The sequence below is a fragment of the Parasteatoda tepidariorum genome, chromosome 5 (assembly GCF_982258835.1).
Source record: "Parasteatoda tepidariorum strain Cologne lab strain chromosome 5, Ptep-v5.0, whole genome shotgun sequence".
Taxonomy (NCBI): domain Eukaryota; kingdom Metazoa; phylum Arthropoda; class Arachnida; order Araneae; family Theridiidae; genus Parasteatoda; species Parasteatoda tepidariorum.
The window spans coordinates 35,365,963-35,651,425 of record NC_141759.1 but is presented as its reverse complement, the minus strand read 5'-3'; the positions used below and the strand labels follow the sequence as shown (position 1 = coordinate 35,651,425).

At 29.3% G+C, this 285,463-nt stretch overlaps 9 protein-coding genes across 19 annotated transcripts; 3 read left to right on the top strand and 6 right to left on the bottom strand.

The window, feature by feature from the left end:
• Positions 1-254: 254 nt before the first annotated feature.
• On the bottom strand, positions 255-25,868 carry LOC107445044 (uncharacterized). The gene is made up of 7 exons (XM_043049933.3): positions 25,542-25,868; positions 16,931-17,075; positions 12,841-13,267; positions 8,808-9,007; positions 7,381-7,621; positions 4,755-4,889; positions 255-622 (listed from the first exon to the last, which is right to left on the bottom strand). The coding sequence occupies exons 1-7, from the start codon at positions 25,548-25,550 to the stop codon at positions 349-351; spliced, it is 1,431 nt and encodes a 476-aa protein (XP_042905867.2). The 5' UTR covers positions 25,551-25,868; the 3' UTR covers positions 255-348.
• Positions 25,869-30,665: 4,797 nt separating this feature from the next.
• LOC107445057 (uncharacterized) lies at positions 30,666-45,853 on the bottom strand. Its single transcript, XM_021148090.4, has 3 exons — positions 45,703-45,853; positions 41,778-41,862; positions 30,666-34,346 (listed from the first exon to the last, which is right to left on the bottom strand). The coding sequence occupies exons 2-3, from the start codon at positions 41,858-41,860 to the stop codon at positions 33,098-33,100; spliced, it is 1,332 nt and encodes a 443-aa protein (XP_021003749.2). The 5' UTR covers positions 41,861-41,862; positions 45,703-45,853; the 3' UTR covers positions 30,666-33,097.
• Positions 45,854-45,979: 126 nt separating this feature from the next.
• Positions 45,980-62,656, top strand: LOC107445056 (equilibrative nucleoside transporter 3). Of its 2 annotated transcripts, XR_015433678.1 has the most exons (14): positions 45,981-46,453; positions 48,007-48,088; positions 49,450-49,604; positions 51,702-51,787; positions 51,895-51,945; positions 54,095-54,180; positions 55,841-55,987; positions 56,747-56,780; positions 56,862-56,935; positions 58,039-58,147; positions 59,051-59,136; positions 60,115-60,314; positions 61,558-62,196; positions 62,459-62,656. XR_015433678.1 is itself a non-coding variant. In XM_016059370.5 (13 exons), the coding sequence occupies exons 1-13, from the start codon at positions 46,278-46,280 to the stop codon at positions 61,667-61,669; spliced, it is 1,398 nt and encodes a 465-aa protein (XP_015914856.3). In that variant the 5' UTR covers positions 45,980-46,277; the 3' UTR covers positions 61,670-62,656. The 2 variants fall into 2 exon arrangements, 1 of the variants encoding a protein (XP_015914856.3); XM_016059370.5 differs by having other exon boundaries at positions 45,980-46,453; positions 61,558-62,656.
• Positions 62,657-70,944: 8,288 nt separating this feature from the next.
• On the bottom strand, positions 70,945-86,885 carry LOC107445052 (uncharacterized). 2 transcript variants are annotated; one of them, XM_016059367.5, is made up of 3 exons: positions 86,646-86,885; positions 73,169-73,648; positions 70,945-72,145 (listed from the first exon to the last, which is right to left on the bottom strand). In XM_016059367.5, exons 2-3 carry the CDS (start codon positions 73,628-73,630, stop codon positions 71,384-71,386), a joined length of 1,224 nt encoding a protein of 407 aa, XP_015914853.1. In that variant the 5' UTR covers positions 73,631-73,648; positions 86,646-86,885; the 3' UTR covers positions 70,945-71,383. The 2 variants fall into 2 exon arrangements, with proteins under 2 accessions (XP_015914853.1, XP_087019783.1); XM_087163657.1 differs by lacking the exon at positions 86,646-86,885 and adding an exon at positions 79,309-79,558.
• Positions 86,886-87,068: 183 nt separating this feature from the next.
• LOC107445051 (WD repeat-containing protein 43) lies at positions 87,069-110,576 on the top strand. 2 transcript variants are annotated; one of them, XM_043049934.3, is made up of 15 exons: positions 87,069-87,351; positions 89,291-89,398; positions 92,169-92,290; positions 93,220-93,337; positions 94,705-94,820; positions 96,873-96,972; positions 97,096-97,160; positions 97,619-97,793; positions 97,984-98,067; positions 99,510-99,734; positions 100,430-100,546; positions 100,716-100,834; positions 106,332-106,398; positions 109,538-109,654; positions 110,438-110,576. In XM_043049934.3, the coding sequence occupies exons 1-15, from the start codon at positions 87,169-87,171 to the stop codon at positions 110,504-110,506; spliced, it is 1,785 nt and encodes a 594-aa protein (XP_042905868.2). In that variant the 5' UTR covers positions 87,069-87,168; the 3' UTR covers positions 110,507-110,576. The 2 variants fall into 2 exon arrangements, with proteins under 2 accessions (XP_042905868.2, XP_042905870.2); XM_043049936.3 differs by lacking the exon at positions 109,538-109,654.
• A 2,717-nt stretch (positions 110,577-113,293) lies between these two features.
• LOC107437645 (beta-galactosidase) lies at positions 113,294-141,524 on the bottom strand. Of its 3 annotated transcripts, none has more exons than XM_087163650.1 (15): positions 141,238-141,524; positions 138,749-138,918; positions 136,715-136,865; positions 136,564-136,627; positions 133,681-133,775; positions 133,251-133,434; positions 132,413-132,593; positions 131,568-131,608; positions 129,992-130,110; positions 120,913-120,987; positions 120,695-120,778; positions 119,545-119,652; positions 118,501-118,635; positions 115,972-116,193; positions 113,294-113,648 (listed from the first exon to the last, which is right to left on the bottom strand). In XM_087163650.1, exons 1-15 carry the CDS (start codon positions 141,298-141,300, stop codon positions 113,385-113,387), a joined length of 1,956 nt encoding a protein of 651 aa, XP_087019776.1. In that variant the 5' UTR covers positions 141,301-141,524; the 3' UTR covers positions 113,294-113,384. The 3 variants fall into 3 exon arrangements, with proteins under 3 accessions (XP_087019776.1, XP_087019777.1, XP_087019778.1); XM_087163651.1 differs by having other exon boundaries at positions 141,356-141,492; XM_087163652.1 differs by lacking the exons at positions 138,749-138,918; positions 141,238-141,524 and adding an exon at positions 136,948-137,060.
• Positions 141,525-146,777: 5,253 nt separating this feature from the next.
• Positions 146,778-172,445, bottom strand: LOC107445031 (beta-galactosidase). Its single transcript, XM_043049941.3, has 15 exons — positions 172,090-172,445; positions 168,418-168,587; positions 165,479-165,629; positions 165,329-165,392; positions 163,850-163,944; positions 163,293-163,476; positions 160,941-161,121; positions 158,433-158,473; positions 157,382-157,500; positions 155,260-155,334; positions 155,041-155,124; positions 152,377-152,484; positions 151,162-151,296; positions 149,440-149,661; positions 146,778-147,140 (listed from the first exon to the last, which is right to left on the bottom strand). The coding sequence occupies exons 1-15, from the start codon at positions 172,150-172,152 to the stop codon at positions 146,877-146,879; spliced, it is 1,956 nt and encodes a 651-aa protein (XP_042905875.2). The 5' UTR covers positions 172,153-172,445; the 3' UTR covers positions 146,778-146,876.
• Positions 172,446-172,564: 119 nt separating this feature from the next.
• Positions 172,565-191,972, top strand: Elp4 (Elongator complex protein 4). Of its 3 annotated transcripts, XM_087163660.1 has the most exons (10): positions 172,565-172,706; positions 175,042-175,077; positions 175,385-175,509; positions 177,037-177,153; positions 180,122-180,508; positions 182,429-182,537; positions 184,284-184,387; positions 186,273-186,380; positions 189,285-189,314; positions 191,643-191,972. In XM_087163660.1, the coding sequence occupies exons 1-8, from the start codon at positions 172,565-172,567 to the stop codon at positions 186,363-186,365; spliced, it is 1,113 nt and encodes a 370-aa protein (XP_087019786.1). In that variant the 3' UTR covers positions 186,366-186,380; positions 189,285-189,314; positions 191,643-191,972. The 3 variants fall into 3 exon arrangements, with proteins under 3 accessions (XP_087019786.1, XP_087019784.1, XP_087019785.1); XM_087163658.1 differs by lacking the exon at positions 189,285-189,314; XM_087163659.1 differs by lacking the exon at positions 191,643-191,972 and having other exon boundaries at positions 189,285-189,520.
• On the bottom strand, positions 188,415-273,672 carry LOC107445032 (equilibrative nucleoside transporter 1). 4 transcript variants are annotated; one of them, XM_087163655.1, is made up of 14 exons: positions 273,592-273,672; positions 230,880-231,018; positions 221,492-221,573; positions 220,683-220,837; positions 214,361-214,455; positions 212,487-212,537; positions 210,571-210,656; positions 207,300-207,446; positions 205,519-205,552; positions 204,940-205,007; positions 201,694-201,805; positions 195,996-196,081; positions 192,777-192,976; positions 188,415-189,881 (listed from the first exon to the last, which is right to left on the bottom strand). In XM_087163655.1, exons 2-14 carry the CDS (start codon positions 230,996-230,998, stop codon positions 189,770-189,772), a joined length of 1,347 nt encoding a protein of 448 aa, XP_087019781.1. In that variant the 5' UTR covers positions 230,999-231,018; positions 273,592-273,672; the 3' UTR covers positions 188,415-189,769. The 4 variants fall into 4 exon arrangements, with proteins under 4 accessions (XP_087019781.1, XP_087019780.1, XP_087019779.1 ...); XM_087163654.1 differs by lacking the exon at positions 273,592-273,672 and adding an exon at positions 261,120-261,380; XM_087163653.1 differs by lacking the exon at positions 273,592-273,672 and adding an exon at positions 244,335-244,517.
• Between the last annotated feature and the right edge of the window lie 11,791 nt (positions 273,673-285,463).

The window sequence follows — 285,463 nt, the reverse complement described above, 5'->3', positions numbered from 1 at the left end:
TTTGTGACGAATTTTCGTTCACTTACTTCGTCTCTTATTGCCTTAAACCAGTTAGTTAAACCAGTTATTACTAGTCTTAAACCTTTTCCGTCTTACTTTAAAACTCGATCTGGATAAGTAGCAGCTCTAAGAAAATAGCAGACAATATGATAAAAAAACACGAATAAAATAGTATAATATCAATTCGAATTAAAATCTTACATTGAGAAATTTTTAAGGAATAAATGCTTCTATAATAATCAACAGTCAGCATATGAGTGACATTTTCCATTTAATTTTTTGACTTGTTCAGAAATTATTATAAATTCAATTCACACAGATTTCAATAAAAAAAACAATAAAATATAACTATATATCCGCTGATGGATCCCATTCTAAATCCAATGTTTCAGATTTAGGTGTTACTTTGGCGTAAGAAAATTGTTTCTTGGCGCGAATGTAGAGCCCAACAGGAGTTCTGGAGCAAACTGATACTGATACTGCTACGAGAATGATACCGATTGCTGAAATGCATGAAATGATCAGAACAAAGTTTGCCAATTCCCAATTGAATTCGCATTTTAAGTCTGCAGCAGGAATTGTTCCAAGAGGGCGTCCTCGGAGATGAGGAGGGTTATCGCACCTGGAAATAAATTTTTAGTTAATTTGTGAAAGAAACGAAATACACTGATCCACTGTCTCAAAATGTTATTGAAGAATTTCTCTTTCGTTATGGTAAAAATTTTCGTATTTATCTCTCACTTCAACTTTAAAAACTCACATTTAACACTAGGTTTACGGGACGCGTTAGTTTCAAGCATTTCGAATTTTATAAGGAAAATTACAAAACCCGTTGGCATTTTTATTTTGTTATGACTTTTATCCATTGATCGAGGTAAATATATATTAAAGTCTATTTTCTTCAAAAGCGTTGAAATATTGAAATTCTCTTTGTGGTATACCTATCTCTACGGATATGCGTCACTTTGACGCGATCGTAATTTCGACAAAATTTTGAGTAAACGTGCAACACTACTTCGATCCAATATCCGATATCGTTACCATAAATGAAACAAGCGATAAACAACTGTTGCCGATAAGCAATAATAGAAAGAACAAACGCAGAATGTCAATTGATGTCAGAGTGTCTCGATTTTGAAGGTTTCTGTTGCTTAGTTCGAGTATTGAAAAATAAAATACTAGAATATTTCATAAATATATATCTCATATTTTCATTTTTTTTCTTATAGTATATTATTACATTGCTTTCTAAGTGCAGAGATGCAAGCTGCTCCGGACACGCCAGAATAATTTCAAAAGCGGTAAATAACTACTACATATATTGTAAATACAAAGTGGTGAATTACGAATTATTTAGAAATAGTGGTGGATAAAAATCTATTAAATTGAATTTATTAAACCGAGAATCACAATTGATAAACTACCACTTTAAAATATATATTTGCTGTCCGGAGCAAGTTGGCATCTCTGTAATTGCTGTTATATGTATTCGTTCATGTGTCAAATTGACGCAGAGATAGGTATATACGAAACGTCCGTAAACCTAGTTTTAAATTCAGAGTTACTATGCATCATAAAACCAAGAGTCTGTTCCAGAATTTAAAGTTTTCATATTCTCTGTTGTAAAAAGTGAAATATTTTTTTAAAGAAAAAATTTCTAAATTGTTGATGAATCTCTCCAAGAAATATCAATTCTAAAATATTTCTTATTACACGCATCAAGTTTTCCTTAGTTGTTTTTTTAAGATTCCACTTCGAAGAAGCAATTTGAAATTACAATTTTGCTCAGTAGTTTTCTCAACTAATATGAATAAAATTTGTTTGCCATTTATTGATGTTTAGTGATAGGATATTTCCAGCATGCATACAAATTTACGAAAAAAATTTTGACAAATATATTTATTGATGTCAAGCATAATAAACTAGACAAAACTATTAAATCTCATGTAAAATTTTCATCAAATTTGTGTTTACTGTTTTATAAATTATTTTTTTCTGTTGCCTGATTCCATGAGATAAAAAAACTCTGAAAAGGTCTGTGTATTGAAACGCCTTAATTCTTGCATAAAATTAAATTTCTTTTGTTTTGTCTGACATAACCACAAGGTTTGTTTAAAAAAAAAATTTGTCACTTTCTTTGCCATCACTGGTGTTCTGCTAACTAGAATATTTTTTAAACGTAAGTTTTCGTGATTATTTGCTAATAATCAAATCATTTTTGAGGATTTGTCTTTTAACCCTTTAACTACTAACGGGACTCATTTGTCCCAACAAATGTTTAAAAATTACTAATGGGGTGAAAAGCACTTAGAAACTCATTGTAATATGTCCCAGTCGTAGAGTCGAACCAAGTATACGTGTTTCATGTGTCAAATATCCCCTAGATGGTGCTCAAGAGTTTCTTGCATGAAATAGCATAGTGATCTTGCGCTGGGACAGATATATCCCACTAGTATTCTTCATTGGGAAAGATATATCCCACTCGTATTCTTTATTGGAATTGTTATGTCCATTCATATTTTATTCATATTTTCTCAAATGAACATGGAAAAAAGAGCAAATATGAGTTGTCCAATGTGTAACGTCGGGTTATGCAAAGATTGCTTCACCCTGTATCATATCATGTAAAAAAAAGTCCATATAATTTTTCCGGAATGATAGATGTTCTTGTAGCAAGTCGATCATTACAGGTGGGACACATGTATCCCACCATTAAGTACGGCCGGGACATATATGTCCCAGCCTCTAAATTGATAACCGCTTGTCAGAAAAATGCCAAATACTAAATTTGCCTATTTGTGACCTAGTTTGTCCTTTTGAATAATAAACGGGACAAAAAAAAATATTTTTTTAAAATTCGTAGTCAAAGAGTTAGAGCTGTACGCGTACAAATATGTATACTTTTCGCAGATGACGCTAGGATTACAATTTGTCGTAAGACTCCCGGTTCCTATTTCCAATTGATTTTTTCACCTAAACTTGAAAAAGCTCACCATCCAATATTATTATACTTGTAGTTTTTTTCATCTTCCAAAATAACGCTTTGTTTCAATTCACTGAAACAAGCAACAAATGAATTCTGAGAACTCCGCACGCTAGCTATGATGCTACCCATAAAATAACAAAACGCCGCTATTTTATGCAAATGTAGAAAAATAAGGGATAACACTCAAGACACGACCTGCTACACGATCTGCTATAATTTATAAATTACAGAAGACTCTTATAAATGGTAAAATTAATTTTCTTAAATTTGTTTTATGCTCACGACCTGTTAGAATTTATAAATTACAGAAGACTCTTTTGAATAGTAAAATTAATTTTCTTAAATTTGTTTTATGCTCACGACCTGTTATAATTTATAAATTACAGAAGACTCTTACGAATGGTAAAATTAATTTTCTTAAATTTGTTTTATGCTCACGACCTGTTAGAATTTATAAATTACAGAAGAGTCTTACGAATGGTAAAATTAATTTTCTTAAATTTGTTTTATGCTCACGACCTGTTAGAATTTATAAATTACAGAAGACTCTTATGAATAGTAAAATTAATTTTCTTAAATTTGTTTTATGCTCACGACCTGTTATAATTTATAAATTACAGAAGACTCTTACGAATGGTAAAATTAATTTTCTTAAATTTGTTTTATGCTCACGACCTGTTAGAATTTATAAATTACAGAAGAGTCTTACGAATGGTAAAATTAATTTTCTTAAATTTGTTTTATGCTCACGACCTGTTAGAATTTATAAATTACTGAAGACTCTTATGAATGGTAAAATTAGTTTTCTTAAATTTGTTTTATGCTCACGACATGTTAGAATTTATAAATTACTGAAGACTCTTATTACAGAAGACTCTTATGAATGGCAAAATTAATTTTCTTAAATTTGTTTTATGCTGACGACCTGTTAGAATTTATAAATTACTGATAACTCTTATGAATGGTAAAATTAATTTTCTTAAATTTGTTTAATGCTCACGACCTGTTAGAATTTATAAATTACAGAAGAGTTTTACGAATGGTAAAATTAATTTTCTTAAATTTGTTTTATGCTCACGACCTGTTAGAATTTATAAATTACTGAAGACTCTTATGAATGGTAAAATTAGTTTTCTTAAATTTGTTTTATGCTCACGACATGTTAGAATTTATAAATTACTGAAGACTCTTATTACAGAAGACTCTTATGAATGGCAAAATTAATTTTCTTAAATTTGTTTTATGCTGACGACCTGTTAGAATTTATAAATTACTGATAACTCTTATGAATGGTAATATTAATTTTCTTAAATTTGTTTTATGCTCACGATCTGTTAGAATTTATAAATTACAGATAACTCTTATGAATGGTAAAATTACGCATAAATTTAAGTTCGAATCACAATAATAAAACCTTTTAGAATATTTAGCCTGTTCACACATCGTCTCGTAAGCATAACATAAGCGGAGGGATACACCAGAAGTTTTCTAATGTCTACATTCAATAAATCATATCATAAGGTCAATAAATATCAGGCAAATAGTCGTAACTTCAAATGGCGTCTAATTATTTATATTCAAAATAATTGCTCAAAACATTTTCCTGCTGTTTTTTATTTCAAACAAAAAAGAAATAAAGGAACAAATTTTTTCCCTACAATTTTTGGATTAAAAAAAAGCAATACAAAATAGGTTTTTTATTTCAAATAATTTATGAAAGAAAGAGTTAAAACTAATGTTCGAAAAGTTAAATTTAATATAGACTTACACTATATTCATTTTCGTCTCCTGTGATAACACTGTCATCCATACGATATTGCAATCACACTTCCATGGATTATCAGCCAAGTCAACATAACTGAGAGCAGACCATTGTTCTTTTTCTAATGGAGATTTCAACGTTCTGAAAATTTAAATAATGATAATATTTGAACATTTAGTAATTTTGACAGTAAAACTTTCATTCCCAGTTTGCTTTAGAGAAGAAACTAGGAAGTGGAATAATACTACTCGGGGAAAAAATGAAATAAAGCCTTAATAAAAGCTTTTTTTAAAAAAAAAAAAAAAATAATTCAGAAAAAGAGGTTAACACGTTAAATGTCATGGTAAATAACTACTAACTAAATTTGCAAATATAGACAGGTTTTGCTAATTTTTAAAAGGTTTAGCATACATATTAAGAAAATTGGTGAATTATATATGCCTACGAATTGTTTAAAAATAGTGGTGGATAAAAATCTACTAAATTGAATTTATTAAATCAAAGAATCACAATAATTAAGTAAATTTTGAATAAATTTTCTGCAATTCCATAAAAGAGTGTAAATTTTATAGTTCTATATAATGTTATACGCTGTTAGTCAGCTGTTTTTCGCGGCCTATGTGAAAGGTCAGTGTCAGCAAGCGGTGGAGCCTAAATATAATTTCAGTGTCAGCCACCAGTGGTTGACGCAGCCTAAATGGAAAGTTCAGTGTCAGCCACCGATGGCTGACGCGGTGCTCAACGTGTTAAGAGAATAAAAATAAATGTTATTTAAAAATTCGGGTCATTCTAAAATTTAAGAGAATCACATTTAAATGTTCTTAATGGTTCAATTGTTTCATTTCAATTATCTACTATATATTTGCAACTATAATCACTTCACCGTAAATTTCTACTAAGTTTTTATTAACTCGGCTCGGGTGGAAATTAAAATTTCGACTACTTTCTGACTAGTGCTCAAATCTCAAGTGAAGTTCAGTGCCTGATTGCATGTTTTCACAGAGTGTAAATTTTAAAATGTTTTAATAAAAATTAAACAAAAATCGATAATTTTATTTCTGTATAACCACCACTAAAAATTGTTTTCAAAGAAAGTACATATGCATGAAAATTCCAGCTTCTAAACCACTTAACGACAAAGTAATATATTAAAATAAGAAATATTTTCTAGCGTTAACCTAAATTTTCTATCAATACTTAATTTTTTCTAGGGCCGCTGGAACCCTGTTCCATAGTTTTCTGACAGCTTACACATAAGCGAAGTTTGTCACAACAATTATCGTCACAGAGAATTTATCGTTAATCAAAATTCTTATCACCTTCTGACTAACCAGGGGTGAAAGCGAGACGGAAAAGAGGAAAGGCTGGTAGTAAAACCATTTCAGTTATAGCTAGTTTTGGGGAGGAGTTTACTTATTCCTTTTTTAAATGTTTCAACAATATCTACTTTATCTTGGAAAAGAAGCAGTTTTATATATATGCCAGAATTATAAAAGAAATCTTGATAGTTACAGATATTTCATTTTTTTCGAAAAAAATGCTGGAATGAAATGTTTCACGTACCAGGTATTTCTCTTTTCCGTCTTGCTGTATAAGGGCTTTCACCCATGTGACTAACTAAAGCCCATACAACCATTAATATATAATCAGAATATGTCACTTAAACTAAAGAAGCTACTATATACAGCAATGATCCGCTCAATACTTACCTATGCCTCACCTGCCTGGACAACGATACCTCAACCTCTACTGAAGAAATTAAACCAATGCCAAAACAAGATCCTTAGAAAAATAACCTGTGCAAGATGGTTCATCCGGAATACCAATATACATGCAGACCTCAAAATACCAACTCTATCACAGCATATATACAAGCTAAACGCAGATTTTTTCGATAAAGCCATAGAATGTAAAACAGCAAATTTTAATGAAATCTTTAAATTTGAAAATTATATCAAAGATAAAAACTACAGACCAATAGCTGCACATTTCACCTCCGACGCTTCATATCATAACTATCAAAACAAATAATTTCATCAACCTTTCTGAAAATAACGTTTACTCATGCTGATACAATTCTGAACAACTCCAAAATCAAACAAACACAGTTTAGAGCAAGCTGCTCAATTTATTTTTGATTCCTTTTTAGTTATTCAAGCAAAGAGCTTGAAACATTCATAAAAGCAACTCCATTGCCTGCTTACCTCATTGCTCAACCAAAACTGTTCAAAAATTCCAGATGAATGGGATAGGGGCCGCTTCGCGACCCAGGTGCCCAATAAAATCTAAACACTAGGACTAGGACTAACTAAAGCTGTCAAATCTCCAGTGGAGCTATCTGCCTGCTGACAATAAAAGTTTAAATCGTCTCTTAACAATAAATAGAATTTATCAATTCAAAGCAAAAATAAAGAAATTTTTTTTTAGAAATTACATTATTGAAGTAGATTAAAAAGGATTAAATAATTATTATATTTCTATCAAACCTAAATTAAAAAACGTAAGGCATTCGTTACTACCCATAATTAGCTAAATTCTATCGAAAGCGATGTGCCTTAAATTTTTAATCTGACAAAAATAAAATAATTTTCTCCTTTTTTGTTTATTAAAAGTTCATTCGCTTTTACCTCACCTTAATGCGTTTTGCCTCAAATACAACTGTTCACGAGGTGGTGTTCTGTAGTTAGATACTGTTGAATTCTTGCTGCCAAATGCTTCTTGATCAATGAACATTAATTTAGGATTGAAACTACAATAAAATGCCTTAAGATTTTGAAGTCCTGCCAGGGCGTCCTTCTCAATTCTTTCCAATTTTGGAAGATTATTGAGGTATAATATTGATATTTTAGAAAGTCTCCTAAAATCTCCTTGCACTATAAGAAAAAGACAACATATACTTTAATTCCAGAATAATGATAAATAATACAAAATAATGACAAATAATGCAGAATAATGATTAATAATGCAGAATAATAATTAATAATGTATAATGAAATAATTATTTTTATAACTAAATAAAACAAATTAAGTTAAGCTGAGGCGCTGATGCTAGCTGATTTTTATTTTTATCGCATTGCAACGAAACATTTGCGACGCGCTGGTGTCAGAGTAATACCACTCATTTTTGATAGTAATATAATTGTTACGGTAAAAACGTGAAGTCTGGTATAGCCTTGGTTATACCGGAAAAAATTAAGCTTTTACCAAAATGACTGGGTATAAGCCCGAAGCATGCTTTAATATGATTCCATTTCGGCCTTTTTCTAACCCGTTGAGGTAAAACCTAGGAGTTATATCAAACCACTTTGGTAAGCCCTTTAAGACCTGATGAAATTTAATGAAAAGTACTTTTATTTATAACTAGCATAAAACATTAAAGTTAGAAAGTTATTTTGTTATGAACAATAATCTGCGAAGTTAAAAAAATAATCCATGCGCAGTCGAATAGATTATTAAATAATTTTCATTTTTACTTTTGAAATGAAGCAGTTAGGATATTTTTAATTTTAACATGGTAGCTAGTAGAGAAGAAAATGTTAATTCAGTTTAAACTTGGTTTAAAATGAATTTATTACCAACATACACATATTGGCTTTATATCTTATCTCCACAATCGTGTGGTCTTAATGTCTATATTTTAGTGGTAAAACCTAGAATTTACAGGACTTCGGACTTTAACAGTAGCATAATCACTAAAATAGTAATAATTTTCATTTTATAAACATTCACCCTCTTTAAATTTCGAAAATTTCAGGGATCAAGAAAATTGCCTCAATACAAACAAGAATAAAATCTCCGCAATTTTTATGGTTATTCTCCGATCAAATTTCGAAATTTTGGTCTAAAGTTTTAGAAAATAGCAACTGAGAACTGTGATGATTCAGGTGATAGAGCGTTTGCCTTCGAATGAGGTGAACCGGGTTTGAATCCCAGCGATGATGTTTTTTTACCTGACCTTCAAGTTTGTAGCTGCTGAACAGAATCCCCTTCCTTACACTGTAAACAAATGACAAATTCATGTTCATTAAAGCAAATGCATGAACACCACAAGTGAAATACCGAAAAAGGTGAAGTCATTTCCACTAAGATCCAGACTCTCTAGCATTTCGGCTTCAGACAAAGCTTCTTCGGGAACTGTTTCAAAAGCATTGTTGGACAGCGAAAGCCACTGAAGATGAGGAGTTGGCTTGAATATTTCACTTGGTAATCTAACTAATCCTGTATCTTGGAGATCCAATTTCTGCAAATTGGGTAAGTATCTGTATGGTAGAAAAATAACATTTATCGTTTATTAATTGATATCAATTTAACTGGAACATAACTGTATGTTATACCCAAAGGAGGAAAAGCTGGCAGTAAAGCTACTTTATATCTAGCTGATTATAGAGAGGAATGAAATGTCTCTGATTGCCAAAACTGATTAATAATTACAACATACATACAGTGTGTTTTTTATAAGATAGCAAAACTGATTAATAATTACAACATACATACAGTGTGTTTTTTATAAGATAGCAAAACTGATTAATAACTACAACATACATACAGTGTGTTTTTTATGAGATAGCAGTGGGAATAGGTTGAAATTAAATATAGTAAAAGATTTGAAAGTGCAGTTCTAACTTTATTTTTTGACCCGTTTAAGACTACTGTATTGAAAATGCAACAATTTGTTTAGACGTAAGGAACACTGTATGAAAAAAGCTCTAGGACATTTATGAGCAGATCAATCCGATATTTTATACTGTAAGTTACCGTTTTAGTTTTAAAAATACCGCAATCGTCTAATTTCAGATCAAAATATAAACATTAAAATATTTAATGAAATATGGTGATAAAATAAGGTATTTTTTTCTGAAATGCAATTATAGTCAGGGTTATTTTTAAAAAATGAGATAGAAATTAAAGCTTTTACCATAATTTTTTTTCTGAATACTAACAATCCTACTGGAGTAAGACATTTCAACCTACTGATACCAACCAATTGGAAATGATGAAACTCTCAGCAGAATGGCACGAAGTGCCATTGAACGATTCATCGCTTCTAACGACTTCCTTATTTTGCAGGTCAAAAAATAAAAAATAACTTTTATAAAAAAAATTGGAGATTATCATTAAAGTACTTGCATATCTGACCTAATTGGATCTTTTGACATAAATAGGAATATATTTCTTTTGGCATAGATAGGAATAATGGTCATCCTCACATTTTGTACACCTTGGTTTATCCGTAACATTTATTTCAAAAGTATCCGTATGCTTGCTATTGCACTGGATTATTGCTATTGCCCTTCTAAATTTCTCTTCCCAAATTAGGTAATCGGTATAAAAATGCAAATCCGAAATCGACTGTTGTTCGATCATATCAACGAATAGCAAAAGAAAAAGTTAGAGAAGCCAGGCTTGTAAGTAAAACGAAAAAGAACAGACAGTGCAACCATATCATTTACAGATGGTTTTCTTAAGGAGTAAACATGTTTTTAACTAAAAACTATTCCATTATTTAATTTTTCGAGCAAGAGGCAGTTCTATGTATTTAATATAACTGTTGAAAATTTTTTTATGTCATGGATATTTTATTTTTTCGAAAACAGGCTAGTGTAAAATGTCTTTTTTACAGATTTTTGATATTTTTCGTTTTGACGTATGCAGACTTTCAGTCCTGCTAGTGGCTTAACTAGTGTTTCTTTTAAACTGGATGATATCCATGGTCTATAACCCATCTTTAGCTTAATTAACAAAAATTTCTGGATAAAATTCAGTAGGAATGCTCCAGATTAGAACCTTAAAATGTTTCTCTGAAGTAACAGTTCTTGAACAGGATTTATTTCAGAGGTCTTCACTGCATTGACTGCAGGAGTCAGATTTTCTTCCACATTGGAATTCAGAGCACTCGTGATGATAGATACAGCTGGTGATTTTAGGCTTTTTCTTTCTTTTCATTTTTAGGGGAGTCAGTTATCCAAAACATAATCCGGCACATCTGCGAGCTGGGAGGATACGTTTGAGACTGAAATCATAGGAACCAAAGCCTCCTTTGAAATTGGTGATGTCAGCCAGTTGCGGCAGCAGAAGAAGTTACTGTTAAACTGTTCTGTAAAGTATCAATCAGCACATGACTATCGATAGGCACCGAAGAAGACTTAGACAGTAAATTCCGTTCACTGAGATCACTCGGTGGCGATATGGTCAGAGTGCCTCCTTTCTGAATCACGATGTCAGGAAGCTGTAAACAACCAAAAAAAAGAGAGAAAATTTGAAAACATTTCCCCAATTATCCTCGTAAATGAAGCTATATGAGAAATTTTCAGAGTCTTTATGATCAGGGTACAAAATCTTAGTCTTAAGTACTGAATTAGAAACAGATGGACACCCCGATGAGCAGAACAAAGTCCTAAACGTTGAGTCCATGTTGAATTTAGTTCAGGGACTGACGAAGAACAGACAGAACTGTAGAAGTACGGCTGCGAGAAAAAATTGTCTCGTTTCGTACAATGCGTTTAGAATACATAAATTAGCCTAAGCGTGGAGAAATTTCTATTCAGACGATTTCTTCAAAAAGGGCGGAAGAAATGATCAGCAGACGAAATTTACATGCGTGGAATCAGAAAAGAAAAAGCAGGCGATAATATGTGAAACAGTTGCAATGCAAGTCCCTCCTGCTCCAGCCAGATCAAATTCTTCTTTATCTTTCTCAATGCCCGACCACAAAAAGTGGTCTACATGTGAAAAAGTGGTCGTACTTATACGTCTACACCAATGGGTGTTTCTTTCCGTCACTTTAGCTATAAGAGATTCTGTCCATAGATTTCAGATCAGCTAGATTCTGATAAGCTAGTCGCATAATATAACATTGTTATATAACATTTTTCTGATAAAGATATTTAGTTACCGTTTCACATTCATTTAAAGCTAAAATAATTATATTTGTTCTTATAATAAATTTTAAAAAAATTTGTTCAGTCAGCGCAAAAGATTGATATAATATTTAACGAGCATTGAAAGTTACCAGAAATTAATGGGGTTATCAATTACCACATAATTAACCATTATAAATTATAAATTGACCACAGGAAAATTTTCCAAAAATGAAAACAAAAATTTATTGCCTTTTTCGATAGTTTGATAGTTGGGGATTTATTTTTAATTTAGGAGTACAGGAAGTTACGGACAAGTTATAAGATTTGAAAAAGAAGTTATAAACATTGTGTAATACTTGTATATGCGCAAATTCTTTAAATTTTCTATTTGTAACATGATAAAACAAATATTAAAATATGCATAATTCGATTTAAAAAAAATTATTAAGATAAGTTTATCATAATTGCCTAAAATTCATTAAAAAATTACATTACAGGCTTCTATTGTGCTGTTGCCCCTTAAATAAGAAATTAAAAAACAAGTTAGTACTTATACTCAACAAGAGGAAGTAGCTCAGGTAACCAATCAAAATTATTAGACTTAAATTTTATCCTGATATGGAATCGGGAGTTTAATAGAGGAATTAATTCAGTGTTCGTATAATAAAAAATTTGGGACCTTGTAATTGAAGTCAGATGTAACAATCTGTATATTACTCAAATAATCACAAACAAAAATAATTGTGAAGTAATTGTGGGAGTTGATGAGCGAAAAGAGCTGGGCGTAGCTCCCTAGATAACAAAAACTAAGTTGTTATCTTTTAATTGTTGTTGTTGACGTATGCCATAAGGCAGATGAGGTGAGATTGTTCTTGTTTTCCAGTGGCGCCATCTATGGCCAAGAATTCGACTTCTGCCACATCCATACGCCACACCCGTTTATAGGATGGGCCAATTCATACATCCATTCATTCATCACAGATCGTAATTTTGACCTGAATCAGAGAACGATCAATCTCCAATTCAGTACCCCCAGAGGTATTGATTTGTTATGGGAACATGGAGGACTTTGAGACTCGACAGATTTAACGTGCATCAGTCATCATTTACTGCACGGGGAGTCTTCGGCCAGCAGGGATCGAACCCACGACCACTTGAACATGGGCCCAGTGCCCTACCAACCAGGCTATCCCGGTCCTATCTGCTAATTAAAATATAATTATAACACTTACTGAAGCATATTTTCTGGAAGTTCAAATACAGGATTGTATTGCATCCTCAGTTCTTGCAGAAGAGGTGTTGACTGGAAGGCAAAGGCTTTAATTTTCTGAATGCTGTTATAACCAATTTCTAAAATTCTCAAATTTTTCAATCCCTCCAAAAGACCAGGAGTAATCTCAGACAGATGATTATGAGATAACCTCAAAAGAGCCAATGACATGAAAGGTTGCAGTGTGAAGTTTTCAATCTTCATTATTTCATTCTCTGATAAGTCGAGCTCTTCTATGTGATCCACTTTCGAAAATGTGCTCATGGATAATGTTGCGATGTGATTGTTTTGGAAATTTAAGCTTGTAAGCTTGGAAGAATCGAACTGTAAGGACGTAGGAAGCTGCTTGATATATCTCTGACTGCAGTCCAGTAAAGAAAAACTCTGCCCTGGATAAAATAAACACACCAAATAAGTACAATATGTAGAATTTAATTCTAAAACTGGACTGATCTTTCTTTTTTCAAATTAAAATTAAATAGTATAATTAACTTTCTATTTACTACGTTTTGCTTAAAACAGCTCTTTCCTATTATTTATTTATTTATTCATTTTTTATTTTTTTATATTTTTTTTATTATTACCCTCTTTAAAAAATGAAACACGTTGGATTGACCAGTATTTTTTAATTTGGAGCAGTATTTTTTAATATGGCAGCAGCCGTCAAAGAAATCAAATATGCTCATGTATCCTTGATCACCCCTGAGACCCTTTAGCTTTTTCTTTGAGTTGCGAAAAAATTTGCCTGAGTAAGAAAGATTAAAAGATTTAAACAAATCAAAGGACCTTTTATAAATTTTATTTCGATTTATAGTTTTTCTATTTTACTTCATTTCCTTTGACCTCCATTTCATTTTCATTTCAATTTTTTTTACACATTTTCATTTCATTTTCAGTTAAAAAGGTTTGTTATTTTAAGTAAACAGAAAGAAAAATGAGAAAGATAAGATAAGGAAAGAAAGAACGCATAATAAAAATATAGTAAATGTGGGAAACGTAGAAGTATAATGATGAAATGTAGAACTGTGTAGCCGTATTGCAATACTACCAGCTGCAATACTGCCTTGACAACATTCACGGAGCGAACACTTAAAAGCTAATAGATTCTTGGATTTTCAGTAACAACTGCAACGCTAATTTAAGTCATTATTTTTCTTTGAATTCGACAGGCGTTTCGTAAGCGATACTTATTAGATATTCGATAGAAAAAATATAGATCAGGAAAACCGATCAGGAAAACCAAAAAATCCTAATTCATCCGTTTGTGAAGACAATACTTCGGTAGTTTCATACTATCCTTTAAAATATAACTCCAGGGAAAATGCCCCTTTGTGCTGACTTACACAGGGCAGAAAGCCTATATAAATCGAGATGGAAAAGAGTAATAACTGTAACAAATAAATTTCATTTTTTAGCTTTTTTTCGGAATAATAAAAATCTATAACCAGCAATTGTTATTAAGGGATACAACTTTTGTATTGAATTGCTTCTTCGCTGAGAAAAATTACTTACAATGAATTGTTTATTGCTGAGAATAGACTAACTCCTCCCAAATGCTATCTAATATTGAAATAGTTTTCCTAAAAGTATTTTCTCTTTTCCGTCTCGTTTTCAGGCCTTGACTTACCCATTGCTTTTTGAAATTAAGGAAGGCAGATAAGGCAGGCCAAAAGATGGACCCATCGTAATCAATTCATGCATTCGTTCTTATTCTATTAGTTTAATTCTTTTCCTTCTTTTTTATCAGTCAACTAAGTAATATATATGCAGAAAATTAAATTCTTTTAAACATTATATTCATTCAAAGCTGAAGAAGACCAAACTGATACTTAAAAAAAAATCCTTTTTATCAAATAAATAAATAAATAAAGTTTATCGAAAAAATATAAACATAGGGAAAAAGCGATGATTTTTTATCACATCACGTAATACAAAATGTATATTTTAAAATAAACTAAGAGTAATGTTCTTGAATAATGGCAAAAAATAAAAATATTTTACTGAGCAACATTAATGTAAATTAAATATTTTAATTACAGAAATTGTATGACATCTAAAATCATTTAAAATAAAACAAGCGCATTGTAGCTCAAAATTAGCTTCACCATTCAGTTGGGACTAAGTTAAATTTTAACATTTATAGTTAGTGAATTATAAGATATTTTATGAATGTTAAATTTTAAAACAGTTTTTTAAGTGCTTTTTTAAATTAGAAATAAAGCTCGAAAACAGTAATGAGTCTAAAACTAACATTCGAATTTCGCGTTTTGATATAATATTGTATAAAAAAATGTCTCTCTCTGTATATATATATATATATATATATATATATATATATATATATATATATATATATATATATATATATATATATATATATATATATATATATATATATATATATATATATATATATATATATATATATATATATATATACATAAATCTTAGGTCAGCGGTGAAATCGGCACAAGTAAAGCACGTCAAAAATGGTTAATATATGCACGATATGAAAGTCGCGAGTCTTATATCGTATTAAAAAGATCGGGATTTTAAAAATCGCGTGAAATCCGAAAATGACCTCCGAAAACTCACTTGGACAAACTATAAAATGGTCTCAAATAAAGAACTTCAAAAGTGATAAACACCGAATAAGGCGATTGAAAAACTATATTGATTTAGATTTAGTACGTCGAAAAATTCACACGTTCACGCCGGGAAAAGTAAAAATGCTGGTACGGGAAAAGAGAACATACTGGTAGAAGAACTATTTCAATATTAGATAATATTCGGGTGGAGTTAATCTATTCTCAACAATAACAATTCACTGTAAGGAAATTTATTACAGCGAGGAAGCAATTCAATATAAAAATTGCATCCGTTGAAAACAATTGGTAGTTATGGATTTTTATTATTCCCGGAAAAAAACTGAAAAAGGAAATTTATTGTTACCAGTTTTTACTCCAGTGCGCTGCCAAGATAAGACAATCTAGCGTGACCCACCGGTGGGTCACCCCGGCGTGAACGTGTTAAATGCGCAATTCAATATTTCAGATTTTAAAAGTAATTCTACCATATATTTATCGTACTCCCTCGAAACTAGCATCCTTACCCATCACCTCCTACATCAAAAAGCTTCCACACGGTCTCTTATAAGTGAACCCAGTTGTGCGCATGAACCCAAAACCTTTTATAAAAGTAATTGAGAGAAATTTATCATATATGTTTGAGAATTGAATCTGTAGTGGTTGACAAGTGAATAAGGCAAACCAATAATATTCATAAATAAAACAAATTTTTAGTCATACATTTGTTACCACTTTCTTATTTTAACTAGATTTTGTATTAAAGGACTCTTTCGGAAAGTGGATATCCTTTTAGAGCCCCTAGCGGGGCTGACGCTAAGATAACCAACACATATGAGTATGAGTAAGTGGATATCCTTCAAGTAAACGGCTTGATTTCTTTATGGCTACCACAAATCATTAAAGCATGCTAGATGGCGCCACTAAGGCTTTGTAAAATTTTTGTCGAATCTTCATGATTTTGAATCCCGATTTTCTGTATATATGCTATCATCAATTTTTAATGCTCAATTCCAAATTTCTACTGCAATTAATGTAAATAACACAGATTAAGCTCGTATTTCATGTATATCCATCTAATCATGGCTGTATTCATTTTTCAATGGCAATTAATGTAAATCTCCGATCTAGTTTGTACATACTTCTAATCATGGTTACTTTATTATAATGTTACCACATTGTTACATAATTCAAAATGTTTTATTCACTGTATATAATTTTCATGGTGAATGGGGTAGGGGCCGCTGCGCGGCCTAGGCACCCAGTTTTGTTTAAAGAAAGAAAGAAAGTGGATACCCTTCACACTTTAAAATCGGACTACCTATAAAAAATCGTGTGGAGGCTCACCTCCCCGCGCCGTGGAGGTTGCTGGGGTCTTATTTACGTCACTGACCACACCAGAGAAAACTAAAGCCACAGTATTATATGGGTTGTCATGTATCGAAAATTTAAAAATATCTATAATACCTTTTCCTGGGCATTTGCAGCCGAGATCACATAATGGATGCTTGTCAATAGATGGAACTCCGATGAACTGAATAGCAGTTGGTGGTTGAAATGCTGAAACAACACAGCTAAAAAGTAATGAATAGATGAAGCCAAAAGCGGTCGTCTGAAATGAAAATTAGTATTAGAGGTTAATTGGTTGTTCTGTTAGACATAATCATAGTTCAAAACTTGTTAGGTCGTTGGGATCAATTTTGCAACTTGGTAGAAAAAATAATAATTAAACTAGAGAAAATTGATTCACTTTACCAATACAATAATGCTTAACTTACATACCTGCCAACTTTTACGCATTTGGCTTAAAATTTTATTTTTATATTTAAAGTGGTAGTAAATGTATATTTTCTTTACTTTTATAAACTTAATTTTTAAATGATTTTGATCACCACTATTCTTAAAAAAATTAAGTATAGATATTAATATGCGTTACTACCATGGTCATCAGCTTAAGCCTTTTGAAAAACAACGTATTTTTTTGCTTGAAATTGAAATTTTAATTCCATTTCAATACCACTGGGAAAAATCGTAATGGAAGGAATTAAAAGTTGGCAGGTATGAACTTATTTGCGTTTAGCGCCGTTTTGAAAACACAGCTCTCTTTTTCTAAAACGAAAGCAGTGGTAGTGAAAGTGTTTCATAATTACGTTTATTTCGCAGAAACAAAGTAGTTTTATCTACCACAAAAAAAACCATATTAATTGATATCAATATTTGATACTAACGGAAAAGTTTAAAGCATTTTGAAAGCTAAAGTAATAAGGAAAGAAAAAGTGAAAAGAAAATATCAACTTAAAATAAACAAATGTGTAATAATACCACTTTTTTTATGCAAGTGATTTTTATATTTAGACCAGATATTTATTAGTTACTACCATTTCTTTTTAGTGATTTATTAGTTACTAAAATAACTAATAAATTTTTTTGTATCTGTATGTACCATACCTGCCAACTTTTACTCCCTTCCATTTTCCCCAGTGGTATTAAAACGAAGTTGAAACTTCAATTTTAAGCAAACAAATACGTTGTATTTGAGAAAACTTAAGTTGACAACCATGATAGTAACGCAAATTAATATATGTGCTTAATTTTTGCAGGAATAGTGGTGATCAATATCTTTTAAAAATTAATATTATAAAGGAAAAAAATAGTATATAATTACTACCACTTTAAATATGAAAATAAAATCTTCGGGAAAATCCGGAAGAGTTGGCAGGTATGATGTACGTTTAAGATATTGATTTGTCTTGGTAGATAAAACAATCAGTTTTGAAACTTTAAAAATTAAGATTTATATACTATACAAGAACAGTTTCTCGTATTTATACTTCACACGTTGAGCGCCGCGTCAGCCATCGGTGGCTGACACATTACATTTTGGCTGCGTCTGCCACCGCTTGCTGATACTGACCTTTCACATAGGCCGCGAAAAACAGCTGGCTGACAGCGTATAACATGATATAGAACTATAAAATTTACACTCTTTCATGGAATTGCAGAAAATTTATTCAAAATTTGCTTAATTATTGTGATTCTTGGTTTAATAAATTTAATTTAGTAGATTTTAATTCACCAATATTTTTAAACAATTCGCAGGCATAATTCACCACTTTATCAGATATGACATGCTAAACCTTATATAAATTAGCAAAATCTGTCTATATTTGCAAACTTAGTTTGTAGTTATTTACCGTATAGCCAGACGAGCAAGCCATGTAAAATTAGAGTGGCATTCAACGTGTTAATATTTTTATGCATTGGTCTAATTAGTTTTCACGATGGTACAATTTTCCTTCGAATATTGAGTTCGAAATAAAAATTGCCTATCTACGCTTTTAACACAAAAGGATTGGATTCAGAGATGCCAACTGCTCCAGACTCGCCGAAATAATTTAATAAAACGGTTAAATAACTGCAAAGTAAATTTTGCAAATATTCGACTATTTTTGCTTGCTTTTTAAACGGTATTGCCTACTTAAATAGTCCTAGTCCTAGCGTTTTGATTTTATTGGGCACCTGGGCCGCGAAGCGGCCCCTATCCCATTCATCTGGAATTTTAGAACAGTTTTGGTTGAGCAATGAGGTAAGCAGGCAATGGAGTTGCTTTTATGAATGTTTCAAGCTCTTTGCTTGAATATCTAAAAAGGAATCAAAAATAAATTGAGCAGCTTGCTCTAAACTGTGTTTGTTTGATTTTGGAGTTGTTCAGAATTAAATCAGCATGAGTAAACGTTATTTTCAGCCTACTTAAATATTAAAAAGAGCGAATTATATAGGCCTAAGTATTATTTAGTAATAGTGGGGGATAAAAATCTACTAAATTAAATTTATTAAACCAAGAATCACAATTGATAAACTACCACTTCAAAATTGTATCTATTTGCTGTCCGGAGCAAGTTGGCATCTCTGGGATGTGTTAGATTTAAAGTAAAAGCAAAAATAAGTCTATCAAATTAGCTATGCCCAAACTTAAGCTACCGCTTTTTATTTTCTACTATCCTGATTCTGATTCCGTACTACTACATTTATGTAGTAGAACGGAATATGTATGTATGTATGTACAAAAGGTTGAAAGTGATCATGCAGATTAAAAAACGCGCATGCCAAGAAGTATACACTTGATTTAATACAATCCCCTTGAGGCATAATTTTTATTCAGATTTTAACCTCAAATGTTTAAAATGCAGCTTCTTTCATTTTTTTACGAAAATAAATATATTTCCAAATTTATCTTTTGAAAAATGTAACTATCTGATAAACGTAATATTGACAATAATTGATTAAGAAAATGGTATATTCTACAGTAAATTTACATCACTAATTTATTTTGCGGTCTTTTAAAAATAAACGGTTCAGTAATTTGTTTCCTACGGTTTCTATGAATCCTCTATAACTATTTTATCTTATTCATGAAAATATTAGTTAAAGATAACATCAACTAAGTACTTGTAGTTAAAACTAATAAAATAAAAAGTACTTGTAGTTAAAGCATTTTACTTCTTCGCTTTATGCAGAAGAAATAAACTGTCTTTATCTATCACTATTTATTAATAGCAGTTAAAAAATCGCAGCAAAACATGAATGCTAAGATCTAGAAAAAAAATTTATAATAAAAAATAGTCTATTTTTGCTTAATAAAAGAAAGAACTGAAGCATTCTTACTAACAGCACGCAATCAATTATCAAATAATAAATCTTCATCATTTGGCTAATACATACAAGCATACCCTCAGAGATGCCAACTGCTCCGGACAAGCCAAAATCATTAAAAAAGCGGTAAAGAACTACAAAGTAAATTTTGCAAATATTTGACTATTTTTGCTTGCTTTTTAAATGGTACAACATAACATTACTGCAAAACAGTGGTGAATTATATAAACTTACGAATTATTTAGAAATAGTGGTGGATAAAAATTTACTAAATTGAATTTATTGAACCAAGAATCACAATTTATAAACTACCACTTTAAAATATATATTTGCTGTCCGGAGCAAGTTGGCATCTCTGTACCCTCCAACTGCTACGGAATTTCCGTAGTTTCAGAAATCTGCTTTTCAGACGGTAGCAAAATTAATGTCTTAATATTTAAAAAAAAAATTAATTTTAGCGTAACTTGTCCACTATTACTTATAAAAGTGCAGGCCATATGGCTAGATTCTTAACTGATAAAAGTCTTATGAGAGATCCATTTGCTTTAAAAATTTCTACTTTGGTTCGCTACCACTAGAAAGAATTATTTTCAAAATCCTCATAAGTTGGAGGGTATGCATACAAGTGACGTATCTCGATTCTGATTGGTTGTTGAAACGTAGCATGTGCTTACGTTAACAGCTGTTCTTTCCATTCTAGTTCGAGTAAGCCAAGCCTCTCAAGTATCAATTTTTTTAGGTGATACTAACGCGAAGATTCTTACAGGCATGAAGCCATGCAGAACATAAACAAACTAATTATTCTTCAAAGTTGCCAGGTACACAAAACAAATATATATCACGGTTACAATAAAATACATAAACAAATAATGAATCTAAGTTAAGTAAAAGATGTAGACGAGAGAGAATTACATTTGAACAAATTCGATGTGCTATACGGCACTGTATTTATTTAACTTCACGTTAATTAAGATTCTAACATATGTGGAGAAACTTTGCTCAACTTAAACACTTATTTTGCTTAGAAACGATAAGCTGGAGCTGACGTCATTAGGTCACGTGTGTAGGTATATCTTATATTCTTCTTCTTGAAGTTTTTTTTTCCAATGCCCACCTGGAGAATGATATTTCGTCATACAGACATCTGAAGGACAGATTTGTTGGCCACTCTTTCGGGGGCACCATATTAGGTGGGCCAACGTTGTGCCCACTGTAAGAACAGATAGTACAGAGAATGAAAGAGCATCCATGCCTTGCCCGGGATTCGAATCCAAAACCTTTCTGATGTAAGATCAGTTTCCTGACCCCTACACAGGCTGATCGGCCACCTTGAAGTGCAAGCACCCAATTGATTAAGGAATGATGAATTTTTGTCATTCGGATATGCATGTGTTGAAATAAGGCTTTAACATTTGAGGGAAAAATTTTCATACTCATATATTTCCTTTGCAAAAAAATGGTGCTGCCGGATTGCGAATAAATATTTATTAGTGGTATTATCATTTATTTTTTTAAGAAATTTTACCACCTCTTCATATCAAGAATTCAAAGCGTCATAAGAAATGCAAATTCATTACACTTATCTCGCGGTGACACTTTTAAAGAATGGGCGTAATCATAAGTATAAAGAATGGCCGAAAGGGAGAAGTATGCATAGTGGTCTTAAAAATTATAAAAAATTTATTTCTGTCTTTAGAAATTATCTACACAGTTCTTATTAGGAGTCAGAGCCATGGAAAACTTTTTTCAATAAGATGAAACCTGGTAATTCAATACCATTTTTACAGTTATTTCGGTGAAACAAAGATATTCCTATTCGTCATAATAAAGATAACGATATTTAAATTTTTTTGCACATTTAATTAAATTATCCATTTACTACATTTTAAAAACTAAAATGATTTCGAAATAGAAATTATCAATGTTTTTTAAGCTTTAAAACTAGGCCACTTTTTCATACAGTTATATTTTACATCACATTAACGTGTTACACAAACGTCAAAACGTTATGATTCATTTAAAATTTCAAATGGGAATTTTTTTAATATCATCTAATTGACATGGATGCATAATATCCATGACACGTGTATTTTACCTTACAGGTACCAGAGGCAAATTTTGTTTATTTAAAATTTAAAAAATGTGTGCTAAGCATGGCTAAATTTCATCAAAATATGATAAGTACCACAGCACTTTATAAACAACCTCATGCAACAAAAATAACATGTTTAAAAAAAGCGATGGGCAAAAAAATAATTATGACAATATTTTAAAAACTGTTGTTTTTTTTTTTAATGAATGAACGAATTTTTTTTTTCAGTAATTTAAAGTAAGTGTAAATGAGAAGGATTTTTTACAGAATAGTTTTCTATCAATTCTCATCAACATAAGCAACTACTTGCTTAAATTTAAAATTTAAATTTATACTCGAAAACGCTTACTACTCTCAATACGTCAAAAAAAACAAAAAGCTGATGCAAAAGTTATTAAATCCAAGTTAACATTTAACAACTATTAACTTCAGTTTTACGATTTTCGTGCCTTCTCACCTTCTGGAGGTACTTCACTATTGTATTGGACTGCAAGACGCCTTATGTCTGAGAAGACAATGGCGGGCGTAATTTAAAAAGAAAAAGAAATTTCAATTTTATGCAGTATCAGACTCTCTTAGATTTTATAAATTTCCCAAGAAAGCCAACTAATCTTTATTTTGAACATATGTAGAATTTTTTTTATTAAAATTTTGAAATTTATTTTAAATTTGAACGTACATAAGCTAATTTTGATGCGTATTTTTCAATAATGTTTTTTTCATTAAAAAAAAAAAAGTTGTTTTTGTACCCACTTGAATTATGACATGGGGCTAGTGTAATGACATAAGGTAATACAAAGTACGTCGACACATCCATACTAGCACTCTGCAAACAATTTTTCTCTTAGTAAACGTTTTAGAAGGTTTTAAATAGCATAACTGTTGACTCATTTTTATAGATCATACTTCATGCTTATAAATATGCTGTTCGTTTCTACCCATATTTTCAACGACCTAAATGATAGCGTTTAAGTTAGTTTTTTTAAATTTTTTGTACTATTATAATTTCAAAAGTATTCTTAAAAAGATATCGCAATCATCCTTTATTGTGATTTCAAAACTCTGATGGCATTAAAAAAAAAATTTATAGAACCCATTTTTTATTTTGGGTGATAAGAATTTTGCATGGTAAAATAAGGCATTATTTTTAAAATCTTCAAGCATGATGTTTAAAATTGTGTCAACAGTTCGCCGTGAAAAATCTTGCAAAACATTTGCTGCGAAAAGAAAGATTGTTTACATAGAGTTAATATATAAGTGTTTGCATTTTTTTTTATAACCCTTGTAGCTTTAAAACATCGAATAAGTTAATGAGAGATGTGTCCCCATGACATGGGGACTGGTTCTTCCGTTCCCATGTCATTCTGGTGGCGGCGAATTTTAAGACCTACTATTTTATTTTTTATAAAATAAAGTTGATTTACAATGATTTGACCTCCACGATAGATAACAATTAAACAACATACTTAAAACAAATAAGACCTGATAATTGTACGGATTTGTTTTTTTAAGTGATGACAAAAGCAAATCTTAATTGTTATTTATCACATTAAACATCGCAGGGATCTATAACTTTCGCAGATGTAACTTATGTAAAATATTGTGTCAGAATTTCTACAGTTCGAAGAAAAATTTAATGAAGGTAACGAAGATACAATTAAACTTTGATCACTTAATAAATTTGCAAATAGTCTAAAATGGCAATTAAAAAGCAACTTAACACAGTCACTGCCTGCAGAGCAGGCCGTTTAACTATATCTATCATTAAAGAGTGGTAATCTATAAAGATATAAATCAAAGTTAAATTTTCTTATCATAGCAATCATGATAGTTCTTGAATTTTACAATAAAATTATTTCAATAAACAATAAGTTTATTTCAATAAACATTAAGTCTTTGTTTTGAGAAAACTATGTTTTCTACAAAAATAGTTGGATAACAATATGCATCTTGCTACCACTTGATCTGTTTTTATTTACACAAATTGTAGGGAAGAATTTCGTCTTCCTGTATTGCATGATCGGCACCGAAAGCGGTAAGAATTACGAATTTACAATTCCACTATAAATGCCTTTGTTTTATTATTAGCTACTTAATAATCAAGTGTTTCGTTTGACAACGACTCATGAAAGTTTTTTACTCGATTTTACCAAATCACATAAAACTCATAAAAAAATTCAAAGTGAAATATAATAAACTGAAATATTCCATTTGTCTAAAAAGTTCCTTGTCTACCCTGCACGTTTTCCTCCTACACCCCAGTTATAGAAAAAAGACAGTTCCCCACTTATAACTTTAACTCTACGCGTCTGATAAAAAAATAATCAATTAATTCTGATTACGAGCATACAAAAACAAACATAAGCAACTTACGTGAGCCATAGTGGAACTGACTGATGAAAGAAAGGTGAAAAATAATCAATTTCATCATTTGCTGAGTTTGCTTTCCATGTTTAAAGTCAAAAATTGATAAGCACTCGGCTCTCACTTAGCTAATAATATAATTAATATGCAACCGTTTTATTTCTTAAAAAATATTCATTTCAGTCTTCTTTTTTTAATTCAAAATATCCACAATGTTTGTGCTCTGAATATGTAATCATAGGCATAATTTTAAATACGTGTCATTATAGAAATTTGAGAAATCATCTTGGTATTATAAATGACAAACAACCAATAATTTTTAAAGCTGACTATAGCGGAATAAAAAAGCGGTAGGTTACAAATACTCCATTTTATTATCTAAACGTGCCTCAATAAAATTAATCAGAGCCGCGATTGCTCAGGGGATAGAGCCGGGGATTTGAACCCGGTTCGCCTCATTGGAAGGCGAACCGGGTTCAAATCCCAGTCGATACGAATTCCGCATCCGGCTTGCATCGACCACAGTGCTGACGTGAAATATCCTCAGTGGTAGACGGATCATGGGTTAGAGTCCCTTTGACGTCAGGCTAACCGTGAGAGGTTCTCGTGGTCTTCCTCTCCATGTAACGCAAATGTGGGTTAGCTCCATCAAAACGTCTTCCACGAAGGCAAATACTATTTCTCCCAATACTCGATCCAGGAGTTCCCTTGTCTTCTGGATTGGGTTCAAAATTACAAGGCTACGGAGTTGAACATTAGTAGTCGTAAACCCATAAAATTGGGTCGGCTGTTCAACGACGCGGTTATGAAATAATATAATATAAAATTAATCAATTATTTATTATAAGTTGATTACAATTGATTGGGTCGGCTGTTCAACGACGGTTATAAAATAATATAATATAAAATTAATCAATTATTTATTATAAGTTGATCGCAATTATTCAAAAACAAATATAAGCAACTTACATGAGCCATTATGAATCGGACTGACGAAATAATCCAAAGGAAAGGAAGTAAATAATCTATTTCATCATTTTCTGAGATAAATAATTATTTTCTAATTGATAAATACTATATCACTTAACAAATAGTAAAACTAATGTACTTCAATTATAATATAGTTTCAATTAAAAATTGTCTTTTATGGTATTCTAAACACAAAAGTTGTGCTCGTTTTTTTGAATGCGCAGACAAATATATTTACTGTTCATAGATAAATCTCAAGTATAAAGAATTACGGCGCAAGGTAGGTGAAAAATTCTTTTCGGACACACAAAATAGATAAGGTATCTCAAGTTTATCGACTTAGGAGATGCTTTTTTATTCCATATTCCATACTTTGTTCCAACAGATAACACTCTAAAGTCATTATTTTGTTTCCGTTCTGATCAATTGTTCTTGGAATTGCCGTTTTTAGTTGTGAATCATTCAGTGTACGATTTTTTTTTAAAAAACATAAATAGTATTTTTGAAAGAAATATTACACCCATTACAACAAACACAAAAAGGATCAAAGCTTTGAATTTATAGGTGGATTTTTTGTCATTTTACTTTCTGTTTAAACTGACAGCGGGATACATTTTTTTACAGAAAAAAGGTACTTATAGAAGAAGGCTGTTGAGTTGTTATTGTATATTTTTGAAACGGTGGCTCCACAGTGGGCCAGCATTCAAGGTTTCGTGGTCAAAATTAGTACTTCGATAAAATTTGTTTCAACATTTGTGGGTTTTTATGTGCAGATAAATTGAATTAGTAGATGAAATTTTGAAATACACTAAAAATACCCCAAAAAACAAAATGGCGGCAGAAATATGGCGAGAAAAAATTAAAAAAAATAATATAGTACGTTTAAATAATTAAATATAGCAATGAAAATATAATAATTTTCGCAATTTTATAATAAAAATGAAGCAAATTATATTTCCGAAGTAATATTACAAAATAACGCGAATTAATTACAAAATAAAGCGAAAACACGAAGAAAAAAACATAATTTTTGTTTTTTGGTATATTTAGTCCACCTTTGCAATACGGGCAAAATGGGGCAGGTTTTTTCGAAAGAAGAAAACTAAGTTTCGAAAGTCATTCAAACATTGCAAAATGTCAAATGATAAGATATAAACTATAAGTTTGTTAAGAGTAATCCAACAAAATGAAAAATTTTACTATAATTTCAGACTAATTACTCTGATAAAAATGTAACAGTAAGGTGAAATTCTTATATATATTTCTGAAATAAAAATTTAAAAGTTTCATTTAAAAAAAATTTTTAAACATATTTTTCATTACATTGCACTCTTGTCGGTCCAAAAAGTAAATTATAATGTTTGGAATGATTATGAATACTTATTTTGGGCTATATTTAAACTGCCTATACATATTTTAATTGAAAATTTAATTTTTAACTTTTGGCCAAAGATCATGGTCTTCTGGCCCACAGTGCGCTCCCGAAAATTTTCATAAATTTCCAAAATAAATTTTTTTACTTGAGTTAGAGATCGTACAGTGGTAGTGAGGGAATAATGTAGATAAATTTTAAACATTTCCCAAACAAGCATATAATCATTATTTTGAACACATCATTTTTTTAATTAAAATTCGAACGTTTATCTTCATTTTAACTGAAACGTTATATTATTTGGATGCTTATTTGTAGCTTTGGCATCTATTCGCAGCCCAAGAAAAAAAAGTTCGACTTAAGTTGAACTTTTTCAAACAATTGTTTGATTCCGTAACAAGTTATGCTTGTTTCTGAGTGAGGGAAACAATAAATAATATTTTATATTTTGCTGAGTTTCATCGTATCAACGTATAACTATCATGCACTTATATGTCTGTGTCATTTATTCATCTGTAGTGCAGTGATCGTTAATATCATTCTTATTTAATATATAAAACCAAGAATGAAATAAAAAAAGAAAAAGTTTTACCATGATCGAAGATAATATTTACGTTTGGCTTTACGATAGGTTGGTAAATTTTGGCTGTTACTAGCAAAGAATCATTTTAACCTCGGAACTATTGAAACGCTTCTAGTAAGTTTAAGTTTACAACTTTAAAATGCAAAAACTAATTTAAGTAAAAGGATTTTTTGAGAAATAGAGCCAAAGCAGATTTTTTTATTTTACATTATATTTCTTGAAAAATAAATAGGAAAAAAAAGATAACTTATAAAATAGCAGCTTTTACTCAAATTTGATATAAACTAAGCTTCTAACAGCGTAAAAGAATCACCAAACATTGGAATAATGCTAAAATACAAACCATAAAAATAAGTATAATTTTGTTCAGTTTCATCTATACAGGCAAACTTCTTAAAACAAGATTATTAGTTTTGTCAGACAAAAGAAAACTTTAGCTCTCTAAAAATTTGATGTAATCGTTCAATTACAGGTTGCTGCAAAATTTTGACTGACAGATGTAGAAGGCGTCAAAAGAATAAAAACTTACCAGAAAACATGGGATCACAAAGTAGAGGTCACTCGAGGTTTGTCCCTACCTAAAATTAACGTTTGAATGCAATTAGCTCTGAGGATCTTCACCGACTTGTATTCTTGTGTGCTAAGTCATTTAACTGAAGATCCACAGAGAACAACATACAAACATATCGATTAAGGTAGGGCAACCTAAATTGACCTCCATCTTTCATCTCTTCTAGATTCAGATATTGCGAGCATTTTTGCAATTCTCAACCTCTCACCGTGGTTTGCGACCCCATGCTCTATGGTAAATTTTCATCTGCCTTTTATCATCCCTCTGTAATTGCTGGTCGAATTTTGGAACATCTCATATAATAGACGATAACGTGTCACTTTTATAGTCATTCAATACTGAAACCAGCTTGATACGAAGAAGAAAAAAATGGTCAGCCGAGTAAAAAATACTTAAAATAGTCGCTGTAAATACTTGCAATTTTTGAGGAATGCTTTCATTAGCCGATACAATTAAACTGATGGTTTATAAGAGCAAATTTTTAAATTTCAAAGGCAGTTTAAAGACACGTGATTGATTACCAAAACATGTGACCATTTAATTCACTATATCCTAGCTGACTACGCTTTTTTCGTAAAGGGGGAAGAAAAAAACAATAAATGAGTACTGCAGAGATGCCAACTGCTCCGGACACGCCAAAATAATTTATAAAACGGTAAATAACTAAACTAAATTTTGCAAATACTTGACTAATCTTGCCTGCATTTTAGAGGGTATAGCGTGACATAGCTGAAAAAAGTGGTGAATTATATAAACCTACTAATAATTTAGAAATAGTGGTAGATAAAAATCTAATAAATTGAATTTATTTAACTAAGAATCACAATTGATGAGCTACCACTTAAAAATATTTATTCGCTGTCCGGATCAAGTTGGCATCTCTGGTACTGTACAGCAACAAAATCATGCACAAAATTGAAAGATTAATACTGACATAAATAATGAAGCAGAAAAATTCCAATGTTTTTTATTATTTGTAACCCTTTCCGGTGTCTTTAATTTATTCGAAGCAAAACACGCATTTAGTAGTACTTCTAGTGGGGGTGATTGTGGCACCAAGTGAAAAAGCCTGAAAATGTTATGTGAAGAAAATAAATCAATTCATATACCATATGAATTCATATACCATATGAATCATTACATGTTTCATATTTAACATAATTTTTTGAACTAACATAGTTAAATTACTTCTTACAATAATCGCGATAATGGATTTTAAAAACACGAAAATACAAATTGCGATATTGAATTTTTAAACTGCTTAAACACGAATCACTGTGCAAAATTTTTAGTTGGAGTGAATATGATTCGTAACGCGTAGTCTTTTAATCACGTATAAATACGAAAATCGATATTTGATATTACAAACGCGAGAATACGAATCTCAATATTAGATTTTCAAAACTCGTGAATGCGAATCGCGGCATTGGATTTTAAGATCGCATAAATACGAGTCGCGATATTGCTTTTTTAAAAACGTGTAAATACAAATCGAAATATTAGACTTTTAAATCAAGTCAACAGGAATAGCGATGTTCGATTTTTAAATCAAGTGAGTAAGAATCGTGATATTAGCAGATTCCGGCGTAATTCCAAACATTTAAAATGGCAAAAATTCGCCAAACCAAAAGAAAAAGAATGGCGAAAGAATCACGTATAACGTAATTCTTCATGTAAGTGGCGGAATAATGATCGTAAACGTCTCATAACTAGATTTAGAAAAAACTTCAAAGTTTTGTCGGATTATAAGTTTTTGATTCGCGGTACTCCGTTCTTGAAATATGCGGAATTCTACGATATTCATGCAAAAATCGCATTCACCGCTTCTAGTTTTCAGACCCAGATGAAAGATACGAAGAAACTCGGAATTCCGGTTTACCCCAGGAATACAATCACTTTTGATAGACAGATCATAGAGGTGGGATTTACATGTTTTAGTAGAAGAAGTAATTTTAATCTTAAACCGAGGTGTTCAAACAGCGTTACGCAAAACATTTACCAGTACTTTGCAAAACGACTTCTAGTTTAAAGAAACAAATTTTAAAATTATTTTTTAACGGAAAAAAAAAATTTGAATACTGTGATTTCTTGCACCGTCAGAGAATAAGAGAAAGAAAATAGAGTATCAATTGTTTCTCACTATTCAGGTAAAAAATTGACTGTATAAAAAGATAGTTGACAATATATAGAGATTTTGTATTGGGTCTACTTCACATTAATTGTAGTGCTAACTTTATTTTCCACCCCTTAGCGACACCGAGATCATCTCGACGAGTTGTATAGAAAAATTGTCACGCATGCGCTGTTAAGCACAAGTAACGTTAACGCTAGAGTGATTGGGGAATGTAACGCTATGCAAAATCTCTCTAAAGTTGAACATTAGTAGTCGTAAGCCCATAAAATTGGGTCCACTGTTCAACGATGGTTATAAAATATAAAATAAAATCTCTCTAATAAAGAGATTACCCCCTTTTTCCATTAACCTTAACGTTATTTGATTTTCCGAGCGCATGCTCGAAAATTTACCTACAAAACACGTGTTCCTAAGGGATAGAAAATATGATTAGTGTTACGGTTAACATAAAACAAACTCTAATATTTAACGAATCAATTTATTGTTCATTATACCACCAAATAAATTCATGTCAAAAGGCAAAAATAGACAACATTATGCAAACACAAAAAAAGTAACAATTTAATCAAATGTTTGGATTCTTGTTAAAAGAGAACTCATTATAAGCCACTTCTTCTATAAAGGCATATTTATATACCTTGGTATTAGAAACAATAAAAATTAAGTGATAATTAAAAAGAAAAATAAGAATTTACTCGGACAATTTTTAATTTAATACTTAAAAATTGTTTGTTGACACACAAATGCATATTAAATTCTAACACAGTTTAAACAAAATTTATAGAGAAATTTCGATTGATAAATAAAAATATTCAACCCATCTTAATCCCCCTCTCACTTGCATGCAAAATAAGAAACAATCAAAGAAAGGACTAATTTTTTTTACAAAAAATATAATTTTAGTTTTTAAAAAATAAAATATGAGCTAAACTATACAAAAACAAGTAGTAATTATGACTCTAACAACATTCATTAATGTGCAGGGAAATTTCTAGCAATCATTATTTTACATATTTCAATTCTAAAATAAATTTAAGACAAATTGCACATGGTTTTTTACTGAATCAATTTTACAAAGATAACTATGTTGAATACAAGCTTAGAAAAAATAAAAATAAAATTTTAAAAAAATCAGGAAAAAGCGAACAGAGTTTTAATTCATATTATAATATGAATTAGAATTATATTTTTAATTCTGGAATAAATACAGTTTTTGAAACAGAGAGAAACAAATCAAATTCAGATACTGTAAAACTTTCCTTACAAAAGTCTAAACTGCAATCTACATTTTTTCCACGTTGAATCTTGAGCAGCATTTTTCTTCTCATTATGAACACATTTTTCTAAGTTATATGGATAAACACAAACTACGATGAACAAAATTATCTTTTTCCACAATGAGAAGCAAAATTGTTAAGTTTTTCTTCAATTGTTTGACTATCTATCAGTATTTAAAATAAAATACGCAGGACTTTTAAATTAATTTAAGACCTTTGCATTAAAAATTTATAGCCAACATTTTTGTAGTTTGGACAGATTTTCTTGTTGCAGCAGAGATGGCATTTAATGACAAAGAAGCCTTCTTTCGACAAACATCCATACTTTTAGAAAAGAATAAAAGTTATCGTTGGATGTAATTACTTAACAGAAGGTGGTAAAATTTTGAAACGAAGTGGTTATTACTTTTTACCTCTGAGATAATCGATTATCTCTTTCTGATTTCCTAAAATATGATTGCAACTAAAAACCCCTGTGCATAATATTAATTTTTTGTTCTTTTTTTTTTCAAAATAAAGATTCAAATTACACTGATAAAAAATTGAAGGTAATATAATAAAAATTAATGATCTCCCACACTTGATGTACTAAACGGTGAAAGAGAAACACTTTTATTTTAATAAAACTTAAAAAAGTAGAATTCTTTAGAGTTGCAATTCCGAAAACGTGTTCCACAGTGCACTATGGTTTCGAGAGTTAAGGTTTTTTTCTTAACAGGTAATTAGTTTTGGAAGCAGTTATGTTAATATCTAATTTAACCAATTATTTATTTAATACACACTTAAATTATTTTTGTGATTGATTTGACCTAGTGAAAAAAGACAGCAAAATTTATAATAAAATAAAAATTTTAACACTATATTGAATAAATTAGGAAGAGAAAACACATTTATAAAAAATAAAAAGCCAATATAAATACAAAGAAAAAAGCCATCTCTATCTCAATGTTTATAAGAGGTTTTTTTTTTTCAACAAAAATCTTTATTCCGCTCATTTATTTTAAGCTTAAAGAAATAAAACAAATCAATTGCTCCTTCAGAACTGAGAATTCAATTGTCTGCCATAAAAACTAAAATGAAAGTTGATAAAAAAAATTGTTTCTAATTATCTCAAAATAATTAGTAATTTTTCTTTGGTTAATGTGTTCACAATTGGCAATAAAAGCTATTTATAAAGTAGGGTTTCCGAAAAAGGGTCGGTCCTTTAGGGTTTTGCTGCCCCCCCCAAAAAAAACAAATGGTTTAGTGTATACACTTCCTTCATGAAATATTCCCTCATTCAAAACAATTCATGAATTATCATTTGTCGAAATTAATAGCAATATCTCAGCTGTAGATTTAGTGTATACACCTCCTAGATGAAATATTCCCTCATTAAAAACAATTCATGAATTATCATTTGTCGATTTAGTGTATACACCTCCTTAATGAAATATTCCCTCATTCAAAACAATTCATAAATTATCATTTGTCGAAATTAATAGCAATATCTCAGCTGTAGATTTAGTGTATACACCTCCTAGATGAAATATTCCCTCATTCAAAACAATTCGTGAATTATCATTTGTCAATTTAGTGTATACACCTCCTTAATGAAATATTCTCTCATTCAAAACAATTCATAAATTATCATTTCTCGAAATTAAATTTAGCAATATCTCAGCTGTAGATTTCGCTGCTGCCCGGCTACAAGGATGCTTATTGAGAGATCCTTTCTGAGAATATCTCCTATGGCACAATTCACATTCATATGGCTTTTCTTTAGTGTGAACAACAGTATGACTGATTAGGGCGGATTTACTAGAAAACAGCATATCACAATAATTACACGGAATTGCTTCAGCTTCATTATGAAGTTTTATATGTTTTTGATAAGCTCCTTTGTTTGAATATTGCTTATCACATACCTCACAAGTAAACCTTACATCAGAGTGGACAAATAAATGATTCTTCAAAAGCTCTTTATAGCGAAATCCTTTAGAACAAACATCACACTTGTGAGGTCTTTCACCAGTATGTATATAATAGTGTATTTTCAGATAATACGTAGAAGTAAAACGTTTGCCACATTTATCACATGCATACTTGTGTAATGGTTTATAATATTTTCTTTTTCTTGATTTTCCTCCTTGGAAATCTTTAGGTTCATGAGTTAGTGAGTGTTTACTCAATCCAGATTTAGCTTTAAAAGTTTTACCACATTTTTCACACATATAAGGTCTTTCCTGGCTGTGGGACAAGGAATGCCTTTGCAAATAAGCTTTTAAAGGAAAAGAAGCATTACATATTTCACAAGTAAATTTTTTAGAATTCGGTAGATTGTGCAGAGCTCGATGCCTGGATAAATTATTCCTATTAGACATCACTTTATCACAAATTTCACATTGATAGATTTCAATGCGCTTAGGGGTCAGATGCTGCCTGCGAACATGCCAGTCCAGCAATTTTTCGTACGCAAATCTTTTGCCACATTGATCACACTTGAACCATTTTTCTACATAGTGACTTTTTCTGTGCAAAAGAAGGCTATCTTTATCTGCAAATTTCAAATTACACGGTACACATTCTAACTCTTTAATGCGTTTAGTTTTGTGTGCTTGATTACGGTGCTTTCTCAACATAACTTTTTTTGTAAAACTCAGCTCACACTGGTCACAATCATAAGCATATTTTCCCTGTCTGCAGGAATTTAGAACATCAGCAGAAACATTTGAAGTTGAACCAAATTCTTTCAGACGAATGCAGTCATGATCGGTTAATGCTGATTCTTCGTTGAATATTTTATAGCATTTGCTACACTGGTACATCTCATGTACAACAATAAAATTTCTTTCATCTGTAACCATAGTTTCTTCCAAAGCATCAAACCTGTAACAGATAGAAACCAAATAAGAATTATTAGTAAAACTCAGGATTGTCATGAATATATTAAAAATGTTTTTATATGGTATCAAATATATAAAGTCTTAAAGTTGAGATATTTTTCAACTTGAAAGTAGGCTTTATTCAGGAAATAAGGGTGAAGGAAAAAAAGACTAAATATAGATAAGAACTAAGTGCCACTAATAAATTATAATTTTGAACTAATATAGGATAAAAAAATTTATACTTTTTAAAGGCTATACCTTTTATTCTGATCAATTTTTCAAATATACTCGTAACAGTTTTTATAATCATTTAAATACAAGTGCCCTTAAAATTAATTAAATATGTAGTTTCGTGAGTCGGCTGCCCACTTGTGATGACCATATATGTAGTTAATGTGCTTAATTAATGAAATAAAAACTTGTTATGCTTAAATAATTTGGAGTAATCAATTTTCTTATACATAAAAAAGGGCATTTTTTTGGAAAAATTAATAATCAGGATATTTTTTGACAAAAGCTTTGATATGTAATTATAAACAATAACTGAACATCCACCATCTCTCCTCTGCATGCTCTCCCCCTTTTTTGAGAGGGGTGATTTAAGGGGGGAAATTAAATTTCATCTAAAGAAGCAAGTGCGGCATTATTTTTCTGATGTATTTTATCATGTAGAATCACATCAAGCCAATCTTAAGAGGATCAAATTAATAGTTTAGAAGTTATAAGCATCTTATGTACAAAAAGTACAATTTTGTACTTGTACCTATTTTAACCCACCGACGGTTCTGCACGTAGAAAGTCGTACTTTTTTTTATGCTCGGAAATGGTCGTGAACGTAGAAAACCTCCCTCATTTTTCCACCTATAGATGGTCCTGCACGTAAAAAATGCCTCTGATTTTTGTCCGACGAAACGGCCATGCACGTGAAAAGTCGCTAATGCTTTCCCCCTTACTTGCGGAAATGGGCGTGAAATTCACTCCCTTCTCAGCTACGGTTAATTGATGTCCACTCCATCACCTGAAGGGTACAAATACTCAATACACAATAGAGTTGGCTTTCAAAGAAAATGCGAAAGGATTTTCGAAAATATTTAACTAAAACATTTTTTTTTTCAGTATAAAAAGAAAAGAAATCGGTATGGGAAGAGAATTACATGAGAAAATAGAACTAATTTTCATCTAATGTTAATTCGCAAAGATTAAAATTGATTTAAAAAAAAGTAAGAGATCAAAATTGACTCAGTACAGGTGATTGATTTTAATTTTGAAAATATAGTACAATAAATCTTGGTGAAAGTGATTCACCTAAATGTATGGAAAAAAAGAATCTGATATATTTAAAAATAATGTTTATAAATTATTTACATTTAATATTATCTTCAATTGTTTAAATAGTTTTCCATTTAGTTATATTTCTTTTTAATTTATAGAGTATTTAGCGAGTAACTAATGGTAGCTTTTCCCGTTATTGTTTTTTCTTTTGCTGGTTCAAAAAACATTTTCTAATATATAAAAAAAAAAAATTACAAATTTCGATTTTTTGTTAGTCATTAAAAAATTAATATTTAATATTCAGTTTCCATTTTTATTCTTTCAAAGTATTATCTAGTTTAAGAGGCAGGCATTAATTATTGAATTAATGATTCAATTTTAGTTAAGGGTGTAATTGCAGGTTGGTTAGCATCATCTCACTTAACCTCGAAATACTTTTTTCTCTCCATATGATCCTATGTTAATTTTTTTATATTCTCTCCCTCCCAAATCAGTTGCTACATTTCCAGTAAGTTGAGTTATAAATAACTTTCGATGCAGTTTAATAGAACAACAGTAAAGTTATACTTGTACTGAATTCACGGTTCATTAACTAAAATATCATTTTATGCGATTACCTATGGAAGAGTCCTAACAAAAAGGGGATTTGTTTGACAGCGTGAAAGCAATTTTTTTTAGCACCAACTTTTTTTCAAAAGTAGCTTCAAAAAAGAATTTTGAAACTAATTTGGTGTTGATTTAAGTAGGGAATGATTGGTATGTAAACCTTGTAAACTGATAGCATAGCACTTTGAAATCTCTGAAAAATGTTTAATCAAAATCATAAACTCATCAGTATCAATAAGCAGTGCAAAAGTATTCAAATGTAGAAGAGGGAGTATATTATTATTAAATGTCAATTATCTGACAGCTAGGCTTTTAGACTTTTTTTTGGTTAGAAATTTGTGTATATATTTAAATTATATATATGCATAGGTTTCACATGAAATTTAATATATTAATTAATATTTTAATTAATTTCCTAAAATTTTTGTTATAAAATTTTATTTCCTTTGAAAGATATTCCTATTTTTCTTGGGAATGTACCACCTTAAAAGTATTAAAATATCGAATAATAACATGAATAATACGAAGTCTTATAAACTGCTGAATAATAAATGTTTTATTATTTCTTAAATTGATTTAAATAAACGATTTTGCTCTAATTTGCTCTAATTAAGTTTATACAAACACATTGAAAATTTGCTACTTTAACCCTTTAATGGGCCATTTATTTCTAGTAAAGGTAAGTTAAAGTATTTTTGGAATTGAAATTGACAAAAGAATAGTAATTGATATATGAAAAAGAAACCTCATTCAGCTTAGGTAAGTATATTTACCACGATTTATTAGGAACTCATTGACTTTTATTTTTCGTTATTTATAAAATAAATTTTATAAATGCTACAAACTTTAAAAGGAATTATATATTTTATAACTTTTATACGCTTTTTTAAACTAATAAATGGTAACCAATTTTATTCAAACGCGCTTCAAGAAAGCTGAAGTTGTTAAATGGAAACCTAAATTGAAAGTGGTAAAAAAGTTCGCTATGAACTTTAAACAGAGGTGTTAAGTATACTTATCATGGCCTTTGAAAGGGTTAATAAATATTTGCCTTAGGGAATTTTATATAATAACCAGTATAATAATATTGAGATGTTAAAGTTTCAAAAAGTTTCTACATATCTGATATTAGAAGAAATGTATTGTAAATTGTTTTTTCGTATTTTGCTCTTGAAGATGCCCCCCCCCTCCCCCAGTTATGTTATTTTTGATGTTTAAATTTATTTATTATACCCTTGAAATAAAATAAGCAGTTCTATATCTTTTTGCGCAAACTCTTGAAATAACATTTAAAAAAAAATTTATTTTTTTTAAATAATCGCTTGTAATTTTTAATATTTAATAAAAAAAAATAAATAATATGACATTCTAAGAATTGTAATGTACTCAAATTTGTTATAATTTCATAAATTATTTAAAGCTAACAAAATCTTATTTTTATAATTCGTTTACCCAAAATATGCTCTTAATATTTATAATATACTTATTAATTTTAACACTTATTTATTAATAATAATAATTAATTAAATCAGGTATTCAACAACAGTCTGCTGTGAGCCAGAGGTTCATAGAAGTTAAGGCTCCACACACAATGGAATAATTGTGATGGTATGATCTTCCTTACGCACAGGCCACCTTTACTTCCCTGACAAGCATGATAGTAAATTTATAAAAATATACCATCAACTTCTGACGATTGTAACAAACTCTAACAAAATAACTCAATTAAGGTAAATTGCAGTAAAAGTGGAGTTAAATTACACAAATTATTGTGCTGGAGTAAATATAAAAGTATTATTGAATAGTTATAATGAACGAGATATAGTTCCATCAAATATGTAAAATTAATAATTAAAAGAGTTAAAGTCTAAACAGCTGAAGGAACAAAAACTAGATATTTAGTAATTTTTATTTTGCTACTAAGTGTTCATACGAGCTTTCATCATATCTAGAAATTAAATAGATAATTTCAAAATGAGCATAAGTCACATATTTTACTAAATCAAGTTAGCATTGGCTTTGCCATGTTTTTAGGTATAAAATTAGATTTGTACAAAAAAGAAGTGAATAGCATCACAACTAGACTCTTTATCCATGTGTCATAATTTTTATTTAATGTAGAAAAAACACGAGTCGCGAATTGAAATCATTATTTTAATCTTTTATTAAAAGAAATTTTAATTGAATGAATTTAATAATTAAAATAGATATTTTAATTTCGTTTTACTAATATTTTTATGACTTCTAAATAAACCTTTGCGTTGTTAAAAAAATAAAAAGCAAAATTTTATTACCATATTTACCTTATCTCTAGAATAAATACTTATTATTTCATTCTAAAAAAACAAAAACAAAAAAAAAACAAAAAAAAACTCGTGCCATTTTTTAAATAACTGATTCAATGCAAATGAATTATTAAAAAAGGTTTGTTTGAAATATTTCACACAACTTTAAAGAATATTTCTGTCTTTATACCATTAATGGGAAAGTTGATTACTCCAAATTAATTAAACACATCCACTTCTACATAATAAGTCGAATTTTTTTTAGATACATTTTGATGCATTCTATATAAAATAATCTATGTTATTGACAAAAAATACTGTAATAAAAAGGATAATGACGTAATAAAAAGAAAAATATTGATAAAAACAAATTTTAAAACGCAACGCTAGATTTTACTCATTTTACTTGTTTCTTTTCTTTCTTTTTTTTTTGCCACAAGAGATTCTATACTCACTCACAGCTCAAATGAAATATTTTCAAACAGATTGAAAAAGTATTTCTTTCACGTCCAAAATGACCTGAGCAAAGGGGACAGTACGAACAGTCTATAATTACACCTCAAAAAGTAAACCACCCCACCTGTCAAGTAAATAATAGGAGAAAAATGGCCTTTCAAACACCATTTTCCATTATAGGGGGGTAGGAATTATCTCTTACCGTTTGGCAAGGGTTCTTAGAAAATGCAAGCGGCTATTTTAGGAACAGCAGTTTCTAGATATTGTAACCATTTGGAAGAAGTCAAAATTTAGATATCAAAACCGTCAGTGGGTTAAAGCTGCCACTGAGATAAAACTGTAAGAATTAGTAGCTTTAATTGCTTCAGATAAAAAAAAAAAACCAAAATAGAAATTACCAGAGGTATACCTCCGTACATTTTGTAATAATATGTTAGAGGAGGAAAATAGTTTTCTTTCTCTAACATATTCTTGTACAGTTTAATTGCATAAAATAATCCAAATAATGCATTTTTTTTAGACTTTTACACGCTATAAAATATATGCAATAATAAGTTAATTTTAAATACACAAAATGCAGAAGTCTCAAATTCAATCTATTGAAGATGAATAGATATAACGTTATGTTTATGTTTACAGAAATTCTCAAAATAAATAAATAAATAAAGAGAAAATATTTATGAAGTAAAAATTTGAGTTATGTTACGTGCTGTACACCATAAACATTTTTCTGAAAGTAATAGTTGTAAATATATATAAAAAAAAATACTGAATTCAATCTTTTAAAAAATCACAAACACTAAACTGATATTTTTTATTTAACTTAATTTTTCAATACAAAAATAACAATTAAATATTGAATTAGAATTTTGCCAAGAATTATAAATTGCACTGTGTTAAATGAAAAATAATTGGAGTAGACTAAAAGTAATGAGTATTACATAACTTCATTTTCTAATTTACTTTTCTTAGTATTCATTTCCCCCTCAAGTAACTATTGTACAATAAATTTTGTTCAAATTGTGTATTTTGTCATAAAAATACTTCTTTAAAATGAAAAGTGTAATAATTAGCAAATGTAAAAATTTAATGTTAAAATTTGTGTATCTTACAATTTAAATTTTTTTTTACTATTATTAAATAAAATAATATAAAATAATAAATTATTAAAAAAACTATTTTTGGCATGGAATTATCTTAGCATAAACAAATTTTATATTTTTGTGCAAAAATTTTTAAATTTGCTCAAAAAGTTCTTGAAACATAAATAATTACACAAAAAGTATAAATCAGCATTAAAGTGTTCAAACTTTCAACTGCTCTCCTGACAAAACTATTAGGAACCTATCTCCCAGATTACGATTACCCCTATGTTTTGTAGGTAAAATATGAAAAGACGTCAAAAATAATGCATTTTTATTTCGAGAAATTCCTTTTTTTGACTGACTTCATAAATTTTAAATATTGTCTGCACTATCTTATTAGGTCCAGTGGCTGGGTGGCGCAAAGTTGGTTTGTCGTCGGCCTAATGAGCCCAAGTCTGCGGGTTCGATCCCCGGCCCAGACACCGGATTTTTGGAATGCAGAAAATCCTCAGCGGCCATGTCGTATGATTATGCGGCATGTAAAAGATCCCTGGAGTGCCTTATTGGCTCAGAAACTAGACATCCAAATTAACATGACCAACGGTATCTCACCCATTGTGGTGGTCCTGAAAGAGTGGATACCACCTCTGGAGAATGCACTAGGTCTGCTCATCGGCAAGACCGATAATGCAGCTCATTGGAAATAAAAAAAATCTTATTAGGTCCCTTTATAAAAACCATTAATATTGAGTTCTAGTAAGTGAAAATTAAATCGTTAAATCAAAAGTTATACAGGGTGATTTTTTTGCATGCTGCACATTTAAATAGTATTAATTTTTATACATAAAAAATCAGATTTACAAGTTATTGAAAAATAAGAAAAAACTATTTTTGAAAATGAAGATGAAAGAATGTCTGCTTGAGAAGTAAAAAATAACATAAGTTTCTATGACACAAGCATACCTACAAAAAAAAAAAAAAAAATTGGATTTCAAAAACTTTAATTCTAACAAATAGGACATATAAAGGCACCTGTATAGATTTTGTCTAACTATACAAGTTCATTGAACAACATTGTAAAATTATATACTGTTCGCTTGTTGTAGTTGTTGTAGTTCATTTACATCGCACTAGAGCTGCACAATGGGCTATTGGCGACTGTCTGGGAAACATCCCTGAGGATGATCCGAAGACATGTCATCACAATTTTGATCCTTTGCAGAAGGGATGGTACCCCTGTTTCGGTAGCCCGACGACATCGCACTAGAGCTGCACAATGGGCTATTGGCGACTGTCTGGGAAACATCCCTGAGGATGATCCGAAGACATGTCATCACAATTTTGATCCTTTGCAGAAGGGATGGTACCCCTGTTTCGGTAGCCCGACGACCTGCACGCGAAGTCGAGCACTTTACGGTAGAACAGTTTAACGAGGACCAATACCGCACACCCTCGGTCCCTACGCAGACTAATCCAAGTGGTCACCCACCCGCACACTGAACACAGCCAGTCATGCTTGACTTAGGTGATCTGTTGGGAACTGCGTCTTAACGATCAGTCCACTGCGAGACATACTGTTCGTATTATGACATTCTATCAAATTAGTTAGTTACTCAAATTCATATGTTTAAGTATTAGTTTAATTGCTACATTAGAAATGTAGTATTTGCAAGAACAAAATTTTAAAAACATATATATAATAAAAGATTATTAAAGAAATTTTTTTACTTCATTTTAACACAGACTGATGTGGTTTTAAACCTCTGTCTCTGGAGAGAATTTTGTTCAGGAGACTCAATATCTTCATCCATTGCTTTAAAAAACACAGAACATTTATAAACATACAATTATAATACAAAAATATTAAAAGCTGAGTACTTATTAAAAATAAATACATGAATTAGTGCCTCTACATGATATAAAATTAATTTCAGTTAACTCAAAGAAACAAGTCGGAAAGCTTAACAAATTCAAGGATTTTTATATTTTTATATTAAAAGAACAACTTAGATAAGAAAAAATAATTACAGAAAATAGAAAATTAAAGTATTAAATGTGTAATAATAGTTCGGAAAAGATTCTTTTAAAATTAAGAAATTTTCTTGTTACAATACATAAATATCCTTAAATATTAAAAAATTTTGTCATTGAAATTGATTGAAATTAAAGATACACAACTACTTTTGAAAAGTGTTACGGTTAATATTAACATAATGTCTGCATCCAACGTTGTTTTGTAATTATAAAAATGCTTGAAGTATTAACACTTGACATATAATTTCTTTTAAAGTAATATAAATGAGTTTAAAAAGTATAATTAATCTTTTGCTCTGGAGCAGATAATAAAAAATATTAATGTAAATAAATTTAAACAAATATATAATTATTAGATTACAAAGCAAATTAGATTACATTTATAACAAACAATAAAAAAGGTAATTTAAATTTACATTTATCCTAAGAGTTTACTTTTCTTTATTATTGAGGAAGCAAAATTTGTTACTAATATGATATCAGATAGAGATGATTGTTGCTAGAATTCTGAAATTATAATTTTTTTATCTAAGTGAAAAAATTTTTTTCCTTCTCTTTCAGTTAATTTATATAACTTCATGAGCAATAACATTTCATTTCAAACTCTGAACATTAAGTAAAACTTTCATAATAAAATTGTCACACTACTTTGAGAAAAGCTTTAAACTTGCTCAGTAATTTTCTGTTACAGAGCATGACGGAAAAAAAAATTCTAATTTATTTTTCTATTATATTTTTATTAATATTTTACACAGTCAAGGGGCCACTTTTAACCTGGTGGGTCATAGATTGTACATCCCTTCTAAATAGATAAAAAAAAATTATTCTATTAACATTTCACAACAGGTTTTTTTTAAAATTCAAGTTAAAATAAATATCTTTATTGTTTATATTATATAGCAAGTGACATATTGGCTCGATGTTTAGATTATATTGATATTTATATTATATAGCAAGTGACATATTGGCTCGATGTTTAGATTATATTGATATTTATATTATATAGCAAGAATAAACACCGAAAAATATATATGCATCAGTTTTACAGTTTTCATAAGTCATTATAGTAGTGTAGTACAGTGCTAAAAAAAAGAAAAAAAAAACTAGCCATTTTTACATTCTTGGACTCAATCTTAATGGTTCAAAGGGATGACCTCAAATATGCTAATTAATTAGAGCAGACGGTACTTTAAGTTACTAAATCATACACAAAAACGTACTTTCTCTGAATAAACATAACTTTTTTACATAATTATTTAAAAGTATGTTATTTTACATAGTAAAATACAAAATTTGAACGAAATCAGTTTGAATTTTTCTTCAATTTTAAATATACAACTGTTTTAAAATTTGATTTCTCAGGAGCTATTAAACCGATTTCGCTCAAATTTTATATTTAAAATGTAAAATTGCATACTTTAAAATAGTGTAAAAAAATTTATATCTCAGAATTCAGAATTTTTTAATAAAACTAACTATTATTTAATAAAAGAATAATTATTTACTGAGAATTATATTTTGCATTGAATTATTTTTGGATAAAGAATTTTATAATTGCAGGCAAAAAATTTTCAATTCACTTAAAAAGTTCTTGAGATATGGTGAAAAACACAAAATGTAAAAAAAACTTTAAGGAGTCCAAACTTTGGATTAATCTCCTGACCAAACTATGGTGACCTTATTTTTTCAATTGCGTCTACCCCCTATATCTTGTGGGTCCGAAATCCAAATCCATTGAAAAAAAGATTTGTTTATTCAGAAAAAGTATTTTTTGTGCCTTGATTTCCTAACTTAAAGTATTGTCTGCACTAATTAATTAGCATATTTGAGAGCAGCCCCTCAAACCAATAAGAATGAGTTCCTAGAAAGTGAAGATCCAATCATTAGATCAAAAGTTATTCAGGGTGGTCCTTTCTTTTGGCATACTCAACATTAACTGGGCTCTTCATTTAATTAATTTAGTGGATTTCCTACTCTATTAGTTGATTTTACAAATTGGTTTTTAAATTCTTTGGCATTGAGAAATTTTGATTCATTACAAACATTTAATGCTTATTTATGTAGCTAATGATGCATCTGCAACAATTTTTACTTTCAAAACTTCTAGCAATATTTAAAATTGTTTTATGAGATATCTGATTAATATATCGAGACACTGCAATATTTGTAAATCCTATTCACTTGTAATTTTACTGTCACAAAATACTTAAAAAGTATCACTAAACTGGGGAGTTTAATTCTAATGAAAATCATAAAGCAGGAAGGAGTCAATCTTTTTAATTATAAGCCTTGATTGAGCAAATTCCCAGGTATATTGAGGAAATTTTTATTAAATGGTTGTTTTTTGGTTAAAAAGCCAATAAAAAATTCTGTTATTAAGAAGATTTCTTCCAATTACTTGAAACTTTCTTATTAAAGCAGTAAAAAAAAAAAATAATAATAAGACTGTTTCTAAAAATTAAATCCTTTCAAAACTATTTAAAAATATCACTCTAAATTCATTTGTTCAAAAATTGGGGGATATTTCTACACTGGTATCGGTTAACGCGAACTAAAATTGCTAAGGAGTCCAAGACATTTTAAACTCAAAAATTTTTAAGGTTTGCCCAGGGGGGGACTACAAGGGGACATTTAATGTCGATCCCCTTTTTGTATATTTCATTAGTTTCTTGCAGGCCACTGCTCAAAAGTCGTCGAAGATATCAATATTTAAATCGCTCCAAGAATTATATGCAACTAAACAATAAAGGGACTTAATGGGTCTGAGTGTAGAATAGGGTGCCCTTTGGATTAGACACTATACCTTGAAGCTTTTATTGCAAATAAATTCTCCCATTTTTTCTATTCAATTTTGATTTCTTATAATCAGAATTATCTCATTTTAAAACCATCCCCCTCAGCTATATAAGAACATATAAAATCGTCAAAATAAATGAGGCATCCGATTATAAATTTTTTTCCACACAATGATGTGAAATTTCTCATTGCCTTGCCAAGGAGGTTCAAACAAGAAAAAATAAAGTCAAGGATTATTCAAATCAGTGAAAATATAAAAATATATCAAAGATGTGCATGACGCGATATGTAGTGAAATTAATGCAAAGTCTTGGAAACTTTCGGGCAGTGGCCCGCAAGAAACTATAAAAGCAAGAAATCACAGAAAGGGACCCAACTCAAAGTGCTTATAATACATTTGTTTTTGTTTTTAAATTGCAAAATTAAAATCTATTGTGCGCCTTTGCAACACATCACGATATCCCAAAATTATAAAAAGTAAGCCGTTTATTAAAACATTTTCAAGTTTATTTTTGTACAATCATAAGTTACAACTTTGATAATTTCATTTGATCCAGATTTAACAATTGCAGAAAAGTTTAATTGCAGCAAGAAATTTTTTTCAGAAGAAAGGCAAACAGTAAAATAAGCTAATAAGTACAGAGTAAAAAGAATTTAAAAGAAAATCGTGACAAACGTTGTTAGAAGACACTCCTTGTAAATAAATCTACAATAAATAAATATAACAATCATCCTAATTTCTGTTGATTATATAATACTACACAAAACTGAACCATAGTAAAATTATCATTGGAGAGTATACACAAAAGTTATAAATATTTACCAAAAAAAAACGCAAATTATCCCGACCAACGAGGTAAATTTTGACCTTTTTGTATTTATTTTTATTCTCAATAATTAACGTTTTTAGCAGCCTATATTTGTACTATTTACCCTACTACGCACTTTGCTCGATAATCCTTGGCTGATAAGTTATGTTCTTCTGTCAAATGTTATACGATATTGAGTTAGTGCGCTCAATCCGATTTGACTCGGCTAATGTGGTCATATCGTTTTCTCACATGTGTGTGATTTAAGCAGCTTTTAAGTTTAACCGAAATAGGAAGTATATGTCTTTTGTATTTGATATAAAACAGCAAAAAATCTGTCCAGTTTTAGTTTTGTTATTAAATCCCGTTCTGCCCCTTTCCGGTAATATCTTTAACCTAGCATAAATGCCTTGGTAAAATGTAATTGTTTAGAAGAATTATAATTTCTTGCTTTGTTTCATAAGATTCAATAGAGTATTGTGTGCAAATTTACGGTCCTATACGAGATCTTCGTCTCATGTTTGTTTGGTTAAAGATGCGTCATTGTTTGTGTCTATTGTTTTCATTGAGGATCTGATTACTTGCTAAAATGACAAGCATACAATTTGATTATTCTACTTTATCGACTTCAATCAGTCGAAGTGAGTTAGGTTCTATCATAAATCGACACATCGTGGAGAACGAATATGATATTAACGAGGAAGCTAGTTCTGAAGGATCAAGTACTACAAACGAAATTTATGTCCATCCACCACCACCCGACAGGTAGTATTTGTTCATTGCAATGTTTTATTTCATACTTTAATCCTAGTTTATTTTAATTTAGTTTTTGTAATTCAGGTAATCTTATCCGCAAATATTTCTGTATAAGTACTTGCTCGCGCAAATTACAATAGCCTAAGCACCAAACGAAATTTAAACGTGTGAAATATTCGTTTGGGTGCCCTGCTGATTTTGAAATATGTTTACTCTGAAAACAGGGAAGATGATTTAAAAATGAGACTTTCTAATGATAAAATATCAAAAGTTAAATGAAGGAATTAAACATGCAATAAAAACTCTAAGGTAGGATGCTCAATCCAAGGAGCCTCCAATTCTAGCCTTTTGAACTTAATGATAATAAAAAATAAATGAATGAATATGTTGTGGTTTGCTTGAGGGTGGCTACGTGCGAGTTATAGATACTCCTTGAATTGATCTGGAAATCTTCCATTTTATACCCGTAGACCCCCTTTATACATAACCTATATTAGATTTAAAAAGTTTTTTTAATAGGGAGTGCAGTGTTATAACTGGTATATATATAAGTGTCACGTCAACTACAATCGCCAAGGTGCCAAATAGATTTAAAACTTGCAGATTTTTTAAAAAAAAAACATGTGGATGTTTGCCCGGGTGTGGCTATGAGTTATACCTTTCGAATTAGTTCCTTTCTGTGATGTTTTTTTTTTAAGTTTCTTGCAAGCCACTGCCCCGAGGTTTCAAAGACTTGACGATTATTCTGCCACAGATCATGATACGGAAATCTCCCCGTTATAACAAATTTTTCAATGGGATACACTAAAAATTCTAACATTTTGTGTACATCTTTTTATATCAAAAGTATTCTGCAAAAGCATTATTCAAAATTTTATTTTTAGCTGTATTTGTTTTATTTAAAATTCCGGAAATTATAAAAGAGGTTAAAAAAATTTCTTGTATTTACAGTTATAAATGGCAGGACTTGATGATTTAACCTGTTGATTCTAGGGCGGGGTTTTTGGTACACTGTGTCAACTGTGCTTGCATCAGCAAAAATTACTATTGTACAGTCACACAGAATTTTTACTTCCTACACAGTACTTTTTTTACTTATTATTATTTAACTTTAAAAGAGTAAAAAAAAATGATAAATGAAAATTGTAGCTAAAAAATTACAAAAATTAAAAACTTTAAAATAAATAAAAGTAAACTATCAATGAGAAAATGTATGAATGAATGAGATTTTATCGAAAAACCAGTTATTGTTTTCCTGCACCAGCTATTATTTCCCTACATACACTAATATTGGTATCTGCTCTGCAAAATTCAATGTGTTCTCATAATGTAATTACTGTCTTTAAAGTGAAATGCATTTCATTTCAAATTGTTAAAATCACATTCCAAAGTAAAATTATAAAAACTTAGTTAAAACTTCTTCTGGTGAGTAGTATTTTTATTGGAAAAATCACTGTTTGTAAAACAGGCTTATATCATTTTGAATATTTATATTAATTGAGATTTAATTTAAACATTATTTTCTCTTTAATCTTACTTAATATTTATTTTTTCCTCCACAGATACAAGCTGGTTTATTTGACTTTTGGTCTTCTTGGTATTGGAACTCTTCTCCCATGGAATTTTTTCATAACAGCAAATGATGTAAGGCTCTGTTATGGCTTTTGCATGTTAATAAATTTATTACCATTTTTAATTAACTTTTATTGTGTATTAAGTAGCTGAATATTATTTTACAATATTTACTGACTTTATTAAAACAACAATGAAAAAAAAATTAGGATAATTCTTGCATTATAAATTTTTGATTTGATATATATATATTTAAGTAAAACTATCCGCATGACTGTGATCAGAGACAATCCAGATTATTAATATTAGTTAGAATTTATTAATAAAATTCTCAATTATTTCTTTTGGTCTGCAAAAAAGATTGAAATATTTTATTGAAAAATGACTATAAAAAAGTATTTTTTTAATAATGTAGATGCTTTCTGTTGTGTTTTCTTTCTCTGATATTTTCCTGCAATTAAATCTTTGTTGATTTAAATTGCCTTTAAAATTTGTATGAAGCAAATTCTGTAACTTGTCTCTTTTTTTTCCACAAATAAATCTGAAAAACTAAATGTTCAGTATTATAATTAAATGCCTGCAGAGAAAAGTGTAAAAAACATAAGAAATCATAAGATGTTAAAGATTTTATAGTTAATTTTTTCTATAAAAAATTTATCTGCATGTAAAACTTAATAATATACAGTTAAAAAATTTAAATACTCATTCTGTTTGAGTATCATAATTTTGTGAGTTACCTATCCTTCTCTATGTTACTGATCTTAGACGAAGTCACTCTTCCTTTCCTAAATTAATCAATTTCAACCATAATATTTCAAATTGAATGAAATTTTTTAAAATTTTATTTAGGACATTATGAAATCATTTTATATACTAAAATATTTTGGTACATTAATTTTATTGAATTACTCAAGTATACAGCATTTTCATTATTTGAGTATCTCGCGAAACATTGATTAGGCTCGGCCATCAATACGCTACCTTCAATTGCAATTCTAGTTGTAGGAGAAAATGTGGCGTTAAATACAAATAAAAGGAAACTGATAAAAATGTTCTTGCTACTTACAGTAATTTAAGATTTCTTGAAATTCACTATCACTAATATTTACTTACTTAAAATTATTTAGTTAATCCAACTATGCATGAAAAAAAAGTAGCAAATTGATATTTAATTTTACATATTATTTGTTGAGTAATTTTCATTGTTATGTTCAAAGGCCTTGCATTTCTCAGTACTGGGAAGTTGCTTTTTTAAAATTAATTACTTTAAGTACAATTAGTATTTTTATTTCTTTATTAGTTTTAAGTTAAAAAATAGGTTCTCTTTAATGGAGTCTAATTATGTATTTTTCTCTTAATTGCTACATACATTTTAAATTAATATTTTTTGAATTGTTCTGTGGTTAATTTTTAATCACTCTTTGTTTTTTCAGTTTTGGATGTATAAATTCAGAAGTACTACAAATACCACCTGTGTTCATACTTACAATAAAACTGACCTTCAAGCTGCTTTTACAAGCTATCTGGCTGTTGCTAACAATGTGCCTTATGTTATATTTCTCATATTATGCACTCTTTACAATAATAGGTAGTGTTACTGAACTTTGTTTTTGTTAAATATGCAAATTTAGGATAATATTTTGATTTTTGTAAATTTGATTAATTTTTTATATATTTTGATTAGTAACTCACTGCTATTCTTGATTTTCAATGCTAACTCACTGTTAGTAGTATTTGAACTGTATTTATCATTTTAAAATTCCCTATCAAAAGTATACATATATTACAAACCTTTTAAGCACTAGTACTTACAATATAAAATGTTTATGTGTATAATTAATTATATTATAATACAGTATTTTCATAAATAGTTTTTACTTTTATATATATAAGCTAAATGTTTGAAAAAAAGAAAAGAAATGCTAGTTTATTTAAATAAAGAAAAATATTTTATTTGTACCCTTCCTGATTTAGTTGAGGAATGTTTTTTGCTGCCTGGTAACAGGACTTGATAATAGAAAAGAGTTTTTGTACTGTTTGTTGAAAGTGAATAGATTATATTTTCGATGTAACAAATAAAATTTGTTGTTGCTGTAATCCTTCACAATATAGCCTCAGCTTTTTTATCAAATCAATGCATCCAAACACTCAGACAAAATCACACACCAAAATTTGTTGCAAGAAAATCTCCTCGGAAAATTCAAGGGTGTATTTGAGGGAAGCAGGTTTCAACTTGCACTTGCTACGTGTTGGGGAGACTTTGCTCTCAAATTTGGTAGTTAAGCTTTTTAAATGGCGACTGATGAATCCTGATACTTCCGTTTGAATGTATCTATCCCCCTTGAACTCTAGAGCACCTTTAGGGCATTTTCTACCAAACCAGTGATGAACAGGAAAAGTTAACCAGAGTTACCTGTCGCAGTTTTTCTTCACGAAGAAAATCTCTTGATAGGTATTAAGGTAGTCTGTTGCAACTTCAGTGTTGCCCCTTTTAGCCAGGCTCTCTGCAACTTCATTACAAGGAACACTAACATGTGATGGGATCCATTGCAAGTGAATAGCTCGAGTTTTTGTTAGGTATTTCAATTTGTCAATTATTTCAGTGCCCATACGGTCTGTAACTCTATTCCAGTCCTGTAAGTTTTCTAAGGAACAGTGACTGTCAGTGGGGATCCAGATAACACCAAAACATTTAATTCAAGAATGAACTTCAATCCTTCATGAATGATTATCAGTTCACTTCTGAATACTGAGCAATTACCTGGATTGCATCTTGAAATTAAGATGGAATGACTTTCGATCAAAATTCCTCTTCCAGTGTGATTTCATTCATTGTTACTACCATTAGTATAAATTTTAATTGAACTACTGTTTTTTACTGTTTTTTCTTTTGGAATGCTTTTGATTTCAAGGGCCGACTGTCGTAGGTGTTCAGGAATCTGAGAATTTTTTTGTTAGTTTCAGACCATAGTTCAAAATAAAGGAAAACTTTAGGTAAGCCTTCAAGCTGACACACACATGGCTTCAGAGAAGAAGGTTCCACTGGATGGTTAAGGACCTTCATTTTATCCGCCCGACTAAAAGGGCTGTTCTTCTTTAATTGTTTTTCCATTCACAACAAATAAGTATTCTTGCTAAATGAAATTGGCTGATTTGATTCTGCTAAAAAAATCTGATAACTTTACATTACTTAATCCATTTTCCCATTTATATAGTTCAGCACTTCTGCTCTAAAAGATTGTCATACTTTGTGCATTATTCCAAATTTCAGGGTTCATTGATGAAAGTGGATAAATTAAAATGATAAACCTTTGCAATCTGAAGAGTTAGATTATAAGAAATGGATTCAGTTCATTATTCCTTTAGATAATTAAGGTACTATTGAATCCAAAAGTAGGATAGGATGCTGCATAGACTAAAGCAATGTGAATTAAGTTTAATTAAAATGGACATGCAGTAGTTTTGGTTCTATAAGCAAAAACCTTTCACAGTGTCTGAACACCAAATAGACACAGAGGGAGGTTCTTGCTTATAGAACTAAAACTCTAGAATTTTCATTTCTATTCTTAATTTGTTCTTTATTCACATTATTTTTTGTTTTATTCCTATTGAATGATAATTTTTTTCTTATTTCATGTTAATAGCTTTTCAGTTTATACTCCAGTAATTTGTTTGTGTTTTCTAGGCTATCTAAAATCATCATGCCCTTAATTGTAATGTTCATTTTATTTGCTACTGTCACTGCGTGTGTGGAAGTCAACACTGATAGCTGTGAGTTTTTTTCTTCTTCTATATACATGAGTATACTTTTTTTTAAAAAGCAAATATGCAATTACTTGTTATTTTGATGCATAAAAATATTTCCTTTCTTAATTTAGGGCAGATGGGCTTCTTTTCTTTAACCATTTTAATCATCATTATCTTAGGAGGTAAGTATGCTGTATATTTTGATTAAATTTTAAAGATACTGTTAATGCTTTTGTTAAATGCATGGATTTTGTGATCTGTCTTTTAATTGTTGATTGCAATAAAATAATAACATAATTCACAGCAGTTTTAAATTAATGTGGCGCTTTTAGGCTGTATCTTATAGTTATCGTAATTAAATTAAATAAAGGAAATTTACTTGTCTTAAATTTAAGCAAATAATATTTTATTTATAATTAAACCGTTTTAACATTAGCATTTACAATTAAACCAACTTAACATAATAACATTAGTGCTTACGTTCTTTTAGAATAGATGGAGAGAGAGACTTACCAAGTTTATTCATGGTGGTTTACTTTAGGTATCAGCCTTGAGTAGACTCACTTTGATTACTCTCCTAAGTCTTTCCTTTGGCTGCTTTTATATCCTTATTTTGTGCTTGATAAAAGGTTACAAATTAAGGATAGGTTAAGTCCAAAAGTTATTGTTGTTTTCGAGTTAGTACCATGATGGGGGGGGGACATTGTAACATTTTAACCCAATTGTTTATTTGAATTACTCTATCCGTATTTAAGTTACTGTTTGCCGATGGAGATTTCCGACGGTAGTTTTATTTAATCGAAAACTTTGAGATGTCCTAGAAATCTAATTTTAGTCCTTTCTCATGATTTTAATTTTGAGTGACGATAATTGTCACATTAACTATTAATTCTTCCTTGTCAAAAATTATCATGAAGTGGGTATTATATAATATAAAGTATTATGTTAAGTGAGTAAATATGAGTGGGGACCCTGATATAAGGAAAGAATTGCCTTGATTTGTATGTTTTCGTGAAAAGTGCATTCCATTGTATTCCCAATTTGAAAACTTTTCTTGATTTATAATGCAATAAATTGACTTAAGTTACATTTTGCTTTATCTTTAGGTTTATAAATATCAAAAGTTATAAGTATTGTATAAATGAATTATCTTATCTGTACTCTTTTGCAAGTTAAGAAAAAGCCCTTAGCCCTATAGAAAAATCCTGTTTGCATCTAAGTGTACACGAAATGGATGCCATGCTTCCAGCATGATTAAATATCAATATCGTCAACTCTTGAAACGGTGCTGCAATCTTTTTTTTGCTTGCATTCTTAAATCATGGGAAATGAGAAGAATAAAACTTATTGAAAAATCAATTAACAAGTACAGTAGGGAACCTCCGGATAACTGATTTTTCCGGTTTTCTGAATCGCTACAAAAAGCCGTTTTTTTTATTGTTAAACCCAACTAAAAAAAAAAAAAAAAAAATTGGAAATAATCCTAAAAATAAGAAAAAACGCTGAAGTAATACACTAATGATTATTTCCAAATGATGGTAAGGTAAACATCGTTAAAAAAAGAAAGAAAAATCGTAAAATCTTATGAGGAAAAAAAAATTTTTTTTTAAAAATGGCGAGAAAATTTATCGAATTTCGTTCCGGTTTTTTGGTTTTCCGGTTTTCTGATTTCCGGATAACGGGTTCTGTACTGTAATAAGAATTAACAAAAATTATGTATTCAAAATCGTAACAAATATACGCCTTTCTGTTTGCATTTAAAGAAACTGATGAAAGATTGATAAATAGTGTTTCCTGCAGATGATTTTCTTCTGCAGCGTAACATTGGTAAAAATTCTTTATCTCGCATTTGATTTGTTAAAGGCATGTCATCATTAGATGCACCATTTTTAGTGGTCCAATTAAGTGCAATGCCCTAGCAACATCATATAGTTGTTTCTTTTTCAAGAACGAATGTTCTCCTTATTTATCGAAATAGGATTCCAGTAAGTCTGGATTTCAGTAAGACTACGAAACTATAACTTTTTTTTAAAAATGATTCTATGATATGTATCCTAAAAGATAGCACAAATTAAATTTCTCTCTGATGTGTTTAAATTTTAAAAGCTGTTGTATTGTTTTTTGAAAGCATATTTGAATAATTTGATCACAAAATAAAAGGAAACTATATGCTATCTCGGATGATTACTTAAACCTTATACCACAATGGTCTTTTCTTAACTTGTAGCGCAGTATAATAATGATGAGGATTCCAAGGAAACTGTTCTAATATAGCATTGTTCCCATTTTTGTTTATTTCTTTAATGTTCATATGTATGTTTTTAATTACAGTTGTAAGTGCACTTTTGAATGCTGGAGTGACTGGTGTTGCTTCTCTTCTTCCTGCCAAATATATGCACATTATGGTATTAGGACAGGTAAAAGAATTTATCAATTCTTTATTTATTGACTTATGTGACTGAGAACTTAAACTATTCATTAAACCTTAATTAGCTTACTATTTGAACATTCAAAATTAGTTATTGCATAAAGTCTTGTAATATTACCACATATGTTTATTATAATTAGATTGTAATTTGTTTCCATAATTATTATTCTTGGCAGTTAGCAGGAAATAATTGTTTCATCTGATGTCCTAACTCAGACTTAGTTTGTCTATAGTAATTAGAAAGATGACTTAATAGGAACATTTTATCACTATAAGATGAAAAGCCCTATCTTTAAAAAACAAGTTTTGCAAATATTTCATCTGCATTAAGTAATGGTTAGGGCCAATGTAAATTTCAATATTACTCATCATTTTGTCAAATTCGGTGTTTTATGATGTCGTAAAAGGATGTTGTATATTTTTACTCTATTTTAAAAATGCTGCAAAAAAGCTGGGAATTACAGCCTTGTAATAATCTATCAGGACAAGATATGGGCTACTCAATAATATCTCCTACACTACTCTAGGTTTTTTGGGAATAGCTTAAATATTTTTGTGTTAAACAGATATTTACTTATAAAACATAGAAAAGCACTCTATATGTGTTTCTTTCTTATTTATACATCATTTCTTTTTACTGCCAGCTTATTTTTAATCTATGCAATAATAAAATAGTTAGTTTGTACCACGAGAAATAGTATAAATTATCAATTAGACTTCAATTTTTAAGTATGTAACCATTTGACTAGAATTGATGAAACTCTAAATAAGGCTGTGAAATTTTTTTTCCTTAATTACAACTGAATGAAGGTCTAAAACAGATAGAGTTCAAAATTGAGGGGGGGGATAATAATTTCAAGGTTACTAGACATTTGTATAAAAATAATGAAATATGCTTAACACTATATAGGTTAATATGGATTTCTTACGTTTCGGAGCACAATCTTTATTGACATTCTTACAAATTTAAAAATTTCTTGAAAATGCCGAACTAACTGGTGCGAAATTTGCAAAAAATAAAAAAAATAATGAATATCCCAGTTTTTTATTTTAAAAACTGTTATCTGTGAACAAATTAAAATCTTGGATCAAGCTGTAGCTAGCTAAAATTATTATGTGTGAAAAAGGACAAATTTACTGATATAGAAAACATTTTAACCAAATTTCCATGCAATGAAATATTCTTATTCTTTCATGCAATGAAGAAATATGCCTCAAATATTCTTGTGAGTAGACATTTGTGTAGTCCAGTTGTGAATTAAAGTCATATTTCTTTTTCTTCTCTTTAGAAACAGGTATTTTGATCTGAAATTTTAGTGACTGCCACTTCTATTATTTTCTATATCAATAACATTAAGTGAGAAATTTTTTTTGCTAATAGGTTATTAAAATTATTATTATTATTTTTTTTTTGCAATGAATTTCTATTTATTTGTTAATTTTTAGCTACATTTATACATCAATTTATATATGTTCCCTAAAAGACAAATAATCAGTACTTAATTCTAATTATGTAAATTAGTAAAATTGTTATAATTGTAAATTACATAAGTTTAAGTTTGTTCATGTATAAATTGTTCTGAAATATGAAATAATTTAAGTTATGTAAGTAATGTTTGGTTATTTCCCAAATGAAAAATTTATTTTAGGCTCTTGCTGGTGTTCTTGCTGCTGTATTTCAAATTTTGTCTCTGCTTGGTCACTGTGATTCTGTCAAAAGTGCCCTTATATACTTTTTTGCTGCTGATGCTGTCATAGTTTTCACTTTGATTGCATATGGTGGTATTCAGAAATCAGTAAGTATTTTCAAAGTGAATTGAAATTTAAAATCAATTATGATTTATGCAATTACTTCAACAAATTAAACTTTTGACTATGAAGATTCTTAATAGCAATTCAGCATGAAATTTAAAAAGTTATTAAAAAAAATTTTAGCTCTACAAACTATTTACTTGAAAAAAATTCTAACTGATTTAGTGAGAATAAATATGACTTTGAATTTTAGTCACAAGTAACTTTGTATTTTATTCTACGTTGTGGTAACAAATTAGCTTACTAGTTTTTGTTTTTTTGTTTTTTTCTTTTAACTTTTCTACTATTTTTTTCCCATTCAACCTGTGGTGTTATGAATTGGATTGGTATTAGAATTTTTATATTTGATTTCAAACTTTGGGTAATTAAATAATTTAAAAGTGATTTTAAAAAAATTAGAATATAAGAAGACTTAAGGTTGTTGCAAAATTATGTTTAACTGCACACGGCAAATAATATATTAAATAAAAATAATAAATAAATATATAATACCAATATAAGTCAAAACATGATTTAAGCTTTGTCTTAATTTTTATAAGAAAACAGTATGAAGTAAACTCTTCTGTCTCATAGTTATAAACAAAATATTTATGAATAGGCTGTTTATTATAATACAAAACCTGTACAAAAATTATTAAACTCCTGTTAAAAACTATTATGATAATTTAGGTTAAATATGAAACTGTATTAGTAAAATAAATTGAGCAATTTTAAAATGTAATATAATTTTTATGATATTTTAGACATTCTTCATTCATCACATGTGTACTATAAAAGGTAAATAAAAATTTATTATATTAATTATTTTATATTTATGTAACATTATCCAAAAGTATTATTATTTTTCTTTGATTTCAGACGCAACTGTTTTGAAAGATGTAGCTGAGCCTCAAATAATGACAAATCTATCTATTTTTGTTCTATTGAAAATGGTAAGTATATATTTTTTAATTTCAGTAATAAATTTATATCTTTAAAATTATTTAAAAAATTTTTTTTTAAAACAGTGTAATGTAAAACATTTGTAGTGACCTATTTTTGTGTCTAATTTTGATCTTCATTCCACCGCAGTTTAAATATCAAAATTTTATAAAAAAAAATACCATGAATTCAGTTGTGTATTTATATTTGTACTTTGTGAACTTAAAGAAATTATTTTGTTGTTTCTTTTTGCAGATACTTTGTCAATTTAAATTAGTATATTTAGAGTAGAATTTTATTTACAATTTTGAGATTTATAATGATAAAAATGAGAGTCTAAACGAGGAGGGCGAAAAGGACAATGTCATAGGGGCAGTAACTCCAGAAAATGTAGAGGGCAGACCTGATTAATAAATCAAAGCTTATCTTCATTTTTTATTAGGCATTTTAAAAAAATTGAATTTTTTAATGTGATTGAAATACTAATTTCAACTCTTATAAAATTTACCTTTAGAGAACAGATGTAAGATGTTCTTAATATTGTAGAAATTTTACAAATCTTTTTTATTTTATTTATTTATTTTTTTGAACAAAAAGAAACTTCTTACTTTTACACTTTTTACTTTTGCACTATATTTTTTTACAACTCCTGAGCATCTTCGATCGTTGCTAACGAAAAAAATTTAAATAAAATATTTCTTGACTGTTTTAAATTCATGCTATTATGCATTTATGAAAATGTACATACGTTTCATAATTTTTTTAAAACTTCAATTAAGACTTTCTTATTAAATGTCATACTTTTAGCTGTTTTAACACCAATGGCCTAGATATAAAAATAAATGGTTAACTAGCAAAGAAATATTCTAATGAAAATAGGAATGAATTGTAGTTATCTAATTAAATTTCTTTAGCTTCAAACAGTTTAATAATTATCTTAATCATTTTTTTGGAAATCATATAGTTTTGAAAGTAGCAAAAAAGACAGTAATGTGTATTAGAGCCAAGAATCTTGTATCTGTACCTTAACAATTTTCAGAAATGTGTGAATATAAAAAAGGCAATTTATTTGAGGCAACTCAGTAATTTTAAGTGCTTCTTTCTTTTCCCCTAGATTTGGCCATATGCTGTATCTGTCTTAATTACTTTTTGGGTCACTATTGGAATATTTCCTGGTTTATCTGTACTTGCATTGCCAGAAACTCATGATTCCTTATGGGGTGGTATGTATCATATAGTTATCTGTTTATAACTATACATTGATCTGTGAATAGGAAAATTGCATATTTTTCTGATAACATCGATTGCAAATAATAATCCGCAATAAATTAAAATTTCTTTCGCTATCTGCTAGATTTATATGACTACTTTTTATTGTATGTGACGAAAAATTGTCTTTCATTTTTATGTGTACAATTTTTTTATGAATAAGTAAGATATTAATATTTATTATTAATAGGAGTATTTTATCATTCTTCAAAACTTACCAGTTAATACTCGTCTAAGTAAAGTACTTGAAATAGATTTTGTTATTTAAACTCAGAATAACTTTAAATTAACAAAATAGATCTGAATTTCTCTCTAATCTTATAAGTCTGTGTTTTGTAGCAAAATTCATTTAACTACAATAAGGTATAGTATTATAAGGTGAATTCTGTATATCACCACATGTACTGTTTATCTGTGTATAATATACTATGTTTTAAGCTGTGTTGCTATAACATTAATTTAGTTTTGCCTCAGAAAAGAAATGAATAGTAAGATATTTATTTTTTACAATTTTTTACTTTCTTGCTAATACTTCAAAAAAAAAAAAAAAAAAAAAAAACAATAATTGATTTTTTTAGTGTCTGTTTTTATAAATTCTTAAACAAAATCAGAATAGATTGTCTATTTATTTCGGTTTTAAATTTAAGAAGTAGGATGTGTAGTTTTAATGTGGTTTTTGGTGTTGTATATATAGATCTTTTTTTTTTAAACTTTTACTCACGGATACTAGGCTTTGAAACTTATTATAACAAAAAATAAACTGATTGATCAAATAAATAAATAATTATTTTGTATTTTTTCTGAACATTTCCATCTAAGTGTGATTTTGATTGTTGCATTTATGTTACACATTCTAGGTAAATTGTTTTTGCCCCTCACTTGTTTCTTAATGTTCAATGTCAGTGATTTATGTGGTCGTGCTGTGGGAGGTTGGTTGCCTGTGGTGAGTATCTGTGTGTTTTACAAAATAAAATTATGTTTTAATATTATATTATTAAGTTAATAAATATTTCTCTTGTGTTTATTTTTCTTTTGAATTACTACTCTTCACTATTTTTTGCATTTTAATAGTATTTCTTGCTTTTCTTGGTGACTTTATATTAAAATTAGTCTGAGCAAATTTAGATTAAGCATTTTTAGAAGTTCAACATTTCAAGATTCAGTATTATTAAGTTCATAAATTTAAGATTATCTGTATTCACTATCATTTGCATGATGTAATTAATCCCCCATGATTGTTAAAATTTAAGACAATCGAGCAATTTTATGACTAATGTAAACTTAAAAATTCAATATTTTATCCCAATCATAGTTTTTTTTTAGCTTAAGTAATTAAAGTAAATAATTAAAATAATCCCTTTTTTTTCTTTAAAGAATATTCTTTTTGTGACTCTGCCAAGAAAAATTGACAATTTTATTTTTAAAATGATTAACTGTTAAAAAAAATTGTTTTGAAAAATAAAATAAAAAATAAGCATTTGAAAAAAATGATTTAAGAATTGCTAAATTTGTGTAATTCAGTAGTGAAACGTAAAATAGTTTTGTTAAATAGTATTTTTGCACATTTTACGTATGTAGCAAAAACTTTAAGATTGTAAAACTATTAAAATACTAAAAAACTCCCAATGTTAGTAACCTTACTTAATCTAGTTTCTTCCCTTTATCCCAATTCTTTTACATGTTTTAAAATCATTAGCATTTGAGAGTAAATTCAATTACAGTTTCACTGTAAAATCTTTTTATAAATGGGTACAAATTAAAAAAATATTTAAAATATTGTTTCACATGTGTGTATTAGAGAAAAGATTTTTTTTGTTGAAACGTCTATGAAAAGATAAGCAGATTAGGGCAGTCAAGATATAAAACTAATGTGTGTTTATGATAATATTACCTTAATCTTTCTTAAACATGTCTTTTGCAGCCTCAGTCTAGACGAATGCAACTACTTTCAGCATGCATTTCTAGAATTGCATTTTTTCCACTCATCATGTTGAGTAATCTTCACCCACGTCGTAACTTGCCAATTATATTTCCCAGTGATATTTACTTCGTTGCATTTATGACTTTGCTCGGTTTCACAAATGGATATTCTGTGGCATCTGCTTTGCTAATAGGAGTGAAGTAAGTATTTTTACTTTACTTCTTTCTGAAAAAAATAACACTTTTAATTATACATTAATGATCTACTGTTGTTTTCAAATATAACTGTACCAAATACACTGTGGGAAACATATCCTTTGATCTTTTAACTTTCTAGGCATTTATATCAACCCTTCTTATCTTTAAGCTTTCGGCCTTTCTGTAATAAAGAAAAATTTCTGCCATATTACTTTATGAGGAAATCGTTTATAGTTTAAAATATTTGCAAATTTTTTTTCTGGGGCTGAAATAGAGGATTAATTTAAAAACCTTTTACACAAACTATGTAGATAAAATAAATTTTTCTTCACAATGCTATTTCCAAGAGCACTTATTGCTTTTATGCATATAGTAAAGGTATTGGTTTACGATGTTAATGGAAAACTGTGAGTTGTAAGTTCTATCTTTTTGGCCTGCTAAACAATTGCAGCTAGGTGCTGGTTAAATCTGTTGTGGCTTAGTCTCCTCCTCGGTGTGGTGTGAAAGTTATGAGAAAATGTCACCAAATTCTGTCCAGGATCAAAATCAGATAATATCATGGAGCTCTGAAAAAATTATTTAAGGTGCTTGGTTATGGTTAGGTGGTGTTTCTGGGCTATTTTAAAGATTAATTTTCCTTAATTTATTGTTGGCTTTATTGAAAATCAACACAATTTAAAGATAATTTTTCATTAAATATAGATGTGTAACTAACTCTTTATATGTGCCATGTATGTATACCTGTTTCTATTTCCTCCGAAAATTTTCAAAAAAAAAATTTATATATATTATTTAAGTTTGAACTTTGATTTTCTTTTCTTTTTATATTTTTGTAGGAAATAGCTTTTAATTTTAATTTTCAATAAATTGTGTTTTTTTTTTAAAAAAAAAAAAAATGCAACGACTGAAAATTCATGTTTTGTTTTTTAGTATATGTTATTTTTTAGAAAAGATTAATAATATTTTTTGTAAAAAGAAGAAAAAAAATTTTTTTCTAATTTTTAAAATAAAATAATTTTGTAGCAAGCTCCAAATTCTAATTTTCATTATTTCAGTAAAACATTAATCTCTCAAAATTAAGCTGAATATTCTTCAATAGCTGATGGAGATAATAAAAAATACTTTTGTTAGCCTTTTTTTGTATTTTTGCAAGTTAACAAAAGAATTTCCCTTTTAGTTTTACTGGGATTAGATAATTAGATTTGATTTATTTAAGTTTTATATTAATGTATATATCTTTTTTTAGGTCAGTGAGTCCATCTTTACAAGAGCAGGCTGGAGTTATTCTATCAGCTTTCTTGGGTGGTGGTCTTATGCTTGGGGCATTTACTTCGTATATATGCATACAAATTATCTAATTTATTTTATACTTAAAGCAGATTTTGTAAATATTTTGTTATTGAATTGAGAATAATCTTTTATTACATGAACTTTTGCATTTTAAGAGCTTCATATACTTTTCATTTGATCTGTTCTTTCACATATTTATTACTGTATAATTGAGATTTACATATCTTTTTCTCTCACTTATCTAAAAGTTTAATATTAAATATCTTTTTGTAATATATTTACTTTATTGTAAGAAAGATAATTTAAATTTAATCTGCTTAATGTATTACTAAAAGTTTGCTGGTCTGTATTTTATATATGTATTTTAAATCAAAACTTACATTTTTGGATTATTACATGAACTTTTGCATTTTAAGAGCTTCATATACTTTTCATTTGATCTGTTCTTTCACATATTTATTACTGTATAATTGAGATTTACATATCTTCTTCTCTCACTTATCTAAAAGTTTAATATTAAATATCTTTTTGTAATATATTTACTTTATTGTAAGAAAGATAATTTAAATTTAATCTGCTTAATGTATTACTAAAAGTTTCCTGGTCTGTATTTTATGTATGTATTTTAAATCAAAACTTACATTTTTGGATTATTACATGAACTTTTGCATTTTAAGAGCTTCATATACTTTTCATTTGATCTGTTCTTTCACATATTTATTACTGTATAATTGAGTTTTGCATATCTTCTTCTCCCATTTATCTAAAAGTTTAATATTAAATATCTTTTTGTAATATATTTACTTTATTGTAAGAAAGATAATTTAAATTTAATCTGCTTAATGTATTACTAAAAGTTTACTGGTCTGTATTTTATATATGTATTTTAAATCAAAACTTACATTTTTGGATAAATTCGTGTGTGTCAAACTTTTGTAACTGAGTACAATTTTATACATTCCCACCTTTTATTTGTATTATCTCATTTTAATGTAGTTTGCTTAGCATTTATACATATAGTTTGAATATAAATAAAGTTTCAATTTTATTGTCCATGCAATGTAGAATTTATTATTTATGTTGATACATTACTCTACTCCATTGTAAAACCATTTGTGAAACTTTATTTAATTGTAATTTTAACCGTAAAGAATGTTACATTCCCCTATAGTTACACGCTATATTTTGAATGCAATTCTTACAAGTGAATCCTCTTCTTTTGGTGCAGAAACAGATCGTTTGAGAAACTTTGAAATAGTATTTTCCATGGTGTACTTGAATTAGCCAAATTTTTGATGAAAATCCAAATCAATTGAATTTAGTCATTCACTGCACATATCAATTAACTCCATAGTAGAGGTCGGAATGGTCATCCTTATTCCTTCACATTGTTCTTCATAAATTAAAAGATTTTTCAAATTTATATGAAAGCAAAGATTTATTTAAAAATAAGAATAATTGTTGATGAATTTTTGAGCTAAGTCTGAATTCTAAAAGCAACCACCACTCATCACTGTCATGTCATACACACCACCATTATATTTCTCAGCACTTTAGGTTTTAAAAACCGCCTGTTTAGCACAATATCTTGTTTTAATTTCTGTTTTTCCATATATATGGGAACCAACATTAAACAAAACTTTATTCTGGCATGCTATTGTAAATTCTTACTTCTCCAATGTCGTTAAAGGTTATGTAAGAATTTGGAATAGCACATTAACTTTTAGTTATAAATGACTTTGTAAGTTATTTATGAGCTTTAAAAATATCCAATTTTAGTAGGAAGTAATAAAAATACATCTTTTATTTGACCATTATGGGGCACCCACTATGATCTGTTTGTATTGGCAAAATATGTGTGTACCATATTTTAGGTCATTTCTTGATGTTTAGAGCCCCACCCAATATAATTTACTGCTTTAATCTACAGGATGTAAAAAAGTTTGAAAACGGTCAAATATCTTATGAAATATACATTGTATCAAAAAAGTGAAAGACACATTCTATATTTTTCTAAAAGTTATACATTTATATCAAACTCTAATCTTCCACATTCTTCCCCTGTGGCAGGAAGGGGCAACATTGAAATCTTAAGTATGAAGCCCTAATTTTTATTGCTAATTCGTATTCTCCAGAAAAAAGTAACCCTATTTGAGCTATAGGTTTACACAATTAGCCTCATAAATGATACTGAAACCAAGAAAATTGAAATACGATTTTTAAGGAGAGCAGGGCACATAAAATGGACTTCAGAGCTAGAAATTCATAGGTGAGGTTTCAATAATTGTAACAATATGAAAGGAAAGCACCAGACTTTAAAAAAAAAATTTTTTTTTTTGGCATCAGTCAAATCTTTATTCATTATTATAAATTTAGCTCTTTTTAATTTATTTACTATTTAGACAAATTTGCACTAAATTTTCCTTAAAAACCATAGTTATATAGTCATAGTATCTTTATTAAGAAGGGTTTCATTCTAAATTCAGATTAGGTAAGAAAGATTAAAGAACAAACAAAGGACATAAATTGTGTAATAAATGTACCTTTTCTTAAAAAAAAAAAAATTTGAGTTTCCTATATTTTAAAAGAGTATATATATATTTATACATATAGATTTATTATCTTTTAAAAAGATGGGAAACTCAATTATGAATAAATATAAAGATTTTAAAAATAAGGTTATCTTGGAGACAGTCTAGGGTTTTGGACTATGCTCTTTACGAAAACAATTTGCTCTACAATATGCATGAGCATCACGATTTTACTCAATGCACAAATTATAAGTCTGAAAAAACTTAACAATTTTAAAAGAATATAAATGTTTTCAAATATTTTTTTTCATTCTATGATAAGGAAGTGTAAATTAGCCAGGAATAATAGTTAAACTTTTTACCTCATTCTTTCAGATTTTCGAAATTACTAGTAGTCAGATTTAGTTTTTATTTTCATATCAAATAACTATTTTTCTTAACTATATTAATAAAAATATCTTTCTGCGTATATTTCAAACGCCTAATTATACAAATATTTGTGTATAATTGACATAAAAATCATATCACTTTCATAGAAAATAGATACTTTGTATCAGTAATTAATGCAAAGTCAAGACAAATTATTTTACACTTGACTTAATTCTTTTTACACCAGATAGCACACAAAGCTATAAATTCTGCATTTCATCTCTACTGATAAAAAGTTGCTTATTGCAATCCTCCAACTGGAATATCATAGGATGTTTCTTCCCTTTAATATTATTTGGGTCGTTCTTAGTATGTCCCATCTTCGTTGTTTAATTTATAGTGTGATGGGTATATTATTTGTTTTGTAATAGAATTAGCTATTTGTGATTTTATTTAGCCCGTATATCTTTAAAATTCGTCTAACAAACAGTTTGTCCGGTTCACTAAAAAATGTGAAAAATTCATCATTTTCATTTTGTTCTTATCCAATTCCATGTTCACATTCAGTTGCTCGCTTTCTCACTTAGGAATTCACGTCTCCCATCAAAATTAGAAGATTGTGTTTTAGGGACTTCGAACTTGTTTTTTTTGTAATTGATTATTCAACTCTGTTTTTATTTACACATCAGCATCATTAGTTGGTGCACACAACTGTATATTTGTTACCTTTGTGCAGTTGGAATAGAAGTTAACTCTTTTGATTAGGGTGTTTACCAGTTCACTTTTTGCTTATAATAATGGTGCTATTCCTTTATTTGAGTTTTGTTTCATCACCTAAAAAGGTTTTACAGTAATTGTCATTTTTATTTTTCCTAAGTCAGTCTAGATTGCCTCTGCAATACAATATTTAAATACCTTAGTTACTCATTTCATTTGTGACCTAGTATCTTGTTTTGCCGATCTTGAACATGTTGTACACATTTCATGTTCCAATTTTGAGCCCAGTAAGTGTTTTAAACCACAAGTTGGGTTCTTTGTGGCTAGGCCTCACTTGCATCATAGTAGGTTCCTTTAGAATATTGACTACAATATTAACGAAGTAGTCACCTGTAAGGAGACCACAGATTTGTGCTTTACTTTGCTATCTGTAAATGATGCTTTTTTAAAATAAAAAAATTTAATGGGCATTTAACCCATTGCAGTTCCTTCCTCTTTTACTGAAGCTTAGGACCAGCATAGTGATGGGCAAGCCCATTCTATGGCAGATTATCAATTTTTAACTAAATTTAAATAGGTGGAATGTTTATAGACTATATTATTTAGTTTTCAGAATGATTTAAATACTATTTTAAGAACGAATACTTAAATTTTTAAAATAATTCAAATACATGTTTTCTATCCTTGCCAAAAAGTAAAATAAACTATCCAAGAACATAATTTCGCATTTTTATCCAGATTGATTATTTTGGATACAAATATAGTCAGTTTTTTAATACAGAGGTAAATTAAACGGATAATCTAATACAAAGTTGGACATGATTTGATAAATTTTACACTACAGCAGCTAGCAGCTTAATTTTGAGAGACAAATCCAGTTATGTTTTGGTAACACAAAAAATAATCACTTTATTTAATGCATTTAGAATTGTCATCTTATAACTTAGTTTCAAACCCATTTTCCGAAAAATTTTAGTCACAAATAACACAAAACATAAAAAGTTTGAAGTACTTTACTTAAATTAGTATAGTTTTTACAATATCACAAAGAAAACCATATACAGTACAGAACCCGTTATCCGGAAATCAGAAAACCGGAAGATCAAAAAACCGGAACGAAATTCGAAAAATTTTCCAGCCATTTTTTTTCAAAAAAATGCGTTTTTCCTCATAAGATTTCAGGATTTTTCGTTCTTTTTTTAAAGATGTTTGTTTACCTTGCCATCATTTTGGAAATAATCATTAGAGTATTACTTCATCGTTTTTTTCTTCTTTTTAAGATTATTTCCAAATATTTTCTTTTTTTTTAGTTGGGTTTAACAATAAAAAAACGGCTTTTTGTTGAGATTCAGAAAACCGGAAAAATCAGTTATCCGGAATAGCGATGGTCCCGATCGTTCCGGATAATCGGTTCCCTACTGTATAATAAAATACATAATTAGTAATTACAAAAATAAAAACATGCTTTAAGTAAAAACTACACTTATCAGGAATAACACAAGCTGCACCATTCCAGGGTGGGAAGAACAATCAGAGATACTTTTCATTGAAAAGTGGAAAATATTTGATAAGAACCTTATTAACACAAAATATTTACAATAACCTAGAAACTGGATAAGATATCTCAAATATGTTACATTATCTTACAACTATATACAAAGAGCTTCAAAAGTTACCAAGATGTATTATATAATGAGTAATTATCCACTAGCTGGGTACTAATTGAAAATTCCAGTGCCAAAATGGTCACCAAGTTTTGCAAGTATCAAGAAGAATACAACTAAATTTTGTTGATTAAATTTTTTTGTTCTTTATTAATATTTCTTTACTACATGCTTATTTTCTTTTTTTGCTTACTAGCCGGACAGGAGACTGATCGTAAGACACGGATCTCTGAACAGCGTCGAAGTTCAGCATTACTGTTAGCAGCCAGTGAGAAGATTGGCGTTTGACAAGTCTGCGGAGGGACTGAGGGTGCACGATTGGTAGTGTGACGTGACTATATAAAAAATAAAAGGGTTCTAAAAACCATAGAAAGTTTAATAGCAATATTTGCTAAAAAAAATTACTGAAACATTACTTAGAATTGAGATAGAAAACAGTGCATTAAAAGATGACCACTTAAATGCGGTTTATCCTTGGTAATTCATTAATTCTCCCTGAAGACAACCATGGCTTAATTTATCTTTGATTCCTTTGTTCTCGAAGTTCATTTTGAGCTCTTAAATCTACATAAGAAAAATAACTTTCCTCTTGAATGGGAAATCTGGGCGAGAAAAAATAAGAAGTTGATGGTAAGAGAGAAATAAATGTTTTGTTTAAAAGATTTTGCAGATGTTATGCAATAAAAATTATAGATTAGCAGCTGTCCCTAGAAAACTTCATCTGAAAATAAATTTTTGATTTTCAGAAGCAGGGCTCGTACTAAGGATTTCATATTATTAGCCAGTAAATTAGTTAAATACAAAAGTATTCACCAATTTTTAAAGTCTTTGCCAAATGCAAATCTTAACAATTTTTTATGATCAAATTTTTTCAACATAGAAAACTATTTTACAGTAGTTTGTTTTAGGCTAATATTACTTGGACTCAATTCTTATTGGCTATGCGGTGCATCTACCCAAAATGAGTAATCGAATAATTTAATACTGACTTGTTCAGAAAAATTCGTTTTGACGTAAGTTTAAGGATCGAGTTAAATAAATATTTTTCTTTCCAAGGGAAAAATCATTCGCCAAATTTAAGATTTTATCGTATTTAGCGAGGGGAGGAATGCAGATCGGCACCAAACTACTATAGTACAATGTAAATAAAGTAGTAAGTACTGCTACTAATTTTATTTGCTTGTATTAAAACTCAAATAAATAAAATTACACCACGGTCAAATAAATAAGTTGATGAATAAGCTTAGTCATTTTCTTCTCGTACCAAGCTAATGGATTAGTAACTCATAATGGAAATAAAATATTACGAAAATCTTCATTTTTTTACTAATGGAAAAATAGTTTAAGTAACTGCGGTAATAATGGAATTAAAATACATGGTACAGTAAAAAATTAGTAATTAACATCACAATTTTAACACATTAATATTAAATGGCAGTGTATTGCAGAAGAATGTTACTTTGATGTGGACCCATAACTACAATTTATTATCACTAATAAATGTCAATCACTTTACTTTTCCAGAAATAAACATGCTATTAAAAGAAATTGCAAACTTTAGTAAATAAACTGAAAATTTCGCACTAAAAAGAAAATAAATTTGTTGTTATAGAACCATGACCAGTATTAACAGTAGCATAATATAAACAACTCTCATCTCATTTATTAAAGATAAAATATTAAAGCATGGTACATGTTACACTTACAACTTTATACAGAGAACTCCAAAGTTATAGCTTATAATTCATTTATTATAAAAAAATATTTGGAACATTTTTTAAAATTAGTTTCGGAAAATTGATTTAAAAAACCCCCAACTAAGTGAGTTAATTATAGAATTAAGAAATAAAGTCATTGGAATATAATCTCATTTAAAATATTACTTTACTTGCTGAAGTGTATAAATTTTTTTATGCTTAGTTTTAAAAAAGTAGAATTATATTGTTCATGACATTTAGAAAAATTATTCTTAAAACTTTGAAAAATTATATTCAAATTATTTTATATTATTATTGTTGAAATTTTTATTTTGCTAGGTTTATTAACAATGTACTTTGGTAAGAGTAGCCTGTGAGCAATAATTTTTTTGCTTAGAAGTTCATTTCATTGGTAGAATTTACATTTATTTCAAATGGACTAAAATTCTTTACTACAAATGAGACATTTGGTAAATACAATTGTGCAGATTAATTTCATTTCATAAATTAATGAAAATCCCAAGAAGTTTCCAAATTTTAATTTCATTGTATAATCTTTTTATGTTTTAACAGTATATTATTTTTTAGTAGTTATTTAAAAAAACAAACCTTCATTTATGATATGGAGAAAAAATTGCTTGATAGAAAAATCTATATAAGCAAGTCTGCTTGAGCTTCTTTTGAATAAATATTCAATACACATTAAAAAATTTGGTAAAGACTGAATTATAATAAAAATGTAAATTAACTTATTTCAAAAACTGTAGGTACAGCATAAAAAATCATTAAAAGCTATGAAGAAATATGAGAAAATCTTTTACAATATTAATCCTAAAATTATAGTTAATGCATAATGGTACCAAATAGTGTTTTAATTTTGGGTGGTTTTAAAAAATTTTATTATGAAATCAGATTTTCAAAATCTTTTTTATATATAACTTTGCAAATTACTATGGATTTTAATTTTCTATTTAGATATGTTGCATTTTAGAAAAATAGTGTTTCACACATTATAATTTAATCCTTTTTTTTTAAAAAAAAAAAATAAGACTAATTCTTCAAGAGAAATTTTTTTTTCTTCTTAAATATAAATGAGCAGATTTAATTAGTGCATTATTTGAGACAATTACCTTCAGCACTGTCTGTATTTTTTTAAAATAATGAATAAGTTAAAGAAAAGAACATGATTTATATAATGCTTTGACATGAATTATATAGAATGACCCATCAAAACATAAAAAATAAATTAAAAAAATTTTATATAATAAAAAATTTGTCAAATAAATTATGAAAAAAAGAATAATTTAAAATATTGGATATTCAGTAATATATATAATACAGGTGCGCCACTAATACATATTATCATAGCTGCCAACAAGGAGATTTTGAAAGCATGAACATCTAATAAACAAATACTATTGATGCCATAATGTTAAAAACTAATATAGAACAGGCAATATTAAAATTAGCCCATTATTTTTTGTAGTATTCTGAATGATCAAATGAAATCACATTCACTGTAATTGTTAAAGGAAAACATAGCTGGATTAAATCTCTTGATAACAAAATTACCTGAAGAAGACATTGAATAAAATTTTCTTCAACTGTGAAATTCTCAATTGAATGTAATATCTAATCAAATTGTATTAATTACAAGAATAAATATTAAAAATAATGAGTCCAAATACAATCAGGGATCAATCTATGCTTTCTAGCCTGGATTTTGTTTCTAAAATTTTGTGAAAAATATTTTGGAATTTTGTGGATACGAAAAATATCTCGTACTCCCAAAAGACCAACAAGATAATTTCAGAAAATTATTTTCGTTAAGAAACTAAGGTTTTTTTCACTAAACACAAAAATGTAAATGTTCACAGGTATGAAACTTAATATTTGAGTTGTAAGAATCCAAATAATACTAATCAGATATTAAAGCAATATAATAGGTTTCATGAAAGGATTGTTTGCAAAACTAAGAACTTGGTGGAAGGATGTTGTGTGTGTAAAATGTATGTATAAAGACTTTTTAACTTTCTAGAATCTTCCTTAAATCTTATTTTTTTTCTAGAATAACCCTTAACAATTTTAGAATGCTTCAATATATATAAACATGATTAGTGCTGAAATGGAAATTTTCTTACAAATCTTTAAGAAAATCGAATTAAACACCATTGATCTTGAATTCAAAAACTGTATTGTCAAAATCTCAGCAACAAAAATCCTCTAGCACAGCAACAAACACTGCATACTAATACGAAATTTGCAAATTATTTCTCAACTAAGTTTCCTTTTTAAAACATATCTAAACTTATTTATGCATAAAAAATAAAAAAAATCCAATAAAAATTAAAAAGTTCACAGTAAAGAACTCAAAACATCAAGTTTTTATTTTGCAAATTTTGTTACAGGTTAAATAAAATTTTTACATCTAACTGCAATGAAGTTGCAGAAAAATTTAGACAGTGCTTCAGATTCATATAGTAAATTCTGCTATCAGAGACATTATTTAAAATCTGTATAATTTGAAAAGGAAGTTTTATTTCAACAATTACTTGCAGAACAGAAATATATATTAAATGCTAGAATTCAGAGATTGGCGAAAAAGACACAAAAAATGAAAGTTGACAGCTATGCATTGGAAACTAATAAAAATAATACAATTAATAGCCCAAAGGATAATCTCATCCAGTTAAATATTCATGAATAAGCACAAGAAAAAGAGTCTATATATGCAAAACCGTCAATACCTTCAAAAAGAAAACTAAGCAATCCATAAAAATCTATACATATCTTATCTACAAACGTCAAACAAAATTATCATTTTCAAGATGTCGAATACGAACTCTTTGTTTATAATGATATTCTTTCAAATAAGATTTTATCTTCTTTGGTAGTTTTAACTCGTTTATGCCATCGTAAGTTATGTAATCTGAGATGACAGCCCGGCACAAATGTTGCAAGTCGAAAGGGAAGGTGCGATGAACCGGTATAGTAAGCATTGGCTCAAAGAACATGCAACAGATGGGGTTTTTGTAATGTTCTACAAGACCACAGACAGTATTTGAAGTGAACACATTTGGATCATGAGAGTCGAAACTAAATTTATGATTCAGTTGTTCAATGCGAGCATGTAGAGTTCGCCCGTAACGTCGGAAGCTGACACTAAATAGAAATTCCTCTTGTGCACTATCCCTTAATAGAAATGTCCCTTCAGGTTTCTTGTCCAACTGCTTTTCAGCTTTATACCGATCCATTTTGCCCCAGTAAAAGCTGCAATTGGTGATTTCTCTAAGGTCTGGTACAAGATGATGAACATAATCTATTTGAGTATGAGCAGTAGAAAATAAATTTAGGCTACAAGATCGCCTGTCAAATGCATTCCGACTATCTACATTGTAGCCCACATTTCCATATCTAATGACAAATGGGCTAGGTACAATTGAAAACCTCATATGCTCTTGAAGGGCAAGGGTCAACTGACTAATGCTGATTTCATTCAAAGACAATGGCTGCTGAGAAGTTGCCTGACAAGTTATCAGTAGATTACTATCTGAAGTTTCACCACTCTGAAAAATAATTAAAATAATGTTAAATAGATTCAACAGATTTAGAAATGACACAAAAAAAATTTAAGTTCATTAATTATCATAAATCAGTAAAATATCTAGCATAAGATAGTTTCAGATTAAATTATTTCATTAAATTTAAAACAAATTTTCATCATTCATTTATTTGTGAAGTATATTACATAAAATCTCAAATAGAAGTTGAGGAGGCCAGCCAATCACATACTAAGTTGAGTTTACCTACTTAGCTTTAACGGGGAAAAAAAAACATAAATACTAGAGTTGAAAATTAAGAAAACTTTAAAGAATATGAAGATATGATTGAATATTATTTTAAGATCTAATTTCATTTCTATTACTATAATTCTAAATTTATTAAAATATTGCTTCTTATTTCAGCTGCATTAAAAGTTAATTCAACAGTTTCTTTTAAACCTAAATTTTATTCTGAAATGATATTTCAAGTTTAAAAATCAGGTATAAAACATACTTCAATTATATAAAGAAGCTTCTTTACTTGAGGAAAAAGATATTAACATTCATAAATTTCTTTAAATGTAATTTTTTTTCACTGGTCTGTTTATTTTTACAAAATTATGGAACATGCATAACTAAATAAAGTGGCAATTCTTTCCATCCAAATTTTATCACTATTAACTAAAATTTTACCTACTTAAGGCATCTAAATATAACTACCAATATTTTAATTGTTTATTTAATACGTGAAAACTTTATAGCTTCGAAATAATTAGTCTTATCTTCATAAATTTAGACTAATTACATTCAGCATAATAAAATAAAACTGAATAATATAATACATAATCATTAAATAAAATCAAATAAATAAAAGCAGAGTGCTTTGCTCAAAGGATGGTACAAGTGGTATACCCATAAAGTTTATGATGTTTTTATTTCATTTTTTGTAAAAACTTTTAAACATTTTGGTGCAGAAATGTCCTTGTATGAGGAATGAATAAAGATAAACATTATGAAATAATAATAAATTAAATTAGTTAACAATACCTGTTGCCTATTATCACCAGCATAAATCCCTTCCTCTTGAGCCTGAGGATGCTGTGTTGCGTCATTTCTCGGACAAGATGCAATTGCCAAAATACTTCCTCTCATGTCATCTGATACATCAGTTGGTTTTTCCTTACTATGTTTTTCAGAGGATGATGCTTTAGTTTTTCTATAACCAGTACAGATACAAGTGGCTCCCTCTATGGATGCTTCAGATACAACTGAGCTGCAACTTTGCCATGCATCTTTACTTAAACTAAAAGTTCTTTTTTTAGATTTCTCTTTGTTAAAACCTTTTTGCCATTTACCAAAGGAAAATGTTTTAAGCTGACGCTTCATGCTGCGTTTTGCTTTACAAGAAGCATCTCCATTTTTGTGTTTTTTATCTCTTGAACGATCTCTGTTTCCAGAATTCTCAGTTCCTTCACCACTTTCTTCACTTCCCGATGTATCTTCCATCATTACAACTTAGATAAAAACCTAAGAAAAAAATGTATTATTATTAAAAACAAGACAATGCTATAAAGTGGAATTCCAATTCCACATTTTTCATCAGACTAGCATCAAAAAATGCATAAAACGGAAAAACATAAAATCGGGGTAAAAAAAATATATAAACATATTTTTTCAAAATTTACATTTATGGGATGAACCAATAGTAAAAAAGTGTAATTTCTACTTGTTCTTTGTTTTAGATACAATTACTATAATATCTCTCTCAGTACTAACTATTGTTTGCAGATTTGCTTTACTATTGCAAATAAATATTTTTTTGGAGTTTTTATGCCTTGAAACTTTAGATTAGTTATGGGTATATCCTAGATATATCCAGATATTTTTTATGCACTTTCATCACTATTTTCAAGAATAGGCATTAAATTAGATATTGTAGGAATTGAAAAGTATTGGGATGTGTGTTGCAGTCGATATACACATCAACTTCTTCAGCCAGCAACTTTATTCCGAAGGGCCTATATTTCGGTTGAGAAGCCCTCTCTATCAAACGCATTTGTAATATATTTTAGTCATCACTAGTCAATGCTGCAGAACTCTTTTCTTTAAATAGAGACTTCTAGAAAATTTATTTTTATTTAGAAGAAACTTGCAAGTTACTGAAATCAAGAAGAATACCAAACCAATTGCTTAGTGTAATGTTTTTAAATGAGTCTATTCCAAGATTCAGAAATTGAACTTTGCAGGAAAAGCTTCCACTTGTAAATTTTACACAAGTTAAGAAGCTCTCATACTTCCTTTAAGCACTCTTCCTGTGCTTGACCATCATGATTTTGACTCAAGAGTGAAATCCCCTCTCATAGAGGACAGAACAATATAATAAAATAGAAAGAATGTCAGAACAGAATGAAACTTGGAAAAAGTTTGTGTGCGCTTTGTAGAGAAAAATCTATTTTGATCTGTTAAGATTGTAAGGGAAAATATATTGAGTGGGGTTTTTCTAAAAAAGTGTAACATAAAACCTGGGAAAATGTAAGGTTATCACAATAAGAAATTTTCACGGACCAACAGAAAATGACGTAGTAAGCTAGATAACGGACAATGCAGAAACAGGGTTCCATTGTATTATAAAGTTATAACTGAAATTAAAAAAATTATTAATTCAAATGTATTTTTTTACCTTTATTGCTTGAAAAAAATTTTATATTTTTATATGATGGGTAAACAAGGGACTTCACCATACCTTATTCAATTATCTCACCAGGTGCTCTTGATTATAACTAAATAATGTCAGTTTAATGATAATATAACAAATCCCAGAACAATTTTTTTTTCCTAAAAGAGACAATTTAGCAGTAATTTGAAATTTATTGCTTTATATGTTATTCGTTACTTTAATTGTAAATGTTGACTGAGTACATGTCACATAGAATTTATAATTAAAGCAACTTATGTATCAAAATAATTGAAAAAAAGAACTAAATATATTTATCATAACAAGGTAATACTATGAAATAACTTAATAATATTATAAAAGAATCACGCTTTTAGTTTTAAGTCTTTAATTTTGAATAATAATGTAAACCAAAAATATAGTAATAGAAGAGAATAATAAAGTTAAGCAATGGTAAATATTGGAGGGTAAAACATTATTTATAATTTTATAACTAAATGAGTTAATTGTACAACCAATGAGTAGTCTATTTAGTTTAAAGTGACCACACGTCCCGATTTTGGCGGGACAGTCCCGCTTTTTGGTGGACTGTCCCGCCGATTTCTAAAAATGTCCCGCTTTTCAGAAAATATCTGCATTTCTTATTTTAAATGTACTGTAAAAATATATTACTTATTATTTAAGTATTATGGTGAATATAAAGAAATAAAAAATACATTTAAAAAAAAACATAAAATGCATGTAGAGTAAACTAAATTAGGCAATGTACCGAGTTTATTCGGTGGTCTTCGATCATTGTCGTTACGTCTCGGCTTAATTCAGATAAGTGCGGACTGCCGTTAGACAGTGCGGTTTGTTGTTTTCAATTTGACGTTCGGTTTGACTCATTATCTGATTGACAAAGATAGTGGTAGAGCAACAGTCACCACAACGTAGCGGTCAATAAAGTAAAATTTAATACTCTTTTTTAGCCTTTGTAGTAATTTTTTTAATTTATTTTTAGTATTTACCCACAGAATAAAAGATGAGTAAAAAAAGAGAATGCAAATTTAATGAAGAGCTAAGTAGAGAATATCCATTTATTAAAAAAAACCAAAATAGACTATATGGTACGGTGTGATAAATGCAATGCTGAATTTTTCGTCTCGCATGGTGGAAAAAACGATATTACTAAACATCTAGCGACAAAGAGGCACAAAAGATTTTTGAATAATGCCTCTTCCTCGACTAAAATGGAACAGTTTTTTCGCACTGCTAGCTTTGGCAACACGGAAAAACAGCTAGCATTAGCGGAAGGGCTTTCCACACCATAAACTTTGATCTGAAAATCAAAGTTTCAGATCAATGGATTCTAAGTCGCAAATGATCGAAACATTATAAGACAAAAAATATCCACGTGTAAGGACAAAAACCGAAGCAATTATTTGTAATATTTTTTCACCATATTCGTTTTCTCAATTGCAGAAAGAATTAGAAAAATGCGCATTTATATCCATGAATTCTGATGCTTCCAACCACAAAGATTTAAAATTATTTTCCACAATTGTTAGATTTCTTGATCCCGAAGCAGGAATTAAATATAGAATATTAGATTTTGTTTCATTGCTGAGTGAAACTTCACAAATAATTTTTTATTCAGTAAGTAGTATTTTAAAAAAAGAATAATTTGAACTGAGAAATGTTACACGTAGGGCTGGACGATATAGAAATTTCTTAAATCGATATAATCAACCCTTTTATATCACGATATTAGGTTATATCGATTTAACAATCTAAACGACAAAACTAAGAAATAAATCCACAGTACCCCTTCCTTTATTCAAATGTATTGTTGTTTTTTTCTTAACTCACTTACAGTCAACTCCTAGTTCACAGAAATTTTGACAAAGTTGTTCTGATTATGAATAATTTTTTGCAGATATTCAAAAGCTTATTTAAATACTACAATTTACTAATTTTGCTCTGTAACTTTTCACTAAAGGTATTGGAGAATATTGTTTACCTTTTTCTTTTGCAAATACAAAATAAGAAATAACATAATATATGAATGAATTTTTAAAAGAAGTAATATTTTTAAATGTTTCACTATAAAATAAAACTGCAACATCGAAAGCCTTTCAATTTTATTATTGTAAAAACACAATTAATAAAAATTGTGGCATTGACAAAATCTTCCAGAGCAGTGACTTCATTTCCCTCCAGCATTAGGTGTTTTTTTTTTTTTTTTTGCTGGATAGTCTTTTAATAACTTGCACAATGGCAACTGGTTTTCTAAAACCTTATGCACTATTTTGAGGTGCTCCACCAACGTGTGGGACATGCACTTGGCAGCTTTCTCACTTCTATCTGCAACAGTTCTTGAGCATTTTTAAAGTCTCTCGACATCATCCAACTATGGGCAATAGTGTTTTGCAGCTTCTTCACCCTAACTACTGCTTTTTGCAAAGCTCTATTCACACCTATATTTATGCTGTGTCCGAAGCAGAGCATGTGTTGTATGTTTAATGCAGAAATCGCTTTCAAAATATTTGAGTCATTGTCTGTCGTACAACAGTTGATCTCTTATATGTTTATATCCCAATCTAATAATTGTTCTTTTAATACCTCATTGTCCTCATTTATATTGTCAGATGTATGATTTACATCAAAATGCGGACAACTGAGGCAAGGGGATTTTAAGTTCCAATTTTTGTCTACATAGTGTGCTGTAATAGCAATACTATATAATATATATTCAAAATTTGAATTTCATATTTTTTTTTCTAAGCAATGAATCAAACTATCTTACTTGATTTTATGAAGTGAATTACTATTTATAATTTGTAGTAAGTGGACAATTTTCAAAAGTATCAGGAATATAGTGCTGGAGAACTTTAAATGGTATTCAGACTTTTTATTATTTCCAAAGTAATTTTAATGATAATAATAAAGATTTTATTTAGTATTCAGCATCGCCAACGACGAAAAAAATGAAAAAAATATTTTTGAACAACCAGTATAATCAAAAACTGTAAATATTTTTAACTTCTACAACATGTTATAGCTTTGATAAAAAAGTTTGGATGAATTTCAACAGAAATAGCATGTATTTTCACAAAAATATGAACATTTTTATTTTTTTTTACTTATGTTCATTGCTATCTGTTTGTTTCAACTAAATGATTTTTTCTGAAAAAGGAGGGTGCAATTTTCTCTAGTTACCAAAACAGCAATTATGTGTTTGGGACACAGAATTTAATGAAGTGAACAGATTTAGTGATAGATTCACCCGGCAATGACAAAAAAGAAGTATACCAGTAATAAGATGCAATTTCCTTTTATTCCAAATTTAATTTTTTAGTAAAATACGTTTAAGGTAAGATTTTCCATATCAGCTCCAAAGTAATCGCTAAGCATCGGTGACTTCTGGCAGCAGCACGCAAGAAACTAAATAAAAACTACACCACAAAAAAAAAGGCTAATTTGAAAGTTAAAACTCGTTAACTTCCCTTTTTAATATTTTTTTACAATTGATTCCAAGTAAAACAAAACTGCAATTTCAGTTGACGCAAGAAAACGGGTACTGAACAATACGAAAATAGACCCGTAATGCACGTGCCTTAAAAAGATAAATCTCTAAACTTAATATTATGCACGCGAGAAACTATAAAAAAACAATAATAAATTTAAAAAAAAAAAAAACATCACGATACACGTCTTATTCGAAAGGTGAAATCTTTTAACTGCGCATGCATTATGGGCCTATTTCCAAACGATATGGAAATAGCCCCGTAATGCGCCATAAAAAGATAAATCTCCCAACATTTATAAAAAAACAAGCGAGAAATTAACGAAAAAGAATAATAATAAATAAAAAGATCACAAAAAAAGGCAGTTAAGAAAGATAAAATTAGTAAATTTCCTAAACGTTTTTTTACAATTTATTCCAATTAAAACAAAACACCAATTTTATTTAGCGACTTCAGTTAGCGCGAGCAAACAGAAACCGAACGGTACCGAAAGAATTAATGTAGCATACACGCTGAAAGAAACCCCGGTAAGATATTTAAAGATATTACGGAAAGAAACTCCGTAATGCATGTGCCTTAAAAAAGACAAATCTCTAAATTTTATACGAGTATTACACACGCGAGACACTGCAAAATGATAATAAATAAAAACATCACAGGAAGAGTTTAATTCGAAAGGTGAAACTCGTAAACTCCTTCCGGGCAAGTCACTAAATATTTTTTAACAATTTATTTTAAGTAAATCAAAACACCAATTTTATTTGGCGTTTTCAGTTAGTGAGAGCAAGCAGGTAGCGAACGATACAAAAATTACCCCGTAATTCATGTGCCATAAAAGATAAATCTCTCAATTATATAATAAATATTTTTAATAAGGATTTTATATATAATATTTGAGAAATATTAATTTTTTAACGCTGTATTTGTAAGAAATTTCTTTAAATAGTTTGAAATGATTAGTTTAAAAACAAAATTCTCAATGCAAAAGAGAAAAAATATAACACCTATTTCAGAAATCAGGATATGTAAAATTGAAGATGAGAATTTTCCTTCCTGCACGAGCAAGATATCCTAAAATCGGAATTCTAAAGAGAAGACAATCACATTCACTTGGTGGCAAAAAATCCTCCGCAAATATCGATATAAACTTGAAATCTGAATGAGGAGATTCAACTGCACCGATCCCTGCTATATCGGAGTTTCTTTTTCAACCGCCAAATATCGATATAACCTAGTGAATTAGTTTTGAATGAAGAGATTCAATAGCCCATTCCGATTTAACTATACCAACCCCTGCACCAGATGTGATTTTGGCAAATAGCCAAAGAAGTTGAATGCACGTGTTACCGGGAGAATGAGTTGATAGTTGGCCTTGAATCTTTCCCTTATGCTACGGCAGATTGGACTCTGTTCTGTACATTCTCGCAATGATTAAACCGGTGTTTCACTGCATCGGAGAGAGCAACGGCGATTTAGCGTTTGCTCTCATGAATAAATCGATTTAGTAGAGTCGAAATGCTCACTCCGGAATTTTGTTGAAGATGAAATGGATAAATCGGTATTACGATGTTGGAGTTAAATCGATATATTGTCTTACATCGGTATAAAGCCCAGTCCTATGTTACAGATGAAAAAAATAAATGTTGGTTATCTGCAAATGTAGAAACAGACAAAAAATGGATGGAGTTATTCCTTCATTTTAAACAGAATAATATTCCTTATCAAAATATTTCGAAAATTGTAGAATTCTCGCTCTCCCTTCCAGGAACAAATGTTGCAACAGAACGTGTTTTTTCTAGTATCAATAAAATATGGACAACTGAAAAAACGCAGTTGAACATTAAAATTTTAAAAATCTATTTTAAGTGTAAAATATAATTTGATCAATTCATGTGAAATATTTCACGACATTTTAATAAATGATCCGAATCTATTGCTAAGTATTCACTCAGATCAAAAATATGACCGTGAAAGAAAATCATAATTTTTTTTAAATAAAAAGTTTAATTTGATTAAAAATCATGATGTTCAAATTATTATTTTTTACAAATATTTTTATAGTTACCTATAATTAATAGTAAATACATTTTTGTGCAAGTATATGAATGTATTCAATAAAATATATATAACTAAATGGTAATTCTCATTTCATCCCATTTGTCCAGCTTTGTCTCTATGAAAATGTGGTCACTTTAATTTAGTTTAAAGCTAGAACAGTTGAGCAGGTCAATTTGACCCAAATCAATGTTTACATTATCATCAGACAAAAAGTATTAATCGAAAAACGAAACAAAAAAAAAAAAAAAAAAAACTTTCACGACTTTCAACAATTTTATGAAAACAAAAACATAATTTAATGGGGTATTATTTACACACTTATACTTAGAACAGCAAAGCGGGTCTAATTAATCTGTAGTAAATAAAATTGATGCATAAATTATGAAAAGAAATCCTCTTTCTTGGAAACAACATTGAAGCCACAAAACATTTCTGTCTTATCCTTGAAATCCTCAAATAGTCTGAACGGGTAGTTGGGAATAAATGAAGGTTTTCGATCTAGGTCATAATGTGTATCTGTGCTGGCATGTATTGGAAGTTCTTTTTTCGCTTCTGTTTTTACTGTAAGAATGCCCCCTCGGTGTAAACTTACCGTTCAGGATCTCTGGAATATTTCAAATAATTACCTGAAAATGATTAAGAAGATGACAATGTTTCGGTTTTGAATAGCGGTGATGAATACCTGCCTGCTAATGAAAACATTTTGAGTTCGGCTGAAGAAAATGAAAGTGAAGATGACTCGGGCATTGCCCTAACAATTACAGGACCCTCACATCGTGATAATGATAACTTTTCAGATAAAAAATTCAAAGAAAAAGAACATAGATACAAAGGAATCTAAAAAAGAAATTAATAATGTTCGAATTTGGAAGAGATGGGACAGTGTGGAATGACACGTAATTAGGAACAAAGAACATAGGAAGAAAATGAAAGCATAATATTTTGAATTAAGTTGGGGGTCCAACAACACATGCTAAAACCAATATTATGGATGATAGTTCATCAAGTGCCTGGAGACTCTTAATAGATGAATGGAGATTAAAACATATAAAGAAATGTATTGAACATCAAGCTCATCGTCAGATCCATGAAAGTGAATGAATAGTAGCATTAGAAGAAGTTGATGCTTTTACATCAATTTTATATGCGTGGGATATACATTGTGCAAAAGAAGCAGAACTGGATATCCCATAGGCAATGAACTGGGAACCATAATTTTTTCAAAATACAATGCCAACAGACAGATTTTACAAAATAATGAGGTTCGTGTGCTTCAATGTAAAACCAACGAAATCAGATCGTCTACAAACAGACAAATATGCTCTTGTATTGTTTGGCGGCTGATATTGACTCAAAATATCTGATTAATAGATTTCCATGTCTCGGAAAAAATCAACAATGTCCATCCAACGTTTCTCTTTCAAATTATGTAGTACTAGGCCAGGATAGCCTGGTAAGTAGGGTGCTGGGCACATGCCTATGAGTTTGTCGGTTTGATCCCCGCCGGCCAAAGACTCCCCATGTAGTAAATGGTGACTGATGCACGTTAAATTTGTTGAGTCACCAAGTCCTTCATGTTCCCATAACAAATCAATATCTCTGGGAGTACTACTGATCCAGGAGTTCCTTGTCTTCTGGATTGGTTCAAAATTACAAGGCTACAGAATTGAACATTAGTAGTCGTAAACAAACCCAACTTTGTAGGAATTGTAAAAAGCTCAAGAATAAGAATATTAGACACTATAAAAGTGTCAAATTCCAAATTGTATTCAATTGCTGTAATAAAATGACTCATAAGGACATCAGTCTAACTGTTTACCAGAAGAAAAAAAAATAAAAATATTTTGTTGTTAAGTTATCTTCATCAAACTGTTAGAATTACAAATGATAAAAAAAATACCTGATACCATTGGTTTTTACAACGCAACTAAATTCAGCGTAGATGTGATTGACCAGATAACAAGGAAATATACTGTCGAGGCTTGCTCACATACTGCTTGTCTACGATAGGTACTCTGAAAGACATTCGTCTGGAGGGGTGTCGGTGACTATGGTAACGAGGTATGATTATTTCAAGTAGGAGTGCGGGGTCCCTCTTTAGGACTGGTTTCGGTGGGAGAAAAGGAGACTTCTTTCTTCGGTCTATTGTATTAGCCCTAGAGTGAAGAGAAATGAGCATTCGCGCCTGAAACATCGTTTACAGCGTTCGATTCCTTTTTTAAAAATCTTTTCTCTTTTTAAAAGCTTCTGTTTTAGAAAAAAAATTCAACAAATTTATTTGTGTTGTTACTAATTCTTTTAATTAATTTTTTATTTTTCCTCTTTTAACTTTTTTGAATATTGAGAAATGCCTTTTAAATTTAAAAAAGGTGAAGTTTTGAAATCACAAGCACGTAAAATTGTGCACAATGTGTTTGATTTTTTGCTAATGAAGCTAAGGAAAAAGCTCTTAAATTACCTCTCCAACAACCAGCTCAAAGAGCATGTCTGGCTACTGGAGTGTCAGACTTCACACTTAGAAAAATAAAAAGAGAAGTTTCTTGTTTAGGAGAAGACGGTGTGTTGCGCACTCCCGGAAAAAGCAGGAGAAGGAAATCTGGTGGACTTGCTTATCTGGATGATTTCGACAAATGTGTTATACGGCAAACCATCCAAGAGTTTTATATAAGGGGGGGAAAAAGTGCCATCGCTTCGAAAATTAATTCCTGTTCTTCGCGAACGAATTAATTTCGAATTTGAGAAAGATTCGTTGAGGAAAGTTTAACATTCCTTAAACTTTCGATGGAAGCGGCCAAACATGGTTTTTTGGCTTTTTTTTTAAATATAAATTGTTGTTCGTTATTTTTTTACTTATTATTTCTCCCCTTTTTTTCATATGTCTATAATTTTTCTTTGTTTTATTCTTCATATATATATATATATATATATATATATATATATATATATATATATATATATATATATATATATATATATATATATATATATATATATATATATATATATATATAAAACAACCTGGCATGGCTTTTCTTTTTTTCAAAAAAAAGAAAGAAATTAATATTACTTTATGTATTGAAATAAAAGAGACTTATGAAAGATTTTTAAATTCAAATCAGTAAGTAAAGAAAATAAGTTAACGAGCTTTGGCGGATAATGTTTTAGCTGTCCAATGACAGATAATATATTTAAAATTGCTGATTTGCAATATTTTTTTCTAGGAAAAGTTAGAATGTGAGAACTTTTCTTTCACATTCATCAAACTTTTCTTGACTCCTTGAAACCCCTTCCCAACAAAAGGAGCCTTAATATTTTTGTAACAAGAGAAATTATTGAAAGAGCTGTTGCAACAAAATGTTTAAGCAATCAATTTTTTTGTTGTTGTCCTTGCTTATTCCTGTCATTAATGTTAGTGTAAAAGCCAGCGTAAAGAATGGGTAAAAAGGGGCATAGACTCAGGGCACCAAAAGGAATATATTTCTATTGAAATTAAGATTTTCTCATGGAGCTTACAAAAGAGATGACACATTTCTCATCAGTGGTCAGTAACTTACAGGCACCCTGCAGTTCACAATAAAGAGTATCCTTCTTATTGTACTATTCATAAATGTCAAACTCCTGTTTGGAGTATGAATATTTATTTTTACATACGTTCAGACCTTTTGAATAAAAACCCCTTTGATGTTTTCCCTGGCCTTCAAATGGTTTTAAAAGAGCTACCGTGGTTTTACAAAAGAAGCATTAGTAAAGAACATCTTCAAAATTTCAGGAATTCTTTCATTAATTATTAAATTTAATAGCTTGAATAAATTGTTCATTTTTATGTTTCAGCTCTCTTCTGATTTTCATCAATACTATTTGTCCAAATATAATGACAAATTGAAATTGTTATTTCTATGAATAACGATTGATAAATAGGATATGTATGGAAATTTTATAAAATTGTTTAAAGCAGCTCAATGTTTTATTCATAAATAACTCATCCATAAATTTATCATACATAGTAAATTGGTTATTAAGAAATAAATAAATTTGATAATAAAAACTGTTTTTAATAAATAGTGAAAAAAACTATACAGGTTACAATAAAATATGAATAAGAAAACGTAATTTAAGCAACAACAAAAAAAAAAATATAGATAAAAAGTAAATATTTAAAAATTAATAATAAAAACAAAGATATTTAATATTTCTCCAACACAGATAACGTGAACTATTTTCATTTTCAACTAAAGTTTTATCTCCTTTTAAAATCAGAGTTATTAAGTTTAAGCTCTTCACTTTTTCCAGAAAATTCAAGTTATAAAAGCAATTAACTGCTTTAAAAAATGTGCAAGTTTAGAAATTAAACCATCTAACAATCAATGAACATTCATAATAAATATCATAAAATTAAAAAAACCTTAATGTCAGAATTTGTTCACTTTTTTCCCTTTGTATTTTAAAAATAACAACCGATTGAATAGAGAGAATTATTTTAAGTTAGAAAGAAATATTCATGCGAATCTTAAAAAAGTTCTTGAATCAGATTAAATAAGTCGCCTACTGGTGGCTGAGTCAGCCAAACTGGTATACTCCCCATACAAGCTATCATCGAAGCTACCCTCCCTAAAATGCCCTCTTCTTGTTTCCATAGCACCAGACTGCCGTAGACTTTGTGGCAGTCAGAGTACCTATCATAGACAAACAGTAGGAGGGTAGTGAATTTTTTTTTAAATTTAACACTTTGGATAATGCTGCTGTTAATGCTTGGGTTTTATACAAAGCTATAACTATTAAACTATTAGTAAGCGCCAATTTATATAAGGCTAAATTGTAGAAAAGTTTGCAACAGAAAAAAAAAATAGCACAAGTGTACGAAGCAACGACGAACAACTATAAGTTAGAGCAAACGAGTTTGATGACACAGTTCAAAATGAGAGAATAAAACATAAGACATTAGTTGAAATTGCAAAACACCCATTTGTGGTAAGTGTATAAAATGTATCACTAAATTTTCGAAAGACTGTATACAATAAATTAGTTTAAAAAACCGAAAAAAGTAAATAACAGGTGTTTTTCTATTAATATTTCTCATTTTTTTAATTAATTATCTTATGAATAAAATTATCTTATGAATTAAAAGACATTTCTGTTAATTGATATAAGATTTTATATAAGACACATTACATAAGAACTGTATTCTAGAAATGTTGATTATAATATTAAAAAACATGTTTTAGGTCTCTTAATTAAATAATTGCGTACATTTTTATGAGTACTATTTAGGGTCAAAATGACCTGCCCTGCCATTCAAGGTACATCTCGCAGTTCTAGTTTAATAGGAACATATGGAATTTTTCATACAAATGTGTATTTATGAAACCAAATAAGGATTCATTATTGTTTTAAGATAGAGAAAAGTGATAAAAAAATACAACACTAGGTATTTAATGATAAAATTTAAAACTCTTTCAACGTTTAACAACTCAACTCATTAAATTTACATGAAAAACAAGAATATATTATTTTCAACATAAGAAAAAGAATACATTATGATGCCAATAAGAAAATATGTGAGTAAGTTTGATAACATTACACAAATGTTCCTTGCTGAATTTGGTAATTCGATCCTGTTAGCAAGTTAAAAAAAAATATTACACAAATGGGTCACATCCAATCTTAAGAAATAAGGTTTCCTTATTAAACTTGCAGTAAAAATTAATACACAAAAGTGTCATAGATTACAGTATACATCAAAAAATAAAATTCTAGAACCATAGTAATTGATTCCTATTATTTTCACAGTAACATTTATACATAATTTTGTACACTATTAATTAATCACTTAAGTCCAATTACCTTATAAATCGATGTCACAATGACTAAATTTAGTTAATGAAAATACTATAATCAAATTTTTAAAAAAAATGTAAGATGTACCCTGTCCAACTTTCATTCTAGATTTCTTTGGATGTAGATATGATACTCAAATACAAATCTAAAAATGCTTGACATACAGATCTTGATCAAATACGTTAATTTATTTATTGAAATGATATTGTAATGAAATCGATCAAGCACTTTTAAATATATGTATACGTAATTTCCTTAATACTTAGTCTCTTACTTTAGCAGACGCAATAACCTAGAAAAATACTTAACCACCAAGTAATAATAAGTAAATGTAATAGACTGGACATCCATTTTCTAATATACATAGTATTTTATACATAACCAATTTAATAAAATTAAATGAATTTGCTTTTTATTTAAATGAGCATGAAATTGAGGACTAGGTTACCTTCAACGTGTCCCAGATACAATAAAAAGAAATGTCATTATATTTTACATAATTTAATTCGAATATAAATTGGAAGCGATATCTTTTAAGGTAATCACATACAGATTTTAATATCTCACAGTTTCAGTGAGTAAACTAAATTTAATTAAATATTTCCTGCCCATAAATAGACAATTAGACGCCATTTTTCCGAATCCAAACACCAAACAAGAAACAAGCTTCCTCTTGTTTTTTTGTTCTGTTTCGTTTTTGTTGATGCACTTAATTTTAATTATGAAAAATATTGTTTTTAATAATTCAAAGGAACAGAGATTTTTAATAATTTTTGAACTAAAAGATATTTAAAAACATTGCATTAAAAATTAAAAAAAATAAAATTTTAAATTTAAAAAAAAACTTTCTGATGTAGGACAAAAACATCTAAGCTAAACTCTTCCATATTTTCGTTTTCTCGCGTGTTCAATGTTGTCTTTATTTGTAGCGATTGAATACAAGCCGATTAAATAATTAAATAAATTGTGTGATGTTTCAACGTAAATTATGTGCATTTTCTCCTTGCGGAGAACTTTTTGTTTGTGTAAATGATGCTGAAATCCTGACAATTTGGGAAACGGCTACTAATAATGTTAAACAAGAGTTTGATGTTAAATTGAACTTAAAAACCTCTTGCTCTTCTATAAATTGGGGAACATTTCAAATTACATCTGTAAGTTGTTTTTCGGCGCATTATGAATTTGATTTCATAGATTCTTATGGGTTTATTCAAATCATGTAAATTGCTCTGCAATGCTACATGTAAAATATGTCACCATCTTCTATCTTGCTTTTTAATAAAGTCTTACGAAACATAAATTATAATACTGTCTTTTGACAAAACTTTTCGTTTCTTATTATTTGAATATCTGTTAAAACAAATCTAATTTGATTTTGATATGATATGTGTGATTATTATTGAAAGCCTTATACTAATCTTCCAAGCAGACTGTAAAGTCCACATTTGATTCTGTATACAGGATTGCAAAGTTACAGCTTGTACATGAGTTCTTACATGTCATAGATGGCGACGGGAGATTAGTTGACCTCCGCTCATGATCTCTTACAAAGCCATAACCATTTAGTGATAAGTGCCCCTTGGTAGTGTAGCGTAACTACCTCTAAGATTATTAAATATCGATTCCCTACTATATAAGACGTGTTATCTTGATTCCATCTAGAGCAGTGTTTCTTAACCTTTTTGATGTAATGGACCCCTTTTAAAAGTCACGGACCACCTCCCTGTGAAAAAAAAAAAATTGCAAAAAACATCAATTATTAGAAAACATTTAATTTTAGTATTTTAATGGTAAACAAAATTTTTATAATTAAAATTCTTAATGTTAAGGTTGCTGCTGCTTTTCCTTAATTAATAAATTTAATTGGGGAATTGTTTTCGACAAAGCAACGTGTATATCATGTTCAACATTCAATCGATTTCGATGTTATATTTTTATTGTCACAAGTGTGGAAAATCCCGCTTCGCACAGATATACTGTAGCAAACGGAATTATAGCTGCCATAGTACGCTTTACAAGCAATGGGTAGGCTTCCAAGCGTTTTAAAAATTAGGAGTAGTTAGCGGACCCCCAAAATATAACTCATGGACCCCTTAGGGGTTCATGAACCACAGGTTAAGAAACCCTGATCTAGAGGTACCTTTAGATAGATGAAGGTTGACGTAATTATATCGCCTCAGGAGCATAGCCACAAGTTAAATAGTGGTGTCCTGTAGTTGTTCTTGCAAGTTAGCATGTACCTTTCCAAGAAATTAATTTTACCTTCTGCAATCCTCTAAATTTTTTCCGGTTATTTCTTTATAGGTGAGCCACACTGCTCTATCAATAGAATACAAAGTCGACCACAGGATAGTCCTGATTTTGGAGATATTTTGTTTCAGAATCTATTCCTGCTTAAGATATTTAGAACTTGTAAAACAAAAAATTTAAAATTTGCCTGGGATTGGGGGAGTTATACCCTTTGAGGAGGATATTTCCGAATTGTGATTTGTTGTGCTAACTGCAACCGCAATAGGTTTTAAACTTGGAATTTTTTTTTAAAAAAAAGACATGCACCGGTTTGATTGGGGACGGTAATAAGTTATACCTTTTTTAAGTTGATCTCCATCTGTGATAATTTTTTTAGTTTTTCGCAAGCCAAGATCCATTGATACTTCTGCCACAGATCAGATTATGAAAATTTTCCCCCCTTTGAGTTGTTAACCTTAGATGTTTTTCTTGTAGGCCACTGCTCAAAAATTGTTAGTTTTTGCCATAGGTACCAATATGGAAATTTTCCTTTGATTTTGCCTAACCTGAATTTCAATGATTTTCTGAAGAGTGAATGCTTTTTTCAAATTATTAAATTTTTACTAGCCAAAGTCTTGTAAATGTTACGATTTCTTATAACTTCAAATTTAGAGCCCTGATAAGTTCTATCTATTTAACAATGTTTCACGTATTTGAAATGTAGCACATTGAATAGAGGTTGAAGTAATTGTTAATGATTGTCACAAATTGCATGTATAATTTTCTGTCGGGAATAAAAATTTATTTGCAGATTTTTAATATAAAAATAATTGATGTATTAATTGTTTTTATTCTTTAAAATAGGTTGAAAATGAAGGTGATAATACAGAAAAGCAGTTCATATTGATTGGAACAAAAATAGGACATATTTATGTGTATGATTATAGTGTTGGAAAATTATATAACCATTTTGTAAGTTATAATCTATTATGTATATATTTTATGATAAACATTATGCATTTGTAAGAAATTTGGTTTAATACCCAAGCATTTTTTAAACAAGATTTGAAATATGAAAATTTTTTTTTATGGATCAACAGGCTTAAGTAATGTGAATAAGACTTAGAAAACATGAAAGTTATTAAAATTGTATTCTTGTTTGTGGGAAATATTACTTTCTACATTGAATGGCTTAATAGCGATTGCTCACTGTTGACTTAATAGCCAATGCGATTTGACTGTTGAATTGCTCAACAGTCTAAAGTGAGCATTTGGCTGCTAAGCTGTTGAGCCAGGTGATGTGAATAAAACTCAAAGAAGATGAAAGGTGTTAAAATTGAATACTTTCTATGCAGAATGATCAGTTGATTATTGTCAAATACTTCAAATTTTGGTGTAAGGATAGTTATAATCTATTATAAAAACAAAGTACATAAACATACAGTAGGGAACCGATTATCCGGAACGATCGGAACCATCGCTATTCCAGATAACTGATTTTTCCGGTTTTCTGAAACGCTACAAAAAGCAGTTTTTTTTTTTATTGTTTAATCCAACTAAAAAGAAGAAATTATTTGGAAATAATCTTAAAAAGAAGAAAAAACGATGAAGTAATACTCTAATGATTATTTCCAAAATGATGGTAAGGTTAACATCTTTCAAAAAAGAAAGTAAAATCCTAATATCTTATGAGGAAAAAAAACATTTTTAAAAAAAAATGGCGGGAAAATTTATCGAATTTCGTTCTGGTTTTCCGATTTTCTGATTTCCGGATAACGGGTTCTGTACTGTATATGTAAAATTACAAGTGATCCATCATTTCATCTTGAATTATTTTAACATTAGCTGGCGGTAATCTTTTGAAGAGCTCTGTTAAATATGATATAAAATGCAGATATATATGCATGAAAATGTCATTTTGTTTCAAACGACAAATTTACTTGCTCCAAAATATTTTTTTCCTGCTCCAGAATAGTTATGCTGATATTCCATGCATGCTAACATGATTTTTTTTTTAAGAATAAAATTTCATCCAAGCAACAAAAATGTTTACAAACATAAATTAAAAGGACCTATCGATATTGGTCACCGATTCATAAGGTTTGAAGAAAAAATTACTACTAAGTCATTAGAGTCTACCGGACACTGACTACTGAGGTCCACCACTACATTATTACTATAATATGGTTGATGCAATTTTTCTCCCTTTCTTAGAACTCTATTGTCATGTTAGTTTTGTCTGTATTCTGTATATGCAGGACCTACAAAAAACTTAAAATGAAGAAACAAATGAAGTATGCAAAACAAATTATGAAATCTTTTAAGAGTAGAGGATTGCAAACATTAGGCAGTTACATTGAAAGAGGTTACGAATTATACATGTTATACAAAGATAGTAAATGAAGATCTTTTTATATATTTAGTTAGAATTGTTTTTCAATACATTTACAATCAATTTCGCTTTAAGTAATGCTCAAAAATTTTGCTAGACTAATGCAAAAATAGGTTGCTTCAAGATGCTCCTGGTATGAAGGTAAGGTGGGCCATTCCTTGCAACAGTAGTATAATTCAGGTGTCTAAGCATCTGTCAAAAGTTTTTGTGATACTGTTATACTAGTATTGGCTGTAAATCTTAATTTAATGTCCTGGTTATTTTGTATAATTTGCAACTCTTTGTAACTTCATGTATTCTTGCTTCATGCATTCTTGCTCATGTATTCTTGCTTCATTTTAGCCACTTTTTTTAATATATATTCTTATATTAGGACATTTCCACCATTTAGGAATGTTATGTTTACATACTCTAATTGTATGTAAGAAAAAATCAAGCAGAGCTCTATGGATGGGTGGTCTAATGTAAACAATAACAAGCGTCCTTAAACCGGAAGAAATTTAGAAAATTTCCGGTGTATCCCTCTGCTTATGTTATGACTACGAGGCGATGTGTGAACAAGCCAAATATTCTATGCAGTTTTTTTATTGTAATTTGGGTTCCAATCTAAACTTAATTGTACCACTCATAAGAGCTTTCAGAAATGTATTGATTCTCAGAGGTCGTAAGGCCAAAAAAATTTTTGGAAAGTTAATATCTCATTGTGAATAATTCTTAAGGTTTGCCATGTTTTGTATTTTATCCCTTATTTGGCTACATTTGAATAAAATGTTACCAAAAATATCTTTTTAAGATAGCCTAATTAGAAAATATTCTAATGATTGTAATATTAATATGATAATGCTGAAGTTTAAAGGCTGAAAGAAAGAACTCGGTACATGTGAAATACTGCAAAAGATATGATGCAATAATATGATGGCACGTTTTTTCAATCTGCGGCGTAAAAATATATCGGAAGCAGTAACCCGGAAGTCTAGAAAGAGCAATTTTACCACTAGCGCCGCCACCCTTAGCTTTACACGATCACCCATCCATTAATTTTTGTTAAAATAAATTTTGGTGTCATTTTCACACTCCAATTTTTAGTATTCTTCGTTAGTTCAAAAATTTAAAACTGGCTCTATGAAGCGTAACCCCATATGTTATAATCATAGCAGCTAGTTTTTAATTTTAAAAAAAATATCAAATTTCTGAAAATTGAAGAGAGTATAAATGATACCAAGGCTTATTTTCACAAAAAGTTTTAGAACTCCTTGAATTTTTTAACGGAATTATAATCTTAAGTCTGCAAATATCATAAATGGTGGAATTGATCGTTAAATTTTAATAATTTTGATATTTTTTGCATAGAATGGGGGCCATAGCTGTGATGTCAATGACTTAAGTCTACACTGTGAAACAAGTAGCTTATTTAGTTGTTCGAGTGATAAGTCTGTCGTTATTTGGGACACCATTTCTGGAAAGATAAATCAGTAAGTTGTTTTTTGTTGAATTTAAAATTTTTTTAAATTTGAACACAAGAGATATAAGAATGTTAGTGTTATAAATTCTTTTACTTAGATTATTGTTTTTTCTTTTCTTTCTATTTTACACAATACATTTTCTCCTTTTTAAATTTAATCGTATATGATAAAATGAGATTTCTGTATGTGTCTGAAATGTTATGAGCTTGCAGATAAGAATGTAGATGTGATTCTGTTAATCTTTTGCATATCTCCTGTCATTTCTCGTCTAAACGCTTGGACAGTAGAAAGAAAATATTTCCTCTGTGGCCTATTTTTGTTTTGGGAGATAAAATTTATCTCTTTCATTAAAAATGTTATGACTTATTTAATATTTTTTTCTCTCTCTTTCTTTTAATTATTTTTATCAAGGGTTATCTTCAATGAAAGCTATGAAAGAATGAGTGATTGTAAAGCAAATAATTCCATGAAATTAAGGTGGGAAAATAAACTTATAAATGAAAACTTTAATTGTTTCAAACTAAAATTCATGTGTCATAATTAAAATGGGAAAAAATCAACAAAAAGTTCAAAAGTCAGTGAGAAAGAGTAATGCTTTCTTATACAGTAATTAACTGCAATTTTGTGCTGTCATATTGTTTTTCTTTTTTAAAAATTTTTAAACATTAATATTTTATTGCTGTTTTTCATTAATTACTATTTTTAAAAAATTGGTAAGTTATTAAATTTAAAGCCTTGTAATAGGAAAAGGAAATATCATTTTTAGGTATTGACTGATAGTGTCTTTAAGAATCTTTTTACTCTTTTTGACTGAATAGCTGGTTGAAAAGATCCTTTTGATGAATCAATTTGTATTTTAATTATCTGTACTTATTGCAACAATAATCTTATAATTTGTTTCTTAATTATCATGTGTAAAAATATCAATTTTCGTACAGACAGTGGACTGCAGATGATGAAGAAATCTATTCTGTATCTGTTATAGATAGTAATAATTTGCTTACTGGAAGCACATCTATTATTTGGTGGAATATAAAAGATAAAAGTGTTATAAAGGTATTAGACTTATATTTATTTTTCAATCTTTGAATACTTTTTGTAAATTATTGATGTTTTAGTTTTTTATGACTGAAAAAAAATTTATTTATTTAAATTTTCATAAAACAATGCTTATTATAAATGATTTAAATTCACTTATTACAAGACTAAAGTAAATGTGAAAAAAATTTATTTGTTACTTAAACTAATTTAATGTTTTCTCTGACGCTATGCTCAGTAGTAACAGTAGTTTAAACCAAATGGTTTTTAAACAAAACAAAAACCTTTTTTTTTATATATATATATTTATATAATTTTTTTTAGTTTGAATATGAAGATAAAGAAAGTGGGAAAAAATTAAATAATTTCTCTCATTTTTTACAATTTAGATTTAAACTGCTAATGTAGATATTTTATTCCTTTAAATAAACATAAATCTGCAATTTTGAAAGTTTACATAGAATTAAGTTTCATCAAAAGTACTAGTGTAAAATAAATTAATGCGATTAGGAAATTTAAGATAAAATCTTTGTCAATAAATGCTGAAAACAAAATAGACCATCACTAATTAAAAGTTTCTGAAACTTAATTTTTATTTACTTGGTAGAGATACATAATGCTTGCAACGTTCAATAGTATAAATGGGAATGAGATGCTTTTCTGAATTTATTTTTTTTTTAAACTTAATTTTAGAATTATTTTCTGTTAATAGGGTAAACAACTTTGTATTGCATGCATGCAGTATCAGGGTTCCCACTCCACAGGGAAAACTTGGAAAATCTTATTTTGTTCTGGTTTTCAAAAATACCCATAATTTGTTTTATATGGTGTTCAACACATAAATTTGCTGTGTTATATTAATAAACTGTTAAATAAAATAAGTTCTAAACCGTTAACTTTCCTTGGAAAAGCTTTTACAAAAATTTCCCTAGTTATATTTCTACTGAATAGCATTGAAAAGAAAAACTGGTTTTCTGTCTTGAAATTAGTTCAGTATCTACAATTAAAAGTAGAGTTAATAATTATATGTGCATTTATTGAATTGCATACTTTTTTTTCTAAGTATTATAGAGGTAATTTATCCTTTAATAGTTCTAGGGGAAAAAAAGCGATTTGAAATCACACTTTTTGTTTTAAAAAAAAAATAATAAAAAAATAAATAAAAGACAGGTAATAAAAGTTTAATCTTAAAAGCTATGTATTCATGCCATTGAAACATATAAGATCCTAATTTTTTGTAGAAAAAAATATGTTGGATTTTAGTTATTTCTGTTAAGTTTTAATTTAATTCAACCTAATGTCCTCTTTCAAATGACTTTTAAACAAATTTTTTGAGCTTGTAAATTTAATTTTTATCTTTTTTTATATAAAAAATATCTTTTCAGAAATTTCATTGCCTAGAAGCTCCGATTACTATTTTAAAAGTAGTGAACTCCTTAGACATTTCTTCTGGCTCATACTTTTTGTCTGCATCAATGGGTACACCTAAAATCAGTGCTTGGTAATTTATTTTATTATTAAATAATCATGTCTTTAAAATTGTTATTAACTTGTATCATTAATTCTAATGCTTGCATTAACTTCTTGTGTATTTGTATAAGATTAAAAATAAAAAAAAAAGATTAGCAGATTTGTATAGATAAAAAAAAAGAGAGAAAGTTTTGCCATCCAGTTATTTTCTTGTTTAAAGCTTCTTAAGGGGAAAATAAACATTATTTTAAGGCCAGATTGTATCAGTAGTTAAGAAAAATAACTAACTTTTGTATATTTGGTAGTCAATGATTTAATGTACTATGCAGTGTTCCTTCTAAACCTTTAAAAGGGCAGGGCGCTAGAAACTAAAGAGACACTATTTTCCACTAAAAAAATAAACCTATAGCAAAAAGAAGGGGAATTTTTCAAAAATCTAAAATTAAAAAAAGTTTTTAATTTTATAATTAAATCTTTTATATTTTATTATTTCTATTTTATTTATCAAGGAGAATTAAATTAAAAATAGTTTCTCAGTTAAACTCGCTCATTCTATTAATCAATTTTAAAATATTCCTTGAACAGCTCAAAAAGTGATAACTCAAATTTGAACATCATAATAAATATTATAAAAATATATTTAAAAAAAACATGTGCTGAAAAATTATAAGTACCAAAAAAAAAAAAAAAAGAAAAAAAAAAAAAAAAAACTTATTGGATTGTTCCGAAAATCTCTGCTGATACATATATTATCTAGTACTATCAACGTGAATCAACACACACTTTCCGAAAGATCCAATATCATTAGACTGCTGCTTATCTGAAAGACAACAATTCTTTCAGACATAGGAGGAAATAAAATATTTGTCCTTTCCCTGCCCCCTCTCTCTGAAGATCTTCAAGGTCGTGGAAGAAATATTGAAGTTTCAACAAACGGTCATCTACTCAACTTCAAGGTTGAGTTAAATTTCCGCTTTTTTCCTCAATTGTTCTAGTTCAAAATGGCGGAAGAACCGAGCAAAATGTCCCCCTGTTTTCTGGATAAATGGTTCTTTACTGTATGAGTAAACATAATACATAACAGTTCAAGTTTATTTAATGTCAATCATAACTGGAAAATTTTGCAATTTTTCTATTTTGATGACTATAAAAAATCCCTAAAATTTCCCTATGTGTAAAATATTTCGTACATCATGCAGCAATTATCATGAAATGTATATTTCATTATATATTTTCCTATCCATGTTGGCAGCTGTGCATAACATATCATAGGGACAAATTTGTGTCATTTTCCCTAAGATAAAAACACAAGCACAATGATTTCAGGGTGAGATTTGAAGTTCTGCCAACGTTTAAAAATACCTTTATAAAGTTTCTAGTCATCTGCCCGTTTTCCTGCCTTCCAGAACATTTGTCTATGGCAACGGCTATTATATATACACATACAGTGAAACCTCAAATAAGTGGACATTCTTGAGGCTGAAAAAGTTGTTCGATTATGAGATTGGTACACTAATACTGAAGGCTAATGCTAAAAATTCTTTTTAGAATAATTGCTATTAATATAGAAATGAAATCTATAATAACTATTTACTTTAATATTTATTTAAACTTCGAAAAATTATAATATTTACAGTAAAAAATTAATATAGTAATGTATATACATTTCTTTGTTTTATACTTATATAGTTGATGCGATAGAAGTTTGTTTATGAGTGGCTGCGGCTTACCTTATCTTTATGGTACATTTCAAAATCATTTAGTATTTTTAAAGGAAATTTAGTCTCTTTTGGATTGATAAAAAGGTTTCATTCCTTCAATACAAGTTTGACCATTGCATACAATTTTCATTTTTGGTACTTTTTCAGAAAGCGTCAATTGAGTATCAGTTTTTTTTTATCCCTCTCAACTTCATTATTTAAAACCATCTCGATTTCATCCATAAATGATTCTTTTGACAACAATCAATAATTATGTCAATGTTTACTAAATAATGTTGAATTAATTACACAGTGTTTAATAGTTATATGTAATAAAATAGCAAATCTACTTATAATATTTATTTTAAAACTTTCTGTCATAGGTCATTAAATGAAAAAAATTGCCAAAAAGCTGTAGCTTCTTTTGTTGTAAATAGTGAGCCACAAAGCATAGATGGGAGTCAAACTTTTTCTAAAGATAATGTAAGTATGGTTATTTTTTTTTATTTGTTCCTTTATTTGCAGTTTATGTATGAGGCAAAAAAAAAAATTTATTCATATATTTGTAATAATGATCAATTGTTAATACATCATTTATAATTTCAGCCCCTTTTGCTAACTGCAGTTACAAAAACAGGAAATCTGGTTTTATTTAAACATGTTTTAAATGGGTAAGTGTTTTGCACTCATATATTATAACTTAAGTTAAAAATACAAATGCCAGCATACATTCTGATTTGTTTTATCTACTATCTAGTTAATTTGTTTTATCTAGTTTAATGGAATACTTAATTTGTATGTTAATTTTTTTTCTAATTTTGTTGACTTATTATCAAAAAATGTAAAGCTTTTGCAATTAACACAGTTTTCGCTCTTTTATATGTTAGTTTTCGTAATTCACACAATACAACTGTTAGCTTAATTTGCATTGCATCAAATCTTATGTTAAGTTTAATTTCACATCAGGAAAAGTTAAATTAGTATGTAAATGTTAGAAAGTGTTTTAGATATATGAATTACGACTTATTATTTTAAAGAACTTGCAAATGCTAATTTAAATAAATTTTGTTCTAGAAAAACTAAAAATTGTGTATTATAGGTTACCTAATTTGAAAAAATTCTGTTCTAGAAAAACTAAAAATTTGACTCCGGAAATGACAGTTGAAGTTGTTTCTAAAGCAACTAAAGGCAATAGTGAAATGGCCCCATCACATGTTCCTATTTTTTCTTCCAAAATTTTGCATTGTGCGGAATCTTGCATAATTGCATATGGAGATGATGATTGTCCCATATTTGAATCAGTGGTAAGTTTTCTGAAGAAAATAAAGTTATATAAATTTTTTTGTAATGGAAAATCATACCAACATTCCTCCAAATTTCAATTCACTTTTTTTTTGTTTTTTTGTGTTACTCATAAAGTTTCACACTTATTATTATTTGTTAAATGGAGTAATCTGAGTAATGTTATTTCAATGCATGTTCTTTTCTTTGCAGAATATATATGATTATCCCAAAAAGTTAACATTAGCTAGAGAGAGAAAATTACAAGAAAAAGTGTATGACTTCTTTGTACCCAAAGTAAGCAACTGTCTTTTATTTATTATTTTTTTATCTTTCCAATATTTTTTTTTATCTGTTGTTATTTGAACAGATTTGATATTTGTTAACTGTATTTTATTGGCTGCATTTGTTTTATCACTAGCAGAGATAAACAAAATATTTTTTTTTTTAAAGTAGGTAATCTTGGAATTTGCTAAAATTCATTGTGTTAAAACAGCTCAAATATATCAATTTATACCAAAATTAGATACATCATGGATGTACAGCAAAAAGTGACGAAGTTGATAATTAAGAAAAATGAAGTGTGCTGCTTAAGTCTTATTTAAAGAAACCCTATTACCTTTTTGGCGGGAGAATTTTGTTGTTTGTTTTTTTGTCTATATATATAGTATGGTTATATTGACAATAAACTTAGCCGTCTTTCACATAAAAAAGTAACAGGTGTTTAACTGTTTCGTACCTTTTTTTTACCTTTATCAGCGATTCTACTAGGAATCTTAAATGAAAGTATAAGTCTCTGTTTAATTGATGTGAAAGAAAAGGAAGCATTTTATGATAAGAAAAAATAATAAATAAAATATTAATAATTGAATCAGAAAATATGAAAAAGAATTGAAACCAAAATTTTTGTATCAGTTGCCTTTAAAAACTCAATATGTGGTAATGTTTTTCCAAAAATAATAGTGAGCAAAAGTTTTTCTTCTTATCTACCCTATGTTCATAATGCAGATTAGTCCATTTAAAACACAGTAACACTTCTTTAAAGGGTACACTATTAAAACCAAGCATTGCATCCTTTAAATAGATGTATTTCTTATTCAGAAAATACATAAAACTTTTAAAAAGTAATTTAATAACAGATTCTTTCAGATTGCCTTTAAATTTTTATACAGTTTGCTACATATTGTGTATATACTTCTCCACATTATAGTAATTAACTATAGTAATAAACTTTGGCTGACCAATTATTTAATCTATATAATATTATAAAAACTTTTTCAAAAAAATATAAAGGTCTATTTGTTTCAAGCTCAAAAAAGTAGGTGTCTATCCACAAGACTCAATAAAAGTGAATTTTAACAAAAATCATGGTTGCCACTTGCAAAATATGGAAAATAAACAAAGGTGAAAAGCAAAACCAGAATACTGCAGTGGCTAAGAGTGGAACAGAAATTTTAAAGTATGCATTAAAAAATGAATAAAAACGAAACTAAAAAAGCACAGTAGCCTAAAGACAAATTCGAACACATTTTTATACACAAGAAGTATATTAAGTATGTTTAATATACTGTTTTGTTTGTCTACAATAAAAACATTTATAAAATTTAGTATTGCTTATCATCTTAACCGGCAACTTTTGACATTTTTTATTAAAATAAAATATCTCAATTTTGAATCTGTAGTTAAATATTGAAATAGAAATGAATTATTAAAAATGGGCTCTTGTTTTTCTTTTTTAGGTGAAACTTTGCAAAAAATGGAAAGAAAATTCAATGACAAATGGTCAATCTTTTATTGGTGCATCTTGTAACAGTCCTAAAAGAAGAAAAGTGGTACAAATGAATGCTACAACAGAATCTTCTTCAAATGACTCCGACACAACTGTAAATAAAGTGTACCAGGATAACAGATTATTAAATTCTTCCCCAACAGTGAAAAAGAAAGAAAAACTTTCCAAAAAACTGGTAAGAAGAAAAAAGACTTACCTATTTTATTTATTGTTTTTAGCTTTACAATTTGAGAGTAATTTATATAATATATGGCATTATTAAATCCATTATTTCTGTATCTATTAGGAACACTGTAGTTATTATTTATTTTGTTAGGTTGTCTTAAGAAATGATTTAGGTAGTGTTGAATAGTTAGTTATACATTATAAATTTATTTGGATTTATTTTTAATCCTTTTAAAATGGCTGCAGAAATTTTAAGCATAAATGGGTCTATGGTGCTACTGACTGTTATGCTAATTATTGTTATATACAGGGGTCTGTTTAGAAGATATTTGGGTCCCTTAACGGACCTTTCACAAAATAACTTTTCATGAAAATGAACCTTTCACAAAATGATTTTTCTTTTAATCATACTCTTCACAAATTTGTTTATCTTCATTATTGTTTTGTTAATCGAATAAACCCTTCCCAGGGGGGGGGTTAATAAATTTTCTATCTTATCTCATGAGTGAGAGGAAAATTATTTTATTACTCTTATTGCCTACTATGCTGAAATGACCAAACTTCATACTTACACTAGTTTGTGTGATTTACTAGACAGATTTTAAATCCTTACTAAAATTCAATACTTAAAGAACTTTGACAATATCGCTGACATCTTTTAAAATTGATATCAATAATATTATATTAACACATTTTGTATTATAGGAAAGACCAAAAACTCCTGAATCAGACATCGAAGATATTGTTATCTCAACAGATCCATCTGAAGTTATAGATACCCTCTTAAGAGGTATAGATGAAAAAAATTCATCTATAATAAACGTAAGAAGTTTTCTTTTTAGTTTGTGAATGTATAGAAAATATTTGCATTCTATGTAAAAATTTATTTACTCTCTATTTTTTGTTGTTGTTTTTATAATAAATATTTGCATTAATCGTTTGCTTTGTGTTGCCATTTATTATTTTGAAGTTATTTAATTTCTATCCCTAGTCGGTGCTAAAGTGTGATGATTCTGAATTGATAGAGGCTGCAGTCAAAAATCTACCCCTGCCAAGGTTAAATATAATTCTCTTAGAATTATATAAAAGATTAAAACTTCAAGATAAAAGGTATAAATTTTTTAATTATTTTCTTGAATCCAATTATTATTTTTATTCATCAATTACTTGTTAAATAAAGCTAAACTATTTGTGTCATGGCACAGAATGACATCGGAAAGAAGAAGAAAAACGGGAATCAAACATATGTTTGATAGTGTTTTTACTAATATGAGAAAAAGAATATGCTTGAATATTATCAACAAAAAGCAGAAAGGAGACAAGGAAATTAAAGTTGTTAATTCAGGGTTCCCGCGGCCTTGAAAAAGCCTTGAAAAGTACTTGAATTTCATTTTGATTTTCAAGGGCCCCTAGAAGTACTTGAAAATGATATTAAATCCTTGAAAATTTCGAAATGACCTTGAAAAGTATCGAAAACTCAGGAAAACAGCCCTATTTCCAGTATTTCTATGTTTAACTTTTTGACGCGCGTAAGTGTGAGAGAATGACTTCCCCGTCTTTCTGATGATGACACGTACTGTTTGATTTTATGTACGTTTGGCTGATTTTAGGAATTTTAAATATTGGGAACTGTGCCAGATTCTGACAAAATCTCGATTCTTATTCAGGCGATTTTAATATCAATCATCGATCTTCGTATTAGACTTATTTAAAAATTATGTGTTGCAAGGATGAAAGACTTCCACGAAAAAGCGAAAATCCGCTTTTTTTCCCCAATTTTGAAAATTTTCGACCATGTACCAAAAACTAAAATTTTTGGGAAGTCCTATTGGAGAAACACAAGCCGCCCGAACGATAGTCGGATTACCGCGACTTCTGCTATAGAGTGGAAAGGAGTCTAAGCGTTTCGTTACGAGCGCCGATATTTGATTTTATTGTTTGTTTGGCTGATTTTTGGAATTTTAAATATTAGGAACTGCACCGGAATTTGCTAAAATCGCGATTTTTAATCAAACGATTTTAATATCAGTCATCGATTTTTGTATTTAACTGATTTAAAACTTACGTGTTGCAAATTATTTTACGCGATTTAAAAATCGTACTAGCAATTCCTATTCACTCAATTTCAAAATCCAATATCGCGATTTGTATTTAAGCGTTTTTAAAACCCAATATCGCGATTTGTATTCTCGTGAGTTTAAAATCCAACGTCGCGATTCGTATTCACGCATTTTTAAATCCAACTTTGCGATTCGTTATCACAGTTATCGTTATCGCAGATCGTTATCACGATTCGTTATCGCAGTTGTAATATCAGATATCGTTTTTCGTATTTTTACGCTATTTAAAAATTACTCACTGCGATTCGTATTCACGTGATCTAAAAATTATGCATAGTGATTCTTATTTACGCGATTTAAAAATTCAATATCGCAATTTGTATTTTCGTGTCTTTAAAATACAACAGCGTGATTCGTATTATAACGTATATTTCGTGTCTTTAAAATAAACAGCGTATTCGATTTTATAAATCCGAAATCACGGTTCATATTCACACGATTTTAAAATCCAAAAACGTGATTCATATTCACGCGACTTTAAAATCCAATATGGTGATTCATATTCACGCGATTTTAAAATCCAATATCGCGATTCATATTCACGCGATTTTAAAATCTAATATCGTGATTCATATTCACGCGATTTTAAAATCCAATATCGTGATTCATATTCACGCGATTTTAAAATCCAATATCGCGATTCATATTCACGCGGTTTTAAAATCCAACGGCATGATTCACATTCACGCAATTTTAAAATCCAAAATCGCGATTCATATTCACGCGATTTTAAAATTCAACAGCACGATTCATATTCTCGCGATTTTAAAATGCAAAATCGCGATTTATATTCACGCGATTTTAAAATCCAATTTCGTGATTCATATTCACGCGATTTTGAAATCCAAAATCGCGATTCATATTCAAGCGGTTTTAAAATCCAACAGCATGATTTATATTCACGCAATTTTAAAATCCAAAATCGCGATTCATATTCACGCGATTTTAAAATCCAACAGCACGATTCATATTCTCGCGATTTTAAAATCCAACAGCACGATTCATATTCACGCGATTTTAAAATCCAATTTCGCGATTCATATTCACGCGATTTTGAAATCCAAAATCGCGATTCATATTCATGCAATTTTATAATCCAATATCAAGATTCATATTCACACGATTTTAAAACCCAATATCGTGATTCTTGAAAGAAGTAGAAGTAAGCTTTCTCTTGAATTAGTTACTGTAAAGATGTGATCTATTTTTCATTAGTAAGTAATTTAATAGTCGCGCCTTCCTATAATTGCTTAATTTTTTTTAATATATGAGTGGTCAAAATTTTAAAATTATATTTAAGAAAAATTTAAAGTTAACTGTCTAAATGCTTCTGCCACTTTAAATATTGAATAAAAATCTCCCAGCATAGTTAAAAGTTGCTTTTATAAATCTCAGTATCATATAGAGCACTCCCCCCCCCTCCTCCTAGTGACCTGCGCTGTAAAAATTCAACTTTTTTTATTTTTGTCCACTTTAATGCCTAGTGTTGCAATTCGTTTTCGCGTGATTCAATAATCATACTCGCTATTCCCATTAAAACAATTTAAAAATCTAATATCGCGATTTGTACTTAAGCGTTTTTTTTAGCGCAATTAGTTTTTCCTCGAGTTTAAAATCCAATGTCGCTATTCGTATTCACGCATTTTGCGATATCAAACATCGATTTTCGTATTTATACTCGATTTGAAAACTACTCGTTGCAATTCATATTCACGTGACCATGTCAAGTGCGTATGATCGATGCTATTGAAAAAAAGTTAATTCAAGTATGAGTGATTAATTAAAAAAGTCAGTGACCAAAATTGTTACTAAGAATCTATCAGACGGTATTGAGGTGAAAGTTGGCAACTGTTTCAATTTAAAATGGTTGACTGGTAATAAATTTAAAATGATAATCAAGCCGCAACATCCAATAATTGATTAATTTTCTTAAATAGAAGAGTGGTCGAAATTTCAAAATTATATTTAAGAACAATTTAAATTTCACTGTCTAAATGCTTCTGCCACTTTAAATATTAAATAAAAGTCTCCCATCAGAGTTGTTTTTAAATATCTAATTGATATCACAGTATTATATAGAACATTCCCCCCTACCCCGTCTTCTGCCCGAATCTTTGCTTATTCGGACTTTGTATACCTAGCTTAAAATAAGCCTTAATGCAAAATTCAAACCTGACGTTTTTATGCGTCATGAATTTTATTCTCGACTTGATGCCAATCACCCTTGTTTTTTTTTTTATATATATGTACTTAGATCACTTTCCGAAATCTAGAGATAGCAATGAAAGTCTTATTTTTCAGTACTGCTATTATCGACTAACATTTATCGTCAAAACATTTTAGTTTAGAATGTTAAATTTTAGTCTATCTTTAACTAAAATTTAAGTCCTTGAGAATTTTGTAATAAGTCTTAAAAAGTCCTTGAAAAGTACTTGAATTTTATTTTTATAGTAGAGCATGAACCCTGTAATTAAAATGTATTTTCAAACATTAGGAGGTATAGGATGATAGAAAGATAGTTTACTAAATTACCAGAATTTTTCAAAATATGAAATTATTCCCAGAAGTCAAGGTCAGTTGCTGAACAGCAGGCTTGAATGAATTTAATTGAAAAAATCTAAAACTTATCTTAATTTATGTTGATTAGCTTTATTGAAATGTTGCAGAAAGTATATCCTATTTTCATTTGAATAATAATTGTTGATTATTGCATTTTGTTGCTATTTAAAAGGAAGGGAAAAAAATATTCTTTTCTGGTATCTTGGGTTGTATGTGTGTGTGTTTTTTTTTATTAGGGTATTTTTTTTTTATTTGAGTTAACTTTTGACTCAGATATATGTTTATTTCAGATAATTACATTTAGGATTTGAAGAAAAAAAAAACATTTAAGAGAAACAAAGAAATTCAAAAAAATCAGATCTATTTGGTTTAAATCTGACTTTTTTTAAGCTAAATATTACAAAGTAGCTAAAATATTACAGTGTAGCTTAATATTTTTAATAAAATATTTAATTATTACAAACTGAACACTAAATAAATAAATCTTCCTTATTTTTGTTGAAGCTAAACATACTCAAATTTGAAGGACAAGAAAGAAATTTGTTAGTTAGACATCATCAATGTTAAAAAAAAAAAAGAAGAAAATTCTAAGTTTCTCTTGGCAGAGCCAGCTTTTCTTAATTTCTGATTTACTGTACACTAACTACACGTTTAACTAGTCTTAAAGCTATTAAAATAATACTAACTGATTTTTTACGTACTGCTGATGTAAAATTATAATTTAAAATTTTCACACCACTCTTTTCATTATGTCTTGGGGTAAAACCTAAATTATCAATGTGGCTAGGTACTTTGCCCTCTTTCATTTCTTCTTGCTATTATCTTAATAGGTGGAGGCAAAATCATTAGTTGTGTTTGTGACATTATAATTTGTCTTAATTAAATTAGAGGCTCTTCAGGGGAAATTGTATTCCTGGTGTAACCTGGAATTCCAGGATTTTAATATCATCCTCCCAGGTCTAGAAACGAGAATTTTCCACGAATTCCGTGTACCTCGTTCTCTATTTCTACTCAATCTAAAATTTAAATTAAGAGTTATGATTTAAAGTAAGAATTATGAGCTCTGCAATCTAAAATTTAAATTCTTAAAATCGTGTTAACTAGACCTTTTCATAAAAGTAATTCTTCGGCCATTTTTTTTCTTTTTTTTGGTTTATTGGATTTTTATTTTTTAATGTTGAAAACTACACCAAGATCCATTAATACGGCACTTCATATTCATGCAATTTTCACATTTTGCAAACATCAATTTTCACATTTTCCTGATTTAGAAATTACACATTTGCGAATTACATTCAAGTAATTTAAAAATGGTACATTGCGATTCATATTCACGGGATTTAAAACTCCAATAAGGCTTTCACTTTGCGTCATAGTCACCCCTGGCTCATACAAATAAAAAATTAACATTTATGATTAAACATTTTATGAAGTTATTACTTTTCATCACTCAAGAATGATCCTAATCTGAATAAAAAATTAAGATTTCTATCAACAATTTAACTACGTAGGTATTAAATATTTTTTTAAATAATATGAATTGTAATTTTGCATATTTTTATTCATTCATGCTTAAAATTGTAACAATTGTGATTTCTTGAAATAAAATTAAATAAAAAATCTATCTGTTTTTAATACCTGAAAATTATAATTAGAATTCATAATGATTGCAATCAATGAATATATATGCTCACAACATACACTTCTTGCTAAAATTTTAGATATTCTTCTCCTTTAACAGTTTTGTTTCTTATTCTTGTATCTTTTGATCCTTTGTCTTCGCTCTATGTCAGTGCTTTTATCTTGTTTTTATCCCGAATTGTGCGAATGACTTCTCTTTAAATTAATACCTACCCTATAAACACCATTGTGCTTAAAGCTCACATCGAGACTGTTATCTAGACTAATTGATGTGTTGTTTATTTTAGGTATAATTCCAGTTTGAGACATTGGTTAAAAGAAATACTATCGTATCACTTACCATATTTAATAACTGTAAGTTTCTGAATATTTACATAATATATATTTATAATTTTGAATTCTTTTTTTTAATTCAAAATAAATTTATAATGGATTACATATACTACATTCTTCTACTGATTGATTTTCTTAACCCCTTAACTGCCGAGTAAAATTAACGTGATTCACTCCCCAGTGCCACCGTTTTTCGCTCAAGTGCGCTTTCTTACACAGTGTTTTGGTGGGGGGGGAATGATTCACGCTTTGCAATTTAAAAACAGTTTACTTTTACAAGACAAGAAAAGAAAAAAAAATACAAAATTTAAATTAAATAATAAAAATACAATATAAAAGATGTTAAAACTTAGCTGTTGTATGATAAATCCTGAAGAATGGTTGAACACATGAAGCAACATCACATTCATCGTACTGATAGCGGGATTCACGGCTGGTTTTTTTTCTTCTTTTTTTTTTTCTTGAACAAACAGCACATTTTCGCGATGCATTTTTCTTTGAAGACGATGGAAGGAATAAAAAGCACCAAATACATACGGGAAACGAAAGCGAAAAAAGAATAAACCCGACCTTACTCAAATAAATACACACAAGCTATTAATACGATATCACTTTTCCATACCATCCTTTTCCCATTCCCCCTCTTCCGAAATTAGTAATAATATTCGCAAAGCAAACACTTTCAAGGTCATTTTAATGCATTCTGAAGTAGGGGGTGTAGTTCTATTTATAGCAGCGCAATGCAGAGCATCGCACTTCGGGAAAGCGTATATATACGCCCGCGGCAGTTAAGGGGTTAATGTGTGTAAATGTCCGTGATTAGTTTTTTTCTTATGTTGTTGTACAGCTTTTTTTTCTCCCTCTAATTCTTTCTTTTGATAATTTAATGAACAGGAATGCATTTAAAGCATTCAATGCAAAATAATGTTGGCACTAAAAACAGCTACTAAGTGCATTGCAGTGAATATATATTTTGAGAAAATTTATGTATCAAGATTATGGAAACGAATAGTATTGAATTAAATATGGATAAAAAGATTTAAAAGTTGTATCAGGACTGCCATGTTTTATGAATTTATTTCTTTTCATCAAGAATAAAGTTACCTAAAAAAAATTTTTTAAGAAAAATAATTTTGTGACACTTAAACGTTTAAGTACTGTATGATTCCGGATGGAAGCAAAAAATTTTAGAAAGCTGTAGTGGGAACAGTCACCATACATTTGGACCCTTCAGCTTGGCAAGATACCACATAAAAATGGCAATCAAAAATGGTTTTTGTATGTAAAGTTTCCAAAATGTTTCCAAAAACCATGTAAAAACACATAAAAATGACAATGGAAAAGAAATATTTTTTTTAATATGGTTTTCTTTAACTGTTCTTTCTTGTAAAAACACAAAAGATTTTGTATAGTAGCTTATATATGCAATTTGAACTTTGCTTAAGTTTTCAAGAGAAATAAAAGTATACTCTCAGCTTATATACAGATAGGCTTATATTATCTACTTTAACTGACTCCGAAAGGTAGGCATTTTACTAAGTCAATACTATGAAGTTGCATCTTATGTAGAAGATTTAATTTTCCATCAATCAGGAAGTGAAATTATGGCTTCTCTTCCAAAAGACAGAATATGACAATTTTCAGTTACATGCATTGGTTTTGTTGGACCCTTACTTGTAAATCGAACAGTAAGTTTTACATCATGCTATGTACCTGTGCAGTAACACAAACGTTACACCTGGAATTAGTTTCCAGTGTAACAACTGAAGCCTTTTTACTTGCGTTTTGTCATTTCATATCAAGTGAAGTACTGGGAATAGTTCTGTTTGAAAATGAAGCTGTGATCAACTCGAGAACCTTTTCTTATGTGACTACAGACTTGCCAGAAACTCATACCTGCCAAGTCTCCTGTCTTTTACGACTATGTCCTGTGTACTTGTATATTCTCAAATTTCTTCATGTTTGTTTAAGAAATTTTAAAAAAAAAGAAGAAAAAAATGGTGATAAAATATCCATTGATGGCAAAAATACTTCTCTTATTCCTAATCATACTTTAAGTAATTATAAATAATGGTTTCAAAAAAATCTTTAGATTAAGATTTATATGCATACAAATTTTTTATTTTGATAAATGTAAGTACTTATATTATTTCCAATTTTGAGTGCCTCTTTTTGACTTAAATGATTATGTATGATGTATCAAAACTTCACTCGTATCCTAAAAAATGTCGCTCGTAAAATCTCCGTTATTTTATTTCTCCAATGTTGGGAACTTTTCCTCGACCGCCGTTTCACATGCTGCTTGGAAGACGATTAATAAGTTTTCCATCAGTTAAATTATAGGGTATTGACTGTATGATTGACAAAAAATGTTCATTAAAAAATTTAAAATCAATATATATAAAATCAATTATATAATTATTATAAATCAATTTTGGGAGAAATGGTAAAGGGACTATCTCTTAAATTGTATAGCTGTTAATTATGCCAATCGAGATAAAGGTAATAGTTCTAAGGTAAGTGATATTGTTTTAATTCATGATGACGAACTTCCAAGATACATATGGAAACTTTGAAAAATTGTGGAAATATTCCAAGGACGTGATAAGTATGTGATGTAAGTTCCTCTTAAGTTTTTAAAATTTGTGTCCACTCGCTGGCTCTAAATCTTGAAAGCTGTTAACAAATTAAGTAATCAGAGGGATACTGATTTTGAGGTTTTTTTTTTTTTTTAGTTCATCTCAGGATGCTTCAAAGGAAAGTTTCTGAAACATTAGGAGGGAACTTCTGTCTCCCCTCGCAAAACTGTATTTATTTTTTCTTGAAGCTTAGCAATTATTTATGGAACTGAATGTGAATTTGCAAAGTGAGGTACCTAAAATGAATGTCGTCAGAAGGTACCTTAACTCTTTTTTGTAATTTTTTAAGTCTTCTGCGATGTCAAACTTCTCGAGCAATATCACCAACTTAAAATTTTCTAACTTCCTAAAGCAGCAAAGGATCTAGTGATTGGGGGGGGGGGGGAGTTTCAAAGATATTGCACAAAATGTGATCTGAGGATTAAAAGGAAAGAAAGATTTAATTTTAACTAAATTATTTGATAAGAAATCTTATTTTGTTAACTCTACTGGTATTTAATGCATTATACTTTTATTTTCAGCATGAAGATCATAAATTTGTATTAAATAAAGTAAGTGAACTTATTGATATCAGATATATCACCCACACACTATCAAAAATGAGACTGCTAAGAGGATTACTGCAAGTTCATAAAAGGGTAAGAAAGGTTTTCGTTATATATTTGTATTAAATATTCTAATTTTGAGAAATAAAATTTTTTTATAATATTTATTCTATTGGTTTTCCTAGTGAAATGTATCACTAGTTAAATAAAATTTAGGAATTTATTTATTTAAAAAAAAAAGCTGTACATAAATGCTTTTGATATGCACAAACTATTTAATCAAGTTACATGACTAAAAGATGTTCTGTTTGTTATTATGGCTACTATTCGAATAAATGGGTGTCAATAAATAATTAACTCTCAAAAGATGTAAGTTTTATTCAGCATTTGTGGCTGTCCTGATTGACTGATACAAAGTATATTCTTTGATTGACTGATACAAAATAGTTCTTTTGTTTTTGTCCTGATTTTTTTTTTTTTTTTTGTATTTAAAGTATGTCAATTCTGACATATACAATGCATGTTTTTAAATGATAAATTTTAAAAAGGTAAAGATTTGGACTTTTGATGTCACTTTTATTTTAATTAACAATACTAGTAAAAATCACATAATTCAATTGTTCCAAATTTTTCAAGTTGTTAACATGGACTTTCAGCCATCTTATAAAAAAGAAATTCAAAATTTTTGCTCTTGAATTTTTTTTTCTTAATACATCTCATTACTAAGGATAAACTTATGGTGGTGTTAAAGATAAACTTATTAACGTTTTTGCGTTGTAAATGTTTATTTTGTCTGTCAAATTACAGCGAAAATATAGTTTTCTCTCTCTCCTTTTTTTTTACTGTGGTATTTATTGTGATACTATTTTCTTACAGAACACTTCATCAGAAAGCAGCGAAAGTAGTTCCAGTGAAAATGATATAGAAGAGCTTGTTGATTCTTAAAAATCTTGTTTTCTTTTAATTATTGTTTATAATATATGTTTATAAATAAAATTTTCAATATTTGTTTAAATGTTGATCATTTAGTTGGAAACTTAACTCTTACTTAAAAAACATATTTCCTCAAACACTAATAATGAATATTAGTTATATATATATATTAGCTTATAAAGTTTTAAGCTATATAGTTATATAGCTTAAAAGACTAACTATGCTCTTGTTTCTTTCCATGCTTGCATAATTACGGGGCAATAATTCAATGTTTGGTAATTATAATGCTGGTTGCAGAATTTAAGACAAACATCTGCAGCATTATCTACATAAATCCAAATTTTTCAGTGATCTCAATGCAGTTAGACAATGATTATTATTATTAAAATTTAACTTTATCTAACATATGTGTTTCAAATATAAGTTCCTAAAAGTTCTCATATAAACTTTATATGGCACTAAATGGAATATCATTATTTAAGTTAAATTTTATACGGCATTAAATGGAATAAATCCTTATACTGTTAAGGCTCGAGTCTCAGCAATTTCTCCCATTTCTTTGTTTGCTTTTTAAAAATAAAACGACAATTTGGATGAAAAATAATCTGCAGGTGCTGTAAAAAACCTCACTGCCTTGTTAGAGGGTTTCTGCCACTAGAATTATAATCGACTATTTAATAATCTCAATCCATTAGTTGGGCATCATATTTATTTTAAGAACACTTTACACAATATTTATTTTCTTTTTAAAAATAGAATATTGAGTTCAATTAGTTTTTCACAGATTTATATTTTAGTTAGAAATGACTTTCGTTTTAAGTTGAAAAATTAGTAATAGTTGTAGTTTTAAAAATGTTTAAAACAATTAGTAAATGGAGATTTATAAAAAGTAAGAAACAAAGGCTATAATAGTGATATCTTTCTAATTGTATATCTGCATTTATTTGTAAAAATACAAGGTAGCCCTTCATAGTTGATAGAAGTCACCTGATTATTTGCTTTATGAAATAATAAATAAGAATACTCAAGTGAAAAATTTACATTGTTAGAAAATTCCTTTGAGAGAGAAAAAGCTTTGCATGTCTCAATCACCCAAAACAAATTGTTTCTCACCAGGACGGCAAGGCATGAAAAACAATTTCATTAGAAATTTAAAAAAACGTCACAGGTGCCAATGTAAAATGTACATGTCTCAATTACCCAAAACAAATTGTTTCTAATCAGGGTGGCAAGGCATGAAAGACAATTTTATTAGAAATAAAAATAATAAAAAAACGTCACAGGTGCCAATGTAAAATGTAAATGTCTCAATTACCCAAAACAAATAGTTTCTAATCAGGATGGCAAGGCATGAAAGACAATTTTATTAGAAATAAAAAAAACGTCGCAGGTGCCAATGTAAAATAATTACTCAAAACAAATTGTTTCTAATCAGGATGGCAAGGCATGAAAAACAATTTTATTAGAAATAAGAAAAACGTCACAATGTGAAATGGCAAGAAAAAATTAATAGAAGAGGGATAAAAAATTCTCAGACCAAAGAAGGCTAATCAGAACAGAATATATTTCCATGCGCAATGCAGGACTGAACTGAAATTTACTTGAGTATCAGGATTGATCTTAATGAATCAGGATTTGTGATTCTCTGAACAAAAACTAAGTTTTTCTGAAAAGTAAAATGTTAAACAATAAATAGACAAAACTTCAAAAAGTTTGCTTTATTGGCTGTTTCTGATACTGATGTTCAATTTATATATTTTTTAGACCTAAAGTCAATATAATTGAGTGAATTCTTAATATCCTTCGTCTGTTTTACTCAAATGTAACTATAGTCCAAGTTGTCTATTATATTTCAACATAAAATTTTAGAAGCATATTTTTAAATTTTTTTATACACATAAACAAAAAAAATTCTTAATGGTTGACATTCTTTATGAACTCTTAAGAAAACTATTCTACAGTGTGTTTGGGAGCTGCGAGTCCTAAGGACAAAGGCCTTCCTAATTTTTGGATCACTTTTCATTAAAAGTGAGTCCCTGGTTAAAATATGAATTCTTTATCTCTTGATTAATATGCATATTCATAATTATTCTATAAATTGATAGACAAAACAAATTATTTTTCGCATTCCCTCTACGATAAATGGCGTATATGACCAGTTACAACTAGTAAACCCAATCACTATTTCATATAATTACACTTTAAAACAATTCAGTCTGTGACAGAAAAACTGGCATGTTTCCGAAAGAATATATACTGTTTTCTATATGTTTTTATTGACTTGGTTGCCAAAAAATACTACTTATACAGGTTAGTTATAAATTATGTCAAATTTTTATTTCTAATTCAAGGATGGTCAACCATATTTTGATAGTGAGACTCAAACTAAAAAATACAATATTGAGGTCTAACATTTAACGTGAAGCTTTTTTCATAAAAAAAAGAAAGAGGAAGAGTGCATTATTACAAAGCTACATGAGTTATTTACAAATGTATGTTTCTTGGAAGTTAAATTTCATGATTATTCAGAAAATAAAAAAAATTACTAATAGAAAGGGAGCCAGATTAATGTAATAGTTGGAAGAAAACTCAACTAGCTTATTAACTAGACAGTTTACTAATCATGTCCATAAAAAAGAGAAATTTTTCTTTCACCGTTTTCGGAGTGTTAAAAGGCTTTGTGAGCTATTTGAGGCCCATTGGCTATGGAATATGCATCCCTCTTAGATTTGTTCGAAAAGGTCTTTTTGTTTGTGTTTCTATCTGTTTTATTAAATTATAGAAAGACTTACTAGTAAATAAAAATTAAAACATTTATTTAATAACAATGGAAATTTATAAAAATAGCGAAACAAGTGTCATGGTAATTAAACCCTATATATAGCTTTTTCTACATGGTTTGTCGCAGGAACTTATTTCCATGAATTCTTCTTTCTTTATTTAGCGGAGTAGCTCCATTTATAATATGATTATCAACAAATTGTACTACACAAGTATTTGCTTTTTGACAAGGTGCATGCTCAAGTTCCAATATTGTCAGATTATTCACTGCAGGCTCTGCTTGAAACAATGTGCTCGGGGCATACAGTGTTACTTGAGGCCCAACAATTGGCCAATAGCGTCCAAGATTAAAACCATTTATAAAAGCTACACCCTAAAACAAAGATAAATGAATACTTAAAATTTAATAACTACACACAAGAGATTTGGTCCAACATTTGCATTTCTCTATTTACTTTTGACGTACCAATGATAAAAAATAGTCTAGACTTAGTCCAGAGTCACTTCTATTACCAAAATTTATTGGGGCCAAATATTGAGAGAAACAATTACACATTTAAAACCTCAATTGTTTTGTTAATAATGCATAAATTTAATAAATAAAAAGTTTCATTATTTACGCTATTTTTGTGCTTGTTAATAGTTCCTCACAACTTAATTCTCATAGATATACTTTACCTAAACTCTCAAATCTACCTATTTTTTATCATTTTTATTCTTAAAGCAATCAAATATTTGGATTTCTACCATAGTGAGCAAATCTAATAACAAAGTATTGAAAAAATTGTTTCACAAAATAATGAGGAATACTTGTTTCTCAAATGCAATATACAGAAAAATTTCAAGAACTCAAAGCAGTATTAAAACTTGATAGAGGACAAATATAAAACAAGAAAAAATTAATGAATGGCAATATCATTAAAAACTATTTACTAAAATATTTAAATCCTAAATAAAATTTACTAATGAACCAATAAGCTAATTAAATGGTTTTAAATAAAGTGGGCAAAATACAAGTATTAAGTGAATCACTTGTATGTAGAATCATTATCTTTAGTAGATTGAGCAAAATCAAATTTAATGCACTTTTTTCTTTTAAAATTTTTTTCATGATGTTACTCAACGATATGGAAAATAGCATACAAACAGAAGTACAGTGAATCCTCTGTACCAATCGTTGTTCCACATGACCAATCATTGTTCCATAGTAGAATGGTCATTAATGTGGTTGATAATTCTTAGGGGTAACCTCCATTGATTTCAAAATGTAATTGAAGGTATATGATTTTTCAAAAAAGATTTTAACTTTTCCACTAATATTATTGTCATGATATCCGGATCGATGAATAAAAATGATTGATACAGATATAATTATGAGTAAAAACAAACTTACCAATTATACTACATAGAAATATTTTAAATAAATAAATAAATTTTGTATTTAATTTCATATCATAAAATTTAGTTAGCTTTAAAAAATGAGATGTTTATTTGTTTGAGATGCTTAGTTTTTTCCTAAAATAACTTTCTTCTAATTTAACTTTCAACTCTAAAAATAAATCATTGATTGCATGGTCTTTATTGTTTCTGACTGCAACACGAGGCATCAGAGACCGTCGAAAAGAGCTCTCTAAATAAGAGCTCTATAATATTTTGAATAGATTTTAATCTTCTTATTTCAGGGTGCGTAGCCAAATTTTTCAACAAAAAATATGCACTTTTCAAGCACTTAAAAAATATTTTAAGCACTTTAAAAAAATATCATAATTAGTCAGGGTTGGTAAGTTTTTGACAATTGATGGTTTTATCCGGTTTTATTTGCTTGCGAGGGACGAAGACGATGACTCGTCACCAATGATGAGCAGTAAAATTTAACAGACAATAACAAGAGCAGTAAAATTTTCTATCGCTATTAGAGAAAAAAAAAATTGACAATGTTTAGTCGGTCCCCGTATCGGCAAAAATTCGAGAGATTTTTCGGTTCGATTCCAGAGAGCGAAAAATGAAGTCTGAAATTGAGAATCTCTTACAAATGTAGCAGAGCTGCACATGAGAAACAAAAATCCTTCCCACTTAATCCAGCTCAGTATACGCAAATGCGGATCCGCAAGTATTTCATCTAACATGTAAAACGAATGGTGTTTTCATACACTACGGACCGACGGTACGTCGATATAGATTGGGGTTGAATTGTGAAAACGTTAAAAAGGACGATGTCTTTTTGCATAATTCGTGGTGAAAATCAACATGGTAAAGAAAAAAATATTTTGGTAAAGGAAGAATAAGCTTTTTTTAAAAACACCTATTGGAAAAAGCACCTTTAAGGGCTTTTAAAAAGCGAAAATTGAAAATAAGCACTATTTAAAAACGCGCTACGCACACTGTATTTGTTCTGTTAATATTTTTTGTTATGATATTTTTTCGTGTTTTCTTAGTTGACGTTTTCTATATTTTTAACAAAGATTTGCAAGGTCGCTGAAAGAGATTTTTGATGGTTTCTCTTAAAAGTTTTTTCAACACAAAGCATATGGAAAAAAAAATTCATATCTCACAAAAGTGGTCACAGAAAGTAAGGAAAAAAAGTAAGGAAGGAATTAAGTAAGGAAAAATTCATTTTTTCCTTGCTGTTCTGAAAAAGAGAATTGTATCTGTTTTTGCTGATTACTTACAAATGTATATTAATTGAGCATAATTACCTTATGCCACCCATCCAATTGCAGGAATGTATCGAAGATAGCTCCCCTTTCCAAAGTGAATTGTCCTCCATAAAGCATTGGAGTAGAAGCAGGATCATATTTCGCCTTGCGAACAGATTTTTTCCAGGCAATCGTATCAATAGATTTTGCATCTAATGGAATAGGTATCATTGTCCAGTCCAGAAGTGCAAGCGAACCTAATGTAACCTTTTGGAAAATACCCTGTAAAAAATAATGCTATTGTTTACAAGAGAACAACACCATTGAGAAATCGCAATACAAGTTTTTAATTAAGGTTTACCTTGATTGAAAATATACTAAACGAAATGTATCATTTATGCTGAACTTAAAACCTTACTTATGTCTAAAATTTAAATTTAATTGTGACTCTAAACTATAAATATTAAACTTAACGTTAAAATTTAATGGAGACTTTTAGCTAAAAGAAAAACATATTATTTGATTTAGGGAATCTAAATCGAGGCCTTAGAGTCAGAAGTTCTATAAACAATGAATGAATATTATATCATTTACTTAAATTCAAACATAATATATAAGGATATTAAGAGCTATGATAAAAATTATGCTAAAATCTAAAACGTTATTTTAAATGGAATACAGTTAATTCTAATTGTAAATAATAAAAAAATAGAATTTTATAATTTAAAGTTAACATTCATTTAGTAATACACATTGTTTTTCAATTTTTTTTGCAAGTTTTTGTCAAATTGTTGCATAATTATAAGTTAAAACGTTTTAAATCCTAGATTTAACAACAATAACTTGTTAAAAGTCGTTAATTGTAATTTTGTAACAAATCACGAAATTATAATGCCCCTGTGGTGTTATAATCTAAAAGTCTATGGTAATAGATATTATAATCTAAAATTTTTCATAGAATTAAAAATTAAAGGTTCTTTAAAAATAAAATATTTAAAAATCTTTTTTAATTTGAATAACTTATTGTTAGCAAGCGAATGAATTTAAATTCACATACGAATCTAAATGAGGTCTTAAAATCCATCTTTTCTGTTCTTTTTGTGTGTGTGTGTGTCTGTGTGTGTTTAATTTTAAGTCTATTTCTTAACCTCTTTCACTATTTCTAATTTTTTTAAAAATATTTTTTGATTTACGGTTTTAAAACTTTTTTCCTTACATATAAAATGTAAATACAATAATACTTTAAAATAAATAGAAATGATTATTTACTAAAATCTGGTCATCCTAGATTGATTGATTTACTTTTATAAATTACATAGAAAAGAATACACATTTAATAACTAATGTTAAAATGCAATTTTTCCGGTACAATTAGTTATAGTTTTGCACATTTGTGTAGAATGTATTAAGCAACCTCAAATTGCTAAAATGAAGTACTAAGCATTGGATTTTACTTTTATTTATTTATTTATTTTTAAAAAATTTTGTAGCAGAATTGCTCTACTTTTCCTGTGACTTGTTTGTGTTAAGCTTGTCATCACTCTAGAAACAGCCCTTTAATATATTTGATTTAACGATTCTATAAAAGTGCTGTGATTTTCTTCAGAAATAGTGACTGCTTCAGCTACATGCTAGTTTGGTAAAATAAATAGTAATTAGTTATATTCTAATCTGTTTTAAAAGTATCGTGATACTACACTCTATAACAAAAAAATCGACGCACCAAGAAGGAGTTGTCCGATTGAAACGAAAATTGGTGGATAAGAAGACAATGTACAGAATAGTAAACGATTAAAATTTCAGAACAATTGAATAATTTATTGCAGAGTTACAGTAACAAGTTCAATAAGGAGTTGACCCGCCTCTAGCCTGGATACAAGCTGCCACACCGCATGGCATAGACCGATAAAGCTCCCGGATGCTCTCTTGCGGTATCTCCTGCCAAATTCGATCCAATTGTCGAACGAGGTCATCAACATTCCGTGCCAGATGCAATCGCCTTCCCATCATATCCTAGACATGCTCGATGGGAGAGAGATCTGGTGATCTGGCAGGCCAAGGAAGAGTTTCACAAGCTTGCAGACAGTTCATAGCATGGTCTGGCATTGTCCTGCTGAAAAAACAGCCCATGGAGCTGCAAAAGGAACGGTAGCAAAACAGGTCTTAGGATGTCGTCGACGTACCGCTGTGCAGTAAGTGTACCTCTAATGACGACCAAAGGGGTCCGGCTGTCAAAGGAAATGGCACCCCAGACCATAATGCCTTGTTGAGGACCGATGTGGCGTGCAATAGTGAAGGCAGGATCTCCCCCTGCCTTGTGCGTCTCCAAAGACGTCTTCGATGATCGTCAGGACACAGTTGGAAGCGGGATTCGTCACTAAAGACCATAAGTCCCCAGTCGGCATCATTCCAGCCATATCTGTTCAAAACATTCATGCATACGAAATTTCAAAGCAATCGGATGATTGCTTCTTGGTGCGTCGATTTTTTTTGTTATAAAATGTATTTATAGAAAAACTTATTAAGTATTAATTGAGGGTTGATAAATTTCAAATAATAAATACAGAAACTAAGAAAATAATAATTTACCTTTTGGTCATGGATACCAGAACCAGCACAAACTCTGCCTTGATTTTCAACTAAAATATCAATTGTTTGTCCTTTGAAAGCTCTGACTGGAATACTGAAAACTTTCTGTTCTCGACTCAAAATACCTTGTAAGACCTAACAACACATTTTTAATGTATTATCTTCTATAATATTAAAATAAATCAAACTGTTTTTTATTAAAAAGTAAATAAATATCTCAAAAATATTTTGAAATTGGCATGCAATAAAAATTTTATTCAGATCTTTTCAAATCTTAAAAACTATCTCAAGACAAACTTTAAATAGATATCACTATCCTTTAAGATGTACTTAACAAGCATACATGTCTCCTAATTAAATAATTTAGTACACATACAGTTAAGAGTGGTTTGATAAAATCGCTATATTGTATAAGACACCAGTATGCTTAATGATGTAGCGAAAGATATTGATGGTATTTTGTTTATATATAGGAAGTGTGGTAATAGGTTTATTATCGCCTTTTATTACCTATAGGTTTATCACCGCATAAGTACTAATAATTTTTATTTAGATTATCGAACCAAATACATAAACAAAATATTAAACAACACAAAATCAATAAAATTAATATGGTTCCTTTCTGTTTTTATGGGCATCATAGTATTTTATATTGGGAGGACAGTTATTTTTATTGGGGATATTCCAGTATAGGATCTTGATGGTGCCAACTGCCATCGCCAAGATTCCGCTGTCAACTTCTTGTTCATGTAATAAATTAAAAGAATATATATAGTGTCTTTCACGTAATGGATATAAATTTTATTCTCTCAGTGATATTGTTCTATTCTCTTGCATACCACTACCCAGTTCTCATCAAAATTCGGCACCGACTTCTTAGCACAGGATCCCACACAGATTTTTTTTCAAGTATTGAAATAATGAAAAGTGCCATAAAAATATTAATTAAATAACTTCAACATAAAAAAATCCAACAGCTTCGATGAAATACTTTTGTCTAGCTATTTCTTTAAAGTCAAAGTACTGAATTTTCCAGATACTTACTTTATCTACATAGACATGACCTCTATCAGCAATGTTATTTACCGTAAGAATAGATGGATCAGCTGTATTGAATGTTACAGTCGTTCGATACACCACAAATCCATAGGGCTAAAAATTTTGGAAAACAACCAATATTTAACAACAGAAAAATATAAATATAAAATAATTTTATGATAAATATTATATATTTTAATAATGAATATTATATATAGTCAAACCTCACTAACTTTCGCCTTGATTTCGTTAATTATTCGATAGCTTAAAAAATGCCCTTTCAAATTCCCAATACACTAGAGACTGTGAAAATAATCGCTAAAAGATAATATTAGGGGGACCAGAAAGTAATTCGGTTTTGGCATAATAAATATTCGTAAGTCTTAAAAAACCAATGAATTTTTTTCGATCCATTTTGATTAATTTTCGATCTGGCATTGAAAGATTGTTGCTAACGAGTGTGAATACATTATTCATAAAAAAACAAAATTTTGATAACAAATATCCACTTATTTTGATGCAAATTAATACAAAATAATGAAAAAAGTATGAAAAATGCATTTAAAAAAAATTCTGTGTTAAAGAGTTAAACGGGTTATACTACCCTATAATTAAGCTTCAAAAAAAAAAAGGAAAAATGTATTGATTTCATAATCAGAATATATAAAAATCACATATCTATATAAAAAAGACAATATTATAAAGAAACATTTTATTTGCAGAAATTCAGCTTCAATCACAAAAATTTGACTTTTTTTTTTACAAATTTTGCTATTTAAAACTAAAAAACATGCTATTATGAGCAAAGTCTTAAAATAAAGTAGTAATAGTTATTAAAATAAAGACATTATTGTATTGCAAATAAAAAAAAAGGCTTATTTCATAAAAGTTTTCATGAAATAAAATTTTATATTTTTACAATATAAATAAAAAAATTTCATAAGCAAATATTTTTTTCTCTTTTTTTTTAGTTAACACTTTTTAAAATTTATCACTGAAAAACATTTCTAAATTTTAAAATAAATTGATTTTTCAATTAAGTAAAGATAAGTTTGAGTGTTTACAAGCGTTCTTGGAAGTCAAAATATAGCTACATAAGTTTTTAATTAATATAAAACAACTATATTTAAGTATTAAAAAGTGTATCATCACTTACATGATAAAGCTGTTCAAATGAAAGAGGAGTGGGGGAAAATATCGATTCAGTATTCGTAGAGATGTAATCCCACAATGATATTGACTGCAAAATTAGAAACAAGAGTCTACTCTATCAACTGAGTATTTAAAATGTATGCAAAAAATTTTTATCACTGTACAACATAGATAATTAAAAAATAATTAAAGTGAGAAAAAAATCTCAGAAAGATTACATACTTTAGTCAATTTAATGGGCCCACTTTTCATTTTAGGAGCTGGTTTAGGAAGTGGACCAGGTGGAAGAGGCAAAAACTGTAAACGAAATATGCTGTCAATTAGTTAGAATAAGAACAAATAAAACAGAATATTTATTAGTAGTTAAATCATGTGTTATGATCCATTACATTTAGTGAATGAAAAAAGGGGTATAAGAAATGTAGGTACTATTTTGCTCCTAGTGGTGAGAAGAAAATATTGCCAATTTATTAAGAACAACAGTGGTGCTTAATTGTTGCAATAGGTATTACTGGTATGATACATTCTGTAGTAATATATACAAAATATACTAATATAAGTACTGGGGTTATAAATTTTTAATGCTCCCCATTAATAAAAAATAAAAATAAAAACTTATAATACATAGTACTAAAATCTAAGAAGGCTGAAGTCATAAACTGATGTAAATATGAACGGTTAGTTACAAGAAATATTGTAGGTTCAGAAGATAAATGCTTATTTTCTATTCATACTTTTTTTCGCTTTAGTCCTCTAATAACTACACTGCATTAAAATAAATATATAATATTTTATTTGGTATTATTCAATAAACAGTACGCGAAATTTATTTGTAACTAATAAGATCATATTTATTTACTGTTAAAACTATATAATTAGCTTCATGGAAAACTTTTAACTTCATATTTTGCGCTCATAACATTTTTATAATAGCTATATTTGTTTGTACTAAAAACTTTTAAAGAAATCTATTTTGTCGTAAATAATTGCCCTTAGCATACTACAATATTAAAAAGAAAATTAACTAGCTATCATTAGATACTGCATTTTGAAAAACAATAAAGCTGATATACAAGTACTGATAAAAGGAAACTGTTGCTACTTGATATAACGACTCTTATAAGTCCAAGCTAAAATTAACATAATCAAATGAGGTCACTATATCGTGAAAATAAAAAACTTTGCTCATAATTCATAAATACTAGGCTTGATTTTAGAAAAACATGCTATACATTGAAAAGAATTAGGAAATTGATAGAATAATAGACATTAACACAGTTTTTTTTTTTTTTGCGTCAATAAAGTGCAAGCATTAATATAGTACATTAAAAGTTAAACACACATTTAATTTTTTTCAAATGACATTCTTTAATATTCTGCATTATTTTTAGAAAGTTATTCAGTCAGCACTTTTTTTAGATTTTGAAATTTTCCCTCGCCTTGTTCTCCTGCTTTCAGAATTACATCATGATTTTTAATTATTGTAAACAGAAAACTTTCTAGGATTTTAAATATTTTAAGTAATCTGTGGTTTTTATGTTATTCTTTTATTTACTTCCTACAAAATTTTTAATTTCTATTCAAAGCATATAGCGTTAATCTGTTTACGAGCAACCATTTTTGGTAAAAACCATCATATGTCTAACAGAGAACTGTTAGTCTAAGCAAAAATATTACACAAAGGAACCCCTAAGCTAAGAATAGGTGGTCCCATCTCTTTTTCTTCATTCATAAAAAATCTAAAATGTTTCCCGTTTATTGAGTGGGTAACGCCTGTTCCCGTCATCAATAAACAGTTAGTTTTAATAATTGTTTTAAATCGTCTGCCGATATAATAACTGCAACTCCAGCTGGTTGCTAGGCAACCAAACGACTTTTTCTTATTATTAATGTTTTTGTTTATCGTTCGTCTGTGTATGTCTGTGGAAATAAAAGAATGTAAAAGCTAACATAATGGAGACTGTAGATTCACCAAATGTTACTAACTTTCCGATTCAAAATGTGAATTCTGTGTCACCACAACAAAATGTAAAACTACCGACAATAAAATTAGAACCATTTCGTGGCGACGTTGAACATTGGCAATGTTTTTGGGAACAATTTAAAACGTCTGTAGACGATAATCCAAATCTATCATCAATTAATAAACATGTTTTTCTCAGAGGATATTTAGAAGATGAACCAAAACGATTGGTTGATGGTATAAGTATTATTGCAGATACATATGAAACCACTAAGAAGCTACTTATTGACAAATATGGTGACAAAAATAGAATCATTCAATCTCATTTGGATTTTTTGGAGAATTTAACGCCAATCCGAAATCCATCGCCAACATCACTGAATGAAGTCTATATTGAATGCAACAGAAGGTTACAGGCTCTACGTGCTTTGGGCGAAGACATTGACGCATACGGTAGAGTTTTATCTCCTAAAATTTTACGTGCATTCCCTGACGATATTTGTTGCCGATGGGTTATTCATGCGAAACGCCAAAAAATTTCAGAAGGTGATATCACACAACTAATGCATTTTCTCGCCGAAGAAGTGGAAGGGACCCTTACAACAAGCAAGATTAAAGGTCTTATGTCTTCTGATTACTCTTTAAAATCCACGTTAGAAAACTTCAATGTAAATTCCAAGCCAATTACTAAAAGTAAGAAACCTTCACCATATTCTGTCCCTTTTGCGAAACTGCCGGACATTGGCCTCAACAGTGCAACTCTGTGACAGATATAGACACACGAATACAGAAATTAAAAACTACGAATAGATGTTCTTTGTGCACTGGACGAGGGCACACAAAACAGAGCTGTCCTCGTAAGGAAAAGGCTTGTTGTGTGAAATGCAAGAAAAAGCATCATGTTTCAATTTGTAAGAACAGTGTTGATCACCCAGGTACAACGTCTACTCACAAGATCGATATTACAACACCGAACACTGTGCATTTGCAAACTGCTAGAGGTTTTATAACAGGCCCGACTGGTGCTACAAGATTGACTGGTTGTCTTCTAGATGGAGGTAGCCAGTCTAGTTTCATTCATAATGATCTTGTTGATAGTTTGAAATTAGAAGTTATTTCTACAAAACCCCTGGAAGTGCATGGATTTGAATCTATAGCAAATGTTTCCTATATGAGACGAAAAGTAAAGTTTAAACTATCGAGCATTTGGAATCAGTCTTCAGTCAATATTGAAGCATTTGAAAGTTCCAATGAATACACGTCACATCCATCTGCTCCACCTGCTGTTTCAAGCCAGGCATTCCAGAAAAGAATGAAACTGGCTGACCCGTACGATAATTTACAAAATCTGCCTATACAAGTTTTGATTGGTGCTGATTTCTACTGGCAAGTATTGAATCCTAAAGCTCCGGTTATGCTGTCAGAATCACTTGCATTGGTTCCGTCACATTTCGGGTGGATTCTAAGTGGACCTCGATCATGCACAACTATATCCAATGTAGCTACTGTAAACTACCTCAACTCATTCACTCAACAAGAACCTATCAATGAAAGTGTACGTTGCTTATGGGACTTGGAAACAGTTGGGATTACCATTTCCCAGGATAGAGAAATGTCTGAACATGATTCGACTGTTTTGAAGAACTTTCGTGACTCATTAAAATTAGTTGATAATCGTAGGGTCGTATCATTACCTTGGAAAGCTCTGGTCTCAACGTTACCAACAAACAAAACTACTGCTGAGAACAGATTTCAATAACTTAAAAAAAGACTGACATCAAATGAATCTTTGAAAACACAATACGAAAAATGCATGTTGAATTACATTGATCTAGGACATGTTGAAGTTTGCCCATCTGCAGATGACACTGAAAACACCGTGTACTATCTGCCACATCAGGCAGTGAAAAAGAAGCAGCAAGATTATATAAAGTGGAGAATCGTCTTTGACGCCTCATCACATGCTCCAGACATGCTATCATTAAACGACTCTTGAGAAGTTGGTCCCAATCTTCTACCTGAGACTGTTGGTTGTCTTCTACGATTTCAACTGCATAAATTTGCCCTAACCTGTGATGGTAAACAAGCTTTCCTACAGTTGGTTTTGCATCCAAAGGACAGAGTTGCAACGAGATTCTTCTGGTACAAAAAAAAGAGAGTCTCTTTTAAAACAGCTGCATTTACAGATGAAGTAACAACATACAGATTCACTCGCTTACCATTCGGATTGTCTTGCAGCCCTTTTCTGTCGTGTGCACTACGCGAGAACTAGCCTCTAACCATATAAATGACTTCCCTACTTCTGCAGCACTCTTAGATAAGCACCTATATATGGATGATTTTGTGGTTAGTCTAGAAACTGAATCACAAATAATGGTATTACAAAAGGAAATCAAAGATTTGATGTTACTCATAAAACTACCGATGGAAAAATGGGCTACTAACTCTTTGAAGCTTCAACACTTACTGGAAACTAACAAAGAAAATTTCAAAACCGAAACTACTATTTTAGGCCTTGGATGGAACACGAAAACTGATACTTTGAGCAACACTTTCAAGACTTCAATCTGTGCTTCTCCAGATAAGCCACTTACTAAGAAGTGGTTACTCCGCTGTCTTGCAAGTTTATACGATCCCTTAGAACTGTGTACACCATTCACGATAATTGGAAAGATACTCCTTCAAGATACTTGGATTCTTGGAATCGATTGGGATGAAATTTTGCCGACAAACTTGGCTACTGTGTGGCATACAGTTACAACCCAGTTCGATGCCATTTTCTCAAAAGAAATTCCTCGTTACATAGGAGTTTCATCGCTTGATTCCCTTAATATTCATATTTTCTGTGATGCATCTGAGCGAGCATATGGTGTAGTTTTGTACATAGCTACCTCTCATAATAATCAATCAAGTATCCATTTAGTATGCAACTGCAATAGACTTGCACCTATAAAGAAAGTTAGTCTTCCACGATTAGAGCTTTTAGCAGCTGTGATTGGTACCAAACTGCTGGAATATTTTTACAATGAAACTGGATTGTCACCATCTACAGCCACATTATGGAGCGACTCTGAAGTAACCCTTGGTTGGATTCGGGGTAATCCCAACAGGTGTAAAACCTTTGTGTGCAACAGGGTAACAGAAATCATTTCATACACTGACCCTTCAGAGTGGCGGCATTGCTCGGGACAAGACAATCCAGCGAACAAACTATCAAGAGGCGTTCCTCCATCTACACTGAAAGACCTCAACATCTGGTGGAACGGGCCCACTTGGCAGACTGAACCCACAGAAAGCTAGCCAGATTCGAAAACAGATTACTCTCATAATTTGGAGGTAAAGAAAAATAAAGAAATTCAAACATTTCATGTTACTGCTTTTCAACCCATCATCGACGCAAAAGACTGCAGCTCCTACTTCAGACTGCTACGTGTTACTGTATGAATTCTACGTTTTAATTCGAACTGTAGATCTCAAGTCAAGAAAGTCGGAGAACTAGACACTGCAGAAATATATGATGCTAGAAATTACTGGATACAAATAGTTCAGAAAGAGTCATTTCCGTTAGAATACGAAGCTTTATCAACATCCAAGTCACTACCAAAAAATTAAAAGATTACAAAATTCAACCCATTATTTAAAAATAAATTAATACGTATTGGTGGCAGATTACAGTTTACGAGTTTATCAGAGTCCCAAAAACATCCAATTTTGTTGGACGGATCTCATCATTTCACAAGTCTGATGCAGTGTTGCTAGAACTTAAGATTAAAAAGTAGCGAATGTGAGCTTCAAAAGTAGCGGATTCGAACATTTTGTAGCCCAAGAAAACTATGTTTTATATATATATATATATATATATATATATATATATATATATATATATATATATATATATATATATATATATATATATATATATATATATATATATATTCTACTAAATTAAAAAAATAAGTTAAATTTCAATGCTGTAGTTGTAGTTCATTTATGATTGGCGACGGCTGGGAAACATCCGATGATCCAAAGACATGCCATCACAATTTTGATCCCCTGCAAAGGTCATGGCACCCACCGCTTCAGTAGCCCGACGACCTGCACGCGAAGTCGAGCACTTTACGGTAGAACAGTTTAACGAGGACCCATACCACACGACCTCGGTCCCTAAGCAGACTGATCCACGAGGTCACCCACCCGCACACTGACCGCAGCCAGTGATGTTTTATTTATTTTTTTACAACCGTCGTTGAACAGCCGACCCAATTTTTTGGGTTTACGGCTACTAATGTTCAACTCCGTAGCCTTGTACTTTTGATTCCAATCCAGAAGACAAGGGAACTCCTGGATCAAGTATTGGGAGAAATTTTGCCATCGTGGAGGACTTTTTGATGGAACTAACCTGCATTTGCGTTACATGGAGAGGAAGACCACGAGAACTCTCACGGTTAGCCTCACGGCAAGGGGACTCAAACCCATGATCCGTCTACCACTGAGGATATTTCCCGTCAGCTCTGTGATCGGTGCAAGCAGGATGCGGAATTCGTATCGACCAGCCATCGCCGGGATCGAACCCCGGTTCACCTCAGTGGAAGGCGAACACTCTCTCCCCTGAGCCATCGCGGCTCAACCAGTGATGTTTGACTTCAATGATCTGCTGGGAACCGTGTCTTAACGATCAGTCCACTGAGGGACTTAAATTTCGATGAGCTGCGTTCATAATTTCGCCAAATTCAACATTTCGTTTTAGCTCAGATTACAGGTCACGCGATTTTTCCAGATAATAAGCGATTAATAATGGTTGGAGTTAAAGCTTTTTCCCCCCATCATGCTAGCCGTGCATTTTTCCATATATATCTTTGCGTTTTCACGAGTCTATGATTTGAAGCATAGATATGGAGATATTCTGGACTCCGCGCGGCAAAACAAAACAAGAATCCAAAACTAAAGCTGATGCGTTTTCAGAAATAAAAGAAAATATTTTTAAAAAAGATAAAGAAACTGCAGACTTTACAGAATCTCTCATTTTATAATAGGAAAGAAAAAATTTTTTTTTATAAAAGTATTTCTGTGAGATAAGTAGCACATTCTAGTAGCAGCATGAAATTCTCTAAGTTGCGCATTTTTAAGATTAATAGCTTTTGAAAAATGATGAGTAGCCCAAAAAGTAGCGGATAGCCCAAATTCGATTTTGTGTAGCGGGGAGTTTTAAAAGTACCCCAATCCGCTACTTGTAGCCCAATCTGGCAACACTGGTCTGATGATACGTCAAATACATATCAAAATGCATCACCTAGGTGTCAGAATAATGCTTTCAGAACTACGCTCAAACTTTTGGATTCTACGAGGCCGCCAAGCTATCAAACAAGTGATTTACAAATGCCTACCATGCAAGATGTTATGAGCAATTCGCTGCACTCAAATTGAAGCTCCTCTACCAGCTGATAGAATAAATCCAGTTACACCATTTTTCACCACAGGAATAGATTTTGCTGGCCCCGTACATGTTCGCACTTTGAATCCTTCAGACACAGCTTACTTTGTACTGTTTACCTGTGCAACGACCAGAGCCATACATCTCGAACTTGTGTCAGATCTTTCGACAGACAAGTTTCTGTTAGCATTGCAGCGATTTGTGAGTCGTAGAGGACTACCACATACCATCTATAGTGATAATGCTGTTACATTCCACGCTGCAAATAAGGAGCTAATACTTCTATGGAACACTCTTACATCTACTAAAGTGCAACAGTTTTACGCTCATAATGGCATAATTTGGAAGGTCATCGTACCCAGAGCGGCTTGGTGGGGAGGTTGGTGGGAGCGCCTAATCGGATTAGTGAAAAACTGTCTTCGTAAATCTCTTAGTCGGGCACTATTGGATAAAGAAAATTTATCAACTGTACTAGTAGGGATAGAAGCCGCCCTTAACAGCAGACCCATTGTATGTGAAGAGGGAGATGAAGACAATACGGAAGCCTTGACACCGGCAAATTTCCTAATGGGTAGAAAATTAACATCCATAGCCACAAATCTGAATAACAATCCAAGAATTACGAAACTCTTCAAACAACAACAAGACGTGTTGAATATATTTTGGAAAAGATGGTCCAAAGAATATCTGCTGCAACTTCGCTCTTATCACCAAGTTCGCAATATTCATAAATCCTTCAACATCCGTGCAGGATATCTTGTGATACTACAAGAAGACGTCAGACCCAGACACATGTGGAAGAAAGCACGAATTACCAATCTAATTAAGGGACGTGATGGGGAAATTCGAACATGCGTGTTAAGAGTGAATGGAAAGACTATAACTCGACCTATACAGCTGGTCATCCCTCTTGAGGTTGACCAGGGTGGGGAGGATGTTCCGTCATCAATAAACAGTTAGTTTTAATAATTGTTTTAAATCGTCTGCCGATATAATAACTGCAACTCCAGCTGGTTGTAGGCAACCAAACGACTTTTTCTTATTATTAGCGTTTTTGTTTGTCTGTGTATGTCTGTGGAAATAAAAGAATGTAAAAGCTAACAACGCCTAAAGAAATTGTGATTTGAATAATTAATATAATTAATAATAAATTAATATAATTAATATAATCGATAAATTTGTTACCCATTGATTTACTGTTAATGGAAAAATGTTAGTTTTCAAAGTGAGAAAATGTGTCACACCTGTTTATGGAGTAATTTTCCAAGAATTTTTGTGTATAGGTCGTTATATTGGAAAAGTTGCAGTAATGGGGGTGCTAAATGCGTTGACTGTATAAAATAGTCCAAAATGATAATGTAGTAGTATATAAAAACATTGTTAATAAATATATTAATAAAAATTTGCACTTCCTTTCAACTTAAATAATTGCTTGAAAAACACAAAATTATGTATAAGCAGAGAAACAAAAAAAAAGTTTGCTGTCTTTAACTCCCATTGCTATAACTGAGACAGTGTGGAGGAATTTTTGCATCTTAAATTGTAACAGATTCAAATACTTTAAATTGAGTATAAATTTTCGTTCCAGAAAGAAAAAAAATTCTTTCAGATTTTAAAGAAGTAGAAAAATTTTAAGCAATAGTATATTATTTTTCTTCACTAAAAGGGACAAGCCTTGATTGTATAATATAACTAAAAACCACAATGCTTTGAAATATGTTTAATTAATTGTGGAGTTTGCGCTGATTCAGAGAAAATAAATTAATAGAATGCCATAAAATTTAAAATCAGATTTCACCAGTTGGTCCCTCAGGTTTCAGAAATTTTCACAAAACGTTATTCAAAATAATGACACCCCGTTTTTGCAATAGGGCCTAGCAAAATAGTACTGCAGAGAAAACACTTACTTTGCCAATTACTTTTCTCATGGCAAAGTATTTTGGAGTTGGATCCCCAGCTTCACTTAATGGAGCATTAAAATCATAACTTGTAGTGCATGCTTGAAAAGTTCTGCCCATATTCGAACCTATCCAGAATATTGATTTTTATATAAATTTCAAAATGGAACATTAAAAAGAAAAATCATATTTAACTACTAGAAAGATTAAACAAATTGTACTTTAATACCAATGAATTTGGAAAATAATTATCAATAGATAGAATTGTAATCGTAGATTTTCATTCTCCCAGTCCTCATTCTTTGAAATGAATAACATTCCCAGAAATCAAAAGATTTAGTTCTTTATTTCAAGTTCATAATTGTTCTCAAACTAATTTCAACCCAACATGATGTAAATAAAATGATAAAGTCACAAATTGAAAAATCTTTCAGTGAACTCTTAATCAACAAAATTTCATAAAAAAGTTTATGATATTTCTAGTTGTTACAGAGATGAATATTTAATGCTACTAAATGATTTAACAGCTCTTAAAAATAGATTTAAAAGATAATAATTGAGAAAATCAGAGTAAGAAAGTCTTTAAAGAGACATGCCCACTGCCACTGTTCTTGGTGTTTCAGGCATTGTTTCCATAATAAGTAAGAACATATTAAAAAATATATTTATTTTTCCTTTACAGGGTGCATAGCCAAATCTTACATAAAAAAATAAACACCTTTTAAGTAATTTTTAAGCACTATATACATTAACAAAATGCAAAATAATTTTCCAAGACTTTACATGATCATGATAAAATAATAGTTTCTGACAAAGAACTCTTTTCTTGATAATATTAGCCATTGAAAAAAGATCAAGAGATTTTTGGGTTCAATTTCAGAGGGTGGAAAATGAAACTTGAAATTAAGCTTTCATACGCCACGGACCATCGGTACACTGAAATATATTGTGGTTGAATGAATTGCGAAAATGTTGAATAGAACAATGTGAAAAGCACGCCTTTGCAGAATATGTGGTAAAAATTGATAAGGTAAAGAAAAAAAACTCCTTTTCAAAATGGGAAAATTAAGTTGGGTGGTAATTCACTGGGTGTTTCTTTAAAACACCCAGTGAAAAAACACCTTTAAGGGCTTTTAAAAAACAAAAATCGAAAATAAGCACCTTTAAGCACTTTTTAAAAACACTACGCATCGTGCTTTAGTATACGCAGCAGAAAATCCGATACATAACTGACATTTGAAAAAACCCTTTTCTGAATTTTAAAATTCGCTACTGCAATTTCACTTTTGGATACATTTTGTTTCTTTGGTGAAAAAGTTAATCATTAATTATATTTGAAGAATAATTTCTTTCATTACAAAATACAAATACACTTGTTACCATAATAAACTGTTGCATTAAATATTGCACTACTTTCAACATTTTTAATTTATTTAGATGACGAAATTTATGTTTATACTAGTTATTTGCAAATAAAAATAAAATGCTTATTCTATGTTTCAATTTTTGATCATTAGTCAATTAAAAATCGATAGAGTTAACTCTACACTACTATGTCACAAAAAATTCCAAATTTATTCCTTACCTGCACTAAAACCAAAAGAAGTTCCTCCATGGAACATATATCTATGAGGAAAAAAACTAATATGTAATTAAAGAAAAAAATATAGCATAAAATAGCAATCTGATTACATGCACTAATAAAAAATAAATTTCAGTTGAAGGCGATTATGTTTTAAAAATGTTTATACTGTCTGTTCTAGTTCAGACAATCTTAGAACTTTATATTGCATTTATTATAACAAATATAGACAAAAAAACTTTTTTTTGATAAATTCATTTCTGCCTGATCCTTGTTTTAACAAAATGTCTTCTAGGAGAAAAAGCATGTAACAAAGAAATTTTTTTCTTCAAATCTTATGTTTATATAGATCAGAATCTTGCTCATGCTGGAAATTTTGTATGCTAGTATATTTATTCCACAAACAAAGAACCCTTGGTACAGAAATAAAGTATGAATTTTTAAATAACTATCTTCAGGTTATTGTTTTTGCGTTTAGGAATTACAATGTACTTCATACCTTTTAAAATGCCAAAAGTTATTAATTTTAAACACCCCAAATTTTCTATGTCACAAGATGTTTAGTTTCTGTCTTCAAATTTGTAACGTCAAGGTTTTATTACAATTCAGTTAAGTGAGCATATCACTTAAGGATTAAGAAAAACAACATATTGAGAATTAAATTACTCAGTTAAAGTCTGTATAAACATTATTTTTTATAAAATAATACAAAATAAAGCAGCAAATAAAAGTAAAAAAAGTAGCAAAATTATAATCTGTTTATCAAGATAGTGACATTGTTCAATTCAAAACTTATGTAAAATATATACCAAACTGTTTAAAAATAATAAGCTTAAGAGAAAACTCACACATTAACAGAGGCATTGGCTTTTAACAAGTGAGTTAAAGTCTTGACAATAGCCTTACTGGTGACGTGAGCATGAGGTTTAGCCCAGTGATCTAAATGACCAGCATAAAATTCAGAATTCACAAATGGTCCTTTTGCTTGATTCCAGCGTAGTGATTGAAATAATCTGCTAACATTTGCACCTGTAAAATGAAGAAAGTCAAAGATGCTGCTTATTTTCCTAATAAATAATAAACAGTAATTCATAAGAATTGATGAACTACCATTGCTACAGACTAATATTTTAAACAAATATGAACACCGTAAATATAAAACAATATTTTATATGTGTATGTAAAATGGCAGAGAAAGAGGACAACAGTTTTTGATATTTCTTAATCTATCAAAAAAAGAGCCTGTCTTAAAAAATGAAACTTATTAACAGCTTAAATTGATTAATATAATAAGACATATTCATAATACATATTGACAAATAGATACTTGTATTTTGTATAGATCTGTCAATTTGTATACATACTTAGATTGTTTCCTCATTAATAGACACATTCAAGGCTTTTTTTGTTTGTTTGCTTGTTTATATTCAGTTTAAATACCTTTAACTTCCAGATACTTTAATTTCGGTTTCTTCCAGACTTCGTTACTACTCATGATTGAACTTTAAGCATTTTTATTTTTGCCTAAATTAATGTAAAAGCTAACTTAAAAGTTATAGTGGAACGTAATAAAATCAAAACCATCTAGACCCTTAAACGAACTTCAAAATATGTATCAAAGACTGTTCAGTTTTTTTTTTCTTGAATAATAAATTCATAAAGCCCCTATAAAAATGCTCTAATTACCAGTTCCAAAATCAATCGTAGCTAGTACTTCATCCGTCCTTCCACAACGTAAGCAGGTTTCACAGCCACCACCATCAGTAGTAAATAAAACGGCTTTGTTTTCCAAATATTGGTTAAAAAAATCTCTTAAATGAGATTTGTACTGAGCATCACAGAGACCAGTACTACCATATTCATTTTCAATCTGAAAACAAGTTATTAAAAAATATGAGACTAAGAATTTCAAGATATTAAAACAAAACAAAAAAGTTACTAAAGACAAATTAATAAAAAATTCTCCAAAAAAATTATTTGTTTTAATTAAAAAATAGTAGAAACTATATTTATTAATTTATAAAAGTTAAATAGAACAAGACCAGAATAATATTTTTTCATAACTAAAAATTATATCAAAATAAATATTTTTTAAAAAGTTTTAACAACATTTTACCTGAATTGTTATTATAGGACCTCCATTATTATATAAGAAAGGCTCTATGATAGGAAGTAGAACACTATACCATTTGTCAACATATTTAATGTAGTCTAAAACAATTTGAAAAATAATTAAGGAAAAATAATACCAATGTTAAACATAATTTTTAACAGATTAATAGAAAATAATAAACAAGTAGGGGAAAGTTAGACAAAACGGGATACCATTATTGTTTTTATTTACTACGAAAAATCTGTTAAAGAGAACTACACGTTATTTTTTTTATAGCTACATCACTTATTGAAGCACAGAAAAAGTATATTTTAAACTAATTTTAATGACTGTGAATTAGGAAAAAAAGTCATTTTCCATACTCTTACATATCCCGTTTTAGCATACCTGGATCGGACATAACGGGATAGAGTTTACAATGTTTAATTTTTTGTGTAAAACTAACTAAAAACATAATTAATTAACAGAAAATTGTAAAGCAAAATTTCTACAAATTGTATTTATGGGATTTTTTTGCTTCTAACATTTTTATATAAACTGTTGTTTTATAATTAAGTACACAAAAATTATGATGCTACATAAGTTTTTAAACATTTTTTGAGTTTTCAACCATGAACACTGATTCCATAATTTTCACTGTTGATATGTGTCTGGTGCCCTTAAGAGGGATTTCTTAGCAGTTCTTTCTTCAATTCTCTTGGTTCATTATTGTAGTTTAATCATCCTTTCTTTTTCTTCCATTCATAATTCACTTTTAAATGGAGATGATGTTATTACTACAGTTTTCTTCTTTCTCTTATCAGCCATTTTTTATGGGAGCGCTCCTTTTACTTGAGGTACATGTAGAACTAGAACACACTTCGGAAGGATGGAAAAGGGTAGCTTAGGTCGATAACAAGAGAGCAATAATCTTAAAACTGCACACATCAGTCTGATCACATCAGTCTGGTGTCCAAGTGGTTTGGAGTAATCCTATGTTTACTTAATAGAGAATTTAAAAGTTCGAAAAACTGCTTAACTGCAGTGCGATTAAACCCTTTTTAGTCGGACCATAACCGTGGGTTCTGGATTTCGAAGGCTAAGTTCTTCATGCCTGCCAAGAAATGATTACAACCAACACTTCCCAGCCATTTTTTCCCCTGTGTTAAAATTGTGCTTAATATTGCTTCTCTCAGCTAACTCAAATGCTAGTATTCGTATGTCCGTTAGAGTTATACCAAATAATCTCTCTTCTAGAGCCAATACATGCTCACGCGTTTTTTCTTGTTCAGCTTTGAATACTGTCTCTCATCTGTCCAACTTTTTCACTGCTGCCAATCCAGGGGTCAATGCATTTGTACGAGCCTTTTTTACTTTTCTTTCAGTATAGTAATAATAATATAGTAAAAGTATTAGGCCAACAAATAAATAGGTGGATAAAACGGGATATAAAAAAACTCTATCCCGTTTTATCCATCTCAAAAGTATCCCGTTTTGTCAGACTCAGACACTTTTCAAAACAAACATGGCTTCTGCCTAAACGTGAAAGAAAAAATAGATTGACTAGACATGAGAATACTCGTTAATAAATGCTTCACCAAATGTAATACTCATCTGAATTGTAATCCTATATATACAAGCATTACAATGTGAAAAACAACGCACTTAAATGTAGAAAGTGGCAAAAATATGGAGTAAAAAAGTTCTGAGACCTACAACTTTCTATCAACTAGTGATCTCGAGACGGTACACACTGAAAATGATATAATCACAGTCAAATAACAAGTTTCTGTCGTCGTCCGCTAGATAGCTGCAATAGTCTGGTCCCTAGGCGACGTATCCCGTTTTGTCCGACTATCCCGTTTTATCCAACTTTCCCCTACATTATGTATAAAATTACAAGAGTAATTCTTTGTGATAATATTAAATATCCTCAAAAACAACATTTAAAAAAGATCACAAATGGTAAAATTTTCATGAAAAACTATATGTGTTTTGGTTTCACACTGGTACACCTTTATGACAGTAAGTGTTAGAAAATGAAACATTTAATGATTTCTAAATATTTGAAAAATGTTTTTTCAAATATTGTTTGACAGAATTGCATGCATCATACCATTCAAAGTAAATGTATTTCATGCATAGACCTGAATTTTCAGAAAATTTCTACACCATCAAAAATAAAACCTCGATTGTTAATAATCATACCACTATATCATATTTGTACCTATTTAGTGTGAAGTAACCACTGTCATGTAGATAGTTACTAAGATAGTTGCTAGTAGGTTACAAGTAAAGTAGTAAGGTAGTTACAAGTAGATAGTTACTAAGAAAAAAAACTAATTATATTAAATAAGTAAAATAATTCTACAATTGTTAATACAATTGCAAAAATAATTTTGTTAAAATAATTCTGTATTCTAAAATTGTAATTAAAATAATTATTAACTTAATAAAATGAGCTCAAATAGTAATTTTTAGTTCATTAGACAAATAAATTTGAATGCATGTACTTTTTCAAATAGTGGAATGGGAAGACAAAGCACACTGCTAAATGGTTTGCAAATTTTACAAGAGAAAATAAAAACACAGATTCAATGTTATAATTTTAACTTAATAAAACAATGGATTATCAGTATTCATATTATGAGCTGCAGTATATGTAGCTCATATATGTAGCTGCAGTTGCAGCCTTTCATGAAAGAAATGAAATTTATTCTTTAAGATTTCTTAAGAGAGAGGTTAGATGGTTATTTCAGAAAAACTTTTATGACGAAGCATCATTTAAAACAAAATCTTTAAATAAAGGGTTAAGAAAATTCATGATTTTTTTTAAAAATCAGATTTATTTGATTTAAATCAGATTATTTTAAAAATAGACTTAATAGAAAATATTTAAATGCTTACTAGAATCAGAGGTTCTTAATTTCATTTTGGGATCAATTCTCAAAAGCCAGTAAGGCAAGCCACCCTAAAAATAAAAATGAATGTTTCAGATCTTTATAATATTCACAGAAAATGAAAATGAATAAAATAATTTTTCTTATTTATTACTCACCATATCTCTTTCAGCATCAATAAAAGGTCCTGTACGTAAAATAACAAGCATATCCAATGCCTCTGCAATTTTTAAAAATTTTGATAAGTCATAGTTGCCTTTAAAATTATAAACACCTGGTTCCGGTTCATGATGACTCCATTCTACATACCTAATTAAACCACAATTATAATTAATTTGAACAATAAAAATTTACAAAAAATAATGAATAACTAATTTTAAAAAAAGCTCACTGGTACATCTTCTGAATCTGTTCAAAGTTTTGAAATGATTTACTTAAATTAAAAAAAATTTAAAAAGTTGAGTATTTTATTATGAAATATTATGAATCTTCATAATTTTCTGTTCATACTTTCTTCACAAAACTTTTGTTATTTTTCCTTCCAAATTTATGTTAGCAATATCATTTTTTTAAGAGAGAAAATTTTGATAGCACAATTGTTTTAATTCAGACCTTAGTCTATAATGCTCTCTATCTGATATTGTATGTGAAAAATTGTTTATATTTTGATAGCTGATTTTATTATTTACCATATATAATGTAATTTTTCAGAATAATAACTCATAAAAACCAACAATTACTAACACCTATTTAGAGCATTTACAGTAAAAAAATTTTTTTGAGGAGATATGAAAGGAAATTTGAAGTTGGATCAATAATTAATCCTACTAAGCTGTGAAAGGTTCAGTTAGTATCTCATTTCAAAATGTCAATAAAGTAAATTTATATTTACTTTAAGAGAAAAACTTTTTTTTACTATGGATAAAATTATCATTAATCAATATATCATTATGGATAAAATGTTCATACATGGGCATCATTAAATTTCTATGAATAAAAGGTTCGTTCACTACATTATTTTTTATCATTAATATGTTATTCATTTATCAGAATACAATTTATGAATATATTTTTATCACTTAATAATAAAATGTTACTTTTTATTTACAAAACATCACTTTGCATTTACTCAAAATCAAAGTTGCAAAGTTGGATGAATACAACTGTGCAAAGAAAAAAAACATCGCATTTAAATGATTGTTTAGATTATTTGTCATTAGAACGTCTTTTATTGTTATCTAAAAAAACAGTTGACAAATTACTTGATTAAGAAACCTTATTTGAACAAAATATACAGATCTTATCGGTAGTTTGCTTAGTTTTTGAAAGAAAACAATTGATTGAATAGATTTACTTGTGACTCAAGTGTTGCCAACTTAGAGAAAAACCCTTGATTTTGGCGCAATGTAAGATGAATATAAATTTCTGAAACTTCATTACTCATTTTTTCTAAATAGATCTCTAAGTTTTTTTTACTTATTTTTTCAAATAAAACAATAGTTTTTGAAAATTATTATACTTTCTGTTAGCTTCTTAAATGGTCAGAAATCAGATTTTGAATTGTTAGATATCTAAAGACAGAAATTTAATCCTTTTTGCCATGAAAATAAATTATTTATTCCATTTCCTTAATAATTTCAGATATCTAAAATCTTTGACTGACATTTGATGATAATATTTCATCACTATTATTTTTTCTTCATTCTAAAAATTAAAATGAGAAAGATAACCTCTGTTATGATAACCTCATAACATGCCATGCATAGAATAGTTAACACATTAAATAAATGCCTCCTTTATTAAGTCAACATGATGCATGGCATAATGAATAGAATTTAACAAAGAGCAAGTTTATTCAACCCTTAATTTAAAAGATTAAAATAACAAAGCAAAAAATTGCTAGGTTAAATTCCTCTGCTAGAATTTTTAAATGAGTTTCTGAAATAACTTTTAGCAAAGTATAATAAGTATGCAATAATTTAAATCAAGGGTGTAATAACTTTAGTAAAAATAAATTTTGTTATTTTAAATTATCAGTTGACAGTTAGAATGTGAATACAATAACATCATAAACTGTAAAACAATTTAATGAAGAAATTAATTAAAATAAATTATAAAATTATAATAAATTTAAAATTGTTCTCAGTTACGATGAGATTATTTATAAATGAAACTGGTGTATAATAACCTACGTTTGAATTGCATTCAGTCCAGCCATTTTCATTTTATAAATCCTATCATACCAAAAGTCAGATGGAACACGGAAATAGTGAATGGAACCAGAGACATATCTAAATGGTTTCCCATCTTTCAAAAAACAATTGTTTTCATAATCAACAGAAAAGGTTTGTTGAGCACTGACCTGGAAGAAAAATACACAAACAAAACATAAGGTATTTTAAATAAATTTATTATATAGGAGGTATTGCTAATTCAGGAAGAAAAAAAAATTTAAAAATAATTATTCAATGACTTTTCAAGGTTTTCCAAGAAAATTTGAATAAAATTCCAGATTTCTATAAAATATGAAATTTGCATTTTCATAGAAAATATCCCAAATATATGATTTTGTGAGACACAAAATTTTATTAGACAAAGGTTTAACATAAAAGTTTTAAAAAACTGAAATATGTATTTTAAGAATTAAAAAAAGATATTTTGCACACAAGTTGGAAAATTTAAAATTTCAATAGAACAAAATTTATTAAGAGTCACATCAGTAATATATTGAACCATCTTATAAATAAATTGTCATTAAAAATTTACATAAAAAATTTATACAAAATTTATATACAAAGGTTAATTTTTAAAAACTTGGCATTATTAAACTACAAATATGGCTACATATAAAAAAAAATTGAAATATGAATCTTTTATGTAAAGAGTATTTTTCAATAAAGATAAATTGTAAAGAAGAAAATATCTTTTAATTGAAATTATTAAGGAGTTACAATAATTCTAAAAAAAAGAGAGAAAAAAAATTAACAATCAGCAGAATTTTTACAAGGAATAATAAAAATAGATGTTAGACTTAAGCACTTTGAACAGCATTAGCTGCGTAAATTTACAGTCAATAATGAAATTGGTCGTATTCCAGATTTGTTGCAAGATTTTTCTCATTTTGGTATAAAATTAAATTATTCCGACTTTTTATACCAAATTCTCTGACGATTCCAGGTTTTCTTGGCGCCGTGGAAAGTCTGTAATTATTTGCCTGGTATGCACGGAAATATATTTTAAAAAATATCATAGTTTAATTTTAACAATAAAATATACTATATGCAATAAATTCACATAAGGTTATAGAATATGTATAAAAAGGTTCAATGCACTTAAATAAAAGATATATATTTTTGATTATGTTTGAATTAAAAAAAAGTAAACACACATAAATTGAATAATAGTTGATTATCAAATTAAGAAACAAAATTGTGAGTGAAATATTAATTCTTAAGACATCATAATACTAGCACACAGAATAAAGAGAATATTGCTAGAACAAAACTTAAAATGAATTAGTTTGTCTTATATATTTATTGAATTTTTTTGTATGTTTTTTTTCTCCCAAATATAGACTTTTCCTATAACCATCTTGGATTTCAGGGTAAATTTTTGATTTGCATTTTTTTTAATTCGTTTTATTTTTCTTTTTGTAATTAATAAGTTCTTTACAACAGAGTGTCTTTACAAAACTATGCTTTTTAAAATAAACAGAAAATAAAAGGGCAGTTTTTTAAATAAGATTAGGAGATATTGTGCTATATAATTTTTAGAACATCCATGAAGTTTATTTTTCAAAAATGTAAAGTAATAAATTATGCAATTTTTGGTTTTCAGAAAATAATTTACAACTACACATTTCTCTTCCTTTAGATTTTAAAATTTCGTTTCACTACAGTCTTAATTTATAGAAACCATCTTGAATAATGCTAAAAATTATTAACAAAAATTATAAATAAACAAATATATTTATTAAAATTTAAAAACAGGAAAATTTATAGGTAATACTACACTACCTTCTGCAAATACTGACTTTAAAATCATGATAGCATTATTTTATCAGAAAAAAATTTATGAGAAGACTTAAAATGCCACTGTCAAATTATGATAAATAAAAGAGATTAAAATAATATTTAGAATTTTTTTCAGTCTCCATTCCTTCCGCAGTCGAGTTTAGTTAGAAGGAAAATTGTTTTTTTATCATCCCCACAATACAACCATTTTTTTCTTCCAATTTTCTGGAACTATTAGTGCATATCAGACATGAAAGATAGTTCAGCTAATGCTTGAGGCTATAGAGCCAAGTCAGACTTCTACCTTTTGGTGCTCCAATAATTTCTTTTTGACAACGGAATCTGACTCCTTTTCTTCATCTATGATTATGTCACTGATATTCTAGTATTAGACTTTCTTAGAGTGACTAATTTCCTAGACCTGATTTATCATTAATAAACAACAGCAACAAACACGAAAGAAGATGAAACATGAATATTTCTCAACATAAAACAAGCGAAATAATAAATAAATGCTAAACAATTTCATAAATTCGATGCTCGTATCGCAGAGACGTGCAAAAAAATTTGCCTAAGCCACAAGAAAAGTGTAACATTACAACTACTTAACGTTTTTAATTGATAAATTCCTTATACATAATAGGCATAATACCTGCCAAGATACATACCATGGAAACGTAAAGTGTTACAAGAGTAAAACAGAGTAAGAGTCTATTCATTTTTATTTTCATAGAATAAAGATAGTCAAATTTTAGTCAAAATCTATTCCCTCTCAAAGACACTTACTTGAATACATATAAAGACTTAAAATCTAAGTTATCAAAAATAACATTAGATATAGATAACAAATGTATAAAATTAAAAGATAACTAATTTAATCCACTATCCTGTCAAACCAACGAGGAAGTGTCAAACCAAACCATGGTAACATGCTTGTTTGTTTATTATGACGTTTCCGGTGGTCTATTTCTTTGCCACTAAAGCTTATTTTGGAAATTAGAATGATATTTAGAAGCACAGAAATAGGTAGTTGAAATCTACAATAGGCGATCGCAACGCTCGAATACGCCACCTGGGGATCAGACCAGTTCCATGCGTCTTCCCTCTCCTCCTCTTTTCAGTTGCATAGACATATATTTACTACGATATTTTCCTTTTCTTAATATTTTTTATATTAAATTGTCAAAAATATTTTTTTAAATTTCCATGACGCTTTCTTTTAGAACTACGTTTAATGTAGTTTTCAATTTCATGTAGTTTCCCACCTTCAAAGATTTTAATCTAATCTATTAATATCTAAGATTGCGTGCTCCACACGCAAATGGTGAAAGCATGCGAAGTGTTGCCCTAGGTAGAGAGTTCTGCATGGACTGCGATAAAGCATTTATAATCTAAAATTTTAAATTCAAGATTTATCATCATTTATTTTTTAATTAAACCAACTGATGAGTCATGAGCATTTCTGCACCTCTAACTTTTACAAGTTTTCGGAAGAAAGATTCTGGCATTAATAGCATTCAACTCACAATGCACAACTTCTTACATCTACTGGTCTTTCTACATTCAATTTTTTTATTGGTAATTTATGTAGTAATACCATAACTTATAATTTTACTTTTGTACCAAGATAGTTTACAAAATTGGGTTTCGATTTAAAATAATGTAAATAAGCCAATTAATGATATACACAGTCCAGTCACATTAATGTGACCACCTGTCAAAAGCCAGAATAACCACCTTTTGCAGAATGGACCGCTGTGAGACGTGCAGGAAGAGAGTCAGCTAGGTTTCTGAAGGTGTTCACTGGGATGTTGAGCCACGCCGACTTCAGTGCCATGGCCAGCTGCGCTAAATTACGCTGTTGAGGATATGTGGAGCGAGCAACCCGATAGAGGTGGTCCCACAGATTCTCGATTGGGTTTAAATCCGGAGAGTTTGCTGGCCAGGGAAGTATGGTAAACTCATCCTTGTGCTCTTCGTACCAGCACATACACTGTGAGCTGTATGAAACCTCGCATTATCCCGCTGGTAGATGCCATCATTCTAAGGAAAAATCATTCGCATGAAGGGGTGGACATGGTCCGCAAGGGCAGATGCGCACTAGTGCTGATCCATCGCTCCTTCCACAATGATGAGTGCACCCAGTGAATGCCAGTAAAACATTCCCCAAACCATAATGCTCCCTCCTCCAGCCTGGATCCTTTCGGCAATTGTTGCAGGGTGTTTGCTTTCAGACGTTTCATGCTGTATACGCCAGCGTTTATCCGTCCGATGGAGCATAAAAAGTGATTCATCGAATAAAGCCACCTGTCGCCACTCTGTGGACGTCCAGTTGCGGTACTGGCATGCAAATTCCAGCCTTCGTCGCCGATGAACAGCAGTCAGCATAGATGCATTAACCAGGCTTCTGCTACGGGGGCCCATGCGCAGCAACATTCGCTGAACCGTTGTTGAGGATACACACTTGGTAGCCCCTTGGTTCATCTGGGCGGTCAGTTGCTCAACAGTTGCACGTCTATTCACCCGAAAGCGTCTCCGTAGCTTTACCTCGCCTCTGCCATCTATAGCCCGTGGTGCACCGCATGTGGCACGCCGCTGATTTTGGATAGTGCCATTTTACCATGCACGGTATACTTTCAACACGGTGGTACGAAAACAGTTCACAACATTGGCCGTTTCCGAAATGCTTCCACACTTGGCCCGAAAGCCAATAATCATACCCTTTTGGACGACGGATAAATCGCTACGTTTTTGCATTACGCCAACGCTTGAAATGCTTTCCGACGCCCTAGGACATCCTTTACATGCACTCTACTGTAATATGCTGCCACATGCCTTCTGTGATTGGTTATTTCACGTTGACGTCGAAGATAGGGGGTGGTAGCATTAATCTGACTGGACTGTGTATAATGTATGGTATATAATGAATGCAATTATAAATCGATTGAGTAATAATTATTAAATAATATAATAGTTTAGTAATATATTAAAAAATAGTTTAAATTTGAAATTTTTCGTAAATTGTCCTTAAAAGATCAAATTTAAGTGATCTTTTCAAAACGTACTGAAGCACAATAATTATTTTTTTGAATGTGTGATATTCGTTTTCATTTTCATTTTGCTGATTAAATAGTTTAGAATAGCATTTCACGAAAAGTAGAATAAAACGAGCTATTGTTTAAGGAATAATGTGGGAATATTTTTGTATCGTGGTATGTTGCACCAACTATAACCACCAAGGCACCAAGTAAATTTTAAACTTTCAATTTTTTGTAAAAAAAAAATTCATGTGAAGATTTGTCAGGTGGTTGGTGCAAGTTTTAATTTTTATGTTTGTCCCTTCGATGATGTTATTTTTGTTTCTTTTTTGCTGCTGCCCAGAAGTTGCCAAGACCTGTTGATTTTATATTCTGCCGCAGATCGCTATAAGAAATCTTCGCAATATCATATGTATGTTACTTAGCTGTCAAAACATTTTAACATGAGCAAGTAAGATTATTAAAACAGCAAGTAACATTAGAAAATTAGAAATACAATTCTAGCAGAAAAACGAAGAATATTTTAAGATATGTGGGTTAGCAAGACAGCACTTCATCAGTGGAAACACTGCCTGCCAACACGCAGGAGCCTTTCTTTCGTTGGTGGTATTATACCTAACACTGACTGTGCCCCGATTCCCATTAAAATATAGATAAACAAATAAGAAAAAGCATTTAGAAAAGCAAATGCAATAAAAAATTAATATAATGAAGAATTGTATTTCTGACATTCTAAATTAAAATAAGACATGGTATAGGTTTTAGCTGCTTGTAGCACTTTTCCATTTTAATTTATTATTTTAAATGTTATTTACTTATTTTCCATTTTTCTGAATTTGTTTAAATCTGTTTAATTCTTTGATTAGATTATTAAAACTCTCTAACTCTTCTAAAGTTACAAGAGCTGTTTTTAAGGGTTCTGGGTCTGTCTTCATTTGGATGCCCTTTATGAGTAGTTCTAAAGAAAAAAAATTTACTTTTGAATAATTTTTATTTTAAGATAGTAAAACAATTATACTTTACTATAAAAGCTTTAATTCATTAACTGTGTAGAAAGTTTTAGGTAGCAATACTTTTTATGCATTTTGAGAGACGAAGCCTTCTATCATCATTAAAATCAAATTGCTGCAATACATCATATTCAGTGCTCATCATTGACAAATAACTCTTTCTTTCTTAAATCATGCAATTTTTTAGTTAATTTATTCTTAATTTTAGTCTGGAGAATAAATGCCCGCCACTACATTTAGTTATAATGAGTGAGAATTGTGAAAAAAAATTGAGATGGTTGTTTTTTACGCATATATTCCAAATTGATCTTATTATAGGCCAAATCATGCTTGGAATGTTCTTATTATAGCGCTATTTCTTTTTCATTGCTACTGATTTTAGGTGTACCCATTGATTCAGATAAAAAGTATGAGAGTGAATAAACGTCTAAGGAGTTCACTACCTTTAAAATTGTGATCAGAGCTTCTTGGCAATGAAATTTTTGAAATGATATTTTTTGCGTAAAAAAAAAGGATAAAAATTACAAAATATATTGTCTCAGCTTTTTGTCCTGATGTTTTTCTTTTGTGTATTCAAAGCATCCCAATTTTGACAAATACAACTGCGTGTTTTTAAATAATAGATTTTAAGAAGGGAAAGATTTGGATTTTTGATATGTCATTTTTTTTTTATTTTAATTAATAATACTAGTAAAAATCACATAATTCAATTGTTCAAAATTTTTCAAGTTGCTAACCTGGTTTCAGACTTTCAACCGTCTTTTAAAAGAGTTACTCAAAAATTTTGCTATTGAAATTTTTTTCTTAATATATCTGATTGCTAATCAGAAAGTGATTTTAAAGATAAACATATTAATGATTTTAAGTTGTGAATTTTTCAATCTTGTCTGTCCTATTGAAGGGAAAAACATAGTTTTCTTTCTCTCTTCTCATTTTTTGACTGCGGTATTTATTGTGATACTATTTTCTCACAGCACACTTCATCAGAAGGCAGTGAAAGTAGTTCCAGTGAAAATGATATAGAAAAGTTTGTTGGTTCTTAAAAATCTTGTTTTCTTTTAATTATTGTTTATAATATATGTTTATAAATAAAATTTTCAATATTTGTTTAAATGTTGATCTTTTAGTTAGAAAGAGTTTTTGTGACTTAACTCTTACTTAAAAAATATATTTCCTCAAGCAATAATAATAAATATTATTATTATTCATATAATAATAAATATTAGTTATTAATATATACATACGTATTAGTTTTAAGCTATATAGGTATATTGCTTAAAAGGCTAACTATGTTCTTGGTTCTTTCCATGCTTGCATTACTATGGGGCAATAATTCAATGTTTAATAATTATAATACTGATTGCAGAATTTATAGCATAAGACTACAGCATTATCAGCATGAAGCTTTTTTCATAGAAAGTAAGAGTACATTATTTGAAAGCTATATGAATTACTTATAAAGGTATGCTTATACCCTTGAAGTTAAATTTTATGACTATTCTGAAAATAAAAAGTTACTAACAGGAAGGGAGTTAGATAAATGTGATAGTTGGACGAAAACTCAACTAGTTTCACAGAGATGACAGTGCTCCACAAAAAAAATCCAGATTTTTTGCTAATTGCGATTTGGAAGTTTCAAGAAATCATCGATTACATTTATGTATAAAAATTCTTGTATATTTTATTTAGAAATATTAGAACTAGAATTATACTTGGCATATTTTTCATTTGTAAATATTTTTTCTGGTAGAATAATAAATGTGATTACAGATAAAAATAAACTTATACATAATTTTTCATTTAAATTATGCTGCATATAATTTATTTAGAATTTCATATTTTGAAAATATCGATGACTTAAATTTATAAAAACATAAATTTTTTGAAATGCGTCATTAATGATTTTACTGAAGAAATTTTCAGGATTTTCGAGTTGGGCTAACAATCACTCCTGGCATAGTAACTTGACTGTTAACTAATCATGTCTTTAAAAAAAGAGAAAATTTTCTTATATCGTTTTCGGAATATTAAAAGAGTTTGTGGGCAATTTGATGCCCATAGGTTTTGAGTTATGCATATATTTTATATTTCTTCGTTGTGATGGTCTTTTTGTTTGTGTTTCTATCTGCTTTTTTAAATTATAAAAGACTTACGAGTGAATAAAAATTAAAACATTTATTTAATAACAATAGAAATTACAAGTTTTTATAAAAATAATGAAACAAGTGTTAATGTAATTAAACCCAATATATAGCTTTTTTACATGGTTTGTCGAAGGAACTTCTTTCCATAAAATCTTTTTTCTTGATTTAACGGAGTAGTTCCATTTATAATAGGATTATCAACAAATTGTACTACACAAGTATTTGCATTTTGACAAGGTGCATGCTCCAGTTCTAATATTGTCAGATTATTCACTGCAGGCTCTGCTTGAAACAATGTGCTCGGGGCATACAGTGTTACTTGAGGCCCAACAATTGGCCAATAGCGTCCAAGATTAAAGCCATTTATAAAAGCTACACCCTGAAACAAAGATAAATGAATACTTAATTAATAACTACATACAGTGTTTTAATTTCTCTATTTTCTTTTGTGACCGGTGATAACAAATAGTCTAGACCTAGCCAAAAGTTACTTATATGTATTACCAAAATTTATTGGGGTCAAATATTGAGAGAAACAAATACACAATTGTTTTAATAATGTATAACTAATAAATTAAAACTTTCATTTACGCTATGTTTGCAGCTATTTTTGTGCTTGTTAATAGTTCCTCACAACTTTATTCTCATAGATATACATTACCTGGAAATCTCAATCCACCTATTTTTTTTTTTTTAAATCATTTTTATTCTTAAAGCAATCTATTTGGATTTCTACCATAAATCTAATAACAAATTAAGAATGGAAAAAATTGTTTTACAAAATAATTTATAAATAATTGTTTTACAATATAAATGTTTCATAAATAATTTCAAGTCAACTGCAATGTACGGAAAAATTTCCATAACTCAAAGTGGTATTAAAACTTGGAGGAAAAAAACATTGAGATATTTAAAATTTGACTTTAAAAAATTAAGATTAAAATAGAATTGTCAAACAAAATTACCAAGAATTGATGAAACATTATTTAGTATATGGAATTGATACAGGACAAATATAAAACAAGTAGAAATGAATGAATGGCAACAACATTAAAAAACTATTTAAATGCTAAATAAAATTTACTAATTAATTAATAATCAATAAGCTAATTAAATGGTTTTAAATAAAGTGGGCAAAATACAAGCATTAAGTGAATCACATGTATGTAGAATCATTAACTTAAGTAGATTGTGCAAATTCAATGTAATTTTTTCAATAAAAAGTTTTTTTGATGATGTTACTCGATATGGAAAATTGCATACAAACAGAAGTACAGCGAAACCTGTCGGGAACGATCTATTATTGTTCCACAGTAAAACGGTCATTAATGGGCTTGATCGTTCTAAAGGGGTTACCTCTATTGATTTCAAAATGTTGTTGAAGGTACATAAATTTTCACAAAGGATTTTAACTTTAGACAAGATCATTTTCTTGGTGCAGAAATATCACTAATGTTATCGTCATAAAACCGGATCGACGAATAAAACTCAACATCAATAAAATTGATCCATACAGATATAATTGTGTGTAAAAACAAATTTACTGATAACGAATCATAGAACTATTTTAAATAAACAAACAATTATGTTTTTTGTTTAAGTTGGCATTTAATTTCATATCATAAAATTTAGTTAGCTTTAAAATATGAGAAGATGTTTATTTGTTCAAGATGCTTAGTTTTTTCCTAAATAACTTTTTTCTAATTTAACTTTGAACTCTAAAAACAAATCATTTAAGATTTAATAATACATTTTACATTTTAATCTAATACATTTTAATCTACTTATTTGTTTTGTTAATATTTTTTATTTTGATATTTTTTTGTGTTTCTTTATTTGACCTTTTCCACATTTGGGGCAGAGGTTTGTCCAATCTATAAAAGAGGTTTTGATGGTTTCCGCTAAAGATTTTCTTTTACCTAAAGTCTATGAAAAAAATTCTGTATCTCTCAAAAGTGGTGTACAAAAAGGTGTTCTTTACTGGAGGTTTTCATGCACTGCAAAAATAAGTGAGATGTTTAGATTTACAGAGATATTCTTAAGCTATAAGCATATTGTAAAACAGTAGCAGACCTGTAATTTTTGTTTTCTATGAATTTCAATTAGGTTTAATTTTGTTCTTAAAGAACTTAAACTGGGGGAATCCTGCTAAAGTAATACACATTAGTTAAGAAGGAATAAAAAAAATGGTAAGGAACACTATTAATAATCCCTTTGGGACTGCAGATTCATAACTGCATTTGTACATAATCAGGATGGAAAAAGATAAAAAGCGGAAGCTTAAATCAGAGTCTTGCTAATTTGGCAGACTTCTTTTGCTTCCACATAATAATGTTAGTCTAATCACATATGTAATTAGTGTTAGTTTAAAGTGTAACTATTAAATTTTTATTTTGAATGGCGGGGAATATAAATCAAACTCTCGAAATTCCACCCACAAAAAGTGCTAAAGAATTAGTTTGGTTACCAGTTTTATCTTTTTACCTTGATTGATAATGTTACATGCTAGAATGTAAGTGACAGTCAGTACAAAAAGGTTAATGAAATTCTCAAGCTGTCAAACTTTAAAAATTTAAAAAGAAAATATTCATTTTTTTCCTTGCCTTACTATTCTAAAAAAAGAATTATGACTGTTTTTTTTAATCACTTATAAAGGCATAGTAATTGAGCATAATTACCTTATGCCACCCATCCAATTGAAGGAATGTGTCTAAAATAGCTCCACTTTCCAAAGTGAATTGTCCTCCATAAAGCATTGGAGTAGAAGCAGGATCATATTTCACTTTGCGAACAGATTTTTTCCAGGCAATCTTTTCAATAGATTTTGAATCTAGTGGAATAGGTATCATTGTCCAGTTTAGAAGTGCCTGCGAGCCCAATGTAACATTTTGGAAAATACCCTGCAAAAAATAATGCTATTGTTAACAAAGAAAACAACACAATTGAAAAATTGCAATACAAGTTTCTAATTAAGTTTTACCTTGATTGAAAATATAATAAACAAAGTATATAATTTACGCCGAACTTAAAATCTATGGCTAAAAATGTAATGGAGACTCTTAACTATAGCAAAATAATATTATTTGATTAAGGGAAACTAAATCGAGGGCTTAGAGTCAGAAGTACTATAAACTAAAATATTTTATGAATGAATATTATGGCAATTATTTAAATTAAAACATAGCATATAAGTTAAGTAAGAGTTATAATAAAAATTATATTAAAATCTGAAATGTTATTTTAAATGGAATACAATTAATTCTAATCATACATAAAAAAATACAATTTTATAATATAAATTTAAAATTCTTCTAGTAATACATAGTTAAAGTTTTTGTCAAATTCTTGCATAGTAAGTTAAAAATTCTAAAGCCTAAATTTAACGACAATAACTTGTAAAAAATTGTTAATTGCAATTTTGTATCAAGCTACTAAATTATAATGCCTCTGTGGTATTATAATCCAAATGCCTATAGTAATGGATATTATAATCTAAAGATTTTCATAGAATTTAAAATTAAGGGCTAAAAAAACTCTTTAAAAATAAAATATTTAAAAATCTTTTTTAATTTGAATAACTTATTGTTAGGAAGCAAATGAATTTAAAGTCACCAATGAATTTAAATAAGGTCTTAATCAATCTTTTGTGTTTTATTTTTAATCTTAAACAATCTTTTGTGTAATTGTTTTTAATCTTAAGTCTATTTCTTAACCTCTTGCACTATTTCTGATTCTTGAAAAAAAAATTTTTTTATTATAAGTTTTATAATTTTTTCCTTTCATATATTTTAAATACAAATACAATAATACTTTAAAATAAATACATATCTTCAAAATAAAACAAGTAACCTTTTGTTCTTTGTCCAAATCTACAAATAAAAAGAAATGATTATTTACTAAAATTAGGTCATCCTACATTGATTGATTTACTTTTATAAATTACATAGAAAAGAGCACACATTTATTTATAACTAAAGTTAAAATGCAAATTTTTTTTGATACAATTAGTTTTAATTTTGCACATTTCTGTTGAATATGTTAAGCAACCTCCAAATGCTAAAATATTAAAGTGCTAAGCATTGGATTTAAAAATTTTTCATTAAAAAAAAATACTTAAGCAGAATTGCTCTACTTTTGATTGTTTACGCTAAGCTTATCAATGCTCGAGAAATAGCCTTTAATATATATCATTTAACGATTCTATAAAAGTGTAGTGATTTTCTTCAGAAACAGTGACTGCATCAGCTACATGCTAGTTTGGTAAATAAATAGTAATTAGTTATATTTCATTCTGTTTTAAAAGTATCTTGATACTTTTTATAGAAAAACTTATAAAGTTTTAATGGAGGGTTGATCAATTTCAAATAATAAATACAGAAACTAAGAAAATGATAATTTACCTTCTGGTCATTGATACCAGATCCAAAACAAACTCTGCCTTGATTTTCAACTAGAATATCAATTGTCTGTCCTTTGAAAGCTCTGACTGGAATACTGAAAACTTTCTGTTCTCGACTCAAAATACTTTGTAAAACCTACGAACACATTTTTAATGTATTATCTTCTATAATATTAAAATAAATCAAACTGTTTTTAATAAAAGTAAATAAATATCTCAAAAATATTTCGAAATTGCATGCAATAAAAATTTCATTTAGGTATTTTCAAATCTTAAAAACTATCTCTAGACAAATTTTAAATAGATATAACTTTTCTTTAAGATGTACTTTACAAGCATACATGTCTCTGTCTCCTAATTAAATAATTTAGTACATATATGGTTCAGAGTGCTTTGATAAAATCGCTATATTATTTAAGACACCAGTACAGTTAATGATGTAGCAAAAGATATTATATTATCATAGTTGAACAGACTATCTAATTTAGGGTTTACAGCTAATAATCCTCAACTTCCTAGCTTTGTAATTTTGAAAACAATCCAGAAGACAAGGGAACTCCAGAATCAATTATTGAGAGAAATTTGTCTTTGTGGAAGACTTTTTAATGGAACTAACCTGCATTTGCGTCACATGGGGAGGAAAACCTTGAAAAACACCCACTGTTAGCCTGTCGGCAAAGGGATTATAACCCATGATCCGTCTGCAATCTCCATACATAATAAATCATATCCAACCATACATAAACAAAATATTAAATAACATAAAAGCAATAAAACTAATTTGGCTCTTTTCTGTTTTTATAGGCATCATAATATTTTGTACTGGGAGGGCAGTTATTTTTATTGGGGATATTCCAGTATAGGATCTTGATTGTGCCAACTGCCATCACCAAAATTGCATTGCCAACTTCTTGTTCACATAACAAAATAAAAGAATATATAGAGAGGCTTTCACATAATGGATATAAATTTTACTCTTTCAGTGATACTGTTCTAATCTTTCGCATACCACTACCCAGTTCTCATCAAAATTTGGCACCTACTTCTTAGCACAGGATCCCACACAGATTTTTTTCAAGTATTGAAATAATGAACAGTGCCATAAAAATATTAATTAAATAACATAAAAAAATAAAAAAAATACAACAGCTTCGATGATATACTTTTGTCTAGCTATTTCTTTAAAGTCAAAGTATTGAATTTTCCAGATACTTACTTTATCTACATAGACGTGACCTCTATCAGCAATGTTATTTACCGTAAGAATAGATGGATCAGCTGTATTGAATGTTACAGTCGTACGATATACCACAAATCCAAAGGGCTAAAAATTTAGGAAAACAACCAATATTTAACAAAAAAAAAAAAAAAAAAAAAAACAATTTTATCATAAATATAATAATACAGTCAAACCTCACAAACTCTAACCTTGATTTTGTGAATTTTTCGGTAACTGAAAAAAATGCCCTTTTAAATCCCCAATACACTAAACTGTGAGCACAATCGCTAAAAGAAAACACAAGAGAATAAATTATTCTCTATTTCTTGTAGGTTTTAGCTGGCTGATGCTATAACAGGGTGAGTAGCGTTTTTAAAAAGTGCTTAAAGTTGCTTATTTTCGAGTTACGTTTTTTAAAAGACCTTAAAGTTGCTTTTTTTATTCGGGGTTTGTAAAAAGTACTTTATTTTCTTTCTTTTAAAAAGAGATTTTTTCTTCGCCGTAACGATTGTCGTCATAAATTATAAAAAAAAAATTTATGATTTTCACAATTTTTTCTGCAATATTTATTAGAAACTATATATTTTTTATCATGATTATGTAAAGTTTTTGAAAATGTTTTTGAATTTCATTGATTTTATGATAATAAAATTAAGAACTTTAAATGATCGAGAAAAATATTTTTATTACTGCATAGATCCTAATTATGATTTCTTTTTTTTGGAAAGTGATTAAAAATATTTTTTGAGTGCTTAAAAAGTACTTAAAAGGTGATTATTTTTTGTTGAGAAATCTGGCAACGCATCCTGTATAAACAGAAAATTAATTAAATCCTTAATAACAAGGTAGTAGAAAAGAAATCAAATTACCATAATTTATTATTTATTTTTACATAATGCTGTATCTTTATAAAGTATTTTAATCTTCTTAATGAACTGAATAGTTGGGTAGTGTCTTTTAACACTTTAGTGCAAATGGGACCCTGGTATCCTTTTTATATATTTTTTGTGATGCTCTAATTACAAGCAAAAGTATATAGTAATATTTAATAATTATTAGAAACTCTAATAGTTACTAAAATTTTTTGTTAGATTATTAGGCTAACACTCATACTAAAATATTAAATAAAAAAAAGGAATTTGAAGAAAAAAATTTTGTTTTTTCCATTCATATTCAAAATTGCATCAATAACTGATTTTGTAAATTAAAGAAATTTCAATGAGGAATTACTATTTTTCTTTTATCAAAATAACTGCAAATTTAAAAATTTTTTGATTAGAAGTGAGAAGGAAAATTTCCTTTTTAACTCAGGCAAAAACACTGGTGTTTCATGCTATATTTCCTAACCTTAAATTATTAAAATGATAAATATAACATTTTTCACTTATTTTTACGTAAATTAATAGAAAATAATGAAAAAAAAGTATGAAAAATGTATTTAATAAAAATTCAACGTCAAAGAGTTAAACAAGTTACTTTACCCTATAATTAAGATACGAAAAAAAAGTACACATATACTGATTTCATAATCAGAATGTATAAAAAAAAATCACATATTTAAATAAAAATGATAATTTTATAAAGGAAAATTTTACATGAAGAGGTTTGGCTTCAATCACACAATTTTGACTTTTTCTTTACTATTTAGAACTAACTGAACATGTCATTACGAACAAAGTATTAATAAAGTTGTAATAGCTATTATAATAAAGGCATTTACTATATTGCAAATAAAAAATGTTTATTTCATGAGAGTTTTCATGAAATAAAAATTTTATATTTTTACAAACTAAATAAAAAAAAAAAACAAAAGCAAATATTTTTTTCTTCTTTTTTTTAAAATTAAAGCTTTCAAAATTTATCACTGAAAAACATTTCTAAATTTTAAAATAAATTTATTCTTTAATTAAATTAAAATAGATTTGGGGGTTAATGAGTGTTCTTGGAAGTCAAAATACAGCAACATAAGTTTTTAAATACAGTAGAGTCTCAATTATCCAAGTTTTTGTTTTAACCAAGCTGTTAAACATTACAAAGATCTTTTTGTTCAAGTTTATTTTTTATTTTTAAAACACTATCACCGAAAAAAAATTCTGAATTTTATCTTTCAAACAGTCAGGAAAATAAGCTGACAGACAACACGAGATAATTGATGAAATGATCGCTAATATCGCCAATAATGAAAATGAATCTAGTGAAGATGATGAAGACAGCAGATGATGACACAGAAAAGCTATCGAAAGTGCTATTGAATATATAGAACAACAAGAAAAGGGGACACCAGCCTTCCTCTTATCCCCAAAAAAATGGTGAAACATTTCTGCAGAAAAGCGCCAAAGTAATGTAAAACAAAAAACGATTAAGGAATTTTTTAAGTAAAAACTCTTTAATTCTCGCAAAGTATGCTCTTTAATTGTTTTTATGTAAGCTTTCCAATTATAATATAAATTCTATGTGGTGTACTGATATAAATTCTTTACTTGTTAAATATGTATATCACTTTTATACCTCCTCCTTTTCTTTCCTTTTTTATACTCTTCGTTTTAACCGAGTTTTTCGGTTATCCGAGTTAGTCGTGGTCCACATTAACTCGGATAATTCGGACTCTAATATAATATCAAATAATTATACTTAAGTATTAAAACGTGTATTAACACTTACATGATAAAGCTGCTCAAATGAAAGAGGAGTGGAGGAAAATACTGATTTAGTATTCATAGAGATGTAATCCCACAATGGTATTGACTGCAAAATTAGAAACAAAAGAGTCTATTGTATCAACTGAGTATTTAAAATGTAAGCAAAAAATTTGTTATCACTGTTCAACATCGATAATTGAAAAATAATTACAGTGAAAAAAATATCAGAAAAAATACATACTTTTGTCAATTTAATGGGCCCACTTTTCATTTTAGGAGCTGGTTTAGGAAGTGGACCAGGTGGAAGTGGCAAAAACTGTAAACAAGATATGCTGTCAATTAGTAAGAATAAGAACAAATAAAATAGTTAGAATACTTATTAGTAGTTATTTTGTGTGTTATGATCCATCAAAATTGGTGAATGAAACAAAGGGTGCTAAAAATGTAGGTACTATTTTGTTTCTAAGGGTCAGAAGAAAATATTGCCAAAATACTATTGACCTCAGTGATGTTTAATTGTTGTAATAGGTATTACTGGTACTGTGATAATACATTCTGTAGTAATAGATACCAAATAAAGTAATATAAGTACTGTGTTTATACATTTTGAATGCTACCCTCTTTAAATAAAAAAATAAACTTAGAATACATAGTACTAAAATCTACAAAGGCAGAAGTCATAAATTGCTGTAAATGTGAACCGTTAGTTACAAGAAAGTTTGCAGATTCAGAATACAAATACAGATTATTCACACTTTTTTTTCTTCAGTGCTCTAATAACTAGACTGCATTTGAAGAAATATATAATATTTTAATTGGTATTATTCCATAGATAGTACAAAATTTATTAGTAACTTGTTAATATCTAACAAGATCAGATTTATTTTCTGTTAAAATAATTAACTTCAATTCCTGATAATTATCTTCATGGAAGACTTTCAATTTCATCTTTTGCTTCATAAAATTTTTTAACAGTTATATTTGCTTGCACTAACAACTAGTGAAGAAATCCATTTTGTTGTACAAAAATTGCTCTTAATATACTACAATATTACAAAGAAAATTAACTATCTAATCATTAGATACTACATTTTGATAAACAATTAAGCTGATTTACAAGTACCGATATATGAAAAGCTATTACAGTCGATGACTAAAATGAACATAATAAAATGTGATCACTATATCGTGAAATACAAAATTAGAACAAATATTTACTAATAATTCATATATAGTAGACTTATTTTGAGAAAAACATGCTATACACTGAAAAGAATTATGAAATTGATAGATTAATTGACAGTAACAGTTTTTTTATGTCAATAAAGTGCAAGCATTAAAAGTTGCAAAATGTCAATGCAAGCATTAACATTAAAAGTTAAACACGCATTTAATTTTTTCAAATGACATTCTTTATTCTGCTTAATTTTTAGAAAGTTTTTCAGTCAGTACTTTTTCAAAATTTTGAAATTTTCTTTCACCTTGTTCTCTTGTCTTCAGAATTACATCATGATTTTTAACTATCGTAAATAAAGTGCTTTCTAAGATTTTAATTCTTATTGAGCGGATAACGCCGAAAGAAAAAATTATTTGAATAATTTCCCACAAAAATTTGTTACCCATTGACTTACAATCAATGAAAAAATTTTAGTTTTCAAAGCGCAAAAATGTGTAACACCTGTTTATGGATTAATTTCCTAAGAATTTTTGCGTATATGTCGTTATAATGGAAAAGTTGCAGTAATGGGGGTTCACATTAAAGTGCGTTGACTTTATAAAATAGTACAAAATGATAATGTAGAAGTACATAAAAACTTTGTTAATAAAAAATTGCACTCCTTTTCAACTTGCATAATTGTTTAAAAAACACTAAATTGCATAAAAGAGAAACAAAACAAAAAAAAGTTTTTTTGTCTTTAACACCCATTGCTATAACTAAGACAATGCGGAGGAATATTTGCATCTTAAATTGTAATTGATTAAAATACTTTAAATTAAGTATAAATTTTCTTTTTTAAAATTCTTTTTCTTTTTCAGATATTTCATAAATAGACATTTTTTAAGCTATTGTAAATTGTTTTTCTTCAGGGGATGCTAAAAGGGACTAAGCTTGCTTGTATGATATAACTAAAAAACACAGTACATTGAAAATATGTTTTATTAATTGTGCAGTATGCGCTGATTCAGAGAAAATAAATTAATAGAATACTTCAAAATTTGAAATCAGAAATTACCAATCACTCAGTTTTCAGAAATTTTTACAAAACATTATTCAAAATAATGTTATCCCTTTTTTCAAGTTAAAATAATTTAGACTGGGTCAATAAGGCCTAGCAAAAAAGTACTGAAGAGAAAGCACTTACTTTGCCAATTGCTTCTCTCATGGCAAAGTATTTTGGAGTTGGATCGCCAGCTTCACTTAATGGAGCATCATAATCGTAACTTGTAGGGCATGCTTGGAAAGTGCTGCCAATATTCGAACCTATCCAGAATATTCATTTCTTTATAAGTTTCAAAATGGAATGTTAAAAAGAAAAATATTTAACTACTACAGCGATTAAATAAATTATACTTTAATACTAATGAATCTGCAAAATTATTAATTGATAGAATTGTAATCGTAGATTGTCATTCTCCCAATCATCATTCTTAGAATAACATTTCCAGAAGACAAAAGATTTAGTTCTTTATTTCAATTCCATGTTTATTCTCAAACTAGTTTCAACCCGACATAATATAAATGAAATGGTAAAGTCAGAAATTGAAAAATCTTTCAGTGAACACTATTACTACAAAATTTCATTAAAAAGTTTAAAAAACAACAACTATCTTTTAAGTTTTTTCCCAATTATTGCAAATATGAATATTTAATGCTACTATGTGATGTAACAGCTCTTAAAAATAGATTTAAAAAATAATAATTGAGAAAATCAAAGTGAGAAAGCCTTTAAGGACACATGCACACCACCACTGTTCTTGGAGTTTCTTGCATTGTTTTTTAATAAGTAAAAACATGTTTAAAAAAATAATTTATTTTTCCTTTGGTATATGGAGTAGAAAATATAACATTTGAAAAACTTCTTTTGCAAATTTTGAAATTGTCTACAGCAATTTAACTTTTTTATATATTTTTTTTCTCAGTGATAAAATAAGATTAAATATATTTGAAGAAAAATTTATTTGATTGCAAAATACAAATACTTTTGCCAGTATAATAAAATGTGGTATAAAACATTGCCCTACTTTAATCATTTTTAATTTATTTAGAAGACAAATTTATGTTTATACCAGTTATTTGCAAATAAAAATAAAATACTTCTTTTATATTTCAATGTTTGATCATAAGTCAATTAAACACTGATTGAGTTAAATCTACACTACCATGTCACAAAAAATTTCAAATTTATTCCTTACCTGCAGTAAATCCAAAAGAAGTTCCTCCATGGAACATATAACTATGAAGAAAAAAAGACAAAAATGTAATGAAAGAAAAAATATAGCATAAAACTTATATCCCATTATATGCATTATTAAGAAATTTATTTCAATTGAAGGCGATTATATTGTAAAAATGTTTATACTCTCTGTTATAGTTTAGATAACCTTAGAACTTTATATGGCATTTATTCTAACAAATATAGGTAAAAAAATACTTTTTTAGGTATAAATTAATTTTTGTGTTGATCCTTGTTTTAACAAAATGTTTTCTAGGAGAAAAAGAATGCAAAAAAACAAACAATTTTTTTCCCAATATTATGTTAAGAATCTTATGTATATGGGTGATTCTCACGAAACATGGCAATTCACTGTCCCTTGCTCCAAGATCTAATACTATAATACTAAAATAACTTTTTTTTTTAAAAAAAATTAATAAATAGTATTGCTGTTAGCATTTTAAAAGGACTTTGCACTAGCATTGACTGTTTTGTATACTTAAAAAATTTAATTGAATATCAAAATGTCATTTTCCTGGCATGTCCCAAACAATATTTCCAATAATAACTAGCTTCAAAACTTCCCATACATTTTTCAAAATCAAATTTTTTTTTTATCTTATCCTATGTAAGCATTTCTAGAATATACACACAGGGTATTGTTTACTAAAACTTCATTTAAAATAATTTTTTCTGTCAATAATTTGCTTGTCCCATGACAATCTGTCATTTTCCTGGCTACTTTTATTTAGTGATTTATAACCAAAATAGATTGCGCCAGGGAATCAATATCTTATGTTAATAGATTGATTACATACCCTCTATCTGAACATGTCTTGTTGCATGAATAAAGAACCAATTTTCTGGCTCAAAATCTATTTCAAAAAATTTTTCAAGGTGAGTAGGTTTTTATGCTTTCGTTTTCCCGGCTTCTTGAAATCATTAATAACAAAAACTACATAGATTTATCTGAGTTATTTTAAGAAATACTGTTGTTTTCTGCAGAATATAAACGTCTTCGGCCAAAATATTAAATTAAAGTAAAGTTACATGCTATAAAATGATGAATTTGTCATTATCCTGGCTGTCATTTTCCTGGCTTATGAATGCCAGGACATTGAAGTGTTACTAGAAATTCTTTTTAACTGCTAATACTGTAAGGAGGGAAAGCAAATATTAACCTAATATCAAGTTTATGTTTGATTGTAATATGCTTGGATGTAATCAAAGTTATTTATTTATTTAATGATTGATAATTATACACAATTTTATTCTGTATGTATCAGCAACAAAAATTTTTTTTGTTTCTTTCTACAGTGGATAAAAAGAATTAATTTAAGCAATTCATGGTCCATCTAACATAAAGGCTTAAGTTGAGTTACTTACTATTAACTTAAAATGACTGTTTTTTAAACTTCTAAAATAATATGTCATTTTCTAGCATTCAAGATTTGGTGAATTTCTATTTTATTTTTTTTCTCGAGCAAATGTCAATAAACTACGCTGCTGTCTATAAGATATTAATAAGTGTAGCTAAAGAAGTATACAAAAAATTTTAGATTATTTTGAAGACTTTAAATTTGAAGAAATTTTTTGGTCCGATTTGTCATGTTTCAAGAGAATCACCCATATATAGATCAGAATCCTGCTCATTCTGGCAATTTTGCACGCAAGTAAATTTTATCTTCAAACAAAGAAATCTTGGTGCAAAAATAGGTAGGTACTTTATTTATGTCTGATAGAGCTGCACAACGGGCTATTGGCGACGGTCTGGGAAACATCCCCGAGGATGATCCGAAGACACGCCATCGCAATTTTGATCCTCTGTAGAGGAGATGGCTTCCCTGCTTTGGTAGCCAGAACAGTGTGCGCAAATTTGAGCAGTTTAGGGGAGAATAGTTTAACGAGGACCGATACTACGCACCCTTGGTCCCCACGCAGGCTGATCAAAGTGGTCACCCACCCGCTAACTGATCGCAGCTAATGATGCTTGACTTTGGTGTTTTACTGGAAACTGTGTCTTTACAATCAGCCCACTGCGGGACTTGGTGCAGAAATAATGTATGTGTTTCTAAATAATTTTTGCAGGTTATTGTTTTTGTGTTTAGGAATTACAACGTACTTCATACATTTTAAAATGCATGTACAGTTATTAATTTTCAACACCCTAATTTTTCTACATCACGAGATGTTTAGTTTCTGCCTTCAAATTTGTAATGCCAAGGTTAGATTACACTTCAGTTAAGTGAGCATATCACTTAAGGATTAAAGAAAACAACATATTGAGAATTAAATTACTAAGTTAAAGTCTGTATAAACATTATTTAAAAAAAATAATACAAAATAAAGCGGTAAATAAAAGTAAAAAAAGTAGCAAAATAATAAAACTATAAATTTATTTATCAAGATAGTGACATTATTCAATTCAAAACTTATGTAAAATATATACCAAGCTGTTTAAGAATAATAAGCTTACGAGAAAACTCACACATTCACAGAGACATTGGCATTTAACATGTCAGTTAAAGTCTTGACAATAGCCTCACTGCTGACGTTAGCATGAGGTTGAGCCCAGTGATCTAACCAACCAGGATAAAATTCAGAATTCACTAATGGTCCTCTTGCTTGATGCCAGCGTAGTGATTGATATAAACTCGTAACATTTGCACCTGTAAAATGAAGGATGTCAAAGATGCTGCTTATTTCCCTAATAAATAATAAACACTAATTCAGAAGAATTGATGAACTACCACTGCTACATACTAATACTTTCAATAAATATGAACACACAAAAATATAAAACAATGTTTTATGTGTGTATGTAAAATGGCAGGGAAAGAGGACAACATATTCAGAATTTTTAGAGCCAGCAACATTTCAGCTTTTGATATTTTTTAATATATCAAAAAAAGAGCCTGCTTTAAAAAATGAAACTTATTAACAGTTGATTAATTGATTAACATAAAAAGACATATTTATAATACATAAATGTGCATGATATTTATATTGATTGTATTTTGTATAGATCTGTCAATTTGCTTACATACTTAGATTGTTTCTTCATTATTAGACACATTCAAGGTTTTTTGCTTATATTCAGTGTACATACCTTTCACTTCCTGATACTTTAATATTTTTTGCAAACTTGAAAAAACAGCTTGTGTTATTTTAATTTGTTTTGGTTTCTTTCAGATTTCATTGCTACTTATGATAGAACTTTTAATGCTTTTATTTTTGTTCAAATTAATGCAAAAATAAATTAAAAAGTTATAGTGGAACACTTATCTAGGTTTCTGAGTGCAGTCTTCTTTTCCTTTTAAATCTTAAACAGTGGAAAACAGGAAAAAAATTTCATTTCTTTTATATTGATTTAATGAATCAAGTAAAAGCTCGTTTTTGACATCAAAATAGTAATTTTCATCCATTCAATCAATTATTGAATTATTTGAAATATCTTGAGTTCAAATTAACAAAGATATATAGAGCTTTACAGAATACAAATGCAGTCGGACCTCTATTTAACGAAGCTGCTAAATCATGATAGTAAGTTCATTATGTGGAAAATTCGTTAAATAGAAATTCACCGTTTGAAATACTTAAACAACACAAAACAGGTTTTAAATTCATAAACACTAGACATAATTAAAATAGCAATTGTTACACCTTTATCTTGTAAACTAGTATTTAGTATTTATTTTTTAATTTTAGCCATAAAAGAAATCTGCATGGAAAGCAAGAATAGAGCAAAACATTATGCAATGTTAAACTAGCATGCTACATACACTATATACTAAAAAAAGCTAAATTTATGATAAAATTATAAATTATAATTATGATAAAATTATTTGCTGTATAAAATTATAACTGCATAAAGTAATTTTAATACATTAATTTTACTAAAGTAATAAATTAATAATTTAATAAAGTAAATGTAATATAAAGTAATTTTAAACATACATCTCGACATGCGTTCTTTTGTTTAATTGCTACTGATAAAATCCGTTAATTTTGTCCGAGCTTTTCGTTTGAAACGTAAACAAAAAGGGAAAGAGATTTTACTACTTTCTCTAAAAGTTAAGTGGCTTAGAAAATCAAAAGGTCATTTCCCCCATAAAATGCGTTAACAAGTTTGAAATGTTCTGAAATATATCTTTGGAAATAGGGAAAGTGGATCTCCAAGAAAATTTCGTTAAATAGAAAATTCACTTTGCTATTTGGAAGTTATTTTACAAAGAAATTTCCAAAATGTTCCTGGTTCCTCAAAAAAATTCGCAAAATGGAAGTTCGTTAAATAGAAGTCCAACTGTATGTTTAAATTTAAAAGTTCTCCTTCTAGTTAAGTTCTCTTTTTCTTAATTCAAATTCTGTTTACCTTCCTCAAGAAATTTCTTGATTTCAAATACACTTACTACATTAAAACTTGGTTTCTGATTTAAACAAAACAATCTACTCGTTTTAACTCTTGAATATTGGTGAATATTTTATTTTATTTATTTATTTTTTGGTGAAAATAATTTTTTTCAAAAAAATACAAAAAATTAAGTTTTCATTTTAATTTAGAAAATAACTTTGAATTCCTCAATTTCTTCAAGTGAAATAAAGTACTCTTTATTGTCCAATTTAAATAATGTCGGTGCTTATAATAAACTAAAGTAAAAAATTCTGGACACTGTGCTAATTTTATCAAAGTCATGAAACAAAGTTGTACGTTGATGCTTTCACAATGAAATCAAAACCACCTAGACCCTTAAAACGAATTTCAAAATATGTATCAAAGACTGTACAGATTTTTTTATTAAATAAAAAATTTATAAAGCCTCTATCAAAACGCACTAATTACCTGTTCCAAAATCAATAGTAGCGAGTACTTCATCTGTTCTTCCACAACGTATGCAGTTTTCACAGCCACCACCATCGGTAGTAAATAAAACTGCTTTGTTTTTCAAATATCGGTTAAAAAAATCTCTTAAATGAGATTTGTACTGAGCATCACAGAGACCAGTACTACCATATTCATTTTCAATCTGAAAACAAATTATAAAAAAAAATGAGAATAAGAATTTCTAGATATTAAAACAAACAGAGAGTTAATAAAAACAAATTAATGTGATTAATTAAAAATTATCCAGAAAAATGGTTAACATTTTGTGAAATCAGGCATTTAGAGGGCAGATTTGTTGGCTGCTGTTTCAGGGGTATCATATTAGGTGGGTCAACGTTGCTTCCACAGTAAGGACAGATAGTACAAAGAATGAAAGAACATCCATGTCTAGCCCAGGATTCAAACCCAGAACCTTTCTGACACAAGGCCAGTTTCCTGACTCCTAAATAGTCCAGTCTGCCACAGAAAAAAAAAGGAAGAATAGTAGTTTTTTAAAAATTCTAAAAACATGTTACCTGAACTGTAATTATAGGACCTCCATTATTATATAAGAAAGGCTCTATGACAGGAAGTAGAACACTGTACCATTTGTCAACATATTTAATGTAGTCTAAAACAAGTTGAAAAATAATTAATGAAAAACAATACCTATGTTAAACATAATTTTTAACAGATTAATAGAAAATAATAAACATGTACATAATGTATAAAATTACAAAAGTAACTCTTTACGATAATATTAAATATCCACAAAAACAACATTTAAAGATCACAAATGGTAAAATTTCAATGGAGAACTATATGTGTTTTGGTTTTACACTGGTACACTTTTATTGGTTCTTAATGGCAGAGATGATTAAACAGAGATGATTTAATCCAACATAGATTACATCATACTAAAGAGATAAATGTACAGTTTAAGGTAAAAATTATGGTAAAATGACAGTAAGTGTTAGAAAATGAAAAATTTAATGATTTATAAATATTTGAAAAATGTTTTTTCAAATATTGTTTGACAGAAGGGCATGCATCACATCATTCAAAGTAAATGTATTTCATGCATTTACCTGAATTTTTGGATAGTTTCTACATCATCAAAAATAAAACCTTGATTGTTAATAACCATGCTACAATATCATATTTGAACCCCTTTAGAGTGGTGTAGCCACTATCAGTTTTAATCATCTCCGCTTTACCATTTATCTAACAGATCAAGGTAGAATGTGACCAATTCACACTGAAACGTTTTAACAAAAATTTTACCCTTTGTAATTTTTAAAGTGTTTATAATGAGGTTCATATACAATATATAACTTTTAACATCATTTGATTTATATAATGTTCATTTATACACATTAAAACAAAATGGAAGTTTATTATGCTTCAGATATTTTAATTTTCACAAAGTATATTATATTATATTTAAGAGAAAGATTTTTTTAAAGTAGATCGTTACTAACAAAAAAAATTCTTGAATCAATAAAATAATTCTGCAATTGTTAATATAATTGTAAAACAATTTTTTAAATATAATTCTGTATTCTAAAGATGTAATTGAAATAATTATTAATTTAATAAAATGAGCTGAAATAGTTATTTTTATATCATTAGAAAAATAAATCTGAATTCATGTACTTCTTCAAACAGTGGAATGGAGAGACAAAGTACTCAACAAAATGGTTTGCAAATTTCACAAGAAAAAATAAATACCACAGATTCAATGCCATAATCCTAATTTAATAAAAGAAAGAATAATCATTATTCACATTATCAGTTGCAGTTTATGTAGATGAAGTTGCAGCTTTTCAAGAAAGAGATTAAATTTATTCTTCAATGTCTCTTAAGAAAGAGGTTAAATGGCTACTTCAGAAAAACTTTTATGATGAGGCATCATTTAGAACAAAATATTTAAACAAAGGCATTGCAACTCAGGGTTAAAAAAATTCAGGATTTTTTTTAAAAATTGACTTAATAGAAAATATTTAAATACTTACTAGAATCATAGGTTCTTAATTTCATTTTGGGATCAATTCTCAAAAGCCAGTAAGGCAAGCCACCCTAAAAAATAAAAATAAATGTCTTAGATCTTTACAATATTCACAGTAATTTAAAATGAACAACATAGTTGTGTTTTTATAACTCACCATATCTCTTTCAGCATCAATAAAAGGACCTGTACGTAAAATAACAACCATATCCAATTCTTTTGCAATTTTTAAAAATTTTGGTAAGTCATAGTTGCCTTTAAAATTATAAACACCTGGTTCAGGTTCATGATGATTCCATTCTACATACCTAATTAAACCACAATTCAAATTAGTTTGAACAATAAAAACTTGTAAGAAAATAATGAATAACACTGAAATTTTTCTCTTTTTTTTAAAATAAAAAGTTTACTGGTACATCTTTTGAATCTGTTCAAAGTTTGAAAAGTAAATTATTTAATTAAAAAAAAATCTTTAGTATTTTATTCTGAAACATTCTGTTCATTATGAATCTTCATAATTTTCTCTTCGTACTTCCTTCAAGAAATTTTCATCATTTTTCCTTCCAAATATATGTTAGTAATATAATTTTTTTAAGAGAGTAAATTTTGTCAGCACAATTTTTTTTTCTTTTTTAATTTAGACCTTGGTCTATAATCTTCTCTATCTGATATTTTACATGGAAAATTGCTTATATTTTGATAGCTGCCTTTATTATTTACTATATGTAATGTAATTTTTCAGAAAAATAACTCATAAAACCCAACAATTACTAACACCTATTTGAAGTATTTACAGTAAAAAAATTTTTTTTGAGGAGATATGAAAGGAAATTTGAAGTTGGATCACTAATTGACTCCACTAAACTGAGGTAAGGTTCATTTAGTATCTCATTACAAAATGTCAATTAAGTAAATTTATATTTACTTTAAGAGAAAAACTTTTTTTACTATGAATAAAATTATTATTAAAATATCATTATTTATTATATCACAATGGATAAAATGTTTATGTATGGATATTATTAAATAACTATGAATAAAATGTTTATTCACTACAATATTTTTTATTATTAATACGTCATTCATTTATCATAATACAATTTGTAACTATATTTTTATCATTTAATAGTAAAATACTTTATATTTACAAAACAACTCTTTGCATTTACTTAAAACCACAAAGTTGGATGAAAAAAAAAAACATTTAAATGATTGATTAGATTATTGTTATCAGAATGTTATTGATTGTTATCTAAAAAAACAGTAGTTTTTTACTTGATTGAGAAACTTTATTTGCTTCAAAAATATACAGATCTAATCTGTAGTTTTTTAGTTTTTAAATTAAAACAATAGATTGAATATATTTACTTATAACTCAAGTTTTGTCAACTTTGAGATAAACCCTTGATTTTGGTATAAATTTCTAAAACTTTATTGATAATTTTCCTTAATTTTTTAAACTTAATTTTAAACTAATTTAATTTTTTTATCTTAATTTTAAATTAATTTTAACTTAATTTTAAATTAATTTTAACTTAATTTTTAACTACATTTTTTTAACTTAATTTTTTAAATAAAACAATAGCTTTTGAAAATTATGGTACTTTTTGTTAGCTATTTAAATGGTTAAATATCAGATTTTGAATTGTTAGGCATCTAAGGACACACAATTAATCCTTTTTGCCATAAAAAAAATTATGTATTTAACTCTGTTATTTATTCTTGTTCTTTAATAATCTCAGATATCTAAAGTCTCTGATGAAATTTTTTTTATCACTATTATTGTTTTCTTCATTCTAAAAATAAAAATGAGAAAGATATTCTCATCTGAAATACTCCATGCATAGAATAGCAAGCACACATTAAATAAATGTCACACATTAAATAAATCAAAAACACATTAAATAAGTCTAAATGATACATAACATCCCTGTGGCAGAATTTTTTCAGGCTTTCTATGATATACCTCTTTAATGCTAATATCTTTCTGCAAAATATTTAACAATAAAAAATATACAAACTTCAAAAAAAATTATAACTGTAACTTTGAAAAAAATTAAATTAATGAAATAAATAAATGAAAATTGGATCAAATAAAATTTTTTTTAAAATTGAATATTTGATTTTTTTATTCTAATATAATGGGCGATATTCTCGCATTTTGTAGAAAGATAACACACTAATTATTTCCTTTTTTGCATTTTATAATTCATCATCACATTAAAAAAATAATATCGTAAAATCTGTAGCAGTAACTGCTGATAAAAAAGATAAACAACAAAATCACGGGAATCGGACTCTTCAAAAAGGGGTTACTAAATGCATGTTTTCATTTCGAGATTTAGTTGTTGTGATAAATAATATCGGATTTTAAAAGCTATGTGGAAATCAGTAGTAATAACTGCATGAAAAATTGGAACATAAACTTCCACAGAAAAGAAAACAAAATTTTTTACTTCATTATTCATTATTTTTTATTATTCCCCAATGAGAATAGTAAAGTCACAAGCACTTTTTTCCCCACTCCGAAGTGTGAGGAAGGCATCTTTTGAATATAATTCTGAAAGAAAGATAAAATCTTTTGAAAATTTCTGCAGAAAAGAAAAGCAAAATTTTTCATTTCCCAAAGAAAAAATTCTGCTGCAAGAACTCAGTAACATTCTGCAACAGTGTTGCCACGATTCTGCCACAGGGCATATCATAATGCATAGAATTTAACAAAGAGCGAGTTTATTCAACTCTTAATTTAAACGATAAAAAATAAACAAAAACAACTGCTAGGTTAAATTTCCCTCTCGGAATTTTTAAATGAGTATCTGAAATATCAGTTTAAATGAGTTTCTAAAATAACTTTTAGCAAAGTATAATAAGAATGTAATTATTTAAATCAAGGGTGTAATAAGTTTAGTAGAAATAAATTATGTTATTTTAAATTATCAGTTGAGAGTTAGAATGTGAAAACAATTACATCATAAACTGTAAAACAATTTAATGAAAAAACTAATTAAAAAAAATTATAAAATTATTCATAAATTTAAAATTGTTCGGAGTTACAATGAGGTTATTTATAAATGAAATTGATGTATAATAACCTACGTTTGAATTGCATTCAGTCCAGCCATTTTCATTTTATAAATCCTATCATACCAAAAGTCGGATGGAACACGGAAATAGTGAATGGAACCAGAGACATATCTAAATGGTTTTCCATCTTTCAAAAAACAATTGTTTTCATAATCAACTGAAAAGGTTTGTTGTGCACTGACCTGGAGGAAAAATTTACAAACAAAATATAAGGTATTTTAAATAAATTTAATATATAGGTAGTATTGATAATTCAAGAAATCAATTTCAGAAATAAAACTCCTTGACTTTTCCAGGTTTTCCAAGAAAATTTCCAATTTCTATAAACTATGAAACTTGCATTTTCACAGAAAATATGCTAAATATAACATTTAGAAAGAGACAAAATTTTACTAGTCAAAGGCTTACCATGTAGGTTTAATAATACTCAAGTATGCAAATTATAGATAAAAACAATATTTTGCACATAAGTTGGAAAATTTAAAATTTCTATGAAACACATTTTATTAAGAGTCACATCAGTAATATATTGAACCATCTTATATATAATTTGTGATTAAAAACCAAAATTTACATACAAAGGTTAACTTTTAAAAACCTAGCATTATTAATCTACAAATATGGCTAGATATAATAAAAATTTTTGAAATATGAATCTTTTATGTAGGGTGACCTGGGGTAATTCCTGATCAAAAAATGCAAACACCTATTTTGCGAAAAAACTATTCAAGATAGAATTTTAATATTTTCTGGAAGTTTGAGGCTATATGAGATGAGTCCTATGCTACCTTCTTTTGTTTGAAAATCTAATTAGAATTTAAAGGATTTTAAATTTTTAGTGATCAGGTCTCTTGATCAATTCTGGGGTAAATTCTGATCATTTCTGGGGTAATTACTGATCACCAGTTTTTATAGTAAATGGGCTGTTTAAAAACAACTATACAATGGTAATTAACAAATAGGACATTAAGATCAAACAAATAAACCAAAAAGTTATGTTTAAGCAGCTAATAAAACTGTTTATTTAAAATCAGGAATAAAGATTAACACTTCAGCTCTGGCAGCAGCTCTCACACTGAAATTTTCATTTTCAATCATTAAAAGAAATTCACTATTTTTGCTTTCTAGAAGCTTAGTATCCTTTTTAAGCTTATAATTTCTCACCATATTTATATTAGGTTAATTTATCAACTTAAAAATTATTCTAACAATGTACACACACAAATTTAAGACAGAAGCAAGGTAAGACAAGCCAGAAATGGTGCATATCAGAACACATTTTTCTTGTATACAGTTAAAAACAAATTTTGTGATTATAGTTAAAATATATTTTATAGTTGTTCCACTTAATAAATATGAACTGTTATTTAAGAAAAGACAATTGACTATTTATTAGCTATTTTTTATACTATTTATAAGAAGAAATGAAAATGATCAGGAATTACCCCAGTGATCAATAATTACCCCATCTGTAGGGGGCAACGTTTGATATAGTTTCCTATAATCAATTATAATGTTTACAGTAGATGTGAAATAATTAAGCAAAAGCCTACACTATTTTTATATCAAAGAAAAAGAAAGTAACTCAAAATATTTATTATTAAGAGAAGGAGGGGGATCTTTGCAGAAATGTGCACATTTTGAAACCCATCTTTGAAATGGAAAATACAGAAAGCATTTTAAAAGATACTTATTTTGTTAGATTAAACAAAAAACTATTATTAAGTAAATGTAGTTATACATTAGTAAAGTGTACAAGCATTCTTGTCCATGTCTCAAATTTAAAAAAAATATTATTTTTTTAAATAAAACTCAGGTGATCATTATTTACCCCAGAAACAGAGTGATCATGAATTACCCCGGGTCACAATAAAGAGTATTTTTCAATAAAGATAAATTGTAAAGAAGAAAATATCTTTTAATTGAAATTATTAAGGAGTTACAATAATTCTAAAAAAAAGAGAGAAAAAAAATTAACAATCAGCAGAATTTTTACAAGGAATAATAAAAATAGATGTTAGACTTAAGCACTTTGAACAGCATTAGCTGCGTAAATTTACAGTCAATAATGAAATTGGTCATATTCCAGATTTGTTGCAAGATATTTCTAATTTTGGAATAAAATTAAATTATTCCCTGACTTTTTATATCAAATTCCCTGACGATTCCAGGATTTCTTGGCGTCGTGGAAAGTCTGTAATTATTTGCCTGGTATACACGGAAATATATTTTAGGAAATATCATAGTTTAATTTTAACAATAAAATATACTATATGCAATAAATTCACATAAGGTTATTAGAATATGTATAAAAAGGTTCAATGCACTTAAATAAAAGATATATTTTTTTGATTATGTTTGAATTAAAAAAAAGTAAACACACATAAATTGAATAATAGTTGATTATCAAATTAAGAAACAAAATTGTGAATGAAATATTAATTCTTAAGACATCATAATACTAGTACACAGAATAAAGAAAATATTGCTAGAACAAAACTTAAAATGAATTAGTTTGTCTTATATATTTATTGAATTTTTTTGTATGTTTATTTTCTCCCAAATATAGACTTTTCCTATCACCATCTTGGATTTCAGGGCAAATTTTTGATTTGCATTTTTTTTATATTCGTTTTATTTTTCTTTTTGTAATTAATAAGTTCTTTACAACAGAGTGTCTTTACAAAACTATGCTTTTTAAAATAAACAGAAAATAAAAGGGCAGTTTTTTAAATAAGATTAGGAGATATTGTGCTATATAATTTTTAGAACTTCCATGAAGTTTATTTTTCAAAAATGTAAAGTAATAAATTATGCAATTTTTGATTTTCAGAAAATAATTTAAAACTACACATTTCTCTTCCTTTAGATTTTAAAATTTCGTTTCATTACAGTCTTAATTGATAAAAACCATTTTGAATGATGCTAAAAATTATTAACATAAATTATAAATAAACAAATATATTTATTAAAATTTTAAAACAGGCTAATTTATTGGTAATACTAGACTACCTTCTGCAAAATACTGACTTCAAAATCATATTGGCATAATTTTATCAAAAAAAAAAAAAAAATATTAGAAAAATTAAAATGCCACTGTCAAATTGTGATTAATAAAAGAGATTAAAATCATATTTAGAATTTTTTTCCAGAATCCATTCCTTCGACAGTCAAGTTTAGTCGGAAGAAAAAATTTTTCTTAACATCTTCAGAAGACTACTTTTTTTTTTTTTAAATTTTGTGGATCTATTAGTGCATATCAGATATTTCCCAGCTAATGCTTGAGGTGACGGAACCAAGTCAGACTTCTATCGTTTGGTGCTCCAGTAATTTCTTTTTGAGAACAGAATCTGCCAGCTTTTCAACATTTATGATTATGTTACTGACATTCTAGTAAATACTAGATTTTCTTAGAGTGACAGATTTCCTAGACCTAATTTAGCGTTGCTAAACAACAACAACAAACACGAAAGAAGATGAAACATGAATTTTGTTCAATATGAAACACGCAAAGTTATAAATAAATACTAAAAAATTTGATAAATTCGAAGTATTGTATCGCATAGACCTGTAAAAATATTTGCATAAGCCATAAGAAAAGTTTAACATTATAATTATTTAATGTTTTTCGAAATTGATAAATTCCTTACACACAATAGCTATAAAACCTGCCAAGATACATACCGTGAAAACGTAAAATGTTATAAGAGTAAAACAGAGTAAAAGTCTATTCATTTTTATTTTCATCGAATAAAGATATCCTAGAAAAAAATTTTAGTCAAAATCTACTCCCTCTGAAAGATAACTTATATGAATACATATAAAGAGTTAAAATCTAAGTTATCAAATCAAAAACAACTTTAAATATAGATAACAAATAATAAGTCAGTAAAAAGATAAATATAATCAACTATCCTGTCAAGCAAATCCATGGTTACATGTTTATTTGTTTATTGTAACGTTTCCGGCGGTCTATTTTTATGCTTCTAAAGCTTATTTTGGAAATTACACTGATGTTTAGGAGTACAGAGTTAGGTAGTCGAAATCTACAATATATAAATAAATAAAGCGAAGCATGGGCTGCGATAAAACATTTAAAATCTAAAATTTTCAGTTCAAGATTTATCATAATTTATTTTTTAATTAAACCAACTGAGTCATGAGTATTTCTGCTCCTCGAGCTTTTACAAGTTTTCGAAAGAAAGGTGCTGATATTAGGAGCATTCCAGGCACTAGAGTTTCAACTCACAATGCACAACTTCTTACATCTACAGGTCTTTCTACATTAGATTTCTTTATAGGTAATTTATGTAGCAATTTTACTTTTGTACCAAGATAGTTTTCAATTTAATGGGTGTAATTTTCATAAATGAATTAAAATCTTATTTCCTTAAAAATCACTGATTTCGCTAGACTTGGGAAATTCTGGTTCCTTTTTTACGAAAAGTGGGTTTGATTTAAAATAATGCAAATCAGCCAATTAGACGTATAACGCATAAAAAGTGATTATTTTCTGATTAAGAAATTAATGCAATTATACATTGATACAGTAATAATTAACAAAAAATTTAATCTTAATTAAAATTTTGAAATCTCCGCAATATCATATTATATTAATTAGGTGTTAAAAATTTTTAACATGAGCAAATAACATTATTTATACTCTCTAAATCTTCTGAAGTTACTAAATAGCTATGTAACCAAATCCAGAATAGGGAATTATTATGTTTTTCCTGAAAAAGAGGACATTGTCATAGTAGAAAAAAACAATGTTGTAAAAGTTTTAGAAGAACCACTTCGTAATAACCGTGAACAATACTACTTTAAAATATGAATATTATATTGTTTAACATCATATGTGATAGATTACATTTTTGCTTTAATGTATTTACTAATAAATATATTCTTTAAAAATCATTTTGCATTATGACCCATTTTACCCCATGGGTGACCCATTTTACCCCAAAATGGAGTAAAATGTGTCAACCCTTTTCAAGCCAAGTTTAATTAACTTATAATTAAAAAATAAATGTTAAAATTACATAAAAATGACCTGATGGAATCAGTGTTTTCATCATAGAAAAAAAATGGGTGAGAATTTCTCACCCTTTCTCAAAAACAGGGTGAGATTTCAGAAAGTTAAGTAAGATTTCTAAAAACTGAAAAAATACAAAAAGACTTGAAAAAAATTTTTTCTTTTATTATAATACATTTTTAACGTCTTCTATTTTTTAAAGCATTGAATATTCTTGCTGCATCATCATAGAAGATTTTGCCTTACTAGGTATTTGTCCATCTTACATTAGTGCATAAAAAATTTGAACGTCTTACATGAAAAAAACCTTACCTGCGGTAAACACGTGGTTGCAGAGAAATGTGTTCTGAAAGGGGTTCCGTGGTTCGGAGGGGTTGTGTTCTGTTGTTCGAAAAAGTTCTGAACAATACTGGTAAATAGGGAAGCTACAGATAACGGGACAAATGTTGAAAATAATGAAAGATCCAGGAAGAAAAGTGAAATGGATTTTATTCTAATTGGCGTAATTCGAATCTATTAAAAAATTCTAATTGCTATTAAAAAAAAAAAAAACAGGGAAGTTTTATGATTTTTTTCCAAAATGCGAGAAATTCGCGCATTTTGAAATTGATTTATAGAATGCGCGAATTTCTCGCGGTAATCATTTTTTAATGCGAGAAAAGAAAAAAATATGCGAGATTCTCGCGCTGTAGTGAAAACACTGTGGAATGTAATGTCAAGTTGCTATTAAAAAAAAAAAACAGGGAAGTTTTATGATTTTATTGCTACAAGACTTAGAATGCAAAAATAGCTAAAAAGTGACCCATTTTACCCCACCTGACCCTACTATGTTTAATTAAATTAATTATCAAAATGTACAGAAAAGAAGGGGAAAGGAGGTCTTCATTATGATCTTTACTAGGAAGTGGTTAACTTTCTCACTGTACACCATTATGGGTATTAATCCTCAGTTTATATTAAAAATTTGAAATAAAATTATTGGGTGTTGTAGATCAATAATTGATGTAAAATTGTTACTGTAAGGAAATAGTTTAAAAACATATTACTGATCAAAAATAAAAATCTTATCAAGCAGCAAATTCTTGTGAAACTTTAATTATAATATGTGACTACTTAAAAATCAGGTAACTATTTTGGTACTACTCTGTTTTGGTAGCTGCAAAAACCTATTATCACAGTATCTGCAAAATTTATTAAAGGCATGTTAAAAAAGATTAACTTGTATTTATCTTTAATTTGAATGATTATATGTGCATGAATAACATGATATTAGATATGATAAAAAAAAACTAATGACTCTTTTCTCTTTGTAAATTTCCATATCAAATCAAGATTACTCTATTAGGCAAAATTGAAATCAGCTGCTGCTTATTTTCTGAGAATATTTTTCTTTCCATTTCTCACCTGCCACTGCAATTTTGGCCGAAACTCTGTTACTATTTTGGAATAAGTACTGATATAGAATCCCCAATATTAGTGCATGCCTCTATTTTTGTAAAATTTATATAACTTTTGATAAATTTTTTCTTGTATTGTTAAAATATTTACGAAAATATACTATTAGACAATAATTGTTACATAATTTTTGTTTAACTTTATAGGTGGAGGATTACCAGTTGGTACAATATGTTTAATAGGTCAGTTATATGTTATTTTCTTTTATTAGGACCTAGCTTTGACTAAAAATTATTGATATTAATAAATTATGATATTGTAATTAATTAAATTAGTATTTATGACATTAGCTACTATGATAAAGGTACATTGTTGTTTTCATATCATCACGCTAGATATTATTCATGCTAGCTTTTAAAGTTATGTTATAAAGATAATAGCCATATCTATAAAAAATAGTATGACAAATTATAAAAGTTTTTCTCATGTCCTTGTGTATATTTATCTTATCTTATTTTTATTAAGTATGTGGCTAATTAATTTTTGTAGAGGAGGATAAACATGATATTGCTTCAAAAACTATCATGAAGTACTTCTTATCAGAAGCAGTCATCCAAAATCACAAAGTATTTTTATCTAGTGGTGGCAGAACAACATCAGAAAAGTTACTAAAAGTAATTATATATTTTATGTTATTCATAAGTAAAAAAGTTTTTGTAGTGTTTATTTAAATGAAATAAAGAAATTGTACTATTAGCCAAGAAGTTTATCACTCTATAAAATGTATCCTGCTAGTTTTTCATATTGCTTGTTTACTATCTATCTATTTGTTTGATCCTTTTAGTTTAATAAACAACTATTAAATTCATTTTCATAATGTGTCATAAACAATTTTTTTTTATTTTTCTGATTATTTTTCTTTCTTTCTCTCTTTTTTATATACAGTTATTATTATTTTTTTTAATAAAATTATCTGACTATTGTTTCTATTCAACTTTTACCCATTTCAGTGTTTTGTGTTAGTCTTTTCATTTAAAACAATACTGCAAAAAAAAAAAATGTCTGTTTATTTCTTTTGATTTGATACAATTAAATTAAATTACTGGCATGTATTGAACTACAGCATAACCAAGTTTGTTTGTTTTTAATTATTTGTTATGAAATAATTTAATAATGATCATTTATAACTTAAACTTATATTTCTTTAAATTAATCTAATACTTTTATTATATATTTTTGGAATTATTCCTTTCCTTGGCAGGGTAAGGAAATTGCTATAGTGCTATTTACATCTATACTAATCTAATTGTGGTAATAAATATAAATATTTCTAGTTTTGTGTTAATAATGACATAATATGCTTATATACATACTTCGGCTATAGGTTTTTAATGGTCACCCAAAATGAAGTAATACTAATTTTTTTTAACTAATAATTAAAATTTTTAAATTTAAAAATAAATCAAATATCTATGCAATATTGCTTATGGCTATATCCCGTATAAAAATTATCTGTAGTTAGCTAATTTATAGGTAAAAGTTTATAGGTATTTATTTAAAACAAATAAATGGTAAAATTTAAAATCACTAAAAAATTCACTAATATATCTGCCCAAAACTGGAAGATACAGATAACTCTGGGGCAGAATATCATGTGAATTTCAACTAGACAGCATAAGAAAAATCATACTAAAATGAACAAATGACATTAGAAATTAAAGTTAAATAATTGTCAGTTACTAAATAAACAGAAGTGAACTTTACATGAAAACAGGTGGTTAAGCAACCTTTTCCTGAAAAAATAAAATAAAAATTCAGTGTTTTTAAGGGATGGCAACTTATTTCGATGAAAAGGGCATTGGGGGTGCATTTATAGGGATCAATGGTCACACCGGGCGGGGCACCCTTCTAAAAATGCTTAGGTAGAATACTGTGAAAAGTTTGGGGGAAATTTTGTCTACTTAAACCTGCTGGTGTGCTATATATATATATATATATATATATATATATATATATATATATATATATATATATATATATATATATATATATATATATAAACCTTAAGTTTTTTCCATAATTGAATAAAACTGTGTTTATTTAATACAATTGTTTTTTTTTCCAACAAAAAAAAAAATCAGATATTTGTTGTAATTTTTCTTGACTTATAATCATTTGATTGTAAATGTTTCTCTTTTTAGGAATTACCAGCTGCTAAAACTATTGAAGTGAAACATCAAAGCAATGATAAAAAATTTGCTCCTGATGAAGTGATGAAAATTGCAATTCAATATCAAAACCAACCTCCTGTCCAAGATGTAAATTTTAAACTTATTTTAATTAAAAATTATCTTAAATTACCATCTTGTTTTATTTGATCTGTTAGAAAATCAAAATTTTACATAACAGCAGGTAATTGTAAAAGTTCAGGCCCAATTTGAGATCAAATGAAATTCGTAAATTTTCATAAAATAAATATTCCTCAATGTGTGTATTCTTCCTTATTTTAAGAGGCCTCTCCTTGAAGTAAAACTGAAGCGTTCATGGGTTTTAGCTTTGCAAAAAATGGTGTGAAGAGGTCACTAATATCTTTTCAAAGTATTTTCAGTGGCCGAATGATCTGTGAGTCAAAAATTCCGAACTCTGGGAGGGAACATGAATTTTAAGGTGGAAAGATTAGCACCAGTTTTCTGAACAATGACCTTTGCAAAAGAAATTGTTTTTTGCATAAACTACCCATTTTCTTTCTTTCTATGATTTCGGATTTTGCTTTGAATGAAACTACCATCTCCTTGAATGCGACTTTCAATTGTTGCTAGTATATGTATTTTTATCTCACTTTTTGAAAAACCTCTAGTTCTAAACCTCACCCACATTTACCTCACTTTTTTAAAAAAAGGTCATTTTCTGGCTTGACTGTTTTTTGATTTTGGCACCTTCTTAAAATTTGCATTTTTTAAGTACAGAATGAGGCAAAAACAAATTTTAAAATTAAATGATACACATCAAATGAATATGGATTAGAATATATGAATGTTTCATTATTAAATCTGATTTATTTTATGTTTTAATTTCTAAGTAATTTTTGGCTTCTAACAGTAAATATACGAACAAATTTTTTTAAAAATAATAATTGGTGGCACCTTTAAAGAAAATGATTTTTAAAACTAAAAAAACATTGAATATTAAATTATTTATTTCAAAATTATTTATTCATATTATTATCAATTTATAAGGCTAATCGATTTAGCAATTTAAGCATTCAAGTATTAAATACATTTATCCCCAGAAATATATAAATTATAATTTTAACTCAATAGTAATTTATATAGATTTAGAATTACATTTTGAAAAATATTTTAGATATAATATAATAATTTAACAAAAAATAAATAACATATTTTTTACTGTTAATTTGCTGGGGGAGAAAATAAGATTCTTTCAATATTTTTAGATACAAAGTAATGAAAGTTAAAAGTGTCTTTTGTAGCATAAGTTTTTGAGTTTTTTCTGGTAAGAATGAAAATAAAAGATTTTAGTTCAAATCAAAAACTTAAAAAAAATTGAAAAACGATAAGTAATAATTAAAATTATTTTATTATTAGAAATTGAAACCAAAGCAAATTTCTGTATAAAACCATTAATAATGAATTTCCAAAAATTCTGAATAAAATATCAGTAATTAAAAATTCAAGCAGTATTTATCCATTTTCATTAGTTTTGTAATGCAGAATGTATAAAACATAATTCAATATTTACTAAAGTTATTAATTATTTACTCCATTATTTTCAAAATTGTGTGTAGAATGGTTGCAAAACAGATCAGGAATGAATGATCATAAAACAATTCTAATTACTCTTTTTAAATATTAGCTATAAATTTTATTACAATTACTTGATAAAATATTAAATTCATTTGCTATTTTCAATATGTTTAGGAAAGGATACAATTGGGATGTTTATAAGGATACAATATTTAATTAATTGTAGCATACAAATGAAAGTTTTTTTGTTGTATAAATTTACGATGCTCTACCCCATCCTTGCTTCGCTTACTAACCCTTATGATTGTTTTTCATTAATCTTTGTTTTCTGTCTAGCCAAAAATGTGTTACTAGGGAAGAGGATACAGAAAACTATTTGATTATTTTCATATACATTTTTTTTTTTAAAAATAAGCTTTAAATGTTTTGATATTGTAATGAAAAAGAAAAAAATTAAGGCAAGGCATGTTCATAATTTGAATGAATAAAAAATATTTTTATTGAAAGGTGTAGCTTCCATGTATATTTTTTAACTTTAAATAGGCAAGACTGTGCACAAGTGGGAAATGTAATAAAATGTTGCATAGTATGGTATCATTATGTGATTACAGGAGTATATAATAAATGACATATTCATTTTAAAGCTTTTCATTAAATAGATTCAATGAATAAACTGATTTAATATAATTAATACGCTAAACTGGTAAATGGGGGTTCAATTTCATGTAATTTTAAAAAAATGTATCCATGTGAAATTTGAAAAACGATAGGAAAATTAAAAAAAATAAGTAAATAAATAAAGGAATGAAAAAGTCTCCCAGCAGTAGTACCCAACCTTGCTTTTAAAACCCATCTCATTAGCAATTTGTAAAAACAAAATTAATACTTCCATCTTCTCCTCAACCACAAGAGAAAACCTTAATGATATTAACCCCAAGCTTTGCAAATGAAACTAATTGCATCTACCTCTTGAAAAGAATGATCTCCAGAATTAGAACTTGCTCTTCTATTCGAAAGGAAAGAGGCACAGGCAGAAACAAGGTATATATATATTCTTTGCAAAAGTTTTTGCATCTTTTCAATTTTCTTGTCCAATAACACATTTGCAATTGACGAAAATAATTATAAATTTTTCTTTTGGAAATTTTAAACATTTAGCTCAGTTATGTTTACTCGAAAATGAGGAATTGCCAAATCAATTTTGATGAAAAATAGATTTCTAGATGTAACTAGATTTTTGATATTTCATTGATATATTTGACTCCATTAATAATTTGAAACCTATAGTAAAGAAAAAAAGTGAGCTCGCAGGGCAGTAGAATAAATTATAAAGTTTCAGATACTGAAATAATTTTTTCAAAATATCTGCAAACTAATTATAGGCCGAGAAATCTCCCATAAAAAAGTATTAGCTGCCGTCATGAGGAGGGGAAGGGAGATGTACAGTGTTCTCTTGAAAAAGTAATATTTTTTTAAAATCATAAACATATGTAAACTGTAATTTTGAACAATGTTTTTTTAGGCTTATTTAAAGGTTAGCTATCACAACCAAGGCTTTGATTTATCTAAAAGAATGTCGGAAGACCTGCTGCATCAATGTTCCTTATCAGTTTGGGATCCAACAGAAAATTGTGAATCAGAAAAAATACCATATTTTCTTTCAAATCCATATTCGCAATTGCTAGAGACTATTAAGAGTTATATTGTGACCAGTGGCCTTAAAGTTCCATCAAAGACATGCCAAACTGTGATGAAAATTGGAATTTGTTCTCTTGGTTCTCCTCTGTGGTATAAAGATGATGAAAAATGCCAAGAAACTCAAATATTGCGTTTTTTATATCTACTCAAAGCACTTATAAGAACTTCCTATGCAGTAGCATTAATAACCATTCCTTTTTATCTCACACAAGTAAGTTATAATTTAGTAAAATATTTAATTTAAAGTGGCTTTTAGTTTCTATTGTGAGAATTTAACTCTTATTTCTATAATTGAATGTTAACCTGAAATGTTATAAATTATTTTATTTTGTAATAAGTTATAACTATGGATTAATGTAAACATTATATAGAAAATGATTTGCAATTTATTTTCCAAGAGTTCAGCTAAAATTTATTTTTGTGTTTCAGGGGTCTGTTTAGAAGAAATATCTTTCACATAAAAACGCAAAATATCTTTTCATAAAAACGGGCCCTTCACTAAATAATTTATCTTTTAATCGGACCCTTCACAAATTTGTTTATCTTAATTTTTTGTTTTGTTAATCGAATAAGCCCTTCCTGTAAAAACAAAGAAAGAAGGTTCGAAACGAACTAAGCTTCCCTAAGTTTAAATTCCAAATGTAGTATTGTAAGAAAATATTTCTACTGTTACAAACATCGTGTGCACATTCTTGATATTTTTTGTAAATAAATATAATTGATCAATTTATATTTATTAATAAAATTAATATAATATTATGTAAATAAAAATTAATTTCAGGGAATTTTTTTAATAAAATATTATAAATTTTTGAATTGTTTAAGTTTACTTAATGCATAACACATCAAAAGAGATACATAACTAAGTGGTGTTATTTAAAGTTTGTCAATTGAAAATATTAAAAATGTGAGTGATTTTGTTTCTATTATTCGTCCGTAATTAATATTCTGCTTTGAGCAGTTTAGGCTAAATACCAAATATTTGTATGTTGCATCTCTAATTTAGTAGCAGCAATTGTTGAGCATAATCTTGTGTCTATTTACAATTTAAAAACTTCTTGAAAAGGTTTTTAGCAATTTTTACAATAACAGGACCCTATTTGCACAAATTCGCAAAAGCAGGACGCTGGTTGAAAGAATGAGACTTAACGCTTATTTTATATTCACAAATTATGAGTAGTTTTTTCGCAAATTTACAAAAGGACCTTTCACAAAATCTCTGGTCAGACCCCTGATAGCAGTAAGCTACTGATCTAGTTTACAGTTTTTCTCAAATTAACAGAATATGACAATTTTGTTATAAAAATTCTGCTTATGCAATGGTTTCAATGTTAGAAGCAAAATATAATTACTTAATTTGTGCAAATGAATTTTTTTTAAAAAAATGAGGCGATAAATAAAAAAATTATAATTCCAAAATTCAAACAGCACTTATCACATTTATCTGTTACTTTTTCGTAACTAGTTTTGTTATCTGCATAAAAGTGAGGACTGTTCGGATAAATGTACATTCAAGTTACCCCTTTTTTTGTATTCCTATATGTTTACCATAATTTGATTTGTAATCTAATAAGTGTATTTGTTTTAATTTAGTTAAATTAATTATTTATATTATCTGTGCTATAGCAAAAGATAAATTATTATACATTTGTAAAATAGATATTAAATATTCTCTGTATTTTGATAATTGCAGCAGAATGATAATGTCAGCCCCTGACACTTTATTTTTTAATTTACACTGCCCAAAAATGGTTGTGTATCTCTGATAGAATGCAATTTATATTCTCTATTTCTAAATGACTATTCATCTATTGTAAAAAAGAGAAAAAAAATCTATTTTTTAAAATTTTTAAATAAAACCAAATTAGTGAAACCGCTTGTGATGTTCCTTGATCCACCATTCGTTTCCAAAAAAAAAAAATTACTGATTGATACTTGTTTTTCAATTAATAAATTTGTAGCTTCCCCATAAAAGAAATATGCTTATAAATTCTGGTATCTCTTAAAATTTTTCATTAACAATACAATCATTCAGTGATATGTTAATGTTTTTCAATTTTATACTAGTGTGATTGTAAAAAATGGAAACCAAACATACACTTTAACTATTTTTCATTTAATTATTTTTTAGAATAAATCTCTCCTTAGCAGAATACGACAAACCTGTGATATGGTAATAAGTATTGAATCATTTGAAGGTACAGAGTTAGCAGATCATCCTGCTTTCCAAGAATATGCTGGTAAATATTAATTATTTTCTGTATTATGTTTACACATAAATTTACCCGAAAATAATTTATTAATTAATAATTTTTGTTATGATTTAATTTAATAATTTGGAATTTAAAAAATGTACCCTATGTGTTACTATTAATATTACATGAAAATTAGGGTCCCGCAGTGGACTGATCGTTAAGACACGGTTCCCAGCAGATCACCGAAGTCAAGCATCACTGGCTGCGGTCAGTGTGCGGGTGGGTGACCACTTGGATCAGTCTGCGTAGGGACCGAGGGTGTGTGGTATTGGTCCTCGTTAAACTGTGCTACCATAAAGTGCTCGACTTTGCGCGCAGGTCGTTGGGCTACTGAAGCGGGGGTGCCATCCCCTCCGCAGAGGATCAAAATTGTGATGGCATGTCTTCGGATTATCCTCCGGGATGTTTCCCAGACCGTCGCCAATAGCCCATTGTGCAGCTCTAGTGCGACGTAAATTAACAACAACAACATGAAAATTGAGCTGCCTACTTTTTGCTTCCATTACAATTTAATAATTTTATCTATTTGAAAAAAGTTCAATTTTAAATCATCAGCAAATTTAAAAAAATTTTTTCCTATAACTTAGCAATCACTTTGTTAATGTGCTAGTCAAATTTTTGCGATTTTCCTACTTGTAATTAGACTGTCCTAAACAAAGACTTTTTTCTACCGATTTTAAGAGAATAAAGCTTTATATAAAACTTTTATTTTGCTGTCTTAGAACTAAGTACATTAAAAAAATGAGATAATTTATTTAGCTCTCACTAGCTGTCCAAGAATAATCATTTTTGAATTTTTGAGTTATTTGGTCAGGAAATATAATTTCCACTATTGGAAAAAGGATTCATATTTTTATATATTTATAGGTCATTTTAATGTCTTTACAAAAACTTTTAACAAATTTATATAGCCTATAAAATGAAGTGAAAATTAGCTTTTTTTTAATACTAATGTAATAAAAAGCTATCAAGAAAAAAGGAAGAGATATATAAGTTATTAATAAATATTCCAGTGGAAAAAGTTTAGACTATATTCTAAAACCATACAAGTTGCACAACAATGTAATTTTCAGGAAGCTAGTGTAAACTAAATGGGAAGTCATAAATTGTTTTACTACTTTACTTCCAAATATCTTTATTATTTGTTTCATTTGAGAAAATCGATTTCTTTTTTTTCTAAATCAATTGTTTTAGTAGAGAATTGCAAATAGCCATGTTAGAATTATTTGTGCAAGTTAGGAGTTTAATCCAAAACATTTCTGTACCTATTACTTTTGAAAATCAAGAAATTACGTTTAATTTGCTATTAGATCTACTTTCAACTTAAAAAGATTGATTTCCTATTTTAAAAGCCAAAGTTATGAAAATAAAAAGTGGGGAAATGGCTCTTATGAAACTAAATGCTTGCGACAACGACAGTACTCCCCCTTCAAAAACCTATCAAAATTTGGTCTAATATAAATACGCAAGCATGTTATAAACTTTTTTCTTTCTTTTTACTATCAAATATTTTGTTTAAATTAATCCTTGTGGACAAACATTAAACATAGTTTTAGTTGATAAAATCAGATAAAAGCTAAAGTTGATAAAAGCTATTTGCCTTGTGCTCTTTGCTCTTTTTTTATACCATATTTGTTTTGTTTAAGTTTGTTTTAGTTATATTATAGTTATTTGTTTGTATTTTGTAGAAATTAGAGTATAATTAAGTATGTATTTAAATTTTTTTCTAAGGACTGATTCACATGACAAAACTGCCAGTTCTAAACTCTTGTCAGTATCCAGTGAAAACAACTGACTTAGCATATAAGACAAAAAGAAAAGAATTTATTATAGAGGTGAGTAACTTCATTTATTTAAACAAAATTTTGGATAATGAACAGTTCCACATTAGATTGATCATAAGACATGGTTTGCTGTAGATCACCAAAGTAAAAGTCACTAGCTACAGTCAGTGAGTGGGTGGATAGATGACCGCTGTGCAGTCGACTACTGCACTCTGATCAACCTGTGATGGGACCGACTGTGCAGGGTATCAGGCCTTGTTATATTGTTCCGCCGTAAAGTACTCAACTTTGTGCAGTTTGTCCTCGTCTTCTTCAGAGGGTCAAAATCGTGGTGTTATGCTTTCGGATCATCCTCAAAGCTGTTTCCCAGACCATTCTACAGCTCTAGTACGAAGTAAATAAAGTACTACTATGAGGTAGAGTTTATGAATTTTCGAAATAGTCTCCTATATTCACATAAGTGTTCATTGGAGGGAAAATATTTTTTTAGAGGTTGGTAGCACTAATAATGAAAACACACAACTATCTGAAATTCATTTCTGGTAACGTAAGCATTAGTTGCAAATCATTTATGACAAAGCAAATTTTCATATGTCGGATTTTGAAGTGTCTTTAAAGAGCGTGCTGATATCGAATTCTGACTTTTGCTTAAAAAAACACCTGAGATGCTCGAGATGCTAAAAAAGCATACTGAAACCAATGCCATGAGGAAAACGTCTGTGTGTACGAGTGACATAACCGTTTTCGCGAAGGTCACACAAACATCAAAGAAGATCCTCGGACTTGGCTCACTTCCTCTTCCACCACAGATGAAAATGCTGAGCATGTTCAAGAAATCTTGCCTGCAAACAGACAAATAACCATTGATGCAATTGCCTCTGAACTTGGAATTTCACATGGGTCACATCACATTCTTCAAGATGATTTGAACATGGATTGTGTTTATTTGCCCATGGTTCCAAAAATGTTATCGCCGGAACAAAAAGAAGTGAGAGTGAACATGTGCAAGGATTTGACTGATATGGCAGATGAAGATGACAGCTTCTTAAACAAGAATTATAACAGGTGATGAGACGCGAGGTTTTCTTTACGAACCTCTTAAAAAATGCCAGTCAAGTGAATGGAAAACAAAACCTTCACATATGAAGCCAAAACTTCACAACATTTAAAAAAAACTGACAAAATGATGGACAAAAACTGAGGGTAAATGATGCTCGAGGTGTTTTTTGATTGCAGGGGTGTCATTCACTATGAAGTTATTCCTGAATGCCCAAACTGTCAGTAAAAACTTTACTTTAAGATTCTTAAACCACTACAAAATGCAACTAGACGAAAACTACCTGAAAAATTGGCAACAAACGATTAATTTCTTTTACACAACAATGCTCCACCACATTGCTCTCTGATTGTGAAAAGTAACTAGTCAGACATGGTGTTACCACTCTTATTCTCCCGACATTGCACCAGCAAATTTTTACCTGTTTCCTCGGCTGAAAATGAAATTTTAAGGACACCGTTTTGTGGATTTAGATGAGGTGATCAAAAATGTGACAAAGCAACTGAAGAACCCCTCAAAAAATAAATTCCAGGATTGTTTTGAACAGTCATACGGACGTTGGATAAAGTGTGAACGCTGCCAGAATAAATTACTTTGAAGGTCAATAAAGTAAAACTATTGTTCTATTTTTTTTAAATAATATGCAGTTAACCTATTCCAGGAACTTTTTGACTCCACTTTGTATTATTTCGCTTAATCAAACTAACAATTTCTGGTTTTATTTACACTCAATAATGTAAATGTTTTTTTAAATTATTTATTTAAGTTTTTCTATTTAAAAATAATTTTAATTAAATATTTTGAAATCTCAGATTTCAAGGAACTGTTGAAAAATTTTCTTTTCATGTATACATTTTTGATTGCATGTTTGTTTTATAGCGTTTGCATCTACCTCCAGATTTTGATGATAATTCTAGTGAGACTATTGCAGCTGGATGTGGTGGTCCCTGCAGCAGCAAACTTGACTACTAAGCAAATTGATGGGTGGTTAGTTTATAGTTTTGTTTTTATTCAGTGATACTTAAGTGACTAACAGTGGAAATGTTAATATTTCACTGTTTTATTAAAAAGTTAAATAGTGTTTGTTAAATTTCCACAGCTGTATTCATTGTTGACAAAAATTATGTATTAACAAACATCCACCACATTGTTTAGGCTATCTCTCCAAAAAATGAATATTTTAGAATCACAAATTCATAAAGAAACAAAAAAAAAGTCATTTTAAAACAAAACGAAAGCACAGTTTATAGTCCTATATTTAAGTGTTCGTTTTCTGTAATGTCTTTTTCAGGCACTTATAAGCAATTAATCAAAATAAAGATGTCTCTTTTCCTTTTTCAAAAAATAAAAAAAATTTTTTTTACTCTTGGGAACTGTTACAGTATTTTATTTGTAAAGAAAAAAACTACAATACAATAATTGGTGAGTTTCATTACTTTTAATAATTAGTTTTTTTTCTTTCATTGCTAAATATTTGCAAAAGTGGGATATTCCGAAAATACTTTTCTATTGGTAGCAAATCTAATGTATAAATATTTTTGTAAATAAGAAATAAAAGGATTTTGTTCAACACTTCATATAAATAATTTAAACAGATATATAAATAGTCATTTAGATATTTCAAGATCTTAGTTGTGATAAAAGTTTTATGGAAATAATGTTTTATAAAAGATCTGACTATAAAAAACCTATTTAAACAAGTTTTAAATTATTAAATATTATAAAGATAGTATATTTAAATTAAAAAATTTTTTTTTTAGGTTTTAAAATTTTTTGATTGTAATCTTAAGCTTTAGACTAGGCAGCTGTTTGTTTCAATTAATAATATGAAGAATGACCATTTTGATTTATTTGTGAGCAATAATTCTTAAAATATCTTTTTACTCTGTTATAGTTTAGTTAAAATGGATTCCTATGATTGTCTTTAATGAATTGGAAAATAGTTTTGGGCTGCCAACTACTATGATTTTTTGCAGAATATTTTTTAAAGTTCTTAACAAATAAAAACTAAAGCTTTAAGAATTTTAGAAATTTTATCAACATTTTAAAAGCTTCACCATGAAAGAGCTAGAACAAAGTGGTGTTTTATATAAATCTTTGAATTATTAACTAGTAGTGGGAAAAATAACTTCAGTTTAAAATTACAAACAAATAATAATACATAAACTTAACTACCATTAAAGGAAATTTTCTTAAAAATGTAGAAAGTTGGCTTCCTTGTAAACGTAATCATGGTGCGTAGCTTTTTTAAGAAGTGCTTAATGGTGCTTATTTTCGTTGTTCGTTATTTTAAAGTCCTTAAAGGTGCTTTTTTCATTTGATCATTTGATGAAATACTTGCAAGTCCGCATGTGCGTCTACTGAGCTGGGTTCGGTGAGATTATTGCACTCTCATGTGCAACTCTGTTGCATTTTGAAAGGCTTCATGTTCCACCCTCTGATGTTGAACCAAAAAATCTTGATCATTTTCTCATGGCTAATATAATCAAGAAAAGAGTCTTTGTCAGAAACTAGTTATTTAATTATGATCATGTAAAGTCTTTTAAAATTATTTTGCATTTTGTAAATGTATATAATGCTTAAAATTATTTTTTGAGTGCTTAAAAAGTACTTAAAAGGTGCTTATTTTTTGTTGAAAGATTTGGCTACGCATCCTGGTAATTATTTATTGTAAGTTTGAAGTCTGTCATAACTCTTGAGACTTCTGAGAGTCAAAGCATATTTTTTAATAATCTTACCCAAATTACCTCAAGAGTCTTGAAATTAGCATTTTTAGCAATGTTTATTAATAATGGATACAAATCAGCATCATTTATTTGTAGCATTAATTATGAATCTAATAACATAAATAACCTGATAATAAATCTATTTGCATAGTATCTAAGTACTAAGGTATAAAGTCAGCAACTAACAAGTCAATTAAACTTGAATCGATATTTCTTTTTAATGGATTGTTTTGAAGAATGGACTATTAGTTGTAAAAATTTGAATTATTGCTATAATATCATCATAAAAACTATGTACAACATATTTTTACAATTTTATTTACAACATCTTAAAATACACTTATTGTTTTTAGTTTAAAAACATGAAATATACAACTTTTTTTCTAGATAAGTTAAATGTACATTGTAGTAGCAGTAGTATAAAGTTGGATACATATTAATGACTTAAAATAACATATAAATACAGTTAATGCTTGATATATCTCTTCATGCCATCCGAAAGACTGGGTTATCTTAGTTTTTTTGACAGCAAAAAAATAATTTTAAAATTGTTCTAATTTTATTTTATTGAAAATACAGTAGAGTCCAATATTCGAACATCCATTTTCAAAAACGTCTATTTTATATACACTTTTGGACAATCAAAATAAACCTTTTTTTTATTCCTGATTTGTTGAAAAATCTTATGTATGAGGAAAGAAGTTTTACTTTTTTCATTTTCTCTTGTTAGATGTAGAATAGCTTAACACATTTACTGCTTTTATAAATTGAATTAAATAGTTGTTGAAAGAGCCACAGTAAAAAAAAAAAAGAAGAAGAAGAAGAAAAAAAACTTTGGCGAAACAAACTATTGAATATTGATGAAGATGAACATTAATAATGCTTAAAAGAAAGACCTGCAGATAGTCTATGTTTTGACTTAAATTGGATTATGCAGTTGAAAGTTCAACTTCTGCAACTTCTTCCGATTTTACTTATATTTTATCATTAACATTAATTTTATATTAAATATTCATTGAATAATTGAATTTCATTTAATCAATAGCACAAAGCTATTGTATGAAAATTGATGTTAATTATTGTTTCTTATTTTATTTAATGAATGACACGTTTTGTTCATTGTTTACCCTAAATTTACTATCTGAAAAAAATCTTTTTTTTTTAGAATTACTGAAGTTCTAATGATTTTGGATAGGTGACTTTGCATTACAATTGAAGCATATACTTATTTTACGATCCTTTATGTTTTATTTTTCTATTGTGCTATATTTAAACTGCTATGCAGGAAATTATTTCAAATTCTGTATTCAAATTGAGATTTTTTCTCTTTTTTTAAAAAAAAAATAATTTGTCATTGCCAATTTTATTTTATACTTTAAATATTAAAATCAGTGTTCCAAATTTGCCTATTTCTGTCATTTACTGATTAAAAGCTGTAATGTTTGAAATTCCGACTAACTGAAGTGATTTAAGTTTGTCTTATAATAATTATTCATGCCTTATTAAGTTCTCATTTCATTTTTCTTTTTTCATCCAACTGTTTGTGTGTGCAGATAAATCTCTCTAAATATCTTTTACAATCATCAACAATCTTTTAAGTAAAAAACCACTATTCACAAGTGATATCAATGTCTGAAAGCCTCTTATGAATTATAATAGGAGAACTAGACCGTAAGATGAAACAGAGCCAAGCATAAGTCCGAGTCCAAGGAAAAAGGCCATTTGGGATCCTGCTATTTCCTGGTCTTCTTCTTTCACTTGTCTATTATAAAAAATTGATAACATTCAAATGAAATTTATGCTTAAATTATGTTTCACAAATTGATAAGTTGTAATCTATTTCGAAACAAAATGTTAGAAAGGAAATTACTTGTACGTTTTGAAATTATTATAAATCGTGACATGGGGTGATTGGTAATTAACTAATCTGATACTTTAAATTTTAAAAAAAAAATTCTATTAATAGTAAAATAGGGTTCTTAGATTTGAAAAGGAGGAAAAACTTTCTTAAATAAGAAATTTTTTTAATTTGTGTCTAGAGATTTTAAATAGCGAAAAATATGTTAGAAATTGTAAAATTTTTTCTCTTTTTTTCAATTAATACCTAACTTTAAATGATGCTCCTAATCGTTCCCCCCCCCTTTACATTCTGTAACTACAGTCAAACTTAAAACACCTCTCTCACTGCTTCCTCTGGAAAGCTGCCGAATTTTTTCGGAACCAATTATCTTTCATAGGATTTACATAAAACTCTTTCCTGGCAGCAAATTCTAATAGAAAAAATTTAGTTGTAAAAGCCAAACAATTTCTACTCGTTGTATGCGTATCTGCCATTAAGCGATACGCTTTATCTTTAGAATTTTTAAAATAAAAAGTTGTTGATTACAAACCACCTTGTTTAAGACATAAAAACTATTACTATTTTAGTGGTAAATGTTATTGTCAAAAATAAATGGCAGATTTTATCCCATTACATTGAGAGAGTTATGGTAAACCTCTGAACAGTGATTTCCAAACAAGGGTCACCCATTGATATCATGAATTTTGTTTCAGATTGTATATTAGTCAACTTTTTTCATTTTTTCCTGCTTCACTTGCAATAGTTTCTGTTGATATTCACTAAAATATTTGCCCTCAATAAATCCAGCCTATGCAAATAAATAATTTTTAAGCATTGCTATTGAAGTCAACTATGGATACTGTTCAATTCTGCTTACTACAGATACCCTGTATCTTTAATGGCGGTCTGTGTCAATTACGTAAATCTTGTTTCAGCATTCACAATGGGTGGCAATTTCTGATTCTTCATCAATCATTCTTTAATTTGTGCAATTCGGAGAAAATACTGGCACATGCATGAAAGAAATAACTTACACATGCATTGACCATTATTTATGAATCCATTTAATTTTTACCTTCTTTAAGTTCTAGTAATTGGTAGAGAGATACAATACAGAATTTTTTTAAAGTAATGCTTGAAATACTAGCAATTCCTTAAATTGGAGCCTATTGAAAATTGTAAAAAAGGAGACTATATGAATCTACTATAGAGAAATGCAAATTCATGACATTTAAAAGAAAAAGTGATCATTATTTGATCAGTATTTTAGTGAGTTAAATCTGCTGTTGGAGATTTTTTAAATATTCACTTGATTGATAATTCCGAATATCACCAAACACGAAAGCTCAGCCCCTCTGGGACCTGTTGTTCTAAGGTTTCACTGTATTATCAAATTTTCACTATCTTATCCTGAATCGTTCCTCATTTTTATGTAATATTTTAACATATTTGAGTTAGTAGTTTTCTAGTTAAAAGCTATAATCAGGCTCCAAACCTCTCTGAATATTTTAATGATATTTATCATGCATATCAAATGATTATCACCAATATTATTGTATATTATAATATTACGTTATAAAAATAATTTTTGATGATTGAACCTTTTTTGTACATTGTAAAAATATTTGTTTTAAGACTGTTTTAAATATTTTTTTTTATTCTTACATTTTATTTTGTTTGCAGCTTTCTTTAAATACTGTCAGAGCTAAAAGCCAAATCTTGTATTTTGTTGCCTCTGAAGATAAAGTTACTGAGTAACTTGAACATTTTTGAAGTCGGAGAACTATTGACACAAATTTTCTAATGTGCTGTAATAAATCACCAGTTTAGAAAATCGCTATTTATTTTGCAAAGGTAGCATTACTTTATTGTTAAAAATCTTTGTGTATATATTGCCTTTATGCATTTGTTAAGTCATTTGTAAAATACAGTTTTTTTATTAAATATTCTTATCCAGCTCTATTTACAGTTGAAGACAATTTTACTCAATAAAAAAATAATTATTTTATCAAATTTCTGTATCATCATTTGGTGCCAATTATGAATTTGGTTAACTACTTGGTGGGTGAATTTTAAAACAGCAAATTTAAAAGATTTAGAGGAAGCCAAAGACCAGGAGACATGGGAAAGCTGGCTGGATGTCCTATGCATCAATCCTTATGCAGCTTGAAGAGCCTTAATAAGTAAAGTAAATAATGATTGCTAGCCCTGGTTGTGCCAGATTATTAATAACTGCTCTTTGTAAAGTATTAAACGCCATTTAATTGAAATCATTCATTCTAGACAGTGCTCACAATAAACAGCTAATAAGTATCTTCATTAAGAGCAAATTGTACTTCTGCTCATTTTACAGTTCTGTGTGCATTTATTTTTAGCACAACTTGAAATGCTCTTTTGTGAACTTGTTAAATTATTATATGCAATTTATGGTACACTCTTCCTATCCTCTATGTTGGTGCTGTTATTCCTACTGTATTTCTGACACTATTGTGGATTTTTTTTTCAATATGAGAACCTTTAAGAGTACTTTTTTTTATTTGCGCATTTGTGCCAACTCTTCTTTTAAAGGGCTGTTCTTTATGGAAAAAAAAAAAGCGTTGTGACAAAAATTTTATTTTTTTCTCAGAAATTAAGTGAAATTTGTAGGTAACAGAAAGAAATATCCACCTGATAAATAATGTGAATTTCAATAATATATGTAGCTGTTATTTATATATAAAGCACTTTTTGTGGCTGTGCTATAACGGGTGAAAGTTTTTTGTTATTAGGGTATACATATGCGTGTGTGTTATAATAATAATAAAGAAGCATAATTACTTTGGCCCTTGTGTTAAAATGATGGTACAACAGTAGCCGCCAGTGAGAGCAAAGAATAGAATGATGATGATGAAGTCTACATCACTGTCAAATACAATTGGTAAATGATGCCTTGGATGTGCATTGCACAGCATAAGTAGTGGAACAAACACAACACGCATTACTGTCAGGGCAAGTGTGATGTACTTGTACCTAGAGGGCTAAATGAATAGACAACATTTCAGGTTGCATCATATAATTAAATATAGTTTTATTTTATAACCGTCGTTGAACAGCCGATCCAATTTTATGGGCTTACGACTACTAGTTTTCAACTCCGTAGCCTAGTAATTTTGAACCCAATCCAGAAGATCTCCCAATACTCGATCTGGAAGATCCTGGATTAAGTATTGGGAGAAATTTGCCTTCATGGAAGACTTTTTGAAGGAGCTAACTCACATTTGCGTTACATTGAGAGAACCTCCCACGGTTAGCCTGACAGCAAGGGGACTCTAACCCATGATCCGTCTACCACTGAGGATATTTCACATCAGCTCTGTGGTCGATGCAAGCCGGATTTGAAATTCGTAACGACTGGGATTCGAACACGGTTCGCCTCATTGGCAGGCGAACGCTCTATCCCCTGAGCCATCGCGCCTCATTAAATATAGTTTGTGCATTTTCATATGTGTTTGCAGTGAAACTTCCAGGAAAGACCAGCTCTGTGTAGCGACCTCGATTTATGACCACTTTTGGGAGGCACGGAATTTTTTCCATAGACTTTGGTATGAAGAAAACCTTTAGGAGAGACCATCAAAACCTCCAGTGACCGGGCAAAAGTCCGAAAAGGTCAAATAAGGAAACATGATAAAATATCAAAACAAATAAGTCGATTCAACTATGTTCAAAATATTTGTGACTTGCTCTTATTTAGAGAGCTTTTTTTGTTGTTGATGATCTCTAAAGGAGATAGAAAAATATCATGTTGCAGTCAGGGTGCATTAAAGAGGATGCTATGAATTATTTATTTTTAAAGTTCAAATATTAAAGTAGATAAAGAAAAGTTAACTTTTGGAAATAACTAAGCATCACAAAGAAATAAACCTTTTCTCATTTTTTTTTTAAAGAAGACTAATTTTTATGCTATACAATTTAAATGCAAACTTAAACAACAAAAAAACAATTGTTCATTTATTTAAAGTAGTTCTATCAATCATAATTGGTAAATTTGTTTTTGCACATAATTATATCAGTAAGGGTCATTTTTATTGCCGCTGTGAGGACACGAGGATGGAAGGAAACACCATCACAAAGAACTCAGTATTTTTAATTACACATTCACACATCCATTTAACAATAAAGAGTAACAACATAATATAAAAAGTAATTTAAAGTTTTACCCAAACTGATTGGGACAGAAGGGAACCAAGAACGGTTCCAGTAGCTCATCTTGCGTCATCTCACTTGGTAAGTCAGAATGAAGACTATTGTTTTTGCGGATAAAAGGTAGTGCCATCTGGTGCTACGAATTACCTATCCGTTACACCGCTAAATTTTATTCGTGGATCTGGTTTTCATGACGGCAACACAAGTTCTTTTCCGCACCAAGAAAATGAGGCCACTGAGTAAAATTAAAATTGTGTGCAAAAAATATTGTACCTTCGATAACATTTTGAAGTCAATGGAGGTAACCCCTAAAAATGACCATTTTACTGTAGAACAAAGAGTGGTCGCTCTTAAGAGGTTTCACTGTATATATATGTAACTTCTGAATGGTTGCTCTATAAATTTGAAAGTAGTGTCTAAGATCAGTGGCTAATGTGCTACAACAGTGGTACAATATTTTTTTTCTTTGGCTGTGGAATTCTGAATGGCTTTTTTTGTTGTTGTTGCTGGAATCCAAACTTTTTACATAAAGTTTATGAGCAATTGTGTAAATATATTAAACTATAAAACACTTCTAATTCTTTTGAAAATATTTAGTGTGAAGAAGGCAAATTTTTCATTTTTTTGAAATCAGTTTTTTTTTCAGACCTTTGAATTTCCGAGTCTGGAACAGAACTAAATTAGTTCTAATTTGGTTTTTAGTGTAAGCAGACTCCATAAGCAAAAAAATTAATAATTAAGCTGATTAATGGTTCTTTATTGAAATAAAAATGAAAAGGAACTCAAATAAACATTGAGAATGATTAGCAGGAAAACAACCTGGAAACCATTAGACTAATATTGTTTTAATTTTTTTGTTTCTTCAATTAAGATTACGGAATACAAATTGTTGCGCTTAGCCGCTTTACTTTACCTAGGCAGCACTTTTGTGTCTAAAGCTTTAATCGTTTGAAAGTTATACGGTTGAAAAGCCTTTAGTGGAGTTACATCAAGTATGTATTCTGCCAACCTTTAAGTTCTTGAAGGGCATTTTATGTTGCCAGGAGAGACAAAGTGGCTAAAGACTCCACAATTTTGTAAATAACGGCAGCCCACTTTTACTGGTCAGACAAACTGCTACTCATAATGATTGATGTGAAGTTTAAATCCCTAGCCACCTCTGTGGATCTAAACCCGGTCCTTTAAATTAGCAGTTAGAAATAACACTCACTCTAATTTTTAAAGGAAATTAAAATGTGTTATTTTTTATAATCTAAATTAACACTAAATTTATTTAAAAACTAATGTCCCTTTTATAACTTTCTGAAGAAAAAACCCTTCCTTCTCGCTCCTGTGAAAATAACGGGGTGAGGTTTCGCCCTCTATTTCTCGCTCCCGTCATATTTCCGGGCTGGAGTGCTCAGTAGTAACGGGCCAATAAGAATAAAAATAATTCATTTCTTTTGCCTGGAAAACATTTTATTTCTCATTTTACGCACCAGATGGCAGTACCAGGATATTTGTAATGTAATTGTAGATAGTTAGTTTATTTTAAACTAGATGTCAGCACAAGATGTTTGGATATCAGGAAAAAAAAATAGGCACTTTCATGACCGTTTTTTCTAAAATTAACCGATCGTTAAGGGGTTAAGAACGTCATAAAAAAAATATTTAAATACACTCGTGAAGCATTTATTCCAAATGTTACAAAAATCCATTATATTCAACCTGGAAAACGTTAAGCTTTTTAACGATTGATGATTTTTTTTTAAAAATCTGGATCATTGTTTGGTACGCTGATAAATTAATTTACACTCAGAGAACATATTTTATAATTGATTGAGCTTTTACAATTATAATAATTATTATACTTACTATTGGTATCCTGATCGCTACCATTCGACTGACTAAGTCTCCTGCATTGAATAATAAAAAGCAGGCAACAGGTAAAAACAATCGACCTGAAAAAATTAAATGTTTTTTAAAAAGACTTTTAATGATAGCATTTTTTTTTATTTTCATTATTGTTTAATAATATCGTTAGGGTTTATTGTCACCAAGGGGTTTAGGAAGTGCTTAATTTAGTCTTCTAAATTCTAAAATGGAAAGGAAAGCAAAAGAATCTTAAACACAATCTTTAAATTTAACAAAGTAAATAAATACAAAAAAAAAAAAAATAAAACACGAAGAAAATTACGAAAAACAATAGGTTTCATTTATTGCGCATAAGCTGCAAGTAAACAGAACTCATTAGATAAGTTCAAAATGAAGATAAAATAAAAGAAAATTACAGACATATATATAAAAAAAGGGGGGGGGGAGAGGAAAGAAAAATAATTAAAAAAACGATGAAATTTTTTTAAAAAATCCGGAAAATAAAAGATATAATCTTTTCATCAGCCCACACGATTATATCCGCAAAAATCTCTTTTTTGCCTTAACCCCTCATCTCTTTTTTTCCCCCAGTTGTTAGTTATTTTTTTTTTATTATTATTTTTCTTCCCCCCCTTTTTTTTCATATAATTTTCCTTTGTTTTATCTTCATTCTGAACTTTTTTCATTTGAACTAATTTTTTAATGAACATATTTTGAAGAAGAAAAAGAATATTTGGCACTACTTTTTACATAATTTAAAAAAAGAAAAGAAAAAACTTTGCCAGAAACAAAAGATTCCAGTTTCAAAGGTTCTGTGCCAATTATCCGAGCACAATTCGTCTTGAGCATAACTCGTTGCAGAGACAACTCATCGAAGGCACGATTCGTCGTGACAATTTGTCACATTCACAACTAGTAGCGACAACTTGTCATAAACAATTTCTTACGGCTTCGATGAAATACATCTATATAAGGACATTAAACTCATGCATTGTCTGTATAAAATCTAGCAAGATATTTAATTTGTAGTTTTTCAAATGTTACGGGCACCTAAAGGATGAATGGATAGTAATTTGCTTATTTTTTACAAGGCGGGGTGGAGTGGTATGAGAAATGCTTACGCAAGACCCTAAAATACCCTTATTTTAACTTTACGCTTGTAAAAAAAATATTTATTAAATATTTTGCAATACTTACTATGGGAATAATTTAAATAATTTCTTTGATATATAAGTTATATATTTAAGAAATTATTATGCTGGGCGCTAAGGAGTTGCTGACATATTTAAAACTTTAAAAAATATGGATTGAACTTGATAGTGATTTTTACCGCTCTACATTTACACATTAAAACATTCTTACTGCAAAAAATTTCTGAGCAAATTACAATAAAAAATACTAGCTCTCAAAATGCAGCCTCCGTAATATCCATTTTTGCAGTAAAATTTTATACCGTCATTTTTGCAGTAATATTTACTTAATGATAGTGATTTTATAGCAAATATTGTAGAAAGTACAGTAGATAATATTTTTTTTTTACCGTATAATTTTAAAACAAAAATGGAATTTATGTAAAAAAAATACATTGGCACCCTGATTGCAGGTGTTTTATCTATTTTTTTTTTTAATCTTAATTTGGTCCATATTTTTTTACGATGTATAATTGAAAGTAGGCATTTTAGTAAGAAAAAAATCAAAACATGGTAATAATGAACGTAAAAATTATTTTTCAAAAATAAACTTTTTTTTCAATTGCACTAGTATTAGTGATCGCGATGACTACACATGAAAATGTTTAGGGGTGAATTGAGCGATGTTACATTTCCTGCAATTGGGAAAGATCTATTTCCCTGGTCAAATGTAAGACAATTTTAGTACTATTATCCCTTGACGTTAGATCCAAATATTAATAGAAGTGTCATCATATATTTTACTAACCAATTATTATTAGTATAATGAAATTACATTTCTGAGAAGAATACATTAAACGTAGATCTTTCCAATATATCAAAAGTACTTATCAAGACTACTTTTCAAAAAGCACTAGGTGCATATCGGTCATAAAAACCAACCGATTCCATTGCCACCAGTCAAGACTAAATCTTTCTAACAAAGATCTATTTTACATCATGGGCATGGGCCCAATCGTCATTTATGCCTCACTAGCATGGGCGACTGCAACTATATCTCAAAAGCATAAAATCGATAAATGCATCGAAATACATAACCAATGAAAAAATAAGAGATGAAACTAGATAATCTGAGTCACACATTGAAAAACGGAACAAGTACAATGGCTTACGTTCATCTAACCAAATCTCTTATAGGCTTCACAGCACTTGACGAAGCTAGGAACTTCTCTTCTTGCGTTCCTTTTTGATTAGTGATCGTTAAATTGTTGATCTCGAGCTTCTAGTAGCTTGCAGGGACAATTTCTGTAGCTCACATTGTTGTGCTAGTAGGCTTACTGAAACCTCTTAGAGACGGGCGAGTCATATATGCATTTTCAGGGCGGGTGACAATCACGGTTGAAAAGATAAAACTGGTAGCCAAATTATTTTTATAGCAGTTTATTTATGGGCCGGGGTAATAATAGTTTTCTTTATTTTACTCACCAAGACTTAGTTTAAATTAAAAATTGTACAGCTACGCTTTTAAGAAACATAGATTGGATGTACCTATTAGATTTAAAGTGAAAGCAAAAATAAGGTTTTCAAATTAATCTACCACTTTTTATTTTCTTCCATCCTATTTCTGATTCCATACGAATATATTTATGACTCACCCGTCTCGAAAAGGTTAATTCATTCACTGAACTAACAAACCAAATATAAGATTGTTATTCATATAAGATTGTTATTCATATAAGATATTAATATAAGATTGTTTTCTCGTTTTTGTAAAAAATAGTTGATATTTCTTTTGATTTGAAGTTCACAGTAGGATTTAAAAACGAAATGGTAGCTCAGAAGCTTTTTAGTGTTGGCGACTACTGCTTTAGATGGTGCTCAGAAATATTGCAGTTAGGACAAATTTCTTCGGTATTGTGACTCTTCATGCGTTCCAGCCGATTGCACTGGTAACATCAAAGAACTTGAAGGTACTGTGCGCAAAATAAATAAATAGAAGCAGACCACTCTAATTAATTTTTGATCTAATGATCGGATCTTCACGTTCTAGGACTCAGTTTTAATGGTTCGAGGGGATCGTTTATCCGAAGATTATGTCATTCAAAAAATAACTTTCAGTAACTATTTAATATTTTTTATTATTTTATTCAAAGATGTTCGAAAATATTTTGAATCGTAAGGTATACAACTTTTTACATCATTTTAAAGAAAGTCAATTTACGTGTCAAAATACAAAATTTGAGGGAAATCGGTTGAATAGTTCCTGAGAAATCGAATTTTAAGGGTCTGACTTTTTTAAAATTCAATTTCTCAGGAACTATTCACCCGATTTCATTCAAATTTTGTATTTTGACACGTAAATTGACTTTCTTTAAAAAGATGTAAAAAGTTGTATACCTTACGATTCAAAATATTTCGAACATCTTTGAATAAAATAATAAAAAATATTAAATAGTTACTGAAAATTATTTTTTGCATGGAATTACCTTTGGATAAACGTAATTGTGTGCAAAAAATTTTCAATTCGCTAAAAAAGTTCGAGATGTTGCGAATTACGCAAAAAGTAAAATTTGCATTAAGGGGTCTGTATTTTGAACCTCTCTCCCGACCACACTATTGGGGCCATATTTGCTGGTGGTTTTAGAAATCGAATTCGTCGTAAAAAAATATTGGTTTATTCAACGAAAGTGCGTTTTTGTGTTTGATTTCGTTACATAAAATATCTCTGCACTTATTAACACGTTCAAGCCGGGGTGACCCACCGGTGGGTCACGCTAGATTGTCTAATTTTGGCAGCGCACCGGAGTAAAAACTGGTAACAATAAATTTCATTTTTTAGTTTTTTCCCGGGAATAATAAAAATCCATAACTACCAATTGTTTTTAACGGATGCAATTTTTTATTGAATTGCTTCTTCGCTGTGACATATTTCCTTATTGTGAATTGTTATTGTTGAGAATAGATTAACTCCTCCCGAATATTATCTAATATTGAAATAGTTCTTCTGCCAATATTTTCTCTTTTCCCGGCGTGAACGTGTTAAATAACACATTTGATATTGCTCCCTCGAACCATTAAGATTAAGTACTTGAACGTGAGGATCCAATCATTAGGTCAAAAGTGATTCAGGGTGGTTCCTTTTTCATTTTGCGCTGTGTATATATTTCCATATACAGTCAAACCTCGCTATAGTGGACACGGCTTATAGTGAACTCCCGGATATAGTGAACGAAATGCTCGGTCCCGTACCTTGCTATACACGTATAATGTTATTTTTAGTGGATATAGTGAACCAAAAAAGTGAGGAAGTTGGATATAATGAACTTTTTTCTGTCTTCTACTGATTTCCCTCCCCATTTTCTTTGCAAATAATTTTGAAATTTCTACTTCAGAATAAATACATATACCGATTTTTAAAACCATCTGTAGAAACTACTTTTATGTGCTCGAATGGCAGGTTAGACTGGTTCAAAAAGCGGAATAACAGAAATTCAGGAAAAATTATCTGAGAGTCGGGAAGTGTTTCCATATCTGATGTTGAGAATTGCTCATCAGCTAAAGGTTACAAATTTTTTTTTTGTACGCAAGACGAAGAGTGATGAAAAATAACACATTTTTTGCTACTACATAATATTTTTCAGTCATTTATATGAATATAATGTAATAAAAGGGAGGAGTTATGGAACCATTAGTGAAATTGCCTGCGTAACGGATATAGTGAACTCCCGGTTATAGTGAACCGAAATTTCGGTCCCTTGAAGATTCACTATAGCGGGGTTTGACTGTATATATAAGCTGGATTTACGAAATTTTATGCAATTATTGCATACGAAACAAGAAAGCAGCTCTAGCAATTGTTTGGGTTAGTCAGAGAAGCGATAAGAGCCTCATATTTATACTTCGCTGCCTACCTGAAAATCCTAGCTTCAGTGAATATTTAAAGCGGTAGCCAAATGACTGTTCAAGTTGAACTTAGTTCATTTTTCCCACACTTTTCTGCACAATAGGTTTTATATATATGTTAAGGTTGTTCGTTTGAAAGGGTGGAAAAAGTCATTCTAAATTTAATTCATGAAATCAATAATAACATGTTTAACCTCTTGGGGACGGGTGATTCAGAAAAGCATTCGTACAAAATCAGGATCAGGACGTAATTAAATAAAAAAACGGTAACTTAAATGTAGTCGTTTCTAATTTGACTGACTTACTTTGCTTTTACTTTAATTATTGTTAGTTTAATCATATATATATATAATCAATGTTAATTCAAAGTATAACTAAATAGTTTTATTTTGAACAAAGTAATGGTGAATTAAATAAATCAAATAATTATAACTCCGCCCACAAATAAACTGCTAAAGAATTACTTTGATTACCAGTTTTATCTTTTTACCCTGATTGATACGGGCTTATGCTGGCACGTATTTGTGACAGTCGGCGCGAAAGGGTTAATCATAAAATTTCCTACTGTTCTAAATATTAAAATAAAACTGTTCGATTAATTCGAAACTAGTTGGAAAGTATGTTAATATAATATCTTATAATAGTTTTAAATGTATTTTACATACCTGTCCAGATAGTATTTTCTGTTGAGGTAGACACCACCAACACTACTATAGCTGGCAAGACAGAAAGTGACACCCAAAACACTAAGACAATAGCTAATGCGTACACCCATATCTAAGGGGAAAGGAAAGAATTATTTTGTGAAGACTTAATGGTGAACGTTCTTATTTTGGATCTAGTACAAAGTGTGCGTATCAGAAGAAGATGGACAAAGCTTGAAATGTGCGTTTTAAAGTAAAGGTGGAGCTCAAATTAAGACCCTTTACTGCTAAGCGATGAATATACATTTTAAACATATTTTAAGCTTGCTGTTATCCACAATGTCAACCTTTATCTATAAAAAAGTGCTCTCTCATAGAAATCAATTAAAATTACTAATCTAATTGTAAATTGGAATTTTATAATTGTAATGGTAGAAACGTTACAGTGCTCCTCAGCTACTATTTTATATCTGTGATAGAATGTGATGAACGGTTACCACTAGTTGATTTATTGCAGTTTTGTGAGAAGTTGGGAGATGTGTATTAAGATTATGAACGTGAGAGCTGTATTATGTTCACTGTCGTGGTCGCTCTTGTTTGTGATTTGCAGGAGATTGTTTCATTTTTTGTTTACGGCCGACGTTGTGTGTGATGAACTGAATAGAAACAGCGTAACGAAGGCTATGTCGCAGTCACAAATATCATGTCATTTAAACAATATGGACCATCTATTGAAGTAAGCGTGTTCAATTCTAAGTGGGCATGTCTGTCGAGATATTCGTGCTCTGATGACGTCCGGGTCACCAATGTGGGTGGATGTTATCGACAATGTCAAACGTCATCTATGAAAAGTTACACCCAGTTAGAATTGTGTAAACATATCTTATGTACTCGAGTATTAAAATTGAGTACTTGTAGTGGTTGAATCGCTACTGATTCGTCAATCGTTACTCTTAAAAAAATTGAGTATTAAATTAAAATGAAAATTCTCTTTAAACAAAAAATTCTATGAATGAGCACCATTCAATAATTCTTTAAAAATACAACCGAAGAATGGAGGACGGTTTTTTGTCCACTGGGAAAAAAAAACGATTTTGCGCGTGCAAAAGGGTTTTTTCTCAGTATAGCCCATATTCACTGTTTATTAACTGACGGGGAGAACCAATTTTTTCGCATCATTTTTATGCCAAAACTTAATTATCAATTCCCTATATGTAATAGATGACAAATCAAGCTTCATTTTTTTTGGTGAAAAATTCATAAAAATAGTTTTTTTCTCTTTTTCTAATGTTATAATAATTAAAAAAAAACAGAATTAAATTTTTCGTTCATTTTCTTAAATGAATGTCCAGCCAACAAAAAGTACAAGGTTGCCACGGCAGACTAAAAGTGCAAGGGGTGGTGACTTATAAAATTTAAATCTTTATTAACCTTTTCGGGACGGGCGAGTCATAAATGTATTCGTTCAGAATCAGGATAGTAAAAAATAAAAAGTGTGACTTATTTTTGCTTTCACTTTGAATATAACACATCCAATCCAAGTGTGTTAAAAGCGTAACTATATAGTTTTTAATTTGACATAAGTAGTGGTGAATTAAATAAAGCAAACTAATGTTACCTCGCCCATAAATAAACTGCTGTAAAAATAGTTTGGCTACTAGTTTCATATTTTTTAACCCTGATTATCGACACCCTAAGAATGCATATATGACTCGCAAAGAAAGGTTGAAAGTTTGGATCCTTTAATAGTAATTTTAATTTTTATGCATTTAGTATACCTAGAGAACACCTCGCATCATATAATTTGTTTATACAAAGACAATTCCATACAAAAAATAACAGCGGAACTAATATTTAATAATCACACTAGAAAACGTTTTTTTTTCTTATGTTGCATTAGATTTTTGAACAGACTTCGGGTATTTATGAGTCGCTAATTTAAAATCTGCAACCGCTTTTTCAGTACAAGCTACAGTTTTAAAGCAATTTGATAATATAATCCTGAACAGGACTTTTTAAAAATACACTTTAACTTTTAAAACTAAGGGTCCCCACTTCTCTGCTGCTTAGGGAGTGGTAGGAAGGAGGCGATTTAAATTATGATGCGACATGTTAAGGCTTGCTTTTGCTTAGGCTAGTTTTAGAAATGAGAACTTGAGGCCGCATAGTGGCCTTTATTCCATCCATCTTGAATTTTTAAAAAGATGAGGTAGTTGAGTGTTAAGTGCAAAATTTATACATTCACACTTTATTCTTATTTGGATAAATGTGATTTAAACTGATTTTGACTAGCATTACATTTATATATTTGAAACACATATATAGAAGGTCTGCTGGCTGTCTGAGAGTGTGCTGCCTAAAGTTTTATGAAACACCAGCTTATGATTACAAAGGAAATGACATTTCCCTACCAACAGAAAGAATCTTTTTTGGAAAGAGTGAAAGTTGACACGTTAAGGTTATATATTTTTTGCCTACAGTGTTATTATCATATTAGCAAACAAGTGTTTATGTATGTATATAAACCATACCTCGTTAATAAACTTAACATTTAAAGACAAAAATAAACTAAATAAAAAAATATGTATTGAAAAAAATCCACAGATTTCGGAACAAAATTAAATTTTAATTGAAAATCCCCACACCCTAATCAAGTAAGATCAATTACTTGTTCAAGCGCATTCTCCAATGTTTTTTTATTTTTTTATTATTTTATTTAATATTAATCCTAAAAAAATTGAACTGCTACGTATTCCATTTTTACACCATTTTAAAAATTATAATTTTGTTTGACGGAATAAAAAATTTCAACGTAATCGTTGAATAATTCTTGATAAATTGAATTTTGAAAAAGTCGTATATTTAAAAATATTGTATTCTTGTAAACTTTGTAATTTTTTTTTCGTGTACTGTACAAATTATTTCAGAATATTTTGCGAAAAATACACGTCATATTGAAAATAATAGAAAACGGTTGTATATTGAAAAAACATTACTAAAATTTGACATAAAGATCAACTATATCAGCGGAGCCTGCATTCCATTTTGCATTTCTGTTATAGCACATAGGGATTTTTCCTATGAAAATACATAGATTTAATTTTGAAATTAGGAATTCGGGTTTAAAATAAACCCTGATTCTGAAAAAAATTTACTGACTAATTAAAAATACTATTAAAACTAGTATAATAGTATTTAGCGTTAAAAATGCTATTTAAAAACAAGTTTAATTTAAATTTATTTGTAAATGTTATATAAAAAAAGTACCTGTTTAAATATTTCCAAATTTGAAGTTTTTTTATGGGCTTCATTGGGTAAACTTTTATTCATCATGGCTGAAAGTAAAAATGAAAATCATCAAAATAACAAATTAGTTAATAGTTCATATTTAAAGAGGTAAACAAGCTCACTAAAGTAAGAGAGAATAGGCTAGTGTGAACAGTTTTTATAAATTTTCCGAAAATACTTACTAATCAATCATTATATTGAACACAATTTTTTTCTTTCATTAAAACTTGAACGTTAGTTATTATTTTGAATGAAACAAGCAATTTCGATGTTTACATTTTAAGGAATTTTCAATTCAAAAAAAGTTTTTTTCGTCTACATTAGTTCAATGTTATGGGGTTAGGATAGACATGCCTTAAAACTTATTATTTGAACTAATGATTAAACTTAAAAAGCAAGAAAAATCAAAATAGATAAGTATGAAATTTTTCACTTACAGAGAGGAATTAATTTTAAATTCACTTGAAATATTTTTACGATTTCGATTTAAAAAACTAATATATTTTAAGCATTTCACACCAAGTTTAAAAATAGAAAAATACAAAAATATTTACTTACATGTTTGTTTTGACATGTAAAAATTGTAAAGTTCCTACAAAGCAAAAAGCTTTGCATTAGTACACATTAATTAAAAATATTAATTTAATCATATTATTGAATATCTAATTTTTGTTATATTTTATCAAATTTCGAGTTGCACCTACAATTAGAACAAAAAGTGCTCCTGTGAGTACTAAACTACATTTTATTCGAGCTATATGTCATAAAAAATATCTGTTATCAATAAACTATGAAATAGAAATTTATTAAATCCTTACATTAACAGCAGCTTCCTTACCTTAAGGTAGAATTTATAATTTTTATGAATTAATGTTTAAAAAATACAAGAAAATGAACTTTTAAATAGCTTCAACATATAATTTTTTTTCCTTTCTGATTCGCATTTTTTCTTGTTTCAGACGCAATGCTCTGGTAATAAATTTAATTTTTAAAAGAAACTCGCGTTGAAAATAAATATTATTTTGTGTTTATGCAACTTTTTCAATTTATTATTATTGTTACAAGCTGAATACTCGTTCTTGCGGATTGAAATAAAACTAAATAATCATTAAATCGGTAATTATCAACATTACGAAATCAAACACAATTATCTCTGAAAGAGATATGCGGACACAATTAACTTAAAATGCCAGTTTTTTAAATTTATTTATTGTTATCTCACACTCTTCCTGATGGCTTTACGTTATTAGATTGAGCAAAACATGTTTTAAAAGTTCGTTATTCCAAAATGAAAATCAACAATGTTCAGTATTATTTGGCATAATTCTATGGTCGAGACCAACTCCCCTGATAACAAAAAATTACCATCATCAACTATGCCTATGATGTCTTTATCTAAGTTTGGCCCTGTGGGAGTAATCATTAACTATGTTGATGATGTAGTAGGGGGGGGGGGGATCTATGCTATCCGCTTTTATCCCCCTTGCTGTAAGTTGAAGATTGGATGAGTTGAGTAGTTAGTGATGATGAACAAGCGAAAATGTAAGCTGTTCATGAAGATAACAAGCAAATTCGATGTATTCTCCTGGAGATCAAAATTACAAGTATTTTTCTAAAACACTTTTGGAGAGGTTGAGTATCATTAACTATTATTTTGGTAAAACAGTTTGTAAATAAAAATTTGAAAATTAAAGTGGTAGTTGTTAGATACTTTTTTTTAGCATCATGTTTAAACCTTTACATTGCGTACCACTCACAGCGTTAAAATTTTTGCACTTTATTTAAAAACCTTCTGGAGTTCAGACCTGCCAACTTTTAATCCCTTCCATTATCATTTTTCCCAGTGGTATTAAAATGGAATTAAAACTTCAATTTTAAGCAAACAAATGCGTTGTATTTGAAAAAAATTAAGTTGACAACCATGATAGTAACGCATATTAATATATAAGCTTAATTTTTGTAAGAATAGTGGTGATCAAAATCATTTAAAAATTAAATTTATAAAAGAAAAAATAGTATATATTTACTACCACTTTAAATATGAAAATAAAATCTCCCGCAAAGTGCGGGAGAGTTGGCAGGTATGGGAGTTACATGCTAATAGCGTAAATAGAGAGTTTTGTTTTGTAAACTCTTAGTGGTTACGGCCGTTTTTCAACTGTATAAAAAATCTGGAGTGTATAAAGTCAAATAAAAAAAAAAAAAATCTTACAAATTTCGCTAAATTACTAATTTTAATTCCAAAACGTTTTTCTTCTTCCTTTCCTTGATTTATTATTAAAAATTGATTCATTATTAACAAAGCTACATTTTTTAATCAATGAAACAGTTATACTTACGCTTCTTAATGTGAGATGGAAGAACACGTAAGTGATGATGAGAAATACAGTGGCTGTTGCAAAATAAAAGAAGGCGCTATCTGATGGACTTTTAATGCTAAGTAAAGACAGAATCTGAGCTACTGATGCCAAGATGCCGCCAAGAGCCTACATCACAAAGATTTTATTAGATACATGAAAAACAATTAACCCTTAAATGCCTTACAATGTTCAAAATCCATCGAAACCCAAATGATAATTCGAACAGACAGGAAATAAAATTTCTTAAATAAATTTCTTTTGACCATGATGACATTGACAATTTGATAGTTTTGAGAATATTTAAATTTAAAAAAATTAATAAATAAATCAACACCAAACTTTATAAAAGAAGGCCCAACAAAATTGTAATATAATATAGAATTTCTCCCCTTTTTGAAAAAATTCAAGCCAAACAAAGAAAATACAATTACCAAAGTTTAATTCTTTTGTCTGTTTTTCAAAATAATCGTTTTTAATTCATAACTGTCTACATTGATACAGATAGTCTTGTTAAGAAATCGTAAACTTTTAAGCTCCATCATAACCTTATCAGCAAAATGTGTGAATTTTGCAATTTTCAGGCATTTTTGATCACATTTTCACAACATTTTGCTAATTGGAACTTGCACTTCAAGAAGAAGATCACGGATAACCACATATGTGAAGAATGACGTCTATGCCAGCTGATCGTTTATAAGCAAACTGCTGAGTTAAAGTCGAGCTAAGTCATCACCTCCTACATCAAGAAGCCTCCACACGATCTTTCATAAGAAGTCCGCGCAGACTGTTTAAAAAGTGAACCAGTTGTGCGCATGAACCCAAAACCTTTTATAAGAGTAATTGAGAGAAATTTATCTTATATATTTGAGAATTGAATCTGTAGTGGTTGACAAGTGAATAAGGCAAACCAATAATATTCATAAATAAAATAAATTTTTAGTCATATATTTGCTACCACTTTCTAATTTTAACTATATTCTGTATTTAACGACTCGTTCTGTAAGTGGATATCCTTCACAGTGGTCTGATCGGACTACCTATAAAAAACCGTGTGGAGGCTTTCAGTTATAGGAGGCGTTGGCTAAGTCTCTCCACACAAGTTAGAATGTTAATGTAAAGTTAATTAAATACAGCGTCGTATCGCACATTGAATTTGTTGAAATTTAATTTTTCTCGTCTACGTCTTTAACTTAGATTTATTATTTGTTTATATATTTTATTGTAGCCGTGATATATTTTTGTTTTGTGTACCTGGCAACTTCGATCCTTGATAAGTTTATGTTCTACATGGCTTCGAGCTTGTTTTTGTGTTAAGTAAGAAATATATAGTGAAAGAATTGAAATCTTTGTGAAAAAAATCTCCGTGAAAGAATATAGAATGTATCACTTAAGTGAACTGATACTTGAGGGACTTGGCTTACTTGAAATAGAATGGAAGGAACAGTTGCTAACGTGAACAAATGCCACGTCTCGACTACCAATCGGGATCGAGATAACCATACTACGTCACTTGCAGGTATTCGATTCAGGCAGCAGAAGATATCAATTCGGAGATATAAGATTTTGTTTACCTCTAAATAATTGATAACTTTTCCCCACGAAAAGATTTCGATTGAAAATTTTAGTTAGGCAGTACATTAGCAAGTACGACCTTAAACAAAACATATTAAGTGAAGCAACATACCTTAGCTCTCCATTGTTTAAGGAATAGTGGTTGCTAAACGTTTAAAAGCAATTAGTTTTACATTTCTTGTGTTTTTTTTGGATAAGCATTGCCAGACTGACTGCACAGCCATCACCTCCTACATCAGCTCCTCACGGTGTCTTATAAGTAGTCTGCGCAGATTATTTAAAAAGCGAGCCACTTGTGCGTATGAACCCAAATTCTATTGTAAAACTACTTGAGAGAAATTTATCATGTATATTTGAGAATTGAATCTGTAGCGGTTGATAAGCAAATAAAACAAACCAATCATATACTTAAATTAAACAAATTTTTAGACATATATTTGCTACCACTTTCTAATTTTCAATAGATTTCATATTAAATGGTTCTTTCACTAATTGGTTTACCGAGGCCTCCCAAGAGGAAAACGACCAAGGACACGCCTACTTCTACAGCCCACAGACTTGTTAGCCTCATCAGTGAACTTAAAGACTTGCTGAAGGACCAAGACGTGCTGCATCACCTCACAAGTTTAATCCAGGGGATTTCCCCATCCAGCTGATGTACTACTGAAATCAACTCATGCCTCACCTCATCATGGACTTATTATCTGATCCTAACTTAGAACTGTATATGACCTCTAGTCTAAATGACAAAACATTATAGATGAATCGGTTAGAAGCGCTTAACGCCGAGATTCCAAGCATATCAAGCATAATTGGTTTACCTTCATAGTGGTCCGATCGGACTACCTACAAAAAACCGTGTGGAGGCTTTCAGTTATATGAGGCGTTGGCACAGCACGGGAAAGGGTTAACATATTTTCGACCAACTCGAATAAACAGAACACAAATATTCTAAAAAGGTATATTAAGAGCAGTGTTTTCGCAACTCCTTGTAATTGTGTCATTTGCCCTGTGGATACCCAGCATTTTGAGGGACTTAGAAGCCAGCAAACTTGGATATCACACTTTGCCAATGATCAGTGGTCACCTAATGTGTCTCTCCTAGTTACAAAAGATAAAAGACTTCTAATTAAGATTTAGTGTAGTGTAGGATTTTAAAGTAAAGACTTAAAGGAAGCCCGAAAATATTTTAAATTGTATTGATTTTAAGTTGGATCAGTTTTTTTTTTCAAATCCACTTCTGTTTTAAGATTTTCTGGTAGCTCGTGGACTTATGGAATGGAACTAATTGTGCTGGACCACTAGGGGATTAGAAACAACAAATGTGCCATTAGAAGAAAAATGCCACTTTTAAGAGCTTCTTTCTTTTTTGGAGAACAATTACATTAATTATAATTTCAAATGTTCACACATTTGAAAAAAATAGTGATATATAAAATTATTTTCAGAAAATAATTCTTAGAAATAAAAGTTGTTAATTTATCAAAATAAATGTACCCAATTCTGACTATTTTTCGTATTGAAAAAAAGGTTTAAAAAATTATGATTTATTATAAGGATTATCAGTATAGTATCCTATCCTTTTATATATTATTTAAGTATTAGAACTTATTATTAAGAAATAACGAGTAGTGTATTTTAGGTAAGAAAAATAACAAATAACTATGATATTACTTGCCATGCCATTGACGTTATAGCCCATGTACTTTTTCGGTAAGCTGCCAGCTATACCTGTTCCACCACCCTGAACGAAGCCACACATAGCTGGAATATGAAAAAAAGATATTAACACACGCTGAATGGATCTCACTTTCTATAAAACTCTTGACCTTCTATGCATAGGATCCTCTGTGATATTTAGGGAAAACATTTTTTTTACATGTGCAGGTCTTAAATGTTAATAATCAATATTCTATTATAGTTACGTGTTTGATAATATCTGTTTCTCTAATTTGTATAGTAATAAATAAACAATAAATTTAAGGATCCTGACGGGAGATGAGGGCAGATGTTGGGCCTAGCTCTGGTGACGTTGCAAATGCTAGGGTGGGCTCGTGCGGGGGAAGCGTGGTATGCCGCTGTTGTAACTGTCTGTTTTCCTGGCCGCAGTATTTCTTTCTGATATATGCCGCCTCCGGGGGCATAGGCGCTGATCTGTGTGCCGGCATCCATGTCCATGTTTAGCAATCCCGGAGAAAAATCTGTCAACTGAGGGGACAAATCAAAAGATTTTATTAAATTCTTCCCAGCTGCTTAACCGGTTAACGCCCAGCGTCATATATTTAGGACAGTTCCTTTTTTCAAAGACATTCATTGTGGTGGGAATTTTTTTTCAGTATTTTCATTTATCTGGGTGAATTAAAAGATTCTCAGATACCACAATGATTTAGTTACTTCTGATTAGATCTAGAATTATAAGGAGCAAGTACTTTTTGATCTATCCAAAGACTTTTTGAATGCTCTAACTGTGGAAAAACCAATTAATTACGATAATATATTATACAACTTTTTCCATAAAACCACTTTTTGTATCATTTCAATATATAATTTCGGGACAAAACGGGTTAACAACAGAGTAGTATTTGTTAAAAATTTCCCTTTAACAAGGATTTTTCGATAAAAATTTCTATAAACATGGAGGAGTGTTCCCCTTTTCTTGTTAACCTTTTCGGGACGATTGAGTCATAAATGAATTCGTACGGAATCAGAATAGAAAAAAATAAAAAGCTGTTGCTTAAGTTTGAGCATAGCTTATTAGACAGACTTATTTTTGCTTTCACTTTAACTCTAACAACTCCAATCCTTAATCATATATATAATCAATGTTAGTTCAAAGTGTAACTATACAATTTTTATTTCGAACTTAGTAGTGGTGTTTTAAATAAAGCAATCTATTATTACCCCGCCCACAAATGAACTGCTATAAAAATAAATAGTTTGGCTACCAGTTATATCTTTTTTACCCTGATTATCGAAACCCTGAGAATGCATATGTGACTCGCCCGTCTCGAAGAGGTTAAATATTTTAGATTTGCATTTCCAGTGCGATGGATTGAAATTTATAAATTGAAACAAAAGATAAGATGTTGATAAACTTGATTTTGAAAATAAAAGTTTATGTCTTATTTTTCGATCTATGTTTGTTCTTAATAAAGATTATCAGAGTTGTAACGAGCCGCAGGTCGTATCAGTTTACAGGGAGGTCTGCATTTCAGGAAATTTATACATTCTTAAGGAGGTCAATAATATTGTTTCAACACCCATTTCAAATAAAGTGAAAAATTAAATACGTTATAACATAAGCTTCGTTTTTTAAATTGTTCAGAATTCTATTGTAAGTACTAAAAAATTGCACGTTTGTTCCTATGCATTTTGTTGAACTAGATCTTAATTTATTATGGCATTGCCAGAAAAGATATAAATAAAAAAAAATTGTTTTAGCAAAGCAATTACGTGCTATGAAGTTCATTATTTTCTAAGTAATAGTATTTCAATTTCCAAAAAATTCAATAATAATTTTTATTTTTGGAACTTTAGAGAATTGCGTTCCAATTACTATTATAACTATACAAAAAAAAATGTATAATGACTTACAGTTTATTGCAACCACTATGGCTATTGTAACAGCAAAGAACGTGTCTTGACCTGAAATTAAGTGAACGAATTATTATTTTTTACCCAGAGATTCACAGTTCAATAAAACTTTAATCGTAAGGAAATTATCAATGTGTACAGAGAAAGACTTTTAACTAGTTTACAAGATTTGTATACTATATAAAAAAATTGAAGCAGAAATTAATATTCGCTTAATTAATGTATATTTAAGGTAGTATAATTAAAAAGTTATCATAATTCACTTAATCTTAAAAAAAATTATTCTAAAATTAGCCACTGCTGACAAAAAGCTGTGAAACTTACCAATTCCATCGCCAATGTTGTTTTAATTATGAAAGCCAAATCAAACGAATTCTCACACTTGGACTTAAGGAACATGTCAAAGTAAATTAAGGTAATGAAAGCTTTTCCATTCCTCAATATTGTTAGAATTCTACGCATCAGTTTTTGAGACAAAAGTTGTCCAACACTACTTTTTTTCCAATTATATGGATTCCTTTGAATCATTTCATATTTTAAAAAATATGAATGAAGTAGTTTAAAATTCTTGCTTGTAAATTTCTATTCTTTAATCGTTGTTTATTCTGCCTCTTAGTCTCTAAGAAATCTATCTCTTGCTTCTGTCTCTTGGAATGCTCTCTCTTTTTACGCATCGGCAAAATGGGTGTTGGTTTGGATTGATGGCGTCCTCACACTTTTTAACTACATCAAGAGTAATAGTAAACAGTGCGCAGGCGTCGTCATTGCATGCGTTGCTATGACGACCGCTGCTATGACGACCGCTGCTGTTTGATTATTTTTTTAGAACTCTTTTTTTCACTTTTAATTTTGTTAGTGAGTTTATTTTTACTCGATCCCATAAATTCCACCAATTACCATAAAACCAGTAGAGCCTATTACCTAAACTAATTGGCGTCAGTAATAAAATGGCGATTTTTTACGTTTCTCCTAAGCGAATCAGTATCATTTCTTCTTTAATTTTGCTTTTTATGACATCGGTTATTGATAATTTTAATAAGTACTAATTTTAATAAGTAATAAAGTAACCATAATCAGCATCAATAATAGTTTGGCGTTTTTTCTTCTTCTCTTAACTGAATTAGTATCATTTCTCCATTAATTTTGACGTAAAATATCCTCAGTGATAGACAGATCATGGGTTAGAGTCCCCTTACCGCCAAGCTAACCGTGGGAGCTTTTCCTCTCCATGTAACACAGATGCGGGTTAGTTCCATCACGAAGGCAAATTTCTCCCAATACTTGATCCAGGAGTTCCCTTGTCTTCTGGATTGGGTTCAAAATTGTAAGGTTACGGAGTTGAGCATTGATAGTTGTAAACCCTAAATTAGGTCGGCTTTTCAATGATGGTTTTTAAAAAAAATAATGATAACTTAGCCATACCACCGGGGATAGAGCGATCGCCTTCCACTGAGGGGCCCGAGGTTCGAATCTCAGCAATGGCTCGTCGATATGAATTCCACTCCCGGTTCGCACCGTCCACAGGTCAGTCAAGCTAATCTTGGGATGTTTCTGCGGTTTTCTTCTCATCGTTAGGCAAGTAAGGGTTAGTTCCATAAAAAAAAAAACCTCCTAAAGGACAAATTTCTCCCAATGCTTGATCCAGGAGTTCCCTTGTCTTCTGGATTGGATTCAATAAATAACGAGACTATGGAGTTGAACACTGGTAGTCGCAAACTCAAAATTAAGTTGGTTGTTCAACGACAGTTATAAAAGAAAAAATAGAATAGCTGTAACGAATTCATGTTTGGAACTTTTCATGAATTTGGGGGACAGTAGAAATTATTTAACGACTAAATATTAAATAATAGTTTTCTCACAGAATGCATACTTACTGTTATCGGTATTTATGAAAACAATTACTGTTGTAATGATGAAGAGTAAAATCATAACCACCAAAGGATATTGTATTCTCTTTGAAGGAAGACATCTGCAAATGAAATTTTATTAATCATAACAGATTATTCATTCAGATTATAATAAGACAATGTTATTTAAATGTGAGATTATTTTCTTGATAAAACGACTTTAAAATGTGACTTTTCAATTTTAAGTTTTAGATGTTTATCAACGCCTACTAAATGCCAGAAATTAAAAAGTTCATTATTTTTTTGTTATGAACTCATACTTAGTTTTGAAGCCAATGGAGTATTGTTCGATTACGACTAAGACTCTAAACCTTCTGGAGAGCTAGACTCATACTTATACTATGTTTTGCAATGAATTCTCGTAAAATCTTATATATATATATATATATATATATATATATATATATATATATATATATATATATATATATATATATATATATATATATATATATATATATATATATATATATATATATATACGAAGAAAATTAAGAAAAACAGTAAGTTTTATTTATTGCGCATAAGTTGCAAGGAAATAGAACTCATAAACTAAGTTCAAAATGTAGAGAAAACATGAAACAAACTACAGAACAATGAAAAAAGGGAAAAAGAAAAATTATAAAAATCCGGAAAATAAAAGATATAATCTTTTCATCAGCTCACACGACTATATCCGCAAAAAGGAGTGCTTTCTAATATTGTATCAATGTAGCCAAAGCAAAATATATTAATACAATAGTGTTAGGAGCACTTAAAAAAACTTTTTTTTTAAATTCTAGAAAGACATTATTAACTTCCTTTCCTCATTTTGGAAGATACGAAATTTGCAAGGGCATAAATGACACCATTATTAAAAGCTTCAAGCATCATGCTTCAAAGTGTGCTGACAGCAGATTTGCCATAGGCTACCAGGGGTGAAAGCGAGACGGAAAAGAGGGAAGGCTGGTAGTAAAACCTTTTCGGTTATAGCTAGTTTTTGGGAGGAGTTTACTTATTCTTTTTTAAACTATCCAGCAAAATCCACTTTATCTTGGAAAAGAAGCAATTTCATATATATGCTAAAATTATAAAAGAAATCTTGATAGTTATAGATATTTTATTCTTTTGAAAAAAAAAATGCTGGAATAAAATGTTTTACGTACCAGTTTTTTCTCTTTACCGTCTTGCTATATAAAGGCTTTCAGCCTTGTAGGCTACTTAAAACGCAAAAAGTGCTGATTGAGAAAATTCAAACTTCATATCTGCCAACTCTTCCGGAAGATTTTATTTTTCATATTTAAAGTGGTAGTAAATCATACCTGCCAACTTTCACTCCTTCCGAGAATGGATTTTCAGAGTGGTTGTAAAACAATAACCGAAAATTAATCTGATTCGAAAATATATTTATATTTTGATCCCGTTGAAAATTGCGAGCGTAAAGATTATTACATACCTGCCAACTTTTAATCCCTTCCATTATCATTTTTCCCAGTGGTATTAAAATGGAATTAAAACTTCAATTTTAAGCAAACAAATACGTGGTATATGAGCAAACATAAGTTGACAACCATGATAGTAACGCATATTAATATATGTGCTTAATTTTTGTAAGAATAGTGGTGATCAAAATCATTTAAAAATTAAGTTTATAAAAGAAAAAATAGTATATATTTACTACCACTTTAAATATGAAAACAAAATCTTCCGGAAAATCCGGAAGAGTTGGCAGGTATGGTAAATATATACTATTTTTTCTTTTATAAACTTAATTTTTAAATGATTTTGATCACCACTATTCTTACAAAAATGAAGAACATATATTAATATGCGTTACTATCATATGGTTGTCAACTTAAGTTTTTTCAAATGCAACGTATTTGTTTGCTTAAAATTGAAGTTTTAATTCCATTTTAATACCACTGGGAAAAATGATAATGGAAGGGATTAAAAGTTGGCAGGTATGAAACTTCATTATAGAAAGTTAAAACTAGATAACTATTTATAGCTTATTTTTTACTTTACCATTGAAAGTGAACGTATGGAATGTTTTTGCCTTAAACATAAATAATTTGAAATTTAAAATTTAAGTCATTGTAGTGGTAGTTACGATTGGATAATTTAAGAGATAATAAATAGATAAAAGTGGATTGAGTTTCTACCACTTGTTACTTTTATATTTGATTGTGACATTCCCGTATCAGTTTTGCCATGTCCACAAATGATGCAAGCTGTTTTCAACAAACTGCTACTGACCACTCGAAATTTAAAACTAATTGCTTTTAATATTTAGCAACCACTATTCTTCGAGGTCGCACTTGCTAATATCCTGCCTGACTGAAATTTTTAATCTAAATTTGCTGTTCCGGGAAGAAATAATGTTTAAGCAATCTATTTAGTATTAGGTAATTTGCCTTTTAAAATTTGAATGTTTTTCTCCCATAGTTATAAACATTTTTTTTATTACAATTGTTGTTGGTTTTATTATTATAATAGTACCTTTTTATTACTCTAAAATTCCGGTTTATGACACATACAAAAACAACAACTGTCACCAAAAATTTATAACTTTAAACTGTGTCGCTAAAAATGAAGAAATAACAATTAAATATCAAGTGTCTAGGTACAACGAACCTGAAAACGAATCTAGATACTGTCCACAAAATAGGCGCACTTTTTTCAATTTTATATCCGTTGTTTATTTTTGGGCATGCATATTGCTACATTCATATTTTTTTTATGTCTTTCAATTGAATAGGTAGAAACTTTTCCAGTGAGTGTTAAAAATCTAATTCTGACGCGTCCAAAAGTAATAATGACTTTATGATGCTTTGTTGTTACTCCAGACAAGTTCAATGACGAAGAAAGACGTCTCGTAATTTTCGTTTTTATGAAGGATACTTTTATTGCCAACAAACGCATCGCCGGGATTCCAAAAGTAAAATAGCACTTCCATGTTTGCTTATCTATCATAATAAAAGGAAAAAGTCTGTCTGTGTGTCTCTCTCTTATAACTTCAGAACCATTTGTGCTATAGTTCTGCAATTTAAATAGCGGGTGAAAAGAGAAATTTTAGCTCCCGATCTTAAAAATAATTCAAAAATTTTAATTAGATTCTTTACAGGGATATTTAAAGAATGGAAATTTCTCTGGTTTAGCTTAGCCATTGATATAAATTAAATTATAGATAAATCTGTTTCTTTTCCTAATTTTTAAAAAAAAATAATAATAACAGTGATGGTTGCTAGCTTACAAATTTTGCTCCTTTGTTTTTAGATTAACTTTATGAAGCTAATTTTTTTTAGATAAAATTCAAATAAAGGAAGCATAAAAAAATATATATGTTTCAATTCTTTTTATAAAATATTGAATAGAATATTTATTAGTAACATTTTATTTTCCTTGTAAAAATCTTTTTATCTCTGAAACTCTTCTAAGAAATTTTTTTCTAATATTTTCTTTCCCTGAATTCAATTTGTATTCCAAATTTTTCCGTGCGTAATTTTTTGTAACATTTTTTTAATTATTTCGCTTTTTCGAAAATTTAAAGAAAGGATTTTGATGTCTTATGTAGCCATTGCTCATACCCTTTTTTCAACATTGTAAGAAAAATTACAAGCATTCACCATCGTTAGGTGATTAAGCAATTTTTGAACGGCCTTTGAACAAGTCAAACTGATATGATTCTGGTTTATTGGCTTATGAACACATAAAAAAAGATGTGTCCGTAAAATAAAAATTTAAAATATTAAAACCTATATTTATAATAGCCAATTAACTAAAATTTTATTGTGTTAAACATGTTTCACGTAAAATATTTCGAAGGCCGTGGGAAATATACTTACCACCACTTTTAATTTAGGTTTCCATTTGTTACTAACTTCAGCTTTCTTGAAGTGCGTTTGAATAAAATTGATAACCATTTGTTAGTTTAAAAAAAACGTATAAAATTTATAAAATACATAATTTCTTTTGAAGTTTGTAGCAGTTAGAAAATTTATTTTATAAATAAAAGTCAATAAGTTCATAATAGGACGTTTTAAATATATTTACCACCAAACAAATGGCATTTTTATGAACTAAATGAGTTTTTTTTTCTTATATCAATTACTATTCTTCTAACAATTTTAATTCCAAAAATACTTTAATTTACCTTTACTAGAAATAAATGGCTTATTAAAGGGTTCATCAAAGTGCAGTTTAATGCAAATTCTTTACTAATTCATTTTTAAATTGTTACGACAAGTAAGTTCATTGATTAACGTGAAAATGATAGCATATGTGGACTGCGCACCACACGAATATTTCTAAAATCCGAAAGTAGTAGAGTCCCGATTATTCGAGTTAATGGGGACCGCAACAAACTCGGATAACTGAAAAACTCAGTTAAAGCGAAGAGTAGAAAAACGGAAAGAAAAAGAGAAGGTATAAATGTATTATATTTAAGAAATACAAAATGTATACGAGTATACCACATACAATTCATATTATAATTAGAAAGCTTACTTAAAAACATTTAAAAAGTATACTTTACGAGAATTAAATAGTTTTTACTTAAAAAAAGTCCTTAATCGTTTTTCATTCTACGTAACTTTGGCGCTTTTCTGTAGTAATGTTTCGCCACAGGAAGGCGGGTGTCGCCTCGTTTTGTTGTTCTATATATTCAATAGTACATTCGATAGCTTTTAGTCCATCTGTATGAGAGATTTTCATATGTTGATTTTAATAACCACTGTCTTCATCATCTTCGCTAGATTCATTATCATTATTGACGATATTAACGATAATTTCATCAGACCAAGTTGTTGGATTTTGTTTTTCTGAGTGTTTGGAAGATAAAATTCAGATTCATTTTTCAGCGGTTTTTTTTAAAAATAAACTAGAACAAAGAAAATCTTTGAAATATTTGATAGCTCGGTTAAAGCGGAAACTCAGATAACCGGAGCTCGGATAATCGGGACTCTACTGTACATACATATTTTGTCTATTATTACACATTTGAAACGTTTTCTTAAAAACTAGATAATTTAAAATCTACAGTATTTAAAGATTAAAAAATGAGTTATGCACTAAAGAATGAAATTAATGAAGAAGATGGCTTGATTGTGATCATAACTATTATGAGTTCTCCGTAAACAATAGACTCATTCTCTGTGCCGAATGATACCGAGTACCAGCTTAATTTAGATGAGTTTAACTTTTTTTAATTGTTCTCTGTTTCTTTAATTTATGCATTATACATTATTAAAACGAAAAAATATGTATTTTTTCGTTTTATTTCATAGTTGTTGTTTTTTTTTCTTACCTAAAATTCTCTACTTATTATTTCTTAATAATAAGTTCTAATCCTTAAATAATATACAAAACGATAAAATACTATACTGATAATCTTTGTCATAATTTTTTAAACTTTTGTTTCACTACGAAAAAAAGGTAGAATTGGATATATTTATTTTGATAAATTAACAACATTTATTTTTAGGAATTATTTTCTGAAAATAATTTATGTATCACTATTTTTTTCAAATGTGTGAACATTTGGAATTATATATATATATATAAAGTATAATATGTAACTTACTATCTTAATTCTAATCTTTTGAAACATTTAACTCGAAAAAATGAGATATTTCTATGATTTATACTCCCTCTGGTGTGCCATGCCCCGTTCATCTAAAAGTGCAAAAATTGCTGAATAAAAAATTCAAAATTTTATTAATTGGAATTAAAATTAGCATTTTTTGTGACATATTTTTTTTAGATAGTAAGTGAATGCTACGCATGTTTTTGTTCTAAATGCGAATAATTTGAAATATAAATCATGGTGGTACTTACGACTGAATAATTAAAGAGAAAATAAATAAATAAATGGGTATTGAGTTACTACCATTTTTTACTCTTTCTAATTTAATTTGAAATGGTGATTTAATTAATAATGGTGATTTAATTTGAAATTTTCTAATTTAATTTTAAAGTTCTAATTTAATTTAAAATGGTGAGAGCAAGGCTGCCTGTGAAACTCGAAGAAATTATCCAAAAATGGTTGAAAATTGGTAGACTTGTTTTTATATGAAATTATTTCATTTAATCAACAATGTATGTTGGATTGTAACATATATTTAAAAGTTTTGATTCAGTAATTTATTTATTACTATTAAGTTTCACCTGAGCTATTTTGATTTACGTAAATAATGAAAATAATCATTAAAAGCAAAAATGTCGAAGTTTTTTTAGGGGGGTGAGGGGTTGTTACTTTAGATACTTGGTCACAGTGAGTGCAAAATTTTTACAGTGAAACGAAATAACTTACTTGTTACTGACATAAGCGTTTACAAGTAAAAACACAACATATGGAACTTTGCTAGCTATGGCAAGATAACTGGAGAATAAAGTTTGGAGATTTGTTTTGTCTTCGGCTACGGTATCAAACGGGATGCTTGTGTTCCGAAACTTAAACATCCAGTACTGAAAGAAAAAAGTTATAATTCATTATGAAAGCTCTAATTTACAGGCTGTATTAATAAAACATTGGCAACTGGCATTGTAGCAGCAGGAACCGATTTAATAACTGTATGAGTCAGTATTTTCTTTTTTAGGCATTGCTGGTCACATTGCGTTATTCTAATTGATTATGCAACTCTATATCTCCGTTATTTCCATGCATACACCTACACCGAGTTTTCGGGCTCTTTAGTGCATATTGTACAGCTACCAACTTTTTAAGTTGTCGAGAAAGATTTTATAAAGTGGTTGAATAATAATACTTAAAATGTTCCAAATTCCAAACATTCCAAAAACTAAGCTGCTTCGCCAACACTTAAAATAATTGAAATATTAATATATCTTGTATACATACTTTGTATACATATCTTGTTTACATACATACGCATCTTGAACTCATATGCTTGAATTATCGGTGCGTCACGTTAAGTAAAAATTTTTAAATAAAGCAGTTTAAGTTAAGATTTAATAGTTAAAATGGTAACAGCACTATGAAAAAATTATTTCCTCAGCGACCGTACACACGATCGAGGAAGATATTATCTATCGCGTGTGAGGCAGCATTCAAGGACTGTACAAGTTAACAACTATGATATTGAAGAGAAAAAAGAATCTTACGTCATTGGCTTGGATGAAGAAATTCCACGGCAGTAATGAAGTTATTCCAAATAGGTACATTGTTAGCCTTACAACATTATACCTGAAACAAAAGTGATGGATTAATATATTGGTTGATAATCTTTCACAGTTTTTGATCTATAAAAATGCATTAACTAAGATGCGTCATTTAATTCCAGAAGAAACTGACATTTTCTGTAAAATTCAGAAATTTTCTTTACCAATAAAAATGTATACATCTAACAATAAACAACAAAAAGTCGTATCATCTAACAGTCAAGTTTAACGGAATCTCCAGAAATTTGAAAAGCAACAATTTTATTTAAACTAACAAGAGTTAACCCTATTGGTGTAATATTGTTCATATTTTGGGAATACAAGCCAATTTTTCTTAAAGATACTGAAAGGAAACTTAATTCTTATAATGTATTTTGAAAAGTGAGTGCGTTTAAGTTTAGTTGCTTGCCATAATATTTATTAAATATAAATTTTCTTCTATAGATATGAAATAATCTGTCTTTCGTGCTAAAAATTGAAATTGTGCTCTTTGTTTATGTAGGCAGTTTTCTTATCCCTGAAACAGGGAATAGGATAAATTAAAAACATAAAAATCCCATTTTTTCGCAATCTTCGAACTATTTATCAGCTAAATTTGATATTTAACCCTTTATTCTTCGATGTCGCCTCTGATGCGACATAAAAAGTAACCAATATAAAATTACATACTTTATGTATTTAAATAATTAGTAACCCCATTATTTTATGAATTTAACAAATTATGTAAATATAATGCAAATTATATTTTAAATGAATCATTGCTCGCATTAACACGTTCACTCCGGGAAAATTGAAAATACTGGTACGGGTAAAGGGAAAATACTGGTAGAAGAACTATTTCAATATTAGATAATATTTGGGAGGAGTTAATCTATTCTCAACAATAACAATTCACTGTAAGGGAATTTATCATGGCGAAGAAGCAATTCAATATAAAAATTGCATCCGTTAAAAGCAATTGGTAGTTATGGATTTTTATTATTCCCGGAAACAAACTAAAAAATGAAATTTGTTGTTACCAGTTTTTACTCCGCTGAGCTGCCAAGATGAGACTATCTAGCGTGACCCACCGGTGGGTCACCCCGGCGTGAACGTGTTAAATCACACAGCATTTTAACCGTTTTGTCCCGAATTTATAAATTGAAATGATACAAAAAGTGGTTTTATGAAAAAAGTGGTATAATATATTATCGAAATTAATTGGTTTTTCTACTGTTAAAGCATTCAAAAAGTCTTTGATAGATCACAAAGTACTTGTTCCTTAGAGTTCTATACCTAATCAGAAATAACTAAATCATTGTGGTATCTGAGAATCCTTTAATTCACCCAGATAAATGAAAATACTGAAAAAAGTTTCCCACCACAATGAATGTCTTTGAAAAAAGGAACTGTCCTAAATATATGACGCTGGGCGTTAACCGGTTAAAGTATGCGGTGTATAAAGGATTAAGCCAAATCAAATACAAATGCTTAGCAAATTTTGTGTTATGGGAATTCCTTAACGTCTTATCTTGCTCTTTCTTTTGGACCTGGACAGCAAAGCGGCGCCTATCCCATTCATCGAATTCCGAAACGAAAATCTTTAGTAAACCTCGATATTTAAAGTGGTAGCGTAAACCTGCTAGTTTAAATAGCGTATTAGTGTTGTCCTTATTTAATTTGTGCTATTTCTCCTTCAACCTGACAAAGACTTTTAAGTTGTACTTTGTAATAAGCACATAAGCCGGTGCAAATATACATTTAACAATAAATAAATATGTTATTTCAATATTTTTTGGTCAAAGATCCTGGATTGTTCTTTTTTCCCGACTGACAGTATTTATTCGTTAAATTCTTTAAATATTTTTTTAGAGAAAATGTAATATTTATACCAAGCTCACATGTCTAACCAAAACAATTTATGATGCAGAAATAAATAAAATTTTTATATTACATCACGTATTGATTACCACAGAATTTAATTTTACATTCTAAGATAACTTCTTAATTACTGATATCTGTTGATACCATCTGTTCTTTTCCCAAACATATGGTCAATACATATGGTCAATACAAATGGTCAATACATATTACTTTTCAATACTGCTAAATCAATATTCGTGTCACAAAAGATATATCTGTTCATCACTTATCAGTTTCTGACAATCAAGTTATACATTTTGAACTGTTTTGAATGTCGAATATCGACAGATGGGTGACATTATTCTTTTGTTATCATTTGTTTTGTAGTTACCAAGTAGTATCAAATAAAAATGTTATTTTTTCAATAAGTGCTCTTAATTTTATCTTCAGGTGAATGTTGTTATTTTGTAAAAGGGGAAAAAAATTTGATTGTTTAATTTTCTAAAATGATTTCGACAGTGGAACGTTATTATTCAGAATTATAACGTTTAATTTAAAACAAAATTTTTCGTTAAACGAAAGATGAAGACAATTTGTTTCTAATTTAAAATCAATAAACATATTATTTAAATAATCTAAGCGATTTATGTAACTTCTGGGAAAAAAGATAAGCATTTTTGATTTTAATTTACTTACGTCAGACGTATCCGATTTAAATAAAGATTTTTTTTTCCATTTTTATTGCTCAGTTTTCACAATAATTTCTGTAACATAACACAATTATATCAAACATAACGCTTTTATGAAAATAATTTTTTTTTTAGTAAAAGCTGACACTTCGTTACTAATATTAATTTAGTGAATGCAATTTTGAATTTTGCCACTCTTATTTATGCATTTTCTGGATGAAAGGGGAAGTCACGTGGTTGGTATAAAATAAAAAGAATAAAACTACTTATTAACAATGTTAAAGTTAATAAATGTCATATTGAAATTAGCCTATCATATTTATATAATTTCTAAATGAAAGGAGAAGTTATTTATTTGGTATAAAATTAGAAGAGGACTACTTGTCAACAATGTAAAAGTTAATAAATATAATATTGAAATTAGACAATCATATTTATGTATTTTCTGAATGAAAGGAGATGTCATCTGGTTGGTATAAAATAAGAAGACTATCTGTTTACAATGTAAAAGTTAAAAAAATTCTATATTGAAATTAGCCAATCATATTTATATAATTTCTCATTGAAAGGAGAACTCATTTGTTTGGTATAAATTAAGAAGACTACTTGTTAACAAGGCTAAAGTTAATAAATTTAATATTAAAATTAAGAGAAAAGTAATTTTTCCAGTGATAGTAAACGCAAGCAGATTTTTTTTTTATCAAAACTAATTTTGTTGCATTTTTATGAGAACTAAGAACTGCAGTTGATAAATACGATTTTTTTATGCACCTGTTTAAATTTTTTGTATGTAGTGGCGAAAAAAATGTTTTTAATTCCAATTTATTATCAGGAAAAATGTTTTCTGAAACTACGAAAATTCCGTTGTAGAAGTAAAAGTATGTACGTTGTTGATGTAAAAGTATGGAATGGATTCAAAATCTTTGTGGTTGTTAATTGCAGTTGTGTTAATTGTGCTTAATTTTAATTTTACTTTATTACAAGGAACAATTGTTTAACATCTACTGCCGAACTTCTGTTCTTAGTATAAGTTTTTGTCAAATTTGCAAAGTGGTAGGAGAGTTTTCATTAGCATTTTAATTTTTAATTCAGTAAATTTATAATTGACAATTATTTTGACTACCACTTTATATAAATATTTTAAATAAATGTAAGCAATTTGATAGTCGCGTGGTGATACCGTAAGTCCTATTTCCCAACTCTACTTAATTTTCCGAAAGATATTTTTTTTAAATTTTATTAAATTTGGAAGCAAAATTTATGCATTCATGCTTGATTCTTGTTTTAAAAAAATTGATTTAATCAATTTTTAACTACTATAACGTTTAAATAGTTTAATGATATACAAAGAAGACCGGTACTTACCTTTAGTATTTTAAGTTATATTGAAAAGCGAATCCATAATTATATCACCACCACTGTGAAAAATGCTTTTTTGACGAACTTAAAAGGTGGAAGGTATATTAAGTACTGGCAGAATTAAACGCACGTTAATTGTTATTTCACTACCAATGGACATCATAGCTGCTATCTTTTACGCTATCCAATTCGAGATTTTTTATTTTTTATAACTGTAAATTTGGCAATTATAAGTTGAAATTAAATTCTTCAGAATTTTGTATGAATACTATTATCAGATTTCTAAATATTTAAATAACTTTTACGTAGTGGTTGGTGCTTAAATCATTTTAAATTAATGTTATAAAAAAACGAGGTTGGTTGATAGATGTGTAGTTATTCATGGATTTGGGTTTTTGGCAAGTTCAAAAATATGTTTTCAGGGTGGTCACAGCTGAAAAAAATTTAAAAGTGGTGTCAAATACAGGATGTCAACGGCTCCGCTTTCAAATTTAAATTATCAATCCATAATTTCAATTTTAAGAAATTATTAGCTGTGCTAACTTTTTAAATATAAAAACAAAATGTTACGGGAACCACATAAAAGTTAACAGCAATGCGATTGCATGAAAAAGATAATTTTAAAGCCTCAGATACAAGACGAACTTTAAGTTCAAAATTTTAATCAATAAAATTATGACGCATGATATACTTTAATGATTAAATTCAAAAACGGATCAATGTCATCAAATTCTGCCACTGCAAAAAAAAGCTTGATCATCACATTTACTACTCAAATAACGGAATCTCCCGCAGCTTTCGTGCGACTCTCTTCTTTATCAGACACGTGTCTTCATTCTGTTATCGATTGATTAGATTGCACTCTGGTGTAAGAATTGGATAGCTGTTCAAGAGATTGCTCAAAGCTCTTGTTTCGAGCTCATAAAGAACACTCTGGAATGCGTTTCGTCAAGTGTTGATTACATGAAAAGAAAAAGAGATGTATTGTTCTCGTTATGTGTGTTGTTTTCGAGAATTTGAAAGACGTTTTTGAGTTTTGTTTTCTATAATATCAAGGACTATTTACAGTTTTACTTCGTTTAGATATTTTAAGTGTTATTATGCGCAATAGATTTCATCATTTCACAAATAAACACGATTTTGTATTTGACTTTTTATTAACCAATTCGAAAAAAAAAAAACGAAAAAATTGAGGACTAAAATTTGAATTTATAAGTCTTAGTATAATATTGACGCCGATTTCTTTTTAGTTTAACCCATTAATGAATGACCATAAAAAGTAGTTTCTTCATAACAAAAAGCATCCATACATAAAAAAGTAGCAATACATATTTTTTTAATATCAAGTAGATAGTTCTTTCTGTTACCTACCACACAAGCTTAAGGGGGTTCAGTACCTAAAAACCTTCAAAAAATCAAATTTGAGATTTTGATCAATAATTAAACTAGAAACTATTAGCTTTCTAACGATATTTTGCTTTTGTTTGAAATCCACGTAGAAGTGCACTTAAACTTAATTTAAAAAATGTAAACAAACCGAAAACACCCATGCCACGCCCACTTCTTTATTTCCATGCGATTTTCGAGAATTTTGAATATAAAACTGAGATTTGCATTAGTTTGATTTGTTAAGTCTATTTTTGTTTTGTTCTTTTATTATACTGTTATTAGGTCATTATTTTTACGTTTTTTTTTATTCTTCATTACGTTTTTGTTTACTTACGTAAAAGAAAAGAAAATAAAGTACTGAAATGCAAAAAAAAACATTGCTTATGGACCAGGATTGTTTTGAAGTTGTCATTACCGGCATAGATTAGGAATTTCGTTTACATTATTCGAATTTAACTTGGACCGGATTTTTTTTCCTCCCTAATTTCTAGTTACATCATTTTGATTTTTTGTTTAAATGTTCTTTACATAATATTTCTAATTTTGAAGTAAATTCTTATTTACAGTTCTTTGTTAATTATTTCTGTGTTTAGAATGTTTATCTTGAAATATGCATTTTCTTAGATTTTTTTTGTAATATTGTTATTTTTTTTAACAAAAATACTTTTATCCCATTTAAATTTAAACAAAACATCCTGGTAAAGACTTGAATATTCAATTTTCATGAATAAAATTTATGGGTGATTTATGAATTATACAATTTTATAATTATCGCATTCTGTTTGATCATTTTAAGGGCTTTTTATTCGCTCGAAAAGTGTGGAGAGTATAATATAAAAACCTATTTTTCAGTCAAATAAAAGAAACATTTAAGAGTAATTTGTTTGAAATGTAAACAGTACGAGATTTATAACTTAGAAACAATATGATTTTTGAATTTAAATTTCAAATATCGTTGGTATTCTAATATTTACGCTTTAAATGCAAATAACTCAAAACTATGTTTTTTTTGCTTCGATATACCTTTTCTTGAAAACTATTGATCATAACACTTTGATTTTTGATTTAAAAAGTTCCTTTAGTACTGTAGTTTGTGCTGAAGTGAGCAGTTTTTTTAGAGAAACTTAATATTTTTTTTTAATTCAAAATTTTCGGATGAAAATGTGAAGCTTTTAAAATTTTCTGGCATGCTGTGTAATTAATTTTTTTTAAATTTCTTTTAATTTACTAAATTTAAAAAAGTTCACTTCAGTATAATCTAGAATATCTATTACATACACAAATAAAATTTCAAAGCTCAAACTACGATACTTTTTATAAAAAGGTACATCGAAGTATGCCATTTTAACATTGTCAGCATAGGAGGTACCGAACCCCCTTAAAAAAATTATTAAACTTAGTGCCCAAATACTTATTAATATTATTTATATATTATGTTAAACAGAACTATTTTGTTGAGCAAAATTACCCTAATAACGAGAAACTTTGATATCACTTTTTTTCTTTTTCAATAAAAGGAAACATTCTCTTTAAAGGATGCTAGGCAAAAAGAAGTTAACGAAAGCTGCGCAGTCTAGAGCTAGTCTTTGAAATGTTGTTTTCATGAGTTTTATCCATTTTAAGGGCTTCCAAGTAAAGGGAAAACCTTTCATTTGAAGGGTTCCACGATATAGAATTTTTAAAAAAGTAAATTTGTAAAGTTAACTTGTAAATTTGAAACTCAGTAAATTTTTTGGAAATTTATAAGTTTTAAGATATTTATCGCTAGTAAAAAGAATGTTATCGAAATGAAAGAAAATGGATGCTTAAACACTAAATAGGATTCTGTAATGCAAAAGTGGAAGTTAAATTTATAAAATGTTAATTACTTCGAAAAGTTTAGTCACCAGTTTTTTTAAATTTGTTTTTGTATAAAGTCGTTCAGGATTTAATCACTACAATTAATTCGTTAAAAGTACCGCATTAGACAAAATTATATCCATCATTACAGTGTCTGGGATGCCAAATGCTCCACTTTCTGCAAAAGTTTGAATAAATTGGTAGTGAATTAAATAGTAAAACTTACAGAAGAAGGTCAACCACTCTTTAAAAGTGTCACCAAGAGCAGATTTCTGAAATAAAGTTGCATTTCAAATGATACTTTGAATTTCTGATCTTTAGTTGTGGAAAAATTACTTACAAAATGGAAAATATTAAGCTAAAAAGAACTAAAATTTTGTAACCACTAGAAAATATTTTTTTTACAAAGCGGAGGAAATTGGCATCGCTGTGATTGTTATAACCTGATAATTTAGATGACGAATAATAAGTGTGTAATACTTTGTTCTTTTAACCCTTTCGTTACTGCAGTTCTCTAAGCTGAAGTGACGCCACTGAACGTGATAATATTTCGTATCATATTTTTTGTAGCTAGACTATAATTCTCTCCTAAATATAACATATATAATAGTCATAGTAGTGCTCTGAAATTGCGGCCGCTATCCCATCCGCCATGAATTTGTTTTAAAGTTTGTTTAAAAGCTGTGAGATCAGCTTATCGGTGTGGTTGCTGGATAAGTAGCTTTGCTCGAGGAAATTAAAATATTCGGAAACAATGAGTAGCAGCTTGCTCAAAAACTTTAGTTTGCTGGCTGTAGATAAGGTTCATGCGCTTTGCTCGAGGAAACAACATAGGCAGAGATGCCAACTTGCTCCGAACAGCGAATAAATATTTTCAAGTGGTAGTTGAAATATAACATACAGACGAAACTTGTTATTTATAAAGGGCACACTAAATACACTTTTAGTGGTTTTAATCCAATACAGGTCATTAGGATATTAGCCAGCAGCACGGTAGATTGGTGCAGTTACCAAACGGTATCACGTCAAGCCCGGCTGCAGGGCTTATTACAATAACGCTCGTGCTCACAGTACAACGCGTGGATGGCAGCTAAATACGGCGCTCTTAAACACGAAGTATCACGAATATGCCGACTAAGTACCACGATCGTAACGAAGTGATTAACACGTTGAATGCCACGCTAATTTTACATGGCTTGCCAGTCTGGCCAAACGGTAAATAACTGCGAACTAAATTTGTAAATATTAGACAGACTTTGCTGGTTTTTTAAAAGGTTTAGCTTGACAAATCTGAAAAAGTTTTTGAATTATATAAGCCGAATTGTTTAGAAGTAGTGGCGGATAAAAATCTACTAAATTGAATTTATTAAACAAAGAATCACAATTATTAAACTATCACTTGAAAATATTTATTCGCTGTCCGGTGCAAGTTGGCATCTCTGTGTATATAAATAGAACTATTTTTGTGTGTTCCATATTGCATTAATTTTTTCAAAGAATTTTAGTTACGATAATAATATAAAAAAATTAAAAGCATTAAAAATTTACTCGAATTATGTGTTTCTAATAATCTGCCCTCCCCCGTAACCCTACGAACAAACTCAGTACCGGTCACCGGTGACCCCCATGGCATTCAACGTGTTAAACGTATACAAACGTTTATGTTGCATACCTGCCAACTTTTAATCCCTTCCATTTTTTGATTTTTCCCAGTGGTATTAAAATGGAATAAAAATTTCAATTTTAAGCAAAAAAATACGTTGTAATTGAAGAAGCTTCAGCTGCATATCATGATAATAACGCATATTAATATATATGCTTAATTTTTTTAAGAATAGTGGTGATGAAAATCATTTAAAAATTTAGTTTATAAAAGAAAAAAATAGTATATATTTACTACCACTTTATATATAAAAATAAAATTTTACGCCAAATGCGTAAAAGTTGGCAGGCAGGTACGATGTTGTTCCGGCAAAGATTTTATTTCTCTGCGAAAGTCTGATAAATATTGTGGTAAGAATATCTTGGTAGTTAGCAAACTACCTACATAATTTGAAAAAGGAAACATTTTTTGGTATTTTAACGAATCAGCCTTGTTAATCTACACATATAAGTTAAATAATCTTTAGAATAACTGGCTTTTGCATTTTAGCCGTAACAAATACATAATTTAAAGAGAGAATTAAGGAACAAAAAAAAGCTTTTTAATTTACCTGTCTTTAGGTGGTTGTTCAGTGGTTGGAGTGGAGCCATTGGTTTGATAATTCTTTACTTTTTGTGAAGCTAAAGCATCATCCATTTCGGCAACTTTTTCACCACTCATATCCTGCATTTGTTTGAACGAAACAAGACCTGAAAATATTATCAATTTTAATTTTATGGATAGCTAGGACGTAAATTTTATCTTTGTAAAAAATTATCACTTTTCAAAATTAAAGATAAAGAATTAGTAAGCGATTAGAAGAACGATTAGATTAGAAACACAAGGCAGATCATATGTGATAAATGGAATGTAACGTCACTACAAACCTTTAATATCACAAAAAATTCATATTGAATTAAAAAACTATATTCTGCATTCATTTACACTAACTAACACTTAGTGTTTCTCCGATATCATCTTTCGTAAAACCTTCAAAAATTAAATAAAGAGCATAATTTAGCTAATAACGCATTTTCCCCCTTCAAATAATCGGCATTAAAATGGATAAATTTTTATCTTTTTGTGATATTTTTTTTTATACTTATAAGAAGATAATTATTTAAACATAGTTATGGTTAAATATTGTTAAGCAGTGTTGTCATAGCACAAAGTAAATGAAATAAAACTAAATAACTACATAAATCATAATGAAATAGCTACCTACTACTTTAACTATTAAATACTGCATATTAGCTCTTTAATGTATCTCGTTTATTGAACTTGAAATTTTGCGATATCTAACAGAGCTGCCAACTACTTCATTGAGATGTAGGCAATTAAATATTAAAAGTTATACTAAAACTCAGAATATTTGGCAATATTGCGAATAGTTTAAAAGCCTCAATACGATATAATTAGAATTGTTCTCGTTATTCAGTACCAGCCCTGATGGACTCTCAATGATTCATTAATTGTAGATATCAATGATTCATCAATTGTATATATCAATGATTCATCAAATTTCATCAATTTAGACTTTAGAAATACAATTCAACATGCTAAATTTAAAATATTTTACTTCCGACTGCTTAGGATAACAGGCAGAGTTAACATAATCATAGTTTTTGTATAGCGATATCAGGGGAAATTTTGAATTAAACTTAAATGTTAAATTAAATTTAACTATGTTTAAATTTTTCAGATATTTATGTTTAAATTTTTACAACGAAAAATGTACGTTATTTTTACGCTAAATTTTAACTTTTACATTATGCTTAAATTTTTAATATTATAAATTTTTTATAAACTAAAAAATATTAAATACGACTTTTTTCTTAATGATCCCCTTCAGAAATTATTTAAATCATAAATGAAATTGAATTTGCTTTTACACTCAAAGTAACTAAAAAAATAAAATAAATTATTTCGCTAAATAAGATCGCTGAAGATAAGATCGCAATAAGATCTGAAATTTCAACTTCACGTCCCAACGTGTCTAGCCATTTCTCCTTTAGTTTGATTAGTTAACCTATGAAGCTATTGATTTTTTCCCTCAGTTCAAGAATGGCGGCGTCAATGGCTTGCGTGGTTCCAATAAATATTTCGGAATAAGTTCTTTCAATATTGATCAAATATTAAATAAATTTTAAAAATATTCAAAGTTTAAAAACTCGTGTATAGTATAGGATTATTTAGACGCGAGTAAAAAAAAAATAATCGTGAAATTTGTAAAAAAAGCGAACAAGTTAGCATTTCAGTTTCAAAAATAATTTGTGATATTTTGATGGCTTGAATTAAAATGTGTTTCCCTAGTGATTATTATTACAGTTTATGTCCCATAACTTGTTGGAAAAATGGCATCATATCTACAGCTGATAAGTTTGTGTGTTTATACGAAAAACACTATTCGTTACATTTAAAACAAATGTAATATTTCATAAAGATGTTGAAAATCTTTTGGAAGAAGTGACCACAATCTTTTTCATTTTTTCAGGGATGGTGGGATGAAAACTGTCCGTTTTATTTTTTATTATAATATAAACCACTGAAATAGTAACAGTTTTTACCGCTTAAATTAACGGGTTTTATTTATGACCACTTAAAATTTTTAAAAATGAAAAGTTATAAATCACCTGCTTGTAGCCGACCCTAACAATAACCACATTTCTCATGACTTTTTCTTACTAAAATTTTTTGATTAAAACTTTCTGCTCGCGAAAGGTTACGAGAATTAAATCTTGGTATACAACATTAATAATCTATTTTTGAGGAAAATCATGTATTTTGATCACCAGGTGATCTTGTTATTAACACGTTGAATGCCATGGGGGTCACTGGTGACCGGCACTGAGTCTGTTCGTAGCTCCACGGGGATCACCGGCGAAGCCAAGATTATTAGAAACATATAATTCGAGTAAATTTTTATTTTTTTTGTATTATTATCGTTACTAAAATGGCTTGAATAAATTAATGCAATATAGAACACACAAAAATACTTTTATTTATATACACAGAGATGACAACTTGCTCCGGACAGCGAATAAATATTTTCAAGTGGTAGTTTATTAATTGTGATTCTTGGTTTAATAAATTTAATTTAGTAGATTTTTATCCACCACTATTTCCAAAAAATTCTTAGGTTTAAATAATTCACCACTATTTAATAATGTCTTGCTAAACCTTTAAAAAAACGAGTAAAATCTGTCTAATTTTCCAAATTTAGTTTATAGTTATTTACCGTATGGCCAGACGGGCAAGCCATACAAAATTAGCGTAGCATTCACGTGTTAAAATAAATAATATGTAATTATTAACAACCACAGTAATTTTTTATCTTTCACTTTATTTAATTTTTACAACTAATCACGCGTAACATATTATGGTTTCACAATTAATTATTTTAATCGATTAAACACTTTAGGAAAGGCAGAATGAGAAAGAAATGTTTTCCCCGTCCCTCGTATTCCGAGAGTATACGTACTAATACGAGAATACGGTATTGAAAGATCCCGTCCATGTGATCTAGAGCCGCTAGAGTCAGAATGGTTCGTTTTGCATATGACATGGTGGCTCAGAAATGAGAATCATGCGATCAAGGTCCTGACGGGCTTGGTCACGGTATCAATAAGGCCCATAACAGCTTTCTATTGCATTATCGTCTCTTTTTCTAAGTACCAAAACGTGTAAATAACATCTGTTTATCACCTGTCTGTATCACATAATCATCACTTTTTCTCCTCTATTCAACTACATGATATATTATGGAGATAGAGAGATTCCTTAAATAACTTGTTTTTATTACAAGGTGAATTTTACGGAAACACTTTACATTATTTATTACTTTATTTGTAATATTTTATGAAGGTAATTGACCCGCTTCTTCTCTTCTACTGTAACATTTTTTAATAATTATTATTATTATTTATTTTTTTTACATTGCTTGCTGAATTGCTAGCGGCCAGATTAGTACAATTAATAAATTCAGTTCAGTTCATTTTCTTAAATTTTCAAAAATTAAAAGATAAAGCAAATAATTTTTTAGACAATAGCAAACATCTCTAAAAATTAATATGTTATAATAACAATAACTTATTGTTTGGCTGTCCAAGATAACAATTTTTAAGTGTAACCAAATTCAAACATTAATTTACCATAGCTGCCAACTTTAATTTGAAATATAAATGATGTATGTGGAGTTATAAAGTTTAATAAAAAAAACATAGTTCAAAGTAAAGTAATTCATACACAGTAAAGTAATTCAAACATAGTATAGCTGCCAGCATTTGCGTTTCTTGCGGTAAATTTTTTTTTAAATATTGTTATTCTAATTACATTAATAATAGCGAACAGAATTTCTTTCATAATTTTTCATAACCAAATAGACATCAAGCAATTTCAAAGCTTTTAATCTACAAGATAATCCTACGATCTGGGACAAACTCGGAAGGGCGGTTGAACTTACTAAAAAATGTAATTATTGTTTAGGTATGTAGGATCTGAAAGTGACAATGAAGGTGCTCATTTCATTTTTGCGTTCGCAAAGAGAATTGAAATATCAAGCGTGTGAGCTGACATAAACATGAAAGCTTAAACGTACCTGTTTTCAAATTTATGAATTAAAATTTTTTTCTCGCAGGTAAAATTAAAAGTTTAAGCAAATTGAGATAAAAGTTGAGAAGAAGTGAAATGCTAAAAGCGAATATTCCATATCAACAATCAATGTGTTTTATATTATGTTTTAATTAATACTTATGCAAGCTCTACATCAATAATTTTATTCATTGTTGTTGTTTTTCATTGATAAGTGAATATTAGTCGTGTTGTTTAAGTACAATAAAAAAACTTACTGGGGAAGCAAAAGAAAGCGTTGATGACAGTTATGAAAAACTTAACGCTGAAAGATTGTGTTCTTACATTTTTTATAAAAAAAGCATAATTATTGTTCTGTTTCTGCAAGTTTTTCCATTCCATATAATTTATTTTCAGTTAAATTTTTTTATTTTATTTTATTATTTTAGTTAAATTTTTTTATATTCTTAACTAAACATTTTATTTTTAAAGATGAATTAGTTTTAAGGGTTTAAATAATTGATTTAAATTCTTAAGATTTTACGCTACATCACATTTCAGATGGAACTGACTTAGTTGCGAGTATGCTAACCATATGAGATTACATAGCAATCTCCGGGGGTTGGGGAGCGTCAGAGAGCAGGGGCATCACCTCCGACATCAGAAAGACTCCACACTGTTTCTCATAGGTAGTCTGCGCAGACAATTTAAAAAGTGAACATGTAGTGCGCATGAACCCAAATTTTATTGTAAAACTCATACTCATATGTGGTGGTTATCTTAGCATCAGCCCCGTCAGGGGCTCTAACTAGTTCATCTGAGTGGGAATAAATAATAAATCGCCGAAGCGCGAATGAATGGTGAAAGTTGGGGTTCAGTAACATTTACTGAGTGAAAATTAAAATTATGTAGCGAGATTAAACAACCAAATTTAAGAGAGAGAAGAGGTTTCTGTGGCAGACTGCCTCGCCTCCCCCCGAGGTATTACCCCCGAGCTTCTCAGGTGCACAGTAGCCACATAGAAAAGGGAAAATGCATGATAATAAATGTGCAAAAATATATATTCAAGTATTTACAATTATTTACAAAATTTACGGGACAAAACTCCATCGGATAGGAAAAAGGCGGTGGCCGGGCTATATTTTATATTGTCTTTGATGAGCTCAAAATCAAAGTTTTTAAAGTAGTTGCATGTATCACAGGAGAGTGCATCTCTGAAGAAACTTGCACATAGTTCAACTATATGCTCATCTATTTTGTTGATTTTTAAATCTCTTCTTAGATCTTTCATTCTCATGGATCTATTGTAAATTGTGACTGAGAGAAATTTACCATATATATTTGAGAATTGAATCTGTAGTGGTAGACAAGTAAATAAAACAAACTCGTAAATAAAAAGTAAATAAAACAAACAAATCATATTCATAAATTAAGATTTCAAGACATATATTTGCTACCACTTTCTTATTTTTACTAGATTTTCCATTAAATGGCTCTTTCGTAAACTGGTTTACTTTCATAGTGGTCTGATCGGACTATCTACAAAAAACCGCGTGGAAGCTTTCAATTGTAGGAGGCGTTGGCAGGGGGCTGTGCCATTAGTTGATAAGAATATCTCATATTATGCGATTCCACGATAAATTAACAAACTTGTAGATATCGGAAGGGAATTTTTGTTCAAATTCCTCTAAACAAAAAAATAAATAGATAATTACTCAGGTCTTAAATGTATTTGATTATCAAAATCAACTCGACAAGATTATACACTTTCTATAATCTAAGCAAGCGATTACATTTTTTTGGCAGAATATTAACGTCTATACTCATTATTCTACTGCAAATTTATGGTCTCATCAGAGGTTTCGATGCATTCTTTGCGCCTCTGAGATAACGACAATCTCATTTACTAAGGCTGTATAGATTTACGGCATACTTATTATTTTATGCCTTCAGAAGACGGGTCACCCTCATTACCTAGAGGTTATGATGAAATAGGGTTTTTACCCAAACATCAGATGATATTTATCACTATGTTGGATATAACCTACAAGATGCCGATTTTAATTGGATTGCTCAACAACTAAAATATAATAAGATATTTTCCGCACTTGTCCAGAGATGCCAACTGCTCCAATCACCCAAAATAATTAAAAAAACGGTAAATAACTACAAAGTAAATTTTGCAAATATTAGATTAATTTTGCTTGCTTTTCAAAAGCATACCTGCCAACTTTTAATCCTTTCAAGGGTGATTTTCACCAATGGTAGTTAAATGGAATCTAAATTACAATTTTAGACAAACACATTCGCTATATTTAAATCAAGCTTATACGTAGTTCCACTATAATATTGCATATTAATATATATGCTTAATTTTTTTAAAAATAGTGGTGGATCAAAAAGCATACTAGCCAACTTTTAATCCCTTCCATTTTTATTTTTCCCAGTGGTATTAAAATGGAATTAAAACTTCAATTTTAAGCAAACAAATACGTTGTATTTGAGAAAACTTAAGTTTACAACCATGACAGCAACGCATATTAATATATGTGCTTAATTTTTGTAAGAATAGTGGTGATCAATATCATTTAAAAATTAAGGTTATTAAAGAAAAAATGGTATATAATTACTACCACTTTAAATATGAAAATAAAATCTTCCGGAAAATCCGGAAGAGTTGGCAGGTGTGAAAAAGTTTATAAATTAAGTTGCTAAATGAGAGGAATATATAGAAAGCATGCATTTTACTACCACTTTAAATATAGAAATAAAATTTTAAGCCAAATGCCTAAAAGTTGGCAGGTATGCAAAGGGTATAGCACAGCATAAGTATTATAAAGTGGTGAATTATGTAAGCCAGCGGATTATTTAGAAATAGAGGTGGATAAAAATCTACTAAATTGAATTTATTAAACCAAGAATCACAATTGATAAACTAGCACTTTAAAATATATATATTTGCTGTCCGGACCAAGTTGGCACATCTGCTAGTCAGTGAACAGCAAGTAAACAAATTAGTTTGCCTTCTCCAACATTCGAAATGCTTGCGACTTATTTTTTTGTGGTAGTTAGCTAAAGCAGAAATTGTTATAGCAAATAAATATTTTCTGACGTACTACAAAATATATAAAATTTTAAATAAATTTTAAAGGGGTCCAAATTTCGACCATTTTCTTGCCTAAACTATTGAGGTCGTATTTTGCAGACTTTGGCTACACTTCCCTCCCATATTTCGAGGTCAAGAGCCAAAACCCGTTGAAAAAAAAAAGGTTCGATTTTGTGTCTGGTTTCGTAACTTAAGATGTAATCTATACGGGAAAAAAATGACAATTTACCCCTTGGGGACGGGTAATTCATAATAGCATTCGTACAAAATCAGAATCAGGATGTAAATAAATAAAAAACGGTAGCTAAAGTGTAGTCGTTGCAAATTTGAGAGACTTACTATGCTTTTACTTCAACTATTGTTAGTTTAATCATATATACAATCATTGTTAATTCAAAGTATTACTAAATAATTTTATTTTGAACTAAGTAATGGTGAATTAAATAAATCAAACAATTATAACCCCGCCCACAAATAAACTGCTAAAGAATTACTTTGATTACCAGTTTTATCTTTTTACCCTGATTGATACGGTTTTAAGCTGGCACGTATTTGCGACAGACGGCGCGAAAGGCTTAAGGTTAGTCCTCGAACTATTGTAATTGCTAAATTTTAATATAACTTGAATAAAGCTCAGATCAAGTACAGAAATGAATCTTTTCGGTTCTCTGGTTTAAAACCATTTGCAGTGTCTAAACACCAAATGACATCAGAAAAGTTAAAAAATAAAAACGTGCAAAGTGCTTATTAGCCAATCAGGGTAGAGAACCAAATTTGAAAAAGATAATAAAAAGAAAAGTGATAAGAAACAGGTGGTAATTAAAATAGAATATATTTAGATACATTGGGAAAGGGTGAATACTAGAAAAATCATTTTCTCATCTAAAAATATTCGAAAGAACATTATTGCTCTTCATCTATCGAAATTGATTTCCGGAAATTTTACTCCACCATATGAAAAATTTAATAATTTAGTTAATGATGTTTCTAATATCCCAAAAACTGCTATTCATCTACCTAATTGGATTGCTGGGAATCACTCCTCATTTTGAAAAATTGTAATAATTTAAGTAAGGATCTTTCTAGTATCCCACCCTTTCCAAATATGTGGAAATCTATTCTAGTTTAACATTTTGCCTCCTTCGGTTCACGCATAGTCCTCTTACACATCTTTCTTGTCACCCTTTTTTTGATTATCTTGCTCAAACTTGTTCCTCCTTTCTGATTGAATAAAACACTTCTCACGTGTTAATCTCTTTACTTTTCTAATGTAATTTGTTGTTTAGAAACTAAGGAAGGTTCTTGTCTAGAAAACCGATTCTATAGTGTGTCCACTTTTGTGCTTGATTTGCGATTTATTCGCGTTGCTTTACACTAGAATCACGCAACGTATCCCATATGCTTTCATAAATTAAAATTGTTATTTAGTATAAACTATCTGGCCATTAGATCGAAAATTATCTAGGTTTTAAGGTTTTTTTTCCTACTTTGCGCACTTTAAATTATTCGCACCGTTAACGTGATTGCTATAACTTGTCGTAGTTGCATATTAGTCATGAATAAAAAATAGAATTTTAAGAATAAAATTGAGAAATAATTTTTTAAATAAACCGAAATAGATTTGCTATCAGCAGTTTATAGCCATTGATAATTTTTTTTGAACTATAGAAAAGCACTCTTTCAGCCCATTTCTATTTTCAATATGCAAACAAACTTGTATGTAAACAATGAGTCTTATCAAACTTATGATTCATTTCAAACAAGATATATCAGTAATAGTCATTCCAAATCTTTGGAAAATATTTTCTTAAGTTGTTTGTCAAAAGACGTAGTTTTTTTTCCTTCCGGCTATCTTTTTTTTCTGATTATAAATTCAAAAAAGTCTTGCTATCAAATTTAAAGTTTTAATACAGTTGGGTTAATCATAATACACATTTGTAATTGAAAAGCCCAAATGCGCCATTAAATAAATAGAGGATTTTTTAAATGGCTTTATTTATACACATTGAATGCTTTCTAATATGTTCAACGTTAGATTTTAGTTCACTTTACTTGTCAATAGGAGTTGGGTACCTGAGCCAAAGATGGCCTTTACCTATTCCATAACAGTCAGTGAGGTTGATAAATTATATAAAAAAAGATAAAAAATGACAAAGGATATCGATGTTACTTTCGCCTAGTCTTTAAGGTCTGATGTAAATAATGGATCAATTTAAAATAAATAAATGTGAAGTCTTGATTATGTCAAACCACTGAGAAAGTGCATCGCAATAGGTCTGATGATGTGTCTGATGGGTCTAAATCAGAGGTTACCAACTGGAGGAGCGCGGCCCGCATCCGGTCCGCGAAGCCTTTTTTGCGGCCCTTGAGCTAAAATATATTGTCATTTTATTGCGGACAATTTTCGTGTAAAAAATCTATATGGGTTTTAAGTACTTTTAAGTTTTATATCTTAACAATTTGATATCTGTTGCACAGTAATTGTTTAATACATAGGTGCCCAATTAAAGTTATTGTAGCCAGAATTTTCTAATATGCAATTAAATATTTTTAAAAATTTACTTCTTATTTTAATTTGTAATTCAATACTTTTGCTTTGTACAACTTGATGAAAATCTGACAGTGATATTTAATGTTCCTTCAAACATAAAAGAGTCCTATATAAGATTTTGATGAAGTTGCGGCCCGCCATTTAAATGGTGTTTTTAATTGCGGCCCCCGGCCTCATGTGAGTTGGAACCCCCTGGTTTAAATAAATCTAGCTCTACTGTCAGAAATATATATGCGGGGTATAGCAGGCAATAAACCTTGTATCCTCCTTGTATATTTTGATTACATAAGATTTTCCTAAGAATTGGAGATTCCTATCATCTAATATCGTTCTAGACCTATGACACGGACAAAATCTTTAAACTCTGATTTTGCCATTTCAAGACTGCAAAACGTTGTCAACGAAATTGAGGACTGTTCCACAAGCTGGTGTGTAGCCATAAAAGCTGATAAAAGCTATTAATATTAATTAAACACTCAAATCACTAAAGGCATTCAAATCTTAAACCAAAAATTGTTCCTGTGGTTCACAAAACTAACTACCTTGACCGGACATCAAAAAATAAATTTACATGCAATGACGGTATGAAATCTCAAGAACCTGGGGAGCACACAAATCTCTGAAACTATTCATAGGAAAACTAATGTACTCGGTGTTAATATTTATATGAGCTAATATCGATATGTGTTAAACCAACGCCTCCTGTAACTGAAAGCCTCCACACGGTTTTTTACAGGTAGTCCGATTAGACCACTGTGAAGGATATCCACTTGATTCTTGATATTAGTTGGAGCTCAGTATTTGGCCCGAAGGGCCACCAACTGATTCATCGCTTCTAGTAGGTCGTAAACTATAAGTCATGTATCCTATAAGAAATGGGATAAAAAGAAAATCACAGCGGTGAGCTATGACATCAGGATAGATAAAATCCTGGGCCAAACCAGTCACTTAATACAAAATCTAATTAAAATAAGAAAGTGGTAGCAAATATATGACTAAAAATTTGTTTTATTTATGAATATTATTGGTTTGTCTTATTCACTTGTCAACCACTGCAGATTCAATTCTCAAATTTATATGATGAATTTCTCTCAGTTACTTTTATAAAAAAGGTTTTGGGTTCATGCGCACAACTGGTTCACTTTTTAAGCAGTCTGCGCAGACTACTTATAAAAGACCGTGTGGAGGCTTTTTGATGTAGGAGGTGATGGTTAAACACGCTTTCGTTTCAATCATATTTTCACCATTGACTTAACTATAAAAAGTGAACTTGTAAAAGTTAAGTGAAAAGAGCGCACTTTTTAAGAGTGAAAAATAACACTGGCATTTATACAAGTACTTGATCCTACCTGATTCGGGTGTGGCATTCCGAATCTGAGACTAGTTATGTTTTGAAAGTTACAGATTTTGTTTCAATATGTTGACAGTTTAATTTATTTATTTTTCGTTGATAATGAACGTATAGGTTTACACACATTGGTCGTTTTCTTTGAGAATAACATTAAAAAAAACAACAACATGTATCCTTAAACAGGGTTGCCACGGGCGACTTTAAAAGCAAAAAGTTCTGAGTAATAAATATTAAAATTTTATTAAAAGAAATTGTATATAACAGCTTTATATAGCATGTTTTTTCGGTTTATTTATGGTTCAGAATGTCTTGGGCTGAAATATGAATAATTTGAAATGTAAATCTTAGTGGTAGTTACGATTGAATAATAAAGGAGATGATAAATAAATAAAAATGAAGTGAGCTTCTACCACTTTTCACGTTTTTAGTCACCTGTGGCACCCATGCCCTAATGTATCGCTTCGAAAACTGAAACGTAACACTGTTTTCTCCCCAAAAAATTTGGAAATGGTACTATTACATAACATAAAGTCGTGATGGCTTAGGGTATAGAGCGTAAAATCTCTCAAACAAGACAACTAAATCCTCTCAACGTGGTGACCCATGTTCGAATCTCAGCGATGGCTGATTGATACGAATTCCACATCCAGATTGCACCGATCATAGCGCTGATGTAAAACATCCTCAGTGGAAAACGCATCATGGGTTAGAGTCCCCTTGCAGTCAGGCTAACCATTGGAGGTTTTCGTGGGCTTCCTCTTCATGTAACGCAAATCCTGTTTAGTTCCATCAAAAAGTCCTCCACGATGTCATATTTCTCCTAATATTTGATCCAGAAGTTCCCTTGACTTCTGGATTGGGTTCAAAATTACTAGAATAGGGAGTGGAACATTGGTAGTCATAAACTCAAAATTGGGTAGGCTGTTCAGTGATGGTTATAAAATAAAATAAAATCATATAACGTGAGCCGTAGGGGATAGAGCACTCGTGCCCCAATGAGTTGATCTAGGTTTGAAACCCAGTGGTGTTGAAACCATGCGGGTTTGTTCTATAAAAAAGTCCTAAACGATAGCTAGTTTGTTCTAATGCTTAATCCAGGACTTCCGTTGTCTTCCGGACTAGGTTAAAAATCGCAAGCTTACGGAATTGAACACTGATAATCGTAAACTCAAAATTGAGTCTTCTGTAATCATAAAGTATGCAGCATACAATACATTTCAATTTACGTTTGTAGATTCTTATAAAATGCATTTATTCATCACGGCATTTATATTTAAATATAAATTTGACGACTAAAAATAATTCAATTTTTTCAGTGTTAACAAGGCTTATACGTATGCTACAATTATTAATAATACATATGGCGTGATAGTCACTTATCTCAATAGCAAGCTGTGAATGAAACCAGTTTGGTTTCACTTCAATGGGCATGTTTGAGCCTCTGATTTATGGATTTTTTTTTTTTATCTTATGGTTTTCTTTTTTATCTTATGGTTATTATTTTTTTTTTACCTTAACCGGTTATCCTTACAGGAATAAAAAAGTGGTTCTAAATTTGTAAACTTAGTTTAAACTTTATTCGTTTGTAATTCGCTTAGTTTCAAGTATTCAAACTGAACTAGTTTTAAATTTAATTACATATATATTTAAGAAAATAAGGTAATTCTACCAACATTCTAAGGTTGGTAATTCTACCAACATTTTGAAAGCCCCACCACGATAGAGCTTGAAATAAGTGGCGTTGCATGTGAACTTTTAAACCATTTACTTGTATCGGCGTGGTTAAATAAGTTTAAATGAATAAAAAAAAATACATTAAAGAATTAACTTAGCTAATACTGGAATAAATTTTTACAAAAAGCGTAGAAAGTTGACAGCCATGTGAAAGAAAGATAGAGGCTAAATTCTTAATTGTTACTGTTAACACGTTGAGCGCCACGTCAACCATCGGTGGCTGACACTGAAATTACATTTAGGCTGCGTCTGCCACCGCTTGCTGACACTGACCCTTCACATAGGCGGCGAAAAACAGCTGGCTGACAGCGTATATAACATGATATAGAACTATAAAATTTACACTCTTTTATGGAATTGCAAAAAATTTACTTAATTATTTTGATTCTTGGTTTAATAAATTCTATTTAGTAGATTTTTATCCACCACTATTTTTAAGCAATTCGTAGGCATATATAATTCACCACTTATTCAGATATGTCGTGCTAAAACTTTTTAAAACTAGCAAAATCTGTCTGTAGTTACAAATTTAGCTTGTAGTTATTTACCGAGTGGCCAGACGAGCAAGCCATGTGAAATTAGCGTGGCATTCAACGTGTTAATAAAAGCAAAATATTTCTAGAATTATCATTGATATAAGAAAGTATTTGTAGCAAAAAAATAGTAAAAACGCATCTTACTATACAAAATAAAAATAAAATGTTTCTAAACTTACGGTACTTTGCCATTTGTTCACACTGTTTTTAGAGATGTTATTTGTTTTGATCTTTTTTTCCCCTTCGCGCTCTTTTAAAGTCAATGCTAGGCTTCCTTACAAGTAATTGCATATCGTATGGATACATTCCTTACAAGTAATTGCATATCGCAATATCTGATCCCGACGTAAACAACGTCCGACTCAGATTCTTCGAAAAATTTCAATATCACCGATCGTGATATCCGTTGGTTCAATTCTTAAATTAGGTAAGCAATATTTCCTCATTTTCCAATAAAATTGGCAAGCCGTGATATTAAAACAAAAACTTGCTCACTGTAATGATTACGCAATTTCTCACCAAAAGTTTCATGCATTTCGCGCAACCCCCTCTTCGTACTCAACAGCCGAATCTTATGATTTTCAACAGAGACTTTTTTATTTGAGTGATTATAAAATGTGTGTACTAAATGCATTACCTATGTATAACTAAGATTACTAATGCTTTTGACCACCACTTCATATAAATACAGAGATGCCAACTTGTTCCGGACAGCAAATATATATTTTAAAGTGGTAGTTTATCAATTGTGATTCTTGGTTTAATAAATTCAATTCAGTAGATTTTATCCACCACTATTTCTAAATAATTCGTAGGCTTTTATAAATCACCTCTTTAAATGACATTTCTCTTGCTATACCTTTTCAGAAGCAAGCAAAAATAGTCAAATATTTGCAAGATTTACTTTGTAGTTGTTTAACGTTTTTTTTTATAATTATTTCGGCATATCCGAGCAGTTGGCATCGCTGTAAATACAAAAATAAATGTTCCAACAGCAATTTTTTAAAATCATATTTACTTTAAATAGTTCTATTTACAATTTAGTAAATCTTATTTTAAAATAACTGTTTATCGCTACCACTAAAAAAAATATAAAAAACTGTATCTATTATAGATTATAGTTAATTTCAAACAATCTTTCCCTCTCCCTTTAGGTCGATGATTTTTCTATAGTGGCAACAAAAGGTTTATTTTATGCAGCATTTTATTTATTTAGTAAATGTAATTTAGGATGATTTTGAGCACCGAGATATTTGTACAATTTAGATTTGGGCACGAAAATACCTGATAGCATACCTGCCAACTCTTCCGGAAGATTTTGTTTTCATATTTAAAGTGGTAGTAAATATATACTATTTTTTTCTTTTATAAATTTAATTTTTAAATGATTTTGATCACCACTATTCTTACAAAAATTAAGCACATATATTAATATGCGTTACTATTATGGTTGTCAACTTAAGTTTGCTCATATACAACGAATTTGCTTGCATAAAATTGAAGTTTTAATTCCATTTTAATACCACTGGAAAAAATGATAATGGCAGGTATTAAAAGTTGGCAGGTATGTGATAGTTAAACATAAGAACAAATGTAAAGTGCAAGTTACCTGAATTTGCAAGGAGTAACCTTTACAAACCTTCAGGAAGGTTTTATTTATTTTTTCCCGCTATAGTGTTGGAATGAGCTCCTTAGAATGTAAAAAGTGGTGATCAGTAAAAAGCAATAATGAGTTAAATGAGATTTTAAAAAAATGCAATTTTTTCAGACTTACCCCTTTTTGTAGCTATTAAAAACTTATTGCTCAAAGATTTTTCGAGCTACATTCTTAATTCATACCTGCCAACTTTTAACCCCTTCCATTATCATTTTTCCCAGTGGTATTAAAATGGAATTAAAACTTCAATTTTAAGCAAGCAAATACGTTGTATTTGAGAAAACTTAAGTTGACAACCATGATATTGATATATATGCTTAATTTTTGTTAGAAAAGTGGTGATCAAAATCATCTAAAAATTAAGTTTATAAAAGAAAAAATAGTATATACTTCCTACCACTTTAAATATGAAAATAAAATCTTCCGGAAAATCCGGAAGAGTTGGCAGGTATGTTAATTTATATTTTTCATTTGTGAAGAGATTATTTAAATGGAGAGAATGAAAAATGAGGAAAAAATTCTTTTTACCACAATTTTATTTGTGGGTGAATAATTCATCACAAAGTGGAGCAGGTTAATTTTTTTGTTGGGGGCATCATAGAAGTTACAAGTTTGCGCATCCACCATGGATTACAGCATTCACATAACAAATTCTTATGATTTCATCCGCTGCTAGTTCATTAACATTTCAATCTTAGTTTCATGAAATTGGTCTACAAGTATTTCGTTCGCTACAACTTTTTAAATAGTTTGAACATAACTAAAATGTCACGCAATCAACTCTTAATGGATTTAAGTGATGATAAAGTTAATAAAAAGACTTATTTATTCTTAAAAAATATTGTTAGTACAATACGACTAAGAAACACATTTTTACACATGAGCGTCTAGAAGTTGGAGGTTAATGCGGTAAAAAAAATTTTTATATATAAAAATTTTGCTTGTTATTTATCGTGACAGTGCATTTCCAAGCAATCTGATCTGTTTTGAATCAGCACGGTCTGGATTTTTGTTCTTTAAAGAAAGTGAGAGTATGAGTTTGAAAATTGTACATACTTTGATGTATTTAAATCTGTTAAAAATACTATGAATTAGATTGCATAAAGGTAAAAAAAAATAATGATATGAAAAAAAAATAGGTTTTTAAGTATTTCATCTGTCTTAAGAAATGTTCGTCACCGGTTTTTAACCTTTCCAGTCACCTGTATTTGGGCTAGATTCTCAATAGTGCGAACAGTCCTGAAAAAGTTTGCTCAGAGATTTTCTCTGAAATTTGAAAATAGTATTTGATTTTAAATAACAATAAAAGACATAAAAAATTTAATAAGTTTGCAATGACATTTAAAAAAATTAACATTCCTAGGAACTTTTTAAAAAGTTATCTTTTTTCTTAGTTACTTATGGATTATGCCTTTTTTTGAATGAACATTTTTATAATAATCATTTTTTCTTTATATATTCCCAGGAACAAATCCCTTTTGTTTGAAAGTTAGGATTCTAACAACTTTAAAATTTTGTAACAGGACCTTATTTGGTATTAGCATCTGGCGTTAGCGTGGATGCTAACTAAGCCCCAAACTTTTGAAAGTGAAATGAAAGTAAAGGAAATCAAATTGCGTTTAATTTTGCCAATATTTAAACGCTGTACTGTATTTTACAGAAGGCACTGTAAAATAAAAACCATCTATTTACGCTTTTACCACAATTTGTGCTTTTGTTTTCATATTTTGTAATCTGGTAATCTTATTACGAAAATATTTTAAATCATTCTAGAAAATTTTCCCTTTCATGTAAGTTCATTTGAATTCGCTACTCGCTTTATAGATTTCGTTTCATATTTTAATCTGTATTTTCATTACACTTTAAATGATACTGTTTTTTACGTAATATTTATTACTTAATATTTTCTATTCTATTTTGTTTCAAGTATTTTTTTTGAGCGCTCCTCACACTATTGTATTGATATTATTTTGCTTTGGCTGTATTCATACAATATTAGTAAGCACTCCTTTTGTGGATATAATCGTGTGAGCTGATAAAGAGATTATATCTTTTTTTCCCGAATTTTATTAAATTTCAATTAATTTTTTTAAGATAATTTTCTTTCTTCATTATTCTGTAATTTTTTGTTTTTTTCCTACTCTTTGAAATTATTTTATGAGTTCTGTATACTTGCAGCTTATGCGCAGCAAATAAAACTTATTGATATTTTTATAATTCAATTAGTTTTTTTCATTTTTTTCCAGTCTTTTTTGTAATTATTTATTGCGCTAATTACTCATTTGTTTTTATTCATGGTAATTATTCATTTGTTTTTTCGTATATTTTATACGTGATATTTTTTACTTAATGTGTCCTAATTTCGTTTCAAATTTTTTGAGTGCTCCTCGCACTATTGTATTGATATATTTTGCTTTGGCTATATTAATACAATATTAGAAAGCACTCCTTTTTGCGGATATGATCGTGTGGGCTGATAAAGAGATTATATCTTTGTTTTCTTTTCCGGATTTTTAATATATATATATATATATATATATATATATATATATATATATATATATATATATATATATATATATATATATATATATATATATATTTTAAAGTGGTAGTTTATCAATTGCAATTCTTGGTTTAATAAAATCAATTTGGTAGATTTGGTAGATATTTCTAAATAATTCGTAGGCTTATATTGTTCACCACTTTATAGTTTTTTAGTCATGCAATACCTTTACATACCCTCCAACTTATGAGGATTTTGAAAATAATTTTTTCTAGTGGTAGCGAACCAAAGTAGAAATTTTTAAAGCAAATGGATCTCTCATCAAACTTTTATCAGGTCTTAAGAATCTAGCCATATGGCCTGCACTTTTATAAGTAATAGTGGACAAGTTACGCTAAAATTAATTTTTTTTAAATATTAAGACATTAATTTTGCTACCGGCTGAAAAGAAGAATTTTGAAACTACGGAAATTTCGTAGCAGTTGGAGGGTATGCCCTTAAAAAAAGAAGCAAAAATAGTCAAATATTTGCTAAAATTACTTTGTTATTATTTACCGTATTTTTAATTATTTTGGTGTGTCCGGAGCAGTTGGCATCTCTGTTCTTGTCATTATTTTTTATTATTTTTCATATTTTCTCAATATTTTGCTTATTTTATGAGCTCTATATACTTGCAGCTTATGCGCAGTTAATAAAACTTATTAATTTTCTATATATATATATATATATATATATATATATATATATATATAAACTATAATTTTAATTTTATATCTTACTCCTCTAATATAATTTCCCCTGGACCATCAGCATTATCTTTCGTATAGTAGATTAGCCTTCTAAGAATTCACCGATACTTCAATTGTTAAGTCCGGGTCACTTTGGGAATAATATTTCTTAGTAAAATTGCCCATTCCTTGAGAAAGTAGTTTTAATGTAATTTTTTTCTTATCTTTTCTGGAAATAATCCTAGTAGTATCATTTCTTTATCAATCAATGTTGTCGGGAGACGTGGCTTACGTAAGTCACGTCCTAAGAAAAATTAGAAATACAGGAAATCACGAATCTTTCAATATTACAGGGATTTATTTTTCAAGTTGTAACGACATTCAAACAATATTTATTCTTTCGAAAAAATGTCAACACTCCAGACCACGATACAGAAATTTGGATACAAAGAGGATAAATTTTTCGATCGACACAATACAAATAGAACAATTTTTTTTCAAGTTGAAGGTGTGATGAAATATCAAGAACATGCCATGAATTTGAATGTAAAAACTAACAATGGACAGACTTTGACTGAGGGCAGGGACATGCGACACGACAAAACTATTCATGACACCTGTGAATAAATTCTATTCGTCAATTTTACTAATATGTCACGCGGCGGATCAAGATGAAAAGAAGAAGCTATTTTCTTATTTTCTGTATTTTCCCCGCCAGCTTAACAAAGACAAACCAAGAAAATAAATCTGTTTTGTTGCGTCGAAAATATTCAAACTAAAAACAGGATAGACTTAAAACGCAATTAGAATTTTAATTGTGCTTTTTTAACCTTAACCTCAACACAGAGTGTTTTATTTATAGCGATGCTTCAAATACTAAAAGTAAACAAATTGAAATAAAAATATTATTATCCGATGATGTAAATTAAAATAAGAAATAACATGTTCACTTATTATATAATTTAGTTTTATGTTTTATAATCGGCGTTGAACAAACAACGCCTCCAAAACTGGACGCCTCCAAACGGTTTTTTTTATAGGTAGTCCGATCAGACCGCAGTGAATGATTTTCACTTTCTGAACGAGTCATTTAATACGAAATCTAGTAAAATTAAGAAATTGGTAGCAAATATATAACTAAAAATTTGTTTTATTTATGAATATTATTAGTTTGCCTTATTCACTTGTCAGCCTTCACTTTGCCTTATTCACTACAGATTCAATTCTCAAATATATATGATGAATTTCTCTCAACTACTTTTATAAAAGGTTTTGGGTTCATGCGCACAACTGGTTCACTTTTTAACACGTTCACGCCGGGAAAAGTGAAAATACTGGTACAGGAAAAAGAAAATACTGGTAGAAGAACTGTTTCAATATTAGATAATATACGGGAGGAGTTAATCTATTCTCATACCTGCCAACTTTCACTCTTTCCGATAATGGATTTTCTGAGTGGTTGTAAAACAATAAACGAAAAACAGATTTTCTGAGTGGTTGTAAAACAATAAACGAAAAACAAACTGACTCAAAAATATATTTATATTTTGATCCCGTTGAAATTTGCTTGCGCAAGGATTATTATGCTTTGATATATTTATTGTAATTATTTATGTGTAGTGGTGGTCAAACTCATTTATAATTATCATTATAATTCAAAAAGTTAATTGGAATAACCTGAGTATTGCTACCACTTCAAATATGAAAATAAACTCTTCCGGAAGAGTTGGCAGGTATGTATTCTCAACAAAAATAATTCACTGTAAGGATATTTATCACGGCGAAGAAGCAATTCAATATAAAAATTGCATCCGTTGAAAACAATTGGTAGTTATGGATTTTTATTATTCCCGAAAAAAAAAACGAAAAAATGAAATTTATTGTTACCAGTTTTTACTCTGGTGCGCTGCCAAGATTAGACAATTTAGCGTGACCCACCGGTGGGTCACCCCGGCATGAACGTGTTAAACAGTTTGCGCGAACTACTTATAAAAGATAGTGTGGAGGCTTTTTGATGTAGGAGGTGATGACTCGACTCCGTAGCTTTGTAATTTTAAACACAATCTAGAAGAGAAGGTAACTCTTGGATCAAGATTTGAGGCTAACTACGCTTGGTGAAGGTCTTTATTATGGAGCTAACCCGCATTTGCATTGCATAGAAAGGAAAATCGCGAGAACCTCCCATGGTTAGCCTGATGGCTAGGGGATTCTAACCCATGATCCATCTACCACTGAGGATATTTCAAGTCAGTACTGTGATCGGTGTGAGCCGGGAGCAGAATTCGAAACGATTAACCAACGCTGGGATCGAATCTGGGTCACCTCATTGGGAGGCGAACACCCTATTCCTTGAGCCGCCGTGGCTCTATGCACATTTGTTAGGTGGCTATCCGTGGATAACTGTTTTTAAATAGTTTAGTCCTCTTCTATCTTTTGTCTCAAAGCGTCAGAATTCGCAGAAACTCTACATCACCATTTTTACATGACTTAACAGGTCTGTCAACATTCGACGCTTTAGGGAAAAATTATCTTCAAGTAGTTTATGTATTATTCTTTGCTTTGTAAATTTGATTTTAAGTTATTTTCATACCACTACATATAAATTATTCAAAAGTTTTTATTAAACGCCCCTTTCTGCGTTCTCGCAGTTCGTGAAAATTTTTAGTAGTGGTAGCAAAATTAGGTTAATGTGCCATTTTGTTGTTAAGTGATATAGAAGTTTGAATTTTCATACACGTAAACTTTCTTTGTAAACAATTTTTAGTGGTGCTTGCGTAAAAATTAAATTATTAAATTTTTTTTAATTTTTGTTATCACTTTTTTAAATTTACAAGGCCTGCGAGAACCCTGCACTTTGTTCTAATGTTCTCGGGGTGAGACTTTAACCCTTTCGCACCAAATGTCACAAATACGTGCCAGCATAAAACCGTATCAATCAGGGTAAAAAGATAAACCTGGTAATCAAAGTATTTCTTTAGCAGTTTATTTGTGGGCGGGGTTATAATTGTTTGATTTATTTAATTCACCATTACTTTAATTCAAAATGGAATTATTTAGTTATACTTTGAACTAACATTGATTATATATATGATTAAACTAACAATAATTAAAGTAAAAGCAAAGTAAGTCTGCCAAATTAGCAACGCCTACACTTTAGCTACCGTTTTTTATTTATTTACATCCTGATTCTGATTTTGTATGAATGCTTTTATGAATCACCCGTCCACAAAGGGCTAAAAATGTTGGTAAAATTGCTCAATATTCAAAATTTTTTAGTTTTTACTTGCCTACAACTCTTTGAAATGTTTTGCAAAAGGCATAGAAGTTGGCAGCCCGGATTGTATAAGCATATGCTACAATGCATGTTATAGATCATTCGTGTAATAGAATTAGAGAAACTAAACACTTGTTGTAGATCATTTTAAAACTTTTGTTTTGAAACTTTAACTACATGTTTTAATGATATTTGAAGAACTGAGTAGATAAACCAGATAAGTGATATTTTTCAGATCAGTTATCAGTGTCAGAATTTTTAAAAAAAAGTATTATCCAAACTAATTTATGATAGATTTATTAGAAAAAGGCGCTAATAATTCTTTGCTTTATATCAATTACCGCTAAATATTTCGAAATAAATTTTATGCAAATATACTTAACATTAACGAGGAATAGTTAGGTTAAAGTGAAAGTGAAAGCAAAACAATTGTGTTGCAATTAGCATACCCCTATTGACGCGATTACTTTATGTTATCTGATAAATAAATACCCTTGAAAATGTTACCTTCTTCATCAACTAAGCTTTTCATTTAAGAGCTTAGAATATTGATTAGATAAGTACTCAGTAGAGGAAAAAAACATAAAATTATTTAATCAGCTGATTTTAAATGTTCTAGTATTAATCAAAATATGTTTCACATTTTTTGCTATCCTCTACCACCCCCTTTTCATAATCTGCCACAATTTCATGAATCCTTTAACCTAAGGCTCCTATACTATCAGAGCTGACCTATCAAGCAATATTGGAGCAAACAAGTTCGCAAGTTAACGTTATGTTAGTATCAGTTATGTTATTACAGAGATGCCAACTGTTCTGGACACTCCAAAATAATTTAAAAAACGGTAAATAACGACAAAGTAAATTTTGCAAATAGTTGACAATATTTGCTTGCTTCTTAAAATGTAAAGCATAATAAGTACTATAAAGTGGTGAATTATATAAGCCTACGCATTGTTTAGAAATAGTGGTGGAATTAAATCTACTAAATAGAACTTATTAAACCAAGAATTACAATTAATAAACTACCACTTGAAAATATTTATTCGCTGTGCCTATGTTAGCTCTTTGCTCCAACAATAAATAATAAGTCGGCCTGTCTAATTCAGGGGCACTACTTTAACCGACTCCCTCTAAGAGTGATACCATTGGCGGACATCTTTTTTTTTTTTTTTTTAAATTTATGAGAAAAATTCGTATCAAACCGGGTACGAATTTCATCTCCTACATCAGAGAGCCTCCACACGGTATTTTATAAATAGTGTGCGCAGACTATTTAGAAAGTGAACCATTTGTGCGCATGGAACTAAATTCTATATTAAAAGTTATTGCAAGAAATCTAGCATGGATACTTGAGAACTGAATCTGTAGTGGTTGACAAGTGAGTGAGACTAACCAATCATATTCATAAATAAAAAAATTTTTAGACATATATTTGCTACTACTTTCTTATGGTTACTAGATTTTTTTTTAATTAAATGTCTCTTTCCTAATCTAGACTGTCTTCATAGAGGTCTGATCGGACTACCTATAAGAAACCGTGTGGTTGATAATTCCGAAAAAAGCTCGCATCAACCACAGCGCTGATGATAAATATTTTCAGTGATAAACGGATCATGGATTACAGACCCTTGCCGTTGTGCTAACCGTGAGAGGGTTTCGTAGGTTTCCTCTCCATGCGAGTTAGTTCCACCAAAAAGTCCTCCACAAAGGCAAAATTTCTCCCAATACTTGATCCAAGAGTTCCCTTGTCTTCTGGATCGGATTCAAAATTGCAACGCTATGGAGTTGAACATTGGTAGCCGTAAACTCAAAATTAAGTCAGCTGTTCAACGAGGTTATAAAATAAAATTTAAAAAAATGAGTTAAGAGCATTATATGCAGTGCGCTCCAATATTAACATAAGTAATTTTAGAAGAAAACACAAGTTTGAAGTTTCTAACTTAAAAAGCATGGATTTAAAATCCGGCGGAAAACTTGTGAAGACTTCTTTAACCCCTTCGAGCCGACTGTCACAAATACGTGCCAGCATAAAACCGTATCAATCAGGGTGAAAAGATAAGACTGGTAATCAAAGTAATTCTTTAGCAGTTTATTTGTGGGTGGAGTTATAATTGCTTGATTTATTTAATTCACCATTACTTTGTTCAAAATAATACTATTTAGTTATACTTTCAATGAACATTGATTATATATATGATTAAACTAACAATAATTAAAGTAAAAGCAAAGTAAGTCTGTCAAATTAGAAACGATTACATTTAAGTTACCGTTTTTTATTTAATTACGTCCTGATTCTGATTTTGTACGAATGCTTTTCTGAATCACCCGTCCCCAAGGGGTTAATTCCAATATAATATATAATAATAGGTATATATTCAAATCAAAATCAATACAAGTCAATTTTTGAACTGGTATCGACAACAAAGAGTTGTGGTAGAAGTAGAAAATTTCTACTTTCAAATTTCCCATCATTTTCATGTCATGTTTTGAAAATTATTCAATTTAAAGGCTAATTGTGATTATTATAACAGCTATGATACTGCATTTTTATTGAACTTGTGACTGGTTTCAGAATATTTAATATGCATGTGTGTTTAAAATTTACAAATTACACTTTGGCATAAATTTCTTTTGTTCTCTCTAGTATGAAGTTTTTAAACGAAATCTTGGTATTTTTTCGTCGCTGATTTCAAATCTGCAAACAGTTTCTCTCGAAAGCTACAGTCTTCACGCAATTTATTAATATATTCTTAACCAGAACTTTTTAAAGTTAACTCAAGTGTCCTAACTTCTCTGCTAGGTAGGGAGTGGTGAGAAGAAGAAAATAATATATTTAAGTTTATAATGCTATTTATTAAGGTCACATGTTTTTGTAATTTTTAACAGAGCAGACAAGTTTTTACGCATATATTTTTACGCTTTCATGAACTTGTACATTCAAACAAAAAATAAACTGATCTAAAAATATCATTAAAAAAAAACTTTGTAGTTTTTGGAATAAAACTAATTTTTTGAAATCCCCACACGCGAATTAGGTAAAGTCAAGTATTTTGCATAAAGTCAAGTATTTTGCAACAAGAAAATTAATCTCCAGTTTTACTTATCTAAAAACAGCATGGATAGCATCTAACAACTATGGAATTTCCGTTGTTTCGAAAAATATGTTTTCTAGTGGTAACAAAGGCAATGTGTTAATAGTTTAATAATTAAAAACTAAAAGAATTTCGTCCACCACACATACTCATATGTGTTGGTTATCTTAGCGTCAGCCCCGCTAGGGGCTCTAACTAATTCATCTGAGTGGAAATAAATAATAAATCGCCAAAGCGCAACTGAAAGGTGAAAGCCACCACACATATGAACAATTCAAACAGATATATTAAAGGCCAGATAGAAAAATAGTTGTACTCTTAATTTCTGATAAAAATTTTTATAAAATTTCTATTTGTTTTAAAAATTTTTTTTAGTTTACTCCCCTGATTCACACAATTCTTAAAAGTGAAGGGTATGTATTATGGATATAAAACTATGGCTATTTTTATTCTGCATGTTTTTCTTCATTTTCCGATTCATATTAACATTTTTTTGATCACTCACGAGATTTCCAGCGTTTACTTCTGGACGATGAAAGTTAAAATACTTTAAATCTAGATCATATACCTAACACAGCTGAGGATTCTCATGATTTTCGCCGGTGATTTTCTTTTTGAAGTAATAACAAAATTTGAAGTAGTAAGTTCTTTTTGAAGTAGTAACAAAACATATAAGTTAGCATTTGAAAATTGATGCATAAGTGATTTTGATGCCAGCAATGTATGTATAATTAAAATAAATACATAAATATCCTAACAATACTTATTAAAAATATAAAAGAATTGCAAGGTTAAAATAATTCCTCGAGCATTAACCAAGAAGCATGAGAAAACGACAGGTGTGATAAGTACAGGGATACATCCATCTGTTTGTGGGAAAATTTCTTCTGGAGCTTTCTAGCAAAGCTTTGTATTTGAATTCTTTCCTGTGGAATATAACCAACGCCTCCTATAACTGAAAGCCTCCACACTGTTTTTTATAGGTAGTCCGATCAGACCACTGTGAAGGATATCCACTTACCGAGCGAGTCATTTAATACAGAATATAGTTAAAATAAGAAAGTGGTAGCAAATATATGACTAAAAATTTATTTTATTTATGAATATTATTCGTTTGCCTTATTCACTTGTCAACCACTACAGGTTCAATTCTCAAATATATAACATAAATTTCTTTTAAGGTTTTGGCATGATATCCATACATGGATAGGTACTCTGAAAAAAGTTGATTAGTTAGTTAGTTAGTTTTGGCATACCTGCCAACTCTTCCGGAAGATTTTATTTTCATATTTAAAGTGGTAGTAAATATATACTATTTTTTCTTTTATAAATTTAATTTTTAAATGATTTTGATCACCACTATTCTTACAAAAATTAAGCACATATATTAATATGCGTTACTATCATTGTTGTCAACTAAAATTTTCTCAAATACAACGTATTTCTTTGCTTAAAATTGAAGTTTTAATTCCATTTTAATACCACTGGGAAAAATTATAATGGAAAGGATTAAAAGTTGGCAGGTATGGTTTTGGGTTCATGAGCACAACTGGTTAACTTTTTAAACAGTCTGCGCGGACTACTTATAGAAGATCGTGTGGAGGCTTCTTAATGTAGGAGGTGATGATATAACCTGCCTGGTTACATTAATTCTACATACATACCTGCCAACTCTCCCGGATTTTGCGGGAGATTTTATTTTCGTATTTAAAGTGGTAGTAAATATATACTAATTTTTCTTTTATAAATTTAATTTTTAAATGATTTTGATCACCACTATTCTTACAAAAGTTAAGCTTATATATTAATATGCGTTACTATCATGGTTGTCAACTTAATTTTTTTCAAATACAACGTATAAGTTTGCTTAAAATTGAAGTTTTAATTCCATTTTAATACCACTGGGAAAAATGATAAAGGAAGGGATTAAAAGTTGGCACGTCTGTACATATGTTAGAAACCACAATTGAAACACAAAAAAAAATTATTGCTTTTAAATGTTTAACACGTTGAACATCACGCTAAATGACAATGACTACGAACTAAAATCGCAAATATTAGACAGAATTTGCTAGTTTTTTGCTAGCATAACTTCAATGAATTAAGTGGCGAATTATATAAACCTACGAATTGTTTAGAAATAGTGGTGAATAAAAATCTACTTAATTGAATTTATTAATCCAAGAATCACAATTAATAAACCACCACTTGAAAATATTTATTCGCCGTCCGGAGCAAGTTGACATCTCTGTGTATATAAATAAAACAATTTTTGTGTGTTCTATATTGCATTAATTTCTTCAAACCATTTTAGTAACGATAATAATATAAAAATATTAAAAATTTATGAGTTATGCGTTTCTAATAATCTTGACTTCGCCGGTCACCGGTGACCCCCGTGGCGTTACGAACAAACTCTGTGCCGATCACCGGTGACCCCCGTGGCATTCAACGTGTTAAATAAAGTAAAATTTAAATTATGTTACTTCACTCTGAATGTACTGTTTAAGGTCGCACTTGTTATTGTCGTGCCTGATTAAAATCTTTAATCAAATTTTGCAATTCCGGAAACAATTTTTTGACCCAGCCGCCTTTAATAACTCTCTCTTCTGTTTATTTTCTTTAAAAAATAACTTTTTTATTCTAGTTAGATAGCAAATTTTAATAAAAATTTTCATTTATAATTGCAATATTACTACGAATTTTTATAATTGCGACCAACTACTGCGAATCCTTATAAAAGAGAAGGAGTCGTAAAAGGCTGTGAATTGAAAATTAGCATTCCGGAAAGGCCCAATGAATGATTCTTATTTAATTAAACATAATTGAAAGTTATATTCCTCACCAGTACATGCGGAAAATTTAAATGTTAATCATATAAAACCCCACTCTTTTGATTGATTTTATATATGCAAATATTCATATAAGGTATGATTTATTCCAGGGGTTTCCAACTAACATGAGGCTGGGGGCCACCATTAGAAACACATATCAAATGGCGAGCCGCAACTTTATCTAAATTTTATGTAGGACTCTTTTCTGTTTGAAGGAACATTAAATATTAATGTCAGATTCTTACCCAAGTTGTACAGAACAAAAGTATTGAATTACAAATTAAAATAAGAAGTAGATTTTTAAAAATATTTAATTGTATACAAAAGAATTCAGGGCTACAATAACTTTAATGTGCACCCATGTATTAAACAATTAATGCGCAACAGATATCTAAATGTTAAGATATAAAACTTTAAAAAGGTTGGTATTAAAACTTACATAGTAGCACACAAAATGTTCAATGAGAAAATTGAGGTTTGTCTGCTGCAACCACCAGAGAATAGATATTTACATTTAAAATTTACAAATGTGTGTGTAAATATTTTCGTCCAAAATGAGTGGTTTCAAAAAGTTAAATCGGAGAATTTCTTCGAGAAAATTTCTGATACACGCATGCTAAATTATATTGACAAAATACAAAAAAATAAAAATAAATAAATAAAAAAGAGCAACATACACGATTATTTTTGTATTTGAATAAATATTTTCTTGGATGCAAATCCTGAGAAATAATTTTATTGAGCCGTTGGTATGATAAATTTCACAAAAGCGATGAAATTAGGTTTTCATTAACGAGAAAAGTATTTTAAACCCATATAGATTTTTTACGAAAATTGTCCACAAAAAAAAAAACTAATATATTTTAGTTCGCTGGCTGCAGAGAAAGGCTTCGCGGGCTGCAGACAAAGGCTTCGCGGACCGGATGCGGTCCCCGGGCCGCCAGTTGGAAACCACTGATTTATTCTATATTATACAAAAATCGTGACAACCTTTTATGGGAATATTTTATACTAAGAGTTATTACTGAGGCCTGTAATTGTTAAAAGTGGTAGAAACTGAATTCATTATTTGTTTATATTTGTTTATATTGTTTCATATTTGTTTAAGTATTGTAACTTAACATTCAATCTTGACTACTACTAGGACATACATTTCAAATTATAGTTAATTAAAAAAAATTCAATGAGGAAATGGAAATGACTATTAAGATGATCCTCGACTCGGGAGTATACCATTCACCAGATTACACTAGTCCTCCAGTCGATCTATAAGCCGCCAATTACCCTATCAACTCCTTATGCCTAACGCCAAAACTCTTAATCGCCCTGGGGCAAATGAAATGAAGAAGTCAGATGCCTGCTTCGCTGGCAGGCACTTCGCAAAACAACATATCAAGTTAAGTCATGCATACACTTTCAGTAGTTAACTGAAAAAAATTTGCTATAAATTTTTTTTTAACTGTAATCTCTTTTAATAAAATTTTAAATTTTATTAGCTACCTTTATTTGCATTTATAGTCGCCCGTGGCAACACTGCACTAACATGATTCGCCAAATTTATCCAGGGTAGTTAGCCCTCTCGATTGTTAATTTAATAAATACATATGATTACAGAGATGCCAACTGCTCCGGACACGCCAAAATAATTAAAAGAACGGTAAATAACAACAAACTAAATTTTGCAAATAGTTGACTATTTTTGCATGCTTTTTAAATGGCATAGCATGACATACTACTATAAAGTGGTGAATGATATAAATCTACGGATTATTTCGAAATAGAGGTGGATAAAAATCTACTAAATTGAATTTATTAAACCAAGAATCACAATTGATAAACTACCACTTTAAAACATTTATTTGCTGTCCGGAGCAAGTCGGCATCTCTGTGATTATAATAATTTAGTTAATTTGAGCCTTGTGACTTCTTAAAAGGACGGTTTCTCATTTCCAAAAAAAGTAAAAAAACGCATTTCCTTTTTTCCAGCCCAAGCATTTATAAATCAGTCCTATTCACAATTATAAATTAATGATGAAAAGAAATTCAAGTACAAGAATACAGTTATAATATAAGGGTTAATATTTGGATCTGAAGTGAATCCACACTTTCTTTTCGAAACTTAGGAGGGGAAAAAAAGGAAAGGCACATCCATTTTGATTATATATTAAATTATTATAATTTTTTTTAATAAACAAATTTTTTAAAATAATTGCAATACTTTTTAGCTCTAAAGTCGAATCCCCAAACTATTGAGAAATTTCCGTAGTTTCAGAAAATAGTTTTTTAGAATAGGTTAAATTAGTAAAGGTAATGTTTAATGAACTAGAATTCTGTCTGCTACTACATATAAATAACTAAAAAATGTACAAAAGGTTAGATATACAATCATGACTTTGAGCATTGATAAAATTTTATTTATAATTAAAATTTCTACTTTAGTTGACGATTGAAAAGCAAAATTATTTCGTATTAATTTCAAATTTTGGAAGGTATCATAAATCAGTTAAAATTTAACTTTTCTGAACTCATCCATGATTTATAAAATTCGTCAGATATCTATGAAATATTTTATATCAATGAATTTAAAGTAAATTGATTTTCAAAATTCAGTAAATCTTTATTAATAAATAAGCGAACTCTAATATACTACAATTTAAAAATTAAAATTCGTTCATTAATATCGTAAAAAATGTTTTAAAAGTGTAAACTTGTTAATTATTAAATTATACTATTCTATTCTACAACAGTCATTTTTTGAATTTGTAAAAACTAAAGCATATAAAAAAACAAAAACTCGAAATAGAACGAAACTGATTCGTATTGTTTAATAACTAAGTAAATGACAGAGCAATACTCCAAAAAAAACATACCTGTTTCAAAACAAGTCGTTAATTTTTTTCCCCTTTTGTTTGTCTAAGATCCAAACAGTTTCAAAAACTACTTTCCTTACAACTAATTCATTTCCATAGCCTAGCAGGCCTATTTAATCAGAGCAACACTGCTTTTATCACCGATATTCGAGTGCTTTTTGTAATATGAGGAATGAAGTTGCCCTAGGCTTATTTCAGAGCAGACGATGCTGAATAATTTTGCTGATTGGCAGGATGGAATGACGTCACGGAGTTTTATCCTCTCTGAACTTTTTCTTCTCGGCACAAAACTTACTAGAATCATTTTTACTATCGTTTGTTTAAGATTATGGCTCTATCAAATTTTTTTTTTCTTTTACTCTTATTTTATTCTTTATCAAGAATTATAAAAGACAGAAAAATGCTGTCTATTTACTTCGAAATTTAAACTGTCCGGGTACTTTGATACTTAAGCTTTTATTATAAAAATAAAAATTATTTTTAATGAAATATTTATAAGCTTTTATTTAAAAATAATTTTTTAAAAATATTATAAATTTTATGCTTTAAATAACTTGTAAATGATTATTTAATTTACTGTTGTTTCATTTAAAAAAGCATTTTTCAAAACCATATAGTCATAATTTATTAATTACGATGATCGCAAAATCATCTGATCGTCTCCTGAAAAAAATATCATATTACAGGGGAAAAAACAAATTTTTTTTTTACAATTTATTAATTATTTAAACGTATTTTAAAAGGGACTGTAGAAATAGGAACAGAAGCAGCAAAATCTTAAAAAAAGTAAACTGTCAAAAACTTATTAAGTTTATTTGCTTGATTACATGTTTTTGTCCTTAGAAGGAATCTATCTATATTATATAGAACGCTAATACGTACGTATGTATCAATAAAACCGATGATATTTCTTTTCTCGCGCTGGCAACAGTTTTCATTTTTAATTGATGGGCTTCGGCGCGCAAGAGCACGTAGTGAGCATCATATGGCTAATCTATATTATATAAAACGCTAATAAATACTTAATAAAATAAAATTAAATGAAAATTTATTTACGAAAACAAAATAAAATAAAATAAAAACAATAGTAAGAATGAATGAAAATATTCTGACATTTAGGAGATCTTGGAAGCAAAATTGTACCTTTTGTCAGAAGTTTACCAGATTTCACTTGCACACTAAGAATAAAAATTATATATAAATGATTAGAATTACTCATTCCCAACTTGTTTCAATATGTGTTTTTCTAGTGGTGAATTCCATTATCCAGATTAGATTTTGGATGCTTTGGATTTGGTGATTGCAATCAATGATTCAGATAACTCAATCGGTGAATCTATTCAGTGGATTCGAATAATATTTTTTAACAGATTTAAGTTATAAGAAATTCTAGTTTCTCAAATTTCATTTACTTTTATTTCGCATACACCATTTGAAATTAAAAATTTTCATAAAGCACTTTAGAATTCTTAATGCGTGTGTTGTAATGTTATTTTGATCTACGATTCAAAAAATTTTAAAAATTCACATACAAAAAATAATAATAATAAAAATAATGCAACAGTTTTCCATTTAATTTCAAAAATCAGGAGTATTCAATGATTTAACCTCGAAGATAGCATTCAAAAAACATAATCTTGAAACTTAAAAAACTCCAGGTTAATTAAACTGAAATGGGAATTATTTTAATCCTAGTTCAGTCACTATTTGAATCACTAAGCGAATCAAGTGATTCAAATCACCTATTCAATTCAAGTATTTGGAATTAAATTGTTTGCATTAGGCGATTTGGGAGACTAATTAAAATCATTAACGTAAATCAAGGGATTCAGATAACTGATTTGTTTTAAGTTATTCGTATCACTATTCGAATCAAATGATTCGAACCACTTTTCGAATCAAGTGAATCTTATTATGGTACGAACTAAATGATTCAGATCAAGGTTCGAACTAAATGATTCAGATCAAGGTTCGAACTATTATGTTGTAAAGAAAGTTCTGCGTCACTTACGAAAATTTCAACTTATATGAATTTTTATTTTGAGTTGTTGTTTTTTGGTGTTCTAAGTTTAAACTTTCATCAATTAGCTCTAAATGATTTTGGATAAAACTGAACCTCCAGTTTTGATTCGTTATTGCTATAAACAAGTGCTGTTGTTATATATATATTTAACGAATGTTGCAGTTCTTTTTTAACAACCTAATAAGTGTTCCAATCAGTTATACGATAAGTGATGTGTCACTTTATTACTCAATAACGACCGTGATCTAAATCTTTCGATTTCATTTGATTCAAATAATAGTACGAATTACTTGATTCTAACCAGTGATCACGTGATTTGAACCAGTGATTACTTTATTCAGATAGTGATCTGAAACACTCGATCAGTAAGTGATTCGAATCAAGTGATTCGGTTATAAACGATACGAATCAGCTGTTTCAGTTACTTGATTCAAATAGGGAATTGAGTCATTTGATTTCTATAGTGAGTTGAGCTTTGAATAGTCAATTGATACGACCAGTCACTTGATTTAATCATTTGATCCGAATTAATGATTGGAATCACGAGATTCAAGTAAAGTGAATCCGTGATCATTTGTTTTAAATCATTAGTGATCCCTAATTTATATTAATTGATTCAAATTATTATTTCATTTAGCAACTCAAATCACTTTTCGAATTAAGTGGTAGCACAAAGACATAGTATATTATCATCAACAACATAGTATTTTATTATTAAAGACATAGTATTGTACTTATGTAGAAGACTTCTATCAATGTTCTTATTGGCTTTTAAAAAAGTATATTAGCTACTTAGATTGTACATGGTGAAAAAGTCAAAACTTTAGCTAAATTTTGAACGCATGAACATATTAGCAAAATAAATTATCAAATATTGCAGTTACTCACCTAAATTCAACTAAATTTGTATAATAAATTAGTTAATGCTAGAAATTCTGAAAGTTTAAGAAAAAAATTTTATTATTTAAAAGTATAAACTTTAAACCCTAACTTTTCCTTGTGAGATAATAACCCTCAGAAAGTCTTTCATTTTCAAGAACACAAAAATTTGTTTTATCGAAAAATGAAATATTTTTTGGTGATCAGCATTATTGAAATCAATTTCTATATTAATTAACATTTGTGATAAAGTACATAACATTTTAGAACAAAATAAGGATGTTTTACATACAATAAATTAAAATGCATGGCAGTTAGTATTACCCGAGAAATACCACGTGGAGGTCGCCATGCTGCATTTCTAACAGGGGAGTTTTCATTTTGGCTGTTCCCCTTGCCTACTGCCAATAGAAGCTTCAATTAAATTTTTTCCAAAAAACATTTTTTTCTGCAAAACTCTAAGAAATTAACACTAAGCATTTAGAATTTCTTTGATAACACAATTATAGATTTGGCATCTTGGAGCAATTACTGAAAGGCTGTCAAATGGCTTAACTCTTGACAGGCCAACATAAAGTTCTCCATGACTAAAAACTTGTTTAGTCAATACTAAACTGATTTTCTCAAAAGTCTGACCTTGTGTATATAATGACATGTATTAGTCCTTGGCATCTCCGGTGAGTCTTTTCCGGGCCTTGGGAGCCCAATTTTTCATGTTTTAAATTTTTAAAATTGACGTTCCATTGATTCAGGCTTAATGTATACGATCGCCATCTTAGCATGTATCTCTATGCAGAATTTTTCAATCGCTAATTTTCAGCACTTATAAATATTAATAAATGAATCTAAACTTAAAATTGCTTGTCCATTTCAATGCTAAAAGCGATTCTCTTAATGTCACTATACTTTGTTTTAATTTTCGGCGATCGTATTACTATTTTTCAGCAACTTTAAATTTTATTGTCATTTCTAGGTATAGGCCATCGCTATGTTAAATATTTTTTATTTTGTACTCTGACTTTGAGAGATATTTATTTAGACTTAATTGTTACTGTGTGCTCTAACTTTTTTATATGTCATGCCCCAACTCATGCTTAATGTATAACCACTTGTTTCAAAATTTTTAACCCATTACTTATTTTATTATTGATTTTCTAATAAACATCTTTTTCACATTTTCGGCGTTCTTTTTCAATGCAAATTATAGCCATTTTTATGTAAACAAACCTTAGCAATGATTACAGTAACAGTTAAGCTCTTACAATCACGCTACGCCCAGCTTTCAATAATTATTATTCTTTTCAATGAACCAATTGTAAATTTTTTAGCTTCTCTTCTTATGGGTATTATCATTCTTCTCAGAGTCAGAGTATAAACATATTTTTAAGAAACTCTTTCTTTATATCTTCTATTGTTTATCTATTTGCATTTATCATTATATTACATGACTTTTTATTAAAATCTTTTATACTTGTGTACTGTTGTGTCTTACTTATTTACACGATTATCAACAACAATCAAAAACTTCTCTTGGTCGCTTCAACCAATAAACAATCTTAGGTTATAGAACATCAACCTACTGTGGACCTCACTGTACCAAGTCATCTTCTTAGAGTATATGAAACAATCATCTAATGGTATGCTTATTGTTTATCAATTGTTTATTTTCATAGCGTTGGCCACCCAGTGTTTAATGTATAATGCTTAATTTGCTCTATTATGATTATTATGTTTTTAGTACTAATTTTTTCGCCATTTTATAATTTCTAACGTAACCATTGCCAGTTGCTTACCTTAATTTTCAACACATCATAGCTTTTCCCATATGACCGCATTAATCAATAGACATGGTAATAGTATGTGGAACTAGTTCTATCGCCATTTCAACTTTCTCCCTACAGCTTTAGCATTGTCGCTTTCTATCTTCCATTAGCGAGCTCTCAACTCAAATAAGAGTCTTTTCATAAGACCAACCTTCAAATAGCATTTTTGCACCTAGCTTGCACCAACCCTATCTTCTCTTATCCTAATAAAAAATTAAAAAATAATTCATAGTTCCATTAATCATATTGCATTCTCCATAGGCATCCAAACAAAGACAACTTTATTAAAAAAAAAAAAAAAAAAAAAAAAATATTGCTCCTCCACACTTTGGTAGCACCGACCTTCAAAACTTAAAATTCGCCTAAAATTAGGTAAACTTCACCAATTTATCAAAATCTTGAAAATTAATAAGTTTTAAAATAAAAAGGAATCAACTTTAGAATCTTATCATAAGATCAATCTTCAATTAACTTTGTTAGGCTTTTCCGCACCTTGTTAGCATCCACCCCCTCTTATTCTTTTCTAAATATCAATAATAACTCTCAATCTCACCAAACTAATTACAATCCATAGAGATTCAAAATGGACAACTCTTCTAAAATTATCTTTAGCTCATCCGCACATTGTCAGCACCGACCATTAAAACTTAAATTGTCTTAAATCTCAAACTTCCACCACCACCACCTCACTCCCAGCCCCCCCACTTCCCCCACTCACCCCCCCACTTCCCCCCCGGCTCCCCCCCCAAAAAAAAATCCACTGATCAAAATCTTTAACTTAATGTAAACCGGCACTTGTTTTCTCGCCAAAAACAGAACAACTTTTTTTTTTTAATTATTGCTTTTTATAGGAATAACCAAAAATCCCCACTGACATAACTTCACCCTCAAACACCCCACCCCTCACTTCACCCCCACTCCCCCCCCCAAAAAAAAATTCAGATCAAAATCTTTTACTTAATGTAAACCTACCGATCAAAATCCTTAACTTAATGCAAATCGGTACTTGTTTTCTCGCCAAAACAGAACAACTTTTTTCTTTCCAAATATTGCTACTTTTAGGAACAAACCAAAAACCTTCGCTAACATAACTTCACCCTCACACCCCCACCCCCACTCCCCCCCCCAAAAAAAATTTAATTTTCAATCCCACCTGCTAACAAACAAGTGATTTATTATCACCTACTCACCCCATCAACTGGCAACGGTTAAGCCGAATCAAGGGAACGTCACCAACTCTTTATTACTTTCCTCAAAATTTGGAATAATCTTTCACACATCAATTCTCTGGCTCTCCCACGGGTTCTGGAGGGGACTCACCCCCGCCACTTTAATTAATAAAAATAAAAATCCAAACTATTATCAGATAGAGCACTCTAAGTCAAAAAACAAAAGACATTAATCAAACCAAGAAATAAATTCACCCATAAGGAATTCGCAAAATCAAAATAAGGACTTACTTACCCCAACTTCACCAACAACAACAAGGAGTCCAAACCGCAGCATGCAACAAACTCCAAGAAGGGGATCTAATCATTACCGCAGCATGCAACTGACTTCAAGTAGGGGATTTCATCATAACCAACCACTTCCTCAAAACCACCAGACTCCTACTACCCCCATCATGACAAGGAGTTCATACCGCAGCAACCAACTGACTCCAAGAGCCCAACATGATTATAACGAATGTCCAACAACCTTGTTAACCATCGCACAATCTCATCTCCCAAAACCATCAATCAATAGAACTCGAACATTTCTACCAACTCCAAAAAATCAACCACCTCCGCATCCTGACAGTGCACGACAACCTTCTCATGCCTCCAACCTCAGCAGGATCAACGAACGAGAATCGATAGAATCGCTCAATTCTCAGCCACTATCTCCAATAGCTTGTAACAGTACCAGCCAACAAGAGAAACCAACCTTCACTATTCCGCAAACACTCGGAAATCAGGAACGGAACCTCCACCTATCTTCGTCTTCCACTTCCTCGGAAATCCAGCAAGGGTCACTAGGTGTAACTCTCCCCCTACACGACACCAGAGAACAACCTAACAACCATCAATTCTCTTCCGAGGCATTAAGGAAAACCTGACAAGAAGAAATATGTTCTACTATCTCGTTCCTGGAAAAGAGTATAGTCTCCATGAATTGCAATAAATACTACCTCCCATCCAAACACAGGTTTGACTGCATATCAGCACTCACCAAACTTCGTAAGCTAACGTCTCAACAATTTGCTTCAGTACAAGTCTCACCAACCAAAACCTCCATTTCAACGGAAACTAATACTGAAGAGCTTTTCGGTAACCAACAGGACAGTTTAGTCGAAAATAATCTTATCCCAGGATTTCTTCAATCACTTGATGAAAAACTTGAGAAAATTAACAAACGCCTCGAAAAACACGAATCATCCTTAACGACATCAAACATCAACAACCTAAATAATCCAGAACAATCCTCCTCAACTACAGAAAAAGAACTACATCCTACACCATTAGTCATAGAAGGAACAGTAGACAAAAACACAGACCTCATCCTCTCGAAACTTCAACAAAATTGTCCGAAACTAAAAGTAAAGAAAATCCACAAAAACAAAAAATACATCGAACAAATTTTCAACAACAGACATGAAAGAGAAACGGCTAACGCAGAACTACAAAATTCAGGTCTAACAATAAAGGACAAGCGAGAAAAATTAACACATCTTATTATGCTCAACGTTCCTCATCTCTACTCAATCGAAGAATTATTTCTAACTCTAAAAGATCAAATCAACGACAAAGATATCATCTTACATATTAAAGACATCGAACATAAAAAAGATGTAAACAAACGTCACGTAATAATTAAAGTCAACAAAAAAATTGCAGATCAACTCCTCCAACTAAATTCCTTCTATATAGGTCTTTTCAGATGCTTTATAAAAAAAAGAATCCTTCTCCTCCGTTGCCATAAATGCCAAGAACTTGGTCACCATCAAGCAAATTGCTCAGCCCCCACAAGTGTGTGTGAAGCTTGCGGTTTCAAAGGACACGACTCCTCCCAATGCAAGGAGATCAGCAACTACTGTATCAACTGTTACAACTCGAATATTGAATTCAACATGTCCATTAACTGCAACCACGCAGCATCTTCTCCGACATGTCCAACATATATTCATCATCTCCAACATCTACGTAAAACGATTGCCAACAATCATAAAAAATGATTATCTTCACATATGTTTTCAAACCTTTTTCACTGTTCTCAAATCTTTGAAATAATTCCCAATCCTATCCAAAATCAGACTTTACAAGTCCCCACATACAATTCTAGAACAAAAATTAACTCAAAATAACTTATGCTATGTTTTGTTTTCTTAAGTTTTACAGGCTCTTTTGTAACTGCTTGGAAGACTTCTATTCTATGTTTTATTTATTTTCTTTATTGTATTTTATTTTCTAACTCTTCTATCTTCACGGATATCTATGAATTCCTCATTGTACTTTTGGAACATTAACCTTAACTAAATTTACTAAAAAAAAAAAAAAAAAAAAAAAAAAAAATTATTAAACTATTACCGTACCGTAAAAAATTTATCTCATAAACATTAAAAAAGAAATTGGAATTCCTGGATATTTGCTTAGTAAAACATATCTAAATTGTAAAATGTCAACAACTCTATCTATTTTACTCATTCTTACCACTTTGTAAAATTATGCCAAAATTATATTTAGAAGTTTGTAAATATTTTTGCTTTCAATAAATTCTTGCTGACTGGGCTCGTTCCTAGGCTGGAGTGGAGCCGGACCAGTAGCCAAGCTTTGGGCTATATGGTAAAGGGTCCATAATGACCTAGGTACATGTCCAAAGCTTGGAGAAAAGTAAAGTCATGGAGAAGGCCAGCCTAATCAATTCCTAATTGAGTTTAAATTAAATATTATCATGTTTTTAGGGCATGAATCTGAATTGAACAATCTGATAATGCTCACTCTGGTTATTGTTTCCGTTTTTAAAAGCGCTATATGTTGAGCCACCTCATGTGACATTTGCCATGTGACATTTTTAGCAGCAATCATTGGTCGATTTTCTAACGTTGCCATTCGGGGAGTTGTAATGAGGCTTTTTTTTGGTGCCGTGTAAGAGAAATATATATATAGATAAATCGAAATAATCTAAAATATAAACAATCAACGCCCCCCCCCCCACACACACCACCAGCAGGCCACGGTAAAATTATCAAACGTTGACGGGTCCGCGGCGATAAAAAGGTTGGGGAACACTGGTCTAAATTACTTGATTCAAATCAGAGATCCGAATCCCATAGTGATTCGAATAGTGATTGAACATGGCGGAATTCTTTTGTTACTAGCATTCTTATAAAGGACGGTTCCTTTTTCTAACACTAGATTGCCTAAGGAAGTCATTTTGCCTGCTTTTAATTTCAATTAGAAAAACAATGATGTGTATAATGACACAATTTCTTAGAATTTTGTACAACATATAATTTTTTTATTGTTAATATTTACTTGTTATATAACTGTAAATAATATAAAAATTAATTTTAAACAAATTTTTTTACACATTATTTACACTTTTACAATCCAATCATTTTGACTGCTTTTGAGCAATATAGGTCTATACTAAGTTTCAGTCTTTCTAGTGTTAAAAATGGTTTACATCAATTATACATTTATTTTTGTTGCCTAACACTTTAACTTTTAAAAAGCACAGTTCTTTGAATTCGGATCTAAATTTAAATATTTTTATTAGTAATACTAAGAGGACTGAAGGAGTTCATTTGTGTTCATTTGTGCAAAGTAAATTTTAATAATGAAGCACTTATGCTATATGCATGTTTTTTATATAAGTACTTTTCTTATAAGAACTACTTTACGCCAAACAGTCTCAGTCACCCCAGGGCTTAATACAGATGAAGAAGTGAGGTGCCAGCTACCACGAGCAGATACTTCATACCACCTTATATCATGTCAAAGGCTCAGTATAAATGGGTTAGACTTTTCTAAAGTTGCCAACTACTCCACTTTTTAAAAAGTATTTTTTAGAATGGAAAACAATTAAAAACTGAAGCTTTCCAAAGTTTCAGTAATTTTGTCAACATTTTAATAGTGTCACCACGAGATTGTTGGTAGAAAGTGGCGTTTCATATAAATGGTTCACCGAAAGTCAACAATAACAAGCATCCTTAACCTAGAAGAAATTCAGGAAGCTTCCAGTGTATCCCTCTGTTTATGTTATGTTTACGAGGTGATGTGTGAACGGCTTGATAGTCTAGAAACTTTTATTATTTTGATTAGTTTTTTAATTGAAGCGTAATTTTACCATTTATAAGAATTTTCTTTAATTTATAAATTCTAGGTAATTGGTCGGAAACAAATTTGAGAAAATTAATATCGCAATACAAAAAACAAACAAACATAGGGCTTGTCATGTTTTAAGTGTTATCTCCTATTTAACAATATTTGTGTAAAATAACACCGTTTGTTATTTTTTGTGTAGCATCATAGCATGCTGGCGGAGTCTTTTGAATTCATTTGTTTCGTTTAAAGTTAAATTGAAAAAAAAAAACGCTTCACATTGTAAACACAAGTATAATAATATTGGATGGGTCGCTTTTTTAAACTTGGGCGATTTTTAAACTCTAACTACCTATAAAAAATTGCGTGGAGGCTCAACTCAAGCATAAACAGCAAATATCTTTTTTTGAATGCAAGGAAAAATTTAACAAAGTGGTAGAAAATAAATAATAATTTTTTAAGTAAGCTATTTGGCCAACATTTAAATGCATAATTGAAGAACTGCTAAATCTTCTATGCTTATGTTTGAGGCATTAAATTAAGAATAGTAAGTAGTAACAAGAGTTATAAGTAAGTACAATAGTAAGAATAGTAACAAGAGTAAGATATTTTCTTTCTAACTTTAAAAACCAAAAATGTATTCATTACGACGTAAATCTAACTTCCAATCAGTAAACTTTTCTTAAATCCATATTGAAAGCTACTTTTCCTTTCATAGGGTTTAAGAGGTAAGCAAATGGTTTTGCTAAACGATTATTTTCTTTGAAAAGTTATCGTAACTTTGCTTGCATGATTTTAAAAACTAATCGTATAATCTTTGCTGGATATTATTTTTAAACATTTGCAGAATATAGACAAATATTAAAATTTTTTTTGTTCATATAAGAGTTTGGAAAATTAATTTATTCTATTTTTATAACAAAAAGACTGGTTGATTATTCAGTTTCAAAAAATATTATTTACTTTGCATTTTTTATCGGTTAAGGAATTTTGACTTCACATTGAAAACAAGTACTAAGCTTTAAAAAAGTACTATATTTAAAAACATCAAGTTTTACCAGTTTGAAATTTTTTTTTTTTTTTTTTTTTTTTTTTTTTAAAAAACACACTGAGTGCTGCATCAGCTATCGGTGGCTGACACTGAAATTACATTTATGCCGCGTCAACCACCGGTGGCTGACATTGACCTTTCACATAGGCGGCGAAAAACAGCTGGCTGACAGCGTATAACATGATATAGAACAGGGCTGTCCAACTGGCGGCCCACGGGCCGCATGCAGCCCCCAACACATATTGTGCGGCCCGCCAACTTCTTATTCAGGCTGATCGGCCTCAGTTTTCCCATTAAAATGTAAGCAAATTGTTTTATAATCCTTCTGTTCCATTGTTTCATAATTCACCTATTAATTGTTATTCTAGAAGAGGCAAGGGGTTATTGTTAAACTTTTTCAAACTACAGCCTGCTAGGTGATCAGTGACAGGAATTCTGGCCCGTGGGCTCTTTGCAGTTGGACAGCCCTGATATAGAAATATAAAATTTACACTCTTTTATGGAATTGCAGAAAATTTATTCAAAATTTACTTAATTATTATGATTCTTAGTTTAATAAATTCAATTTAGTAGATTTTTATCTACCACTATTTTTAAGCAATACTTAGTTATATATAATTCGCCACTTTCTTCAGCTATGTTATATCATTGCATACCATAATGTTGCAAAATCAAAATGTTTTCACATAATGTTTTTAATTCATGATGTATGGGACAGGGCCCGCTGCGCGGCCCAGGTACCCAATTTTTTGTTAATAAATGGAATGAAATGACAGCTATGTTATGCCAATCCTTTTATAAACCAGCAAAATCTGTCTATATTTGCAAATTTAGTTTGTAGTCATTTACCGACGAGCAAGCCATTTAAAATTACCGTTGCATTCAACGTGTTAAAATCTAGACTTCCATTTTATCTTCTGTTGTTTTAAATAAGATATTTGCTATTCTAAAAATGTATTAATTACAATGATAATTTAAAAAAAAGTGTTTGTTGTTGAATATATCAAATAAGCATAAATGATTTCTCACATGTTTTTTATAAAAATATTATTAACATCATGACAACTGTCTTCCTAAATTGGTTAAAAATCCTTCAATGCGAAATCTCTCAGTTACATTCTCTTAAACTACTAAGGAATTCCCTTTATTATTGAAAATAGTTATCCTATAGTTATAACGAAGGTAATATTTTATTGGATTGGACTTAAAATAATTTTTTTCCAGCACTACATATAAATAATTTAAACATATATAAACATTAAAAGTCAGAAATAGTAATGATCTGTTATTCTAAAGTCTTCATAAATTTTTAAAAAGAATTATATTATTAGTGCTAATAATATAAAAGTATTAGTATTAGTGCTAATACTGCTAATAATATAAAATTTCTTACCTTAATAGTTTTACCATCCTCTTTTTTTTAATCATTTCTTCACTTTTCTCATCAACATAAAAATAAGCCTTTGTGAACTTTCTACAGGGAAAGGGTTAATAATGTTTATATAATGTCCATATAAAAGAGAACAAATGAAATGTTTAAAGGTGCATATTAGTATATACAAATAAAAATTGAGCCGTCGGGAAAATTTAAAGAAGTAAATAAATTTTTTTGAGAACGAACAAACATCTATTGGCAGTAATAGTTGAAATTTACCTTAAAATAAACGAGTATGACGATACTAAGAATGTTGCCAAACGATAACTTAGGAATTTTATTGACTCAACGAAATTCATAAAGGTCTTTTTTATTTGTAAAATAAAGCGATGAGGTCAACAGCTGAGAGTTATTACAGGATTATGGTAGAACAGCATGGTTGAGAATTTTCTATTCAAGGTAAAGAAGGCGATATTTTAAAAATGTTAAAACAATAAAATCCACTTTACGAAATCGATATTTGATGAATGTAGCTCATAAAATTACTGAAATCGAACAATTTCTGTAGTGTTTATATCATCGATAAAATCAGTCCATCGTTTTATGAGTTCTCTTTATGTACGGGTGCAATATTATTGAATAAAGAAAGAAATAAAGAAAAATTAGAATTGTCTTTGATAAAAATATTTTATTCCTATGATCAACTTGTTTGAACTTAAAAAAGAGCATTGTAACATTAAACTTTTGTTAAATTGCATTGTTTACAATTTTATATCAACATAATAATTTTAAACACAAATCCTACTTTGAGATATACACATTAAACTTTCATGTTTTTTTTTAAAATTCATTTTTGAAATAACTATTCAAGAGTTATATGCAAATTTTATATTGATAAAATAACGTAAAAGAAGAAAAAACTGCATTTGTTTTTATAATTAAACTCATTCCTCGCTTGCTTATCCCTTAATCGTGATGTAAAAAGTACTTAGAAAAAAAGTACAGGTTGATTAGAGTTTTAGCCAAGTTTACAATTTTCTAATATTACTTATGATTTAAAGAACTTTGTAATGTAATGCAATATAAATATGATTATTTTCATTATATCGAAAGAGTTAAAATAAATAAATTATCAGTTTTTAAATTTTTAATAGTGCATCAATAGTAAAAAAGTTTAAAATAACCAAAGTTGAGTAATACCTAAAAAATATTATCCTTTTTTCGATCATGAGAAAAAAGGAACTTACTATATCTAGCATGCCTATGACCAGAGATGCCAACTGCTCCGGAACATCACCTCCTACATCAGAAAGCCTCCACACGGTTTCTTATAAGTAGTCTTCTCAGATCATTTAAAAAGCGAACAACTTGTGCTCATGAACCCTAATTCTATTTTAAAAGTTTCCTTTCCTTTCCTTTATTTACAAAAAATTGGGCACCAGGGCCACGCAGAAGGCCCATATCCCATACATCATAAAATAGTATAAAAAGTTAAAATAAAAGACAGTTTGAGTTCAGCAGTCTGTGGGGTGCTATTACAGCAGAGCTCCGGAGCTCAACTGCTCCGGACACGCCAAAATATTTAAAAAAACGGTAAATAACTACAAACCAAATTTTGAAAATATTTGACTATTTTTGCTTGCTTTTTAAGAGGTATAGCATGACATATGTGCAATAAAGTGGTGAATTATATAAGCCTACGAATTATTTAGAAATAGTGGTGGATAAAAATCTACTAAATTGAATGTTATTAAACCAAGAATGACAATTGATTAACTACCACTTTAAAATATTTATTTGCTGTCCGGAGCAAGTTGGCATCTCTGTTACAGCTATTTTAAAAGTACTGGAGCGAAATTTATCATATATATTTGAGAATTGAATCTGTAGTGGTTGACAAGTAAACAAGACAAACCAATTATATTCATAAATTAAAAAAATTTTTAGACATATATTTGCTACCACTTTCTAATTTTTAATAGATATCATATTAAATAGTTCTTTCACTGCTTGGTTTACCTTCATAGTGGTCTGATTGGACTACCTACAAAAAACCGTGTGGAGGCTTTCAGTTATAGGAGGCGTTGTCTGGACACGCTAAATAATGAAAAAGACGGTAAATAACTACAAAGTAAATTTTACATATATTTAACTATTTTGCTTGCTTTTTAAAAAGTATAGCATGACTTTAGATCAGAGGTCGCCAAAGTGGTCTATATAGACCCCCAGGGGTCTATTCAGTATAAGCGGGGGTCGATCCGAATCGGAAGGGTCGATTGGTCGAAGGATTATCAGTATTTTTAAGATATGTGACAATTAGAAATAAAAGAAGGAGACTTGGAAATATATACAAGTAATCTTCAAAAATTGAGCGACGATTTTAAACTGCGTTTTGTTGATTTTGGAAAACATTGACATCCCGGATAGGATTATTGTGCCATTTTCTGCTCAAATTGAAAACGTGGACATCAACCTGCAAGATGAGCTTGCTGAATTATTATGGGGATTTGAAGCAAAGAAGCTTTTTAAAAATTTAACAATAAGCAAATTTTAGACAAATATAAATATAATGCAAAAATATGTAAGACTTTACGAAATAGCTCAGCCGTTTATGATAGCATTTCCAGTTCCTATATGGTTGAAGCCGGTTTCAGTCACGTAAATTCAATCATAACTAAGAACAGAAATAAATTAAATGTGGAGTTTCGAGGGGATTTAAGATTAAAATTGACCAATTTTGAACCCAATGTAACGAACCTTGCAAAAAAAAAAAAAAAAAAAAACACCTGGCACACCCATGTCATTGATTAAGAAGCAATAAATCCGTAGTTACTTTACTTATTATTTCTACTTACTTATAATTACTTATTATTTCATAAATATTAAGGTATTTATATTTCAACATTAATATATTTTTCATAAAACTATTGTTACACTACATACTATTACTTTAATAAATGTTCAAAATCATAAAAAAAATGTACAAACACAGTATCTAATAGAGTTTTATTTTAAATAACAGAAAATTACTTTCATGGGGGTCGATGGAGATTTCGAAAAATTATGTAGGGTTCGATGATCAAAAAAGTTTGGCAACCCCTGCTTTAGATTCTTTCTTTTCTTTCTTTCTTTAAACAAAACTGGGTGCCTAGGCCGCGCAACGGCCCCTACCCCATTCATCATGAAAATTATATACAGTGAATAAAACATTTTGAATTATGTAACAATGTGGTAACATTATAATAAAGTAACCATGATTAGAAGTATGTACAAACTTGATCGGAGATTTACATTAATTGCCATTGAAAAATGAATACAGCCATGATTAGATGGATAGACATGAAATACGAGCTTAATCTGTGAAATTTACATTAATTGCAGTAGAAATTTGGAATTGAGCATTAAAAATTGATGATAGCATATATACACAAAATCGGGATTCAAAATCATGAACATTCTACATAAATTTTGCAAAACCTTAGTGGCGCCATCTAGCATGCTTTAATGATTTGTGGTAGCCATAAAAAAATCAAGCCGTTTACTTGTGAAATAATAAAACAATGAAAAAATTCAATATGACAAATTGGCGTTTTCACATAACACTAGAAATATTGATGGTAGACACTTAAATTAAAAATAAAGATAAAATATGATTTGATATGTACAATAATTGATTTTTGAAAAATGAAAGACATAATTGATGAATATAGATAAATCATACCTTGATATATGATAAAATAACATATTTGGAGAAAATGCAGTAAATATATTTTATCAGAGAAATATTGCTCTTTAAATACAATAGAATTTTCAAAAGAATTTGACGTGCATAAGTTAATAAATATGTATGCATAAATTGGCTATATTATCAGAAAATAATGTAATTTAATTTAACGTAAGTAAAAGTCTGCAGTGAAAAGTTCAGTGAATTTAACTTTGGAGTCTTTAAAATAAAAATGGAACTCACTGCGATTGAGATATTTCTCCGATGATCCCCCGCAGAATGCGGAGCACTTCTTCATTTTTGAGCAATTCCTGTAATTCTTTGATTAATGACACTAATCGGTGAGCAAGTTTAGGCGTCAAATTTGATGTTGCTCGAGGGCTCCTTCTGCTGGGGCGGGTCTCGCACCCAGTATAGTTGGCTGTGTGGCTTTTGTAACAATTACAGCATTTTGGAGGTGTTGTTTTGTCTTTGTTGCATTCATGTGACCTGTGGTTTCCAGCACATTTTACACACCTTGCAGGTGCATTGCAGTGGCTTTGCGAATGTCCATAATTTTGGCAGTTGTAACATTGTATAGGTCCTAGACCTCCTCGAAATCGTTCGATTTTGATCGGGATCTGCTGTATGTTGTTGACTTCGAATACTCTATGGTGATTCGCCGTTGATGTTAGGATTATGAGAAAAAGTGGAAGAAGCCGATAGGCCTCTCCCATTCTCTTCTTAAACTGCACTATTTTAATTGTTTCAATATTGTTTTTCTGTAATTCTGTATTGATGGCATCTGTATCAAAGTCCACAGGCAGGCCCCGGACCAAAGCCTTAATAAATCTGGCTTGCAGTGTTATTTCAGGTTTGCTGGGCGGATCCCGTACTTTGTCGGTATCATCCTTGGGTTTTGTTGTCGGAAAGATAGTGACGTCATTGGTTGAGTTATGGTGGCTAGAAGAAAGACAGCTGTTTGTAGACATGAGTGCAGAATTATCGTTAATTGTTTTGATTGCATTTTGCTTCTTCTTTTTTCTTTTCTTTGCTGGTGGTTCTGTATTATTGTTAATATTGATGTCCGTGTCAGTTTCTGTATTTGGTGTTGTGTTCAGGTTTTCATCTTTATTTTCCATGGTTATGTCGCTAGTGCTTGGATTAGTTTCAGTCATTATTGATTCGACTTGAATGGATTTTTTATTCATCTCCTTGTTTTCTTCTGCTTGAATTTTCCTCTTCCATCTGACGTGATAAGCTGCATTTGTCAGTTTTAGGAAGTAATTGTATTCGTAGTCTCCAGGGTAACTTGATCTTATTTGAATTAGCAGTTTGCTAAGTAATTTATCTAAACGAATCAGCTCCTCTGTATCAAACTGAGTGTAAAACTCCGAGATCGTCAATATGTTCGTGTTCAACTGGTGGAAAGTATTTTTTTGATATCCCACAGATAGCAATGATTTCTTCTAATGACGTGGATTCTTTGCAATGCGACAGTGAATTACGACCAGAGAGTGAGACCTTTCCACCACGAGCTGTTTTATGATACGGCATGACTTGGAAAAAACAAAATGGCGGGCTCAAAATCCAGACATCAAAAATGGCTAGTTGACAGTATTATCTCTCCCGACTCCAGATTCTGACGAGATCAAAATAAGTATCACTCACCTCGTAAAGTTCAGGATAATCAGCATCAATTCGACATAACCGGCATCACAAGGGAGAAGAGGACATCAGTAGAGCATCATCCTTCAAGACTTCACTGTCGGAACTGATTTTTCATGTCTGGATCCCTGCTTTAAAATTGTTAAGTGGTGAATTATATAAGCCTACGAATTATTTAGAAATAGTGGTAGATAAAAATCTACTAAATTGAATTCATTAAACCAAGAATCGCAATTTATAAACTACCACTTTAAAATATATATTTGCTGCCCGGAGCATGTTGGTATCTCTGTATGACTATTGAGTGTGTTGAAAGTTTTTTTAGTATAATTTTGACTTTAATTCTAGAAATTTATTTGATCAGTTTTAACATCTAGATGTAGATTCCTTTAACCTCTTCGAATCGGGCTAGTTGCATGCATTCTCATGGTGAAGAAAATCAGGGTACAAATATAAAACTACATAGTATCTAACCTCTTTCTCGCAGTTTATTTGTGATGGGTTAATAATAGTCTTATTTATTTAATTCACCTCTACTTAGTTCAAAATAAAAATTATGCAGTTATATTTAGAGCATTGGTTGTACAAGATAAATAAAAATTAAAGTAAAAAAATAAATAAGTGTGTCAATTTAGTCATGCCCATATTTAAAGCTACTGGCTTATCAGTGTTCTCACAACCTGGAAAAAATAAATTAGTGGTAGCTAAAATCTTTTTAAGATGATTAAAAAATATTTAAATTTATCCTTTTGTGAATTGCAAAATTATAAGTGAGTAATTTTTTTTGCATCAATACACATTTCCTTTAAATTTAATATTAGTAAATGCTTCAAAAATAGTTAAAGTTCTCAGAGCTGATTGAGAATTACAAAACATTTCTAAGGTTTTTCAACCCACAATTATATTTTCTTTATGCTAAATCATATTTTAAATACATACAAATAATTTAAGACACCCATATTTTTCTCAATTTCGCTACTACTTTACAAAATTTTCCAGATTTCAACAATCCTTGTTGTTTAATATTAATTCATGCCACGAAATCATCACGTTACATCACTTTATTATTAATTAATTTAATATTTTTAAAAGTACCACTTTTAAAAATGTATATGCATTTACATGGATTATAAAATTTACATCATTGATGCGAAAAAGCTCCAATTTATCAATGATACTAATACATTTGTTTGAATTGTACGTTACTGGCAGAGAAATATCAAGAAAGAATTGGGCTTGTTAGTTCAATCCCACAATAACTCCAAGAAAAGAGAAGGTCTCAGCCATCACCTCCTACATCAAGAAGCCTCCACACGGTCTTTTATAAGTAGAACTCGCAGACTGTTTAAAATGTGAACCAGTTGTGCGCATGAACCCAAAACTTTTTATAAAAGCAATTGAGAGAAATTTATCTTATATATTTGAGAATTGAATTTGTAGTGGTTGACAAGTGAATAAGGCAAACCAATAATATTCATAAATAAAATAAATTTTTAGTCATATATTTGCTACCACTTTCTTATTTTAACAATATTCTGTATTAAATGACTTGTTCAGTAAGTGGATAACCTTCACAGTGGTCTGATCGGACTACCTATCAAAAACCGTGTGGAGGCTTTCAGTTATAGGAGGCGTTGTCTCAGCACGGGTTAGCATAAACAAGAAATTTGATCCTTTATTAGCCTAAATGTAATAACATATTTCGTATTTTCCATCACTGCTCAGCTTAGTAGCCCGAACGTACTGACATCTTTCTTATTTTTTTATCCACTGCGTTGTTTATGTTCGTTATGTCGGACTACTAAATTGATACGTGCTGAGGCCTTCTTTCTTCTTAACCCTTTCGCGCCGACTGTCACAAATACGTGACAGCAAAAAACCGTATCCATCAGGGTAAGAAGATAAAACTGGTAATCAAAGTATTTCTTTAGCAGTTTATTTGTGGGCGGAGTTATAATTTTTTGATTTATTTAATTCACCATTACTTTGTTCAAAATAAAACTATTTAGTTATACTTTGAATTAACATTGATTATATATATGATTAAACTAACAATAATTAAAATAAAAGCAAAGTAAGTCTGTCAAATTAGTAATGACTACATTTAAGTTACCGTTTTTTATTTAATTGCAACTTGATTCTGATTTTGTACGAATGCTTTTCTGAATCACCCGTCCCCAAGGGGTTAAAGGTGTTGATTGAGCCTCCGCACGGTTTTTTATAAGTAGTCCGTGCAGACTATTTAAAAAGTGAACCGGTTGCGCGCATGGAACCCATATTTTATTCTAAAGTTGACAGAGAGAAATGTATCATATATATTTGAGAATTGAATCTGTAGTGGTAGACAAGTGAATAAAACAAACCAATCATATTCACAAGTTAAACAAACTTTTAGACATACATTTCCTACCACTCTCTTATTTTTACTAGATTTTTTATTAAAGGGCTCTTTCGTAAACTGGTTTACCTTCATAGTGGTGTGATCGGATTGCCTATAAGAAACCGTGTGGAGGCTTTCAGTAGCAGGAAGCGTTGATTGAGCCCGCTATGCTTTTTGGGCATTTTTAGGATAAAAATAAAATGAAAATTTAGCTTCTGGTAAAACAATACAAATATTTTCCTAAAACTTTTTTTGGACACATTATTTACTATAAATCAAGAATTTGTAGGTGCTTACGACCAATTCAAAACATCGATATTTTTCTCAACTTTGCTACTTCTTTACTTCTAAAATTTTTCCAGTGTGTCACAAACTTGATAGTATAGTAATCATTGGTCTAGATAAATCATCACTTTAAAAATTGATTTTTGGGCTATAAAATATCGTTGAATTAAGCTACTGCTTAAGGATTACAAAAATATTTCTAAAACTTTTCTTGCATCTATTTATATTTCCTTTAAATCGAAAATTTTTCGGTACTTAGGATTAATTTAAAACTTTGATATTTAACCACTGCCTTCGAAAAGGTTAAGTGATAGTAAAACTCTTGCTTTTTGATTTCATTCTTGAGTTTATAAATTTAAGTACGAATAATTTTTACTGTCACTACAAATAAATGAATGAAATATTAATATAAATGCATGCTTTTATATAAACTCAAAATATAATAATATAAATATGAACTATCTAAAAATGCTTCTTCAAATTTCATTTTACTTCCATCTTGGTAAATTATTTTTAGGAAGAACCAACGCCACCTGTAACTAAAAGCCTCCACACCGTTTCTTATAAGTAGTCTGATTCTGATCAGACCACTATGAAGGTAAACTAGTTTACCAAAGAGCCATTTAATAAAAATGTAGTAAAAACAAGGAATTGGTAGCAACATATGTCTAAAAATTTGTTTAATTTATGAGCATGATTGGTTTGTCTTATTTACTTGTCAACCACCATAGATTCAATTCTCAAATATATATGATAAATTTCTTTCAATTACTTTTAAAATAGAATTTTGGTTCAAGCGCACAACTGGTTCACTTTTTAAATAGTCTGCGCAGACTACTTTTAAAAAAAGCAAAGCCTCCTACAACTGACAGCCTCCACACTGTTTTTTATAGGTAGTCCGATCAGACCACTATGAAGGTAAACCAGGTTACGAATGAGCCCTTTAATAGAAAATCTAGTAAAAATAAGAAAGTGGTAGCAAATATATGTCTAAAAATTTATTTAATTTATGAATATGATTGGTTTGTCTTATTCACTTGTCAACCACTACAGATTCAATTCTCAAATACATCTATATATATATATATATATATTTCTCTTACACGGCGACAAAAAAAAAGCCTCATTACAGCTCCCCGAATGGCAACGCAAGAAAATCGACCAATGATTGCCGCTAAAAATGTCACATGCCAAATCTAGATGAGATGGCTCAACATATAGCGCTTTTAAAAACGGAAACTGAAATAACCAGAGAGAGCATAAGCTAGGCAGAAGTGAGTAGTCTTTGTCGATAGATCTCTATTTTAGTATTTTGTCGAAAGCGCTTTTTTTTTACGAATTCATATATTACGAATTTATTTGATGATTTTTGATTTATATCACGAATTTATTTGTTTTACTAGAATTTATTTGTTTATGCAGGTTTTTCCATTGCAATTCACTTATTTCAATTTTTAATAGACTTAATTATAGCCAAAATTTTAACCTTTTTAATGAGATATCAGTTTTAGAAATTTTATCTTAAGATTTTATACTATATCACATTTCTAATAGGTTTAACAAATTACATGTCATTTATTTGAATTCAAATTTATTTTAATGACTTAGTATTTACTAAAAAAAATGTAATTTTTTTAAAGAAAAAAGTTGTAGTATGGATTTGAATGATTGTTTTGAATTCTCAGAATGTTGTGCATTTGCAATGTACATAAGTTAGTAGCGAGCGAAGCAAACCATATAAGATAGCCTAGCAATTTTCGGGGGTTGGCGAGCAGGGGGCGCAGCCATCACCTCCTACATCAAGAAGCCTCCACACGGTCTTTTATAAGACTGTTTAAAAAGTGAACCAGTTGTGCGCATGAATCCAAAACCTTTTATAAAAGTAATTGAGAGAAATTTCTCTTATATATTTGAGAATTGAATCTGTAGTGGTTGACAAGTAAATAAGGCAAACCAATAATATTCATAAATAAAAAAAAATTTTTGTCAATTATTTGCTACCACTTTCTTATTTTAACTATATTTTTTATTAAATGACTCGTTCGGTAAGTGGATATCCTTCACAGTGGTCTGATCGGACTACCTATAAAAAACCGTGTGGAGGCTTTCAGTTATGGAAGGCGTTGGCGCAGCCTACTAGTATGATAAATTTCTCTCAGTCACTTTTATAATAGAAATTGGGTTCATGCGCACAACCGGTTCGCTTCTTAAATAGTCTGCGCAGACTACTTATGAGAAACCGTGTGGAGGCTTTTTGATGTAGGGGGTGATGTAAAAAGCCGTCTGGAGGCTTTCTGATAGGAGGTGATGGAAGAACAAAACTTGGCAGAAATGCACTCTAAATGCAGTAGAATATAAAGATGCTAAAAAATTCATTTATTATTAAAGCTCCATTTTTAGAACTTTACACTCATTAATAAATATATTAAAAATTTTATCACTTAACTTTACTTATATTACCACTTTCTAATGAAACGAAATGCATTTTCTTCCCTTAGTACAGGTAGGAAAATATTATGAATGAATAAAACTTGTTTCATTTACTTCCTCTGGTGAAAGGTCTGCCGTTAATGAGAATCTCAAACAAAAATATCTTTTTAGTGGTTCTGTTCATTGACATTTCTCACTGAAGTCTATAGAACAGTGGTTACCTACAGGCGGCCATCGAAGCTTTTTTTGTGGTCTGCGAACTAAAATATATTAGCTGTCATTTTTTGCGGACAATTTTCGTAAAAAATTTATATGGGTTTAAAATACTTTCCTTTCATTAAAAAAAGAAAGAAAAACCTAATTTCTTTGTTTCTGTGAAACATACCGTGCAAAAAAATTTATTTCTCAGGTTTTGCATCCAAGAAAATATTTAATCAAATGCAAAATTGTACAGTATCTGATTTATAAAAAAAAACATTTACAATTGCAACTCATCGAAGGAGTTTTATGTTTGCCTTTTCGCTCTCATTTAATGCTGGCTGTTATTAATTTTATCCGTCTCCACTTTTTAAGCAAGAATTGATAGAAAATGTGTTTAAAAACTCATTAATTGTTTTTTCTTTTCGCTGTTTTTCTTTTTCAATGCAAAATAAATTAAAAGAACAGCTTAGTTTACTTAAGTCCTTACAATTTCAATCAACACTTTCTACAGAAAACGACCTTCAGATGTTAAACATTTTGAAGAAAAAAAAGAAAATATGCGAAAAAAGAAAATGTCGACATAAAAGCATATTTGTTGCAAAGAATAACGTTTCGTAGAATAAATGAGGAAAAGAATAACTTTTGTTTGCATATGTAAAGTAATAAAGAGGACGTTGAGTGACAAGCATGTGTACTGAAACTTTTATTTGTAGAGAACTCTTAATTTCTAAATCGTTGATGCAGAGAGCATTTAGTATGGATGACTAATCTGGATTGTATTGCTTGAGTTATGCAATTACGCTATTGTCTAAGTTTAATTCATCTTTTTTAATTGTTTTTGATGAAGCTGAGATTTCTTAAACAATGATGTGATAAGATGTATTTCTGAACGATTAAAATTTCAGAAAGAAATCTTTGTACTATAGTTGCCCGGCCTAAAAGCTGCATTTTTGAAAACAATAAATCATGAACAAAAATTAAGGTTTATTCTTACATCATGGCTGGTAGGAAAATTTAAGAATTAATTTTTTGAAATTACGAATTTAATGTTAAAACATAAATGTTACTATCACTAAAAAAACGACCAGTACAGCCGACACAGTTTTTAGTTCACGATTACCAATGTTCAAATCCTGAACTTTGTAATTTTGAACCCAATCCAAAAGACAAAGGAACTCTTGGATAAAACAGCTGGAGAAATTTGATTTAAGGAGAAGATTTTA

Bases quoted from the DNA above. Each gene is read 5' to 3' on its own strand.
- LOC107445044 (XM_043049933.3), bottom strand. The intron at 4,890-7,380 runs GTGAGGTAAAAG...TTAAATTTTCAG, and splicing joins TTGAGGCAAAACGCATTAAG to AACGTTGAAATCTCCATTAG. The intron at 623-4,754 runs GTAAGTCTATAT...ATTTATTTCCAG, and splicing joins GAGACGAAAATGAATATAGT to GTGCGATAACCCTCCTCATC.
- LOC107445057 (XM_021148090.4), bottom strand. From the start codon at position 41,860: ATGGATGAAGATATTGAGTCTCCTGAACAAAATTCTCTCCAGAGACAG. The intron at 34,347-41,777 runs GTAAAAAAATTT...TATCTGTTACAG, and splicing joins TCAGTCTGTGTTAAAATGAA to GTTTGATGCTTTGGAAGAAA.
- LOC107445056 (XM_016059370.5), top strand. From the start codon at position 46,278: ATGACAAGCATACAATTTGATTATTCTACTTTATCGACTTCAATCAGT. The intron at 46,454-48,006 runs GTAGTATTTGTT...TTTCCTCCACAG, and splicing joins CATCCACCACCACCCGACAG to ATACAAGCTGGTTTATTTGA. The intron at 51,788-51,894 runs GTGAGTTTTTTT...TTCTTAATTTAG, and splicing joins GGAAGTCAACACTGATAGCT to GGCAGATGGGCTTCTTTTCT.
- LOC107445052 (XM_016059367.5), bottom strand. From the start codon at position 73,630: ATGATGGAAGATACATCGGGAAGTGAAGAAAGTGGTGAAGGAACTGAG. The intron at 72,146-73,168 runs GTATTGTTAACT...ATTATTTTTCAG, and splicing joins CTGGTGATAATAGGCAACAG to AGTGGTGAAACTTCAGATAG.
- LOC107445051 (XM_043049934.3), top strand. From the start codon at position 87,169: ATGTTTCAACGTAAATTATGTGCATTTTCTCCTTGCGGAGAACTTTTT. The intron at 89,399-92,168 runs GTAAGTTATAAT...TTTTTTGCATAG, and splicing joins GAAAATTATATAACCATTTT to AATGGGGGCCATAGCTGTGA. The intron at 93,338-94,704 runs GTATTAGACTTA...ATATCTTTTCAG, and splicing joins AAGATAAAAGTGTTATAAAG to AAATTTCATTGCCTAGAAGC.
- LOC107437645 (XM_087163650.1), bottom strand. From the start codon at position 141,300: ATGAAAATAAAAATGAATAGACTCTTACTCTGTTTTACTCTTGTAACA. The intron at 136,628-136,714 runs GTGAGTAATAAA...TTTTATTTTTAG, and splicing joins TTGATGCTGAAAGAGATATG to GGTGGCTTGCCTTACTGGCT. The intron at 116,194-118,500 runs GTAAATTATTAT...TATTTTTTACAG, and splicing joins CTGGTATCCATGACCAAAAG to GGTATTTTCCAAAAGGTTAC.
- LOC107445031 (XM_043049941.3), bottom strand. From the start codon at position 172,152: ATGAAAATAAAAATGAATAGACTTTTACTCTGTTTTACTCTTATAACA. The intron at 157,501-158,432 runs GTAAGGAATAAA...TATTCTGGATAG, and splicing joins TTCTTTTGGATTTACTGCAG to GTTCGAATATTGGCAGCACT. The intron at 151,297-152,376 runs GTAAGTATCTGG...ATGTGTTCGTAG, and splicing joins GTCACGTCTATGTAGATAAA to GTTTTACAAAGTATTTTGAG.
- Elp4 (XM_087163658.1), top strand. From the start codon at position 172,565: ATGAGTATTTCTGCTCCTCGAGCTTTTACAAGTTTTCGAAAGAAAGGT. The intron at 175,078-175,384 runs GTCAGTTATATG...TAATTTTTGTAG, and splicing joins TGGTACAATATGTTTAATAG to AGGAGGATAAACATGATATT. The intron at 180,509-182,428 runs GTAAGTTATAAT...ATTATTTTTTAG, and splicing joins TTCCTTTTTATCTCACACAA to AATAAATCTCTCCTTAGCAG.
- LOC107445032 (XM_087163653.1), bottom strand. The intron at 205,553-207,299 runs GTAAGTATAACT...TTTGCTTTGTAG, and splicing joins TCCATCTCACATTAAGAAGC to GAACTTTACAATTTTTACAT. The intron at 196,082-201,693 runs GTATGTAAAATA...TAATTTTTTCAG, and splicing joins AGAAAATACTATCTGGACAG to GTCGATTGTTTTTACCTGTT.